This window comes from Lissotriton helveticus, chromosome 3_1 (assembly GCF_964261635.1).
Source record: "Lissotriton helveticus chromosome 3_1, aLisHel1.1, whole genome shotgun sequence".
NCBI classification, from domain to species: Eukaryota; Metazoa; Chordata; class Amphibia; order Caudata; family Salamandridae; genus Lissotriton; species Lissotriton helveticus.
In genome coordinates this window covers 166,574,528-166,862,885 of record NC_136061.1, presented here as the reverse complement: position 1 = coordinate 166,862,885, position 288,358 = coordinate 166,574,528, and the positions used below count along the sequence as shown (strand labels likewise).

The 288,358-nt window shown below is 45.5% G+C and overlaps 1 protein-coding gene across 1 annotated transcript; it reads left to right on the top strand.

Moving 5' to 3' along the window:
• The first annotated feature begins 60,731 nt into the window (after positions 1–60,731).
• LOC144822229 (myeloperoxidase-like) lies at positions 60,732–247,974 on the top strand. The gene is made up of 14 exons (XM_078679478.1): positions 60,732–60,780; positions 65,077–65,154; positions 91,416–91,509; positions 99,987–100,162; positions 110,208–110,328; positions 124,962–125,091; positions 148,305–148,511; positions 151,790–152,105; positions 184,136–184,296; positions 192,661–192,916; positions 230,187–230,357; positions 231,531–231,768; positions 235,274–235,485; positions 246,813–247,974. The coding sequence occupies exons 2-14, from the start codon at positions 65,079–65,081 to the stop codon at positions 246,833–246,835; spliced, it is 2,181 nt and encodes a 726-aa protein (XP_078535604.1). The 5' UTR covers positions 60,732–60,780; positions 65,077–65,078; the 3' UTR covers positions 246,836–247,974.
• Positions 247,975–288,358: the final 40,384 nt, after the last annotated feature.

The window sequence follows — 288,358 nt, the reverse complement described above, 5'->3', positions numbered from 1 at the left end:
AGGGTACCAAGGTCGCGGACCCTGGGCTTGGAGCTTGCACCGGCACGTGGTGTGCCCTCTTGGAGACACGCCGGTGGCGGAAGGTGAGCATTGAGGCCTGGGAGTGCTGGGGCGGGCAATCACTGCTGGACGGCGGGAGGGGCTGGGGTACAGTAGCCTGTGTGCGCAGGGGCGGGCAAGCAATGATGACGTGTGCAATTGTATGTACTCTGCCATTCATAAGTCTGGACTGTGTTTCAGATAAGGGACCTAGTGAACTGCAGTGCATACCGGCACATGGTTGGAGGCACACCGGTGGAAGCAGGTGAACAGTGAGGCCTGGGTCCGCAATATCGGCACTCTCTCTCCCTCTCCTCTTTTGACTTTCTCTCTCTCTCCCTCTCTTTCTCTCTCTCCCTCTCTTTCCATCTTCCTCTTTCTCTCTCCCTCCCTTCCTCTCTCTCTCTCTCTTTCCCTCTTTCTCTCCCTCTCTTCTCTCTCTCTCTCTCTCTCTCTCTCTCTTTCCCTCTTTCTCTCTCTCTCTCTCTCTCTCTCTGTCCTTTGATGAGCGCATGACACGCCTTCTTATCTAGAATTTTGTCTTGCAGGCTGTGACCTACAGATTGTCCTGAGAAGACCAGCCATGACTCTTTAAAATTGTTGTTTTGAGTTTATTTGAATAAAATGTTTTGTTTGGTAATTAAAAGATGAATGACTGATTCTCCTTTTTCTGACCACACATGCATGTTGAGTGTTGTAATTGTGCGACATCAGGCGAATTGTTTTGTTTATTATTTCATGATGTTGATGTAACATATCTTTGTCTGGGGGGATGGGGGTCCTGGGGGTGGTGGCGGTGGGTGTTGTGGCCCTCTTGGGTGTCCAAGCTGCATGATCAGTGGCTCCATGGCATCTGTTGTTCTTCAAGTGTGGATCTAGGCTGGGCTCCCTTTTCTGGTGCAGGTTGTCATCTGACTTTACACCAGATAAGAGAAGGTGTTTAATTCCTGCTGCTAACGCGCCTTATCACCTGTTTTGGGATCTTATCGCTGATCTGGCTGGTGGTTGAGAATGCTGTGGAGTGGTGTTGTCGCGGCTTATTGCATGGGAACGCCTACTCTGCATCTCATTAGCGATAGTTGCCGGGCTCATCTGTGGCGATGTTTTTTAAGGCTGCTATTGCAGGTAAACTGGTGATATCAGCTGTTAGCACCAGCTTGTGAATGGGGCGATACATTTATTGTGACTTTGGCTGCAATAAAGAGCTGCTAACTTGGCGATAAGTCCTTGAAAATATGCCCCAGAAAGTGCTAGAAGGGAATGACACAGGACTCCAACACTTGTTAGGGGTGGTGTGGCTCACTGGTTAGAGGCGGCAGACCCGGGAGCAGAGGACGGCCCGGGACCAGGGTTCAATTCCCGACGCGGCAGGGTCTTGGACCAGGGTCAGCGGACTCGATAATTCTCGCCTCGGTGCCTACTCTAACTAGGGATCACACTCGGCAACTCTGGGCATTAGCTTGCCTCATCTCCACAACGGCCCCCCACATACGCCGGGGATGCCTGGTTTCACCTTGGAGATACCCAGTAGGGACCATCTCACAGGGAAAGCCAGGACGGGTTCCCCAGCGGTCTATAGCGCAGAGATACTCCTTCGGGAGCCGATTCTAGCGCGTTAGAAACCCGCAATTAATTAATTAGGGGGGCACTGATACAGGTATACTTACACTGGGACATTAACACAAGAGTACTGATATTGTTGCATAGAAACAGGACACAGGGCTGTTGATAGTGACACTACACTATTATGGACACTGGAAAGTCCATCGCTGTCCCTTCAACACAGCCACACACACTGTGAGGCACAGACTGTTATACTGACATTTGACTAATGAAACTGGCTCGGTGCCAACATGCATTTGATATGAGGATATTAATACTGGGACACTGCAACTGCAAATGAATATTAACCCCTTGCATGCTGATGACAGCCCCTGTCCGTCATGCAACCGGGTGCTCGTGTGCTGATGACGGCTGGGGGACGTCATGAACCCGCCCACTTGCGATTTTGCCGCACAGGCGCAGAATCGCGGCCGATTGCAAGGGGTTAATATTTGGACATTGATATGGGGACAATGACAGAAAGACAGTGCGACTGAAACTGACATTGGGAGACTGACAGTGTGACACTGACATTGGGGTATGTGGATACAGGGAACATGGTCACTGTCACAGCCATTGAAATGTACAAAAGGCTGCTGACACTGGGACAAGAGGACTCAGGGGCACTTATGCGTGGACAAAAAGACTAGATCAGTGAGACGGACCTGGAAACCATGGGCCCTCAGACTAGGGGCATGCAAACAAGCAACTCTATGGTCCCAAATGAACAGCTATGCTCTTTAACAGCCAGCAGCACCAAGGTGTAATATTGGCAAATGCTCCTCATCGTCAGTAGCTCCTAACCTTTATTCTTGAGACTAAAAAAACAGAATATCAACTTCCACACACATTGATCCTTCAGCCCTGACCAAAATAACCAGATTCCCTTCCTCAATGTGAATTCCCAGAATGCATCTTTAAGGTTTCCAGCACTGAGAGAAGGCCACGTGCCTTCTCCTGTCACAGCACATGAAAAGGAGGACTTCAGTCATGCTGGACCACCTTCTAGGTCAAGGAGAAGATAGACTCTTCCTTACCTTGTTGGTTGAGCCTTCTCATGTTCAATGCAGCATCTGCCACCTGCCCAATCAATCTAGAAGCACTGCGACAGAAGGAGACCTGTGTAGTATGAAAGTCTGGACCCAAAATGTATCCACTATCTGTTACTTGGTCCTATGAAGTGCTTAATTTGTAAACACAATAAATAAATCAAAGGGTAAAGTGTTTCCAGTAGATGGACCCTGACATTACTGAACGTCGGGTTGCTTAATGCCGACATTGCGTAGGTTTGATTCCACCTCAGGTCACTACACTTGTTTGCTTTCTTACTCTTGTCCCTGATATCTCCTTTTGTCACTGTTTCTCTGTCTTTCTCTTTCACCTTCTTTTCCCTTTTCAGCCTTTCTGTCCTTTGGTCTGTATCAAAGTCTGATGATGAAAAATCATCAAAAATAAGTACTAGTCTCTTCCACCTACAACCACCAGCACAAACTAAGCAAATGGTCCTATGCTGGAGAACAATGGCTTCATGCTGCCTAGCTTATTTTTGCTTCTTTGATTAGAGAAAATGGGTGCACTACCAGACTCATTTCTTGAGATGTTCCCATGGTCCCTCAGCACCCTATGCCTACTTTAAAGTCTCACCAGCAGGAGCAAGATACAGTCAGAGCTGTGGTTACTGACAGAGATAACACATCTTTGTGTGCACAATGTATGTGTATTTACAGTTATGTGCCGCTATGTTTACTACTGATTTTAACATCGATGTAATTATTAACAATGGCTGTTAGCAAAATGCACCTAGAAAGGATTTCATTAGTGACATATTTTCCCCAAAAGTGCTTTGAGAGAAAACACACAGCTCCATGTATAATTGCATTCATGTTCCATTCAAATTTAACCAGTTTTACTGACCAGAAGTGCTTTTAAAAACCATTTGATACACATTTCCTGAAAAATCCTCAATGCTTGTGGTTGACAGTGTTTTAAAATGTACCATGTCCTTCTAATCTTATCACAAATAGTTGTAAAGGTAAAATAATAATAATGCTTTGCAAACAGACCAAAATATGGTGCGTTCTTAAAAGTCTCACTATATTGTACTATTTTTTCAAATATATTGCAGACAACCACATCCTTGTCCATCCTGGAGACTCCCATTCTTCTTTAGTTACCTCTAGGGCCATATCCTCTAAAACATCTGCTCCTGTCTCCAATCCTGCTTCCCTTGTGTCCTCGTGGGGCTGTGGACATGGAGAGAAGAGCACAAAAAAGCCTCTGGGTGAACCTCTTCTTTCATACTGCTCCTTCCCCATGACCATCGCATACAAATCCATGATTTCTTCCATGCCATGTTGGACCACCCATTTCCTTCCTGCTGAACTGCTCTGAGAAGTCGACCATGAAGCTTGCACCATAGACAGTGGCCCCAAGATGCAGAATCCTGTCTGCCAAAGTTACTGGATGAAACTGCACCCCTAACCTGACAACCCAGCAAACCTTTGGGTTGTGATCCCCTCCGTGGGTGGCAGCTTTGTTTGAGGTTAGGTCTTGCTCCACTGGGCATGCCTGTAGTTGGCCATGAAGGTCAAGACTTCTGACTGGTACTGTCCCATCTGGCACATTAACCTGCCAGTGATGCCAAGGACCACAAGCTCACAACACACTTCAGTACAAAAGGTAAGACGGTCCCAGTGGGACAACTTCAAAGAACACAGAATATTTTGCGCCAGCACACATTCAATTCTTTACCCTGTGTATTTGTGTTCAATATTATTTATTCAGATTCAACATCCTTGGGGGGCAAGATGGCGGCCGGTCACTCGGCTGAGTGAGCTGGGTGGAACGCTCTCCTCCGGTCGACTCGCGGGTCTATGGTGTACTATGGATCTTGAAGATTGAAAATTAGGTCGAAAAAAAAACAAAAAAACAAACGCTATGCTGTGGGGGCCCTTGGTGTCTCGGAATCGACTCACCAGTTGGAACCTTTCACTGCGGGCGGGCTGCTCCGCTTACTGCTCTGGCCGTGGCTCCATGTTTTGGCTGTCTGTTTCTCTGTGCTTCCTTATGCCTCCCAAAGCTCAGGGGAGGAATTCAGTCACTGTCATTGCGGGACGTGTCTCGACAGCCCGTCAGCTGGTGTGGAGGAGCAGTCACCAGTAGCTCAACCATGGGGAGCGGGAGTTGGCAGAGATGCGGTGGGCGGCCGGTCGGCTCTTGTGGAGACAGCGATACCAGCGACAGCGAAATCCAGACAGACCCTCCCGCTATGTTTAAAGCCCAGGCTAATAAGAACAAGATTAAGAATAAACGCGGTCAGCCGGCACCCGCATCTCCAAAACGTTTGGGAGTCTCTATCACGGGTAAGGCGGATTCCACTGTTTTTTGTCTCTTTCGGGGTCAACAGCATTGGATGGTAGTAAGGTCCCCCTAGATGGGGTGGCCCATAGGTCTGATTCTACAAGCGAGGCTGGTATCAGGAGGTAGGGAGTAAGAGTGCTGATAATAATCCCAATGCTCCCTCTAACATTGTGGATCACTCAACTCTGGCCAGTGGAACTCTGGGAGTGGTAGTTTCAACGGTGCCTACAGTTGTTTCTGGAGCCCCCTTTGACCAAAGGACTGCTGAGCTGCCACAGCAAGATAAAACTGTGTCAGGTGCTGTGGGCCAAGCGGCCTCTCAGAGTGCTACGGCAAATCTAAATGGAGATGCTAGAGATATAGAAGGTTCTCGTATGAAAGCAAATGGCGCAGGGTAAATTGTTTTTATGTTCTTGGAACATATGTGGGCTGAATTACGTCAAGAAAAGGGCCTTGTTCTCGCGAATTGTTCAGGCTCTGCAAATAGATATACTTTGTTTACAAGAAACGCATGTGCCTTGGAGCAATCATGACTATCTGAGAATTCCAGGGTTTGATTTAATCGGATGTTCCCGCCAGACCGCTGATTAGAGGGGTTACAATTTTATTGAGGCATGGGGCCGGATCCTGTAGCAAAGCTAGTCAAGACAGTAGAGGGAGATGGGTAATCGCTGAATTGGCAGACAATGGTAGACCTCTACCCGTTTGTACAGTGTACGGCTCAAATTTAAATGACCCGGCAATATTACATTTCTTGAATGTAGAGCTGGCACTATGGCCGCATCCTATTTGTTTGTGTGGGGATATGAATATTAATCTGTTTGTCGATTTTAATTTAGTGGGGTACAAAGATATTTGGGTAAGAAGCCTAGGGTCTTTAGGGCGCTTCAAGCTCTGGTTCAAGAACCAGAGCCACAATAAAAATCAAGATGGCTTTACATACTATTCTGCCCCTCATAATAAAATGGTCTATTTTTTTATGTCGGATCAGCTTGCTGAGGCAACTTCCATTTCAGACCCCCCTAGAACTCTGTCCGACCATAATCCTCTGATTGTTGAATGTCCTATTTTTCATGGGCCTAGTGTCCCAAGGGTTTGGACATTCTAAAGAAAATTATTATTGGAACAGTCTTAATTAAAACATATTAGGAAATGGTTAATTGAATTTTTAAATATCAATAGGGGGACTGCTTCTGGTGCCACAGTTTGGTATACACTTAAGGCTGCAGTCCGGGGGGAGACTAAGAGTTTTTCGGCCTTTCGACGGGAGGACAATCCAAGAACAAACTAGAGGGCATATTGAGGAGTTGACATTAATAGCCTCCATGTTACTGCCCAACAGAATGAAGCTCTTTCTGCCCCCATAGAATGGGAGGAGGTTGAGTCAGCAATTAACTCACTAGCTTGTGGTATATAAATAAATAATACCGGATCTATTTTTGACTAGACATATATCATAACAGATAGCTCAATAAATAAGAGTCAAGATTCGAGGTAGTAGGAGTTTTGCAGGTTTAATACAGCATAAGGACAGGAACAGGACAACCTGCATAGGAATAGGATGACAGGGCCCAGCAGCTGCTGGGGCTGGGTCTGGGATGAGCGCGCTGACTTTTAATAACAATACACGAGCATATATACATAGCGCGAACACATAACATTACATTGCAGTAGGCGTAGCAGTGGGTGGAGCAATAGCGGTGATGCGTAGCAGTCGCGAAAGATAAGAGTAAAAAGAGGTGTAACTCAGACATGTGATGCAAACGTAACAGAATATGTCATGAATGGGCGGAAACATAGGAGGGGGCTACCTAAGGAGCCGGGACCTCTAACCTGGTGGTGCGCGCAAACTGGCAATGACGTGTTACTAGGAGAAGCTGGGGGCTATGAACTCTGTGCTAGGAGCAGAGACTAAAGTCTGGAGGGTCGGAGCGACATGTACCTAAACCCTATCTGGTATCTAATGTTTAGGGAACATGTTGATATAAACTAGAAGTCATGAGGGGAAAAGCTAATTGACTCTAAGACTAGAGCATGCATTTATTCTACATGTAGTGCGTGATGAAGAATATTAAATGACCATTAAATACAGTATTTCTCTTAACATGGAGCCGCATAGGCTAGACAATGACGGAAACTATTGATGCAGTTCAGTAGCTTAGGAATGCAGAGAAGGAGGACTAAACTGATAACTGGAATCATAACATAGTCTTGGCAGACTCAGAGACTGAGCCAAGCTGCACCGGGCACTGCGAGGCAGGAAGTAAGTGAAAGGTCGAGGATACAGGTGGGGGCTGAATCGCTCCTCAGCGAGGCTCAGGAGACAGGAGCTAAATCTGATGTCCGGGCCCTGTTGAGGCCTGGAAACGGGGACTTCATAATGAAATAACGTGCACACTGAGAAACGTGGCAACATAACTTTACATAGGCCTGATATCCGTAGTATTCACGAGGACTGGATAATGGCATACCAGAGGTGGACACAACTATAATTGCGTCATTAATCGGACATGGGGAATAACATATGCATATTGGTCATGCACACATAACATATGATGGATGACACGTAGGGACACAGAACATGACAAAATTTACTTTTCCACATTCCCTCCTTGTCACTACGTTTCCATCAGGAAACATCAATATTCATGATACCATCTATCATTTCATATAGTACCATTTGCTCATCTCGAATTGTCTTGGAACGGGACTTAGAACGGGGCTTGGGACTAGGAATACAAGAGGTAGCACACATGCCGCAAATCGCAGGGCCACATTGTATACAGAGGCAGCAGCTGAATATGATTGCTACTGCGATACCTAGAAGGGACAGGACTTTCCATCCCCAGGCGGAAATTATATTCCAGAACCAACCGGACCATGTCCAGGTGCCTGGATCTTGGTGTAACAGATGGGCAATTTTGTGAAGTCTGGTTATAGCTGAATAAACAGACGGCGCGTTATTTGGAATGAAAATGCAGCAACTGGATCCGAGGACTCTACAGGCCCCGCCCCTATCGGCCAGTATGACGTCAAGGAGAAGACGATTCTGGAGCACAACAATTCTCATAAAGGATTGCTCTTCGGTTAAGTTACCTAGAGCGGAGGCAGTCTCATCTACTACTGCTTCAAGGGTTCTTGTTAACCTACGGATTAGCTTACTGTTTACAACTGTACCTAAATAAGGGAAAACACCTTTATCAATATCAATGAATTGCTCTGCAGCAGTTTCAGTATAGTCGACAATCGGGAGGTTTCTCTTGTGTCTGGTATGTACTAGGTAGGAATTCCTATGGTAGTCAGGTGGGGCTAGAAAAACAGGTGGCAGTAGGAAGGCAATGTAACAGGTTCCCTCCCAATCGAGGGGCAGACGAACATATGCAGTTTGACCACAAACAAAATAAGAATGACGTGAAGCTTTGAAAATAGATTTCCCACTGTCACTATACTTGATAATAGTAGTACAATCACTATGTCCTACGTGTACAGAACCATAATTACGGACACATAATTCGCCTTTGACTGGTAATACTGAAATAGCAGGTGAGTCTGGAGTAGTATCAGACTGAACATTCAGAACCATGAAATTCGACGAATAGTTACCTAAATTATACACTTCATTTTCTAGATCTAAACCTGTTCTGTGGGGGAAACCTTGCTTGTCTGGGAAACATGTGCTGTTAAGAAAAGACATATCTGTTAAGGATGACGTTAACGTGGACCATGCTCCACACGAACCATTATGTGAAAATGGATAAGGAAACAGTGGCAGAACTCCCTTCGACGTCTGGAAAGGGGGGAGTCGACCACACACCCAACAATTAGTGGCATTGCTGGTCTGGTGTGAATAATGCAACATACGGATGAAGGTATTGTTACGCATAGCGAGGCGGTATGAATATTCATGAGGAGGCAGATCACTAAACGTGTGCTCTACTGTAACATTAGAATGCTTATTTACATGAGGAACTGGAAAACACAGGAAAAATGCGTAACTAGTGCAGGAAATCATTATGCTGATGAATAATATGAAACTCAGAAAAACGATACATCGGTTTGAGTTTTGACTAACTCTCTCACTATGGGGGTCTATTTTATACATGTCAGAAACAGTCTAACCGTTTCACCTAGGGGAGGACTTAGACAATCAAACTGGCTGACTTAATTTACTAGACCGTAGTTTTTGCTTATACTCCTGCTGCGGAGTTTTCTCTACCAAGGGAGGGGTTGTATCAATGTCTTTTGCGGGACAGTCCTTGAGAGCAATATTCTGGCAATCCTTCGAATCCTGGGAAATGTTCTTAAAGACGGGTTTCAGTCCTTTAAAAAGTTTAACATGAGAAAGGTGCACCCAGCCCTTGCGTCCTTCCAACTTCACGGCTGTACGGGTGGTGAGGAGGACCTGTCGGGGCTCTTTCCAACGAGGCTCCAGCGGACTTGATCTGTCGAAGTTCCGGACGAGCACCATCGAACCTGGAACAATCTCATGCGGTGCCACCTCGGTATTGTCTGGAAATGCGGCGGCAACCTGTGAACGACATGAGTTGAGGGCAGACATCAAGGAAGCTAGGTAATCTGTCAGCATATTACATGAAACATCAGTAATACTTCGGGGTCTAGGAGTACCCCACATGTTAGGGGGGCGGCCGAAAACGACCTCATACGGGGACAGACCTGATCTGGAATGTGCGACCATGCGCATATAAAACAAAGCAACTGGCAGAGCTACTAGCCAGTCCACACCCTTATCTTTGCATACTTTGGCAATTCGAATTTTCAGAGTCTGATTATGTCTCTCGACCAGACCGGCTGCTTCAGGATGGCGTACACAATGAAACTTCCACTGGTACCCTAACAACAGGGAAACGTGCTTCATCAGTTCAGATGAGAATGGCTGACCGTTATCAGAATATACGACTCTAGGGAGTCCATATCGAGGGAAGAATTCACGAACCAACTGCTTGGCAGTGGTCGCGGCTGTGTAATCTGGGACTGGATATGCTTCTGTCCATCTGGACAAAGCGCATACAACTACAAGAACATACTTGAAACCTCGACATCGCTCCATCTGAATATAATCCATCTGGAGGACCTCAAAAGGGTGGTCAGGGGGCTGGAATCCACCTTGTTCCACCGGGACACTTTTACCTGGATTGAACTGACAACATATCATACAGGTACGGACTTTCTGCTTGGCGGCAGCTCGTAAATGCTTGTTGAACCAAATGTTCTGGATACTGTCTAACATAGCTTTTTCTCCTAAATGTGCTGGACTATGTGCGGTATTAATGATGACTTGAACCATAGAGTCGGGGAGAAACCATGCGGTCCTACCCTTTGTTAACCATCCTTGATCTGTCTGGACCCCTCCTTGTTCGGACCATTTCTTGATTTCTTCAGGAGTAGCATGTAACTGGATATCTATGACATCTTGTGTAGGGTCCTTAACTGTCATACATGTAATCGGATCTGGAGTATGTGTCATGTTAACTGGAATGTCTAGAGTCTGTGCTGTAAGCTTGGCTGTGCGATCTGCTAGATCATTACCTTGAGAAATAATGTCAGTGACTTTCGTATGTGCTTTGCATTTCATGATAGCGATAGATGTCGGTAAATGTATGGCATCTAACAGAGCTTGGATAAGGATACCATGCTGAATCTTGGTTCCATGAGAAGTCATGAAACCTCTCTCCTGCCAGAGCACTCCAAAGTCGTGAACGACTCCAAATGCGTAACATGAATCTGTGTAAACATTAACTTTCAGGTTCTTGGCGTGTATACAGGCTTGTGTCAGAGCAACTAGCTCTGCTGCTTGAGCGGACAGGGTATCAATGCGGTGTGTCTTAATAACTTCAGTATCAGTAGTCACTGCATACGCGGCGACTAGTTCTCCTGTACTAGTTCTCATACATGACCCATCCACATAAAGTGTCAGGTCGGGATCTGGTAATGGAATGTCTGTCAGGTCTTGTCTTGGCTTTGTCGTAATGTTGACTACTTCCACGCAATCATGTGTGGCTGGATTTGAATTAACTGATGGTAACAGTGTAGCAGGATTCAGGACGTTGCAGCGTCTAATTTCTATGTGTGGCTGGAACAGTGTCAATTCATAACCTGTTAAACGTGCAATTGTCAAGTGCTGTGTTTGTGTTCGGTTTAAAAGAACTTCCACGGAGTGTGGAACTTGTACTGTCAAGGTATGTCCTAAAACTATGGAATCACTTTGTCTGATAGCTAGTGCTGTGGCTGCAACTGACTTGAGGCACGCAGGCAACGCCTGGGCGACTGGATCTAGTGTGCTAGAAAAATAAGCACAAGGCTTGTATTGTCCTGCTTGATCTTGTGTGAGAACAGATAATGCTGTACCTTCGCGTTCAGTGACGAAAAGTGTAAAAGGCTTACTGTAGTTCGGTGTCGCTAGAACTGGAGCTTGGCATAAAGCTTTCTTTAACTCATTGAAACTAAGTGTATGTTCAGATGTCCAAGGGAGAACAGTCGGTACGGCTGCCTCCTGTGTCGTTAACTGTATCAGTGGCTTGGCTAGAAATGCATACTGAGGAATCCATTGTCTGCAATAAGAAGTAAGGCCAATAAAGGCACGTACCTCCTTCTGGGTTCTGGGCTGGGGAAGACTCGCTATCAACTGGATACGGTCTGGTGTCAACTGCCTACCCCTCTTGGACAGTAAGTGTCCTAAGTAGACCACTTGCTGGACACAGAATTGAAGCTTAGAAGGGGACACCTTGTGCCCCATCTCGGCTAGGAAATACAAAACCGTCAGTGACGCTCGCTCGCAGTCACGTTCAGAACGGGCTGTGATCAGTAGATCATCGACATACTGGAGCAGGGCAGTGTCAGTTGGCATGTGAATGTTGTCTAGTTGTCTCTTGAGTGCTTGACTGTAAATACTAGGACTTTCTGTGAAACCTTGAGGAGCGCGTGTGAACATATAGCTCCTTCCATTTAAACAAAATCCGAAAAGAAACTGGCTGTCTGGATGAATAGGAACACTGAAAAATGCGTTCTTGAGGTCGATTACTGTAAAGAACGTGGCTTCGGAATCAATGGCTGTCAATAGGGAAGAGATATCTGGGACAACTGGGTACTGCGGAATAATACATTTATTAAGTTCTCGTAAATCAATCACTAATCGATATACTGGGGGTGCATTTGGATCAGTACGTTTCATGACTGGAATGATCGGAGAGTTACATACATTGGAGTCAGTTTCTACAACTACTCCTTGAGCCATGAGCTCGTCAATAATTTTGGATAAGGCTGCTACAGCCTCGGGTGGCAATCTGTACTGTCTGATTCGTGGTAACACTACACCTGGTTTGAGAGTCACCCGATGGGGTGTGATTTGCATGTAACCTACATCAGTTGGACCTTGCGCCCATAAATGCTGCGGAACTTTAGACAGTCTTGAATCAAAATCTCGTAATACATAGTGACCCTTAAAGTCACGTAGGAACAGACGTATTCCCTCTGGGGAACAACATATAACGGCACCTAACTCTTTCAGTGTCTTAATGCCTAATAGGTTTTCCGGACATGACTTAGTAAGTAACAGATCAGTAGTGCGGGACAATGGACCTACTTCTAGAGTGACTGGCTTTGAGATCTCATTCACGATAGGCTTTCCTGAAAATCCAAGGGAAACATTTCTTGAGCCTGAGAGCGGAGCCCCTGGAACTTCGGCATGACTAATTGTGGTCCTACTTGCCCCTGTATCAATCAAAAACTTTCTGTCTTTCCCTAATACTTGACTGTGAACATAGGGACCTTCTTGATCTACAGGTATCTCGATGAGAGGCAAGCCTACCTCCCTCTCTAGGCTGTTTCATGAATATGGCTGGTACTCTGGATACTCAGACTGTGCATACTGGTACATCTGCGATGTAACATGCTGTGTTGCAGCAATAGGCTGCGGTACTGTAACTGTCTGTGGTGCATTCTGTGACTGAAGAGTCTGTGAAACTTGTTCTTGTCTAGGCGGACGTGGTCTTTCTTTAGTCTTACCAGTAGCTATGTTGTGTTTCAGAACTGCACACTCATTTATAAAATGACCTGGCTGTTTACAATAATTGCAGTTCCCTTTAACGGGAGCTGCAGGATGACTGGCTTGATTCGGACCCCTCTTCTGACTGTCTTGAGGAACAGATTGTGCAACTAGCACTTTCATTTTCGTGTCTTTCATACGTTTTCTTTCGTGTTCTTGCTCTTCCCTGATTCTATTCTGGTGGTACTGGAGCATCTGGAGCATCTGGGACGGAGTATTTGCTTGCCAGGTACTTTCGACTTTCAGAACTCGGTTTTTAATTGGTGGACTTGAATTCTCGACTAATTTGGTAACGAAAAGGTGAGGGTATGACTCACTACTTGTCTTGAGACCACTGTTGATACTGAAACATTTTTCAAACCTAGAATAAAAATCACTAATATCTTCATCTTGTTTCTGTTTACAGGCTGAGATTGCATCCCAGTCTTCTTTTCTCGTTGTTAATAATCTGGGTAAAACTTGAATTAATAATTCTGGTAATTCTTTACATTTCTCTCCAAGACCAGTACCTGGTACACGTATCTTATCTTCTGCTTCTAGGACTGCCCAATCTATCTTTTTCTCTCCCACCTCCCATTCTTTTTCTTTTAGCTTTTCATACACCCCTGCGGGCAACAGAACCTTTAACATTTTAATGATATCTGGGTAAGTGTATTCTCCCATACGGAGCATGTCTTTTAATTCTCTATGGAACCCTGCTGGATCTTTGTCATGACAGGGAATTAATTTCTTCATTTCGAGGAGTTCCATCTTTGTGATTGGAGTGTATACAAACACTCGCTGCATTTCGCCACCCGCTCCTCTGACTGGGTGGACTTCTCGTAACGGATTCTGTCTGTCTATGTAGAATGATTTACTTTCTGGGGATGAGACATGAACAAAATGCGGGTTCAAGAATGTTCTATATTTATGACGCTGTTCTAGAATGACACTAATTAAATCGGTACCTAGACCTCTCCATTTGTACTGGAGTAACTCGTTCAGGATATCATGTAACGGGCCTGGATCAGAATGTTGACCCTCATACAGAGTAATGAGGTACTGAATCATATACATACCCACCAGTCGCTGCTCGGCTGGGGGCATTTTCAGAAACATTTGTGCCACTATTTCGTCTGGAAAAGTGGTAGAATCAGTAATCCATCTGACTGCTGATCGGACTAGTTCCTGTTCATGCATAGTACTTAACTCACTATAACCGATTCGTGATTTCAGAATGTGATCGGTAGCTTGAAATACTTGTTCTAGGGAACCTTGTTCTGGTGCTGTATGATGGAAAGTAGACTTGGGTTCTAGACGTAAATGGCGATCTGGAAATCTAGGTTTTCCTACATACGCTATTCTGGCAGTATTCTCATCGTCTTCCTCTTCAGGATCAGAGGTACTTTCTTTCTCGCTTACTTGTGCTGCTTTACGCTGTTCGTGTATCTTTATTATTTCTCTACGGATTTTCTTGTACATACTTTCCATGGCACCAATGGTATTGTGCTTTCCTTCGGCTATATTATCACTCCATTTTGTCAGAGTTTTCATTTCTTCCGGGTCTTTAGACGGGTAATCTTGTTCTCTTATTAGACAGTTAATTAAGAACTTTAATATCATACGCTGAATCTCGGCTTTCCTTTGAGACATGGCATCACTAATACTTTGTGGGTCATCCCCTGTACGGATGAAACGATATATCCTGTCTAGATCTTCTTTCATATTCGGCAGGGTGACTAGATACTCGGTCACTCTCCTTACGCGTACGGAATATAAAACCATATTAAACTCGCCTGGAACTGGGTCATAGACACATTCGCCAAGGGTTTGCCTGATTTCTGCAACAGACTTATTACTCTTGGGAGTACGCTGTGATGCTTGAGCATGTAATTCGAGTGCTGATAAACGCTTGTATGGCGGCGGAGTTTGAGGAAGACCTCCTCCTGCGGCCCCTAAACTAGAATCATCAACTGATGCTTTCCGTCCTGGCAGGGTCGGTAATTGTAACGTGGGCTGGACTTGTATGGCGGGCTGACCCGGGGGGGCTGTTAATGGCACCCCGGTGTCTGGAGGAGCAGGAATTACCTGATTTACAGGGACTGGCGGAGCGCGAACAGGATTTGCATATTCTGGGACTGTGTCGTCCAGATAGGACGAAATAAAAATATCAGCTGCGGTCGGTTTGTGACGTAGCTTGGTCGGAACTAATGGTGGCGGGAAATTACTGGATGCCTCCGGGGTCGCTTTTGGCAAGCCCTCAGCAAGAAGAGGATACATACCCTTAATGAGGGCATTCCTCTGTCTGTCTAATTGCTCAGTTCTAACTCGTTCACCTATCTCGATCAATTCTCTTTCTTGGGCTCGTTCTTGGGATTCTCTACTTAGTTCTGACTTTCTGATTTCTCTTTCGGTTCTTTTATGAGCTTCTTTGCGCCATAACTCGATGGCATCTTTCTGTGATTGTCTGGCTTTCTTTTTCCATAATGCTTCTTCTACTCGCATGATGCACTCGGCATCCCATGTACCCGATACGGGCCATCTATACTTTTCTTCTAACTGTTTGGTATACTCTACCCATAAATCTAGATACAATATGGCGCTTATGCCATGCTTCTGATACATAAAGTGACCTGGACTGTCCCTGGGCGGGACGGGAACTGCTGCTTCCAGCAGACCCTTTCTAGTTTTTAACTGACGTAACTTGGAAAATATGGGCATGACTGAACTGTAATCTAGACACAATACAATACACAATAAACACGATACTTATTTCCCATTCATACCACGACATTAGAATACATGAAAAACATTTAAAATAACAGTTCGGACAGAATACTACCTGGAAATACTGAGAACAGAACACGTGAATTTTCTCGAGAACAGAAACTGACTAGAACAGAAACTAGATGCACTGCTGAAACAGTACGAAACTTACCGGTCTCATAAAGAGACACGTCAGGACCCGCATCCACCGAAGTGAACACTTCGTTTGTGGGACTGTGTACCACCAACCCACAGACCAGAGTCAATCAAATTGACCCTGTCTAGATACCACCCCAGTAACGGTACTCACCGGGCAGCAAGAACGGAAGGCCTCGGACTGGACTGGACTGCTACGACGACGAACTTCGGACTTCGGACTTCAGTTACGGGTGGACCTCCGGATACCTCGGACCTTGGACTCTTGGCTTGGGCTCTGGTCGGGACTCGCCGCGTTCCTCCACCGTCTCGTCTGGATGCTGGACCGCCTCCTCCGTCTCCTCCGTGGGCCTGAGGGATACTTGAGCAGAAATATCTGCCACTGCGCAGAAGAGTTCCGTCACGACTGCAGAGGGTCAGGGGGTCGGCGTGGCTTCACCGACGCGTGGGGAAAGGGCAAGTCCCTGTTCGGGCGCCATTATGTGGTATATAAATAAATAATACCGGATCTATTTTTGACTAGACATATATCATAACAGATAGCTCAATAAATAAGAGTCAAGATTCGAGGTAGTAGGAGTTTTGCAGGTTTAATACAGCATAAGGACAGGAACAGGACAACCTGCATAGGAATAGGATGACAGGGCCCAGCAGCTGCTGGGGCTGGGTCTGGGATGAGCGCGCTGACTTTTAATAACAATACACGAGCATATATACATAGCGCGAACACATAACATTACATTGCAGTAGGCGTAGCAGTGGGTGGAGCAATAGCGGTGATGCGTAGCAGTCGCGAAAGATAAGAGTAAAAAGAGGTGTAACTCAGACATGTGATGCAAACGTAACAGAATATGTCATGAATGGGCGGAAACATAGGAGGGGGCTACCTAAGGAGCCGGGACCTCTAACCTGGTGGTGCGCGCAAACTGGCAATGACGTGTTACTAGGAGAAGCTGGGGGCTATGAACTCTGTGCTAGGAGCAGAGACTAAAGTCTGGAGGGTCGGAGCGACATGTACCTAAACCCTATCTGGTATCTAATGTTTAGGGAACATGTTGATATAAACTAGAAGTCATGAGGGGAAAAGCTAATTGACTCTAAGACTAGAGCATGCATTTATTCTACATGTAGTGCGTGATGAAGAATATTAAATGACCATTAAATACAGTATTTCTCTTAACATGGAGCCGCATAGGCTAGACAATGACGGAAACTATTGATGCAGTTCAGTAGCTTAGGAATGCAGAGAAGGAGGACTAAACTGATAACTGGAATCATAACATAGTCTTGGCAGACTCAGAGACTGAGCCAAGCTGCACCGGGCACTGCGAGGCAGGAAGTAAGTGAAAGGTCGAGGATACAGGTGGGGGCTGAATCGCTCCTCAGCGAGGCTCAGGAGACAGGAGCTAAATCTGATGTCCGGGCCCTGTTGAGGCCTGGAAACGGGGACTTCATAATGAAATAACGTGCACACTGAGAAACGTGGCAACATAACTTTACATAGGCCTGATATCCGTAGTATTCACGAGGACTGGATAATGGCATACCAGAGGTGGACACAACTATAATTGCGTCATTAATCGGACATGGGGAATAACATATGCATATTGGTCATGCACACATAACATATGATGGATGACACGTAGGGACACAGAACATGACAAAATTTACTTTTCCACAAGCTAATGGCAAAGCTGCAGGCGCAGATGCTTTCCTTTGGATGTTTATAGGGTGTTCCACTCTGAGATTCGGTTAGATTGTCTCTCAGTTCTTAGAGCGGCACAGGAAGGTAACATACCGGACTCATGGCGCCAAACTGCGATCGTCCTTTTTAGGAAGGAAGATAAGCCAGAGCTGGACCCGTCTTCCTTTCGCCCTATATCTCTTATAAATTCAGACAGTAAAATGTATTCCGAAATTCTGTCTTCTAGACTAGCTTTGGTGATTACTCCATTGGACTCATTCCGCCAGCATGGCTTTATCCCGGGCAGGGACACGGCCGATCATGTCTGCCGGGTCATCGCACTTCTGGACAGGGCTCAGGTTACTGAGTCTCCCCTTGGAGTGATCCTGTTGGATGCTGAGAAGGCGTTTGACAGGGTCGCCTGGGGTTTTTTATAGGCAGTTCTTCGCTGGAAAGGTTTTAGTTTTAAGTTTATCCAGGCGGTTCAATCGCTTTACATCGCTCCAGTGGCTACCCTACGTGTTTCTGGTCTGGTATCAACATCATTTAGTATCAGCAGGGGCACTAGGCAGGGTTGCCCCTGCTCGCCCCTACTTTTTGCCCTGTACATTGACCCCTTTTTAATTAAGATTGAAGGCTCATTAAATATTTTGCCAGTTAGGGTCAATGTACAAGACGTTGGCCTACGTTGACAACATTGTAGTTTTAACCAGGGATGTTTCCTCTGCCTTTCCTGCCCTAAAGAATTTAGCAGAACAGTATGGCCAGCTGTCTGGCGACAAGCTCAATGTCACCAAAACCCAGGTCATTCAAACTTCTGCTATGGGCTCTTCTCAAACTCCAGTGGTTCAAGTTGCAACATATCTAGGGGTCAAAATTACTGCCCTTGTTGTCAATATTCCAGACTTGAATATTTTGCCGGTTATTGAATCAGTTAACTCTAAACTAATAGGATTGGACAATTTCTCTGTATGGTTGGTGTAATGTCCTTAAAATGCTGGTTCTACCGAAGTTTTTGTACCTATTTAGAACCGTCCCACTGAAGTTCTCACAACTAAGCCTGGCAAGAGCAGAAAGGACCTATAATAGATTTCTCTGGGGGTACCATCGCCCTCGTAGGGCAGCTAAATGGATGTGCCTCTCGAGAGATCGGGGGGGGGCTGGTCAGTCCCAAATCTTTTGCTTTATTATTGGTCCGCACTGCTCCAACATTTGGGCCTGCCATTGCTTGGGGACAGGGCGGTGGTGCCGTTGTTTTGTAGACCTACTATCTATGAAATAGGGCTTGGAGAGGATGCTAAGGGGATTTTAATGCGGATTCTTGAACAAAGGTATTACAAGAAGACTAAGTTAAATGTTATCGGGGCCATGTTCTCAGTTTGGCGCAAGATTCAGCATAAATGGTCGATTCCCAATATTCATTTTTAAACATCCTTCACCGCCGCTTGACTCCTGCCTGCCATTTGTCAAGATCAGACCACTTTCAGGTGGCTGTCGTTAGGGTTGGGAGCTCTTGGTGATTTAGGTTTGGATGGGCAAATGGCCTCCTTTTCATATTTAAAGGATAAGTTCCACCTTAATACGCATGACTTTTTAAAATACTTACAGATCCGAAGCTTTGTTGATAAAATGAAGGGTCAAGCTACCACTTTGTTTGATAAGATTATGTTGTTTGAATTGATTCAGAGGAGGTCAAGAATGGTGTAGAGTATCAGCATCTATTATCTGGTCTCCCGGATGATCTTTCCCTACAGAATGCCAAGTGGGAGGCTAAGTAGGGTAAGACAGGGGTGGATATCAGTCAGGCACTTGAGTTAGCCAGCAGTGTGTTAAGTATCTGGAAGTCTACGTTCCCAAAGCTATATGGCTCTGTTCGATCTTTATTACAAGCCGCCCAAAATGTCAAAATGGGGGGGCTGTAGGTGCCATTGTTGTCCGAGATGTGGCCTTTCAGCAGCCAATGACTTACACATGTTCTTTGTCTGCCCAAAATTGGGGGTCTTTCTATTAGATGTAGAGCGATTGATAAACTCCACGCTTAGTATTCCGGTTAAGATTTCACCAGAGATGGTGATATTCGGGTGTGAAAGCAATGGCCCACCTGAGGGATCGAAGCATGCCTCTGCCATTCTATTCATTACTATGTCTCTAGTCTGGCTCTGTATTACCTCAGAATGGATTAGCCCAGATGCTCCCACTTTTCTTAATTGGAGATCGAGGATCCTTGCCCTTTATAATTTAGAGTCAGCAGTCTTTCAGAGGTGGGGCAGAAGGAGGCGTGAGATGGGCCAGAAGATCTGGGCCCCGTTGGAGGAGTGGCTTAGGTAATAATAAGGAATTATATTTGTGGGTTTGCTAATTGTTTACTCCCTGCTCTATGTTGGTGTGTCATGTTGTCTGTGCCTCCGATGTAAGCGTGTGTATATTATTTTCTTCTCTTTTGTCTGCCCCACTGCCTAGGATTATGTATGTATCTTTTTTTTCTCTTATGTTTTTCTCCAAATACCTGCATTTTTTCTGTTCTGTATAATGTTCTTCCATGATTTATTATGTCTTTGTATCATGATTATATTTTGTCAAGCTTGAAAAAACTAAAAAAAATAAAACGAAAAAAAACAGATTGAAGATCCTCAAGAAGTTCAGAATCCAGCACATATTTGGCAAACATATTTAGCAAAACGAAGTGCCCCAAAATGGAAAAAGGGAGAAAGGAAGTGTATGTGTACATAGTGAGGGAAAGGAAAGATAGTAACTATATATACATCAACACTACTATTTACAAAGAAGAGGCGTGTTCAGCCTGACAATTGATTATGGACAATTTATCTGCCATTATATGTATTAAATGAGTACAGTGAACCACACTGTTACCCCCACTGGCATAGGGACATTGTCACTGCTAATGTATGCAAGCTTTTAACCTGTCGGGAACATCTAGGAGCTTTCTGAACTGAAAATAAAAAGCTTCATGCTGCAGATGCACACGCTTCTTTTATACATTGTGGGGGCTTGGATCAGAGATTGAATACTGTGACTCTCCCATTAGGTTGGTAGGTGCAAAGAGAACAGCACCCATTAAATGCTCCAAATACGCCCCCCTCACCACATTTGGTGCCACCTCAATGGTTGGGCCTACAGCCATATATTAATTATAGTAATTAACACTTAGGGAAGATGTACAAAGCTATTTAGCGGTAGCAAAGCCTGTAATTCTCTAATGCGCATATTTCTTGTTCTTCATGTATTCACTTTATCTGACTTTCTCAACCTACGTCATCGTCCATGAGTAGGCCTTGTCTACTCTATTTCACTACTTCCTTAGACTCAAAGTAGGTTTTTAGGATTTTGAGGTACTTAAGTAGTAGAACCTAGGGCCTGGGGTCAAGCGACAGCAGGCAGTGCTTTTCCCATGGATCTCACAACCTTCCCATTGATGACATGTTTGTGCTCTGCACCTTTGTAGCTAGAATCTTCTAACAGGTCGCACACAATCATATGCAGTCAGGAAACATTTGTGGATCTTTCTTATGTCTTGAAACATGATTTGAAAATGACATCCATTAAATAACCTAACCCATTCTCTTGACAAAGGATATGATTGTTTATCTTGTGGCTTTATGTGCACAGAAACAAATTACAAAAATGAAGTGCAATAGGTATAAATAAGGCTTGCATCAGAGGAACCACTCACTTAGAGGTTCATTTCCAATACAGACTCAGTACTGAAATGCAGTTATAACTCAGGGTTTAATATTCAGACACAGATGTGAGGTATAACATCAGAACTTTAAGTGGGATGAAAAAACTGGGGGCCCCTTTCAAAGTGGTGTGGCAGATGTAATTAAGGGAGTGGCTTAGAAATACAGTAAGCTTAAAATCTGTGCTTAATATAGGGTGCCGCCCCAGGGGTAGTTTGCTGCTTGATTGCATTTGTAAATAAAATACAAGTAAAAAAACACCTACAGCAAACCAAGACTATTGTTTTTGTCAGTTGTTGTAAGTTGCATAAGAGAAATAAGCAACAACTATGGCTTCGTTGTATATGATATTGAAAATGCTTCTGTTCTGAAATGATGAGCTCGAGAAAGGATTGTAACAAGAAGGCTCTTTGAAGTTACGTCACAGGAAGTGAAGGGTGGCACTGCTGCAGAGTTAAGATCTTTTTCACCCTGTTTGTGATGGCAGAAATGGAGTGCCCGATAGGACCCCTCTCGGCACCTGCTTTTTAGAAGACCCAGCCCACTTAAAGCCCTGCATAACATGCAGTACAGTGGTTATCATACTTTCTTCTACATTTTCCCCCAACTAGCCTTTTGCTTGAGAGAACCAGTCTTGGAATGTATGTGCTCTGATACAAAGTATTGCATCTCTCAAAGTTTACCAACCATAATGATACAAAGGTGCGGCAGTAAGTTGTACATAGTCACTTACAGCAGCATGACTGAATGAGTGCTAGGCACGGATATGGATGCAGGCTGAAGATCCCAATTTATTATAAAAATCCAGTATCCTACACTGTGCGTCAGACGGCGTGAAAGTCAACTCACAACCCCATGACCTTTTCAAGTAACTTGTCCTGCCGTCTCGCTCCTTAATAACAGAATTCATGAGTGACTTGCAATATCATTATAATGTTCGGCAGTATATTATTCACACATATGAATTAAGCAGCTGTTTAGGTTTAGAAAATCCTCTGCACAAGAAATAAATTTTTGTGGCCAGAGTACTAGCCGAGTGTGATCCTGGTTTGTAGCCACTTTAAGAATCTTAAAGAAACAGGATCTTCTTTAGAGCTGGGTGGCACTGGAGAATCCACGGGTGGAATTTTTTTTTTTTGCAGAGTTTTATATAGCGCAAACTAGACCCGCACTGAATCAGGTATCAGAGCGCTTTACATAGCACCAGTTACGTTACATGAGGACACGCATTCATTTTAGGCACGGGGAGATTAACAGCCTGATTCATCAAGCTAAATTGCACTCGCAAAGGGCAAGATTCTCAGAATCTTGCCTTTTGCGAGTGCAATTTTTGCATTTGGGATTCATCATCCCAAATGCAAAAATCGCTATTAAAGAATTCGCACATTTGCGAAGAATTGCATTTAAGGAATCTCTATTTGAGATTCCTTAAATGCAATTCATGAATCATTTTAAAATTGTGAAATCACAATTTTGGGCCGCTATTTACTGAGAGGTCAGACCTCGTGGTAAATAGCAAAAACGTAGAAAAATGCATTTAAATGCATTTTTCTAAGTTGCATGTTACACACAGACATGTCCTTTGGACATGTGTGTGCGCAACACCAATGTAGATTACATTTCAGGGGTGCTACAGGGTGTCCTTTGGACACCCCTGCACCCTTGAAATCGCATCCTTATTTGCGATTAGCTAATTGCTAATCGCAAATAAGGAATAACTCCCCATTCATTCCTATGGGCTTGTAGGCCCATAGGAATGCATGGGGAGTTATTCCTTATTTGCGATTAGCAATTTTCTACTCGCAAATAAGGAACATGTAGGAATCGCAATATTTTTTGCAATTCCTACATGAATCCCGTTTTGCAAGTCCTTAATAGCGATTCCTTATGAATCGCTATTAAAGACTCGCAAAACGGGTCTTTGATGAATCAGGCTGTAAGTGATTTGCCCAGAATCACAGGAGGTTTTTTTTTTGGCGTCGTTACCGAGACTCAAACCCAGATCCCCAGGTCCGAGGTCGAGCGCCCTAGCAGTTAGGCCAACTCTTCTCCCCTAATTTAGATACTATTACTGTGGTGGAGGGAATTCCACCGGAGGATTCTGCTACAGATTTAACTTTTCCTTTGTGGGAAGGAATGTCCATTGGTGGATTCTACTGCAGATGTCTCACTTTCTCTAGAAATCATTCATGATCTAAATCTAAATGTAGCTCACGTGGGAGATAAAGGTCCTTGCACAAACATTGGGCATCAAAAAATGAGCTGAGACTTAGAAGGATACGTTGGGGTTTTAGGAGTGGAAGAGCTCTTATTATCTTGGCTCTGCAGGGGCCATTGTCAAAGGCTGGAAAGAGGGATTGTACATCAGCGACGTTTGTGTGCATAATTATCAGTTTACCGTACCTGCCAAATATTCCACCCCTGCTGCACAATTTCTAGATTTCAATAACAAAGTTTCTTTCTTAACCAGATCAAAAGTTACCCAAAACTCATCATATTCAGGACAGTAGAGACACTTTACTAAAGCTATCTGGATGCCTATCAGTTGATGATTGCTGTATTCAGGTATTGGAATGCGAATGAGGTGAAATCGTTGTAATCCCTTTGGTGACATCCCTAAGGATGTTTTATGTCTGCTCCTTGAATAGACATCATGATAAATTTAAATGTAATTCAAACAGAGTGGGCCTTATTATCTTTTCAAGGCAAAATATTTTACGGCATTATCAGTGCAAATTGATGTTACACCGTAAACACGTTTATCATACCATTAATACATTGACTCGAGCAGTGAGTGTAGAGAAATATCCAAAATATTGTAATCCTCCATTTAGGAGGATTGAATCTTAGACAGCCTCCTAGCGAGACACTTATATTAGGAATATGTAATGTAAACCCCTGCTCTGTAAGGCTGTTTCATAATGAGGTGGTTCGAGAAGAATGTGCACATTGTAAACCAAACACTGTAGCCCTCTTCCCAAACTACCAGATACTAGCTAGCATACTTAAACAGGCAAACCATTTAATACTTGAAGTATGGACTTGAAGGCTTGCTTTCTGCTGGGTGCAACACTGTATGTTTTACACAAACTGTTTTACTCAGTTAGAATGGACGATTCCTCAATGCAGGACACATCGCTGTTTGTTGGCGAATAATATGTTCATTAGGACCTGGCGAATGTATTCACTTTTCTTTCTTAAGAAACCTCTGCAGGTTGCATAGTGATGGGATTTCTTCGGTGTCACTATATGTTAAAATGACAAAACAGGAAGATAATAATGTCACATAAGGTGGCACATAATGGAGCATAATTTGCCTTTTTTTGCTGCACAATTTAGTCAACTCTACCAAAAAATTTGTCCATTCGCTGCTGCATAATTCAAATGGCCCTGTAGCGAAGCAAACAATTCGGATGAGTGACCATGTAGGAGACATTGTATTGAAGGATCCTGAATACAGGTCCCTCATCCCCGGCTCTATATCCATCAGTTTTTCTGTCCATCAGTTGCCCCACCAGGGCAGCAGAAGCCTTGCAGAAGCTGGGAGAGCTAATTTACTATTCTAACTCCAGTCCTAGAATATCTTGGGAAAATTTAACAATATCCCAAATTCCATAAATGTAGCATTTCACTGCAGCCCAGTCGACTGCATCCCTGACAGTGCTGCTGAAGGTGAAAAACTAGGGAACCCCATCAGTCATCAAAGTCAGGTTTACTACTTCCTTGTATGCAACCAGCTAGTTCTTATGAGGAAGTTCTTTTGAAAATACCTCAATGGGCAGAAGGATCTCCCCGGTTGTGGTCTCTTGCACAGTCTTCCCTTCACCAGGAAGTCTGTTTAACAGATGGAGATGCAACTCCAACTGCCTTATCTCGTAACTTCTGCAAGTTGGAGCCTGAATGTGTAATACTGTTTGGTTTCCAATCTTGAGGCCTCTTACTCTGTCCTGTGACTTAGTAACTGCCCTGCCAAATGCTGTCAGATCAACCTCCATACAGTGCATAGCAAGTACAGCGAGCCCTCCAAGAAAATCTAGGAAAAACGGTGCGTTCTACAACACATTTGTCATTATATATATATATATATATATATATATATATATATATATATATATATATATATTTGTATTAGCTTTTAAAGCATAGTAAAAGATGACCTTACTGTGCACCAGAGTACGAAAGTCTTTGTTGGAGCTCCTCAATGATTCACTAACCATCACCCTTGAACAGTGCCTCTCATCCCTTCATAGCCCCTCTCACACGTGTATTTTATTAGTTGTATATCACCTCTCCTATCAGTCTAGGGTGTTGGAGCACTATACATCACACACACATACAGAGACAATAAATACATACATGTGTAAATCAGTGTAGAGAATATGTTACATAAGGCAAAGAGGCCTACAAGGTGTAGGATTCACATACCATCCTTACTGGTAGGCACTATTTAAGAGTGCTTTCTCTGGTGAAGCACAAACTCATGATTCAGAACAAAGCACAATGGTTAGGTTAGATTTTTATAATAAGAATTTCTTTCTACGTAAAAAGACCTTTTTTAGCAGCATCAGGATAATATACAACTGGGGGAAAACACACACATTTCTAACCTGTACTATGCAGCTTGCATGCAGCTCTTTGAAGGCAGTTCATAGCCTAGATTGCAACTGTAACTTATGAACTTCACAATAAAAAGAAATATCTATGACAAAATCAGTAACCCACTGGGCTACGCACATAAAATATTGTTTTTTGATATACATGGTACACGGCATATCAACCCTTTGCGCTACCTTAGATGAGTCAAAACTGCTACAAGACAAAGCTCCCATTTCTTTCCAGCAGGTTCATTAATCACCAGAGTTAACGTGACACAGAATATACAAGGCACTTTGCAATGGTTTTAAAACTGCTGCACTGCTACAAAACCAGCCGCCACTAACAAACCAGACTCCTCACCTTTCCAGCCACCCAGGGAAATGCCTGATGCCCGGTATGGCCAGACCGACTTTGTCCCTAGGTTGGCGGGAACACTAATGCTACTTTTACCACTCGGAGGCTGTTCAAACAGGAGTTTTTAAGTATGTAAAGTAGTTCTTTCCGTTTGACTCATTACATCTTTTACACTCACTTACATGGCTTTGTGAAGTGGCCCCAAAACAACGAAAATGGGAATAAAATAAGGATATTCAAGGTATATTCATGTGTAAATGGAACACATAGAAAGGAGTGTACCTTCTTTGCACTTTCAATTATAGAGATTTGGACATTTTCGTGGCTGATTCATCAAGGTGTTTAAGAATACCTACAAGAGTGCTCTTGTACTATTAGGTACTGTATTCATAAATGCTTTCTTGAATCAACCGCCTCGATTTGATAAGAATAAAAATGCACAAAAATATACTTATACAAACTTTGAACATTTTGTTACTGGTTGTTACATCTCAAATGTAAAATTACTAAGCATAATACCTGTATAATTGTTTTCTTATGACATCACAACTGTACAGTTACAACATAATCGTACAGTTGTGATGTCAAAGGGGCTAGTCACAAGACACGAAGAAGAAAGAGAACTTACAAAATATACGTTTTCATCTTAAAAAAATATTTTTCAAACATTTCGGCACCCCTTCCTTTCCAGTGTACAATCCCTCACCCCCCAGAGGAGGCGTCACATCTGGCTGATACTCATAAATTCCAAATCCCCCCTGTCCTCTTACTAAGTGTAATAGATGCTGCACTGTCCACAAATGAGTACAGTAGCATTAAGCATGGAGTCCCATGGCATTACTTGCAATGTATATGTAGTTTGGGTAGAAGGTACACTATATGCACTTTATGGGGGGAAAAACTCAATGGATTGAGCTTTCTTTCAGAATGCATTACTTCTGAAAGGCAGAACAGAAGATAACAGTGAAAAAAGAAAATGCATTTTCTTCTAAATGCTTCTATAGTATTCAGAGTTGTGAACAGATGCACAATCTTTTCTCTAAAAGAAGGCATACAAATATTATATATGCGAAAAAAATAACTGAAGTAGCTAAAAGTTCTGGTTGCAAAGTGAACACAAAGTGAATTCGCTGAGTTAAAACAAGTAATAAAGCTGGCTTAAAAAAATGCCCAAGCTAAGTATAACAATAGCATGTTGAGCAGCAGTGTGTTATTCTGTCTTCTCATGCTCGATCTAAATATGTTCATGTTGATTCAGTCAGGTTTAGTAAGTGTTGTTGATGTTTTGACCCTCATGGCTACCGGTTCATGGGTCTTATCAAGGCATATTGTGATAAAGGCATGTCAGGCTACATCCGTCTAGCATAACAATCTTAGGAACACATGGCCTGTATATAAATAGGTGGCCATGTATTCCTCATAAGATCCCGCTATGTGGAGGGCAGTAGCCAGCACTATAGGGTGCAACCAATTGCTCCTCCCTCAGAAGGCGAATACGTTTGAATCTAAAGGGCCAATGGGCGCCTGAGCAAGCAACCTTGCCTCCAATCACAATACAATTCTGGGGTAAACAACTCTTGGTCATTCAAGTAGCAAAGGAGTATCCATGCACAAATGATAACTAAAGGTATATGCAATGAATCTAAATGAACTTTATATCCTTCTTAGTGATACTGAATCTAGCCCTCTGGAACTATGCTGTGCATTCATGGCACAGACGGGGGGCAGTTTTCAAACAGAAGTCGGGTAGATAACAGTATCAGGAATGGGTTCCTTAGAAATATCTAATGCTAAGAAGCGGCTATATGAACCACTGTACCATTAGTACTAACCATGTTATGGACTCACTATGGTTATCTCAAATGATGGTTAAGCATGTATACATGGACCAATGGTGAAAAATAAAAATGCCAATAAAATCTGTTAAAAAAAAAATCATGGCACAGACCTTCACAAACTTACTTCACAAGTCCAGATTATTTCATTGTGATAGATAACTGCATTTTCCTTTATGAGCAAGCACCGTGTGCTGATCAAAATGATTTAACACTGCTATGGATATGGAAATTATCTATACTGCCTTCTTCTAGAGTCATGCACTGGTAGTGGATTTGAATGTCCCTTTCGAATCTGCAAGCAAGAAAAGAAAGATGGTCAACATTTAGGAGATTTACTAAAGGGTGCAGAAAAGGATCTTTAAAATGTCGGGCCATTTGGGAAAAGAAAGACCTCTCTGCATGTACTGAGAACACAAAACCTCCTCAGTAGGAGTTCAAGATGAAGAGAGGTTGCACTGTTGCCAGCTCTGAGGAATGTTTGGGCCTGACATCTGAGAGTTAAAGTTTGGAACTCTAGATTTTTTCTGAAGAAGGTATTAAGGTCAGAAATATTTTAGTCTAAACAGGCCAACTAGGTCAAATAGAAATGATTTGAAATGTAGAACCTACTTACCCTGAACAATTCTTTTATCTTGCAGAATAGCCAGTTCAACTGATATATCTTGTACCTTATGTGATCAGAAATGAATAATATTCTGTCAGTATAAACCATAGCAACGTTTTTCATGAGAAAAGTATTCTAAAGCAGATGATCTACCATGAAATGTATATCATATTATGTGTTGGGTAATAAACATTTATTTACTTTGATAGATAGTACTTACAAAGAGTAGTGCAAGGCACTAAACCTGGGAGATTCAAATACATGCCTACTATAAAAAATAAAAACAAATCAATTTTAAACCATCGTCACTGGTAGAGCATCAAGTATTTGTGAACAGCTCTTAAGCAGGGGCTTCATCAAAGGAAGAATTTGAGAAACATTGGCCTTCATCTTGTAGGGTGTAAATACCCTGGTTATCATTCTAAATTTGATACAATATACAATGATCGTTTTTGTAGGCTTTTAATCTCTGTCCCCTTTTCCCCTGCTGGCCAGTGTCAGTCAGCTAGGCAGTCAGTAAATCAATCAATCAATCAATATATAAAAATAAAATCATAAAGTCGTACACAGTACGATTCATTAGATACACAGTTGCAGTAATAAAAGAAAATTCACAATTTAGCTTGCTTTAAAACACCGGATAGATCTCATGATAAGCATAACATACTGAAAGGGTATTTAAAAGCTGTAGAATAACGCTGGTCTTACTTGATTGAAATTCAAGGGCAACAAAAGTTGTATACATTTATAGCGTAGATCACTATACCTGGGACAGATAATAACTATATGCAAAGTATCACTTATTGAAGCTGTTAGAAATGGGGTCTCTAGTTGGCAGTGGTTTGCACCCTTTCCAAGTAGGGTCCCTTACTCTAGTCAGGGTAAGGGAGTCGCACAGCCAAGATAACCCCTACTTACCCTCTTGTTAGCTTGGCACCGAGAAGTCAGGCGTATCCCAGAGGTAATATGTAAATTAACTGCACACACACACACACTGAAAAAAACTACAAAAGGAGTCCACACCGGTTTACAAAAATAGCCAATATTTATCTGAATCAAACTAAATCAAACGACAAAAATCCAACATACACAAATCAAGATATGAATTTTCAAAGATTAAATAATGTTCAGTACTTTAAAATCAATGGTTGCACTTGATCGGGACAAAGTACATTAGATGTCTCAAAAATCAAAGACGCAAGGGCAAGGAAGGTGAGGCGCTGAAAAAGCATGTGATGCGTCAGTTCCGTACTGCTACAGGGGAGGTGAGGCGTCAGTTCCTTACTGCTTAGCAGGGGAGGCGACGCATTGGTTCCTTACTGTTGCAGGGGAAGTGATGTGTCATTTGTGGGCACAATGAATCAGTTCCTTACTGCTGTGCGGTGTTGATGAAGAAATCGCCGCCCAGGTATGATTTGACGAAAATCCAGTTGCGCTGCGTCGGTTCGAGAGCGAAGAAGCAGTTGCTGCGTCGGAGTTAGAGCGGTGCGTCATGGACTTCGCTTATGCGGTGCTCGCAACTCACACAGCGGCGGTTCTTCTGACATGCTACAATGGAAAGTTGGGGCCTGTGTTGTAAGCCGCGGTCATTGCGTCAAGTGGGGACCACTCTGCGGTGCTGGCAGCGGCGATGTGTCGAATTTTGCAGCGATGCATTGGTTCAGAATGACGCTGGGAGTCCATGTGTGGATTTTCTTCTTGAAATCACCAGAATTCACTTCCAAGGGCCCAGTAACTGGATTTGGCACCACTTGGCAAGTCAGGACTCTCAGCAGAAGAGCCCAGGTGCTGGCAGGTGAAGTCTTTATGGCCCTGAGACTTCTGAACAGGAGGCAAGCTCAACTCAAGCCCTTGGAGAACCTTTGAAGCAGGATGTAGAAAGCAAAGTCCAGTCATTTAACTCCTTCTACAGAAGAAGCAAGCAGCAGGCCACCACAGAAAAGCAAACAGCAAAGAGGCAGTGCCTCCTGACAGCTTATCCAGCTCTTCTTTCAGGCAGAATGTCCGCAACCCAGAAATGTTCTAAAGATAAGGGGTCCACGTCCAATACTTATACCCATTTAGTCTTTGAAGTAGGTAGACTTCAAAGGACAGTCTTTGTAATGCACAAGACCCTGCCGTTCCGCGCCTTGATTCCAGACACATTACAGGAGTGTAGAGACAGCTTTGTGTGAGGAAATGCACAGCGCAATTAAGGTGTCAATGTCAACTCCTCCCACCGATCTTGCTCAGGTAGACCCATCAGATTGTGATGGGCCATCATGATATGTAGGCACTCCTCAGCTCCCTTGGATTGACTGACTAGAGTGAACGCACAAACAACCCAACTACCATCCTAACCTAGACATGTATTCAGCAGATAGTCAGAGGCACAGAATGGTTAAAGTATGAAAATGCCAACTTTGTAAAAGTTTCAAGAAAAAAGAGAATCCGGTCAGCTTATTTTATAATGTCCTGCTGTTTATTCAAGCAATCATTGGAACTAATATATATATATATTCTTGGTTCTGGCTCAATTGCTTTGCCAATATTTAACACTTATAAGCACAATTTTGTTATTTTCATGCAAGCCAGCAAATGAGGCGATACACAATGCATTTTCAATGTATCATAATCAATAAAAAAAAATCAATCACAAATTGAACATTCAGAATAGTGCACATAAAGTCACATTAATCATTAAACATGTTTCACCAATCTTAAGTTTTGCTGAAAAATAACCTCACAGAGCTCTCATAACACAACTGTTTCTTTTTCTTTTTGAGCGTTACTGGCCATGGGGATAAAGCTTAAAGTCAGCGGGATGGAAAACACAAATGTGCTATGATACATTTAATATACGCGGCTTCTTCTTTTTTACATTCACAGAATTGAAAATTAAAATAGCCACCTCCTTTTTCAAATTAATAGGAATGAGAAGAACACACTACAAAGTTCAGGTACCATGTATAACACCTAGAAATATTTAGGGATAAAACAATGGGAGAAGGGCTTTAAAAATATTGAATTCCTTTTTTAAAATGTTTATATTGTTACAGATTACATCGCCCTAATTAAAATCCCAAGACTAATACAGGGATTTGAAACATGTTGGCACCATTCCACATGCAATCCATGAGGGAATCTGATTAAATATTGCCCAGAAGTTTCAAGAGGGAAATTCAACAAGGTTTCCATCCCCGCTGACTTTTAGCTTTCTCCCCATGGCCAGTAACTCTCAAAAAATACAAAAATAAATAGTTGTGTTATGAGAGTTCTGTGAGGTTGTTTTTCAGCAAAACCTAAGACTGGTGTAACATGTTTAATGATTAATGTGACTTTATTTGCACTATTCTGAATGTCCAATTTATTTTTTATTGTTTTTTTATTGTTTATGATTCATTGAAAATGTATTGTGTATCGCCTCATTTTCAAGCTTGCTAAATATTGGCAAAGCAATTGAGCCACAACTAAGAACATAAATATATATATATATATATTGATTCCAGTGCCTGCTTGAATAAACATCAGGACATTATAGAATAAGCTGGCCGGATTCTCTTTTTTCTTGAAACTTTACTATGTCCTATTTGGCCACATTGGACGTAACCCCTATTTGACCAACTTTCTAAAAGTGGCATTTTCAGACCTGCAATTTAAAAACCAACTTTACTAAAAGATTTATTTTTAAAGTGAGTCCAGAGGCCCAAACTCAATTTTCCATCAGCTTCCAATTGGAAATTAGACTTAAAATGTTACAAGGCCTCTCCAATGCTAACCTATGGGAGAGATAGGCGTTGTTGGTGTAAAATCCTAAATTAGCAGTATTTCACTACCAAGACATAAAAAAAAACACAGCAGTACATGTCCTACATTTTAAATACACTGCACCCTGACCTTGGGGATACTTGGGTCTACCTTAGGAGTCCGTTCCATATACTAAAAGGGAAGGTTTGGGCCTGGCAAGTGGGTTCTTTTGCCATGTCGAAATGGTAGTTTAAAACTGCACACACAGACACTGCAGTGGCAGGTCTGAGGCTTGTTTGCAGCGCTACTCATGTAGGTGGTACAATCAGTGCTGCAGGCCCACTTGAAGCATTTGATTTACAGGCTCTGGGCCCCATGGTACACGGTACTAAGGACTTACTAGTAAATCAAATAAGCCAATCATGGAGAAACCAATTACCATTACATTTTAGGGAGAGAGCATATGCACTTTAGCATTGATTAGCAGTGGTAAAGTGCACAGAATCCTAACACCCACAAAAAGAATGCCAGAAAAATAGGAGGAAGAATGCAAAATGTTTGGGGATAATAATTCAAAAAGGGCTAGGTCCAACAGAAGCATTGTCACACGCACACATGGACAAAATAGAGTCCTTATAGCAGCCATGGTTACCGGGTGAATCTGTGGAAATAGATTAAGTCTAAAAAGGGTCAAAAATCTTCGGTGGTAGCTAGACATATTGTAGTAAATTACTTCTCTACTGTTCTCCACTGAATAGAATGTCAATGACATGACATAACATCATAGAATGCCTGGGTGTCTATCTGGCTCACAGTGTCAGGTAGTCAATTCAGACTGAGCTGCTTGAAGCTTGCTCCTGGTGGGGCTACATCTGTACTTCCTATCTTCTCCTACTCATCTATCCTAGAAGCAAGCTACAATAAAGGATTATCTAACTATACAGCTGGACTGTGTATCTTCCTTTACTACAACTTGGCGACGATTGTGAACAGGATGAACCTACGCGTGAACTAAGGAGAAAGGCCAACTAAGGAACCATGAGATAAAGAAACAAAGACATTAAGGACCTTCAACATGTCAATTAAAACTTAACCTCTTGAGCGCTCATGACGAGGTCAGCTCGTCATGAGCCACGGCGCTCTGGTGCTCATGACGAGCTGAGCTCGTCATGACCGCGCCCGTTACATGGAACGCTCGCACGCTGGGCTGATTCCCCTGCTGTGCTAAACATTCCATTGGAAGGGGCGCGGTCATGAGGAGCTCAGCTCGTCATGAGCACCAGAGCGCCGTGGCTCATGACAAGCTGACCTCGTCATGAGCTGTACGCACCTCCCCCCCGACCCCCAGCACAGCGGGGGAATCCCGTCAGCGGCAAAGGGGTTACAAGGTTACGCCCTGGCCAGCCCCACCAGTGTCCTGTACTATCTGGACAGCCTGCAACCTGGGCGTTTGGTATTGATGAGCCTGCTGTCACCCTGCTGCTGTCTGGAAAAAGTCTTTCCAGCAACACTCTTCCCTGAGGCCTGTGGTGTTTATCTATTTCATCTGGCCTTGATTCTGAGTGGGAAGCGTCGTGGTATTACAGTAGGTTTCATCAACTTCATAAGTGTACTATCTAGATCTAAAAAATAATATCCAGCAGAGTCTACCTGTGTATTCTTGCCTGTCTCCAACAAACCCTGAAGTGTTTCTACTAATATTTTGGCAGAGACGTGTAGTTTCCATTGTAGCAAGTTACATCTAAGGAGGATGGCAGTGCGCAACTTGGGATTTTCTTTGCAGTGAGCATTCTTTAAATACATATCTCAGGTGGTTTATTGGCAGTATGAGTGACAATTGTGGCGAACTTAAAGAACTTCCTTGGAGGAATTACTCTCACGCTAGCGGTGGCATCTAGTGGGGGCACTTGCGCATATTCGTGGGAGCTGTAATTGTGTGTTTTACCTCATGTACCTGTACTGTGCCTTTGCTGTGGTTTTTATTTTGGACAAGCGGCAACATAACTCTTGTATTGAAACTTTATACACGCACGGCGTCTCCGGTCAGCCGAGGCATGTCTTTGAGGAGGCTGGACTGTGTTTTGCCGGTGAGTGGGGGGGCAATTTTATTTGCTATTTTCTACACTCATGATGCAATTTGCTTCATGGCAGTTGAACCGCTGCATTTTAAACAGGTCACGAGCTCTTCCGCACACACATTCTCGAGACACACAGTCTTACCTGTCTCGTGATGCCTTCATCATCTTCTCCTCTGTGACGCCCTCTCCTTTGCCACGGCCTGCTGCTATGCAACGTTGGACAGCACGTCTTCTCCGCAAACCATCCGGCGCGGACGTGACAGCGCTCCGCCATTTTGTTTTTGGCCCCGGTTTATGCTATTTCCTAACAACGCCTCAGATGGCCGGGCATGTTCGTTGCACTTTCTTCAGTCTAGCAATCGCAGCAAAGAAGTTATGGCAAACGTGGTGCTGTCTGCCTCCTAGAAAGCATGGTTGGTGCTACATTTTCTTCACGTTTTAGACAATCGGAGTGACTGGTTAAACACGACATCTATCGCTAGGACAGAGAGCAGAACAACGGTGCTTTTGACTTTCCTAATTGACTGTCTGAGATTTAGTTTTTATGCCAATATTCAGCGACAACAACGGAGAGCTGTGCACGGAGAACCTGGGTGAGAGACCGCTCACCGGAGCTCAAGTCTTTTATTTATTTATTCTGGTAGTGCTTAGCATCTCAGTGTATGTTTTGGGTGGGCGCATGTTTGAGCATAGACTCTTGTTTTGGTTGCTCTATCTTTGGGAGGTTGTTGGAGTGTTTCCTAGGGCAACATCTTTTAACCCTACGGTGTACCCTGCTTTGGGGAGGTTGTGGGGCCAGTCAATGTCCATTTCTGTTTCCTAGGGTGATGTTGTACCTTATAGTGTACCCTATGTAGGAGATGTTGTAGTCTTGGTTTTCCGGGGTGAGTATCATGTGTTGTACCCTTCTTTGGAGCGGTAGTGTCAATGCCCAATATCAGTTCCCAGGTTGGATTTCCTGTGGCGTACCCTACTTTGGGGAGGTGGTAGTGTTTGTGGGTAGTCAATGCCCCATTTCAGTTCCCAGGGTGAATATACTGCGGTTTACCCTATTTAGGGGAGGTTGTGCGTTTGGGGGTAGTCAATGCCCCATTTCAGTTCCCAGGGTGACTATCCTGCGGTGTACCCTATTTAGGGGAGGTTGTGTTACTTTACAGGGTTAATACTCTGCGCTGTTCCCAATTTTTGGTGGTTCAGTTTTTCAGGGTCAGTATCCTGATTTAGGGGAGGTTGTATTATTTTACAGGGTTAGTACCCTGCGTTGTTCCCTATTTTTGGTGGAGATTGTTTAGACACCTTTTCATTTTGACACTATGCTCCTGTCAAAGTTTACCTGCTTGGAACTCGAGGCCAAGGGTTTCATGTTGGTAGGACTTTTTAGGGCATATTATCAAGGGGGTTTATCTCCGCTTTTTTGGCTTTAAAAGCCAAGAAAGCGGAGATAAAATTATCTCCCTATTACCTAGCTGTCGCTAACACCAGTTAGCGACAGCTAGTAGGATATAGTGACCATCTTGGGGCCCACTTTGCATGTCAGTGATATTTATCACTAATGACATGCAAAGTGGGCGTGCCAAGATGTTAGCGACTGGAAACAGTCGCTAACATCGCTATCTCCTATTACCAACTTTTGGAGATATTCGCGCTAAGCGCGAATATCTCCAAAAAGTAACACCTGCCCTGAGCAGTTCTTAGCCATGTTATACAATGGGAGGTGGATAACATGGCTAAGAGCATTAGCTCGGTAATGCATGAATATCGCTGACTTTTCAGCGATATTCATGCATTGCGGCCTTTTTTTATCGCATTTGCGATAAACCTTGATAATAGCAAGGTTTATCTGCGATAATTTCTGACGATGCTTAGCGTTAAAAAATTTGTTGCTAAGCATTGTTAGCGATAAATATCGCTTAACGTTGGTAATATGCCCCTGAGTGAGGAGTTTTATCATATTTTCAGTGTCAACATGTCTTGGGGAATTTTTTTTTCTTTCCAGTGCATTTTTCTCTAGACATTTTTGTTATGGGGCTTACACTCCTCCTGTTGCCTAAAGTGAATTTTACCCTTGATGTATCTTTTTATTGGGAATGTGGTATTACTCCCAAGGGTCTGTGTCTACGCTCATTTTTGTTTGCCAGGGTGCCTATCCTGTGGTGTACCCATGTATGGGGAGGTTGTGAGTGTGACCACCTTTCTTTGCTGCATTGGTCTTTATTCTTCTAAACCATGCTGTTTCCCTAAGGGATGGGGATGAGGCATGTATTAGTAACATGTAGTTGTATTTCTGTTCATCTAAACTTTTAGCATCTTATTGTATTTCTGCTCATGCTAATGATACCTCATGTCGTATATTATTAGATTTGTGTATCTCATTTTATACTCTCATGCAAATGTTATATTTAGGGTTTCTTGCCTATCTTTCTCTCTATTCTGCTGTCATGCCCTAAGGAAGGAGGATGTGTAGTAAATTACTTATCTACTGTTCTTCACTGAATAGAATGTCCATGACATGACATGACATCATAGAATGCCTGGGTGTCTATCTGGCTCACAGTGTCAGTTAGTCAATTCAGACTGAGCTGCTTGAAGCTTGCTCCTGGTTGGGCTACATCTGTACTTCCTATCTTCTCCTACTCATCTATCCTAGAAGCAAGCTACAATAAAGGATTATCTAACTATACAGCTGGACTGTGTATCTTCCTTTACTACACATATCCTATGGCAGCTCCTCCGCTAAGGTGAGGGAGCGTCGCCCCACTGCTTTTAAGCAGTATAAATAAAGGAAAATGAAAAAGAAAATAACTCTAAATTATTCTCATTTTATTTTTTCCTTGTTGCTGCAGCTTTGCGGGCGTGGTGTGGTTGTTCTGCTGACAGAGCAGGGGAGGGGTAGGAAGGAGTGGTTTGCACTTCCTAAGTGCGCATAAATGTTTGGCCGGCCGTCTAGTGCCGGTCTACAGCCATGCGCACTTCGCATGTTCTCCACCCAGGCTGCATTACAGCCTGGGTGGCGAATATGCCCAGGCCCCCAGTCCCACCTGAGTGCCGAACCACTGTGCTCCGACCAATCACAACGCTGTATTTCAGCGTTGTGATTGGCTAAGGGGGGACTGGGTGGTTTTTGGGTGCTCTATTACTGTTCCCGAATCTCCCCTTCCCTTCCCTGCCCTCCGCCCTCCCACTCCCAATCTGTGCCAGCCACCACTGGACATATCCAAAGCAATATAAGGCTCCATAAAACTCATAGTTTTCACCAGTATTGCATGACGTACTTAGGGAATACTAAGGGCTAGTGCCTCATATTCTGCTACCGGCTTACTTCCAAACAATTTTTTCACCCCTTAAATTTTAAGGATGCAATTTGGCTCTGATTAATGCTCAGGTCTCCCTAGGGTTCTCAGAGTGGTTGAAACGTAATGTAGCCAACCAAGGGATTTGTGATGAATTGTCAGTCAGTCAAATCCATCTTTATTCGGAATTTTGCCATAAAAGCATATAAAACATCCAAATTCAACAATACAAATTGTTGACTGTAATTAAAAAGTTGAACGTGATACATAACATTTGTATATAAAAAGAGTCATTAGAGGATTACAAGCTCATAATGTTTTCTAATCTGTATTTCACTTGTAATAAGATTTTAAACTGAGTGGCATATATCGAAGATAATTTCTGTAAAAACTCCATTGTTATCCGATGTTGCCTAATCTCTACGAGACGCAGCAATGGTGCCAAGAAAGAGACTCGTGAGTATAAAGGACAGAATAGGGTAAAGTGGCCAGTGCTCTGCCTTGTGACATTATTTCAGTAACAAGGGGGTGAGTCATGCTGCTAGACAGATTGTATTGGAAAAGCAACTTTAAAATTAATTACATTCAATCTAAAATGCGTTAAATAAAATCAACGAATTGGGTTCTTTATCCATGACAGGTATGGCTCGACATTTTTAGCAGTTGATATTTGAAAATAAAACTCAACAGTCTACATTTTCAAAACAGTCTGTAATCTCTCATCCAAACAATCTCCTCAGTATATGCACCAATGCATTGCGGATGTGTAAACATTTTCATTACACCCAGTTTTTGATAACATGATTTTAGGTACGTCAACTACGGTATTCTGTTTATGTTTTCTAGGGATAAGCAATCTGACATACACACTCTCACCAAACATGCCCCTGGATTCTGCCAACATTTAATTCATAAGAGAAGTGGGACAATTCTTAGCTGATCCCCTATAAAAGGTGAGCCCAGCTCTGCATGACAGACAACGTTTTATATGTTATTTACAGTATTTTTGGGGACTGCGAGCAGCCTACGCGTGAAGCCATTTTCTATATGTTGGATTGCATCTGCTTTTCCGCTATTTGATACCCCACACCCTCGCTACATATAGAGCAGCAGAGGTGCATTTTGTCTTATACAGGACTATCCTCTTCGCTAATGGTTTGTGTTTGTGTTTTAAAATCCGTGCAAAAGCGAAAAATGGCTTTCATGTTCCTTCCCATTTGTTATAATTTCATTTGGAGATGTGATTTCTACATTAGGGAGGAAGTAAAAGAATATCCCTAGTTAACTAAAATTGCTTATCCTTTTAAGTAGTGTTCCCCCCATTATAACGTGCTTAGTTTTAGTGCACAGTGTCCCACAAGTAATTGTGTATGATTATAACTGGTACACGTTCAGAAACAAACGGTCCCTATAATCCATAAAATGATCTAACAGCCCCTGGAGACCATTTGGCGTGCGGGCGATCAGTACTGCATCATCTGCGTATAAAAGTATGGGTATTGATCACTCTACCATCTTTGGCAAACCATACCCAACAGTGATATATGTTCAGTTATTCCATTTACGTAAACTAAGAAGAGGAACAGGGCTAATATGCATCCCTGTCTTACTCCTCTTAGAGACTCTATTTGTGATGTCAATTCCCTCCGCGGACCATATTGGACTGAGACTTTCTGATCATAATGCAAGTATTTTACTAGGGTGAGGAGTTCTGCTTCAACTGCCAATTTCTGCATTATTTCCCATAGTTTATACCTGTTAACTAAATCGAAAGCACTCAATAGATTAATGAATGCTATGTAAATGGCCCACATTTTTGCCTTCACGTATTTACTTGTTATAAGATAGAGATTTAATATTTTATCTACTGTGCCTATGCCTGGCCTGAATCCAAATTGCGCAGGTGTTAGGATTGTATTATCTTCTCCCCAGGTCTGCAGGCGGGCCCAGATCACCATGATTTTTGCAGTGGAATCAATGAGTGAGATTGGCCTATAGCAAGCCAGCACTAATTTATCTCCCTTTTTAAAGATGGGGTCTAAATTATCAGATCTACTAGACTCAGAGATATTGAGCTCCACCATACTTCATAACATATTTGTTAGAACCGGACCCCATGAATATATATTCGATTTAAAAAGGTCAGCTGGAACCCCATCGGGGCCTTGGGTTTTCCCCGAGCTGGACTGATTAATAGCCATAACTACCTAATTTAACTCAACAGGTGTGTTTAAGGACCCTGTGACTAAGTCTAAAGAGACAGGCCTAGGTTGATGATCATTAGGCTGAATATTTCTCTCGATCGGTTGAAATACTTCAGTGAAGTGGGTCATCCATTCAGGTACAGGGATCAGGACTTCCACCTTGGAGGTATCATAATTAGAAAAAAAAACATGATTGATTACCTCCCAATACTTAGTGCTGTCCCTTAATGAGGCAGAAGCTGATAGCTCTTCCTAGGCGTTACTTCTTATTTCCCTTTTCCTTTCTTCGAGTATATCCTTGTATTCGCGCCTAGCATTTTGGACAACGAGGGACTCATTTAAGTGTGGTCTTCAAGCGTTTATGGGTCACAGTACAAGCAGCACTAAACCATTGGTGTAGGGCGGGCCTGTATTGGTCTACGGGAAGTTAAACCCTCTGCTATGGACTCGCATAAATGTTTGTACTCTGTTAATACAGTTGCATGGGTGGGGTTTTCTGCCAACATACCACAATGGATTCCATGTTTTCTTTAACTATTTTTAGCTGAAACTCACAGGATGATTTTTTTCCCACCTAACACTCATTCCTTCTTATTTCCCTTTTCCTTTCTTCGAGTATATCCTTGTATTCGCGCCTAGCATTTTGGACAACGAGGGACTCATTTAAGTGTGGTCTTCAAGCGTTTATGGGTCACAGTTATTATTATTATTATTATTAAAACTTATATAGCGCGCAGCTACCCTAGGGCATCCCGGCGCTATGAACAATGCATCAGTACAATCAGCACTAAACCATTGGTGTAGGGCGGGCCTGTATTGGTCTACGGGAAGTTAAACCCTCTGCTATAGACTCTCATAAATGTTTGTACTCTGTTAATACAGTTGCATGGGTGGGGTTTTCTGCCAACATACCACAATGGATTCCATGTTCTCTTTAACTATTTTTGGCTGAACCTCACAGGATGAATTTTTCCCCACCTAACACTCATTCCTTTATTCTTAGAAAGCACGCGTTTACAACCATTGTCTACAGAGTTTTTCTTAACATTTACTTCTAAAGTGATGAGCACTGGATTATGATTGCTGAGGCAGTTAGGGATGATTGTAAAATCCGAAACAAGGGGCAAGGCATCTGTGGATACTAATATAAAGTCTATGGTGCTCCCAGCGACCCCTTCCGTGAACATTGGGATGGTTTCTCGGGCACTTGGCAGAGCCTCACTTGTGATTATTAAATCATGCTTTAATATGAAGGTATTCAGAGCGTCCCCTTATGAAGTGTGTTTAAAATGTGCCCTCTGGACACCTTCATCTGCTGGAAGGCCACACAGATGACAATCTCCCAGGCAGCATAATGGAATATTAAAACCCCAACCCAGAGCAGAACCACTTCCTGATTCAGATGTAAGTAGAATCTATCTACAAACTCATCCAGGGACTCAATTACTTCACATACCTGTTGATTAAAGATACTATTAGGAATTTTTTTTCAACAAAATGTCATATTCCCCTATTAATGATATGAGTGAGACCAAAAACTGTGATGCAGACCATTTAAGTACCACATTGACCTTTGTCATTTTAACGGATACAAAAGTGGCAAGACTGCCACGTGCCCTTCCTGCTGGTGAAGCAAGAGCTGATTGGAATGGAGCAAAAACATCTGCATAATACTTTTCTGTTTTGCTTACTTGGTGGTTAGATACTTAAGTTTAATAAATCCACCTTTACTTTGATTACTGAATCCCGGTCCTTATTGTGTGACCAAATGGGTTACACTGTTACAATTATGAGTTTTGAATGCTATCTCCCTTCACCTCCCATTCAACCACAATATTCTATAGGATGCAAACTGTCAACCCATGCAGATGCACCATCACATGCATCGTAAAGAGCCTGACGAAGAAAACACGACTTGCTTGGAGTCATGAAGATTACCAGTAAGTAACCGGGACGTTTCCTAGCTACCATTAGTAAGATAAATGGCATAGAAATTCTTACATTTACTGAGTGTTTGCTTAATATTAATAAAAGTGTTCTTCCTCATTATAAAATAAATAACATTGCTTTAACAATATGTTTATTATGAGTGACAAATGTGCTGCTTCAGCTACACTTTCTACATCCTCACCACCCTCCCTGAGGAAACATGGACCGCTACCCTTTGAAAGTCAAAGCCTTTAATGTAGGCCGCTAGCATTTAGCGAGCTCACAATAGTATCTGGTTTCTGAGTTTTCAAGGACAGTGGCAATGCTTTCTGCAAAGATAAGCATTGCTGCCTTTGATTTACACAGGCCCATTAGAATTGAGCTGAAACTTTTGCACAAATGGGGTAACTTGGTAATCTACTTGGAGGGCAATAGTGTAGGAAAGGGCGGCCCCTTTTCGACAAGCTCACCCACCCCCACTTTTTGCCGACTGGTACTGATGTTCTTGACTGGATGTGCACTGGGTCCCTGCTGATCTGTCCCCAGTGCTTGTGCTCTTTCCCTTAAAACGGCAACATGCTCAATTGTAACCCATTTGGGAAGGCCTTTAGCACCCCTGTAAGTCCCTGGTAAATGGGCCTATGCCTGGTGGTACCCGGAGCATGGGTACTGAAGAGGGTCCCTATGGGCTGCAGCATGTATTATGCCACCTAAAGGGACCCACACCAAAACTGCATGCAGACTGCAATGCAGGATGAGTGAAAAGCCTCAAGCCCTTCTGAAAAGACGACATTGCACACTCCTTTGGTGCAATCAGGGGCATAGGAGACACTAAATTTCTGGTGGGGACAGGGACAACCGTTTGGACTTTCCAGTGTCCCGATACAAATCGACCATTGTCTGGAACCGTACACTCCGTTAAAAGAATACAAATCGCATCGTTTCGTAGTGAAACATTGATAAAGGCAGGCATGTAATCACAGTTTGCAAGTATGCTTCGATTCACAAAGTAATTAGACCAAATGTGAAAAAACATGTTTTTGAATCTTACATTTTCATGCACAAAGCAAACAAAGATGGGACTAAAAAGGAAGAATAAACTGAATGCTCTTTGCGACATGTGCATGATTGTGAGAGACTACAATTTACTTGTGAGGAAGCACATCTTTAACAACTGGCAATATCAGCAACTGCACCAGTACATGGTGGACTCTGATCTGACATCTCCCCAAGTTTTGGGAAAGAAGGCAGACAAGTGGGTCTGTACCCGAATGCAACAAAGGTCTCATGGTGGTGCTGACCAGAAGAAACAAGATTATTCTAAGGCCCAAGAGAAAGGTGGGGAGAAATCTAAAGAAAAGAGTCTTCTGAAGGTCCTCAAGAATCTTTCTCTGGGGTAGGTCCCATTCCTTTTCCTACTCTAACAAGAACCTTGGTGCTATTTGTGTAAGGAAAAACGTAAAAGGACAAAGGATGCTGATTGCTCTAAGTCTAGCACCAATACTGCTACTCCTACTCCTAAACCTCCTAGTGCCACTAGCAATAGCAATTGTTGTAATAGGGCCCCCAATGGTTTAGCTGGGTTAACCTTGTGTACTAAAGTGGGTTCTGGCCTAGTCAGGACACCCACTCAGGCTGTTTTAGTCTGTGATGGTGGCACTGAGCTCGCCATTCTTATTGTAAGTCCCACTAACTTGGGCAAATACAGACAACAGCCTCTCATCAATGGTCAGGAAGCTGTGGCATACAGGAGCCAGTGTCACTCTGGTGACAGAAAAACTTGTGTGTACTGAGCAGATTCTACTTGGACTGATTTACCAAGTGACCAAGGCTAACAATACCAGGACAGATTATTCCATGGCAGATGTCAATCGCAGCTGGGGAGGGGTAACTGACCCAAAGAGAGTTGTGTCATCCCCCAACCTACCTGTGGACTGTCTACTGGGCAATCATTTGGAAACTTCAGACTGGTCTGAAGTGGGGTTCAGGACTCATGTAGAAATGATGGGAATTTCAGCCAGGCACTGAAGGAGCCCTGGATCCTGAAGAAATGGACCAACCAGCTCCCAAGAGAAGGAGCACGAAGGATAAAGATGTATCCTCCTCTCAGGCTTACAATGAGAATCAGCCTCCTCAGGGAGATGATCTCAATACTTTTGAAGGAGCTGTACTAGAGGAGCTTGGGCCTGACAAGGCAGAGCAACTGGGGTCAGGGGTCCTTCAAGGGAAGACTTCAGTCTGGAGTAGAAGGCCTGCCCCTCTCTTGAACAACTCAGACATCAAGCTGCTGCTGAGGAAGCAGGACAATTAAGTAGGTCCCACAGGACTTATCAGGAAGAAGTGCTCCTGTTTTCTGAAAGTAGAGACCCCAAGCCTGGTGCAACCAGGAGGTTGGTCATACCTATAACGTTCAGGGGGTTCTTATTGACCCTGGAACACAACATTCTCCCTGCAGAACATCTTGGGCAAAGCAAGACTTGGTTCAGGCTTGCCCCTTACTTTCATTGGCCCCACATGTCTGAGGACACTAGAGAGTTTTTATCAGTCCTGTGTCACCTGCCAAGCCAGTGGTAAGTCAGGTGGCACTACAAATGCCCCCTTAATCCCTCTGCCAGTGGTTAGGGTTCCATTTAAGAGGGTAGAGATATATTTTGCAGGTCCCTTAAACCCTCCAACAGCATCTGGACATAGTTTTATCTTAGTGGTGGTAGACCATGCCACTAGATATCCAGAGGCTATTCCCCTCTAACCACTACAGCTCCTGTAGTGGTTAGGGTTCTCCTGGGAATCTTTTTCAGAGTTGGGTTCCCTAAGGAGGTATTGTCAGACAGAAGTACTAACTTCATGTTTAGCTACATGACTGCTATGTTGAAAGAGTGTGGTGTAAACTATAAGTTTGCCCCACCCTACCATCCATAGGGCAACGGGGTTGTTGAAAGGTTCAACAAGACCCTCAAAGCTATGATCATGGGACTCCTAGAAAAGCTGATGGAAAAATGGGATGTCTTACTACCGTGCCTGGCCAGGACAAAAAGTGTGGGTGTTGGGGCCTGTGGCCCCAGCAGCTCTCTAAGACAAGTGGAGTGGCCCCAAGTTGACCTAGGAACTCCAAGAAGTCCAAACAGGGTACTTCATGTGATTCGCTCAAAACCTTTTGTTAACAGGGCTGACATGAGCTTGCTCATGGCCACTGATGAGGGACAGGAGGAAGAGAGTGATCTTCTCCCTAATCTCCTCTCTCAGGACCCTGATGACGGATCAGTTGAAGGAGTAGCCTTGGCAGACAGAATCACTGATCAACAGCAAGCTAATTGTAGACAGGTTCTCAGTGTTCTGGTCTCTTTTCTCTGACACCCAGTCAAACCACCTGGTGTACCCATGAAGTGGACACAAGTGACAGCATGCCTGTGAAGAGTAAAATGTACAGACAGCCTGACCATGTCAGAGACTGCATCAGGACAGAGGTCCAAAAGATGCCAGAGTTGGGAGTGATTGAGGCTTCAGATAGCCCTTTGGCTAGCCTTGTAGTCCTTGTACCCAAATCTCACAGCTAGGATGGTAAGAAATAAATGAGTTTTTGTGATGATTATAGAGGCCTCAATGCAGTCACTAGGGCTAATGCCCATCCAATTCCAAGGGCAAATGTACTGATTGATACGTTGGCCCCTGCCAAACATCTCAGTACATTTGACCTGACAAAATCAGACTCAATGAGGATGTCAAACCTAAAACAGCATTTTCAACCGCCAGTGGACATTATCAATTTAGTGTGATGTCTTTTGGTTTCACAAATTTACCTACCACATTTCAGAGGCTGGTGAATAAAGTCTTAACAGGTCTGGAAGCTTATAGTGCAGCATATCTAGCATTTAGCTGCCAGAAGGCATTTGATAACCCAAAGCAAGCATTGTGCTCTGCTCCAATTCTGCAAAATCTAGACTACTCCAAACCATTCATTGCCCATACTGATGCCTCTGAGATAGGAATAGGTGCAGTATTGTCACCGTTTAATGCAGAGGGCCAGGGTCAACCAGTAGCTTTTATAAGCAGAAAGATGACCCCGAGGGAGAACCGTTGATCAGCTTCTGAGAGAGAGGCCTTTGCTGTGTTCTTGACTTTGAAGAAGTTGAGGCCATACCTGTTTGGTACTCACTTCTTTGTTCAGACAGACCATAAGCCCCTCTTATGGCTTAAACAGATGAAGGGTGACAAACTCAAACTTTTGAGGTGATCCATTTCCCTACAGGGGATGGACTTTTCCATGGAACATAGACTTGGGAGTAACCATGCCAACAAAGATGGACTTTCCAGATATTTCAACTAAGACAAAGAAGCCTCAAATGGGCATGGTTAGCCTCATCTTTACATTTGGGGCGGGGGGTGTAGGAAAGTATGATCTGCTTTCTTGGTTACTCCCACTTTTTTCCTGGGGTCAGTGTGTTTTGACCAGTCTGCTGGGATCCTACTAATCAGTACGCCAGCAACTGTGCTCTATGCCCTAAATTGGCTCTGGTAAGTATTTTGGTACATCCACAATTGGCTACTGGTGTAACATTATATGTCGCTAGTATATGCCATAAAAGGTACGCAGCATGTATTTTGCCACCTGTGGGAGTCCACTTAAACTTGACTACAGGCCTGCTATTAAAGCCTGTGTTAGATGGTGCTTTCACCTCTCACAACAGCTTTAAGTTCCTTTTATCTGAGGTCACTGCACTTAAAAACTATGTCAATCCTATGGTAGGCAGGATGCTTGGTTACAAATGTGAGGGTGCCCCTGCATGAGCAGGACACCCCTACAGGCCCCGGAGTTGATTCTCCAGGCTTTGTAAGAGCGATCAGTCATTTTCAGGTATATAGTGTACATCAGTTATTATGAGATGTCTAACTAAATAATGGCTGCACTGGACCTGGTCATGATTTGTATCAAACGTGTTGGAATCATACCCCAACACTGACTCTGGTGCTAGAAGAATGATCTCAAGTACTGGGGGCTCCTTAGATGACCCCCCAAGTACTCCAAGTAATAGCCTTTTAGGGTCTGTTAGCAACCTAGTGCTGACGACCACAGACACGATTCTGCCCTCCTGCTGCTGAGCTCAACTTGAGCAAGGGAAGGTAGAACAATCGGTTTCCTGTCACAGTGAGGTGTGACCACATCCCAGACAGGACTTATTATATTGGACTGGGGTGGGGGTGCTTGCCAGTGGTACCAGACTACTTTGAAGGGCCAAATTTGTGCCTGCCTTGCATACTTCTGTTTGAGACAGTTCAGGAACCCCTGGATTCCACTCTGGTACAAAATGGACAAAGAAAAGGGGAGTATCCTCCCCTCTGTCCAGCCCCTCCTCTGGGAGGGACCCCAAAGTTATTCCAACCCTTTCCCTAGAGTACTTAAGGGCTCCCCCGTGGGTAGGTCCTCAGATTCTTCGTGGAACAAGACTGACCTTTGAAACCAAGACACTCTTCTACCATTTGGGCACTTGGACTTCGTTGGACTTTGACTGGACCCAACACTGCATCAAGGAAGGCTCCTGCTGTTCCTGGTCTCACTGTTCTTCAAGTCTTCTGCATCATCTGTGTCAGTGCATCACTAAAGTTCTCCAGAAGGCCTGTGGGCATCAAGGACATCCGAAGTAATCTCCCTTGCCATGAAGGAGTCACTCCCCTGCATCAGCAGGCACCGCAACAAAGCTTACCCCTCTGCTGCTCCTGTCATCCAACGGACTTCACTTGGCCCAGCAACACAGATTCTGGTTCTGCAGCCCCTAGAGGCCTGACCTGCAATTTTGAAGACAGTATAGCTCATCGAAGCCGCTGGGACCAAACTCATGTGCACTGCGATGAATTGCTGTTGCCAAGGCTTGGTGGCTCTGCACTCCAGAGATATTTGGGCTACAAGACCCTCCAGAACCTCATCCCTCAAAGATCAGCATCCTTACTGCATTCTCTGCACTGTGGGCCTCCATCTTTTGTGAGCTGCCTGAAGTCCTCTTGTGACTCCTGTGCCTTTCAGCTTGTGGGTCCTCTTGAGGGTCTTCTTTTGCTTCAGTGGGCTCCCCTGCTTGCTCAGTTCCTGCTCTGACTCTCCTGCACTTGGTGAGTCGCTTGGATCTTACTGGTCCCAATGTTTGCATCTGTTTACTTTCGACGCCATTTGCGGCTACCAAGGCTTGTTGGTCCTCCTGCTAGACACCGACCACCTGAACACCGACACCCAATATGGGACAGCTCGTGCATGGCTCCTGGTCTGCCTCAGAATCTCCTGGTCCTCGCAGCTGCAGCAACACGGTCACCGTCTTCCCTCTTGAACTTCCCAACATTGGTGGGGAATGTGCTTCTGTGCCTCCTGGTCACTTCCGAGTGGCATAGACTCTATCCCCTCTGCTTGCAGGTTCTTTTCTTCAAGAATCCGCTCTTGGATTCAACCGGACACCTTCACATGCTTCTTCAGAGGCATCTTCTTTGAAGTCTTCCTTTGTAGTCTATGGCTGGTTCCGACGTCAATTCACCTCTATGCACCTGGCTTCCCTGGTGCAGGTAACCTGGTTCCTGGAAAATCCATGGGTGGGATTACTCTCCAACCTCCCGAACTTCCAAAGGGTTTCTTCGGGGTCCTCTGGGAAGTGTCCTTCTTCTGTAAAACTGCAACCGCAACTTCTCCATTGATTTCCATCGGGCATGCGGCTGTGTTTCTACTCTGCACACAGCCCCTTGGGGTTCCTGGGTACTTACCTTGGGTTGTTCCTTATGTTCCTATCTCCTATGAGCTTTCTGGTCCAAGTCCCATTCTCCTTGAAGTTTTCATTGCACTTTCTTTGCATATGATTTGGTGTTCCCATGGACACCAGTGTGAATTTGTGTTACTTACCTAATTATTTTGAAGTATTCTTGTGTGTATTGTTGATATCTCTGGGTAGGAGATATACCAATGTGTTAGTGATTGTGTTGCATAATAAAAAGCCTTTTTTTAATAAACATTGTGTGATTCTTTTTCATCTAATCTACACTGTTGATTAAATGTGGTAAAACAAGCTGCTTTGCACTCCTTCAAGATAAGCCTGAAGGCTTCTCTCCACAGCTACCACTTTGAGAGCTTTATATGGTTATCAAAGACCACTATAATCACCATACGGGTTGCCTGTATTAGTGCAAGGTGCATCACTCCTGAGATTGTGCATGTGCACCATACCCTAAGCCAGCCTCCCACAACTGCCAACACCACTTCTCTAATATACTTCTCCCAATAGGGCACAAGTCCTAAAAAAAAGAAGTGGGGCACTAACCAAGTTAGGCAGTATGGCAGTATATAAGTGACATTTATTTTATTTTATTTATTTATTTATTTAATGCGATTTTATATAGCGCAAACTTTACCCGAAGGTGTCAGAGCGCTTTACATAAGAACCAGTTGTAAAACATAAGGACTAAGGATTACATGCGTTACATAAAATATACAAACAGAAAAAATTGCAAATGTACAAGATGTAAAGTCACACAAAGAAGAGACTAGTGATTAGAGTTATCTCTATATACATAGGGAAGGGCTACGAATGGATATACTTTAACAGTCACATAGGAATGGTAGAGAATACAAAGGTCTACTGCATATACTAGTGATTAGAGTTATCTCTATATACATAGGGAAAGGATACGAATGGATATACTCTAAGAGTCAAATAGGAATGGCAGAGTGTACAAAGGTCTACTGCAAATACTAGTGATTAGAGTTATCTCTATATACATAGGGAAGGGATACGAATGGATATACTCTAAGAGTCACATAGGAATGGTAGAGAGTACAAAGGACATTCTAAAGTGTGGGTAAACATGTATTCTTGATGCTGCGCTTGGCCGAAGACCCCAGACTAGTGTTTCCCAAACTGTGGTACGCGGACCCCCAGGGGTCCGTGACACATTCCCAGGGGGTCCGTAGGCAACAGTTTTAAAAGCACAGAAACGTTTCTTGTATAATTAGCAGCTTTCCAGCAACTATAAAAGTGTCAAGAGAATGCCAGTGATTAATGTACCTGCTGGAGAGCAAGGAGAGTTTTGTTCAGTGGCAGCTTTGATTTAACTAATGTAGCACAGATGGTTAATGTGCCTACTGCAAAGAACGTCTAACGGGCATCTTAAAAAGCAGTATTTTATGTGCCTAGGTTCGTGGTTACTGCTTTTGTCAGTTTCTTTTGTTACTGTGCACTTCATAAGTGTTAATCGTAATCTAGCAGAGGGACCCATAAACTGTCATCAAAGAGCTGCTTGCAAACTGCATGGTACCAGTTAGTAACTTAGATTTTGTCCCAGTTATACATTATCCTGATGCTGCTAAAAAGATATATTTGGGTGGAAATACATTTTAAATGTTAAAGTCAATGGTAGCCACTGTGTTATGTTCTGAATCCTGAGTTTGTGCTTTTCCAGACAAAGCACTCTTTAAACATTTTATATACACACTGATTTACATGTATGATTCAATGTCTCTATATGTGAGTGATGTAAATTGCTCTGACATCCTACAATGGTATGAGAGATGCTATAAAACAAATGAAATACATGTGACTGGGGCTATTACGTCAATATAAAATACTAAGGGGCAGATGTACGATCTGTTTTTATATGCGCGAATGGGTTCGCGAACCCGTTTGCGCATGCGAAAACCCATTGGGCCGTGTACATAGCCTATTTCGCGAGTCGCAATTTGTTTGCGACTCTTTAAATAGGTTTTGCAACTTGCTATTTGGAAGGGGCATTCCCTTCCAAATAGCGAGTCTCAAAACCATGTACAAATGTTTTGCGGTCGCAAAACAGTCACAATTACCACCTACTTCAAGTAGATGGTAATGCATTTGCAAATGGGAAGGGGTCCCCAGGGGAGCCCTTCCCCTCTGGGGACCCCTTCCTCTTTGCAAATGCATGCAAAATTATTTTTTAAGGGCAGGCAGTGGTCCTAGGGACCTCTGCCTGCCCTTAGAAAATGAAACGAAAACGTTTAATTTTCTTTTTTTTTTAAATGCATGGTAAACAAAAATCAAAAAAACTGCTTTATTTAAAAGCAGTCCGAGACATGGTGGCCTGTAGAGCCCAGCAGGCCACCATCGCTGGGAGGGCTGGCATTCCCAATGGGCTCGCAAATTAAGAGAGGCTCATTAATATTAATGAACCTCGCAATTTGTGACCCCATTGGGAATCCCAAACAGTGTTAAACACACTGTTTTACATTTCATTTAGTGACTCGCAATTTGCCACTCGCAATGTGTCACCAATTGCGAGGCGCTAAATGAAATGGTTGTACATCTGGCCCCAAAATCCTTAGTACTTTGAGTATTTGTTTTGTGTGCACACGTGTGTATTTTTTTCGAACAACTGTTTTAATGTTTGAACTTTAACTCATACAAATTGCTTGGGGGTCCCTGGCTTCCAGTGGTGACTCAATGGGGGTCCTCAGGAGTCAAAAGTTTGGGAACCACCGCCCCAGACTATTAGCCCTTAAGATGTAGATGTGCATACTGTAGGGTCAGTAGGCGTTGTTCAGTCAGGGTCATGTGTCACCAAGGCAGGTGTAGCCTGTTTAATGCTTGTTGAGGTAATGGGGGGTCGCCACTGGGATGGTGCCAGTGCGCAGGGCCCTCGCTCCACGTTAAGACCAATTCACTGCATTGGGGGCAAGATGATGTGCATACATGGAGGTGGTGGTACTAGACCCCCCCTGCCTCCTGCGGGAGGGGTGGAGATGTTATGCAATGTCACAAAGTAATTCCATCAGCTTATGTATATTTGTAAATTGGTGTATAGTATTGTGTGGTGTGGGTGTTTAATAAACGTACTCTTACTTTTATAAAGACAAGTACAGACTGGACAATCAATTATTTCGTGTTATTTTTGCGCACCTGCAAAGGACGTTTACTAGCTCACACCACCTACCTTGAGTAAGCCTCAGACTGCTCTGCAACGCTGCAAAGCACATCATGTGATATACAGATGACAAATATTTATTTTATGGGGTATTATTTTTAACACAGAGATCCTTTATTTACTTGCAGTTCATGAATTGTAATCCTTATAATATAGCACAACTAATTATAAAGGAAAGGACATGTGACTCCTACACCTTGTAACCCTCACTATCTTATGTAACACATCCTGTAAATTGATTTACACACATATGGTTTATTGTGAATGTATAATGTGTATGTGTGATTTAAAGTGCTCCAAAAGCCTGGATTAGTGGTATTTAAATAGTTATTTGTGTAAATATTAGGACAGACCAACACATCTGACACAATATAATGCAAAATAGCTTAGACTATGTTTGATGCTAATTGTTCTCATGTTCCAGGGCAAGGTTCAACTGCTCAAAATAAACATTCCAATAAAACATTAGGCTTTGAGTGGCTGAATTGCACAGTGTGAAATAGTCAAATGAGATTGGGTCTGGGCTGAGGAGGGACAGTATGCTGTCAGCCAGGGCCGACTTTAGGGCGGTGCGACCGGTGCTACTGCACCAGGCATAAAGCTCAAGTGGCGTCATTTGCCTCTGACCAAAATGCATGCACTGTCCTCTTCCATTTCCAAAACATTGTGAAAATAGAAGATGGACAAATGCGCTCACGTGGTTGCAGATGGATGTACACGGACAATAAGTATGACCCTCTGAGGATGCCTCCTCTGCCGCGGCACATGCAGCAAGCGCTGCTGCTGGGCCCAGAGTCTACCACTGTACCAGTGCTTGTGTTGTGCAACAACAGCTAGTCTAAGCAGCCGTGCACCCTTGGGCTTCTGACAACAAGCCCGAGGGCCCTCCCAGGAGCAACCCTCAGATACAGAAGAGGATCAGCACCGGCCTTCACCCGAGCGTCCATTACGGGAAATTGGGGCAAAGCTCTGTGGCTGAAAACACAGCTCTTGTCTTTTGGTATGTACAAGCCTTCCTTGTCTCGCCGTTTTTTATGCCTTTACGTTTTATTGTGAACAGTCTGCTTGTCAATGTTTTTACTTTACAGCCTGCCCCCTTTACACTGCTGTTATGATCCATACTGCCTTACTTTACAGTGGTGGACAGTCTGCCTGTGCCTATATACACTGCTCTCCTGCTACCAGAGGCCTATCAGTGTGTCATGGACCCCAGTGCAAGTAAGAAATTGGGCCCTACAGGCCAGTGGTTCCCAGCAACCCTGTGTGCTGTGTATAGTAGGCCTTCATCTCTCTTTACGCTACTCCTCTGGTGTACCGCCTACTTGTGTGTCTAAACTGCCATACCTTATATGCAGTCTATTTTTTGACCCTCTTTACGCTGCTGTGGCTTGTGCTGCTCTGGTGTGTACAGTCTGCCCCATACCAGTTTTCCGCTTCTGTCAAGGTGTGTACAGTCTGGTATGGACTTTTTTTACACCGCTTTCCATGCACATACAGTCTGCCGTCCTACAAATTCAAGTGGCTAGGATACCAGACGTGGCCTAACGCATAGAGCTTCTGACTTTGCAACTGGGCACTTAGGCTAAAGTTCCGGCGTTGGCTCACTATGCTGTGACTCTGGGCAAAGTATTTAATTTCCCCATACCTGGAAAAAACATAAATCTGACTTGTGTACTATAATATAGTGTTCACATGAAGCACTGTGATCCCCTCTGGCCAAGTTTGCACAATCTGAAAACTACAAAAGTGGATAAAATGGTGGGTGGACACCCTGGCCTAATCTGCTAATACTTTGTCTTCGTGTCTTATAGAGCATCCAATATCATTTTTTTGCATTTCATTCTAGAAGTCTCATTGGTTTAAACACCGTACAGTAGCTGTGCTTCACTTAGCCTTGCACCTGTCACTGTGTGTGCCGCACAATGCCTTTCAGCAGTGTGCGCCTATTGCATTCTGGGCACCTCTTTCTATTCCTTTACTTTTTGTGCCTCTAGTCCAAATACCTTTCTTGTTTTCAGGAATGCAGTAAATAGCATAATTACGTCTCATGTGCTCACAGCGCCGTACATCTGACTCCCTTAACAAATATTACACCAGCATTGTTTTACCGCATAACTCAAAATTAAAAAGTTTGTTGGGACGCCCACAGAGATGGTCGCACTGGGCGCCACCAACTCTAAAGCCGGCCCTGCAGAATCAGCAATCAACAAACTACCTCTTCCTTGAACTGGAAATGCAGACTGCAGACAGTGGTTGCGGTGAGGGAGAGGTGTGAAAACATTCCTGTAGCTTTTGCAGCAGAACAAAAGGGAAGGTCACAGGTCAAGTACAGGGCCATTAGCACGTCAAAGCCCTCGCGCTTTGACATACCAATGGCCCTGCCACAGACAGAAGGGGAAATACTTTCGCCCCCTCGTCCCCCCCACCCTTGTCCCCCGCGTTCCCCCACTACAAAATCTAGGGGGGGGATATGTCCCCCGCGTCCCCCACACTTCCTACGCCCATGGGTGCAATGCCCAAGTACACTGCATGTCTTTAATGTAAGTCACCCCTACAGCAGGCCTTAGAGCCCTAAGTCAGGGTGCATTATAATACATGTGAGGGCATATCTGCATGAGCAGGTAGGCCCATGTGATGCCTGGTACCATTACTTGGGCATTTCAAGCTATCAGGCAGCCATATTAGTGGTATGTTCTGGCACTGGCCTGTATGAGTTATCCAGCTACACAGTGGCTGCACTGAAAATAATAGTGTTTGGTACCAAACACCTCGTTTACAAAAATGTACACTGGTCCCAGTGTGAGAAGTTGGCCTGATATGCAGTGCTCACTATTCTAGTGATCACTATGTATCAGTCCAAACAACCCTTATTGATGATTGGTTGTAAGTCAACCTTATAGACCAGCTATCCTAGTAGCATGGATACGAGCAGTCTAAGGCTAAGACTCTAGAGGGCGTGTTAAGCCAGCTGTTTTACCATCACATATACCCCTTGAACACCAAGTGAAAGGACACCACACAAGTTGTTATGAAAATAAACGTATATTTATTTATAACACAACAACCCTGGACTCTTTATGAGGATAGGGTGCTAAGTACAATACAAAACTCTTATAAAAATACTTAAAGTCGCACAATTTACACAAATGCCCGAGGGGCACGAAAAACCATATACACAAGAAGTGGAATGCGAAATTACTAGCAGGTAAGTACTATTCTCATAGGCTTTAGAAACGCTAGGCCTACAATGCTAAACCCTTGGATTAGAAGCAGGAGGCCTGTGGACGTCGTGTGCAGAGTGGGAACTCTCACGCGTAAGGCGGGAAAAAGTCTATGGAGGCTAGTAAAGACAAAGTTACTGTTCTCGGGCGAACCCGACTAGGTGGGTCGAAAACAAGAATGGATCCGAACACTTAGAGTGTTGGACTATGCTGGAGCACCGGAGTACTCGGTTTACCTAGCCCAGGGGCTGCGGCTGCATAGGGTTCAAGTTGCGTCGGAAACCCTCGTTGACGAACCAGGAGCCTGAAGAAAGAAGTTGCTGGCAGGCGGCCAGTGAAGAAGTTCGTGGTGATCCAAGCCTGGATCAGGGAAGAAGAAGACCTGTAAGCAGAGGGGACCAAGTTCTGAATCACTAGCCATTGATTTAGGTGGGCACCAGGATGGCACCGGACGAAGTCACCTCGACCAGGTGAGTGGGCGCTGCTGGGCTCTGCAGTCTCTCGGACCAGGAGGCGTTGTCGGCGACCAGGATGGAGGTGCGAGCTGTCTCACGAAGGTGTCTGCTGTCGACGTCGCTGGACCCAGGATTGGGGCAACAAGTCTTGGCAAATGCAAGCCCACGCGGTGGACTTAAAATGGCGTCTGGAGTAGACCAGGAGGGTCCGGGGTGCTCCTCTGTTGGAGGGGAGCAAGGGCCAGTCTGGAGCAACCAGACCAGCGGTGTTTGTCGTCGCGAAGCGTCGTAAGAGGGCCACTAGTCAACGGGCAAGCGACCTGGACAACGCGGTGAGCAGCAAAGAGCAGAAGGGCCCCACGCAGATCTCGTGGATGCAGGGGGGCTGAACTTCGGTGCTGGAGCTGCTCAGGGTCGGGGCTTCTCTTACCCCAAAGCACTCAGTCGAGGGTCACTCGGTGGTCGTGCTGGACAAGCGTCGTGCAGTCTTTAAAGATGGCCGGTCCCTCGAGGTCTCGTCACACCCACGGATCACAGCTGGGCTGATGATGCAGGTTGAGGTCAGAGGTGCCAGGGAAGCCGGTTCTCGTCGTGCTGGGCAGTCTTGATCCGGAGGAGAGACTTACAGCAGACCGCGATGCTTGGTTGGTGCCTGCTGCTGCAGGGTGACTACTCCTTAGTCACAAGGGAGAAATCTTAGGAAGAGTCTTGAGTTCCTCTCGCAGAAAGTCGGTTCAGGATTCAAAGATTGATCTAATTTGGAAGGGGGCCTGCTCCTACCTTTATCCTGCAAAAGGGGGCTGGCACGCGACGAAGTCCTGCCCTATGGGTGGGACTAGGAAGGGGGGGTGGTTACACCCCTCTCCCATGCCGGGCTTTCCCCAGCTCAGGGGCTGGTGTGCCCCTGGAACTGGTTCTAGCCGGCATATGCACAGTGAGCACCGGGGTGCCACTTGCAGTCACCTTCCTCTAAAGCCCTGCCTACCTAGAATACACAAAATCCTGTCTGGGACGGTGCTGGCACCGCCCCTGGCAGGAAACCCTTTGTCCTTGCCTCCCGCGCTGGGAGGACTCCCAGCAGCAGGAGGGCAGACTTGTGTCTCGGTGGCAGCATCCATCTTGTGGAGCTGAGGCTCTGTCTGACTTTAACCGGGGTTACAGGTTACCAACATGTCGTGTCCCTCTAGAAGGGTGGAATGCTAACCCCGTCGCCAGAATTGGCGAGGGGTTAGTATTCCAATTCGTATGACACCTTACTCGACATGTTTTGATAAAGCGATACCAGTGTTGGCATATAATCGCGAGGATTATAATGCACTTAAGAGTATATGGTACGCGTTATCATGGAACAGCTATTAGGACTTGGTTCCGCAAGCTGCAAACGGGCTCAGCTCATGCCAGAGCACCATCTCACATGATTCCAAGCACTCTGCCTTCAGGATTGTTAAGGCCTGCCATAGGAGTGACTGATAGGAATATATGTGTCCATTTTGGGGTTAGATATAGGAATACTATATCTAAAGCAAAGGGTGAGTACACCACCTTGCCCCAGCTGTCAAGCAGCCAGTTGTGTCAGTTTTGGATGGCCGGCCAGGGGTGGCATAATACATGCTTCAGCCCCTGGTAGGCCCTGGGTACACCTATGACCTGGATACCTAAGGTATACTGTACAGGGACTGATAAGGTGACTCAGTATCCAATCAGATATGTACCTAGGGTACATGGAATCCGTTTTAACAGAGAGAGCAGTGGGCCTGGGGTCCTGAATAGCAGGGCCCCAGGTCAACTAAGTCAGAAAACCAGCAAAACACCAGGCAAAAAGTTGGGGGCAACCATAGTCAGGGATCTACCTTCCTACACCCAGTATCAGATTTATTGTGACGTGCACCTGGAGGACACCTTAGAGGTGCCCCCTGAAAACCTACTAGTGCTCTAGTGCAGTGGTTCCCAAACCTTTGACTCCTGAGGACCCCCATTGAGTCACCACTGGAAGCCAGGGACCCCCAAGCAATTTGTATGAGTTAAATTTCAAACATTAAAACAGTAATTCGAAAGAAATACACACGTGTGCACACAAAACAAATACTCAAAGTACTAAGGATTTTGGGGCCAGATGTACGACCATTTCATTAAGCGCCTCGCAATTGGTGACACATTGCGAGTGGCAAATTGCGAGTCACTAAATGAAATGTAAAACAGTGTGTTTCACACTGTTTGGGATTCCCAATGGGGTCACAAATTGCGAGGTTCATTAATATTAATGAGCCTCTCGCAATTTGCGAGCCCATTGGGAATGCCAGCCCTCCCAGCGATGGTGGCCTGCTGGGCTCTACAGGCCACCATGTCTCGGACTGCTTTTAAATAAAGCAGTTTTTTTGATTTTTGTTTACCATGCATTTAAAAAAAAAGAAAATTAAACGTTTTCGTTTCATTTTCTAAGGGCAGGCAGAGGTCCCTGGGACCACTGCCTGCCCTTAAAAAATAGTTTTGCATGCATTTGCAAAGGGGAAGGGGTCCCCAGAGGGGAAGGGGTCCCCTGGGGACCCCTTCCCATTTGCAAATGCATTACCATCTACTTGAAGTAGGTGGTAATTGTGACTGTTTTGCGACCGCAAAACATTTGTACATGCTTTTGAGACTCGCTATTTGGAAGGGAATGCCCCTTCCAAATAGCAAGTTGCAAAACCTATTTAAAGAGTCGCAAACAAATTGCGACTCGCGAAATAGGCTATGTACATGGCCCAATGGGTTTTCGCATGCGCAAACGGGTTCGCTAACCCGTTCGCGCATATAAAAACAGATCGTACATCTGCCCCTTAGTATTTTATATTGAAGTAATAGCCCCAGTCACATGTATTTCATTTGTTTTATAGCATCTCTCATACCATTGTAGGATGTCAGAGCAATTTACATCACTCACATATAGAGACATTGAATCATACATGTAAATCAGTCTGTATATAAAATGTTTAAAGAGTGCTTTGTCTGGAAAAGCACAAACTCAGGATTCAGAACATAACACAGTGGCTAGCATTGACTTTAACATTTAAAATGTATTTCCACCCAAATATATCTTTTTAGCAGCATCAGGATAATGTATAACTGGGACAAAATATAAGTTACTAACTGGTACCATGCAGTTTGCAAGCAGCTCTTTGATTACAGTGTATGGGTCCCTCTGCTAGATTATGATTAACACTTATGAAGTGCACAGTAACAAAAGAAACTCTGTGACAAAAGCAGTAACCACGAACCTAGGCACATAAAATACTGCTTTTTGAGATGCCCGTTAGACGTTCTTTACAGTAGGCACATTAACCCTCTGTGCTACATTAGTTAAATCAAAGCTGCCATTGAACAAAACTCTCCTTGCTCTCCAGCAGGTACATTAATCACTGGCATTCTTTTGACACTTTTATTGTTGCTGGAAAGCTGCTAATTATACAAGAAACGTTTCTGTGCTTTTAAAACTGTTGCCTACGGACCCCCTGGGAATGTGTCGCGGACCCCTGGGGGTCCGCGGACCACAGTTTGAGAAACACTACTCTAGTGTGCTGGCTGACTGGTATCATGCAGCCTGCCACCTCAGACAGGTTTCTGACTACCTGTAGGCTGCTGCTGTCTCGACAATTGCAAAGACCCAACTCGTCCAGAAGCTGTGCATCCTACTAACGTCTAGGATGACTGTCCATCACTTCAACAACCTCGCAGCATCTTCCTTTGGGTAGGGGGAGCCTCTCTCCTGCTGCTGCAAGCACCGATCGCACTTGTCCGGTACTCCGGAGCATTTGCTGCAACATTGGCTTGTTGAGTGTCCAGCCCAGACACCTCTAACACCAAAACCAACTTCAGGATCAATGAAGCCTGCACCAAGAGTGGCCCGCCTGTACTGTTTTCCTTCCCTCTCCAGGTCACCCTGCCATTGACTTTAATGCATAGTTCTGGAGGCTACCAACCCGACCAGCACATCTGCACTCGGACTTAACAGGGCAGGTAAAACCAAACTGCTGGTGGTTTCTTGGACCTTGGCCCTTAAGCACCTCAAGTCCCAAAAGGCACCCTCCAGAAACACTTGCAAGTATATGTATGCAGTGTAGGTTTCACCCATAGGGTAACATTATCGTTTTCAAGGCGCATATCTCAAAAATCTTTATTTGAGCATTTGTCTGTTTTACTGTAATAATCTTATCTCTGAAAGTACTTATCGGATTCCGATGATCTTGGTGTCTAAAGTACATAAAAATCAGTGTTCTTTTTCTAAAGTGGTTTGGATTGTCTTCTTGAATATGTGTCTCATGATCATTTGCTCTGTGTACACAAGAAATACTTAACACTACTCTCTGATAAGCCTATGCTGTTCGACCACACTACCACAAATAGAGCACTTGGGATTAATAATTTAAGCCCTGTAAATCAATAATGGTTCGTCAGTACGTTTTGCATGGTGTGCCCTTAAATTGGCATTACCACATAAAAAGTCAGCTTTCTAAAAATAATATTTATGGTCCTAGGACAACTGTGGTAAACAAAGGTACCCAATATGGCTATTGCCCAGGAACCAATGACTGCCCCAGGACCTTGAGAAAATACCTCAGAGAAACCGATTTCCAATGTACATTGGCAGAGGGGGAGATTGGAAATTGTAAGTATTTAGCTTTTTCCTTCTTTTGTGCCTTAAAACGATGAATTCATTATTTGTGACATTTCTATAGCAAAGTCAGATTTGTTCAGATCCTGCCACATAGTACTGAGGATGCAATGAGTTACAAGTGTGTCATGGGAACTAAGGAAAGCAGAGAAAATGTCTCTTGTGCCCAAATTGGATAATAAAATACAGTCATAAAGGGTGCATTGGGCTCCACACATCCCAGACTCCAGTGCCACAGCACTTGCTGCACTATTAACAACTACACTCATGTGAGGTTAAGATGCAGTGTGCTGGGTTCACCTCGTCAGTGTGTGGGTGTGTTCATGGTCAGGTTCTGTGGGGTTGTGTTCACACGTGTCTCACAAGGGTTTTATTGAGCGCGTACAGTCTGTTCCTCTTCCTCTGGTTGGTGGTTTCAGGTGGAGAGGAGCTTCATCATTTTGCAAGATCCTGGAAAGAGGGGAAAGAGGAGGAGTTGTCTTTGCTGGACTCACTACCCTGAGTCACGAGTCACTGGGTCTATAAAAACGTAGAGAAACGTTGTCTCTGCAAAGCACCAGCCAGAGAGCACAGCAGGTGAGAGGTCATATGTTGTACAGTTACCATTCCAGTAGGTAAGAGATTTGCCCTGTCTGCAGTTTATCTGAGGGAGGGCAGTGAAGGTAAGAGGCCTGCCTCTAGTATATCTGTGAGAGAGTGCTGGAGGTAAGAGATTCACCCTGTCTGTAGTGTATGCAAGAGAGGGCAGTGGAGGTAAGAGATTCACCCTGTCTGTAGTGTATCTGAGAGAGGGTAGTGGAGGTAAGAGATTCACCCTGTCTGTAGTGTATCTGAGAGAGGGTACTGAACTGAAAGTAAGAGATTCACCCTGTCTGTAGTGTATGTGAGAGAGGGTACTGAACTGAAGGTAAGAGATTCACCCTGTCTGTAGAGTATGTAAGAGAGGGCAGTGGAGGTAAGAGATTCTCCCTGTCTGTAGTGTATCTGAGAGAGGGCAGTGGAGGTAAGAGATTCACCCTGTCTGTAGTGTATCTGAGAGAGGGTACTGAACTGAAAGTAAGAGATTCGCCCTGTCTGTAGTGTATGTGAGAGAGGGTACTGGACTGAAGGTAAGAGATTCACCCTGTCTGTAGTGTATCTGAGAGAGGGCAGTGGAGGTAAGAGATTCACCCTGTCTGTAGTGTCTCTGAGAGAGGGTAGTGGAGGTAAGAGATTCACCCTGTCTGTAGTGTATCTGAGAGAGGGTACTGAACTGAAGGTAAGAGACTCACCCTGTCTGCAGTGTATCTGAGAGAGGGTACTGAACTGAAGGTAAGAGATTCACCCTGTCTGTAGTGTATGTAAGAGAAGGCAGTGGAGGTAAGAGATTCACCCTGTCTGTAGTGTATCTGAGAGAGGGCAGTGGAGGTAAGAGATTCACCCTGTCTGTAGTGTATCTGAGAGAGGGCAGTGGAGGTAAGAGATGCACCCTGTCTGTAGTGTATCTGAGAGAGGATACTGAACTGAAGTTAAGAGATTCACCCAGTGTATCTGAGAGAGGGTACTGAACTGAAGGTAAGAGATTCACCCTTTCTGTTGTGTATGTAAGAGAGGGTACTGAACTGAAGGTAAGAGATACTCGCTGTCTGTACTGTATCTGACAGAGGGCTCAGTAAGTGAGAAATATTCCTTGTCTATACTGTATCTGACAGAGGAGAGAGGAGGAACAGATGAATCCTGTCTCTAGTATATCTGAAAGAAATTCTGGCGGTAAGAGAGTCACCCTGTCTTTAGTGTATCTGAGAGAGAGCACAGCAGAAAGTCACCATGTGTGTACTGTACCTGAGAGACGGAAGTAAGGGGCGTCACAGATTCACACTGTTTATAGTGTGTCTAAGAGAGGGTATAGGAGGTAAGAGATGCATCGTCTCTGTATTGTATCTGTGAGCGAATAGAGGAAGTAAGATATTCACCATGTCTGTACTGTACGTTGGAGTAAGAGATTCACCTTGTCTGAACAGTACCTGAGAGAAGGAAGGGGGGTAAGACTTTCACCCTCTCTATAATGTGTCTAAGAGAGGGCAGAGGAGGTAAGACATTCACCCTCTGTGGACTGTAACTGAGAGAGGGTGCTAGAGGTAGGATTTTCAACCTGTCTGTACTATATCTGAGAGAGGGCAGCGGGGTAAGAGATTTACCCTGTCTGTAGTGTAACTGAGAAAGGGTACAAGAAAGGGTACAAGAGGTAAGAGATTCACCCTCTATGTACTGTGTCTGAGAAAGAGCAGAGAGGGCAATAGATTCACCCTGTATGTATTGTATCTGAGAGAGGGTACTGAAGGTAAGACATACTCTCTCTCTTGTAGAGTATCTGAGAGAGAACAGAGAAGGTAAGAGATTCACCCTGGCTGTACTGTATCTGAGCGAGGGCAGTAGTGTAAGAGATTCACCCTCTCTGTACTGTATCTGAGAGAGTGAACAGGATGTAAGAGAGTCATCCTCTCTGTACTGTATCTGAGAGAGGGTACTGAAGGTAAGAGATACTCCCTCTCTTGTAGAGTATCTGAGAGAGAAGAGAGAAGGTAAGAGATTCACCCTGTCTGTACTGTATCTGAGAGAGGGCAGTAGTGTAAGAGATTCACCCTCTCTGTACTGTATCTGAGAGAGTGAACGGGATGTAAGAGAGTCATCCTCTCTTTACTGTATCTGAGAGAGGGTACTTAAGGTAAGAGATACTCCCTCTCTTGTAGAGTATCTGGGAGAGAACAGAGAAGGTAAGAGATTCACCCTGTCTGTACTGTATCTGAGAGAGGGCAGTAGTGTAAGAGATTCACCCTCTCTGTATTGTGTCTGAGAAAGAGCAGAGAGGGCAATAGATTCACCCTGTATGTACTGTATCTGAGAGAGGGTACTGAAGGTAAGACATACTCTCTCTCTTGTAGAGTATCTGTGAGAGAACAGAGAAGGTAAGAGATTCACCCTGGCTGTACTGTATCTGAGAGAGGGCAGTAGTGTAAGAGATTCACCCTCTCTGTACTCTATCTGAGAGAGTGAACAGGATGTAAGAGAGTCATCCTCTCTGTACTGTGTCTAGGAGAGATTAGAGCAGGTAAGAGATTCACCCTGCCTGTACTGTGTCTGAGAGGGTTGTATGAGATTTCATAGAAAAAAACGATTTCATGGAATACCATTATTGAGAAAGCATTTAATCTAAATTGTTTAATGAAAATTTTCAGACTGAATGACATTTACCCTTTTTGTAGAAACCAATTCATAGAATGTCTTTTGGTAGAAATTGGCTTTCAAATGCTTAATTTGAAGTGTAATTGCAATGACTGCAGGTCTTACTTTCAGAAACGTTTTTTTGGGAGATATTTATTTCAGTGGTTTACTTCAAGGTACATTATTTCAAATTTATAAATTTTACATTGTCAAACAAGTACTTTGGATGCTTTTAATTCACCGACCTATTCAATTTACCACCCATAAACACCATCCATTGCTGGGCCCTCACAGCTCCTAAACAGCATCAACCCCTAACCCATAAAACCCTTCACCACACCCAAACTACACCTATCATTGAAGCTTGAAAGAACTATGTGCCACATAAATCCACCATCCCTGAACCACAAAATCACCCACTACCCCTAAAACCACCCACTCCTGAACCCTAAAAAAGCCTTTTGACACCTAAATCATATTCATCCCATACCCCTTAAAAAACTTCAGGACATACACACTCCACCCATCCCTGAACCCTAAAAAACCCTCACCCCCCTAAATCACCAGCCATCCAGGACCCACAGGAACTTCTCATCACCCTAAGCTACTTATCCCTGAACCCTAAAGACCTCTTTCTACCCATACCCACTAAAGCCCCTAAACACCCTTACACTGCACCCATTCCTGAAACCTAAAACAGCTCACAAACCTAAACACCACTCATCCGTGAACCCTAAAAGTCCCTCTTCTTCCCTATCGTCCATCCATCTCCGAACCCTAAAAACCCATTTCAATGCCCGAACTTCAATTATTCCTGACCCCTAAAAAGTCCTCATCACCCATAACCCCCCAAAACCCCAAAGTAGTCCTAATCCCCACCCAAGTTTAATGTAATGTCGGTCTTTTCCTTAAAACTCTTTCATTTAAACTGATTCTTTTAATTTTTGATTTCCTTAATATTGGTTTTCCATGATTGGGTTTCCTCCATGTGGTTTCTCAGTTTTTGTTGTCCATTAATTTACACACATCAGCCTGAGAGAGGTACTATATCTGATAGAGGGAAGCATGGTAAGAGATTCACCCTGTTTCTGATGGCAGGCACTCACGTGGGAGAGGTACAGGGCCCAGGGCACAGCAGGTAAGAGGCATGTCCTCTGTGCACAGTCTCTCCCTGGGACACACAGTGCACTGCATGCATACCACGCTTGCTTGTTGATCCGCCCACTGGTGCATATAATGTTCTAGACATTTATGTACAGCAGAATATGACTGGTTCAAGGAGCGCTGGCCAGGGGGTACCAGAATGACCCAGCACCCCGGTGTCCAGGGCATGACCCTGCAGTACTGCAGCATGTCAGCCCTCTGTGCACCCCCAGGGGTCAGGTTTCCATGGCTGAGGGAACAGGCTCTGTTCATCCTCTGTAATGCCCATGACAAGCCTGACGTCACCAAGAACAAATGGCGGGCAGATGGGCTGTATTGGAAAGCAGCCCTGGCCTCCCCACAGTGCGAACCCTGCCTGGCACCGGGGGCAGATGGAGATGGTGGGAGGTGGGCACGAGCATCGGACTGGTCCAGAGCCCTCCCTGTGCTTGTGGATGCTGTGGGCTGCCGGGGGTAGGTGGGGGGTCGGGCAGGCCGTCTCTAACTCTGTCTCTTGTTGTCTTTCAGCCATGGGTCCCGTGAGAGCTGCCCTCCGGTTGCTGCTGGCACTGGGCTTCTTGCAAACAGCAGCATCTTCTTTCTACGGTAAGGCCTTGTCCTGCAGCCTCTGTCCCTCTTCCCTACCAGCACCAGCCTCTCTCCTTAGTGGATCTAGAGAGACCTTCCTCGAAGGCCCAGGGCTCCCTTCGATCCTCGAGCTCAGTTGTTCTTCTTTTGATTTATGTGTGTTGTTTTATGTAATGTGAATCACGCCTTTTGGTTCCAGTGGCATCGGGGCCTGGCTGATGTATGTCTGGACTGAGCTGTTCTGCTCTGACGTACTCTGGGACCTCTGGGGCGGTGCTCAGTCAATACCGCTAGGGGGCGTGAGTCTGAGATGTTCCAACAAGCAAAGAGGTGTACACAACTAAAGAGGACAGATCGGTTGACACCAATGGATTGTGGGAATGGAGAGGGTTAATGGAGCTAACTTTGATTTATTTGGAACCGTAAATCCAGCCAGTGGTGGGCCTCTGTGGGATGGTCCGGACGGTCTTGTACACTCGAGTCCAGTTCCTCCTCAAAGTAATGTAGGAGAGAGAGGTCCAGGAAAGCAGGATAGCATATGCACATACCCAACATCAGCAGGCTACCCTTAGGATGAACAGTGGGAGCAGGCTAGCATAAGCGCATGCACAACATCAGCAGGCTACCCTTAGGATGGACAGTGGGAGCAGGCTAGCATAAGCGCATGCCCAACATCAGCAGGCTACCCTTAGGATGGACAGTGGGAGCAGGCTAGCATAAGCGCATGCCCAACATCAGCAGGCTACCCTTAGGATGGACAGTGGGAGCAGGCTAGCATAAGCGCATGCCCAACATCAGCAGGCTACCCTTAGGATGGACAGTGAGAGCAGGCTAGCATAAGCGCATGCCCAACATCAGCAGGCTACCCTTAGGATGGACAGGGAGAGCAGGCTAGCAATATCGCATACCCAACATCAGCAGGCTAGGCTTAGGATGGACAGTGAGAGCAGGCTAGCATAAGCGCATACCCAACATCAGCAGACCAGGCTTAGGATGGACAGTGAGAGCAGGTTAGCATAAGCACATACCTAACATCAGCAGGCTAGGCTTAGGACATACAGTGAGAGCAGGGTGGCATAAGCACATACCCAACATCAGCAGGCTAGGCTTAGGATGGACAGTGAGAGCAGGCTAGCAAAAGCGCATACCTAACCTCAGCAGGCTAGCCTTAGGATGGACAGTGAGATCAGGCTTGCATAAGCGCATACCCAACATCAGCAGGCCAGGCTTTGGAGGGACAGTGAGAGCAGGCTAGCATAAGCGCATACCTAACATCAGCAGGCTACCCTTAGGATGGACAGTGAGAGCAGGCTAGCATAAGCGCATACCTAACATCAGCAGGCTACCCTTAGGAAGGACAGTGAGAGCAGGCTAGCATAAGCGCATACCCAACATAAGCAGACTAATCTTAGGATGGACAGTGGAAGCAGGCTAGCATAAGCACATACCCAACATCAGCAGGCTACCCTTAGGATGAACAGTGAAAGCAGGCTAGCATAAGCGCATACCTAAAATCAGCAGGCTAGGCTTAGAATGGACAGTGAGAGCAGGCTAACATAAGCGCATACCTAAAATCAGCAGGCTAGGCTTAGGATGGACAGTGAAAGCAGGCTAGCATAAGCGCATACCCAACATAAGCAGGCTACCCTTAGGATGGACAGTGAGAGCAGGCTAGCATAAGCGCATACCCAACATCAGCAGGCTAATCTTAGGATGGACAGTGGGAGCAGGCTAGCATAAGCTAGCATAAGCTTATACCCAACTTCAGCAGGCTACCCTTAGGATGGACAGTGAGAGCAGGTTTGCATAAGCGCATACCCAACATCAGCAGGCCAGGCTTAGGATGGACAGTGGGAGCAGGCTAGCATAAGCGCATACCCAACATCAGCAGGCTAATCTTAGCATGGACAGTGGGAGCAGGCTAGCATAAGCGCATACCCAACATCAGCAAGCTACCCTTAGGTTGGACAGTGAGAGCAGGCTTGCATAAGCGCATACCCAACATCAGCAGGCCAGGCTTAGGATGGACAGGGAGAGCAGGATAACATAAGCGCATATCCAACATCAGCAGGCTAGGCTTAGGATGAAAAGTGAGAGCAGGCTAGCATACGCGCATACTCAACATCAGCAGTCTACCCTTAGGATGAACAGTGAAAGCAGTCTAGCATAAGCGCATAGCTAACATCAGCAGGCTAGCCTTAGGATGGACAGTGAGATCAGGCTTGCATAAGCGCATACCCAACATCAGCAGGCCAGGCTTCGGAGGGACAGTGAGAGCAGGCTAGCATAAGTGCATACCCAACATCAGCAGGCTAGGCTTAGGATGAACAGTGAAAGCAGGCTAGCATAAGCACATACTCAACATCAGCAGTCTACCCTTAGGATGAACAGTGACAGCAGTCTAGCTTAAGCCCATACCTAACATCAACAGGCTAGCCTTAGGATGAACAGTGAGATCAGGCTAGCATAAGCGCATACCCAACATCAGCAGGCTACCCTTAGGATGGACACTGAGAGCAGGCTTGCATAAATGCATACCCAACAACAGCAGACTAGGCTTTGGATGAACAGTGAGAGCAGGCTAGCATAAGCGCATACCCAACATCAGCCGACCAGGCTTAGGATGGACAGTGAAAGCAGGCTAGCATAAGCGATACTCAACATCAGCAGGATAGCCTTAGGATGGACAGTGAGATCAGGCTAGCATAAGTGCATACCCAAAATCAGCAGGCTACCCTTAGGATGGACAGTGAGAGCAGGCTTGCATAAGCGCATACCCAACATCAGCCGACCTGGCTTATGATGGACAGTGAGAGCAGGCTTGCATAAGCGCATACCTATCATCAGCAGGCTAGGCTTAGGATGGACAGTGAGAGCAGGCTAGCATAAGTGCATACCCAACATCAACAGGCTAGGCTTAGGATGAACAGTGAGAGCAGGCTAACTTAAGCGCATACCCAACATCAGCCGACCTGGCTTATGATGGACAGTGAGAGCAGGCTTGCATAAGCGCATACCTATCATCAGCAGGCTAGGCTTAGGATGGACAGTGAGAGCAGGCTAGCATAAGTGCATACCCAACACAAACAGGCTAGGCTTAGGATGAACAGTGAGAGCAGGCTAACTTAAGCGCATACTCAACATCAGCAGTCTACCCTTAGGATGAACTGTGAGAGCAGTCTAGCATAAGGGCATACCTAACATCAGCAGGCTAGCCTTAGGGTGGACAGTGAGATCAGGCTAGCATAAGCACATACCCAACATCAGCAGGCTACTCTTAGGATGGACAGTGAGAGCAGGCTTGCATAAGAGCATAAACGACATCAGCAGGCCAGGTTTAGGATGGACAGTGAGAGCAGGCTAACATAAGCGCATACCTAACATCAGCAGGCTAGGCTTAGGATGAACAGTGAGAGCAGGCTAGCATAAGCGCATACTCAACATCAGCAGTCTACCCTTAGGATGAACAGTGAGAGCAGTCTAGCATAAGCGCATAGCTAACATCAGCAGGCTAGCCTTAGGATGGACAGTGCGATGAGGCTAGCATAAGCGCATACCCAACATCAGCAGACTACCCTTAGGATGGACAGTGAGAGCAGGCTTGCATAAGCGCATACCCCACATCAGCAGGCTAGGCTTAGGATGGACGGTGAGAGCAGGCTACCATTAGCGCATACCTAACATCAGTAGGCTACCCTTAGGATGGACGGTGAGAGCAGGCTAGCATAAGCGCATACCTTACATCAGCAGGCTATCCTTAGGATGGACAGTGAGAGCAGCTAGCATAAGCACATACCCAACATCAGCAGGATAGCCTTAGGATGGACGATGAGAGCAGGCTAGCATAGGTGCATACCTAACATCAGCAGGCTAGGCTTAGGATGGACAGTGAGAGCAGGCTAGCATGAGCGCATACCTTACATCAGCAGGCTAGCCTTAGGATGGACAGTGAGAGCAGGCTAGCATAAGCACATACCTAACATCATCAGGTTAGGCTTAGGATGGACAGTGAGAGTAGGCTAGCATAAGCGCATATCTAACATCAGCAGGCAAGGCTTAGGATGGACAGTGAGAGCAGGCTGGCATATGTCCATACCCAACACAAGCAGGCTACCCTTAGGATGGACAGTGAGAGCAGACTAGCATAAGTGCATACCTAACATCAGCAGGCCAGGCTTAGGATGGACAGTGAGAGCAGGCTGGCATAAGCGCATACCCAACATCAGCAGGCTAGGCATAAGGAAGGACAGTGAGTGCAGGTTAGCATAAGTGCATACCCAACATCAGCAGGCTAGGCTTAGAATGGACTTTGAGAGCAGGCTAGCATAAACACATACCTAACGTCAGCAGGCTAATTTTAGGATGGACAGTGAGAGCAGACTAGCATAAGTGCATACCCAACATCAGCAGGCCAGGTTTAGGATGGACAGTGAGAGCAGGCTAGCATAAGCGCACACCCAACATCAGCAGGCTACCCTTAGGATGGACACTGAGAGCAGGCCATCCTAAGCCTAGCCTGCTGATGTTGGGTATGTGCTTATGCTAGCTTGCTCTCACTGTCCATCCTAAGTCTAGCCTGCTGATGCTGGATATGCACTTATGCTAACCCGCTCTCACTGTGTCCTACAAAGAGCACATTCTGAAGTAATGCACACAATGGCACTCTCTAGATGTGTCCTGCAAAAGCACACTCTGAAGTAATGCACACAGCAGTGCTCTCTAGGATGTGTCGTACAAAGACCACGCTCTTAAGTAATGCACACAATGGCGCTCACTAGGTGGTGCCATCCAAAGAGCACTCTCTTAAGTACTGTACACAGCGGCGCTCTCTAGGAGGCGTCGTGCAAAGAGCACGCTCTTAAGTAATGCACACAGCAGAACTCACTAGGATGCGCCGTGCAAAGAGCACTCTCTTAAGTACTGTACACAGCGGCGCTCTCTAGGAGGCGTCGTGCAAAGAGCACGCTCTTAAGTAATGCACACAGCAGAACTCCCTAGGAGGTGTTGTGCTAAGTGCACACTCTTAAGTAGTGCATACAACAGTACACCCTAGAAAGTGTTGTGGAAAGAGCACGTTCAAGTACTGCACACAGCAGTGCTCTCCAGGAGGTGTTGTGCTACGTGCACACTCTTAAGTGCTGCACACTGCAGTGCCCTCTAGAATGTGCTCTGCAAGAGCAGACTTGAGCGTTTTGCACACAGCAGGGCTCTCTAGGGTGTGTTGTGCTAAGTGCACACTCTCAAGCAATGCACACTGCAGTTCTCTCTAGGATGTGCTGTGCAAACAGCGCACTCTTAAGTAGTGCATACAGCAGTGCTCTCTAGGAGGTGTCGTGCAAAAAGCACACTGAATTGCGCGGCGCTCCCTAGGAGGTGTCACGCAAAGACCCCTGCAGTACAAGTATTGCACACAGCGGCGCTCCTTAGGAGGTGTCTCGCAAAGAGCACGCTCTTAACTAATGCGCACAGCAGTGCTCTCTAGGAGGGGACGTCAACAAGCACACTCTTAAGTAATGCACATAGCGGCGCTCTGTAGGATGTGCTGTGTTAAGTGCACACTCTTAAGTACTGCACACTGCAGTGCCCTCGAGGATTTGCTGTACTGCACACTCGCGCGACCTGCACACAGCAGTGCTCTCTAGAAGGTGTTGTACTAAGTGCACAGTCTCAAGTACTGCACACTGCAGTGCCCTCAAGCATGTGCTGTGCAAAGAGCACACTTGAACGTAAAGGTACACAGCAGTGCTCTCTAGGAGGTGTCGTGCTATAAGCACACTCTTAAGTAATACACACAGCTGTGCTCTCTAGGAGGAGCCGTGCATAGAGCACACTCGAGGGTTCTGCACACAGCAGTGCTCTCAGGGATGTATTGTGCAAGGAGCACACTCTTAGGAACCGCACACAGCAGTGCTATCTAGGAGGTATTGTGCAAAGGACACACTCTTAGGAACCGCACACGGCACTGCTCTCTAGGAGGTATTGTTCAAAGGACACACTCTTAGGAACCGCACACGGCACTGCTCTCTTGGAGGTATTGTGCAAAGGACACACTCTTAAGTATTGCACACAGCAGTACTCTCAAGGAGGTATTGTGCAAAGACCACACTCAAGTACTGCACGCAGCAAAGCTCTCTAGGAGGTATTGTGCAAAGTGCACACTCTTAAGTACTGCACACAGTAGTGCTCTCTAGAAGGTATCGTGCAAGGAGCACACTCTTAAGTACTGCACACAGCAGTGCTCTCTAGAAGGTATCGTGCAAGGAGCACACTCTTAAGTACTGCACACAGCAGTGCTCTCCATGAGGTATTGTGCAAAGAGCACACTCTTTTGTACTGCAAACAGCAGTGCTCTCCATGAGGTATTGTGCAAAGAGCACACTCTTTTGTACTGCACACAGCAATGCATCTTTGCAGGTATTAAACATAGCCCATACATTCTACAGCAGGGCCTGGCTGGAACAGATTATAAACCCGGGCACCAAAATAAGATGGATAAAATAAGTATACTCACATTTGTTTCTGAATTCAGTAAGTCCACAACAGAAAGAATGTATGTCTGACTCAAGTGATTAGAGGGATTTAGGATACTGCAGCCTGTTATAGAAAGGTCTTATGCAAAAACAACAATTGATGGACAGAATGCAGAACAATGCCATACATTCACCCCAGTACAGAGATCTGGGCCTAAATCTATCGTTTTTGTTGCTCACCATGCCATTCCGGTTTGGACCCAGCCCTATGCAAATCAGTCTTGACCCTGCGCCCAATGGGAACAGTCCAACCCGAACTGCCAGGCCAGTTCCTCCCTGGACTGGAAACAAGCATCCTAGAACCGGTTTTGGGCTGTCAGCCTTCATCAGCCAGGATAGCTTGACTCCAGTGGCATGGAGAGCACGGGACCCACATCTGGGCATACCCGTCTTACTCGGGGTGACAAATGCAAAAAGAACAATTGATGGACAGAATGCAGACCAATGTCATAAATTCTTCTCAGTACAGTGATCTGGGCCTAAATCCATCATTTTCTTTGATCACCATGCCATTCCAGTTTGCACCCAGCCATATGCAAATCAGTCTTGACCCTGCGCCCAATGGGAACAGTCCAGCCCGAACTGCCAGGCCAGGTCCTCTCTGGACTGGAAACAAGCATCCTAGGACCAGTTTCAGGCTTTCAGCCCTTATCAGACGTGGGTCCTGGGCTCACTGTGCGACTGGAATCAAGATATCCTGTCTGAAGAGGGGTGTAACCCCGAAGCTGGTCCTAGGATGCTTGTTTCTGATCCAGGGAGGACCTGGCTTGGAAGTTCAGGCTTGACTGTTCGCCTTAGGCACAGGATCAAGACTGATTTGCATATGGCCAGGTCTAAACTGGGGGGGCATGATGAGCAAAAGAATGATGGATTTAACCCATATCTCTAGACTGTCGGTGAATGCTTTGATTAGTTCTGCATTACATCCATTAATTGTGTGTCTTTTACAGAAAGGTCTTATGTCTGATTGGAAACATTTCTAGTAACAAGCATTGGCAAAGCTCTTTTTTAGTTACAATCAGATGAATTGGCTTTTCCAATCCTGTTTAAAAATGTGAGATCTGTTAGCTTTGTCAATGCTTGTTACAAATCTGCTGTCTTTGTATAATTTCCCCTTTGTTCTTGTTTTCTTGAATCTTTTTCCCATCGTCTCTGCGTACCTTTGCCTTCTTCTCTTCTGTTATTTGTCCTAAGGTTTTTTCCTTACCTTTCCCTGTTTCCACACCATCTTTTTCCTTCCTACGCTACGCGCATGCGCTGCATAGGAAACAGACCTAGTGCCGTCGATGCCCTTTTTGAGGCAAACTCGTGCACACCTTCAATTGCCTTCAATGGAACGTGTGCACGAGGGGCGATTGCCTCGCGGGAGCGAGCGGCGATAATTAATACCATATGGTGCTGTGAGCGGCCGCACCATATGGTATTAATTATCGCCGCTGGCTCACGCGAGGGAATCGGCAGGCCCCCTTTCCCTCCTGCCATGCGAGGAGCTGGTGCGCGCTTGTTAGGTCTCGCCTGTCGATGCGCATGCGCATCGAGCTTGCGAGCCTATTGCGGCTTAAACAAGTTTTAACTAAGAAGCAAGGAATCCTGGCGATTCCTTGCAGTGCCCGTGACTTTTAAGCTCAATGCGCATGTGCATTGAGCTTAAAAGCTCGTGCACATCAGTTCCCTCAGCCGCAATCGCCGTCTGTTCCCTCTGCCGCATTCCTCCGACACCTTTTGAAGTGAAGCTTAGCTTCACTTCAAAGGCCCCGGCTTCGTCACACCCACATGCCGCTCTCCCCGCTCCGCCCCCTCCCCTGCCCGCCATGTGCATTTCTCCTACACCCCCTCCCCACAGCAATGCCCTCCGTCTGTTTTACAATTTGAAGAGGTGCCTCCTCACATTTCACTTCACTGCCTTCCAACCTCATGGTTGAAACTTTAGTCACCATCTCCTGTTTGTCGTACCCCAAGCAGCGGTGCACGCACTACAAATCCTTCTGTTATGCCACATCTCGCAGCTTAGATTCATTCCCTCTTTCTTTTAACTCTCCACGTTTCTGCCTGTTTCACTCTCTCTTCCAACTCTCACCCCCCTCTCCATTTACTTACACAAATCTCGCAGATACCCCAAGCAGCGGTGCACGCACTACCAATCCTTCTGTTATGCCACATCTCGCAGCTTAGATTCATTCCCTCTTTCTTTTAACTCTCCACGTTTCTGCCTGTTTCACTCTCTCTTCCAACTCTCACCCCCCTCTCCATTTACTTACACAAATCTCGCAGATACCCCAAGCAGCGGTGCACGCACTACCAATCCTTCCGTTATGCCAGATCTCGCAATCTTCCATCACACACGGAGCTGGTACAGCACAGGCAACGGCAATGCAAGCTTCACTCAAACACGGAGCAGGTACAGCACAGGCAACAGCAGTGCAAGCTTCCCTTACACATGGAACAGGTACAGCACCGACAGCAGCAGTGCAATCTTCCCTCACACATAGATCAGGTACAGCACAGGCGGCAGCAGTGCAAGCTTCCCTCACACACAGAGCAGGTACAGCACAGGCAGCAGCAGTGCAAGCTTCCCTCACACATAGATCAGGTGCAGCACAGGCGGCAGCAGTGCAAGCTTCCCTTACACATGCAACAGGTACAGCACCGACAGCAGCAGTGCAAGCTTCCATCACACACGGAGCAGGTATAGCACAGGCAACGGCAATGCAAGCTTCACTCAAACACGGAGCAGGTACAGCACAGGCAACAGCAGTGCAAGCTTCCCTTACACATGGAACAGGTACAGCACCGACAGCAGCAGTGCAAGCTTCCCTCACACATAGATCAGGTACAGCACAGGCGGCAGCAGTGCAAGCTTCCATCACACACGGAGCAGGTACAGCACAGGCAACGGCAATGCAAGCTTCACTCAAACACGGAGCAGGTACAGCACAGCCAACAGCAGTGCAATCTTCCCTTACACATGGAACAGGTACAGCACCGACAGCAGCAGTGCAAGCTTCCCTCACACATAGATCAGGTACAGCACAGGTGGCAGCAGTGCAAGCTTCCCTCACACACGGAGCAGGTACAGCACAGCCAACAGCAGTGCAAGCTTCCCTTACACATGGAACAGGTACAGCACCGACAGCAGCAGTGCAAGCTTCCATCACACACGGAGCAGGTATAGCACAGGCAACGGCAATGCAAGCTTCACTCAAACACGGAGCAGGTACAGCACAGGCAACAGCAGTGCAAGCTTCCCTTACACATGGAACAGGTACAGCACCGACAGCAGCAGTGCAAGCTTCCTTCACACATAGATCAGGTACAGCACAGGCGGCAGCAGTGCAAGATTCCATCACACACGGAGCAGGTACAGCACAGGCAACGACAATGCAAGCTTCACTCAAACACGGAGCAGGTACAGCACAGCCAACAGCAGTGCAAGCTTCCCTTACACATGGAACAGGTACAGCACCGACAGCAGCAGTGCAAGCTTCCCTCACACATACATCAGGTACAGCACAGGCGGCAGCAGTGCAAGCTTCCCTCACACACGGAGCAGGTACAGCACAGCCAACAGCAGTGCAAGCTTCCCTTACACATGGAACAGGTACAGCACCGACAGCAGCAGTGCAAGCTTCCCTCACACATAGATCAGGTACAGCACAGGCGGCAGCAGTGCAAGCTTCCCTCACACATAGATCAGGTACAGCACAGGCGGCAGCAGTGCAAGCTTCCCTCACACACAGAGCAGGTACAGCACAGGCAGCAGCAGTGCAAGCTTCCCTCACACATAGATCAGGTACAGCACAGGCGGCAGCAGTGCAAGCTTCCCTTACACATGGAACAGGTACAGCACCGACAGCAGCAGTGCAAGCTTCCATCACACACGAAGCAGGTATAGCACAGGCAACGGCAATGCAAGCTTCACTCAAACACGGAGCAGGTACAGCACAGGCAACAGCAGTGCAAGCTTCCCTTACACATGGAACAGGTACAGCACCGACAGCAGCAGTGCAAGCTTCCCTCACACATAGATCAGGTACAGCACAGGCGGCAGCAGTGCAAGGTTCCATCACACACGGAGCAGGTACAGCACAGCCAACAGCAGTGCAAGCTTCCCTTACACATGGAACAGGTACAGCACCGACAGCAGCAGTGCAAGCTTCCCTCACACATAGATCAGGTACAGCACAGGCGGCAGCAGTGCAAGCTTCCCTCACACATAGATCAGGTACAGCACAGGCGGCAGCAGTGCAAGCTTCCCTCACACACAGAGCAGGTACAGCACAGGCAGCAGCAGTGCAAGCTTCCCTCACACATAGATCAGGTACAGCACAGGCGGCAGCAGTGCAAGCTTCCCTTACACATGGAACAGGTACAGCACCGACAGCAGCAGTGCAAGCTTCCATCACACACGGAGCAGGTATAGCACAGGCAACGGCAATGCAAGCTTCACTCAAACACGGAGCAGGTACAGCACAGGCAACAGCAGTGCAAGCTTCCCTTACACATGGAACAGGTACAGCACCGACAGCAGCAGTGCAAGCTTCCCTCACACATAGATCAGGTACAGCACAGGCGGCAGCAGTGCAAGGTTCCATCACACACAGAGCAGGTACAGCACAGGCAACAGCAGTGCAAGCTTCCCTCACACATAGATCAGGTGCAGCACAGGCGGCAGCAGTGCAAGCTTCCCTTACACATGCAACAGGTACAGCACCGACAGCAGCAGTGCAAGCTTCCATCACACACGGAGCAGGTATAGCACAGGCAACGGCAATGCAAGCTTCACTCAAACACGGAGCAGGTACAGCACAGGCAACAGCAGTGCAAGCTTCCCTTACACATGGAACAGGTACAGCACCGACAGCAGCAGTGCAAGCTTCCCTCACACATAGATCAGGTACAGCACAGGCGGCAGCAGTGCAAGCTTCCATCACACACGGAGCAGGTACAGCACAGGCAACGGCAATGCAAGCTTCACTCAAACACGGAGCAGGTACAGCACAGCCAACAGCAGTGCAAGCTTCCCTTACACATGGAACAGGTACAGCACCGACAGCAGCAGTGCAAGCTTCCCTCACACATAGATCAGGTACAGCACAGGCGGCAGCAGTGCAAGGTTCCATCACACACGGAGCAGGTACAGCACAGGCAACGGCAATGCAAGCTTCACTCAAACACGGAACAGGTACAGCACAGCCAACAGCAGTGCAAGCTTCCCTCACACATAGATCAGGTACAGCACAGGCGGCAGCAGTGCAAGCTTCCCTTACACATGGAACAGGTACACCACCGACAGCAGCAGTGCAAGCTTCCCTCACACACCGTCACACACCCTCAGCTTCACACACCCTCACTCACCCTCACACACACATACAACAACAAAAAGAAGAATATAAATAAACTATCCTAATCCACACTCTAACTCCTAGATTTAAATCCTGAGTCCTAATTCACCCTAATAAACTAACAGCCTAATTCACCCTACAAATACACCCTCAAGATACGCAACAGAAAGACATCCTAGAAAATAACAACCTAAGTAAAAATACGCGCAATGATGTTTTTCAAGCTTCAGGTCACCAAACTAACAATTATTAGGACAACAGAACACCAACAAAAGAACGAAGAAATCTCGGTCAGGATGCGAGGACGAGGATGTACAAACCCAAAAGTAAAACAGCCTATTTTTAACTTGGGTAATAAACAAGCACTATTCATCCGGTAAATGGGACGGATTAAACACAATTGTCACGAGTTACACACAAAGCCGTAGGCATATAACAATAGCAGTTCATCACACGGATTTACATCAAATATAGAAAACATATTACGCAAGTTGGATTCAGCGCTAACATCCCTCAGACGCACTCCTCCCACACCCCAGCTACGCCCCCTCCCCTGCCTGCCGTGTCGAGTGGCTTCAGGTATCTTAGCCCCATTCCAGGCCCCTGCTGCTTTCACACCCTCATGCCGCTCTCCCAGCTCACCCCCTCCCCTGCCCGCCGTCTCAGTTATCTTAGCCCCACTCCAGGCCCCTGCTGCTTTCACACCTTCATGCCGCTCTCCCCGCTCACCCCCTCCCCTGCCCGCCGGGTCACATTCATCCCCCCTCCCCTTCTCTGCCTTCCCTCCATTCACCCCAGCGCCACTTCTCCTCCCCCCTAATTACATGCCTTTCACGGCAGCTCTCTCGCACATCAAAGGCTGCCCCCCACTCCTCGCAACAGACTTCGTTGGCCCCGAGGCAACCAGTTCTGACACACACCAACTTACAGCTTGACTTGTACTGACCCTGCACCCCAGCAGACATGCAATCATCAGACATCCACTATCATCAGACATATATATTCACCCACTCTGCTTCAGTCACCCACTTACACAAATCGCGCCGATACCCCGAGCAGCAGTGCCCACACTAGCGAGCGTTCTGTTATGCCACATCTCTCAGGTTACAGATCCCTTCTCTCTTTCTATTCCTCTACACGTTTCTGCCTCTTTCACTCTCTCTTCCAACTCGCTCCCCCCTCTCCATTTACTTAGACAAATCTTGGTGAGGCACAGGCAGCAACAGTCCAAGCTTCCCTCACACACAGAGCAGGTACAGCACAGGCAGCAACAGTGCAAGCTTCCATCACACACGGAGCAGGTACAGCACAGGCAACAGCAATGCAAGCTTCCCTCAAACACGGAGCAGGTACAGCACAGGCAGCAACAGTGCAAGCTTCCCTCACACACAGAGCAGGTACAGCACAGGCAGCAACAGTGCAACCTTCCCTCACACATAGATCAGGTACAGCACAGGCGGCAGCAGTGCAAGCTTCCCTCACACATACATCAGGTACAGCACAGGCGGCAGCAGTGCAAGCTTCCCTTACACATGGAACAGGTACAGCACCGACAGCAGCAGTGCAAGCTTCCCTCAGACATAGATCAGGTACAGCACAGGCGGCAGCAGTGCAAGCTTCCCTCACACATAGATCAGGTACAGCACAGGCGGCAGCAGTGCAAGCTTCCCTCACACATAGATCAGGTACAGCACAGGCGGCAGCAGTGCAAGCTTCCCTCACACACGGAGCATGTACAGCACAGGCAACAGCAGTGCAAGCTTCCCTTACACATGGAACAGGTACAGCACCGACAGCAGCAGTGCAAGCTTCCCTCACACACCGTCACACACCCTCAGCTTCACACACCCTCACTCACCCTCACACACACACACATACAACAACAAAAGGAATAATAGAAATAAACTATCCTAATCCACACTCTAAATCCAAGATAGAAATCCTGAGTCCTAATTCACCCTAATAAACTAACAGCCTAATTCACCCTACAAATACACGGAGCAGGTACAGCACAGGCAACAGCAATGCAAGCTTCCCTCAAACACGGAGCAGGTACAGCACAGGCAACAGCAGTGCAAGCTTCCCTTACACATGGAACAGGTACAGCACCCACAGCAGCAGTGCAACCTTCCCTCACACATAGAGCAGGTACAGCACAGGCAGCAGCAGTGCAAGCTTCCATCACACACGGAACATGTACAGCACAGGCAACAGCAATGCAAGCTTCTCTCAAACACGGAGCAGGTACAGCACAGGCAACAGCAGTGCAAGCTTCCCTTACACATGGAGCAGGTACAGCACAGGCAGCAGCATTGCAAGCTTCCCTCACACACGGAACAGGTACAGCACCGGCAGCAACAGTGCAACCTTCCCTCACACACAGAGCAGGTACAGCACAGGCAGCAACAGTGCAAGCTTCCATCACACACGGAGCAGGTACAGCACAGGCAACAGCAATGCAAGCTTCCCTCAAACACGGAGCAGGTACAGCACAGGCAACAGCAGTGCAAGCTTCCCTTACACATGGAACAGGTACAGCACCCACAGCAGCAGTGCAACCTTCCCTCACACATAGAGCAGGTACAGCACAGGCGGCAGCAGTGCAAGCTTCCATCACACACGGAACATGTACAGCACAGGCAACAGCAATGCAAGCTTCTCTCAAACACGGAGCAGGTACAGCACAGGCAACAGCAGTGCAAGCTTCCCTTACACATGGAGCAGGTACAGCACAGGCAGCAGCATTGCAAGCTTCCCTTACACACGGAACAGGTACAGCACAGGCAGCAACAGTGCAAGCTTCCATTACACACAGAGCAGGTACAGCACAGGCAACAACAGTGCAAGCTTCCATCAAACACGGAGCAGGTACAGCACAGGCAACAGCAGTGCAAGCTTCCCTTACACATGGAACAGGAACAGCACCGACAGCAGCAGTGCAACCTTCCCTCACACATAGAGCAGGTACAGCACAGGCGGCAGCAGTGCAAGCTTCCATCACACACGGACCATGTACAGCACAGGCAACAGCAATGCAAGCTTCTCTCAAACATGGAGCAGGTACAGCACAGGCAACAGCAGTGCAAGCTTCCCTTACACATGGAACAGGTACAGCACCGACAGCAGCAGTGCAAGCTTCCCTCACACATAGATCAGGTACAGCACAGGCGGCAGCAGTGCAAGCTTCCCTTACACATGCAACAGGTACAGCACAGGCAACAGCAATGCAAGCTTCTCTCAAACACGGAGCAGGTACAGCACAGGCAGCAGCATTGCAAGCTTCCCTCACACACGGAACAGGTACAGCACAGGCAGCAACAGTGCAAGCTTCCCTTACACACAGACCAGGTACAGCACAGGCAAAAGCAGTGCAAGCTTCCCTTACACATGGAACAGGTACAGCACCGACAGAAGCAGTGCAAGCTTCCCTCACACATAGATCAGGTACAGCACAGGCGGCAGCAGTGCAAGCTTCCTTTACACATGCAACAGGTACAGCACAGGCAACAGCAATGCAAGCTTCCCTCAAACACGGAGCAGGTACAGCACGGGCAGCAGCATTGCAAGCTTTCCCTCACACACGGAACAGGTACAGCACAGGCAGCAACAGTGCAAGCTTCCCTTACACACACAGCACGTACAGCACAGGCAACAGCAGTGCAAGCTTCCCTTACACATGGAACAGGTACAGCACCGACAGCAGCAGTGCAATCTTCCCTCACACATAGATCAGGTACAGCACAGGCGGCAGCAGTGCAAGCTTCCTTTACACATGCAACAGGTACAGCACAGGCAACAGCAATGCAAGCTTCCCTCAAACACGGAGCAGGTACAGCACAGGCAGCAGCATTGCAAGCTTTCCCTCACACACGGAACAGGTACAGCACAGGCAGCAACAGTGCAAGCTTCCCTTACACACACAGCACGTACAGCACAGGCAACAGCAGTGCAAGCTTCCCTTACACATGGAACAGGTACAGCACCGACAGCAGCAGTGCAAGCTTCCCTCACACATACATCATGTACAGCACAGGCGGCAGCAGTGCAAGCTTCCCTTACACATGCAACAGGTACAGCACAGGCAACAGCAATGCAAGCTTCCCTCAAACACGGAGCAGGTACAGCACAGGCAGCAGCATTGCAAGCTTCCCTCAAACATAGATCAGGTACAGCACAGGCGGCAGCAGTGCAAGCTTCCCTCACACATACATCAGGTACAGCACAGGCGGCAGCAGTGCAAGCTTCACTTACACATGGAACAGGTACAGCACCGACAGCAGCAGTGCAAGCTTCCCTCAGACATAGATCAGGTACAGCACAGGCAGCAGCAGTGCAAGCTTCCCTCACACATAGATCAGGTACAGCACAGGCGGCAGCAGTGCAAGCTTCCCTCACACATAGATCAGGCACAGCACAGGCGGCAGCAGTGCAAGCTTCCCTCACACACGGAGCAGGTACAGCACAGGCAACAGCAGTGCAAGCTTCCCTTACACATGGAACAGGTACAGCACCGACAGCAGCAGTGCAAGCTTCCCTCACACACCGTCACACACCCTCAGCTTCACACACCCTCACTCACCCTCACACACACACACATACAACAACAAAAGGAATAATAGAAATAAACTATCCTAATCCACACTCTAACTCCAAGATAGAAATCCTGAGTCCTAATTCACCCTAATAAACTAACAGCCTAATTCACCCTACAAATACATACTCAAGATACGCAACAGAAAGACATCCTAGAAAATAACAACCAAAGTAAAAATACGCGCAATGATGTTTATCAAGCTTCAGGTCACCAAACCAACAATTATTAGGACAAAATAACACCAACAAAAGAACGAAGAAATATCAGTCAGGATGCGAGGACTAGGATGTACAAACACAAAAGTAAAACAGCCTATTTTTAACTTGGGTAATAAACAAGCACTATTCATCCCGTTAATCGGACGGATTAAACACAATTGTCATGAGTTACACAAAAAGCCGTAGGCATATAACAATAGCACTTCATCACACGGAATTACATCAAGTATTAAAAACATATTACGCAACTTGGATTCAGCGCAAAAAATAATCAATAAACATTACATATGTCTCTTAGCTTCACAAAAGAAATCGTAATACAATTAATACATTTTAAGTGTACAATATTCATGGCGAAAAGAGTACTTAGAAACTCAATGAACAGCTCTTGTACGTCAAATTACAAACAACTGCTAATAATACATTACATAACACTTTAAGAAAATAAATACATTACATATCGAATAATAAAAACAAGACTTTAATTACACGACATAATAATCATTTCGAAATATTACAAACAAAAAAATACAATGTCAACAGTATTAAAAATACACTCCTATTCATTCGTTAACTTAAATATACTATATGTAGTAAATAAAACACTTAATTGCATATAAATTACATAAATAACTAAAATAATTACAATCGCTAACAAAATATGTCACTATTTATATAAATACACTCGTAATTATTAACTATTTTATGCATACTATCAATACTACTTTACATTATATTAAAAAAACACGTCGAGGGAATCTCTTACCTATCCTACGACGCACCAACAGCACACGTACAGGAACACGCCTTCCGCATCCGGCTATTCTCCATGTTCTGGAGAATTCCACCGATTACGTATGCTAATCGGAACGCGACGTCAAAAACGTCGCGCTCCGATTGGCTAATAAAAATGTCCATCAAAAATAAAACGTAACGGTAGGGAAAAGAAAAAAATAAACTAGAACGCTAACCTGGTAAATGTAGGTAGCGTTAAGGTGGCGATTTCCGTCAGACATTTTATTAACAAAAATTTTTTTCAACATCAACCCCTCACCCTCTATAACTCTCTATCACCCTCAACACATCACCATCACTCACCCTCACTCACCCTCAATCACCCTCACTCACCCTCACCCTCACTTACCCTCACTCACCCTCACCCTCACTCACCCTCACTCACCCTCAATCACCCTCACCCTCACTCACCCTCAATCACCCTCACTCACCCTCACTCACCCTCACTCACCCTCATTCACACTCACTCACCCTCACTCACCCTCAAGCCCTCACCCTCACTCACCCTCACTCACTCTCACTCACCCTCACTCACCCTCAACACCTCACCCTCAATCACCCTCACCCTCACTCACACTCAACCCCTCACCCTCACCCTCACTCAGCCTCAAACCCTTACCCTCAATCACCCTCACCCTCACACAGCCTCAACCCCCCACTCACCCTCAAATCCTCATCCTCAATCACTCTCAACACTTCACCCTCACTCACCCTCAACCCCTCACCCTCACTCACCCTCACTCACCCTCACTCACCCTCACTCACCCTCACTCACCCTCACTCACCCTCACCCACCCTCACTCACCCTCACCCACACTCACCCTCACCCTCACTCACCCTCAACGCCTCACCCTCACTCACTCTCAACCCCTCACCCTCACTCACCCTCAACACTTCACCCTCACCCTCACTCACCCTCAACCGTTCACCCTCAACCCCTCACTCACCCTCACTCTCACTCACCCTCACTTACCCTCACCCCCTCTGCCTCACCATCACTCACCCTCACTTACCCTCAACCTCTCAGCCTCACCCTCACTCACCCTCAACCCCTCACCCTCACTCACCCTCACCCACACTCACACTCAACCCCTCACACTCACTAACCCTCACCCTCAACTCCTCACCCTCACTCACCCTCAACACCTCACCCTCACCCTCACTCACCCTCACCCTCCCTCAACACCTCACACTCAATCACCCTCACCCTCACTCACACACAACTCCTCACCCTCACCCTCACTCACCCTCTCACCCTCAACCCCTCACCCACCCTCAACCCCTCTCCCTCACTCACCCTCCCTCACACTCACTCACCCTCACTCACCCTCAATCACCCTCACTCACCCTCACCCTCACTTACCCTCACTCACCCTCACCCTCACTCACCCTCAATCACCCTCACCCTCACTCACCCTCAATGACCCTCACTCACCCTCACTCACCCTCACTCACCCTCATTCACACTCACTCACCCTCACTCACCCTCACCCTCACTCACCCTCAAGCCCTCACCCTCACACACCCTCACTCACTCTCACTCACCCTCACTCACCCTCAACACCTCACCCTCAATCACCCTCACCCTCACTCACACTCAACCCCTCACCCTCACCCTCACTCAGCCTCAAACCCTTACCCTCAATCACCCTCACCCTCACTCAGCCTCAACCCCTCACTCACCCTCAAATCCTCATCCTCAATCACTATCAACCATTCACCCTCACTCACCCTCAACCCCTCACCCTCACTCACCCTCACTCACCCTCACTCACCCTCACTCACCCTCACTCACCCTCACTCACCCTCACCCACCCTCACTCACCATCACTCACCCTCACCCTCACTCACCCTCAACGCCTCACCCTCACTCACTCTCAACCCCTCACCCTCACTCACCCTCAACACTTCACCCTCACCCTCACTCACCCTCAACCGTTCACCCTCAACCCCTCACTCACCCTCACTCTCACTCACCCTCACTTACCCTCACCCCCTCTGCCTCACCATCACTCACCCTCACTTACCCTCAACCTCTCAGCCTCACCCTCACCCTCACTCACCCTCAACCCCTCACCCTCACTCACCCTCACCCACACTCAACCCCTCACACTCACTAACCCTCACCCTCAACTCCTCACCCTCACTCACCCTCAACACCTCACCCTCACTCACCCTCACCCTCCCTCAACACCTCACACTCAATCACCCTCACCCTCACTCACACTCAACTCCTCACCCTTACCCTCACTCACCCTCTCACCCTCAACCCCTCACCCACCCTCAACCCCTCTCCCTCACTCACCCTCCCTCACACTCACTCACCCTCACTCACCCCCACTCAACACCTCACCCTCACTCACCCTAAACCCCTCACCCTCACCCCCTTACCCTCAATCACCCTCACCCCCTTACCCTCAATCACCCTCACCCTCACCAATAACTACAACTTTTCTAATGCTATACTTATTGCATTCCAACCCCACTCATCCACGCAACGCCACTCACACACGCAACGCCACTCACACACGCAACGCCACTCACACACGCAACGCCACTCACACACGCAACGCCACTCACACACGCTACGCCACTCACACACGCTACGCCACTCACACACGCTACGCCACTCACACACGCAACGCCACTCACACACGCAACGCCACTCACACACGCCACTCATCCACGCAACGCCACTCATCCACGCAACGCCACTCATCCATGCAACGCCACTCATCCACGCAACGCCACTCATCCACGCAACGCCACTCTTCCATTTGCAAAAAGAAAAAAGTCTAACTATTCTATTGCGAGACCTATTGCATTTCCAATGCTTGTTTTTCATTCTCTCAGTCCCGCCCTCTTTAGTGTTGTGCAGCCCCGCCCCTACTATTTCTCCTCCCTCTCTTCTTCCCGCAACCCTGCCTCTGGCAACAGTAGCGGGTTTCTCTTTGTTCCTGAGATTATCAGGCAAAACACACGTTCTCCAGATTTGAGAGTCACCAAACCTAGAGCGGCTTGTTAGGAAACGATGCACTGCCCGGGTCTAAAGGTGAAGGGTATAGTAAGGCGGGGTCAGCAGAGAGAAGGACAGCTCCAGGAGAACCAGAAAGGTATAATTGTCGAGCAGGGCCGGTTTGTATGGTGAAACGGGTCAGGCTGGTCCAGGGCAGGTATGGGGGGTCCAATGGATGAGTGCACAGCACAGAAGTGAGTGGCAGTGCCCCATTGCTGATGCTCGTGTGACTTTGGAAGGTAATTCAGCACGTTTTGATCTGCCACTTGTAAACCCTTCTAAGATGCTTTATGTTTGAACTAGGCATAGAACCCTCAACTTTCCCCTTAAGAAATGTTAGTTCCCTGATACTTTACGTCCTCAGTTTATACATTATAATACAACAATGCATAATTGCATACAGCCAGATAGGGTAAACAAAACTAGGGGATCTATCAAAGGAGCGTGGTCGATATAATTAAGGGCTTGGCTTAAAAAACAATTACGTTAACAATCTGTGCTTGTGCTCACTATCATAGTGTGCTGCCCCACTGGTGTTTTGCTGCTTCTGTCATTGCATCCAGACATATAATAAAACAAGTAATAACATTACACCTACAACAGGCTAGGACTATGGGATTTTTCAATGGTCATTAGTTGCATAAGATAAATAAGCAACAACTATGGCTTTATTGTGATAATATTGAAAATGCAGAATATGTAGCAGTGAGCTAAAATACCCTTGAGGGCTTGGGTGATTATGTGAAAGGGTAAAGGTGCCTTCAAGGGAATTTATTTGAATAACAATCGATAGTTCAAATTTAACTAAGAAGGATAACTTAATAATCCTTAAAGAAATTAATTCACCTAGAATTAAATAACCATTATGCAAACACAAAAAAGATACATGAATCACCAACACAAACACAAACACAGAGGTGTATAGAAAAATAGAATTTATCTGATAGTAAAAAGTTAGTTTCATATACAGATACACATAATTTGAGTTAATTAGGTCTGCAGGTACAGGAACAATGTATTAATGGATAACTCAACAGAACCTAAATCGTATCCGATTTTGACTTCTGTAGGCGACCCCAGATACAAGACGACGAATTATATTAACTACTCTGGAGTTTCACGTGATTCCTCACGACAGTCCATAACTAAGATTCACATTTGGCAGCCGCACTTTACAACGCTGTGCATTACCTTCGGCGCATTAACATCAATAGTGCACTTCTAGGTCTTTTTAATTACTTCTTTCAATCACGCGTTTTGAAATTCACAAGACTTCCTACTCTATGGGCCTTAACCTCTAGTTTGGATTTACCTGGCCTTTTGATCGTCGCTACCACGGAAATTGAAAGTCTATCGGTGTGGCCCCGCATTGATTCAGATTACATTGGTTATTATAAAGTTCCCAATTGACATCAGTCCTGAAGATGGTCTCGCTAATCAATTTCTAAGAGACCGAAACGTCGACCTCCACCTTTTCCATATTCTATGATATACACTAGTTTTGTGGATAGGTGTTTTAGGTTCTGTTGAGTTATCCATTAATACATTGTTCCTGTACCTGCAGACCTAATTAACTCAAATTATGTGTATCTGTATATGAAACTAACTTTTTACTATCAGATAAATTCTATTTTTCTATACACCTCTGTGTTTGTGTTTGTGTTGGTGATTCATGTATCTTTTTTGTGTTTGCATAATGGTTATTTAATTCTAGGTGAATTAATTTCTCTAAGGATTATTAAGTTATCCTTCTTAGTTAAATTTGAATTATCAATTGTTATTCAAATAAATTCCCTTGAAGGCACCTTTACCCTTTCACAATATTGAAAATGCATCCGTTCTGAAACGACGAGACTGTTAAAGTACTATAACGAGTCTTTTTGCAGCTGCATCAAAGGGTGCTGCAGAATTAAGATGTATTTTTTTTCATCCTGAGGATGAGGGCAAAATCTGAGACCCGTCTCAGCTTCTGCTTTTCAGAACTGCTGGCGCTGAGAACTGACAGGACCCGGCCCACCTAAAGCCTTAATTGTATAACTTTTGACAAAACTTTGTTGTAAACGTTTGGGGTGTGTGACAATGTTCATCCGTCCTGGGCCCACACCATATAAGTGGGAAGCGCAAAGTGTCTGTGACCAGGTCCAAAAGGATGTCAGCAAAATGAAAGTGAGCACATTGAAAACATTCCACTAGTGACTATCTTTATACTGCACCTGACCCTTTTCTGTTTTTAGTTCCGGTCTTGCCTCAGTGAGCGCATGCACTGTTGCTTGTGAGATATTTAGATATTTAGTTAACTTAAAAAGGGCTAGAGCCTGCTCGTTGTTTACCATTGGCTGGCTTCTTGGTCACTTTTATTTCTGTGCCTTTGTTTGGTTAGCCTTTGCTGGTTTTATTTCCTCTTCCACATCAACCACCATCACGTCCACCACCACCACGTCTACCACCACCACGTCTACCACCACCACCACATCCACCACCACCACCACCCCACATATACCACCACCACCACCACGTCCACCACCGTGTCCACCACCACCATGTCCACCACCACCATGTCCACTACCTTGTTCACCACGAAGTCCACCACCACCATGTCCACCACCATATCCACCACCACCATGTCCACCACCACCACATCCACCACCAGGTCCATCATCATGTCCACCACCATGTCCACCACCACCACCATGTCCACCACCACCATGTCCACTACCACGTCCACCACCACCACATCCACTATGTCCACCACCACGTCCACCACCACCACCATGTCTACCACGTCCACCACCACCACGTCCACTACCACCACATCCACCACATTTTTCTCGAACAACGGCCAGAACGCGAATCAGCCAGAACCCACGATCGGGAAGCACGCCGGACCCTCATATCAGACTATTTCCATGAGGGTCCCGGACTACATGCTCACGAATCTGCTAATCGCAAAGAGAGAGACTCCATCATTGGAGTATACATCGGACTCCAACAATAGTTTCAGATAAATAGCTGACTAGCTTTATCACTGCCACCCGACAATTACCAGAACTCGAGACCTAGAGACCTTTTCATTGGAGGATGTAGCGCAGCCCATAAATAGCTCTGTACCTATTGTGCCGATGGTCATCTATCTACAACCATCCCACCTATGGTCACCATCGATCCTGTTTGTACATAGAATGCAATCTTTCATTATCAACACCTAAAGATACCTTACTAATTACTTCAGTGACAACACCGCAGGACGCTGCATTAATCAGTCTCTGGTACTTCAGAACAATTCATCATGGCTTCCTGATGAAGGCTAAACAGCCGAAACGCGCGTAGTAGTAATCATAATCTTTAGCCATGTTTTTTAATACAATCAGTTACACAGTATTAAAACTGTAATGTACTATATTATAATCTGCATGGAAAAAAATACGCACAATCTCATGCATTTGCAGACTGTATAATATAAAGATAAAGGAGATCAATATATAATAAATGTATAAAATATTGCTTTTCCATTTTTATAAATTATTGTTCAATAAATTGCACAAACCTTACTTGTACCATGCACTTTGTTTATGATTCAGTTCTCCTAGATTCATGTCAGTGACTGTCCGCTCTATACCCTTGTTCCTAATTATTGTTTTCACAAACAGTTATATATCCCGAAATTAGGAACTCTAGTCGGGGATACCCCTTCCTTTTTCTCATACACTACCACCACATCCACCACAACCACATCCACCACCACCATGTCCACCACCACCATGTCCATCAACACATCCACCACCACCACATCCACCACGTCCACCACCACCACCACCACGTCCACCACCACCACATCCACCACTACCACATCCACCACCGCCACCCCCACGTCCACCACCACCACATCCACCACCACTATGTCCACCCCACCACCACCACGTCCACCACCATCACCACCACCACGTCCAACGTGTTTCTCTCTGTCACTACATCCACCACCACCACATCCACCACGTCCACCACCACCACGTCCACCACCACCACGTCCACCACCACCACTACAACATCCACCACTGCCACCCCCACGTCCACCATCACCACATCCACCACCACCACCATGTCCACCACCATGTCCACCACCACCACGTCCACCACCATCACATCCACCACCACGTCCACCACCACCACATCCACCACCACCACGTCCACCACCACCATGTCCACTACCTCATCCACCACCAAGTCCAACACCACCACATCCACCACATCCACCACCACCATGTCCACCACCACCACGTGCACCACCACGACATCCACCACCACAACATCCACCACCACTTCCAGCACCACCATGTCCAGCACCACCACCAGGTCCACCATCACCATGTCCACCACCACCATGTCCACCACCACCATGTCCACCACCATCACATCCACCACCACCATGTCTACCACCATATCCACCACCACCACATCCACCACCACCCCGTCCACCACCACCATCACCTCCACCACCACCACCTCCACCACCACCACCATCATGTCCACCACATCCACCACCACCATGTCCACCACCACCACGTCCACCACCACCATGTCCACCACCAGGTCCACCACCACCACATCCACCACCTTCATGTCCACCACCATGTACACCACCACCATGCCCACCACCACGCCCACCAGAACCAGGTCCACCACCACCATGTCCACCACCCCATCCACCACCACCACATCCACCACCACCACATCCACCATGTCCACCACAACCACATCCACCACCACCACCACCACCACCACCACATCCACCACCACCAGGTCCACTACCACCATCACATCCACCACCACCACCTCCACCACCACCACCACCATGTCCACCACATCCACCACCACCACGTCCACCACCACCATGTCCACCACCACGTCCACCACCACAACATCCACCACCATCATGTACACCACCACGTCCACCACCACCAGGTCCACCACCACCGTGTCCACCACCAAATCCACCACCAGGTTCACCATGTCCACCGCAACTACATCCACCACCACCACCACCACATCCACCACCACCAGGTCCACTACCACACCCGTGACGGGTAAAGTGTCACTGGAGGGCAGGGATAAAAGAAGTGTCAACCCTGGCTGTACATGGGACATTTAATGATGCATTGGGTGCGATAATAGAGGCTAGAATTATTACACCAGACCCAAGATACATTTTGAAGAGGCGCAATATCACAGGGGCTCCTGTAAAAGCACTCACAGCATCACTACCTCATGCAGGTATGCTACCTCACAGTGGCATACCTGCATAAGCCACTCATTCAAAACAAGCATTGGCATAGCCAATAGGTCTCACCTATTGATGTTGTTGCACCAAGGATATTGTGCTGGATAACTAAACATGTATAAGGTCCCAAAGGCAAGACCTATTGGCTATGCCAATGCTAGGTTTGTTTTACTTTTCCCATGGCTTTACTCTTTGCTTTGTTTCTTTAATTCTCAGTTTCTTACCCTATCCTTCCTCGCACCTTCATTTCAAAATGTTCATGCTCCAAGAAACGATGGAGACATTTAATGATTGACAGGACAGGTGTATTTCCTCAAAATCTTCCATCACTTTAGTGTATAGACTTCTACAGTAACTTAGTTAGAAAACCTCTTGAAAACGCTAATTTCTGCTGATATAAGGTCGGTACTGATAGTTTTCATAGCAGCACTGGCAGATCAGTGTCAAACTGCGGTCTCTTTTTGTAAATGGCACTGTTTTGTGTTTTAATCTGTGTTTCCTCTTTACAGATGGGCTGGAAGAGGTGGAGACTTCCTTCATTCTCAAATGTGCTGAAGAAGCCAAGCACCTGGTGGATGCTGCCTACAAGCGCACGCGCGAAACGTGAGTCGGAAGGTTTGGGTATTACTGGGTTATCTTTATAGGGAAAAGTCTCCTCCAGTGCGGGAATAGCAGGTGTGTAAAACACTTTTCAAGTGCAGAATCTCTCATCTCATCTACCTGACTCTGATGTACCTTCAGGGCTCCTTATTCTATTGCTGAACCATCACTTCCTGTCTTCCGGTTACTAATGTTCTCTGACCTGCACACCCATGCTGTCATCATTGCCCGGCCTTAGACAGCTCTCCTGCACTTCTAGAGCTGTCACCCCAACCCAACATGCTCCTTCAGACCTATAACCTGCCCCTTCCAAAGTGTATACCTGTCTTCATCTCGATTGTTCCCCCTCCAGAGCTTCAATCACTGTCAGAGTGAAAAGAGAATTGACCAGAGATCACTGTCAGAACTTCTATCCTTGTTCAAACTCTGACCTACCTTTTAGTGCAGCCATAACTGCCCATATTCTTCCTTGGCCCTTGGCCCTTTGCAATTTCCACCACTGCTGAATCTGTCATTCCTCCTCCGGGATTACCATAGCTCAACAACGTGAGCTCCAATTTCTACCCATTGAGATCCTCAACCTCTTTGAGCTTCACTTCCTGTTGTGTCCTCTTCACTGTGCCATCACTGATAGATTCCGCTTCCTCACACATCCCCCTTTATAGATGATCCCCCTTTTGAGATGGCATTACTATTTGCTTCCTCTCCCAATGTGCCAGCACTAATAGAGTTCCGCCCCACATTCCTCCCCATCAAAGTGCTCTGCTTCAGCTTCACTCCCTCATACATCCTTTTCAAAGCGACCATCACTGCCTGAGACCTGGTCCGTCACACATCCCATGTCAACGCCCAAGAGATGTTCCCTCACTCATCCCCTCCAGGGCTAGCATGTGCCTGAACTATGCTCCCTCGCACTTTCCCTCAAGGCATTCCATCTCTCTGTGAGCTCTTCTCCCTCATTTCTGACCTCCTGAATGACTACTTCCAAGATACAATAACTCCCTCACCTCTGCTCTATCACACATCTCCTTCAGGGATGGCATCAATTCTTGAGCTCTGCTCCATCACACCATCGGCTCCTGAGCTGCCGTTCTTTCAGACCTCACACATCACCTCTACAGCTGCAACCTCTTTATCAACTCTACTCTCTCCCACATCCAGTTCAAAGCTATAACCTCTGCTTGAACTCTGGTTCCTTATACCCTCTTTAGATCTACTATCTCTAACTAAAATCTGCCCCTCACACTCACCCTTCAGAGATGCCATCTCTCTGTGAGCTATACTCTCACACTTCCCCATCTGTGTTCCCATCATGGCAGGAACTCTCATCACAACACTTTTCTATCAGACCATGGTCTGAGCTCAGCGTCTCCACTACCCCATGCAACATCTGCCTGAATGCAGCTCCCTGCCCCGGCTCCGCACCTTGAAATCCTAAAATTGTGGTCTCAACATATTCTATAATAACTACTACTATCAATGCTAATAATAAAAGATACCCATCTGGATGGCAAACAATTGGGTTGGTTCCTTCAGCACCCCGTAAAATAAAAATGCATAATGGAATGTCTCAGGCAATCTTCTATGGGTAATGAAACAGCAAAGTCCCTTTTGCTATATTAACCTCCATCTCCCTTCCTCATCGGTCCACACTCCTCCCTACAGTAACAGCTCCATTGACAGTAGTGTCGGGTAGCACATCTGCTGCCACCTGTGTGCTGAGAGGAGCCGTTGTCCACCCTGCATGCAGGACCTCCAAATGAATATGAATAGCTCCTACAGAGCAAACTGCTGACACATACATCTTAAGATGCAACTGCTGAACAAAAGGTTGCATTCTATACAGATGCTTGTGTGGGTCCTTGAGCTAGAGCCCTTGAGTGGGCTCAATAAGATGGCTGTACACGAATCCAGCTCTGGTGGTGTGATAATATTGCCCCACATCTGCCCATGCGATACTCAGAAAATGGTCCTGTTCCTGCTTGTGCTGCTGTTCTACTTCTTATGTTGCTGAAACGTTCACCGCTGCTATTACCCATACTATGCCTGTTTTGTCTATTTGAAGTGACTTTGTGTGCTGCACTGCTCCCCTATGTGCTGTCAAACCATGCACCTTTTCTACCCACACTGTGTCTCTGTTAGCTCGCTCTATCGTTGCTTTTGTGCGCCGCACTTCTGCACTGTGTGCTGATATACCTTGCACTGCTACTGTCTAGTTGTATTCCTGTCCAGTGTATGTGGGGTAGCTTACTATACTGCTGCCAGATGTACCTTCTTTATTATGTGCTGCTGAATAATGCATTGCTGCTGTCCACTATTCTGCCTGTGCGTCATCTCTCTTCTATGTGCTGTGCAAGTGTGTCATTTACCACTCCCCCTTGCCTTTATTTGCTGTAGAAGCATGCATCTCTACTGCCCAGGCTATGCCTGTCCTGTGTATATGTAATAGGTAGTACCACCCTCCTGATGTATGCTGCACCTTTCCTCACCGTGCTGTGTAAGTGTATAGTTTATGTCTGCCCTCTCTTCTATCTGCTGTTGAAGTATATACCACTGCTATTGATACTATGTCCTGTTTATGTGGGGTACATTAGTCTACCCCTGCCATGTATGTCAGACCTCTCCTGTCTCTGACAGTGAAAAATGCACCACTGTTGTCTAAACTATGGGCCTGATTTAGAGTGTGGGGATTAAGTTATTCTGTCCCAAATATGACGGATATCCCGTCTGTCCTATTACAAGTGCAGTATGTCCTTTGGTAATTGTAATAAGGTGTACAGGATATCTGTTGCGTTTGTAACAAAGTAATCTACCACCAAACTGTAAGTCAGGTCCTACATTTGCCCTGTGTACATGAGGCAGCTCAATTACCTTCCCACGTGTTGAGAGCTGTTCTTGTGATGGATTCTTGTTTTCTTCTGATGGTGTGTCCTATCCAGCGACATCTTTTTCTCATAGTGATGGTGCTCATGCTCTCTTGCTTGCACCTGGTGAGAAGTTCCTGGTTGGAGATGGTTTGCGGGCAGAAAGTGCACAGTGATTACTGGTAACTGGTATGGAAGGCTGACATTTTGGTGATGTTGTTTTTGACATCCGTCAGCATTCTGATCCACAAAAGACCGTGGACACAACGCAGCTCTGGTAAAGCCTCACCTGTAAAGAAATTACCTCTAAATATTGATCAGCATCACAAAGGCATTCTTGGCCTTGTTCAGTCTGCTGTTGATGGCACTGCTTGCCCCTGCATCATGTCTGATAGTACTGTCTGGGTAGGTGAACTGTTTGGTCGTGGCTAATTCCTCACCATTCACCTTGATTAGTGAAGAGTTTGGAATGGTGAGTGGCATGACTTCTGATTTCTTCATGGTTGATCTTCAGGCCTACCTGCTGAGCATAGATGTTGAAAAAAGATGTATTTTCCAGCATATGCTGGTAGGTGTTAGAGAGTAAGCTAGGTAACCGGCATAGTCAAGGTCCTCAGTGTAGAGAATGAGATCCAACTAATGCCTCTGGCTTTGTCTTTTGTTGTGCATCACTTCACCCAGTTGATGACTAGGTTGAAGAACAATGCTGCTATCACACATCCCTATCTCATGCTTGTCTTGACTTTAAAGCTATACCATCTGCTACCTTGCAGGTAAAATTATCACAGAAGGTCTTGATTACGGAGATTTATCTGCTGCAGTATGCTATAGGCTCTCAGTATATGCCAAGGGCTGTCGCAGTGCATACTTTTATAGGCATTCTCAAAGTCAATGAAGTTGATGTATAGTTGTCTCAGCCATTCTGTGAACTGCTCCCTGATGTTGCGTAGAGTAAGGATCTGAATCAGCTCTCTGCCTTTGTGAAACCCAGCCTATTCTTTAGACTTTTCACTTTTTGTGTCCACAGCATCAGAAACGCGTTGTATGATGATTTTCACCATAATTTTATTCGGGTTTGATCAATGCTCCCTTCATTGGAAACTCAAGATGATGCCTTGGTTCCAGTCATCTGATACTAACTTTCCCTCCCAAACGGATGTAAACACTGACTAGAGGATCTTGGTTGATGTTTCAGTGTCTGCTTTAAACATTTCTGCATTTAAACTGTCTTGGCTAGGGGCTTTACCGTACTTTAGAGATCAGACGGCAGTGATAATTTCTCATATTTGTTTGGTGCGGCAGTGTTCACATCCATGCCAGCCTCTGCTTCTTGGATGTCTCCTTTGCTTGTTGGTAATAGTCTGTTCAAGATCTCTTTGAACTGCGTAGCTTTCTGCTCTTTTTCTCTTTTAAGTAGTCTGGCTTGCTTGTCCATGATAGAGGGGCTGAATGTTGCATGAGATTTACCATTGACTATCCCTGTGATCTTGAAGACCTTCCGTGTTCTCCTTTACAGGGTGCCACCTATGCTTGGCTGTCAAGTTTATCCATGTGCGCTCACTTGTCTGCCCTTGTCATTCTTTTGACTGCTCTGTTTGCTTCTATGCACTGTTGCTTGTACTCCTGAAGCTTTTCAGATTTGGCCTCCATGAGTTTCTATTTTGCTGCCCTCCCGCCTTCAATAGCTCGCAATGTGCTATGACATATTCTTTCTTTCCTCTTTCTAGGCTTGGTTATCAGGCATGTTTCACTACTCTCAAAATATATTAAAGAGACCTAGTCCCATTTCTTGTTGACTGCATTTTCAGCTGGCTCAGATTGTGTATGCCAGGAGTAAGAACCTGTTTTTGATTCATAAGATTAATTTCTTCTCAGTCTTGGGTCCTGTAATTTTGCCACATCGAAGTGCTGTCAAACTCATGTGTTGCATTGTGTTTTTCTGAGTATCAGCTCTACAAGTGTGATCTTTAGATTGTGATCACTGCCGACGTCTGATCCTCTATTCACTCTGACATCTTGCAGTGAGTGGTTCCATATGCCACTTTTCATGTGGTCAATCTGTTTTCTGTCTCTGCCACTGGGTGAGAACTAACTTAGTTTATTCATATCACAGGATGGGAAGAGTGACTCCCATGACCAGATCATTAGTTACACAAAATTCCAACTTTTTCCTCTCTGTTGTCATGTATTGTTCCACAACCTTCTTTCCCATGGCTCTGCAATGGATTGTGTTGTAATTTGCCACTTAAGCTTTCAAATTTCCCATCACAGTCTTCAGGTCGTTATTCGGGATTGCTTCATGCTCAGCTTGAAGCTGTTGGTAGAATTTATCTTTGACTATTTCCTCTGCGTCATTTGTTGGAAGATAGGACTGTATAGAGGTGATGTTGATGTGTCGGCATTTTTACCTGGCTGTCATGAGTCTGTCATCCTGTCAGTAGTATCATTGCGACTTTGAATACTGCCAATCATGCATGCCTCTTGCAGAGACTCTTAACTTGCTGCTGTTACTGTAGCAAATGTGTTTTTATGGAACAAGGTTGTTAGCCTTGTGTTCAACCCACAACTTGTAGGACTAGTGGAATGTGCTTCATCTAGACACTACTCTTTGGCCTGTACAGTTTGGATGACCCTGCCAGGAGACTAAGCACTCGCCAGTATAGCTCTCCGGATCACTGAGACACACAAGCCCCTTGACTACTTCAAGGAGGTGATCCTCTATCTGCTGGTAAAGCATCCACCACTGCTGCCAATTCTGTGTCTGGTCTGTGTATGTGGGATAATTTTCTCCACCACTGGCATGTGTGCTGCACTGTTCCTCCATCCGCTGATGAAGTATGTACCATTACTGTTCTCACTTACCTTTTCTTTATATGTGCGGCAGTTTGCTGTACTATTGGCCTTGCTAGACATGCCCATTATAGAGGACCATTAGCACTGCACAACTATTCAAGCAGTGGTCATCGGCATGAATTTCAAATATCTGGCTGGCCATCCTTAGTATACTTTACGTCTTGCTACTGACCAATAAAACTCCTCATTCCTCACACCTAAGCAGATCCCACATGAACATCTTTTTCCTGAGCTCAACTTTACAACTGCTGCAAGATTTAGTAAATTAACACTGAGCCATTTCATGACAGAACCTGCTTTGGACATCATCATGTGGACACTCTATGCCAAATTGGTATTCAGAGTTTTTCTGCAATTACCCACATGATTTTTCCACCAGGTAAAACCTGGGTGAATTTGTGGACGAACAAAACTACACATTCTGCGTTTACACCCAACAGAGAAGTGATAAAGGGCCCTATGTATGAAACATAGGTTTTGCGAATCTCAAATAGCGATTTTTAGAGAATCTCTTTTTGAGAATCGCAAAATGTTATGTATGTAGGATTTGCAAATAATTTTGCAAATCCTACATATTCCTTAATTGCAAATTGCAATTCGCAATTAAGGAATACCTCCCCATTCATTCCTATGGGCTAGAGGCCCATAGGAATGAATGGGAAGACATTCTCAATTTGCGATTCTCAATTAGAGAATCGCAAATTGTAAATGCAATTTCAAGTTTGCCAGGGTGTCCTTTGGACACCCTGTTGCACCCCTGAAATGTGCATGTGTGCACATGTGGCACACATACATGCCCTAAGGGCATGAATGTGCACCACATGGCATTTTGAAAAATGCTAAAAAGTGGTAATTTGCGATTCCTTAAGGCCAAACTGCACTTTTTATGTGCTTCTTACATTGCATTTAAGGAATAGCAATTTGTGATTCCTTAACTGCAATTGCAAAATCAGGAATCACAAATTTTGCGATTCCTTATTTTGCGAGGCAGTTTTGCTTTCATACATACCAATGAGCCAAATTGCGATCTACAAGGAGAGGTCCTTTTAAATATGACCCCTTTACACGCAGCACTTTGCGTGAAAGGGGCGTTTCATGGTTGTTGCTGTGGATGTTCTCACGCAGCACCCATGGAACAAGACACATTTCCAGATTTACGAGGAATCGTAAATCTGGAAATGCGTCTGAATGCTACGCCACCCTCGGGGTGGTTTAGCGAGGCGCAACGGGGAGAAATGTTTTCATTTGTACTCGTTTTTTCCTCTTTCAATGCGTGCTGCATTCTACAGCACGGATTGAAAGAGGAAAGTGCCTGTAGTGATTATTTTGTGCAGGAAGGTGCCCGTTTCTGCACAAAAACAATCTCCCCATGATGCAGGCATCCTTGCACCGTGGTGCAAGGGTGCCTGCACCGGCACATGTCAGCTGTTTGTGCGCCAGCGCAGGGGAGAGCACAGGGATGCTTGTTTAGAAAAAAGAGCACAGCACCGGGTTTTGTGCATACATTAAAAAACTACCCATGCGTTGAACACTTCTAATTAAAACATAGAAACTTTCTACGGAAAAATATTCTCTTTATTGATATTTGTATAAATATATTTTCTTTCTTTCTTTTTTATCTTTTCCTTTTAAAATGATTTTTTTGTACAATTTTTTATCTTTTCATATTAACAATCTCGTAAATGTTGACAAATTTGCAATCATTTGCATATATGTACTTTCAACCACCAATTAATTATAGTGTAATTTCAGTTACAGTCACAAATGATAGTTATACAGAACCAATCAATCCAATCAACGCGTTTCGGCGAATGCCTTCCTCAGGAGTTCTGTATAGCTCCAGTAATTACTGTAATCACTCTTGGTAGTGTAGCCTCACATAACATTCATGTATGGCATCTTTAGGTGTATCTCAGTTAGATGATATTTAAGTTTAGTGCCACGGAGTCCCACGATTTCTTTAATATCAAATAAATATAAGGGTTATGTCTAAATTCGGTCCTTTTGTAGTTCAGTTGATTGTGTAGAATAGAGTGGATCCCACAGCATCCCGATATTTATCCGCCCATACGTGTCAGTCTGATTCTCTATTTTGATGCTGCATTTGGGCTCTGTATTTATGACGATGGTCTAACTTGGGTAAAGGTTAAGACTGGATGGTCTTATGAGAACGGTTTCTTGCAGGGTCCACAAGTAGGGTTTCAATTCCGACGTGCGTCCTTGTAAATATGTCGCATTCCTGTGCTTTGGAAGTGCCGCAGCGTGGCGCAGCCAAAGGGATTGCTGTCGCACGCTGCGGCACTTCCTCGTAAATCTGCCCCCGAGAATGTTATGAGTGTGGGCATTGGATAAGTAAAATGACATCATTAATCACAAACTAAGACATGACCATGTATTTATTTCTATTGGGAGATATTCTTTGATCTATCTTTGTCAGTTAATTATATAGACAAGACTTTTGGATGTGTGAATAAAGGGATATGTGAGCATCCATGATGACTGCACCACAAGGATCTCTCTTACAGTTTGACACCACAAGGATCTCTCTTACACTGTGACTGTTCACTTTGATAACCATAAAAGTGAATCTGAACTTTAAGACATGGGGTTCCAGTCCTCGGCCACCAGGCTTGCACTGCTGCGGTGATGCACATGATCTGTGTGTAGATCAATGTCTTCATTTGCAGCACTGACAATTGACAAATCTAACTGAAACTGAAAGACACTACAAATTGACCAGACCTAAATATTTTTCCTCCCCAGTTTAAAGAGCAAACTGAAGCAGGAGAGCCTCTCGCCTGGGGAAATCATGTTTTTCTTCAAGCAGCCGAAGGCAGGCAGCAGGAACGCCATCCGAGCAGCGGATTACATGCAGACCACCTTCCAGCTGTTGAAGGAGAGAGTGAAGGACTCCTACCAGAGGCCCTTTAATATCTCAGGTAAGAGACTGATGAAGAGCCCTGAGAAGTGACTGTTCACTAACTAACAACTAGCAAGGTGCTGCTGAGTCTAACCAACCAGGGAGGGCCCAGTACAGCCACTGGCAGACTGTTTAGTGTAACCAGAATACAACTGCTCATTATTGCTTATCAGATAGTATTCAGTACAGCTAGCAAGATACAGTTCATTGCAACCAATGAGAGACCATTCAGAGGGTATCCAGCCGGAGGAAGCACAATGAGCCCACTGATAGTCTGTCACTCTAACCAACCAAAGCGGGCACAGTATAGCCATTGACTGACTGTTGAGTATAACGAGTAAGAGACTTTTCAGTATTATTTATCAGATAATATTCAGTACGGTTGGCAGGAGACTGTCCATTGCAACCGATGAACGACTCCTCACAGGGTATTCAGCCAGATGATGCTCAATACAACCATTGAGAGTCTGATCTGTTGAACCAACCAGAGTGGGCTCAGTGGAACCATTGATAAACTGTTTAGTACAACCAATAAAATATTGTTCAGAATTGCCAATTAGATAATGTTCAGCAAAGCTAGCAAGAGACTATGCATTGCAACCAATGAGAGACCTTTCGGAGAGTAATGAATCAGAGGATGCTCACCGGGTTGGACTGACATGTAGGGTAATCAGGCAGTGTCCAACGGGCTATTCTAACAGGTCAGTGTGTGCGCCGCGTTTTTGGCTGTTTTTGGACTGCTGGGCTGGTGTTTACTATTGATTTCCCTGATATTAAAACACATATTGCCTGCAGTAAGCTCAAATCCATGCACACTTCCATATCTTGCAAAACACTTATAAAATGTGTCTTTACAAGTTAAAAACGGCCCCGATTTGAAAACATGGGCCACTTTTTGAGCTTTCTAATTTACTAAAGAGGGGCAATTTCATTTTGGTTCCCGGGCCTATTTTCTGACCCAGTCGATCCTGAATGCTCAATACAACCACTGAATAACCAGTGAGAGAATGTTCAGAGTGTATCCAAGCAGAGAAGGCCCAGTACTACCAACGATAGACTACTGTGTAATAAAGCAGAGACAGTCCAGTACAATAGACAGCCTCTAGTACAACCAGTTAAAGATTAGAATAGGTTGAGTACAAATAATAGGCAGTTCACTTTAATGTGTATGCTGGAGCACCTATTGAATCCGTCTTTTGACATAACTCTACTAACATTGTGATGCTACCAAGAGAGCTGTAGCTGCGGCCCAAAGCTAGGCAAGGGAACAGAAAGTCATTCCTCTTACAAGCTATCAGGAAGTCCTTGGTAAATCATGCAATGATCATTGAAGAATGAGTAAGCAGTAGTTCAGCAACACCAGTAAAGGATGCTTGAGTGTTAGTAGCCTGGTGCAGTCGAACTGTTTGGCGTCACTACTATGACCATGCGCAGTCCGAAGAGCCTACTCTTATAGGCAATTATTTGATCCTTCTACTTTAGGATGTGCAAGGCAAGGAAGCATGAAAGGTAGAAATCCATAGCTCCATATCAAAACTCAGGATGTGTAGGTAAAGATCAGTTCGATATACTGAGAAAGAAACTATTCCTAATGATTGATTCCATCAAAACAGCTGCTGTCATTGAAATCCATATGTATATATACACACACACACACACACACACACATATATATATATATATATATATATATATATATATATATATATTAAATCGCGCTGCCTATGGCGCGCACACAGGACCCTTTCAGAGAAGAAGGTCAAGGCAACATGGGAACTTTGTTGTAAGTAGCCGAGGTATCGGATTTTTGACTTGACCCACCATCATTAACCTCCGAGGGAAAGGGGCGTCGTGAGTGTACCTGCGTCCTAACAATTGTTCATACACGGAGCATGATGGGCGAAAGAAAGGGATTGAAAATGAACTTCTTTTTTAAAAAACAATGTGATTTTCCTCTTCACCGGCACCGTGTGTAGCAGCTTGCAGCACCATGGGACTGGTAGTCCCTAGATTAATTGTGCAAGCATGGCGAACGTGGTGCAGGTGGGCCAACCACCACTTGGGATGGAGGAGCCAGCTTACTAAAGAATTGTAAGAGGAAACACCCTGCTTGAGAGCGCATTTGAAAAAGGCACTGCGCCGAAACCGGTCATGCAAGCCTCAAGGAATAAAACAACTAAAGAAACCCTGCTGTGTCCTGTGGTTCTCTGCACCGTAAGGAGGAGAGGCTGAACTGTATTAAATCGCGCTGCCTATGGCGCGCACACAGGACCCTTTCAGAGAAGTAGGTCAAGGCAACATGGGAACTTTGTTGTAAGTAGCCGAGGTATCGGATTTTTGACTTGACCCACCATCATTAACCTCCGAGGGAAAGGGGCGTCGTGAGTGTACCTGCGTCCTAACAATTGTTCATACACGGAGCATGATGGGCGAAAGAAAGGGATTGAAAATGAACTTCTTTTTTAAAAAACAATGTGATTTTCCTCTTCACCGGCACCGTGTGTAGCAGCTTGCAGCACCATGGGACTGGTAGTCCCTAGATTAATTGTGCAAGCATGGCGAACGTGGTGCAGGTTGGCCAACCACCACTTGGGAAGGAGGAGCCAGCTTACTAAAGAATTGTAAGAGGAAACACCCTGCTTGAGAGCGCATTTGAAAAAGGCACTGCGCCGAAACCGGTCATGCAAGCCTCAAGGAATAAAACAACTAAAGAAACCCTGCTGTGTCCTGTGGTTCTCTGCACCGTAATGAGGAGAGGCTGAACTGTATATATATATATATATACATATATATATATATATATTCGCTCCAAGTCCCACTGAAAAGTCCCGGGCACTCGCGGGCGGGTGCAGTTTGCGGTTGAGGGTTCCAGCAATGATACCACGCTCGGCTCCAAAATTAGTTCACATTTTCAAAAAACCGCACTCGTAGACCCAATTTCGTGCTCACACCATCAAGTTTATTTTGTCAGAGACAACAGACGCGTTTCAGCCTAAAGCCTTCGTCAGTGTTGATAGCACTGCAATGCTAACTAGAGTTTTCATACGTTCGTTCCTGATACTAAACATAGATGATGGACTGCAAATAGCAACAATGTAGCAAGCTTATACGCCATCTTAGAGCATGTCTGTATACATTCTGTATTTTTTTCTTATTTTAAGACACATAATGCAAATGCATATTTGTCAGTGATCAGGCGTTTCGTTTGCTTGCACGTTTGCTGGGAAATATTCATACTCTTGCCGTGTATCGGCATTGCTCCCCTCGAACTTCGAGGGGAGATACTGGGGGCGTGAAGCCTCGCACCCCCGAATCTGATTCCCATCAGTCCATACAGCCATGGATTGGCTAGTGTTACATGTGAGGTCCTGAACGTAGTGGTGAGTGCCCGGTGTCACCCAAATGTGCCTATACAGTCAGCCACCTTAGGCTATTTAGTTATGTTGAAATTATCATAATCAATTAAAGCAAAATTTAAATTCCACATTTTTGCACATTTTTTACTTGCATTTTCCAAATTTTACACATTTTACACATTTTTTACAAATTTTACAAAGGTTCACAGGTTTCCATCATCCCAATTCAGATTCTCCCAAAGCATTCGGAATCACAGACATAGTTAAAGTTATACTTCGTTACTCCAATGTTATCATTTTATAGCTTTTCATGCTAAGCAGGATTGACATCTTTTAGACAATGCAGTTTATCTTCTACAGTTATCTGCCTAGGTGGACTGCAAGCTCTTCTCCGCTGTTTAGCCCCATCGGTACCTTAGTCATTAGATCTATAATGTACCTTGATTCCAGGCGTCTTAGCTTTTTTAGCCTATCTCCTCCTCTTATGCTGTCTGGCACACAATCTAGCCCAAAGTACTGTAGTTTATTTCTATCTCTTTTGTGTACTTGGTCAATATGTCTTGCTACTGGGTATGTGGGGTCTGCCTTGTCAATTGCCCTGAGGTGTTCCAGGACCCTGATTTTCAACTGATGTATAGTGCTCCCAATGTATCTAAGTCCGCACGGACAAACAAGGCAGTAGACAGCGTAGGCGGTACTGCATGTCAGAAATTTGTCAATTCCTTTCGAGATATTGGCTTCTGGTACCCAGTAAGAACAAACTCTCTTACTCCCTACACAGGCTTTGCGTTTGCCACAGGGGTAAAAACCCCCCATACTGGCAATTTTGCCTCTTTTTGGGGTCACTTTCTCCAGATGACTCCTAACAAGTGAATCTTTTAGCGATCTTGCTTTCCGAAATGCCACTAGTGGTCGTGATGGAATATCTTCCTTGATTACTGGGTCAGTTCTTAAAATATGCCTGTTTTTTTTAAGTATTCTTTTTAGATTGTAGGATTCAGTGGTATATGGCGTGATCATCCGAAATTGTCCTTCTAGGGATGATTGAGTTTTAGGGGGTTTTTGTTTCAGTAGCTGTGATCTTGGAATTTTTCTGACCTTCACTAAGGTTTTCGTTAGTAGATCTAAATCATACCCCCTTTGGCAGAATCTCTCTATACTTCATTGAGCCGCCAATTCAAAGTCTTCCTCCCTACTGCTATTTCTTTTTAGTCTGAGGAGTTCCCCGTATGGGATACTTTGTATTAATCTGACTGGGTGATTGCTATCAGCTCTCAAGATGGAATTCCCTGCTGTGGCTTTGCGGTATAGTGAGTTGTGTAGCCTACCTTGCTCCACAAACACCCTCAGGTCCAGATAGTCCGCTGCCACCGGACTAACTGTCCCCGAAAAGTGCAGGTTGCAGTTGTTGTTGTTCAGGACCTCGATAAACAGATGTGCCGTCTCCACCGCCCCTTGCCACACGATGAAGAGGTCATCTATGTATCGGTACCCCCTCACCACTTTGCCCGGTTCCTGTCCCTCCATCTGGAGCGCCATGGGCACCCGCTCCTCCCACCAGCCCACGAACAAGTTTGCGTAGCTGGGGGCAAAGCAGGTGCCCATCGCGGTTCCAGATGTTTGTACATAGAGTTGCCCATCAAACAAGAAGATATTGTTCGTTAAACAAAATTCAATGAATTCCAACAGCATACAGTTGTGTAGAGCAAATCTCGCAGGTCTCTGTTTAGAAAATGTTCGATTGCTGTTATTTCCAGTTCATGTTTGATGTTGGTATATAAACTACTTATATCCAAAACCATTAATACATATGTGGGATCCCAAACAATATCTTCGATTTTCTCCAAGAAGTCTTTGGTGTCTCTTACATAGGATTTGAGTTCAGTAACCAAAGGAAATAAGAAATTGTCTATGAATTTCGACATACATTCAGTTAGTCCGTTAATTGAGGAGACGATGGTTCTCCCTGGTGGTTCTGTTGCGCATTTATGAAGCTTGGGTAAATGGTAAAAGGTGGGGATGGTAGGGTTATTGCTGCGCAAAAATAGATTTTCTTCACTCCCCAGCATAGCTTTTCTATACCATTTGTTTACTAGGTCGTCATAGCGGCGGATGTTTTCTTTATATGTCTTTTCATCAATCTTTTCGTAGTATGAGTATCTGAGAGTTGTTTTAGGGCTTCTTTGCAATAGTAATCCCTGGTCATTAGCACCATGTTCCGGCCCTTATCTGAGGGCTTGATTATGATATTCTCATCCTTCTGTAGGTTTTGTAGTGCAACTCTTTCTTCTATTGTGATATTATCTTTTCTCTTTTTGTTTCTTTGGTTACCTCTCAGAGCTACTAGATCTTTTAAGACTGTTTCCGAAAATGCATCTATCGCATCCCAAGGCATTACCGGACAGAAGGTCGAAGCGGGCTTGAGTCCACTTTCTTCCCTGTCCTGCTCAATTTCATTAATTTTGGCTCTTTCCACCATCGTATTTCCTTGTGAGCCTTGTGTGTTTCGTTCTAGCCTCAAATTTTCCAAATTTTCCACAGCTTTCAGGACCCATCGTCTCCTCAATTAACGGATTAACTGAATGTATGTCGAAATTCATAGACAATTTCTTATTTCCTTTGGTTACTGAACTCAAATCCTATGTAAGAGACACCAAAGACTTCTTGGAGAAAATCGAAGATATTGTTTGGGATCCCACGTATGTATTAATGGTTTTGGATATAAGTAGTTTATATACCAACATCAAACATGAACTGGGAATAACAGCAATCGAACATTTTCTAAACAAGAGACCTGCGAGATTTGCTCTACACAACTGTATCCTGTTGGAATTCATTAAATTTTGTTTAACGAACAATATCTTCTTGTTTGATGGGCAACTCTATGTACAAACATCTGGAACCGCGATGGGCACCTGCTTTGCCCCTAGCTACGCGAACTTGTTCGTGGGCTGGTGGGAGGAGCGGGTGCCCATGACGCTCCAGACGGAGGGACAGGAACCGGGCAAAGTGGTGAGGTGGTACCGATACATAGATGACCTCTTCATCGTGTGGCAAGGGGCGGTGGAGACGGCACATCTGTTTATCGAGGTCCTGTACAACAACGACTGCAACCTGCACTTTTCGGGGACGGTTAGTCCGGTGGCAGCGGACTATCTGGACCTGAGGGTGTTTGTGGAGCAAGGCAGGCTACACACCTCACTATGCCGCAAAGCCACAGCAGGGAATTCCATCTTGAGAGCTGATAGCAATCACCCAGTCAGATTAATACAAAGTATCCCATACGGGGAACTCCTCAGACTAAAAAGAAATAGCAGTAGGGAGGAAGACTTTGAATTGGCGGCTCAAGGAAGTATAGAGAGATTCTGCCAAAGGGGGTATGATTTAGATCTACTAACGAAAACCTTACCGAAGGTCAGAAAAATTCCAAGATCACAGCTACTGAAACAAAAACCCCCTAAAACTCAATACTCCCTAGAAGGGAAATTTCGGATGATCACGCCATATACCACTGAATCCTACAATCTAAAAAGAATACTTCAAAAAAACTGGCATATTTTAAGAACTGACCCAGTAATCAAGGAAGATATTCCATCACGACCACTAGTGACATTTCGGAAAGCAAGATCGCTAAAAGATTCACTAGTTAGGAGTCATCTGGAGAAAGTGACCCCAAGGAGAGGCAAAATTGCCAGTATGTTTTTTTTTTACCTCTGTGGCAAATGCAAAGCCTGTGTAGGGAGTAAGAGAGTTCATTCTTACTGGGTACCAGAAGCCAATATCTCGAAAGGAATTGACAAATTTCTGACATGCAGTACCGCCTACGCTGTCTACTGCCTTGTTTGTCCGTGCGGCCTTAGATACATTGGGAGCACTATACATCAGTTGAAAATCAGGGTCCTGGAACACCTCAGGGCAATTGACAAGGCAGACCCCACATACCCAGTCGCAAGACATTTTGACCAAGTACACAAAAGAGATAGAAATAAACTACAGTACTTTGGGCTAGATTGTGTGCCAGACAGCATAAGAGGAGGAGATAGGCTAAAAAAGCTAAGACACCTGGAATCAAGGTACATTATAGATCTAATGACTAAGGTACCAATGGGGCTAAACAGCGGAGAAGAGCTTGCAGTCCACCTAGGCAGATAACTGTAGAAGATAAACTGCATTGTCTAAAAGATATCAATCCTGCTTAGCATGAAAAGCTATAAAATGATAACATTGGAGTAACGAAGTATAACTTTAACTATGTCTGTGATTCCGAATGCTTTGGAAGAATCTGAATTGGGATGATGGAAACCTGTGAACCTTTGTAAAATTTGTAAAAAATGTGTAAAATTTGTAAAATTTGGAAAATGCAGGTAAAAAGTGTGCAAAAAATGTGGAATTTCAATTTTGCTTTAATTGATTATGATAATTTCAACATAACTAAATAGCCTAAGGTGGCTGACTGTATAGTCACATTTGGGTGACACCGGGCACTCACCACTACGTTCAGGACCTCACATGTAACACTAGCCAATCCATGGCTGTATGGACTGATGGGAATCAAATTCGGGGGTGCGAGGCTTCACTCCCCCAGTATCTCCCCTCGAAGTTCGAGGGGAGCAATGCCGATACACGGCAAGAGTATGAATATTTCCCAGCAAACGTGCAAGCAAACGAAACGCCTGATCACTGACAAATATGCATTTGCATTATGTGTCTTAAAATAACAACAAAAAACAGAATGTATACAGACATGCTCTAAGATGGCGTATAAGCTTGCTACATTGTTGCTATTTGCAGTCCATCATCTATGTTTAGTATCAGGAACGAACGTTTGAAAACTCTAGTTAGCATATGCAGTGCTATCAACACTGACGAAGGCTTTAGGCTGAAACGCGTCTGTTGTCTCTGACAAAATAAACTTGATGGTGTGAGCACGAAATTGGGTCTACGAGTGCGGTTTTTTGAAAAAGTGAACTAATTTTGGAGCCGAGCGTGATATATATATATATATATACATATATATATTTATGAGAGAACTAAATGTTATGCATGGCCTGCAGAACTTGTTGGGGGGCCTGGTCCTGCACATTTGCATGGCTTTGTGAAATAACTCTCTTCGGGTGCATTGGCATTTGGCTCCGTACATCAGCTGGTGAGCCAAAGATTCAGAAAGATAATAGTGAGCAGATATTCACTTGCAATACACAACGCTAAACAACAGTCGAGCAGAGGCCCTGCGCATTGCACTGATCCATCTTAAGGTTAGGATTGCTTAAATGGTGTTGATTAGCTTTTCATAAATGGCTCGAATGTCTTTGTTTGTCACTACATCATCTTCTTAGTCACAAACTGTAGCCACTTGCCATGAAATAGCCTAATAGGATTAATCTGTTCTATGGAATGCAAAACATCTTTAACTTAACGTGAGATAAGTTAAAACTGGTAGCACACTTTCCTGGTTTTCTTCTGGAATTGCCTTAAAATCCAGAAGCCCGCATTTTTTTGACTATAATTTAGCTGCTCTCCATCTAGAAATGAATCCGCCGGCAAATAAAAACACAAAATGTTTGGGGTGCAAAGTTCTATGTTGAAGACTTCCCTAAATACCCCAAATATTTTCACCTGAAAAGAAGTGAGTGGGCACAAGGAGAGGCCATTTTGAAATGGGTTAGAAGCACTGACACCCCGCGCAAACACTGCCTTAGCTCACTTCAACCTTTGCCAGTATCATGAGCAGAGAGAGACCCAAGTCCTCTATTGGACGACCAAAGCCTGTAACTTACACAGTAGAACTTCTCAACTTAGAGACCTGGCCAGAAAACCGACCATGACTCCTGTAAGCCGGGTTCCCCCATGCTCATTTGCCCCTGTTTAGGAAGTGTTGGAAAAGGAATGCTGTGGTGGGGGTAGAAAGACACTGTACCTACCTTAAACCCTACTTTTCAGAAGAAAGCTGGATCGATGTGGCATGCAGCCCCAAAGTCTGGTTTGGTGCTCTTGAAGCACAACATTATGAGTAAGAACATATATTGTGTTGACAGACCACCATATCAATAGACCACGTTTTCAAATGACGCTTGGTCTGATGTTGCACCATATCTTAAGATTTTTTTGCCATTTTAAATTCTCATGCTCTCTCCAGTAATTTGTTTTTCAAAAGCAGTACAACACTTTTTATTGAGCGGACTTTCCCATGTTTGCTATTGTCACATGTCCTCTTCTTGAGGTATTATTGTCTACTTAATATTCCCATTTGTTTTATTGTGGCTTTATTTTATTTTTTAGCTTTTTTAATGACAAATGTATTTATGTATTCCTCCTAAAGTTATTAAGTTGGATAATTATTTCCATTTGTTTATCAAATATATTCTTTGTATGATATTTTAAATTCTGTTTTTATAGTGCATCGTTCCGCCTGTGTCACGGGTAGCACTTTCTACATTTTATACCTAAGGAAGGCAAGACTATTACCTAGAAATATGAACAATTTGATATCACCAGTAAACAGCTCCCAACATTACCAACAAAGGATTCTTTGGGAACATTTCTTTTGATTAAAGTACCTGAATTAGTCAAGCATGGTAAAAAGCTAAACGAGAGGTATTGGAAGGGTTGCACCAAATGTAGTGAGAGTTAAACAAAATAGAGCCTGTAATAGAGGGATTGGAAGGATTAGCATTCATGTAACATTACTTTCTCTGGAACCTTTTGCAGATATACTCACTGCTGAACAGCTTCACACAGTCTCCAAGGTCTCTGGATGCGCTTATCAGTCAATGCCCAAAGCTTGTCCGAACAGTCGATACAGATCCATCACTGGTGAATGCAACAACAGGTAACTGTGCTCACTGTGGCTTCCTTTGATATATAGTTCCAGCTGGGCACTCTAAGCTTTGAGCCTCTCGCCCTCAATTTCGAAATGGTCATAAATTCATTTTAGTTGTGTTTAATATGCTGTAACTGGCTTGCAGACATCTCACTATTTTCTCCGTTGGAAAGGAATGTGGTGTTACCATAAAAAAACAATACATGGTAACACACACTGAAACGTGGTATAACCCTGCTCCAGCAAATTCTAGTGCCATATCCACAATAAGAATTATTATTATTATTATTATTAGGGAAATTTGTAGAGCGCCTGGTTACGCGCACCGGCGTGTCCCCGCGCTATGGTAAGTAGAGTAAACTGTCCAAGCAGCCATCACAGCCGCCTACCTCCCGTATAGGTGAGTCTTAAGTCTCGTCCTGAAAGTGGGCTCTGAAGGCTCCAAGCGTAGCTCTAATGGGAGGGCATTCCACTGCTTAGCAGCCAGATATCTAAAAGACCTGCCCCCCATTCGAGCCTTCTTTATTTTTGGAATTTTCAGTAGCCCTGTACAAGAGGAACGCAGGTCCCGTGTAGGCTCATAACGAGTAACCAGACTCTGTAGCGGGACTGGGGCTTTGCCGCTCATGATGCGTTTACAGGTGGAAAGAGCCTTGAACTCCACCCTACTCCTGACAGGAAGCCAGTGCAGGGCCTGGAGCGCTGCCTTTGAGGGTGACCTCCTGGAGAGCCTCAGAACTAAGCGAGCAGCTGCATTTTGCAGCACTTGGAGGCAGTTGATGGCCCTTCCCGTGGTCCCCAGATACAGCAAATTGCCGTAATCTAGGCGCGAGGTGACGAGGGCATGCACCAGCGTCCGACGAGCTGTAACAGGCAGAAGGTCCAAGACCTTCCTCAGAGTTTTTAAAACTCCGAAGCATACCCCCACCACCCGGTCAATCTGGGGGCCAAAGGCAAGGTCGGCATCAAGCCATACCCCAAGATTCCTTGCTTCCTGGCAAGGAACAGGTGTTTCTCCCAGACAGGGTGGCCACCATGCCGACGACCAGACCGATGGCCCTCCCCCTACCACGAGTACCTCGGTCTTGCTACCGTTAAGTTTCAAGCAGTTGGCGGACATCCAGGTTACCAGCTCTTGAATGCAAAGTCTGAAACTGTCCGCCGCAAGACTTGGCCTGCGTGAGAGGGAGATGACCAACTGCGTGTCGTCGGCATATGACACAAGGCGCAGGCCATGACTTTCAACAATCGCCGCCAGCGGGGAGACGTACAGATTAAACAGAGTTGGGCTCAGGGACGAGCCCTGCGGCACGCCCTGGCCCAAGCTGATCTCCCTAGAGTAACATTCTCCCTGACGGACTTGAAAGCATCTGCCTGTCAGGAAAGACTGGATCCAACTAAGCGCAGCTCCTGATACCCCTCCATCATTCAGACACTGTAGCAAGATGGAATGAGCTACAGTGTCGAATGCTGCGCTTAGGTCCAGGAGGATCAGGGCCATAGTCTGGCCTTCTTCCACTCCCTGCCGTATGGACTCTACTGCCATAAGTAGTGCTGACTCCGTCGAGTGCCGTGGACGGAAGCCAAACTGAGAATCGTGAAGCAGGGAAGCCTCTCCCACAAAATCCCCCAGCTGGAGGTTCACAGTTTTCTCAGCAACCTTCGCCATATATGGCAGGAGAGAAATAGGTCGAAGATTTTCTAACCTGTCGTAGCTGATATTGGGCTTTTTTTGGAGAGGGAGGACCACCGCGCGTTTCCAGGCATCCGGTACAGTATGGGTCCCAAAGGAGATATCCAGGAGATGACGGATGTACGGCTCTAATACGTGCAAACTGCCCATCAAGCGTTTAGGTGTAGTAGGATCCCTAGGGGAGCCTGATTTTATTGATCCGCAGATCTGGATGAGCGCCTCAGTAGGCAGGGTGACGAATCTAGTCAGCACCCGTTGTTCTCCCCTCACCCTAGGCTCCTCCTCAAACTCTGGCCTATGCTAACTTGGCTTGGAAAGGCCGAATAGATATTTGCCACCTTGTTAGCAAAAAACTCCGCTATTCGGTTACAGCTGTCCACCGAGCAGAATTCTTCTGGAACTGCCGCTGGCTTCCCAGCCGAGAGCGATTTATATATTAAAAACAATTCCTTCATGGAGTTTTCTGCTTCCCTAATCCTGGTGTCGTAGTACGCCGTTTTAGCCTTCCTAATTAGTCTGTGGTAGATGCGTCTACTTGCAACATAATCAGCTTTAGCTTGAGTGGCGAAGGCTGTCCTCCACTGCCTTTCTGCGCGTTTGCACACGGCCTTGGCCACCCGCACCTCCTCACTATCACATGGTGCCGCTCTCTGAGAACGTCCCCCCGTTCTAGCCAGGGCAAGCGGAGCAACACGGTCCAAGGCCTCAGTGATACGCTGATCCAGATTAGTGTTCATTGCAGGAAAACGTGGAGAAACCCATGCTCACACTCCAACAATTCCCCCTATTTCCCTATCCTATTGTTCCTTACACAACACCCCTCTAGTTTTTCACTGTCTAGACCTCATCTCACCTCCAAACCTCACACCTTGTCATTGTATTCGCTAATTCCTCTCTACCCTTCCTTATGAGTTTCTTTCTTTGCCTATAACCTTACAACCCTCCAATGTCCTCTCTTCTCAGACCCCCCTCTATCTCCCTCCAAACCTCCCATCACATTCCAACATTCAGGGCCCCCAAACCTTTTCTTTCCTGCTCATCCCTCTGGTAATATGCAACTTACATTCATCTCTAGGGCACCATGTCAATATCATAATGCATTAGGACAATCCAAGCCTCATCTCCCAGAGTTAACTTTCAGCCTGATGGGACATTCCAAGTCTCATCTCCAAGAACTACACTTGTCTCCCCCTCCAGATCTACTATCCACCTTGGCCAAACTAACTGAGAAAATGAAAGCTTTCTCTCAGGTAGTCCACACCCCATCTACCCTCTCAATAATGACCCGATAAATAATCCTTAGCGAGATTGAATTCCACAAATTCATTGTGAACCCTGCCTGGAGAGCATAACTCTCCCTCACAGACGGCAAACTCTGCAACCTTGTTGACATTTAGAAACTTTGTGAACTTGATGAAAGCCAGGTAACCACTTGCCCCAACGCTAAATCGGTGAGTGACCAACTACCAGCCAACTCTCCCTTCCCATTTATCGTAAACCAATGACCGCGCCGTACCATCTCTTCACTCAAGAAGGAAACAGATAACCTCATTCCAATACCTATCAATCAGCTAAGTAACTCTGTGTCCATTACAAGACAATATTTGCTTCAGAGCACCTAGTGCATCTTTCACAACTGCTATTCAGTAATCAATGATTTCAATTATGATCTTTGACACTATTTTGGAATGTTATCCTTGATATCCTAGTCCTAACTGGGACATTACTCACCATCCTTCTTCCCCTGCAGTGTTTCATTATTTGGGATGAGAGAGATAACATATGTAGCTGTTTTGAAGAGCAAGTTAGGCTTCAGAAAATGCCCTGCTGTTCAGTACCACTCCTTCCAGTACCTGTCAATGGAGATCTTCACTCATAAGGCTTCTATGTTCAGGCAAAATGTCATTTACCATCCTGCTGGTAAAAATAACACATTTATAGAAGTATGCATTTAAATTCATCATGTCGCATCTGTTGATTTCTGAGACCAGCATCTTCCTGAGTGATTTCAATCAGCATTGGGACCACATCCTAGTCCAATCTGTCAAAGTCTTGTCTTCTTTCCTCAACAGTAATCTCCTACTACACTCATATTTTCAGCGTTAAGTCCTCTCACATGCTGTTATGTTCCGTAAGCAGAGATGAATAAAGAACCCAAACCCAGTTATATAGACCAACCTATATTTTATTAGGAATGCTCTCTCCACTCTTAGGGAGCTTGTCCTGTGCCTGTGCTCTCCATGCACTGTCCTAATCCAAAATACCCTTTGTGTCCCTCGCTTCATGCCTTTCCCCATCCCTGTACAAGAAGTGGTGTCCAGTGTCCAGCTGGATCGTCCATGGCTTCAGTGTACTCCATACCTGACAAACACCTCCAAGAAATGCCAACACATCTCTTCAAGGTAATTAAGCAGTCAAACAACCTGATCTCCAACAATAGAGCCCATGTTCAGGAAGATAAGTGTGAAGGCTTTGTTTTATTCCTTAACGAAATATCAGAGATGGAGTTACTCAAAACGATAACCAAAGTTAAACTGTTGAATCATTTCAATGACCGTGTACCAGGATCCATCAACAATGAGCTTGTGAAGCACTGCTACCTTTCTGGGCTACATAAGTGAATTCTTCACTTATGCAAGGTACCTTCCCAGACTGTCTAAAAACATGACAAGTCTCCCTCCTTCTGATAAAGCCTCTGCACATACATGGGACCTAAAGAACTAACTATTTTTTTCCTAGGCAAGATGAGAGAAAGCAGTGTAGCCTCTCAGCCTTCTTATCATATCCAAATAACAACCTCCTGAACAAATTCTAATCTGAATACAGGCAGGGCTAAAGAGCAGAGACTTTTATGCAACAAGTGCTTGATGACGCACTCTGTTTCCTCCAATAGGACGGTCTTTGTCTTCTTCTACACCTTTCAGATATCTTTGATACAGTCAGGGCATTGGTTAACATCCTGAATGATAACATGGGCATTGAGGTAACAATTCTAAATTGATTTACTTCCTATCTCTCGTACCACTCGTAGTTAAAACAGAGTTCTCTATCCACTGCAGTTAACCTTCCACGAGTGGTTCCTCAGGGATCAATGCTGTCTGCTACTTTGTTTATCTAGAACCACTTGGAGAGAGCTTCAGAAATTTTGGTATACTATATACAGATAATACTCAGACTACCTCAAGATTTCCTCTCCGAATGACACCTATCTACTTGGCAATACCCTGTCCCGAACTCAAAAGTGGATGTCCATCCAAAACCTAAAACTACACTCAACTAAAACAGAACTCATTTTAATGCCACTGAAAATACCAACCTACTCATCTATCAGTGGATTGTTCTTGCTATGCCCCAAGTTGCAAACCAATGATTGTGGACAGTGTTAAGTAACTGGGATTCATCATGGAGTATTGGCTTAACCTACAATGTCATATCCAGATGATGGCTGAGAACTGACACTACCACCTCAAATGACTTTGGGTCATTGGCAGTTCATCCCTACATGTCCACAGTCAATATGTTCTCTCCAGGTTGATCTATGGGAACTCGCTTCTCTCTGGTCACTCTAAAGTTCACCTGGCCCTCTCACAGCTGTTCCTCACACTACCATCTACTTTGTTTCAGGATACAAGAAATCTGACAACATCTCTCCTGTCCTTCTCAATCTTTACTGGCTCCCTATCAGAGCTCCCTGCTGTGCTCAGAAAGCCCTTTACGGATTTATTTATGTAATGCTTTGGGATCATTTTCATGACCAGCACAAAATCAAGTTAAGTATAAATAATTCCTCCGGGAACTTTTTTCTTTTGTAGATTGCATTACCCAGCTCCCTGGGGAAATATTGGGTTGCCCTGTTTTATTAGGTATATTTTTAGAAAGTTGGCATTTTCTTGGCCTAACTATTTGGTGCTTGTAGCCTGCTTCTCGGTCACATGATAGGTGATGAGATGTAGTTGGCAGTTGACCTTCGTTTATTCCTCTTAGACAGTATTACAAAGGAGGGTCTGGGTGCTGGCAGGAGGGGCCATCTCTGACTTGATTGGGATGGGGCGTAATTATCACCTACTACATTTACACTTCAATGGCACTGTCTCAGCTCTCACATAAAGGATTCCACACTAGCCTATTGTGCACCCAGACAGACTGGGACCAGGACAGGGAGGCAGGAAATTGCAGACACCTCTGTAGGGCAAAACAAGAGATGCTTCTCCCACTTCAAACTAGGCACCAGGCATAAAAAGGAGACACTCAAACAAGACTGGCCCTGGCAAAAAGCTCAGCCGCCCCCTCTGGGACCTTGCGAGCTGTTTGCCAGGGCTGGTTTCGGCTGATTTTGTTACAGGGTCCAATTTTGCAGCTATGCTGCATAAACGGCCCTGTAACAAAAATGGCCCCCAGGGGACCAAAATCGGCCCCATCCTAGCGGCCCACCGGGGAAATGTCCGGTGCCCGCTACAGCCAGTCCGGCCCTGCTCAGACACACTCTTCAGATCACTTCTGGACCTGTGAAAGACTCAGAAGAAGTTCTGATCTGCTGCCCTCATGCTCTGCTGCAAGAAGGACAACCCAGCTGCTCTCCTGCAAAAGGGACTGCTCTGCAGCCCTGCTACCTGAGGAAGAAGGACTGTTTAAGTGCTGCATAAATACGTTACACATTGCCTCTAGGTTAAGTCTGGTTGCTTTTGTGCCAAGCTACCAGAGGATTAAGCACAGGTTAATTTGGTATTATTTACAACAAGGGGTGGTGATGGACAGAGTCTCTGAATTAAGCAGAATACTCTCACCCAGTCAAGAGATCAGGGCTAGATCCAACACCGTTTTTTAGCTCATTGCACCATCCCAGTTTCAGAACCTGGCTGTATGCAAATTAGTCTGTCCCTGGCCCAGTGCATCATGGGAACAGGGCAGACCATACTACAAAAGCCAATTCTTACACTGGGAAGGAAACAAGCTTCCGGGGACCGGTTTCTGGCATTACAGCCGTCTTCGGCCCGGCTTGCTTGAATCCTGATGGTGCAATGAGCAAGGGACTCACATCTGAGTATACCCTTCCACGCTTAGGGTGGACAAACTTATTTACAACAATGGGTGGTGATGGACAGAGTCTCTGAATTAAGCAGAATACTCTCACCCAGTCAAGAGATCAGGGCTAGATCCAACACCGTTTTTTAGCTCATTGCACCATCCCAGTTTCAGAACCTGGCTGTATGCAAATTAGTCTGTCCCTGGCCCAGTGCATCATGGGAACAGGGCAGACCATACTACAAAAGCCAATTCTTACACTGGGAAGGAAACAAGCTTCCGTGGGGCCGGTTTCTGGCATTACAGCCGTCTTCGGCCCGGCTTGCTTGAATCCTGATGGTGCAATGAGCAAGGGACTCACATCTGAGTATACCCTTCCACGCTTAGGGTGGACAAAATTATTTACAACAAGGGGTGGTGATGGACAGAGTCTCTGAATTAAGCAGAATACTCTCACCCAGTCAAGAGATCAGGGCTAGATCCAACACCGTTTTTTAGCTCATTGCACCATCCCAGTTTCAGAACCTGGCTGTATGCAAATTAGTCTGTCCCTGGCCCAGTGCATCATGGGAACAGGGCAGACCATACTACAAAAGCCAATTCTTACACTGGGAAGGAAACAAGCTTCCGGGGACCGGTTTCTGGCATTACAGCCGTCTTCGGCCCGGCTTGCTTGAATCCTGATGGTGCAATGAGCAAGGGACTCACATCTGAGTATACCCTTCCACGCTTAGGGTGGACAAAATTATTTACAACAAGGGGTGGTGATGGACAGAGTCTCTGAATTAAGCAGAATACTCTCACCCAGTCAAGAGATCAGGGCTAGATCCAACACCGTTTTTTAGCTCATTGCACCATCCCAGTTTCAGAACCTGGCTGTATGCAAATTAGTCTGTCCCTGGCCCAGTGCATCATGGGAACAGGGCAGACCATACTACAAAAGCCAATTCTTACACTGGGAAGGAAACAAGCTCCGGGGACCGGTTTCTGGCATTACAGCCGTCTTCGGCCCGGCTTGCTTGAATCCTGATGGTGCAATGAGCAAGGGACTCACATCTGAGTATACCCTTCCACGCTTAGGGTGGACAAAATTATTTACAGAAACCGGTCCCCGGAAGCTTGTCTCCTTTCTGGTGAAGAATTGGCTTGGTAGTTTGGTCTGCCCTGATCCCATGATGCACTGGGCCAGGGACAGACTAATTTGCATATAGCCAGGTTCTGAGCTGGGATGGGGCAGTGAGCTAAATAACGGTGATGGATCAAGCCCTGATCTTTGGACTGGGTAAGAGTGGTCTGCTTAATTCAGACACTCTGTTCATCACCACCCCCTTTTCTGGATCATTTTGTCCACCATAAGCGTGGAAGGGTATACTCAGACATGAGTCCCTTGCTCACTGCTCCATCAGGATTCAAGCAAGCCGGGCCGAAGACGCCTGAAATGGCAGAAACCGGTCCCCGGAAGCTTGTCTCCTTTCTGGTGAAGAATTGGCTTGGTAGTTTGGTCTGCCCTGTTCCCATGATGCACTGGGCCAGGGACAGACTAATTTGCATATAGCCAGGTTCTGAGCTGGGATGGGGCAGTGAGCTAAATAACGGTGATGGATCAAGCCCTGATCTTTGGACTGGGTAAGAGTGGTCTGCTTAATTCAGACACTCTGTTCATCACCACCCCCTTTTCTGGATCATTTTGTCCACCATAAGCGTGGAAGGGTATACTCAGACATGAGTCCCTTGCTCACTGCTCCATCAGGATTCAAGCAAGCCGGGCCGAAGACGCCTGAAATGGCAGAAACCGGTCCCCGGAAGCTTGTCTCCTTTCTGGTGAAGAATTGGCTTGGTAGTTTGGTCTGCCCTGTTCCCATGATGCACTGGGCCAGGGACAGACTAATTTGCATATAGCCAGGTTCTGAGCTGGGATGGGGCAGTGAGCTAAATAACGGTGATGGATCAAGCCCTGATCTTTGGACTGGGTAAGAGTGGTCTGCTTAATTCAGACACTCTGTTCATCACCACCCCCTTTTCTGGATCATTTTGTCCACCATAAGCGTGGAAGGGTATACTCAGACATGAGTCCCTTGCTCACTGCTCCATCAGGATTCAAGCAAGCCGGGCCGAAGACGCCTGAAATGGCAGAAACCGGTCCCCGGAAGCTTGTCTCCTTTCTGGTGAAGAATTGGCTTGGTAGTTTGGTCTGCCCTGTTCCCATGATGCACTGGGCCAGGGACAGACTAATTTGCATATAGCCAGGTTCTGAGCTGGGATGGGGCAGTGAGCTAAATAACGGTGATGGATCAAGCCCTGATCTTTGGACTGGGTAAGAGTGGTCTGCTTAATTCAGACACTCTGTTCATCACCACCCCCTTTTCTGGATCATTTTGTCCACCATAAGCGTGGAAGGGTATACTCAGACATGAGTCCCTTGCTCACTGCTCCATCAGGATTCAAGCAAGCCGGGCCGAAGACGCCTGAAATGGCAGAAACCGGTCCCCGGAAGCTTGTCTCCTTTCTGGTGAAGAATTGGCTTGGTAGTTTGGTCTGCCCTGTTCCCATGATGCACTGGGCCAGGGACAGACTAATTTGCATATAGCCAGGTTCTGAGCTGGGATGGGGCAGTGAGCTAAATAACGGTGATGGATCAAGCCCTGATCTTTGGACTGGGTAAGAGTGGTCTGCTTAATTCAGACACTCTGTTCATCACCACCCCCTTTTCTGGATCATTTTGTCCACCATAAGCGTGGAAGGGTATACTCAGACATGAGTCCCTTGCTCACTGCTCCATCAGGATTCAAGCAAGCCGGGCCGAAGACGCCTGAAATGGCAGAAACCGGTCCCCGGAAGCTTGTCTCCTTTCTGGTGAAGAATTGGCTTGGTAGTTTGGTCTGCCCTGTTCCCATGATGCACTGGGCCAGGGACAGACTAATTTGCATATAGCCAGGTTCTGAGCTGGGATGGGGCAGTGAGCTAAATAACGGTGATGGATCAAGCCCTGATCTTTGGACTGGGTAAGAGTGGTCTGCTTAATTCAGACACTCTGTTCATCACCACCCCCTTTTCTGGATCATTTTGTCCACCATAAGCGTGGAAGGGTATACTCAGACATGAGTCCCTTGCTCACTGCTCCATCAGGATTCAAGCAAGCCGGGCCGAAGACGCCTGAAATGGCAGAAACCGGTCCCCGGAAGCTTGTCTCCTTTCTGGTGAAGAATTGGCTTGGTAGTTTGGTCTGCCCTGTTCCCATGATGCACTGGGCCAGGGACAGACTAATTTGCATATAGCCAGGTTCTGAGCTGGGATGGGGCAGTGAGCTAAATAACGGTGATGGATCAAGCCCTGATCTTTGGACTGGGTAAGAGTGGTCTGCTTAATTCAGACACTCTGTTCATCACCACCCCCTTTTCTGGATCAGGTTAATTTGGTGACTTTTGTGGTTCACATTGACAGGGATTTTGGCTTTTGCTTGAGGCGGGCTCACAGCCCCCTCAACAAACAACAACCCAATTTCTCACAAAGGCCTCCTTGCAATAATGGATCTGTAACCTTAATATGGCTAGTCATAGATATTTTCTTTTGTATGAAGTAAAAACTGGATAACAATAAGCAATATACATCTAAGATTCAGACCATTGGTCACAAAATCCGCAGTTAGAACTTGATCTTTCTATTTTCAAGCTCTGATGGATGTCTACTACATAAAATAGGCCAAACCATTACTTTAAAAGAATTAACTTCACAGACATATTCATTGGAAATGTAATGTATGAGTGAAGTCTAGTGTGCTTTTAGGAGCCTAAAACTAATAAAGCACAATTTTTTTCATGAAAATCTTTTGAATCATTTTCAAATATTCTGAGAATCAATTTATAGTCTGGTGGATAGGGTACTCCACCATAAATGTGTGAGAAAACCCTATCTCCAAAGTGATGGTCCACCCATTCTATTTAGATTCGGGCAAGTCTTCATCTTTCCAATGGTGGTGTACTATTAGAAAGCTTATTCTGACATGCTGGCAGAGTATGGGCCATCTAGGTAAGGACATCAGATTGCCTGCTCTACTTAGAGTGAAGAGTCTGATGCATGATTATCAAGAAGTTGCTTATTAAGATTTTCTTGCCATCAGTCTCTCAGGTAAGTGGCTGATAAGGGACTTCTAGCTGTTTTGTGAACAGTTATTAATTTATCTGAGATTTTATTGGTTTAAATGTATCTTTGCATAGAAACCCATGCAGGGAGCTTAAGGGATGGACAATTTCTTTAAAAATGTATACAATGAGCCCAGCAGTTGCCTATCCCCTACCCTTTGCTCAATGGTGATGAAGTTTGTGTGCTAAACATGCATCACCATCACACCACTCAAAATGTTTATTTGCCTAAAGAGCTGGGCTTCAGCAGTTAGAATGCTCCTTAGTTGCTGTGCCATGTCTACAATAAAAGAAGTCCACCACCCTCCTGCTTGGCTTCCTAAGTGATAGCAAATTTATGGTAGAGATAGTGAGTAAAGTGCAAAAACAGTTTTGGATTAAACACACAGCTGTAACAGGTAACTTTGGTCCTGTTTTTGGTTGCTTTGAAGGCTGAGCTTCACCAATCACAGTGCTCACTTGCTTGGCTTCCCAGCAACAGCAGATTTGCAGCAAAAACATTATGGGGCAGATTTCATTTTGCGTCGTGGATGCACATTCTTTGGTACAGCCTCAATTCAAAATGTTATTTGTAATTTACAAGGGCACGCAAATCAGATTTGCGAGGCTTTGCGTGGGATTTTCCCAAAAAGTAAAGCAATGCTGCCTTGTATTACTATGCGTTAGGGTGGTGTTCCGTTGGGAGGAGCATCAACATTTTCATGCATCCATCTATGGATTTTGGTGCAGTCCCAGATATACTAAAACTAGTGAACCTGGGAATGCATCAAAATGTTACGCCTCCCTGAACCAGGCACAAAGAGGAGAAATATTTGTATTTCTCATTGCTGACCCTTTCCGCACTTGCTGCAGAGGAAAATTTGTTTATGGATTTTTGTTTTTGTGCAGGAAGATGCCCCTTTATGGATTGTTTTTGTGCAGGAAGGTACCCTTGTATCACTACTTCTGCACATTCAGTAAACTCTTGCAAATTACCATAAAACGTAAAGTGATTTTTTGGCTGATCTCTTCCTCTTTTACATGCTACATGGCCTGATCTACAGTTGGATGAAGCAGAGGTAGTTTAGACAGCAAGATACTGAAAACAGGTCTACATTAAACGATATACGGATCACCCTCCTATTGAGATCAAAGCGCGCAACATTCCTGCAGAGTCAAACAACCTATGTGAACCGAGCATTGAAATCCTAGGTTAACTTGGTTGTTAGATCCTCAACTTACTGCCTTCAGTGTTTCAATTGAATCAGGCTTTCAGCCCCATAAATGTCTGATCATCATTGATGCAAGTCCTGATTTTTTGTAAAACTATGAATACTCAGAACATGCCTTACTTTTATGCAAAATCAGGCAGTGCCTATCATTACCTTTGCTTCGAGAATACATGCCAAGCGCACCAGGATGCCTTGTCTCTTGCAGTGAGTGTTTGCTGGATGTGGTTGGAAGAGCTTTTTAAATCCAGCCACCACAAGATGCAACAATGTTCCCAAAGACATTCACAAGACAAGTCATTCTGGTTAATATCTTCGTTTTTAGGGTTCTTCTAAACAAGTTTCAGTTCTTCTTTCAATGTTAGGATCCCTTCTTTTGGTAAGCACTCACTTTTGAATTGCAGTTGTTCTTTTAACAGATGAGCGCAGACGACTGCTTCACCATTTCCTGATTAAACAAGCAACCTCGATAATACCAGCAGTGTTACATTTCTTTTGAATTAAGCTCACCCGCAAGCAATTGCCAGCCACATAAAATTCCTGGATAGAGCGGATAAAACACTTAGGAACCCAGTTACTGCAGCAACCCCCTTGGAGCTTCTGCCTCAGCATAAAAGGCCCAGATATGACTAACGCGGCGTTGCAGCAAGCAGTGGATGGTGCCATTATCTGGATATCACAGGAGATTACCAACTGGCCACTTATCACATTTAAAGCATCAGTATAAATCATTTGATAGCTTAAAGGGACACAATTGTTAAAGATTGCTTATTGCAGGTCCTCTGAGTAAGGTCAGTAGCATGTGATTGAGCTCTGCGGCCCCTAGACATCTGATTAGATACAGTTTAGATTACTATTTTTGCCCTTGTACAGCTGCTGCTTGCAAAACCCCAACAAGTTGCAGGTAAATGTAGACACTTTAGCATGGGCCAACACAAGCTGGTAGAAGCATTACCTATCCTCCCAAATTAGAAATTCATAGCATAGAGTCAGCTTGTGACATAATCTTTACAATCGATTGAACACGCAGCATTTCAATATTTATAGCATCTGGCACTTTATAATCTTGGCACTTTAGCACTACCCTCAGGTTTGACCTACTTGTTGACCACGCAGATGTATCAACTGTAATAAAATGCCATCATCCTTCACCTCAGTAGTTCAAAATGTTTGTAATTTGCTGCTTAGATTCAAAATAGAAACAGACCAGCCTACATCAGGGCATACAAATCCTATCTGACTTTCAAAACTACCGGTTTGTGCATATGTAGTAAGGCCCAGAGCTTTTTTTTCAGCATTCGCTATAACCTCACCGTTAAAGTCTAAGGGCACATGCATCATTGGGTTTTGCATTCGCAAACGGTGCGATTCGCAAAATTCGGCCGTTTGCGAATGCAAAAACCATTTTTGGGATGCATCATTTTTCGCAATTTAAGAAAACGCAATTTTTTGCGATTTCTTAAATTGCTATAGCATGTAAGAAATCGCAAATTTTGCGATTTCTTAAATACTATGCATGATTTTTTTTAAATTGCGAATTCGCAATTAGGAAGGGGAAAATTACCATGAAGTAAACCTTCATGGTAATTTGCGAAAAGTTTTAAAAATGCACAAAAGTGCATTTTTGGAACTTATATTTTACACACACACATGCCCTTGGGACATGTGTGTGAGTAAAATGTACTTACGTGACATTTCAGGGTTGCAGGGGGGGTCCTTTGGACCCCCCTGCACCCTTGAAATTGCATTCTCATTTTGCGATTCCTTAATTGCGAATTCGTAAAATGAGAATGCCTTCCCATTGATTCCTATGGGCCCATAGGCCCATAGGAATCAATGTAATGCGATTCCTTAATTGCGATTCGCAATTAAGGAATCGCAAATAAAGAAAATTAAGGAATCGCAAAAACTTTTGCATTTTCTTGATGCATAGGATTTTGCAATTCCTAAATTGCGATTCCTTAATTTTCGCAATTTTGGAATCGCAAATTCCTACAATGATGCATGTGGGCCTAAGGCTCTGGCTTGCTGTGGGGAGCAGTGTGGCGCAGTGGCCCGTGCGGCTTTCTCAACAGCACGGGGCTCACAGTTCGATCGCCGGCAGCAGCTCAGCACAGCACCACGTGCCTCTGGGCAATACCTCTAATTTACCCAGAACCTTGAGAGCCTTTGGGGTGATTAGTTCGCACTTTACAAATACCGGGAGTTTTATGTTATGAGTTTATCTGTTTTATGCTCTAAATGAATTGGGTGCATTGCACAATGAGATTCTGCTATTTGCACACATTTAATTTGAACCAATTTATATTTCCATAATTCTTTGTTTCTTGTACTTGGCACTTTAATTAACTTGATTGTCTAAATAAAGTATTTTCAATCTTTTGCATCTGTTTCAATTCATTTAAACGCAATAGACTTTTATTACTGTGCCTCAAACCCCCCTATTCACAAACTGTTCTTCAAAGCAGCATTTGATAGGTGGGTACCTCAATATGGTTGACCTTGCAATGTTTACCATTAAGTTTATTAGCAGTGCCTAATCCCAGCATTCCTTGAATTTGCCTTCCATTCTCACTGTAGGAGGAATCCGCTTCTCGGTGCTTCAAACAGGGCGTTTGCTCGTTTGCTTCCTGCGGAATATGAAGATGGACGTGCTCTTCCCAAAGGATGGACGGAGAACAGGAGAATAAATGGATTTGCGCTCCCTCTGGTAGAGTATGAGGGGCTGGACCCATGATGAAGTAGGAGGGGCTTCTTCTTTGTGACATGTCCGATGGGAAGGCCAGTGGAGACTAGGGGAGTTGTCTTGCTGCCAGATAACAGAGGAGCTGTTGTAACCCCGTCGATGCGCCCGTCGGCCAACAGCCGTCGCGAGCACTACCTTCGTAGTGCTGCGCACGTCCGTTGGACGATGCGGCCTCCCCACTCAATAAAACCGATTCCGCCGCGGTACGCTTTCTGTAGTACGGAATCATCAAACCTAGCAGGTTACTTAATTATTATTTCAGGTGCCACATCTGCTCCAAGGGAAAGAAGTAAAACGTAGGTAGGACACCCCACTTGATGCAAACAGTTGTTTGCTCAGCCTCCAGACCCTACTGACTCTTGCAGCCAACATTACACAATCTCCCTCACCACATTTCACTCACGCATCATCACTTAAGTAGTGCATTGCCATGACACGGCATGCAATACATCAGCAGTTTTGCTACATTTACATCAAGAGTCATTACATCACATAGGACAGTACTTCCCAGGTCAGTACAGATAAATATTTATATATATTGGAAACACAGGGAAGTGGTTATGGCGACAAACATAGAGGTTGAATTGAAAAAATAATAACCTATTGAAATTAAATAATTTAAAACAGATTAAACGACAATCTAAATGAATACATAAAATAATAAATAAAAATTGGTGAAGTAAAAATAAACAAAAGGTTTAGAGATTAAGTACAAAAGTATTACTATAATAAAGAGAAAAAGAAAAGGAATATAAGAAAGTGGATATGTTTTGAACATATATATATATATATACACATATATATATATATATATATATATATATATATATATTTATATAAAACAGTGTTGAGGGGTCAGACAATAGCCCTGATTACAGGTCACAGACGTGCGGCGACTGCGGACATACAGACGATCGAAACTGATCTGTCTGTGTTGTAGTCGCGGCATGAGGAAGACCCCACTAGGGACACAGCGCAGCAACTCCGCCTTAAACAGGCTGAGCTCACAAAGCATCAGAGAGAACGGGTACGACAGCGACTCCAGGGAGGGGATAAGGCAGGACGACTACTAGCCTGGTTAGATAGGAAGGAGAAGGCCCAGAGGACGATAGCGCAGCTTCACACCCTAGAGGGTGGGTTGGTCACCGCTCCGGCAGACATAGTAGATGCCATGGCGGACTATTATGAGGAGGTGTATATTCCTACCTCCTGTATGTCCACGGAGGAAGCACTAACTTATATCAAGGATATAAAAATGCCCTCCTTGTCGGAAGAGGAGGCCACGCTACTGGAGTCTGAGTTCACAAAGGATGAGGTTGTGGTCGCGGTTCACTCTTTGCAGTCGGGAAAAGCCATGGGTCCCAATGGGATTCCTATAGAACTTTACAAACGAGTATCTGATTTGACAGCTCCGCACCTTCTGCAGATGTTTAAGGACAGCCTGCGTAAGGGAATACTACAGTGAGACCAACGGATGGCTACGATCATTGCCATCCCGAAACCAGGCAAGCCCCGGACATGTGCACGTCCTACCGGCCAATTTCCCTGCTGAACGCGGAAGCGAAGATATTGCCCAAAATGATTGCTACTCGGCTGACCCCACACTTGGAGAAGCTGATTCATCCGGACCAATCTGGGTTCATGCCAAACAGAAACACCGCTCTTAATCTTCAGTGAGCCCATGCGGTGATGGCACAGATACCTACTTTACCGGAGCCGGCGGTGATCCATAGCCCTCCCTGACATTCAACCGTATTACTGGGCGGCCCAGTTAAAAATCGTAAATCAATGGCTGCATGCTCCACAGTCGGAACCTGTGTACAAAGGGGACAGGTATGATCTTGGGAACGATGGTGTGATGGCCGCACTTTACTACTCCAAGTATGCTGCAGCTCTGATTGGGTGTGGTATTTGGCCTCTGCCCGCCTTAAATGCAAGGACACGCTAACACAAATTACGCCACTCTGGTAGTCACGGCGTCTGGGCAGACTTTGTAATAGTAAAGGTTTTGAGGCCTGGGACCTGATCGGTATTTCTAAGGTTGGAGACCTTTGGAGGCGTGGGGACGTCCTTTCTTTTGAACACCTCAGGGACCAGTACGACCTGGCACGCACGGAGCACTTCCGATACTTGCAGATTAGTCACGCCCTGAAGTCAATGATCCATCCAGGTGAGGAACTGCCGGAGGCTACCCCATTGGAAGATAGGCTACTTACGGAACATATGTCCAAAAAGGCGACTTCCTTCGTTTATAGTAAGCTTGTTAACAATTTACCTGACCCCACCCTGAAGTTGCGGACCACATGGACCGCTGAAGTGGGCGAGTTCGATTAGTCGGACTGGCAAACGGCACTCTCTTCGCCCCGGGAAGTGGCCATACCAGCCAGGCTCAGACTAGTACAGTTAAAAATTTTGCATTGTGTTTATTACACTAGGGTCTCTCTTTACAAGATGAGGAAAGCCACACATCGGTATTGTCTCCGAGGGTGTGGGGAGGAGGGTACGTTCTTCCATACCATATGGGACTGCCCACGGATTGTCGACTATTGTGTGTCTCAGGTGGTTGGGGAGTCACTGGTCCTGGACCCGAGATGTTGCTTACTGAATATTTGGGATCCAAACGATCTTAATCACTCCATGCAAGACTGGGCCACATTGAGTATCATGTACGCTAAAAGGAATATAGCCAGGTGCTGGGGGGGCGGCACAGGTGCCGGTGCTTAGGGAGTGGTGCTTAGATCTAGACTCTGCAATGGTGGCCGAAAGGGCAGTGTATTTGGATCGAAAATGTCAGAGAAAGTGGGCTCAAATCTGGGGGGCGTGGAATGAGTACAGAGGTTTTATATGTGAGCCACCACAATTAGGCAGTGACAGCGATTCTGACTGAGGGGGGGGGAACTACAAGAACGGGGGGAGGGCCATTGACCTGATGTAAATGTATTATGTACTTGAGGTGCCATTGAATCTGATTCCACGTTGACCCCCTATTTATGCAAGCATGTAATGATCTGTCTATGCCCAATGTTTAAAGTTTTTGAAACAATAAAAACATTTCCACAAAAAAATCTGGTAATTTAGTACTACCTATGTACTTTAATTTGCAAGTGCATTCTAAAATGTAAACAGCGAATTCTGTTTTACATGTGAAGAATCCTTTAAGTTGATACAATTCTGAGGAGAAAGCATCCTGTACTTCCCTTGTGTTAACTCCAAATTGACAAGCTCTGCAAGAGCTGCATTTGAAGAACACCTTTCTGTTTGATAACCAGTCAGTTTTGGTCTTGGTTTGAGTCTCAGGCATGGATGGAGCTTTCCTGTAAGTGATACTAGGGGAGTTCTCAATTTCAGGTGCCAAAGTTATATCAGATTTTAAAATAGGCCAGCTCTTAGCAATTATTTGTCTCACCTTCTTATATTGACAATTAAAAGTAGTTATCAATCTGATAGGTACCTTTTTAGTTATTGGTCCCTCATCATGCCAATCCGAGAATGTTGTTTGGTCCATATTAGGATTTAATACATTTAGTGGAGTCTCCAATCTTAGTAAGGATTTCTTCAAATCCTCCATTTTATAGCCTCTAGCCTCAAGTCATTATATATATATATACATATATATATATATATATAAATATATTCACGTAAAAAACCCAAAGGTTACAGGGACGTAATAGTTAGTCTGCCATTTCACTTGTACAAAACCTGAGAAATTCAGCTGTTATAGTTAGCTTAGCTAACTATAACTCACGCTCCCCCAATGCACTGCTGATGACGTCATATATTACATCACTCATTACATGGTCAGTGACATCACTGATGACATCTCAAATGACATCACTGATGGCTAAATTTCTTGGCTCACTGCTGCTTGGGGGATGAAGTCCACTTTAGTTCTGAGGTCCTCAGGACGCAAGGGTACCTCATCGCCCCACAAGCAGTGCGCCAAGAGGTGCGTTTGCAGAGTGGTGTACAAATGGGTGTGGCCTCCGCCTACCTCTCAGCAATTCCTCTGTGTGGGGATTACTGGGGGTAAAAGGTGGGCTAGTTGGCCCCTAAGGACCCTCAGCATCGAAGGGGACTTAATCCCCCAGCCAAGAGCACGCCAGGAGGCGCGTTTGCAGAGTAGTGGAGAAAGGGGGCAGGATCTCCGGCGAGGTGCCCGATTCCTTTTATTTTTTTAGGAAAATCTTTTGGCACCTTGGGTACCCCATTCCTCGGGGCCTGAGCCATTTTTAATTTTTTTTAAATAAAATAAAATGGGAGGCGGGCCCACCCAATCCCCGGAGGCTAGGCCTTACTTTATGTTTTTTTTTAAAGGGGGTGGGGGCGTGCAGCACTTTTTTGCTATGGTATGGCAGGGGCAGTGCTCCCGCCATCACATACCAAACTGCAATGTCCTGGGGATGGGCACCCCAGGACATTGCTGGAGCTGGCCCTGGGGGGTGGCGGTCCCCAGGGCCTATTACGGCTCCACGAGGGGGGCCCCTCTGCTCCCCTCCAACAGTATTAAAGCACCGGAGAGGTGGTGGTTCCCCAGAGCTGTGTGGTGGGGCTCTAGCCCCACCACGCTTTTATTTTATGATATAGCCTCAGGGAGGTGGTCCCTGGGGCTCGATGGGGGGCTGGAGACACCCCACGCATCTTTTCAATGTAGCCGAGGGGAGGTGGCGGTCTCCGCGGCTGCGGGGGCCTGTGTGGGCCCGCATGTATTTAGATGATTGCCCTGGCACCTAGCCCACCCGGAGGCCTAATTAAATGAAGGGGAGCCTGCGCTTTGTTTTTTTAAAACTTTTCAGCGGGATTCGCGGATCCAACGCGAAACCTGTTGAAAATAAAAAACAAATGCTTTTTTTTCAGCCCCCTTCCCAAGCCTCAGTAGGCCCTCGAGAGCCCATTCCCCAGGGCTGTTTGCATATTAAAAGTGGAAGGGGGCAGTGCAGCCTCCCTACCTGAACCTATTATGTCCCGGTAACCCCATTCGTGGGGCCTTCCTTTAATAATGGTGGGTGCCCCGGTGCCCACCTGGGGCACCCACAATGCACACCCTGGGGGTCATGGGGACAACCAGGGCCCCAGCTGCTCCAGCCGGTTTACCAGCATGATGTGGTAGCTGGCATTTATGTTGCTCCCTCCGGGCGGGAGAAATCTGTTGTTCTGTTTCCCTGCCCACATTGGTGCGGCCAGGGAAACAGATCTCAATTCTGCTTGCAGCCGGCGGGAGCATTTTTAAAGCTCCCACACGGTGGGAGAAGACACTGAGTTTGTTCCTGTTTGGCGGGAGATTTACAAATGCTCCCACATGGAGCATACACATTTCCCTGCCTGTGTCGGTGAAACTATTGTGCCCTGGATGTGGGGTCCCTGGGACACAGCAAATGAGCCATCCCCGGATGATGGCGTCCCCAGTGCCAATAAAGACTCAGGAAGGGAGGCCACAGTGCCCCCTTCCCTTTAAAAATGAGTTATGGCCCCTGGGGGAAGGAGTCTCTCTGAGGCTACAGGAGGGGGACTGCACAGCGCCCTTCTACTTTAATATACATTTCAGCCCCAGGGATGGGGTCATTGGGACCTAATTAGGGTCCGGCAGGAGGGCTCTGTGCCCCCTCTCTTATTTTTTTGCCTCAACCCCAGGGGTTGGGGTCACTGGGACTGTTCAGAGGCTCAGAGAGGAGGGCCAGAAGCCCTTTTCTCGCAACAAATTGAGTAGCCCACCCAGCCCATCCCGAGGGGAATTTAATAAAGAACATTCTTGGTTTTTTTTATTTTTTATTTTGCTACTGATATGCGGATACTTGGGGAATTTGTGGCAAAATTTAGAAAAAAAACTTTTGGCCCCAGGTGGGGTCTCTTTGAGATCTGACCACCAGGCTGAGCGGGGTATTCCTTCCCTGCCCCCTATGTCTTTTTCTGTGGGAGGTTGTTTGCACTCGGGACTGTTTTTACAATTAGTGCAACCAGTTTAAGAGCCTCTTGTCCTTTTAAATAGTAATCCAATGGGGTTGTTCAATTTTCCACTTTTCATAGTGGAATACATATATAATATAGAAAATAATATTTAAATAGTAATATTAAAAGTAATCTCCTTACATAGAGAAAAATAATTGAGGAATATTCATTTGGAGACTATAATCAAACATAATTGGTAAAGTTTGATCATTCTGATGCTATCCAAGATAATGTGATCCCTATTATCCCTCAGAATCCACCTACTTGTTATTATAGACCTGCTAAATATAAACAACAACTACTTCCGTACCCTGATCGCTATTGAAAATAGTCTCCTACATTCGCAAAAATAATGATGCACTGTTTCAGTAGCCCATCTCCTTTCTTGCCTTTAAGAGCTTCTCAAAGAGCTATATTTACTTTTATTTCTTACCATGAACCAAATCACTTCCTTCTTTATGGGTTATACTTTTATCACTTTACTTTTCCATATTGTTGCAAATCTGTATTATATCTAAACTGCTACCATGTTTAAACTGTCTGGAGTGCAATATGTTTAAGTTCTGCTCTTATCCACCTTCTGCCACTCAAGGATGTCCAAAATCCAAGTCTTACTTGCAAACATTGCATTTCTTGTCCATAAAGGTGCTCCACTACTACCCCTTCTGTATATTCATCCAGCATATATACTCACTTATATTGGTTCAATATCTATATTCAATATCGAGTAGGAAATCTTCACAAAGTGCATTGTGCTTATACATGGACTTGTTACCGTCTAAGACTAGAAGGCCCCTAGTTTAAATCTCACTACCAAATTTAAAAGATATAAAGTGATTTGTGTTTGTGAACATAGAATGGCTTGCATATATTATGCCCCAATGTACTAAATCATCAGTTCATGAGCAATACATTTCTTGTCCAGATGTCACTAATTTTTGTCATCCCTGAATTCGGTCAACTTTGTAAACATTACACTCATGCATACAAAATTTAAGTATGAACCAATACGTAAACCATGGTTCCATATACACATCCTAACATCGATAGTGCAAAGGTCATTATGGACTGGTATATAGAAGACATTCTCTATGCAAATACCAATGTGAACATTATACACAATCCATTCATTTGTGCAAACATAAACATAGACTGGTTGGTAAATAAATATTCTATGTGCAACATCCTATTATAAACATTATGCACCTTCAATTCATATGTGCAGATGTAAACATAGGCTGGTTAGTAAAAACAAAGATTTCCTGTGCAAATACTATTGTAAACAGTTTACACATTCCATTAATCTTTGCAGACGTAAACATGGACTGGTAGGTAAATAGATGTTGTCTGTTCAAAACCCTGTTATAAACATTGTGCACCTTCAATTCGTATGTGCAAATATAAACATGTACTGGTAAGTAAACAAACATTTTCTGTGCAAAACCTGCTTGTCTTTAAGAATCCATCATCAATTGCACATTTCTGCGCTCAAGCGTTGAAACTGGATTCATATCATTCTGTCCTTCCTTTTTATTAATTTTTAGCTTTCATTAGCTGCTAGGTAAATACATTAAACATAAGAACATACATAGTGCAGAAAAGGAATATAAATGCCGTCATCACATCACAAAACAGCACAAGAAAAAAGTGCTGTAACACAATCGGAGAATTACAAATAGATACAAACACTAAATAGAGATAACATATAGTAAGTAAAGTGTCCACTAGTCCCACTGAAGGCTAGACCGAACCCTCTCAAATGTAACCCTCGAACATGGGCCCCTAACTTTAGCTAAAGCCAATTCCATTTCATAAACCCCCCTCAATAACAACCAAAAATCAGTAACCTTAGGACTAAGTGTTTCGATCCATGCCCTAGCAATACACAACCGAGCACAAACAATAATAATTGAAACTAAAGATTTCGATAAATTGCCCGGGTCAGCTACTATCCCCAGTAGAATTTCTTTCTCAGTTTCTTAGTGTCCTTGCTTAATAATTTACTCAACTCTCGGGTAACCTCATACCAAAACTTGTTTAACTTTGGGCACGTAACAAACATGTGTCGGAGATCCACGGCATATTCGTTACATTTGGGGCAGCATGACTTAAGAGAAGCATGGGACATAGCCCATTTAGAAATAACCTTTGGAGTATAATACAGCATAAACATGATACGATGTTGTTGCAACTTTAAATTAATTGAGGTAACTGCAGTATTGATTATGGCCAGTGATTCGTAAACCTCCTCATTAGTAATGTCGATTTAAAGAATGCGATTCAAATTAGCTGTAATCTGTGTACCATCATCTTCCGAGGCGGATAAGAGTCTCTGGTAGACTTTCCCTATACAACCCCGCCCTGAAGTCTGGCAGATTGCCCGTAATACCTCAGTTGTAGAGGGTAGGGCTAGCAAGCCTTCCCCTCGAATGAAAACATTCCTTTCTTGCAAGTATTTAAAAAATGAGTTATGAGCTACCTCAAATTCTTCTTTCAGTGATGAAAATGACCTAAAGCCGTGTTCGTCATATAACTGCCCTGTGTTATACCACACTGTTGCCACATTCTCCCCACAGAGTCAGAAGATATACCAGGAAGCCTCGGGTTACTCCATAGAAACATGAATTCGTGTAAATCTGGCAGTGCAAAGGCTTTGTAGATGTCTTGCCAAATGCGGGTAATATTTCTGACTATTTTAAATCGAATTCTCTTATAGTAATTCGGGTCGGACATTTGATGTAATAAAAACGCCGTATTTGGACCACAGGCCAACTGATACGCAAAACAAGCCTTTCCCACTTCGGGTCCCTTATGTAAACTCTGGATCCGGTTAACAATAGCAGCACAAAAATAGGCTTTGAAGTCAGGGAGTATAAAAGCACCTTGTTCATAAGTTAGCTTGTTGTACTTAAGAGCTCTCCTCGCCCTGCGATAGCCCCATATATAACTACCAATAACACTGTCAAGCCGCTTAAAAAATGACAAAGGAACTCTTAGTGGAATAGCGCGGAACAGGTAAAGAAATTTTGGTAAAATATTAATTTTTACTATATTGCACCTCCCAATGATAGTCAGTGGTAGCTTATGCCACCTACGCAAATCTGCAGCAACTTTTTGAGCAGCGGCTCATAGTTTAAAGTGATAAGATCATCAGTACGACAACTGAGACAAACTCCTAAATAAGTAGCAGATCTAGTAATACCTAGCGAGAGTGGGGCAGATGCAGGTACAAAATTTAGAATTGACTGTGTCTTGTTTAAGTTAAGCTTGTATCCAGAAAAAGATCCGAAACGTTGTGCCTCTTGGGTTATCACTGTTATAGCTTCCACTGGTATATATAGAGATGTCGTCTGCATAAGTAGACTTTTAAAACCATACCATTGAAGGACACTGGTGAAATAAAAACATTATGGAGCAAATGCCTAATAAAGGGCTCAATGTAGAGAGCAAATAATAGGGGGGGGATAGCGGACATCCCTGCCTCGTGACCCTCTGAATACTAAAAGAAGAGGATACGAGACCATTAAGCCTGATAACAGCAGTTGGTTTACAATATAGTTTCTGTACCGCTGGGACAAACCTCTGACCGAGACCTAGAGATATCATTGTATGCCATAGAGACCCCAGGCCACTCGGTCAAAGGCCTTCTCGGCGTCCAACATCAACATCCCAATCTGCTGGTCTAAATGGCTAGATACATCAAATGCTGCAATAGCTGTATTTATGTGTGCTGTAGTATCCCCACCCAGAACAAAACCATGCTATTGTTCTGATACTAATACGTGGATCGGGGGATAAGCGGAATTTTTTTTAGCGTCATCATTAATTAGGGATATCAGTCGGTATGAGGTCATATCCTCCACAGGTTTACCCTTTTTTCGGAAAACAATTATATTAGTTTTGTTCCACGAGGGAGGCGCGTCTCCACCTTGCAGTATCTCATTGACCAACTCAAGAAAAAACGGGGTCAGTACATCCCTAAAGGTTTTGTGAAACTCAAGCGGGATAGTATCTTCGCCAACCGCTTTGCCAGAGGGTAGTGCCCAAATTGCTGTAGTCCGCATTTCTGTACAATACCAAGTTTTGGGATGGATCCAAAACAGGCAATGCACTTTCTTGTTTATAATTAGGGCTCCCGGTTTTATGGTATTTATTTTTTTGCCATTTCCGTCTGTATTTATCCATATTTATTTTTTGGGCATTTTATCTGTATTTATCCATATTTATTTTTCCCACAAGTAAAAGACGACGTTGCAGCTAGTATTTTTCCACATTTATTTAAATTGACAATGCACACATGCACTTGTTTGTTATTGGTGAACACATACGCCTAAAAGTGCTATCAAAAGCCATTTGTCTCAGAGCCTTGCAGTTTCTGTCATCGGCACAGAGTGCCACATCGTCTCCCACACTGAACACCATAGGGCCTCACTGAGAAAAACTCACACTGCCTTCAGGTACAACCTAATTGTGCCCAGCTCTAAACACCTAGAAGCATCTCAATTCAAATTATGCAGTAAACAAGAGTAATATGCAGCCTGAAAAAGCATGCCTGTCTGTGCCCAACACTGCTTTCTAAATTGCATGTTATCATTTTTTAATTGGGAAAAATATCGGGATTTTCCATACCCTAACTGACACAGATTGCACAGTGAGGGTGGCTTGCACTTTACTGTTTCCTTATAATTCCAAAAAACAAAAAAAACAAAAATCACCATACATCCTCGTGCATCAAACCCATTCTGCCACTCATACCTCTCCCATATCTCTCCATATAACTTCAATCTCCCTCCCAAACTCCCATCTTGTCCATCTTCTCATTTTACTAATGACGCTTTCAGCCTTTCACCCCTCTACTATACCCCGTACTCCAGTCCTTTCATGGAAACCACAACTACCACAATGCACTACCCAATGCCGTTCTGCTTTCTAGCTATCCTCGTGAATCAAACCCATTCCACCACTCGTTCCCCCTTTTCTCTCTCCAAGTCACTGACATCTGACTACAAATCTCACATTTTTCCCTTCTCCTGATAATATGTAATGAGTTTGCCACCTCCTCAATGCAAACTGACACGATCGTGCCCCTCTCCTCTCTAGCCGTATGCCTCCAATCTGTGCGCCGAGCTCCCATCTACCCCATCTATCAGTTCCGTAAAATGAATTACCACAGTTCAACTAGTCTTGTATCAGCCACGGTCCTTAAGATGTCACATGTGCACTTGTAACTGGAGAGAGTTCAATCCAACTCTTCACTGTCTCCGTACTGATATGTTAATCTTGATTGAAATAACACCTGTAAAAGTCTTCAACTGCGTGCAACCCTCCTTCAGGACAGAGAAATTGTAAGCATGAAAGATTGTTGAGGATGCACTCCTTGCCTTAAATAGTCCAAGTCCGGGCTGAGACGGCCTCCCCTGCGCACACAGTTTTTGTGCTGCCAGCCGCACCCGAGTACTTCACAGGTCTTTAAAAGACCATTCACTTGTTTACGAGGCTTTTTTGTGACAACGTCCGCGGCGATACTTACTCTGTGGTGAGCAATCACCATACCATCCTATTTTTTTGTAACTCTCTGCTGGAGCACGGCAGCGCCGCCAAATGTGCTAGTATTTTCCCGTTTTTACATATAAATACAGACCAAGGAAAACTTGTTTTCCGTCTCTATTTATATGTAAAATTCAGTGTAAACGGAAAACCGGGAGCCCTATATATAATCTATAGCCATTTGATGATTAAATCTGGCTGACTCATTATACAGATTGGCATAGAATATCCTATTCTATTTGCTCAATTATATTTTGGGATTTAAAGAAAATGGGGCCATCTGCATCATTAATTTGCTTAACATGTGACTTGGCCTTCTGATTTGCAAGTTGGTAGGCCAAAACGTATCCCACCCACTCTCCATACTCATACTGTTTCGTTTTGAACTTAGAAAAGTTGTTGGCTACTTTGTCCTTTAGCCTTCTACTGAGCTTCACTCTTATATCAATGAGCTGTATATATTGGTAGTTCGCCAGTGTCCTTCAAGGCAATCGCTCGTGCATGTAGCTGCTCTAAATCAGTGTATAACCTATGCTCGTTTTCTAACTGACTAACATTAAGCCGATTCTGCTTAACAATGTATTGGAGTGTAGCCCCTCTCAACTATGCCTTTAAGCAATCCCAGACTATTGCAAAGGATGCAGTATATAGATTATTTACTATGAATTCCTTCAGTATCTCTTGCATATAGGTTACGTAGTCAGTGTTACAGAGATAGTGCCTAGGAAACGAGAATTCTCTTGCTTGTTCTTTCGCCTCAGAACTGAAATGTACAGTAAGCATAATGGGAGTATGGTCTGATGTTACTTTGGGACATACCACCATGGAGGAATTGTCCAACAGAGCATAGTTAGTAAAGATCATATCAATTCTGGAGTACTGTTTGTGAGGATGAGAAAAGGTGTACCCCGGTGTTGTACGAAAAAGTTTTCTCCAGACATCCTCCAATTGATGTATATGAAGCAAATCTTGTATAGCTGCCCTCACCTGAGCCATTCTAACTCTTTCTGCAGTATTTGTAGTGTCAATTTTCTTGTCTAAGATACAGTTAAAATCTCCCATAACTATGGGGTCTCCAGCCCATTCCAATAGGTCAGAGTATAAAAAAGAGATAACCTCAGGGCAATCGACGTTAGGGCCATAAACCATACATGCTGTCACCTTATGACAAAAAATTAAGAGCTGAGCAATTGCCCATCTTCCCCTGGAAACCTTTATTGTGCAATGTTTGGCCTTCAATAAAGCAACCCCACGGATAGATGCCAACTGTGACGTACACACAATCAAATCACAGCCAAGTTCCTTGAAATTAGTTCTATCTTTAAAGGCCAAATGTGTTTCAGCAAGTCCGACTATATGAGGCTTAAACACCTTGAGTTCTTCAGCTACCAGTCGTCTTTTACTAGCCTGGTTCAGCCCACAGACGTTCCAACTCATAAATTTCACACTCAGCATTATATAATCTTTGTAGTTTCCAATCGTTCTCCATCCACAAGAAAATACATTTTTCCCTTAAACCTGTGCTCAATGCTCTGTTTGTACACTTTCTGTGCTTTTTTAACTGCGACGTGGCTATTTAACCCCCCCTTTCCCCACAAACCTCCCCACCTTCACCCATCCCTTCGACTTCCAACCCCCTCACCCCGTGTCTTGGAAAAGGAATCACCCCCCTTCTTTACTGACCTGATGTCACAGCATATGGAAGACGCCCCACCCACCCCTGACCCCCGTTCATATTATGCCTTGATGAGACATCAAATCAAACATTAAGAGTAGGCTGCCACTTAAAGAGTGCCTTTTTCGCCTCCTGCTCATTAAAAAAAAAATGTGTACGACCATCCTTAGTGACTTTTAAGCGAGCAGGCTCCTGTAAAAAAACCTGTGTACAGACAGCCTTGAACGAGTCCATAAGTTGGCGGAGCTGCCATCGCCTGTCCATAGTTGACTTGCACAAGTCAGACCTCCCAAAAATTTACATAGTGTCTACTTTGACAGGAGTCGTAGGCCGAGCCTTAAAAAAAAATTGCCTGATGAAGCAAAAAATTGCCCAAAAATACAAGAATAGGCCTAGCAACATTTGTTTTGGCTTGGCTGCCTTGTGGAAGGAATAGCGGCCGTCTGTGCGCTCTCTGAACTTGTGTGCCCAGTCTTCTAAGTCAGAGAAGTATCGAAGGATTAGACTAATTGTTATAATCAAGAAAGAGAGTCTATCATAAACATAAGGACTCAGTAAAAACTCTCTCCACAATTTATAGCATTCATAAAAATCATTTATAAGAGACCATTCCAAAATGCCATTACATACAGATATCTAGGACATATGACTTATCTTCATCTCCATTGTCTTTTCATCAGTTCAAATTTCGAAATAGAAGGACAATTATTCTTATCATTGGGGGGCTTTTGTTTATTAGCTGGACATGGAGTTCAGCATTTGTATTTAACCCACATGGATTTTCTGCACCAATCATTATAATCCAACTTGACCCTGACCTTCGTACATTCAATTCACGATCACCACCACTTGGTTTGGTTGTTGAATACCATAACAAAACAAACGTGCTCATGTCCCCATTGTATTTGTCCTACATGTGGTTTGCAATGACATAGGTAAAAAGCCTGTATATGTTGCAGAATTCGAAGCTTCAATTTATTGATGGTACTCCCTATGTATTTCATTCCACATTCTCATTCTAATACATATATCACAAGTGCACTTTCACAATGTATATATTCCTTGATATTTGTAGTCTTTCCATCTACTATATTGAAAGTAGTTCTATTGTCACCCCATTGCAAGCTTTGCATTTTTTCCATTTGTAAAAACCATGTTTCTTGGTGGGTAACCAGTTAGATGTTGGTCTCTGGTTGGTCAAAAAACTTTGAACCAAAATATCGACCAGTGATGCCAATTTTTGATATGTTATATTTGGATGGTTCAGAAGATGATCTTTTAGGTCTTCATCTTGTTCCAAAATCTTCCAATTGCTCTTAATAAATGTTTTGATCTCCTTTTCGGATTCGTTAAAATCCATGATGTATCTGGTTTTCCCATTTTCCATTGAATTCTTTTTCTTTTTTGGTATCAAAAGATTGTGTCTATTCCTTTGTTTGGTTCTCTTTAGGCCAACAACTAAAACTAACAAGCATTTGCAATGCTAAAGGTCTCGCATTTACGCGATTTTGAGCTATTGACATTGCAAATAACAATGCCTTTTATTTTTGTTTTAAAAACATAAATTAAAAGGCATTGTCATTTACAATGCCAATAGCTTAAACTTGCATAAATGCGTGACCTATTGCATTTCAAATGCTTGTTAGAACTGCCGCGGCTGAACACCGGTAGGACCCGGCCCACTCAAATCACTGTCTGTACTCAATAGTACACTCCAATGCCCTCCCCTGGGGAGTAGTACAGCCCCCTGTAACACCTGCGGTGCACCCACCTTCTCATTAGGGGCGCATCCCCATTCAGTGTAAAATCTATGAATATCTCTGAGATGTAGAGTATCAGGTGCCCCTTACGGTATTCTACAGGACATAGGGGTGGGGGGTTTATCATACTGCGTTATGTCCCTGGCCCTCCTCTCGCGCACTCCGCTCAGCCTACCCCACACTCTCTTTGGAGTGCCCCTGTTGAGGCGCTGCAGCCTGCAGATGAGACTCTCTCATCCACCTTGGCTAAGAGCAGTTTATCTCCTCAGTAGCCACCCTTAGTAAGTACCTCGTGGAGCTCCCGGCCTGGAAATGAGGTAATGAGACCAAAGGACGACAATGGGCGGATGACTGGCTCGGGGAGATAACGCTATCCTCAGGCACCAGGGGACGCGATGGCCCTGACTGTGTGTCCGAGTGCCATTCAAAGCAAATGCGCGTTAGAGCCAATGCGTTTAATAAGCAGAATCCATTTCAGGTCTGAGGCCTGCCATAGAAACAGAGAAGCGAAGGTGGGGGTCCAACAAGCAGCATGCGCTACCTGCCCCTCGCGCAGACCGGCTCCTGCCGCAACCTTGCGCATGCGCCGCTGCCATGTTTATGTCAGGCAGAGATGCGCGACAAAAAGAAAGTGCGATCTGGCAGACGAAAACGGCAGTTAGTGGCTGCTGCTTCTGGACTACACGGAAGTCAGTTTGTCATCAACAGCCAGTAAAAAGCCAGCTAACAGGAGCTGTGCCAACATTCACCAAATGGCAAGCGGCAGGAGAAACTACCGGCTACTTTCCAACACATACAGATTACTTGATGCCTCGTAGAGGCAGTGCATGCGCTGCCTATGCGAGATCTCAAAAAGGGTAGCCATATCTTAAGAACCTTGGGGCCATCTCTCTTTACTGTTCGCCAAAGTCTTTCTCCTCCAAGCAGTTCCTTTTCACTCTTAAAAATTTTCCATACGGTATACTCCATCTACCATCGCCATGATATAATCTTGTTTCCAAGGGATCGCATTTATTCTGTTTAGAAAATCCATTGAATCTCTAATGCAAGACGGAAAACTAGACACGTATAGAAATAAAAATACATCTACAAATCTAGAGGCATTCTCTAATAACGATTTGTAAGAACTGACAATGGGGTGATCCGGCCGGTTGTTCTTATGTACTTTTGGGAGAAAGTGTATGCTAGGTAATATCAATTGCTCATTTCTTGATCATGCCATTCTCTCACTGAAAAATCTGCATTATTTCTTTCATTGGATCTTTTGTTAACCTTTCATAATGATCATGATAATTCAGCTGCTTTTTTGCCTCTAACATGTACATGTCCTTGTCCATAAGCACGATATTCCCACCTGTATCGGAAGTTTAAATATAATATCCTGGTTTCCTTGTAGTTATTTCAAAGCAGTCCAATCATTCTTAGTCATGTTTCCTTTACAACCATAGTGTCGTGCCTTATTTCCTTTTGTTGCTATATTCCTAAGGCCATCAAAAACTAGCTCTTGAAAGAGGTCACTTTTGTTCTGAGGTGGTAATTGGGGGCAAATCTAGATGTATTCTCCCTTCTGCTGCTCATGAATATGCATGTGTCTATATTCATTGTTGTGCACAATTCTTGATCAGTAAAGGAGTTGGTACTGCCCTCATCTCCCTCAATACGCAATTCATCTTCTAGATCAGTGAGTATTCTCAATTGTAGTATATCATGTCCCATTAAAATAGACAATGCTTGAAGTTTGTCCTCTGTCAATTTTTTATGTTTTCTTGTTTTAAAGTGTTTCCTTAATTTCAATTTTCTAAAGAATTTATAGAGATCGATCCTCGCACTCGGCAAATCTGTACCGATATCGGGACAAAAAGAGAGACCTTTGCTAAGTAATTCCTGATGTTTAATTTCTAATGGCCTACTTTTTTTTTTTAACTCTTTTTATTAAAGAAACGAGAGGTGGCATTACAGATATCAGGTGTCACACTATAAAATACAGTACAGTAATAGGCGAGGGGATTTAGCTTTGCAAATAATCAATTATAAAGGAACATGGGACGTCATCATACTCACGCATATGAGAAGGATAAACAACGTGTAGACGATCTAGTACGAATCACATCCGTAAGACCAACCCACCAAGATACAGGAGTATTAGAGCCCGTGTAGACACCCAGACGAATAAGGAATCAGTGAAGGATAAACAGCCCGCCTCTCATAGAAGGAAAAAGGAAAGAAAAAGGGCCATAGAACAAAATAAAGGCAAAATAATAAACCCCCCCCTAACCCCCCACCCTGCACCCCTGCAATGGCTACGGCCTACCCCACTAGCAGCTTGCCTGTCGCCTAGAAACTTACCCTAAAAGAAGGAAAGAAGCGGAGGAGGAGAATTAAAACACACTCCCGGTCTCCCTTACCCCCCGCCAGAAGTGACCACCCGAAACATGATCAATACAGTATGTAGCAAAGTATGTAATCAAACCGGGGGAGTATAGCAAAAACCACCCAACTCCCGCGACGTTATAGGTCACAATCCCGGCATCGGATCAAGGCATTTTATCAAGCCATAGCAGTCAGATTCAACCCTGGCCAGTACGGTTCTTTATGAGAGCCCTTATCACCCAAACCACAATCACAATGGAAAAATCAGAGCGTTCATAAAAGTTCAAGTCAGTGCAGTAGGATCGAGAACAGGATAAAAGTTCACGATATCCACAAATCAGGCGAGGAGAGGTGTGAAAGGATAGCGAATCTCTCCAATAGTCGCTGAGGAACTCGTTACGGCACTTAAGACTGTCCATGTCCATGGTTGGCGGAATAGGGATCGAGCAGGAGAAGCTGACGATAGTCACAGGCGCGCTAGCCGTTATTTGGGAATCAACAAAGCACATGAAATCTGGCTTCCACACGGGGTCCTCAATCTCAAGCATATACTGCTCCACGGGTACCACAGCTTGCTGAAAACATACCGAAAAGTCGTTCTCTGGTTTCAGACAGATGTTATCCACTGTTACAAACAGTTTCTGGAATAAGGCGGTGATGTGCGAGTAGAGCGCCCCAATGGCGGCCATTACGGTCTGCAGCGATGGTGTGCCTTCCGTCCCCTCAATCCCCTCTCGCGAATCGACAGAGCAGGACTTGAACCCCGGAGGTCGACTACTCCGGGGTAACAGGCACACACGAAGCCGATGACAACAGTGGGCGCTCTCCGCCTAGCAATATCGACACCTTCGCCGCTAGCGAGGGCCCAAGCCCGTCCACCCCGGGAAGCTAGCGGAGGCTCCGGGCGTCGGACCCCCGATCCCAGCAACCGGTGCGTCACGCTGCTGTGTCCTCGGTGTAAACAGTTCACAGAGTCGCCATCCAAAACAAGCAAATTGTGTCCCAGTTCGGGAGACCGGACGCAGCCCAGGTCCCGCGGCCGATGTTGTTCAACTCTAACCCGGATGGGCTAGAAATCGAGGCCCCGGCTTCCACGCTGAGTTAGGCCGAGAATGGAACACGGCGTATCTTCGTCACCCGACAAGATGGAAATTTCGGGATTGCACCTTCAGAATCAGAAACGCCTCATGTGCGCGGGAGTCTGGTGGGAGTTCAGGATCGATTGCAGGATATACGAGCTGCTGGGGGAGGTCGGCGGAGCCGGTAGCTTACGCGGCCATCTTGCTTGCTAGCGTAGCTCCTCCTCTAATGGCCTACTTGAAAGAGTGATCACTGGATCATCTTCCATTGTTATTTTGTGCTTCATCAAATTTCTTTCCTCCTCTACCACGTTTTCCTCTTCCTCTTCCTACTCCTTCTTGTTGTTTTTGATTTGATTGATTCATTGAGCCCCAGTTTTGTAGGAGTTGAGGAGGTACCTTCATCACCGGTGCAAACTTCTGAGCTCTCCACACTTGATGGTGGATCTGCTATGTCTCACATCTGATCCATTCTTTGTCTGGTATGAAGTGCATCATATTGAAAAAATGTAGATTCTCCGCATTGCATAGTCTGTTTTATCCCTGTTCAATTTTTACAATTTGTTCATTTGCACCTCCTTTTTATTCTTACCTATTCTTTTTTCCAGTTCTTCAAACACTTTTTTACCTTTCTCTGTTTCAACATATTTTTCCAGATTTTTCTAGATCTTTTATTCTTTTAGAGGTATTTGACAGCTTGCGTTCTGCATTGATGATTAATATATTCAATAATTTTATGGAGCATTCCATGGTGTCTGATTGCCATTTAACTAACAGGTACGGATCCATATCATTGTGGGTAGGTAACACCAATATTTGCAGACCTCTAGGAACCTGTTGACATTCAATATATCTTCTCAGGGTTACATTTTCCGACCAATTATTTGGTTCAATCACTATCATTTATTCAGGGTCTTTCATTATTCTTTTTGGATCACCATCTTGTTCCCCATGTGAGCCATGCGGGTTTATCATCATTTAACCACATACACTACTGTTAGAAAACATTTCTTTTGCTGCTTGTTCTCGTTTACTAAATCTGTTAGCCATGATTAAGACGCAGCCATGTGTGTGTGTGTGTGTGTGTCTCACCCACTGGGCAAAATGGAAGCGTGGAAGTCAAAAGTGACGCTGCAATAGCAATTAAAGTTCCGCCACAGTGGGCGTGGTCTGAAGTGCATTCCGGTAGTTTGAGTCTAGTGTTTTTAAACCCATCGTGGGTACCTCCCATAACGTTCCTAACATTGTATCTGCCTTGAGTAGGTTCACAAGCAACATGCCAGGTGAGTAATTTGCCTTCTGTGTGGCCACCAATTGTAACACGTTGCTCTGTTAGCGCCTCTTATTTTCCCATTGGTGCTGTAGACTCGTGTTGTCAGTGGGGGGGCTTTCCGTGACTGAGGCAGGCCACTGCATATTCCAATCACAAACACCCAAAATTGGAAGGCCTCACGTAGCGTGTTGTTAATTCCTTTATTAGCACCCTGCAGAATACAAACACAGCAGTTCAAGCGTCAGTGTGCCTCGTTTGCCAAATGGTTTCAGGAAACAAATCCATTTCTCACCGACTGGGCAAAATGGAAGCTGGGAAGGCGAAAGTGACGCTGCACTTGCAGCGTGATTTAAAGTTCTGCCGCAGTGGGCGTGGTCTGAGGTGCATTCTGGTAGTTTGAGGCCTGTGTTTTTAAACTCATCGTGGGTACCTCCTTCACGTTCATAACATTGCATCTGCCTTTAGTAGTGCAAGTGCAGCGTCACTTTCGCCTTCCCAGCTTCCATTTTTCATTCCTGTGAGAATACTTGTGGGCATCTGTGAGGGAGTGAGTGTCTATGTGGAACCATGACAGGGTGTGTGAGTGTCTGTGTTGTTCTGTGAGCATGAGAGTATTTGAGTAGGTCTGTGAGTGGTAATGAAAGAATCTGAGTAGGTCTGTGAGTGGGTGTGAGAGTTCCTGTGTGGGTCTTTGAGTGAGTGTGTGATTGTGTGGGGCTCTAACTATTTGTGTGTGGGTCTGTGAGTGGGTGTGTGAGTATTTGAGTAGATCTGTGATGGGTGTGAGAGTGGCTGTGTGGGTCTGTGAGTGGATGTGACTGTCTGAGTAGGTCTGTAAGTGGGTGTGAGAGCGCCTGAATTGACTTGTTAGTGAGTGCGAGAGCACCTGCATGGGTAGTTGAGTGGCTGTGTGAGTATCTAATGATTTTTTTAATTCACCGCAGGATCCGTGGTTCTGTCACGAATGTACACGGGCTTCTCTGTGCCGCACAGTGGATCAGAGGATCTCACACATGGCAAAAAAACATTTGTAGGCAATTTCTTGCCATCATATCTACTTTTGACACCTATGTAACACAATCATGAGGTCAGAGAACCTCTGCCCTGACCTCTTCATATAAATTGAAGCTTACATTTTAGCCTCAGGGACAGTTTCTTGATACATAAATTGGTGGCCGTAACTTTTCTCTCAGGTTGCGGCTAGCCAATTAGGGCCTTGAATGTTTATGTGGATCCGCTATCTGGATCCGGATATCTATATTTCTTTTTCATTTAATACCTCAAAAACTACTGAACAGATTTACACCAAATAACAAAAAGGGCTCTTTCTGGACCAAGAGCTACCCTTCAGCCAGAATTGGTGTAATTCTATCCAGCTGTTTGGGCTATAATCATGTTCAAAATCCCTATATGAAATTGCATTGGGAAAAAGCGTTTTGGGTCCCTCCTTTTTCCCAACCCCCGCTTGACGAATCACCCTGAAACTTTCAACACAGCAGCTAAACTGAGTGTCATAGTAATTCTGAACTTTTCGTGAAGATTCGTAAAATGGTGCCAAAGTTATTGGCTAAACAAAAAACGCCTTTCCTATGGAAACTAGGTCTTAACTACCTTCTGGTGAGTACATGTAAGAGTGTTTGTTTATACAATACTGTTTACCTTGGCGCTCTCTGCTAAATATTTGCCTTTCCCCTCCTGTTTCCCAAGCCCGTTTATGTTGGCTTTTAGAACTGCTAAGCAGTGCTAAAGTGCTTGTGCTCTCCCCTAAATTATGGTATAATTGGCTTACACCTGGTTGGCACATTTAATTTACTTGTAAGTCCCTCATATATGATACTACATGTACCTTGAGCCTGAATGCACCTTGAATGCTGCTAATGGGACTGCAGCACGCATTGTGCCACCCCCTCAAGTAGTCTTTTTAAACATGTCTCAGGCCTGCCACTGCAGCCTGCATACAGTTCTAAACTGTCTATTCGATATGGCAAAATAAACCTTTCGCCTGGCCTAAACCTTCCTTTTTAGTGCATATACACCACCCCTAAAAAGTAGGCCTTTAAAAGCTCATAGGGCAGGGTGCAGTGAAGCAGCAATTCCTCTATTAGGGTGGAGTGTTGCCCACCCTGCTGCCAGGGCGGGAAACATAAAAACTAAAATGGTAATAACATTTTATATTACTATTTTATTCTTCAGTGCAATTGGCCTGCCCGACCCAAGTGTTGGAGTGGGGCCATTGCAGCTGACTGGCAGCAGGTGAGGAGGAGTTTACAGTGCACACACCACTTTGGCTGGCTGTCTTGCAATGGGCAGCTTGCCCTGTGCACTTTAAACATCTTTGACCCGAGCTGAATAAGATAGCTGGTTGGAAAGCAGGCACAGTCCCACGCGCCAACCAATCCTGGCACTTCTCTCATGCTGGTTACCAGCATGAGAGCAGTGTCTGGTATGGTTAGGGGAGTTGGCTCTGACACCCCTTTCTGCCTTTTTGCCTCAGACTGCGTGGCCAGAGAGTATTAGGTAAGTAATTTTTTTAATTTCAAATTGTTTTATTTATCTGTACACACTGTTAGCAAGAGTGAGAAACTCACACTGCCTTCAGCCTCAACTATAGAGCACCTAATTATGGCCCATTATAAACACTGTTCATAACGGACCACAATTAAGAACGTTAGGGTTTCACCTATGGGCATTCCTGGCTTACAAGAGTGGCTGAAAGTGGGTCAATATATTTGCCTGATTACCCTACCACTTTCCAATGCAAGCAGCCACCACTGGTGCATTGTGTTTAGCAAGATGGCCATTTACTTTTAAGTTTTACATGTGCTGGTAGTGAAAAACTCCTAAATTCGTTTTTCACTACTGTGAGGCCTACCTCACCCCTAGTATAACATCAAATGAAATCATTACATTTAATAAGTGATAACTTTTATTTGGGAACAGAAAAAAAAATACCATGTTCGGTGTCTGATGAATCGTAATTTACAATCCTCTTCAATGGTAACGTCGGATTTTAAGTCACAATTTTGAAAATACCACTTTTAGACAGTTAGCATTTTCTTGTCCTACCCATTTATTTGGTGCTTTCAACTTGTGTCTTGGGTCACCTGGCTAGGTGTAGTTGACAGTTGGCCTTTGTATATCCCTCCTAAACAGTGTCACAAAGGGATCCATCCTGCAAGGATGGGAGGGGCGGACCTGCTTTCTTCCCCTCTTACATTTCTAAGGTGCTGCCTCAGAACACTCACGAAGAACGTGACACAAGGCTATTGTCCCTCCAGACACCTTGGGGCCTGGGGAGGGAGGAAGCAAATTCCAGAACCATCCGTGGGGGAAAACTTCAGAAGTTTCTTCCACTTCAAAGCTGGCACCAGGTATGAAAATAGGACTCTCAGACCCACTCTTCAGTTCACTCCTGGCTCTGTGGACGACACCCCAAAGGACTGCCTTGTACTACAGAGGACTGCCCTGCTGCTTGAAGCCTGCCTTGTCCCCTCCGAAGGGCTATAATCTTTTTCTGTTCTTTATTCCAGGCACGTGCTGTTTCAAACCAGATTGTCCGGTTTCCAAACAATGAAATCACACTGGATGATGAACGGTCCCTTACCTTCATGCAGTGGGGTCAGTGGACAGACCATGACCTGGACCTTTCTCCAGACACTCCAGCCAAAACTACCTTTGCTGAGGGCCTGGACTGTGAACACACCTGTGTCAGAGAACCACCTTGCTTTCCATTAAGGGTAATATGCATACCACTGTTCATCATACCACATCTGTATGCATGATAGGATTAGGCTTCCATCAGTTGCTCAACTTCTTTGCATAATGAAACCATTTAACATTGAATGGCCAAGATATTGGTTAAAGAAGCTATAAACGAATGTAATGATTAAATGAAACATTAAGGTTTTTATCTACAGAACAGTGATCATGAGACATCTCCCTATAATCTGCAGATGCCCCAGTCACCCTCCACTTGGATCCTACACCTCTTTCAGATTCAAGGTTCTGTGTCTCTCCAATTGACAGAGTGCTGATGGCTCTGTTATCAGGAAAACCATTGGATGGACTTGATGTTAGAGAAAATTGTATTGGAGAGGCGCCACCATTTTATGTTCATAAAACCACCACAAAACTGTTCATTTTGTAGAGTCACAAACACACCAAAAGGGCCAAGGGAGTTTTTAAGACAGGCTGGTGTTGGCTCCCCAAGCTTCTAATCACAAACACAACAAAATACCCGGGTCTAGGATGCTAAACTAATGAAAAAACTGAACTCAGGAGTCTAGGGATATTCCTTTTTTAGGACGAAAACCATCACCCACCAATTTGTGCATGCTTCATCATAGGGTTCCTCGTCACACCATAAGCAACTGTGGTGTGGGCTACAGTCCCAAATGAATTAGGAGGAGCTCTTTGGATGTTTTTGGTAGGATCCTATATAGGACAGTATTGTGTGTGTATACTGCAAAGTGTACAAGAGAGATGAAAATCAAGTGAATTAAAACGAAATACTCCACAGATGTTAGACTTTATTCTTATCTGTTGGGGGTCGAATTAAAAATCATGCACAAGTGATTTTGCAGGGAGGAGAATTCAATCTGTTGTGGAAATGTTCTATATGGTTAACATGTTTCTGCCATAGGTTTAAGGCCATTCAATAGCACTTAACAATTAGACACTTCTGCCAAACATTGTGAAACACATATCACCCCCCCTCCCCAAAATCGAAACCAATAAGTATGTGAAACAAGTAGCTGCTGGACCCAAAATGGTCGGTGTTTAGTGTCTGCTTGAGTTTAGCTCTGGTGAGGATCTCAGGGTCCTCACCGTTATGTAGATTTAAACAAGCCTTTCACTGTCCGGGGACCGTGAACCAGCCAGCTAGTAAAAGGCTCGCTTAAGGTCACATAATGATGTTTATTTGGGAGTTATAGCCCACTCCACTATTTTTTGTGCATGCTACCTTTGGTGGATGCGGGTTTTCATCCTAAGAAAAGAATATTCCAAGACTCCTGGGTTCAGTTTTTTCCATTAGTTTAGCATCCTAGACCCGAGTATTTTGTTGTTTGCCATTTTATAGAGTCACCACACATATGTTTCTGGGAAAAAGCCTTTAGATCTATCAACGCCTTACTGTCTAAATCCTATTAGTGAAGTATGTGTTCCTTATATAGCAAAATATTTTGGAAGAACCATCTGCTGTTCCTAAAAAATAGCACTCAGTCTGGTGAGGGTTAGGGAACTATACCTTGCTGTCCATCCGACTGGCTAAAATAATGCCACACAGTCTCTTAGGTTTTCTCTGGAACAGATCTTAAACGCTATAGCAAACTTCTGGAGAGCTCTGGATCTCCTAAAGTTTGATGATGTTCAGGGACCATGCAAAACTTCTCCTTCTTAAAACATATTTAAACGTATGATATTCTAGGTTTGTCATCAACTGATAATATGATAGTGTCATAAGGTTGCTATTTTTAACACAGTCTTCATTGTTTTTTATGAACTCTGTTGTTGCATTATTTAGTACAGTACTCTGATGTCATAGCTGGATATTGCTTTGGTTTACAAAATATGTGAAATTAATACATATTATTTATTAGAGATTCCAAATTTTAATCTGAACTCAAACATCAAGATAGCCAGGCTTAAAAAATGCACCTTCCTTGATAAGTCAGGAATGTAAAACCTATAGCCCAGGGAGTGGGATCCTTGGCAGAATTTCAGGATATCCACTAATATAAATTACTTCAATGTACAGTCACGCTGTGCAAATTTGTTGATTGTTATAAATATCCTGAAAATGTTGCACTGCTCCAGTCATTCTGTATTTATGATAGACTACTCTGCTATAGTTTATCTGTCAGGAATTGCTCTCTTATAATAATTAGGGCAGCAATACCTTTACAACCAATAGGCAAAAACAATACCAGCACTATGTCTCCACTTCCAGTAAAATTTCAATGGGGTTCTGTCAATGGATTCCAATTGTCTAACAAATATCTTCGAAATGTTCAAAGTCATTAACCATTTGATACATCCATTGCTATATTGCCACTTGTGACAACTTATTTGCGTGCCCTGAAAATGTTAATCCCTAAAACTAAAACACAGAATCTTCTATTTCAGGGCACAACATTTAAATGCACCCCAGGAAGCTAATAAAAGTTGTTTAACCCGTTCCATGCGCGGTGAATTTTCACGCTGTGCGGGTGTTTTGAAAAGTGGGCAGGATTCGGATGGCCCCCGTCCGTCCTCCTCACACGCCCACCGTGACGCATGACGGCCGGGGGCCGCCATGAGCATGCAAGGGGTTAAAGATTGAATAAACAAATAAATAAATAAATACTGTATAGGATGTCAAGTCCTTCTCAGCCATTAACCTATCCAGGGAACTACCAAAGAGGTTTCAGAGCTCTGCTTTCAATGCTCTTTACAACCAACCTAATTATTCTCTTACTCATGTCCCTATATCTCCAGTTCCAGTAGCCCAATCAATGAACACCACCCTACTGTATCCCTGATTCTTATAATACATCCATGGAAATTTATGATCACTACTTTTAAAGCTTTACCCATAGAACCCATACAAGATTTCTACCTCTACTTTCCCCAAGAGGCATGTTTACATATTCAACTGTGCTAATGCATACAAAGAATGATCAACCTACACCTATGTATAAAAACTCATCCGCTTAGGTTTCAAGCCTTCTCCTTCCATACATGCAACCCACATAAGACCTATACCTTGTAAGCCATTGCCATATCTCGACTGCCAATAACTACACCATAACCCACTACCCTATCTTTGCCTCTAGTAACTCATTTGGTAAGCTCTATCCAAGATAAGTCATCTGAGTACCTACCACATCTCCAGTTCCTACAAAGGGGCATTTATACTCAAATTGCAGTTCACCTTGTGCATTTGTCCTATGGTGTCATCACATCCTATAAAAATTGCCCTAATATTATTTATCAGAATAACAGATCATCTTCTTCTGTGATGTTTTTAATGCAGATTCCACCCAATGATCCAAGGATTTCAAACAGAAGTGACTGCATTCCTTTATTCCGGTCAGCTCCAGCATGCAATGAAGGATCAACTGTTCGTGAACAGATTAATATTCTGACATCATTTATTGATGGTAGCCAGGTGTATGGAAGTGACATGCCAACGGCTACCAGACTTAGGAATATGACAAACCAATTTGGGCTTATGGCTGTTAACCAGAGATTTACTGATAATGGCCGAGAGTATCTTCCCTTTGAAACCATGGGAATAGACTTCTGCGTCCTAACCAACAGATCTTCAGGCATACCCTGTTTCCTGAGTGGTGAGTGGCATCATTTCTGCTTACAGTGGATTTGTGTACTTTCTTTTATATATCACCTTGTGTCACCATCTAGTTCTGTGAATTTGGGGCACCTTCAGGAGGCAAGCGGTAGAAGATCTTAGTCCCTGCTAGGGAAGTATGCAGGCAATAATGCCCTCATCAAGTGGGGACCTCTGGAGTGAAGCACTTTAAATGCTAGATAGAGTGTTTTGAATGTTATCCTTTCCTCAATGAGGAGCCAATGAATGGAGGCCAAGTCATGTTCAGTGGAGGTGTGTTTTGGGACGTTGAGCAGATTTCTTGCTGCCACATTTTGGACGACTTGAGGTCTTTTGATTAAGTACTTAGCCGAACTTAGATAAAGGGAGTTCCAGTTGGGAGAGAACTAGCAATTGAAACACAATTCTTCTGGAGGAGAGGTTGTCGTACAGTTAATACTTTCTATGTAAAACTGTGCGTTTGTTAGACAACATAAACACCAAAAACTGTGCGCAACTGAGTACATGCACACTATCAGGATACTGTAGTCGTGGCTAGATAACAGTGCACCATCTGTACCCCTAACCTAGCAAGGTGAAAGGTGGTATGTGCAACCTTATAACATGACAACCCTGACTCCCCAAGGAAATTATGGAATTAGATCTAGAACCCTTTCATTTGGTAACTCATGCATACCCAAATGGAGATTCAAGAAATAGGCATGTCAAATATTTTTTTAATCAATAAGATTCTTGTGTAAAATATGTGCGCTGCAATTATCAATAGCAGGAATCACAACATAGTAATCTGCATCACAAGAATGGTAAAGAAAATTATCAATAGCCTAACGGCTAGGGCGCTCGACCTCGGACCTGGAGTAACTGGGTTCGAGTCTTGGTAACGATGTCAAACTTCCTGTGATTCTGGGCAAATCACTTAATCTCCCCGTGCCTAACAAAAATGAATGTGTGTCCTAATGTAATGTAACTGGTGCTATGTAAAGCGCTCTGATACCCGATTCGGTTTGGGTCTAGTTCGCGCTATATAAAACTCTGCCAAAAAATAAAAATAAAAATAAAAATTGTGCGGTTACATAGATTATATGCTTGCATATAAGTACAGTTATAGTTATGCTCCTACCTAGCACCCCCTATCCTAGTGAGCCTAGAGTGGATCAATCTGTCAAAATCCCTGAAGGGTGAAGCAACTCCTCTACCTGTTGGTACGTTTAATCTTAGAGCCTCTCTTGGTTTAGAGCTGGGCACCATCCTTATCAGGAGGTAAACAGGATTCAGCTAGGATGCAAAATCCAGCATGGGGCAACCTTAACAGTGTCAGAGAAATGCTCCTCTAACTAAACCAAGGATTGTTGTCATTTATGTAATACACTTCAAAAGTGTTCCCATTCTGAAGTCCCAGTCAGGCTGTCATTATTCATTCTATCCTGACAAATCCGTCGGCAAGCGAATAATAACAAACATCTACATTTTGTGCAGTGTACTTTAGCTTTCGTACAAACTGGCCAAGGCTCTGATTATATGCCCATGAAGAAATTAAAATATAAGCAAATGTCATTTTAGAGAATATTATCATACAGGCATGCAAGAAGATGTGTGTCAAATGTCAACATTCAAGAAAAGATGTCAACTTTAAAACATGGAATTGTTGCCCTTCCCTCTGGAAAGGGTCTCCCCGTAGACTCTCAATAAGCGAAAGAAACGCTTTTCCACTGTTTGTATCAATTCGTTTTAATAAATTCAAATGTACTTTTCCAAGAGTATTCTTTCTTCAGAAGTACAATGTTTTAATCTTCAGCAATCTTCTGAAAAATGGAATATAAATATAATAAAGATTGCTGAAGATTAAAACATTGTACTTCTGAAGAAAGAATACTCTTGGAAAAGTACTTTTGAATGTATTAAAACTAATTGATACAAACAGTGGAAAAGCGTTTCTTTCTCTTATTGAGAGTCTACGGGGAGACCCTTTCTTGAGGGAAGGGCAACAATTCCAGAGTTTGAAGATTTCTGCCCATAGGACAGGAGGCAGCATCCTGTAGACCCAAGCCCAGGAATCTACTCCTAACCACATGGCTGCTAGAGCTATTCCCCTGCTGTGCTGGACAGCAACCAAAACGGGTGTGGTCATGACGAGCTCAGCTCATCATGAGCACCTGAGAGGTATATGCCATGACGAGCTGAGCTCGTCATGAGCACCGAAGGGGTTAAATTTAAGATATACACAATCCTAGAAACTTGAGTATAATACGAGTGCGACGGGACCAGTCATTATTTCAACTTTAAAACATGAACATGTAAAATGGAGGTATACTCACCCAGGCCTAATGTGACCACATAACTCCCACTCCTTGGACATAAGGTGACTTACTAAAACGTGAGCTAAAAATGTAGATTTAATATAAAACCTAAAATTATACAAACATTGTGCGTCATAGAGAAAACCAAATTGCAAAAAATGCCAGTAGAAAAAGGTGAATAAAAAGACTACATTCTAATAGGAAGTTAGCAAGTAAAAAAATAGCTGAATTGAAAAATCTTCACTGCTGAAATTGCCAGAATGTTTAAATGTTCTGAGGAGTACACAAAACATTGTTGTTCCCAGCTAACGCAGACAAGTGTTCTGTTAGCTCCCCTCTCATCAACATACGGGATCAAACATGTTCAAATCCATCCCTCTCAGCAGCTGCTGGCATGATGGCCAGTATTGCATCCGCAAAGGACAAGCAAGGATCCAATTCACCATTAGCTGAAGCATCCCAGGAAGGCTCATAATATGTGTTTTGAAGCAATCGCGCAGGACTCTGTACAAGTGAGTCTTTAGGAGATCCACCAGCAGTGCGATGTCTGTAGACTGGACTGGTTATATCCCCAAGCATACATTCAGGGCACACTTGAAAGTGCACAGCTGACAGTGAAATATGATCTGCATGCAGTGCAGTCGCACAGGCGGAAAGGACAAGAACCAGTTGTCATTCAGTTCTTGAAGCAAGGGTGTGCCACAGCACTGCATCATTCTCACACTCTTCAAGACAGTAGCACATGTGGTAGTGCCGTCCCCATTTGGCTCCATGATGGAACATCCATTGCAGTGAAAATAAAATAAAACCAGTGTCCTGACAACTGGGAACAGGACAAGCGGTAAAACTCCAAAAATGCTTGCAAGCACAGAGTGTATGAAAGATGGAATAACTCCAAAGACCATCTGGGAGGTACTAACTAATCCAGAGCCAATTGTCTTGAAAAGGGGCCCTACCGCTTCAGTATTTCAAATGTTAAAAATGCTGTGCACTAGTCCCCCAAAATAGTTTGGGAAATAGGTGCGGAGTAATGCTGTATCTCAGAAGTAGACCTTGCAATTTGAAGATCAAACACGTCCCATGCAGATGTTAAGGCCATGTCCTTCTGAAACAGTGAGACTTTCAGTCTGCTTACAGCATTAAAGTTCACATTCAAAATGTGTATTGAAGGCAATATTGTCTCATCCATAACAGTCTGGCCGTGTGGAAATATTACTTGTATATAAAAGGTCACGACTGCAGTAACCGTCACCAGGTATGGTATTCCCAGTTTCATCCCGACAGCAACCTTGATCATTCAACATCAAATATCTCCCATTGGAAAACAATCTGAACACTAGATAAATAACCCCGGTATTTGTAAAGCACAAATTATTCACCCATAAGGGCCTCAAGGCACTGGGGGCCGTCAGGGAGATTAAGTGATCTATTGCTCAGAGTCTCAAGATGCTGAGCTTATCTGCCTCCGGCACTGGGAATCGAACCGTGAGCCCCAGGCTCCGGAGTCAGCCACTAGGCCACACCTCTCCTAGCTGAATTACAGCAGTTGGTGAACATTTCAGACAACATGAAAAGTACACCTTGGACTCATTACATGCACCATGGAGTCTTACCTCACTGCAAACCAAAGAATAGCCTAAAGTATTCTTGCAGTCAGTATCGCTAAGACAAACCTCAGTCGGACCATTCCTACAGCGATAAATGAAAAGTAGGATTCATGCCTCATATACAAATCCTTCTCCTAGCTCTTCCTATCTGCCTACCTGTTGGTGCTGCAAGCCGTAGTTAAAGTGAAAAGTTGAACTTGGCAGAGAAATAAACCCATGTATGATCCAATCTGCTGATGGTGTCGCCGCAACAGTAAATGGCATCTTTTCTGACTTTTCTACTTGTAACTTAGTATATGTCACATCTTTCTTAGCCATAGTGATCGCTTCTTAAACTAAGTTGTATGGTAAAAACAAACTTGTGTCATTTAAGTGTTTCCATGGATCGCGACCTGTATGTAACATCTGCTGAGTCCAACTTAGTGCCACAATGGACTTAAGCTGTGATTGTCCATTTTTTTTTGTTTGAATATCTTTATTAAATTTTCCATTTATAGTTACAATACCAAGCAATATATCGAGGAGTATAAAGCAAAACATCCTTCCCAGTCACAACAACGATCATGTGTAACAGTAGTATTATACATTACATTGTGCTCACATTTCAGCCATTGACATTGAAAGGGGGAACAAGAATACATGAATCAAATAACAGTTCCTCGCTGTACTTTTCACCGAAGAGCGTTTCCCATCTCCACAGAGCAATGGGTCATCAATGTAATGGAAGATGGCGTCTAGGAAGTCAATGGTACTTGTCGCCCTGCATGGCCCTTCATGTGTGTCAAGTGTTTGCCCAATGGGGTGTCAAACGGGCAGAATGCTGCGTGGGCCTGTTACAAATATGGTGTATTTCACATGTGTGCGCCAACAGGGACCCAAAGTCCTTCAGCAGTGGTACTTCCGCTTTTCTCGTGCTATGTCTAGGAGACCCCCTACGCAGAGGGGCCCCTCGATTGTGGGTGCTGGCACTGTGAACCATTTAAGGAACAAACTTGTTACTGTCAACAGTTTAACTATTGTGTCCTGTAAAGGGCTCGTTAGGACATCTTCAACTTGGCCAACTGGTGGGGGGAACAAATATACAGATTAAATGATGAAAAGGGTCAAGAATAATAAAGGGGGAAAGTAAATGAGAGCACTATTCTGGGGAGGGTCCTGTTGAGTGGGCGTGCAGGTAATGTGTTCATATGCGTCCATGGATGTACGTTATTTCTCCTAGGTATGGGGGTTGTAATGCAGGGGTGGGCTGATTTATCATCAGTGTGGTCATGACTGTGTGTCGCCAGTCGGCTTTGCATGTGGGTGGTGGGTCGGGTCCATCCGTTGCGTGCATACAATTAGTATCTTGCGTCGTGTGCGTGACATGCTACCACCCATTGGGGCCAGGTCACTTCCCCACTCCTCGTCTGTCACTTCGATAGCGTCCAACGAAATAGGTGCCTATGTGTTGTCTCGTTCGAGACACGCCTGGTGAAAGGATTGTAAGGTGTCATCCCAAGGCTGCGGTATTGGAATGGCCCTCAGTCTCGCTATCTCCTAGTAAGCAGCGCGGGCATGCAGAAGTGTCTATTGCGAAATATTTGTTAATTTTGTCCTGTGACAAATACGCTCTGTGTATTATATAGAATTGGATGATCTTAAAGCGCGAGTTACACGAAATATGAATGGGTCCCTCCAGTATTCTCTCTCACTCCTTGTCTGTCCATTCTCTACCCCGATCCACTGCCCATTTGTCACGCAGTGGGCGGAGAGTGCAGACCGTATGCGACAATAGTGCTTGTGCCAACCAATGGATCACATGGGATCCATTACCCATGACATGTAAATATTGCACCAACAAGTGTGTCGGCGGTTCCTCGGCCATGTTTTCCCAGGCTTTTGTGTACGTGTGCATCAAGGATGTATGTAACAGGAACTGCCCTGCGGGTAGGTTCGTGGTCGTCACCAGCCTGTCAAATGGGAGCAGGGCACGATCTATGTATAGCTCGGCCATCGTTTCTATCCCGGCCTGTTCCCATCTGTCTAGCGCAGCCGCAGTTATATTCCCTCCATCACTGGGAGTGCCTAGCAGAGGGAGTGCAGGGGCATAGGGCGTCACCCTCGCGTGAGCCGTAAACTGCGCATATAGCACTTGTGAGCTACCGCTAAATGTAATTGTGTCGGACGATGCATTTTGGCTAGGGAATGAAACAGTGTAAAGACCTGTGTGTGGGTCAGAGTTGAGGTGTCGGAGGTCGTGTCAGTCAGGCATTTCCCACTTAGCCATCCGACCACCCACTGCAGTTGTGCTGCCAGGTAGTAGAGTTCCTGGTTGGGCAACGCCAGTCCCCCCGCCGCCACTGGTGTATAAAGTTTCTTTAACGCTACTCGGGGCCTACCTGCATTCCAAATGAGAGCTCGGACCATGGTTTCAAGTTCTCGAAAGATGCGATTTGGGACATACACCGGTATATTGGAATAGTAGTATAGCAGCCTTGGTAATACAATCATTTTCGTTAGGGTTACCCGGCTGGGGACATTGAGGGGGAGCGTTTTCCAAAAGGTCATTTGTGCTCGCAGGGAAGAGATGGCCCTGATTAGGTTACCCTCCAACACATCTGTGGGGGATCGGTAGATATGAATACCTAAATATAGGAACGTGGTAGTGTGCCAGTGTAGCTGCACTCCGCCTAGTCGTACCTCGCATGATTGCATATCCGGGCTGAAGGCGTACACCCCAGATTTACCCCAGTTGACTCTGAGCCCTGAAAGGGTCGCAAAGGTGCATAGAGTGTCCGTAAGCGTTTGTGGGACTTGCGCGAGATCTCTGATATATAAAAGCAGATCGTCCGCATACAGGGAGACCGCGTGGATGCCATCTACCAATGGGATGCCCCAATCCTCACCCTGCCCCCGCAATAGTTCCGCTAGCGGCTCCATTGCCAATGAGAAGAGCAGCGGCGACAGGGGGAAACCCTGTCTTGTGCCTCTACGAACTCTAATGGCTGCGGATAATAGGCTGCCGGTGCGGACCCGCACTGTGGGTGTTTGATACAGCAAGTTAACCATATCTATGAAGGCATCTCCCAGCTCAAACTTCTGCAGCACCGCCTTAAGGTAAGGCCACTCCACTGAGTCAAAGGCCTTTTCTAAATCAAGCACTAAGCACCCCGACCTTGGCCATTATCTCACTGCGTACTCCTGTGCTCTGAATAATCGACGGATATTGTGTGAGGTGTGTCGTGTGGGTACAAAACCGTTCTGGTCGGTATGTACTAGTGTAGGCGTGAAAGGGACCAGCCTCTGCACCAGGGAAGACGCCAACATTTTATAGTCAGTATTTAGAAGAGCAAGAGGTCGGTACGAGCCCAATCGTTTCCCATCTCTACCTGGTTTTAAGAGGGAGATGAGAGTGGCCTCATTGAGCGATGGTGGAAGGGAGGAGTCTTTTATTGCCGATTCATACATCCGGATTAACTCTGGGATCAGCAGATCCGAGTAGGCCTTGTAGAACTCTGCTGGCAGTCCGTCTGGCCCAGGAGATTTGCCATTGGAGAGCGCAGCTATGACCACACGGAGCTCCTCGGGTGTTAAGGGTGCTTCCAGGTCTCCGCGCTGGGCATCCCGTAGTGCCGGCAGTGGTATGTTCGTGAGATATTCGTCAGTGTCTGGAAGGGGAGTTTGCAGTTGGGAGTGATACAGTGCATTATAATGGGTGGTGAAAGCCTCATGTATCTCGCTTTGCGTGTAGAGCATGTCTCCCTTACTATGCTGTATCACCGTTACCGGCGTCGTTCGGCCTTTTCTGCTAATCAGCCAGGCCAAAAGCTTGCCAGGCTTATCACCTGTACTGTGTGTGCGGGCCGAGTGTGCCGCATAGTTGAGGCAACGCAACCTGTCCAACAAGAGCTCGCGCTCCGCCCGGGCTTCTAATGCTCCCTCCTCTCCGCTCCCAGTCGTCGCCTGTTCTTTGTGTATGAGGTCGACCTCAATCTTCGTCAAGTCTTTTTCTAGTTGCCTCCGCATGTTAACCTGTGTGCCTAGGCAGTGGCCCCTGATCACAACCTTAAATGCGTCCCATTCTACTTGGGGGGCAGATGCCGTGCCGGTATTGTCCTCAAAGTATTGCACTATTTGTGCAAGTAATGAATCGCGGAATGGGGCGTCAAGTAGCAAGTTTTGTTGTTGTCTCCAGGTGGGGACAGGAGGATGTGTGTGTGCCCATGGCAGATCCAATACATGTGGGTTATGGTCTGAGTGTGTGCGGCCCATATAGTAGGCGTCAGTAACGTGTGGGAGCAAGTCGCTAGTCAACATGTATCTATCCAGACGTACATGTAAGTCGTGGGCGCCTGAATAGAACGAATATATCCTGACATTGGGGTTTACGGCACCGCCATGCATCATGCAGGTCCCATTGGGTAGCCCAGGCTGTGAGGGCTTTCATGGCTCCCAGCATAGGTGCACTCAGCAGTGGTGGGAAGGAGCGGTCCAGTGTGGCGTCCAATACGCAATTGTAATCACCACCCATTATCCAGGGGAGGCCATGCCAAGGGGACAAGACGGTGGAAATTTGTGCAAGAAATCCTTGTTGTTCAGTGTTAGGGGCGTATACCGACGCCAACACCACATGTCGCCCATCTAGCCTCCCCCTCACCACCACAAGTCTGCCTTCCCTATCAATGTGGAAGTGATTCCACCTCTAAGGGAGTTCCTGGTCTCACCCATATCAGGGCGCCGTGGACATAGGAGAAGTAACCTGTGGCGTAGAGCTGGCCACGCCATCTACGGTGCAATGTGTGAATCTCTTTGTCATTTAAGTGGGTCTCTTGCAGGAGCGCAATTTGAATCTGGTGTCTCTTCAAATAAGAATAAATTTGATATCTGCGTGAGGGTGTATGCATGCCACGCACGTTCCATGTGCAGAGTTTAATAGCTGCCATTACGGTTTTCAGGTGTTCCCCGCCCTCCCCTCCCCCGACAGCGCCATGTCATGTGCAAAACATTACCGCCCAAGAGTCCCCTTATTTGTACACCCAGGACACAAGCATGATTACCTGCAATGTAAGGATTAGGACACAACAAAACAATGAACGATCCAGTTAGCTCAAATAAACCTGAGAAACAATCATGGGGAATAATACCAAAAGGTTGGCTGCAAAACGTGCAGACGTCCAAACACTCTATCGAGATAGTCAACATTCGATTCTGGGGGGGATGCTGTTTGCCGAGCAAGGTTGGAGTGTTTTAACCAGTGAGTAGACGATGTTGTACATTCTCCCTCCCAGGGGTAGTAAGAATCAGGCACCGCCGGCCCTGCAGCGTGTCATTTAGTGATGTTTACAGCATGGCGGCCTGCATACACTCCACCCCCAATGTGTGGTAGCCGTTAACATAGGCGACACAGTCCTGGCAGGCCCATTAAGTTAAAGGATTATCCAGTCAGGCCTGGCCAGCCAGAGCAGTTCCCTGTCCCTGTTCGACTTACCTCCTGTCAATAGCCAGGCAGCCTGGGTCAGCACTCACCACGCCTCCCGATTGGTGACCAAATGTCCCAGGGGCGGCCGCTCTTTGTGTGGTCCTGGCGTCATCTGTCAGCAGGAGTCCGATGCAGCTGGATGTTGCATCCCTCCCGCCTGGCGCCCCAGGCAGGTACAAAGAGGGGGGAGGGAAAGGGGAATCGGTGTGGTCTCTCAGCCGAACAAATCTACCGTTTGCGGAGTGACATCTGGTGGCCCTGAGGAAAACTGAGAGTCTGACAGTCCAAAATTGCCTCATCATCACTGGGCATAGCCCTAGGGCTGGTGGTCGGGATCGAGTGGGAGGCTGGCGAGTGGCTGAGTTCCGCAACTATATGTAGGGCATCTTGTTGCTCCTGATGCATCACGTCTTCAGGTGGGCCGGTACTCGCCTGCATTTGGTCCGCAGGGACTGGTGATGATTTGTTCCGGCGCCTCCGTCTCGGACCTCTGTTCCGTTTTGTTTGAAAGGTTTCTGTGGGTCTTCTGGGAGTCTTATCCGTGCCTTCATCCAACCATGCCTCCACCTCCTCTGAGTTGGTAAAGAAGTGCGTTTTGTCGTGTGCCACCACACAGAGTTTAGCAGGAAACAAAACAGAATATTTGAGACCAAGATGGCGTAGTCGTTGTTTCACTGCCAAGAAAGAATGTCTTTGGCGCTGCACCTGAACTGTGTAATCAGGGAAAAACATGATTTTGGCGTTATCGATCTGAATATCGTGGAGTTTGCGCGCTTCTCTCAAGATGGAGTCTCTGTCTCTATAATTCAGTATCCGGAGGAGGTGCGGTCTAGGATTAGAGCCTGTCGGAAGAGGCCTCGTTGGAACTCGATGTGCCCGTTCCACCACGAAATGGGGCGACAACGTCCCTTCAGGTAACAGCGTTCGTAGCCAGCCTTCCATATGCGTCGTAGGGTCTTTCCCTTCCCATCTCTACGGCACTCCCACTATCCGCACGTTGTTCCGCCTCGCCCGTCCTTCCGCATCCTCTGCTCGGTCCTCCAGGAACTCAACTCTGTTGAGGAGATCCTTTATTTGCTTGTCCGACTGGGTGACCTGGGGCTCAAGGTCTGATATAGAACTCTCCAGGGTGGTGGTGCGCTCCGCGAGTTTCTTGTGGTCTGCTCGCAAATGCGTTAGATCTCTCCATAGCTGCCAGCACAGTGTCCAGTTTGGCTGTCACTTGGTCGGCCTCTGCCTGTTTCGCGAATTTGTCCATCTTGCCTCGCAATTGCGCTCCTCCGGAGCCTGTGCGCTTCCTGGTGCCCCCAGACATGGGCAGCGCTGAAGACGTGTATGTCACATCCGCGAGTGCTGCAGTTGATGGCTTACTCGGTATCAGTCTCAGTCCCAAAAGGTGCAGATATGAAAGCACTTGTGCGTGGGTGGTGGGCAGGAATGTCGGTTGCTCTTGGATTCGCTTTCGCAATGTGCCGTGTCCAAGGAAGGTCAGCCAGGTATTTCCTGGCAAGTAAAGGCAGAACTCAAACAACCATAGATTGTCCACTAGTCCGCCTCAGGCCAGTCCACCAGTCTTCGCGCCATATCTTCATTGATGCCTTCAGGCCTTGAGCTTCCGCGTCCCCCGCGTCGCAGCGCGATCAGGTACTGCTTCGTGGGGCCTGCCTCCGGCTGTCTTGCCCCTAGTCCATGCGCCATCCACCGATTGCGCCTTGTGGGTGTCCCTGGCGCCTTGATACAAAACAGTCCACGGGCAGGGCCAAGCTACTGATCGGTGTTCGCCGACGTAGAGGCAATCGCAATGCGCCACAATGTCTGGGTCTGTCTCCGCCCCAAAGCACCGCTACAATATCCCTCACCTGCCGTGGGTATATCAACAGCAGCAGCGGGTCCCCAGCCTCTTACTCACAGTTCCAAGGTCTTGCCACTGCGTCACTTGGCTGCCCCACATGGCGACAGCGGCGTCATCTCGACGGCCGGTAGGCGCTTCCTCTGCCGGGTGCCTCGCACTGGAAGCGTGTGTTCTGGTGCACTGTTCCAGTTATTTGGTCCTAGATCCCCCTGTAATGGGCTGTGTGTCGGGCCTGAGTGCTGCTTCCCGTTTTCGCCGTCTCCGGTGCGCGCACCAGGCCTCGCTCTGCGGCCCTGTTGTCCGACTCAGGCCTCTGGCTCGCGTAGTGTCCGCCACCGGCGCGGCTCTCAGGAGCGCGGTTATCCTCGGGTGGGATGACCCGGTGCGGCCAGCAGTCACCGATCTTCCTGAATCTCGGCAGGGTGGTAGTTGGCAGCTCCGGGCAGCAGGCGCCGGGATATGTGCCAGCTGTGTGCCGTATTTACGGAGAATTGTCCCGGGGAAGGGAAGCTCACGCCGGAGCTCTACCCGAACACGTCCGGCCTCGCTGCGTGCATAGCCACGCCCCCCATTAAGCTGTGATTGTCCATGTTGCAAAAAGGACACTTCACTTGTAAGATAGCAAATGGCACAATGTTACCCAGAGCCTATATCCTAGTGGCTAATGTACTGATACTATTGTCAACTACTGCTAGAACCTTTTCTAAATTTACTCTATCAATCTCACACAGTCTCTCATCAGCTTCCTGCTGTGAAACGTTCCACACTTCATTGTATATTGGATACAGGAAGCACTTTTGATGTGGCTTTCTAGGTCCTAACAAGAAATCCTGTGGGGCCATGTCAACTTTGAATGAGTTAGCCACTCTAGGCGCAACTTCCCAATGTTGCATGTTGTGATCACTCTTGCGTGTTGTGTCTACACAAAATGTAGGTCTGGCCTATTTATCCCAAACCTTTCCGTGTTGTCAAGAAAACATGCTTGACATCCATTAGTATGAAACGGCCACACTAACCATCTCTCTCGATTGAGACGTAAAGAATTGTATGTCCCATTCTTAATCATGCTGTCAAATGTGTCCTCTGTGTAATTGAAATGGTGCCAATTAGCAAAACGTGCAAATGTGGGAATGTTTGGTGTATTTAGATCTCTTATCTTGGCCAAGCTGAGACAGGGCGTCTGATGCAAAGTTTTATTGAGGAAAATCAGCTGGTGTGGTATAAGGCATGCTCTAAATAAAACCTTGTTCCCCTCAACCTGCCAATCCCTAGTTCCCCACATCGATTTTAAATCGCTATTGTCTCTCCATAAGTCACATCCTTTCTCTAAAAGTCATACCCTTGTGTCAACAAGTGGGAAATGAAAGATGCAGAATAAATCAATTTTCTGTCAGTTAGCATATTTTTCTTTGTTGGCAAAAGTGTGTGTTTGTAATATTAGAACTCTGGATCTGCTTGATTGTGACCCAAAAATTGTGCCAATTGCTATGCAAATGTCTTTGAGCTACCCTGAGGTGGTATACGGCAGTGTTCTTATTGGGTGTATTTAAATACTGCACGTTGAGTACTTGCTTTGTATAAATAATTGTGACCATATTGGTGAAAACAGAACAGAACATCATAATTAGATGTGCAATCATACATTTTCTCACTATTAAAAACTGTTAAATGCTCTTAATCAGCAAGCATGTTATGCCCTGTGTTAATGGCACAATCATCAGCGATAGTACCAGGAGCGATCACATCATTTAAGGATATACGAAACACATATGGAACTTGTAAAGTCTCTGTTGGTCCAAATATATCATAGGGTGCCTTATCCCAAATAATTCCATTGGGAAACGGAACAGCTGAAATGTTTACCTAGGAAACGTCTTTTCTCACTTTGTGTGATGAAGAATGGGGTTTCAAAACCTAGTTTACCAGTTCAACAGCAGAGCTTTCTAAGAGATGGTGTCTGTTCAGAAGCAAGAAAAAGACAGTCACAAAACCAATTCAAATGAAAAGGAAAAGTAACAAAGTTGTAATCCAAATGTATAGCCATGGAGGGATAAGGTATGTCTTTTTGAGGTAAATAAAAGTTCACTTCATCCACTCTGTGGAGGTGGGGCTGATGAATCTGAAGAGAAGTCATCAAAGTCCACAAAGTAGCCAAAGGCTGTTTGTACAAATGCGGGGGGCTTGTGAAGCTGTGTAGAACTGGTAACTGGCTCTAATTGCGATACGTTGTAAACACCATCATTGTCTGCATGTAGAGGTAAAATCTGTGAAATACACAGCAATTGTATGGTATTTTCAGATGTAACTGGACGCAGTGACACCAGTGTTAACTGTTCCCAGTTGGGAGAAGAAGCTTCATCGTTGCTCAAAGTCTGTAACAGGACTTCCTGAAAGGTAGAGTGAGGAGGCAGGGAACTACTCAGGAGCCCTCAAGGCCTACTATAGAGAGCCGGCATCCATGATGTGGTTTGATGAGATCAATAGACACAACATTTCTTGTGTTTGCTACTGGCAAGGGGCGGTAAAAGCACAATTCTGGTATATTCAATGGCCAAGACGGGCGTAGGCATGCTATAAGATGGCCCGAACTCCTGCTTGTTGAATATTTCCTCCTATACAGGATCCCTGATCTTTGAAATTCAACCACGAGTTGCTGGTGCTTCCTTCACTTCACCAGTTGTGGAACATTTTAGTTTGACATTGCTCTGAGCACCTCTGAAGTATTTCAGGTCCTGTAAAACAAACCAAGCGTTCACTGATATGAAAAGGTGTTTCCACCGCCATTGTACTGGGATTTTCAAGGTCCAGAACCCACATTTTAAGTTCAAACAGGACTTCATAGGGAGTTTGACCAGCCAAGGATGTTCTAGGCAGATTGTTTAAGGGTATCTGGACCCCATACAGGTGGTGAACCCAACTGCGCCGTCAACCTAAGATTCTAGCTGTTAAAGACTGCTTTAAGTCACAGTTTTTCTTCTCCACTATCACATTTCTCTTGAGATGCTAGGGTGAGGAATAATGCACACCCAATTTGCCCATAGTCCTAGAGGCAAATGCTGGACCTTGGTCCAAATGGAATGTGGCTATTGCATATCTGTGGATAAAGATTTGCAAGTCCTTTATAACATTTTGAGCATCAGCTGATCACTGTGGCCATACCCATAGGAATTGAGATAAGAAATCCACTGCTAAAATGTATTTGTAAGACTCAGCTGGGTGTAAGGGTCCGCAATGGTCCAGATAGACACAAGCCACAGGCTTGTTTAAGATCAAGAGAGTTGTCTGTGGTGGACGAGCTGTAGTGGAAACTTTTATTTTCTGGCAAATGTCCCATTTAAGGACATTGTCTCTAGCCTGTTTGTAAAGGCCTGGCTGCCAAAAGCGCTGCTGCGATAGTGAAATTGTAGCCGCCACCACTGTATCAAAAGATGCTAGACAGTTATGTGCTGCTAAGATTAGTCCTAACCTGTGATCTGAATTAGGTATTACTTTATCCCCCACTCTAACTATATGAGCAAATGGAATATTTTGCGCACTTCTGTAAGAGGGTGCATTGCACGCAGCATTGACAGCCGTCATGATGTCTCAATCTATTCTCGTACTGGAACCAGTTATTGCAGCGACTGTAGCTGTCTGCGCTGTTGCTTTTGCTGCTTTGTCAGCTATTAAATACCTTACAACATGTATTCCTAAACGTTGGAGGCTCAGTGTGTGAAAGACATTTCGACTGTGGCAACCTACTTAAAATTAGCCACTTGTCCCCAAAGCATCTTATGCCTTATCGTGTACCCTATTGAGTCTCTGAATCCATTCTGGCTCCAGTAGTGTAAATATTAATTGTAAGACTGGACACAATAATTCGAATCACACAATATAAGTGTGGGGAATTCAGGATCTGTATTTTCCAGTGCCAGAATTAGAGCTTTCAGTTCAGTCAGCTGTGCAGTTCAGTCCCCAAGTGACTGAGTATATGTTTTATGGGATTGGAATTTTCCACCCCTCATTTTACCCTTTAACGCTGAGCAAGCAGAAGAGTATTGGTGCTTTTTCACTTCTGCAGTCTGGGCAGAACCATCAGTGTAGATTCTAAAATCAGACTGATCTAGAGGCAATATTTTATTGGGCAGAGAATATTTGTGTTCATGTTGAAGGTATGATTGTATATGTAGTGTGGAGTCGAAGACATAATCCACATCTGTTGCTGTAAGTGAGTTGGCACACTGTATCCATATTGGAAGTAAAACTTTCGTGTAGGGAACCATGGCCTTTGTAACAGCCTCTAAGGCTGGAATGGGAGTCACAAAAATTATTAGTTTTCCCTAAGCCAATGATCTTTCTTTCACTACACATTCTTTCACAACAGTTGTCTGTACCGCCGTCAGGATCTTTTCTGTCGGTGCAAAACACATTTCTACCTTTGTATATAAATGGGTTTATATGCTATTGGTACAGTGACTCCTTCATTGAATGTGACATAAGTGTATCCTGATGCACGTGCAATTATACAGGTCACCAAGTTTGTGGTGTTTACACGTGTGTGTGATTAAGTGTTTTGAAGCTGACATGTCAGCTTGTACTGAACGTAAAATTTGTGTGTGTTCAGATGTCCAACGTGTGCTTGAAAGGTCTGGATGAATCAAATCATAAGACTGTTTTACCAGTTGTGCATAATCTGGTACGTACGTTCTGCCAAAATTTAGAAAACCCAATATAGATTGGAGTTTTTTCAATATATTTGAAGGTTGTAAAAGCATGCACGCCTCTAAGAAAGGTGTCACCGGTCTTTTGCCTTCACTTAATGGCTCTTATCCCAAGAACAGGACACTGAGATAGGCAATCTTTGATTGTTTGGAATTTAATTTGTAGACGACGTGTGCAAATCCTAGAATGATGTGATCTACTCTGGTTAAGTGTGTTAAGTCATCATCCGTTAGGTATATGTAATTGACAAAGGACAATGCTTGGTCATCAAATTCTTGTATCAGTTCTCTTACGGGGGCTGAAAACAGCCCTGGGCTTTACTTATAACCTTGGGGCAATCAACAAACCTGCCTTTCAGAACCCAAGGTGCTAAATGCGGTCAATTACCTGCTTTCAGGCGCTAAAGATTTGGCAGGAAAATCCATTTGAAAATTCGTGTGTGGTATTGTATTATTTGTGAACGATATTGTTAATTAGCGCCGCGCTATGTACGTGTTGTACAGCAAATGTGCGTGTGGCAGTGTTTAAGTGTCTGTAATCTAAGAGTAAATAATATTAATGGTCCCGTTTCATTACTGGAAATACGGGATTATTCAATGGTAAGGTGTAACTCTCCATTACGCCTTGATATTCAACTTGTTTTTTGCCTCATGTTTAATGGATATTGCCCTTGTGGTTGTGGACTGTACCTCACAGGTACGATGTGGTAAGGGAATTCTTCACTGCAACCAACATGGTTGAGGAATGACGCCAGAGTTGTGCTAAGGCCCACTTCTTGGCGTATGTGTGTTTAACTGATTCTGAAACGAGGTTGGAAACAGCTATCAAAATTACTGTTTCTCCTTTAGGGCAATCCCTAGCAAACTCAGGTGGACAATCTTTTCAGCCAAGACAATATAGTAGCCGAATGACAAGTTCTCCCAAAAGAGAACATGAATAGTACGTTGTATATCCCCCTTCATCTGGAGCTGCATTTCATATAATTGACTCAGAACACTCAGTCTCTGGTCTGGTGTTTCTACCTGGACTTAGTCACTTATTGCTACTGCCTCCAGACACTCCATAGGATTCTGGTGAACTATTGTGACTTATGGGGTGCTGTCTAGAATGGTCAGAATGGTCAGAGCCCACTCCCATTCAGAACCTGAATCCTCAATATCTGAGGTATGTTTGGCTTTAATCCCAAACACTTTCTTCTTTTTAAATTGAGTCTATGACTGTGTAGGTGTGTTTTTCTTTTTTATTATGAAATCAGAAGAGCGTTATGAATCCTTCATCAGTGTCACATACTCCTCTGATCTGGGCTCTGATTGTCCTCCTCTCTCCGAACATTTTTCTGATGACTCCTGAAAGAACGAGAAGGACGTGTATCAGTATCCTGATGCCTATCAGGCTGTTTAATTGACTTACGGTTATACAAATTATTGCTCTTTTCAGTGGACTCCAGTGAGGAGAACCCCTGTGTTTTAGTCTTTTCCCATAATTTTTTAGAAGACTCTGGTGCTTGCTTAGAGTTATCCTTTTCAGAATTACCCTTAGTTTGCAGATTATTAGGTCTGGCTCCCAAATTATCTCTAACCTATTAATGTATAGGTTTCTTCAATAATTTTAGGTAGTTTGTGCTCCTGATCTGCCGGAGCAACCTGGGTGAGTTGCTGGCATATAGCCAACGCTGCAGCTTCCCCTTTTATATTACTTAATATAATTGAGGATACCAAGGCAAAATTGCCTGTTAGTTCCAGCCACAAATCCAGGGCAAGGGCTGCCTTGTACTCATTCTGAATCTGTTTAAGCACCTCAGGCAAACATCTAATGATGGTGTACCATGCCTTCTGGTATAGACTGCAGCAAAGACATTGCCCCAAGTGGCGCAGTCTTCCACTGGGACAGCCATCTGCATTGGCAGGCATATTGTGAGAATTCTATTTTTTTTTCAGGCCTGTATGGGGAAACACTGCTTCAAGCTGGAATCTCATTGGAATCTCATTCTGTCTGATGGCCTCCTTACCCATTATTGCATTGATGGATACTAGACTAATTACAGGCATAGCCAATTGTGGTTGTGCAGGTTGAGCAGCCCTTTGTGGGATTGCCTTTATGGTTCAGATAATGAATTGTACTAGACGCCCTTGGAGTGTAATTATATTTCTACATAGTGTTCCCAGCTCTATTTCTCTAATGTTTGCTACAGCTGGATATGGTGTGTAACCGACTAAGACTTGTTGCTACCTCATTGCAGTGAGGACCTAGTCTGACATTTTTCAATATATGTGGTAGGGTGTCTAGGAACCAATTCATGTGTTCTAGGTAAATGAGGGGAGTTTCTAAATCCTCATATTCTCTGTATTGGTTTGGTTTTGCTACTTCAGTGTATGTGTGAAAACTCCCTGAGTTTGCATTTACTGCTGGGAATGTGGCACATTAATAGAATACCTCTATTTTCTACGCTCCAGGGGCCTCTACCACAAAGGTAACATCCCATCTCGTTTTCAGGAGCCCATGTTGTAATAACATTTGTGTTAATGCTAACCATTTTGCGAATTCATTATCGCGATTCGCAAAATTGGCAAAAATCCGTGAGCTTGCGATTTTTTTGGGGGCGTGTTCGCAAGATTTTTTCACCAGTTCGGGAAAACAAACTCGCGCACTCGGTCGCAACGGTCGCGAACATGTTGTTTCCGCTTAGCCAGCCTGCTCGCAATGCCCTTTTCCTTTTTTGGGTCGCAAAAACGTGTTCGCGTTCGCAATTTCTTGTTTCGGGTCGCAATGACGTGTTCGTGATTGCGGCGTCTCTCGGGCAGCTACCAAAATCTCGCAGCGCACGCGAACAGGGAGGAAAACTCATCAGCGAGCGCAGAATCATGGTAAGTCAATGCAACGCGCGCGAGATTGTATTTTGAAGCGCGAACAAGCAAAAAAATCAGCGGACTCGCGAATTGCGAATTGTTGGGCAAATTCACGTGATTTGCGGATCGCGAAATTGCCAAAAATTCGCAAATTCCACGAGCGGAACGGATTTTACGCCCATGCTTAGTTAATGCATGTCTGCCATTAATTGGTAGAACCACTTGCAGTGGCGGCTGGTGACATTTGAAATTGGTGGGGCATAAAATTGGCGGTGGAGAAAAGTCCATACAGGAACAAACACCAGAGGCTATTAGAATGTTAGAGAAAAGTTGGCCGGTGATTTCGTAATATGCGCCACACGAGATAATAGTCCTGCAGACTTCCCACACACTCACACATGGAAAAGACAGCACATAAAGCAGGGGTACAAGCTTAACAGTCTATTAAGCCTCCACAGGCTGCCGGGTCTCTGGGGATGGCTGCAGCCCATTCTGGCACTCCGGAGATTTCTAATTTCAAACCTCTTTTAAATGCAGGCCATGTTTTCAAATCTGTCTGACTCTTGCACAAGCTTGCCTGAACACCTTCACACTTTCACTGAGGTGAAAACCTATACACGATAAAACGAAGACGATAAAATAAAAACAAACTGCAAACATGAAAGAGGGGCAAACGTGATTTCGAGTCAGGGTGCTCAAGTGTTGGTGCAAGTGTTGCATAAGGGACGCTGCTTCTAATTGGACAATTAAGGTTCTTCATTCCCACCCCGTAACCTCACACAAATCAGCCAAATATGCATTCCAAGTGCCTGTTTCATGTCTCTGCCACTGAACTTAGAATACAGGCAAACTACAATGAAAAGTGCCAGCATTACATTGTGGTTTGTTGTGCCAGTCTAAGCTTTACACATAGAGTTCCCATATCAATTTCAAACTGCTTCTAACAATTGATGTCATTGTTTTACAGGCATCCGCCCCCACACCCGTTCAATCTCGCGCTTCAGCAGCAACAGTAACTAGGCGCCAACCATCACAACGGCCCCGTTAATAACAGACTCAGAAATGAATAATAAAATAAATATAAAAAACTTACCTTGGCTTCCCGCGCTAAGTCCCGAGACTGCAGACTCCGAGTCCCGCCGTCCTGGATTTTGAATTCCGCCGCTGCGTCTGACGTGGAGTGGGCTCTCGTCACTGAAGGCTGCAGGCAGCCTCCCTCCCCTCCATGGCAGCCGGCGCTGATTGGTTTGGCCGGCTGCCCTAACCGCGTCATTTCTCCTAGTCTGCATCCTGCAGAACAGAGAGTGGGAGGTGGCTTGGGGGAGCGGCTTGCCCACTGTTGCTAATACTGTCTGTTTGGACAGCCTCTCAGGCTGTCCAAACTGTCAGTATTAACAACAGTGGGCAAGCCACTTCCCCAAGCCACTCCCCCCTGCCCTGAGGCTCGAGTAACCAGGAAGTTCTGCTGACTGCTTTCTCGCCGTGCGAGGAGGGCAGGCAGAAACAAATGGTAGTTATAAATAAATAACTACCATTTGTTTCTGCCTTCTTCTCGCACGGCGAGAAAGCGGGGGGGCGGCGCCCAAATGCCCCCATGGAAGAACCGCCACTGACCACTTGTGCTGGATTAGCCATTGAAGTATTTGGAATATTTGGAATTTAGAGAGCTGTGGGTGATCCTTTTAAATGTTCGAGTTTGAACAACCTACAGCCAGAAGTAGGGGTCCCGTACTTAGCTGAGGAGGATTTTTCCCTAACAGCACAGACGTTTCTGGTAAGTAGGTGAGTGGGGGCGTTTTTGCACACAAAAGAAAAACTACTCCAGAGACCCATTAAATGAATACTCAAGCTAGGACATTAGTTGCGCCATGTCATACAGTACATACTTTCTTGTAAAACTATGGATTTGTTGGACAACATAAACATCAAAACTATGCATGACTGAGTACATGCACACCATCAGGATACGTTGGGCTTAGTCCTTGCTAGCTCACAGTACATCACTGGTACCCCCTAACCTAGCAAGGTTACAGGTGGTATGTGCAACCACAGAACATGACAACCCTGACTCCTCAAGAAAATCATGGAAACAGATCTAGAACCCATTCGTTTGGTAACTTATGCATACCCAAAAGGAGACACAAGAAATACTCGAATTGGCATTTTATATATTTATTGAAGCAATAAGATTCTTGTGTAAAATATGTGTTATGCAATTATCAATTAAAGGTAACAAAACAGAGAAATCACCATCAGAGGATTGGTAAAGAAAACAAACAATTCAACCATTGTGCTGTTACATAGATTATATGTTTGCATATAAGTACAGTTATAGTTAGGCTTCTGCCTAGCGCTCCCTATCCTCATGTGCTTAGGGTGGGTAAATCTGCCCTAATCCCTGTTTGGTAATAAAACTCCACTGTTATCTTTGGGTGTATTTCATTTGGGAGCCCTTCTTGATGTAGAGCTGGGTGCCATCCTTCTCAGAAGGTAAATAGGATTCAGCTAGGCTGGAAATCCGGCTGTGGTGTGACCCCAACAGTGGCAGCGCAATTCTCCTCTATCTAAACCAAGGAGTGATGTTGTTTATATAATAAACTTCACCCATGTTGCTATGCTGAAGTCCCAGTCAGGCCGTCACTATTGATTATATCCTTACAAAGCTGTCCCACAACGAACAATAACAAACATCAAAATTTTGTACAGTAAACTTTAGCTTTCATACAGAATGTTCAAGCCTATGATTATATGCCTATGAAGAAATGTAAATGTAAGCAAAGGTAATTTCAAAGAAAATTATCCCTACAGGCACGCAAGCAGATGTGTGTCAAATATCAACGTTCAAGAAAGATGTCTACTAAAACATGAACATGTAAAATGGTGGTATAACAGCCCAGGCCTAATGTGACCACATAACAAGGGGGAAATGATCTACGTTTTTATGACGATTTGTAAGGATACCAAAGCAGGCTCCTGCAAGTTGTTTTGCTTGTGAATCTATCGAAAGGGAACTGTCCAGCCACATAACTAAGCTTTTTATGGGGGAGGAATAGATTGGCGGATATCCCATATACTCTGGCCAATCTAATGATGGTTAAGGGTGGGATCTATTCTCCAGAATCATCAACTCTGTCTTCTCCCAATTTAGATTAGGACAGCAGTTTGTTATCCACATAGCTACTTTTTCCAAGCAGTGAGACAGCTGTTGGTATTGCAATCCTTTCCCCGGTGTGAGGGAGACAACTAGTAGTGTGCCATCTGCATATAACATGATTGACAGCCCAAATTCCTGCACAATGGCAGCTACCTGATGCATGTATACTTTAAAAAGTGTGAGGCTGAAGGCAGAGCCATGTTGTACCCTGCATTTCAGGGTTAAAACGTGCAAGTTTTTGCAAATTTGGAAAGACCTGCCTTTTAAAAAGGTGAGACAATTAAGAGTGTTGTTCTTTATTGTGGCTTCACTCATTCTTTTTATAAGTATTTCATGGTCAACCATATCAAACGCTGTGCTGAAGTGAAGGAGGATGATAGCAGCAGGTCCTCCTTTCGTCCAGCAGCATTTTTAGATCCTCTGTGATGGTTAGGAGTGCTATGTTTCCATGCTATGCTCCAAAGGGAGCTGAGAAACAAACCAATTACCAGATATAGTTTGAAGCCAATCTAAGTATCTTCTCTGTAACTGTGTTATGTCAGGCTGGAGGATAAAGATAATTCTGTTGGCTATTAAAAAGATGGTGCAGGAAGCTTATCAGAACCCCAGAAATAAAAAGTGAAATAGCAGAGTAGTCGTTACCTAATTGAGTCTTTTAAGAATGATTTCTTAACTAAGAGTGACAACTTTGCGGCAGTTCTGATTCCCCTAGCTGTGTGCAACACGCTGAAGTCCCTGCGGTGGGGGACTTCAGCGTGAGCTCTGTGCGCTTTGCTCTGCCTAAAAGCGGCGGCCTGTGTGACCTACAGAAAATGGCGACCGGGACCCTGTCACTGCTATGACCACCTACGGAGGATCGCTGCTGTGCCCCAGGCGTTGCTCGTGCGACAGGGAGTGAAGTTGAAACATTGCCGATGTAAAGAGCGGGGCAGGAGCGGCTCGCGCTGCCCAGGGAGGTGCGTCCTAAATTGAAGCGCTATGTTATCAGAGGCTGCTGGTGGGAGCGGCGTGATTGGCAGCCCACTGTAAGACCTGGAATATTGCCGGTGTGAAGAGCAAGGTAGGGGCGGCTCGCGCTGCCCAGGGAGGTACATCCTGAATTGAAGCGCTGGGTGCTACGAGGCCGCCGGTGGGAGCGGCATGATCGCGGGGCCCCTGCGATCTGATTGCCCGAGCGGCCGCTTGAGGTGAACGCTGGCTTACCGACAACACTGTTTGGCGCTGCTGCGCTCTGTCACCTTACGCCCACACCTGCTGGGGGTCGTTGTGTGGAGATGAGACGCTCCTGACGCCCGCCATTTTCGATAACTGACAGCGGCAAGTGGCGGTGTCTGTTGCCGGGCAAACGCGATCCCTCTGAACGTTTGCTACCTGCGCCCAAGGCTGAACATTATCAAACTACCTGCCATCTATAACATATGCAGTGAGTGAGGCGACCCACTTTGCCCTACCTAACTGCAGGGACTGTATAGAACTCAGGCAGGCAGGCAGGAAAGAAGTGTACGAGTTCTTTTCCATACAACTATAGCACATAACAGGGACACACCAGGGATCGGTTTTGGCATTTGTGTTCCTCTTCCTTGCGCGCAAATTTGCAATGCATACCTAGCCGCTTCTGGAAGCATTCCTTGGAGGAGTGTGGGACTAGGAAGACCTGTGAGGTGCACTGTGGAGCTACTTTCCCCTACCTGAGTATAACCCGGGGTTGCAGCGCTTCAACCGCCCACATCAGGGTAATCTTGGTCTTGTATCACGCTACTAGTGGAGCGTGGTGGGAGAACGGCCTTACACCTAGTGACATCGGGCTTCCATTACGACGGCGCATCGTGCCACCGCATCGCCGAGATGGGCAAACCGGATAAACAAGTACAGCCAAAGCTGTCTTTTGAGTCAAAACGCCTCAAAAAAGCATCATCACAAGGTGCATCAGACACAGAGACGGACTTGGAAGCTGGGGGCATGAGTAAGCTGGAACGTATGTTGTGGACCATGCAACAGAGTTTACAAACCATTGATGGCAAAATCAACACGCTCAATCTCCGCATGGACAATATGGCGTTCAAACTGGACAAGCATGGCGTACACTTAGCAGAGGCAGAACAACGGATTTCCAACACCGAAGACAAAGTGGACACTACGGCTAAATCCTGCGCGCAGATGGAGCAATTGCTTTCAGTAATAAATGCGAAGAATGAAGAATTGGAAGCCAGGTCCCAGCGCAATAATCTACGCATTCTTGGGGTCCCTGAGTCCACCAATGTCGGGAAGATGGAATTATATGTTGAGGATATGCTTAAAACTATGTTCGGCCCAGAGAACTTCTCCAACATGTTGTTGGTTGAGCGGGCACACAGATCGTTGGCGCCGCGACTTGTTCTGGGTGCTACCCCCGACCAATAATCGCCAGGCTGCTTAATTATCGGGATCGCGACGTGGCACTTCGGCTGGCGAGGGAGATGGGCACTACCAAATACCGGGGCGTGGAGGTTCAGCTCTTCCCAGACTTTACAACAGCGCTGCAGCAGGCAAGGCCCGAATTCCAACCGGTTAAAAAGACGCTGCAAGCTCTGGAGATACAATACGCCATGCTTTACCCAGCGCGCCTCCGGATCCAGCAGGGTGGTAAGACCAAATTATTTACAACTCCGAAGGAAACTCTGCACTTCAACAAGCAGCTTGAGCGCAAAGAACCAGCAAGTGTGGATAGAAACGAAGCTGACAACGAAGACTGATAACCTGAGTGGCTGTTTTGACTGAACTGGTATAGTACTGAAGCAGGGAGACCTTTGTCACCCCGTTGGTAGTTGATACGATGTTTTGATAGCTCACTGATTTGAGACTGAGGTTGGGATATCACGCTACTGTTCCCCTTTTTTCTTTTTCCCCTTCTTCTTCACCATACGGTGGGCACCATGGTGGACTACACATAATCTAAAGTGGTCCCCGTTGTTAATGGCTGTTACGTTCTGACCTCCACATGCAGTCGTATCACATACAAGGCTAACTGGTTAGCTGTCTTGGAGTGTTTGTTGATACATGTTCTTAATATTGTTGCTTAGCTGCTGGGGCGGGTGACGCAACATACTGCTTCCTGCTTTAGGACTTCTGTGATAACCTGATAGAGATCCTTGCTGATAGGCCTTGTCACAGAAAGAGCACCGAATGTGCCCTGACAGTTACTATTTGCAGTTCTCCACAATGAGCGGACTAGCTGCTTGCTGTGGGCAGGGTGGGGGAGTATAATTTTGCTGTTTAGTTATGTGGGTTTCCTCAGTGTGATTGGGATGTTGGGGTGGGTGGGGTGCTTTGTTGGGGCAATATTCAGAGATCCACTCGTGACGGACGGAATACACAGATGGTTGGTGATTGGAGTATACAGGTCACATATTATATATGTAGAGTATCTTGTTGTGATGAATGTCAGGTTGGCACTCTGCAGGATCCGCTTGTAGTAATAATGCTCCACCTCCGGACCTCCCAAACACCCTGATCAATATAAACAGGGTGTTCAAGTGATACGGTGACGGAAAAACCCCAAAGGGAAAAAACCCGGAAAAGGAAGGAAAGGGACCGCTGGGAAAAGAAGCTGTAAAAAAGAACACACTTTAGGTTAAATACACATACATGAACACCTGCTCTCATTCAATTCTCGCTATAAGAACAGTGATTCACCTGTGCTGTCTCAATTCCTCTGTATGCATGAAGCAGTATTTTCTCAGTGCGCCTTTCTCCCCTAAACAACACAAGAACCACAATTGGAGTAAAAGCATCCAATAATATCATGGGCACTGTATGTGAAGCCCCTATTTTTTACATACCCCAAGAACTCAAAAGAACTTCAGCACAAACATTCCATAGAAGTCAATATATTCTTGACACTATCCAGTATCCCTCAGGTAAATAGTCTTGAGCAAAGAAAACAAGAATAATAAACGTGATAACAATCACAGTCTTAGTTTATGGAAATACGGAAAGGATTTCGTCATTCACCTCAGTTGCCACCAAATTCGAATCCAAACCCATAGAAGTAAATCAAACACGGCGGGGCGTAGTAGCCACCACAGCCGCCCGCTTTGATATTTGTAATCCACTAGAAAGAATGCCAAGTAGTCACTTCTTCGTGACGGCAATGCGGAGGAGGCCCCCCCTTATTATTCCGCCACTTGAACCGAAGAGAAACCAGACCTCCCAACAGAACGAAAACCAAACAGAGATCACTCGGTAAGTGGATAGGATAACTGAGCATCAATAGTCAACACAATAATTAGAACACCCGCAGCACTCGAGAGCAAGCCGCTCTACACACTGCTGATGAACTTGGTACCTGAACCTTGACCGCACGCCTTGACTTCAGACGCCGATCTGCAACAAAGGCTCAGCAAAGGGAACCCTCGGTTTGAGAGCCAGCCGCTCTCGCAAGAACACAATCAGAATCACGTACAACGTCTCCCTGGCGTAGCCGCGTTATATCCGGCCAAAACCGCAAAGGTTCCTGGGAATTGTAGTCTTTACCTAACAACCAGGTAGGCGCTCTGGGCTACATCCTGACAATGAATGCAAATGACACAGGCAGAGAGTAGACTGCACTGGATAACATGGAACGTTAGAGGGCTCAATGATCCAAAGAAAACAAGGCAAGTGTTTAGCAAACTTAGACCGCCATAACATACAAGTGGCACTGCTGCAAGAAACGCATCTTACCAAGGTGGCAGCGTCCTCTATAGCCACTAAATGGGCTGGTGCTCGATTTGATTCCTCCTACTCCTCATATGCGAGTGGGGTTATCGTCCTAATTAAAAAGAATGTCCCCTTTGTTAGTACGGATGAGGAGAGTGATGATAGTGGTCGCTATGTACTCATTCAAGGCAAATTATGTGGTAAGCTAGTTACCATAGTCAATGTGTATGACCCTGATTTTTATGCAGGGTTATGGAACAAAATATATCAGTTACCACCTACTGCACTTATATGTGGGGGAGATTTTAATGTGATTTTAAACCCTGCACTGGATTGCCACACTGCTTCAGATCCCATCCACAAGAGAGCAACACAGGCAATTCACACTGGTATGGAAGATCTAGGCCTTCTAGACATTTGGAGGTTGAGACATCCCGGGGTGCAAGAGTGTAAATGCCATTCATATGCTCACAATTCGTGGTCCCGTATTGACTACTTGCTAACTACTGCAGATGTTGGCACGTGGATCACTGGGGCTGTACACCTTCCTCGTACCTTATCAGACCATTCCCCAGTACAACTTACTATGGCGATACCCACTTACACACCACCCCAATTTCAGTGGCGTCTCCAACCCTCTGAGCTGCTAGATCAAGTGTTCAGGGAGGGAGTGCGTGAAGCTATTGACAATTACTTCACTGAAAATGTAGGAACGGTGCAGAGCTTCTGCACTATATGGGAGGCCTTTAATGTCACTGTGCGGGGCGTATGCATCGGCCTGCAGGCTGGGGTACTCAAATCGCTTTGTGGCCCAATGACACAGCTAGAAAGGGAACTGGGTCAACTAGAACGGCAGTATGAGGAGACAACTGAAGCGGCCCTGCTCGCCACTATACGTTCCAAAGTTACAGAGTACAATGAGCTAGCAGAGCAGGAGGTGAAACATATGTCCTGACGTTGGCGAGCCCGATATTATGGGGAAGGAGGCCGCCCTGGTCGTGCATTGGCGAGCAAGATCACGGAGATATGGACCAAACGCTGCCTGATCCAGTCAATTACAGTAGGTGGGACTACTCACTGTGATACACCTGGGATACTTGATACATTTACACAATACTATAGAGATATGTACGAGGCTAGGCATACTGCGACTGAGGAAGACATTGCTCAATACTTAGATGACATTGCCCTGATATGGTTGTTGAGGGGGCAACAGGACTTCCTTATGCATCTGTTGACAGCGGATGGGATGAGATTAGGGATGCTATAGCAGCACTGCCTAAAGGTAAAGCTACGGGCACAGAGGGGCTTCCTGCAGAGTTCTATAAAGAATATGTAGATATTTTGGTCCCTCATCTGCAGGCCATGTTTGATGAGGCACATGAACAGCAACGCCTCCCAGATACACTGCGCGAGGCTCTCATTATCACACTACTGAAGCCAGGGAAAGCCGCAGATAAATGTGACTCCTTTAGACCATTATCGCTGATGAACACGGACGTCAAGATCCTCGTGAAAGTGCTGGCGACTAGACTACAACTCCTAATACCGGTTATGGTCTTACCTGACCAGTCAGGGGTTATTCCGGCTCGCTCCACTGCTCACAACCTCAGGACTCTATTTGCAGTGTTACACCTCCTTAAACCTGAAATGTCCGCGGTTGCAGTCCTGCTAGATGCCGCAAAGGCATTTGATTCCATCGCATGGACATACATGTTTGCAGTGCTGCACCGTATGGGGGTTCCCTACTTATATACCAACTGGATCAAGTTGCTTTACACTAGCCCCGTGGCCCAAATACGAGTTAATGGCCAGACCTCGAGCCCAATACCGAATAGGCGCGGCACGAGACAAAGGTGCCCGCTGTCGCCTTTACTTTTTGCGATAGTTATGGAGCCTCTGGCTTGTATTCTGCGACAAAGGCATGCCGAGGCCGCACTGCGTTTTTTACAACGGCCGTTAGCTGTGTCCATGTATGCAGATGACATGGTCCTGTACGTGCGAGAGCCGGCAGTGTACCTAGACAGTTTGATTAGTGAATATGTAAGGTTTGAATGGTATTCTGGCCTTGCCATAAATTGGGACAAATCGATAATACTACCCTTGACAGATAGTACTAAGCCCTTTGAGTTGGAATGTGCTTTGGCATGGACAACTGAGCCAGTCAAGTACTTGGGTATCTGGGCTCACAGAGACTCTCAAGTTGTTGTGCGCGCCGATTCTGGTACTGCAATACGTGCCTAGAAGACCAAGTAGCTAGATGGATTAAACTACCACTTACATTCGCGGATAGGGTGGCAATCATCAAAATGGCGGTGCTACCACGGTTTTTATATTTAATTGTGAATATCCCTATACGCCTCACCCAACAGATTTTTTCTACATTACGATCGCTGTTAATCACACTGGCATGGAGAGGCAAAAAGCCATGAGTAAAGTGGGAGACGCTTACAAGACAGTATGAAATTGGGAGTTTTGCTGTACCGGATATGCAGTTATACTATCTTTGTGCCCAGGCACACTACGCCTATTACTGGCAAAAGGCTCCACCGTATACACCATACGTCGCAGTAGAAGAGGGTGGCACCCATCCAATACCACTGAAGACAATGTAAGTGAATAACATTACTGTTCTTGAAAAGGACGAAATTGACACGGTGAAATGTATGTATCAGGCATGGCAAGAACTGGGACGTCGGGCTAAGAAACTACCACTATATGCACCGGCGATGCCTCTAGTCCATCATATGAATATATCGGTGACTGGTGAGACTGGCTCACTTAAAAGGATGCATGCTGCTGGGGCACACACTATGGCTGACATATACCCCAATGGCCAGTTTCTGCAACTCAGTGATTTTGTTGGGAATCAGGAAAATGTCGCTATGCTAACGTTCATTTATAGCAGATTGCGGGCAGCACTAAAAACGTTGTATTCTAGTTTCCCAGGAGAACCACCAACACTAGAAGCTCTGCTGTCTCTATCTATACACTGCAAACAGCTCTACTAAACTAGTTCCACGATTATATACAGCCTCACAACGTGATGAGGCATTCATTGCAGACGCCGCACTAGCAAAATGGAATGCTACTATGCCACAACCACTGACAGAAGACGAGTGGGAAATGAGTTGCCGTCTCACTGGGCAATTTGCTGCAGATGGTATTCTTAAATATATTCACTATAAGCATGTCTATCAGGTATACTATACTCCAATGCAATTGTATAGATTTGGTTTGCGAGACTCTCACTGCTTTAAGAGATGTGGGGCTGAAAATGCAGATTTTCAGCATCTGGCCTTGGTCTGTACCAAAGTAGGAGACTTTCGGGGTGGGGTCACGAATGTGAACCGCAACCTTGTGACACTGGCGCTACAGTTGGCGAAACGCAGGGTTTCAATGCACTGGGATGGCCGCCCAGCTCCTAAATTGGCACACTGGCTGCAAGATATAACATACTGTAGAGATCAACTCACGTGTTATGCGGAGGGACTGCCCAGTGCCTCCTGGCCGCGGGACATTTGGGCCCCTTTTACCGCCTACCTACTGGCTAACACTGCTGATTAATGCCATCTCTGCTATTGTATCCATGTGACTACCCTGCTTACTACTGTACTTGTAATTGTTTTCTTTTTTCTTTGTATTATTTGTGACCTCCTTGTCTCTGTGTAAACATGTGATAATTGGCTCTTCTGTATTATGTGCGATAAATAATGATGTCCTGATATCTCTGATGGTTCTGTTCTATGAAAATTTCAATAAACAAAGTAAAGTAAAAAAAAAAAAAGAGTGACAACTGACTTTAGCCCTGCTATTAGGCAATGTCTCTGGGGAATGGTTGATGGGATGCAGGAGCAGATACCACAGACATAAGTAATAGTGAGTTGTGCAAGGGCAACCATATTTTATCTGTCAGTAGAGTCAAGACACCTCTTTGAGGTGAATGTGCGCTCCAATATCATACCTGTTCATGGCTTAAGTAGGATGAAAAAAAATTGGATCTCTAAAAGGGATGCAGCCTATTTAATTATGGGTGTGGCTTAAACATATAAACTGAATTTCTGTGATTCTCAGAGTGTGCCATCAGACAGGTATTTTGGTTCCTCTTTGAGCTTTCTATTATTCCATCCAGATATTTAACACAACAGCTGAAATACACCTAAAGCCAGCCGTGACTACAGGTTGTTATTTTATTTTTTGGGAAGTTTTATATAGAGTGAACTTGACCCGAAGTTATCAGAGTGCTTTACATGAGCACCAGTTGCGTTACAGACTGGCACATTCATTTTGTTAGGCCAAAGCAGTTTAAGTGATTTGCCCAGAATCACAGGATGTTGAGGGTCCCTGCCTAGACTTGAAACTGTTTCCCCAGCTTTGAGGTCGACTGCTCTAGCCACATCATCTCCCAGGTTTGTCAATGGTTGTTTGCTGATTAACAAAAATGAGTAACAACGATTGTGTCGTAAATAATGAATATTGAAAACATTACTGAGGTCTGTGGAATGAGTAGTGGTCTTCAGAGGGTCTTAATCATTTGTGGTATGTTCACTATGTTAGACATTTTCTCTCCACATCTCATCCATCTGCACATCTTACACCTCATCTTTTACTTTTAGCACTCTCTTTTCACTGTCTCCTGAATGCATTAACCTCCACCTCCTTCACTTCATCGCCCCCTAAACACATAATGCACCCACTCACCTTTAAGCACTGTATTTTCTTGTACTATCGTTGTTTCAATATTTTGACAGCTCTGTACCTCATTCACACACATTTGCACAGAATCACAAAATATGAACAATGCTCTGTACGCTCTACAGAGAGGCCAAGGATTATATGACCATGTATTCTGAACACCTTTTTGACCCGCTGACAGTCACTGTGAGAAACTCACTGTCTTTAGCCTGAACTCCAGAGCTCTCAATCATGGCCCTACAAGCACCTGGAGGGGACTAGGTTCAAAATATGCCCTATACAACAGTAATATGGTACAGGGAAAAAAAGAAACATAGTATCCTGCAAAAAGCAAACACTAATAGGGAATACAAGATTAAATAAAACACTTAAAATATAAACAGGAACCATATCGCTGACATGCATTACTTTAACGTTTTTACATTCATTATTCAGAAATCGATCAGTGGTTTTACCTGTACAGTAAAGGACGTGGATACAGGCCCAATTGGCACCTTTTTCAATGTCCATTTAAAATTAATAGCAGGTCGGAGACCTGGAGGAATCCGACCCACTTACAGCCCTGAACCTGTTTTTTTACTACAAACTATGGTATCCAAGCTCAGCATTAAGATTAAAGGCCACCTCCATTGGCCAGTATGAATTCCATGCAGCCTTAGAGGCAAAAGGAATACTTTGCTCTGATTTATTGTTATTAAATGAACAGACTTAAAATTTGTGTATAATGCTTTTCTTTACATCAAGGTGATCCCAGGACGAGTGAGCAACCAGGCCTCACATCCTTCCACACACTTTTCATGCGGGAACACAACCGTGTGGCCAGGGAGCTGCGGCGGATAAATCCTCGCTGGTCTGGAGAAACGCTCTACCAGGAAGCCAGAAAAGTTGTAGGAGGGATTCTCCAGGTATTCGCAAAAAGTATATTTATTTGACTAACTTTGAAAGCCTGCAAAATTTGTAATGCTGACCTAAAACAATCATGTTGATTTTATCACATACAAAAAGTCTAAAAGTAGCAGGAATTGCTTGCAATTTGTTTAACCACTGGCAATTGCTCAGGGTAGCATTCCAAGCCATCGATCTTTTTCCCACCAAGCCACCTGAGTTTGGACCCAGCCATATACAAATCAGTCTTGACCACGCTCCAACAGGAACAGCCCAGCCCGTATCCACCTAGGTGGTTAAGAGTTTCCCCAGACGTGGGATCCTTGTGTACTGTGCCACCGGAATCAACCTGCATCCGTCTGAAAAGCCACTGCTAGAGTGAAACTGATCTTGGATTGCTTGTGTTACAGTTTAGAGAAGACCTGCCTTAGCAGTTGGAGCTGGACTGTTCCTATTGGAGTAGGGCCAAGACTGATTTGCATGTGGCTGGGTCTAATCTGAGGTGTGATGGAGGGCAAATGAATGGTTGGTTGGCTGGTATGCGTCCTCGGTGAGTACTAGTGGTTAGACAATTTGCAAGCATTCTTCCCATCACACTTTGTGTGTTCGAGGTACTGCATTCAGCGGTAAAGCGCATGTTTAGATGGGGGTCCATTGCTCACTATGCTTCTGGAACCAAGATGCAACCAAATGAAGAGCGCCAACTAGGGTGAAACTAGTCTTGGGTTGCTTGTGTCCCAGTGCAGAGAGGACCTGGCTGACTTGGTAGTTCGGGCTTGACTGATCCTTTTGGAGAAAGCCAAGACTGATTTGCTTATATCTGGGTCTAATCTGAGATGGTATGGTGGGCAAAAGAGCAATGGGTTGGAATGCTAACTGAAGCAATTGGTAGTAGTTAAACAAATTGCAAGCATTCCCCCCATCACCTTTTGCGTGTTTGATGTACTGCCCTAAGTGGCATGGGTAATGCCAGGCAAGGGTACCTTGCTCATTGTGCCACTGGAATGAAGCTGCACCTGACTGAAGAGCCCCAACTAGGGTGAAATTAGGCTTGGCTTGCTTTTGTTTTGGGTCAGAAAAGACTTGGCTTAGCAGTTCAGGCTGGGATGTTCCTGTTGGAGAAGGACCAAGACTGATTTGCTTATGGCTGGGTCTAATCTGAGGTGTCATTGTGGGCAAAAGAATGATGGGTTGGAATGCTACACTGAGCAATAACCAGTGGTTAGACAAAGTGTAAGCATTTGTTATACAATGGGCTGCATTGTTAGCTGTGCCACGCTCAATAGCTTTCCTTGCGTCCATTTTTATGGAGCCGAACACGCTGCTTCTTTAAATGGCTGCATGAATTCATGAGTACGTCTTCACATTGGTTGGACTGCCAGGGCAGTCTTCGGTTTTCCTCTACCTGGGTACCATGTTGGAAGCCACCATATTTCTCCTTTCCTGAATTCCTGGTCAAGAGTTTTCTAGTCCCCAATCTATCATGGCGGCTTACTCGCCTATTATTGAATTTCCTTCCTAATTTATAATGGCAACATCATTGTCTGATGTTATTTTCTGTCCTGGGGTTTTGTAAGGAGTAGGATTCCCTTCCACTTTGCAGTGCAATACTTCTTTGCTCCGGTGGGTGTGTTTCCATGCTCCTGTTAAAGTTCATTCCAGTTGTCATTTCCGATCTGGCTGCTCTTGTTTTTCTGTTCTTCCTCACTCCTGTTGGAAGTCCCTCCTCCGGCTAGTCTAGTTCCAGTTTGCTGGATTTTTTGGTCTCTGCGCTTGCTATCTTTGAGCCTACCATCGTCATTGGGATTTTTCCTCCTTGGGGCTCATTCTGGAAGGCTCTATCTACTTAGGTGCTAAAGGTGTCAGCGGCATCATTGCTACCTTTGGCAGACCAAGATGGTCAAAACTTGGGCTCAAAGATCCTGAAGTTGTCCTAAGCCATTGACCAGACGTTCCCAACCCGAGAGTCCTGACAGACATGACAGATTGCAACGCCCAGCTTCCTGCCCAGGCTGGGATAGTAGAGATCCTAAACAAGATCTAACGAAGGTAGGGCAAGCAGACCCGGCACAAGCCTTGGTTCTGACAGTGCAACAACAGGCAAAAGAACGGTAACAGCTGCGGAATGAGATCTTTGTGCATCGTCAAGCGCTTACTACAAGAGCATCTGATGTTCCAACCATTTCTCCTGCAACTCCCCGGTTTTCTGCGGATACAAATAAGTTAAAGGAATTCTTGGATTTTCTGACTGTGTTCTTTGACTTTTGTTCAACTCAATTTACTGTAGGTCAAGCCAAGTTAGGATAACTCATCAGTGCTCTGTGTGGCCAGCACTGGCCTGGGTGATCTGTCTGATAGCCACAGATGACCCAAGTCTTTTCAGTTATCCATCTTTACTCACTGCCTCACAAACATATGTTCGAGAGACCAGGTTTAGAGAGTTCTGCCAAAGAAGTTCTTTGTGATATTTGGCAAGGCAATCAAGATATCTTGACATACATTACTCGCTTCCACCACTTGGCCACAGAAACTGCATGGGTATACTGGACCCTTGTCATCTTTTTTTTCGCAGAGGTATTTGGGAAGAACTTCAGCTTGTGGTGGATCAATGTTTACTTTGATGGACAAAGCACTATCTACTGAATACTGCCTAGGTGCACAACAGTCTTAAAAATGAGTTTGAATTCAAAAGTCCCAGGAAAATGCTCAACCAACTGTCCGAAGAAGTGAGGCTTCTTCTCCTGATCCTTGTTTGTCACCAAGTGAAGAACCATTACAAATAGGGCTTGCTCATGCAGCACTGTAAAAATCAAAACGAGAACATAGACGGTAACAAGGGCTGTGTATGTATTGTGGTTCTACTAGGCATTTGATCCATGCTCGTCCAATTGGTCCCCAAAAGGCTTTGAGGAATGCCAGATCTGATTGATTGATTGATTGATTGTGGGTTTCTAAAGCGCTAGAATCGACTCCCGAAGGAGTATCTCTGCCCTGTAGACCGCTGGGGAACCCGTCCTGGCTTTCCCTGTGAGATGGTCCCTACTCGGTATCTCCAAGGTGAAACCAGGCATCCCCGGCGTATGTGGGGGGCCGTTGTGGAGATGAGGCAAGCTAATGCCCAGAGTTGCCGAGTGTGATCCCTAGTTAGAGTAGGCACTGAGGCGAGAATTATCGAGTCCGTTGACCCTGGTCCAAGACCCTGCAGTGCTGGGAATTGAACCCTGGTCCCGGGCCGTCCTCTGCTCCAGAGTCTGCCGCCTCTAACCAGTGAGCCACACCACCTCTTTAAAAGGAGAGAGAACGGAAAGGTCCAATAGTTCATCAATTTGTACCTCTAGAGAACTTTTGATCTCACTTTTCCTTTTGCCCATACAGTTAGAACTTCCAAATGGAAAAACTGAAACTTCTGGATAGAGGAACCAGTGGGTTATATCTAGATGAGAATCGGGCTTGTGAGAAAAGGACACTCAAAATTCTCATGGAATCCACAGGACAGGTTCATACCGTAGAGGGTACACCATTGGTCTCTGGACCAGTTGAGATGACAAATCAGTTGAAGTTCCTCACCAAATCATGTCATGATTTTAGGTCTTCCATGGCTTGTCCAGTACAACCCATATTTCAACTGGGAGACCAAAACTCTCTCTTTCTCTCTCCTCCCAATTCTGTTAACAATTTTGCTACGCTACAGAGGATTATCGGGCCCCTATGAAAATGCCCAAGAATATGGTGACCAATCATAGTACTATCAATGTCTTGCAGGGTGTTCCTGCACATTACTCGGAATTTTCAAATGTAATTCGAAAAGCCAAAGAGGTTTCTCTTTGAGAATTTGACTGCGCGAACACAGTGCCACAGGCACCTTGAGAAGAATCTACTCTCTTTTGGGATCTAAAAGGGAGACCTTAGAGAAATATCTAGAAGAAAACCTTCAAACTGGCTGGTCACTTTGTCTTCTTCTCTGCCGAGGCCTCCATATTTTTCGTACCAAAGAAATCCAACAAACTACGCCCTTGCATAGACTTGAGAGGTTTGAATAAAGTAACCATCAAGGACAGATATCCGATACCTCTCCTTAAAGAAATCCTAGAGTCTGTTTGAGGTGTGAAGCTCTTCACTAAGTTAAACCTTCGGGAAGCCTATCATCTCCTACGAATCAAAGAAGGGGATGAATGCCCTCTGGGACATTTCGAATACCGTGCCATGAAATTGGGATTAAGCAATGCTCTATTGATTTTCCAGCGCTTAATGGATCATGTCTTTGCGGATTTGTTAAATCAAATAATTGTGTTCTACTTGGATGACATTTTAGTCTTTTCTTCTGATCCATCTTTGCATCATCAACATATCTGTTGAGTTATGAATAGGTTGCAACTAAATCAACTATATTGCAAACCTGAAAAATGTGAGTTCGATCAGCCTGAAATCGAATATTTAGGCTATTTTCTGAAAGAAATTGCAATAGCCATGCATCTTCGAAAGATTTCATACATTCTTGATTTGCCTTCACCTTGCGCAATCAAAGAAACCCAGTGTTTTCTTAGATTTGCTAATCTCTGCAGGCAATTCATTGGGAAGTTTGCTTCCTTAACGAGTATTATCACCCAAACGCTTAAATAGAAAATCTCTGACTTGGGCTCAAATGGGATAACCAAGCTGAGAAGGCTTTTCAAAAACTAAAACTAGCATTCACTCAAGCTCCTTTTGTACGTTATCCAGACACCATCAAGAAGTTCATAGTTGAAAAATATGTATCAGATCGAGCTGTGGGAGCAGGTTGTCTGCAAATCCAAGAAGACGTTGGATTGGAACAACCCACCCTCTACCTTTCAACAATGTTGTCAGATTCCGAAAATAATTATTCAGTGTTCGAATGGGAACTATTGGCCATTAAGCTAGCCTGTAGTGAGTGAAGATAATTCCCAATGGGCTCAAGGGAACCCTTCAAAATTAGGACTGACCACCGAAATGTTCAGTGTCTTCGAAACATTCAATGTAGAAATAGCCGCTAAGTATGATGGGCACATTTCTTCAACTAGTATGGCTTCATCATCACGTACGTTCTTAGTTCCAAGAACTTAAAAGCTGATGCTGTTTCTCTGAGATATCCAGAATTCCTGACTACCTTCAATAAGAATATCCTGGCCCTCAGCGTATAATTGGAACTACACAATCATTCTTGGACATGGTCCAAATATTCAAGTTACAAGGGAGGACTGGAGCTCCTTACTTGGACAAGCCTAAAAGCAAGACGAATGCTACTTCAAGGGGAAGGCCTTGTTCATACCCACAAAAGGGATACAACTTGAATTTCTACAAATTTGCCATGTCTCCCCCATTGCTGGTCATTGAGGCGTCAAATCCATCTTAGAACTAATACTTTGCTCCTTTTGATGACCCTCAAAATGTATCAACCCTGAACATCTTATGTCCAATTTGTGCTTAAACTAAACCATCCCATACCCCACCTTTAGGTTTGCTGCTTTCTTTACTCATTTCATCTGTAACCTAGGTCACTATATCTACTGACTTTATTGCTGCATTGTCCCCTTCCGCAGGGAATTGAGTCATAATGTTAACAGTGGATTAATTTTCTAAGATGACACACCTCTCTCCTCTTTGGGAATTTGCCATCAGCCAAAGAATTGGGACAAATCTTCTTACATGAAATATTCTTCCTACACAGCCTACCTCAATTAATAGTGTCATATCAAGGTCCCCAGTATATATCCAGGTTTTGGAAACATTTTTGAAAATCCCTACACATCGGGTCACATTCTTTTCTGGTTTTCATCCACAGACCAATGGTCAGACAGACCGCCTCAACCAGAGTCTTGAACAATACCGCCAATGGTTTTGCAATTTTACTCAAAGTGACTGGTCCACCTTTTTGTCTCTTGCTGAATCTTCATATAATAATTCAGTTCAAAGCACATTCAGGAAAACACAATTTTTCTGTTTGTATTGGTTTTATCCTCGAATCTTTAGATCGGGATTGCAGAGGTCTGTCTCAGTACCTGCTGCTGCTAATTTCACTCGTCATCTCCATGATGTTAAGCGTAAAATGTTCCTACATTTACAGTAATCCAAGCAGAAGATGAAAGCATCTTTGGATGCCCATCGGCATTGGTCTCCCGCTTATTAAGTTGGAGATAAGGTGTGGCTATCTTCCAAATACTTACCTGCCCACCTCTCATTGAACAAATTTCAACTGCAGTTTTATGGACCGTTCAAAATTGTTTATATCTTTAATCTGGTGGCATTCTGGGTTCAATTGCCCCTTTGGTATAGGGAGCATCCTGTTTTCCATACCTCACAGTTAAAACCCTATGTAATGGATCCTTTCTGTCATGTTTTTTCTCATCCATCATTAATTTTAGTAAATGATGCTCCAGAATATAAAGTTCAGAACATTTGTGATTGATACTTGTTTAGGAATCGCGTGTAGTTTTTGATTCAATGGAAGGGGTATCCTCCCAGTGAGAAATCGGGGGAAGATACCTCTAAAGGTCATGCCCTTTCTGGTTCATTGATTCTTTCAGTGGTTTCTTGAGAATCCCGGTGCCTTAGTGGGGGGCTGGTAGGTGGCATGCTGTTATACTGTGGGTCGCATTGCGACACGCTCCCTGCCCGACAGCTTCGCTCGCGTCCCGCTCTATGCAGCGGGACATGCGGATTCTTTATCTCTGAGGTGATGGCTATGTTGGCGGGCAGCTTCAGGCATTCAGGGTACTTCGCATATACAGAACTAGATCAGGAGAATGGGCGTTCTCGTACATCGCTCCTAAAGCATGTAATAACTCCACGCCAGAGCCTCCTCCTCTCTTCTTGAATTTTGCAAGAAGCGGAAGGATTGGCTTTTCAATTAACCAACCTATCATATGTAGCCAACCTACTAACATACCATAGCACACACACAGGGCCGGCTCTAGGGCAGTGTAACTGGTGCGAACGCACCAGGCGCTGACTTCGGGTAGGGCGTCCTATTTGGAATTATTGTGTGGATTTAAAAGCAACTTCTGCCGCATTCCTGGCCTCCAAAAAATTACAGGCAATAATATAAACATCAAGATAACTCCAGTGATTCATTTTCTACTTAGAGAGAGATCGGAGGTTTGTCTATCGGAAATTTTGACTTGTGGTAAGGTAGCGCAGATCGTTAATGTGCCTGCTGCAAAGAACGTGTATTATTCAGATCGCAAAGCGCATATAATATAAATAGGTCAGTGGGTTACGGGATTTCTTCCAGAGAGCTCCTTTTGTGACTAAGTTTATAAATTATAATCCTAAAATAAAACAGTGAGCCATTAACTACCACCAAAGAGCTGCAGAAAAACTGCACTGAACTGGGGTGGTGTGGAGTGCAAAAAAACGATGGATTTAGGCCCAGATCTCTGTACTTGGGTGAATGTATGACATTGTTCTGCATTCTGTCCATCAACTGTTGTTTTGCATTTGTCACCCCGAGTGGGATGGGTATGCTCAGATGTGAGTCCCATGCTCCCCACACCACTGGAGTCAAGCTATCCTGGCTGAAGACGGCTGAAAGCCAGAAACCGGTCCTAGGATGCTTGATTCCGGTCCAGGAAAGACATGGCTTGGCAGTTCGGGCTGGACTGGTCCCATGAGGCACAGGGTCATGAATGATTTGCATATGGCCATGTCTGAACTGGGGTGGTGTGGAGTGCAAAAAAACGATGGATTTAGGTCCAGATCTCTGTTCTGGGGTGAATGTATGACATTGTTCTGCATTCTGTCCATCAACTGTTGTTTTGCATAAAAACTGCAAGTCATAGATTGGAGTGTTACGATTTTATCCAGTCTTTCATTATCCTAATGTTGGAAAAAGGGTTCATTTGGATAGGAATCAATTCGGATTATTAAAAAGAACCCTCAACCACGGTGTTACATTTTTAATTCAGAGTTTGTGCTTCTCCAGACCAACCACTATTAAACTATACTGTCTAGCAGAATGGATGATGTGACACCTGTACCTTATAGTCCTCTGTTTTATGTAATATTTCCTAAACACTAATCTACACACCTATGATTGATTGTATCTGTGTAGTGTGTGTAATGTAAATGCTCTACACCCTATACTAGCATGAGTGGCAACGGCGCTATAAAATGAACTAAACGCATTTGAGATAGAGTGGTTATGGAGACTTGAGGGGCACTGTTAAAGGGTGGTAGTGAGGGAATCCTGAGGGCACCAACAAACATTGTCGCACAGGGCGCCACAAGCGCTAAAACCGCACACACATCTGCTCAGCGCCAAGATACCTTCAGGAGTGATAGTGCATTTAGAAATACACATAACTTCCCTTTTTGCCTTTTTCTGAGTTTTTATTTAAAATGTGCTTGCCATGTCTCTTTTCTTCCAGAAAATCACCTACAAAGATTACATCCCCCTGTTGATGGGTGAAGCGGCTGCCCGAATTATTGGTCGCTACCGAGGATACAATGAGTCGGTAGACCCACGAGTGGCCAACGTGTTCATCCTTGCCTATCGCTTTGCTCATGCCTCCATCCAGCCCACGATCTACCGCAGGGGGGATGGGTACCGCCCGCTGACTGGGGCAGCTTCTGAAGTTCCACTCCACATGACTTTCTTCAACAGCTGGAGGGTTGTGAGGGAAGGTAAGAAAGTATTGCACCTTCATCACCAAAGCATGCTCAAGAACTCCTCCATATGCACGGCATACTACAAGCTAGGGCTACACCTATCAATTATAATTCATTAACAACCGAGTAATGTTGACAACAATGGTAGTGGTGGCACAGCACTGTCAAACGGGGGTTACAGAAAAAAATCAGGAACACAACAATAAAATGTTTGAGAAAGCATATTGTAGGGGTGGAGAGTCAACTCTCAGTCTCATCTTACAGAGACGCTCCATGTTGCGATGGTCGTCAATGAGAGGAGGCAGGCTCTGCATATAATCTTAAAAACACCATCAATAGGACAAACGTACGGAGTGGTGGTAATGAAGGTTCTGCCAAAAGAATGGATCTGCTGTCCGTACCTACAGCAGCTCAGCCGCCCAATCCAGAACTCAGTTTGTGTCAGAGACACAGGAATCATTTACACTAATGCTCTTATATTTATTTCCCAATGCTCTCCTTCCTAGCTTTCTCAGGGTGCAGGATGGCTCTCACCAATCAACTCTGTCCTTGCTTCAGGGGGCCCTAATTATGTGATCGGGCCCCATTCTACTTTTCATTCATGACCCTTCGTCCGCAGATTGAGGCCCATTTCATCCACTTCTCAGTGCAAAGCGAGTATCTGACTGCCTGCTGAGCATCGGCTCCACCCACTGGGCCTCTCAGTCTGTCCGTGTAGCTGAGCCACCATTATGCAAGCTGCCCCCTAACCCCTCTCAGTGCTCACCAGCACCAGTCACCACCCAGAGGGCTCTGCGGCTCCTCATCCGGTTAGGTCAAAGCTTTCCAAACTGTGTGTCCCGACACAGTACTGTGTTGCATGCAAATGGTGGGTGTGTCTTAGCACATAACTGCTGCCAATTAAGAGGCATTCCTAGACACTCTGTTCTATGGTCTTTTAAAGACTGTGAGGTGCTCGGGTGCGGCTGTGCGTGTGCCTGGAAAGCTGGGATGAGGTGACAGAGGGAGAAAGACTGAGGGAGACAGAGGGAGGGAAACAGAGGGAGACCGAGGGAGGAAGACAGAGGGCGATAGACAGAGGGAGACAGACAGAGGGAGGAGGGCGACAGAGGGAGGGAGACAGTGGGAGGAGGGCGACAGAGGGAGACAGACAGATAGAGGGAGGAGGGCGACAGAGGGAAGGAGACTTAGGGAGGGAAACAGAGGAAGGGAGACAGAGGGAGGGAGACAGAGGAAGGGAGACAGAGGGAGGGAGACAGAGGGACGGAGACAGACAGGGAGGCAGAGGGCGACAGACAGAGGGAGGAGGGTGACAGAGGGAGGGAGAGAGACAGAGAGAGAGAGACAGACAGAGGGAGACAGAGGGAGGGAGACAGACAGATGGAGACAGACAGAGGGAGGGAGACAGGGGGCAGAGACAGAGGGTTGGAGACAGAGGGAGGGTGACAGACAGAGGAAGGGAGACAGATGGAGGGAGGGAGACAGAGGGAGGGAGGGAGACAGAGGGAGAGAGACAGAGGGAGGGAGACAGACAGAGGGAGGGAGACAGACAAGAGGGAGACAGACAAGAGGGAGACAGACAAGAGGGAGACAGACAAGAGGGAGGGAGACAAGAGGGAGGGAGACAAGAGGGAGGGAGACAAGAGGGAGGGAAACAGAGGGAGGGAAACAGAGGGAGACAGAGGGAGGCAGAGGGTGACAGACAGAAGGAGACAGACAGAGGGAGGAGGGCGACAGAGGGAGGGAGACTGACAGACAGTGGGGGGAGGGCACAAGAGGGAGGGAGACAGACAGAGGGAGGAGGGCGACAGAGGGAGGGAGACAGACAGGGGAGGAAGGCGACAGAGGGACGCAGACAGAGGGAAACCGTGGGAGACAGAGAGAGAGGGAAACAGAGGGAGGGAGACAGAGGGAGGGAGAGGGAGACAGACAGACAGAGGGAGACAGACAGAGGACCGGAGACAGGGGGCTGCGACAGAGGGACGGAGACAGAGGGAGGGTGACAGACAGACGAAGGGAGACAGATGGAGGGAGGGAGACAGAGGGAGGGAGACAGAGGGAGGGAGACAGACAAGAGGGAGACAGGCAAGAGGGAGACAGACAAGAGGGAGACAGACAAGAGGGAGGGAGACAGAGGGAGGGAAACAGAGGGAGACAGAGGGAGGAAGGCAGAGGGCGACAGACAGATGGAGACAGACAGAGGGAGGAGGGCGACAGAGGGAGGGAGACAGACAGAGGGAGGAGGGCGACAGAGGGAAGGAGACAGACAGAAGGAGGAAGGCGACAGAGGGAGGGAGACAGATGGAGGGAAACGGAGGGAGGGAGACCGAGGGATATAGAGGGAGGGAGACAGAGGAAGGGAGACAGAGGGAGACAGAGAGAAGGAGATAGGGAGAGAGGGAGACAGACAGAGTGAGTGAGACAGAGGGAGAGAGAGGGAGAGAGATGGAGAGAGAGAGAGAGAGAAAGAGAGATAGAGAGGGGGAGGGAGACTGAGAGAGAGAGAGACAGAGAGAGAGGGGGAGGGAGACAGAGAGAGAGACAGACAGAGTGCGGGAGGGAGACAGAGAGAGAGAGACAGAGGGAGGGAGGGAAGGAGATAGAGACAGAGACAGACAGAGACAGGGACAGATAGAGACAGATAGAGGCAGAGACAGGGACAGGGGCAGACAGATAGAGGCAGAGACAGACAGAGACGGAGAGGGAGACAGAGGGAGGGAGACAGGGACAGACAGAGACAGGGACAGATAGACAGATAGAGGCAGAGACAGGGACAGACATAAAGAGGCAGAGACTGAGACAGACAGAGACAGAGAGGCAGAGAGACAAAGAGGGAGAGGGAGTGGGAGGGAGACAGAGGGAGAGAGAGAGAGAGGGAGACAGAGGGAGGGAGACAGGGACAGACAGGGACAGACAGACAGATAGAAGCAGAGACAGGGACAGACAGATAGAGGCAGAGACTGAGACGGGCAGGGACAGAGAGGCAGAGAGACAGAGATGGAGAGGGAGAGGAAGAGGGAGGGAGACAGAGGGAGAGAGAGAGAGGAAGACAGAGGGTGACAGAGAGAGGGAGCGTGAGGAGACAGAGAGAGAGGGAGACAGAGGGAGACAGAGAGAGGGAGACAGAGGGAGGAAGGCAGAGTGAGACAGAGGGAGGGAGTAAAGGGGGACAGAGGGAAGGAGAGGGAAACAGACAGAGGGAGACAGACAGAGGGAGGGAGACAGAAGGAGGGAGACAGAGAGAGAGGTAGACAGAGAGAGAGGGAGACAGAGAGAGAGGGAGGACAGAGGGAGACAGACAGAGGGAGGAGGGCGACAGAGGGATGGAGACAGAGGGAGGGAGACAGACAGATGAAGACTATTTGCCCACTTGTATTTTAAAATGTTCTTCTGGGGGGAGAACCCCCCTTAGGTTGTTCGGGCTCAGTTGCTTGCTACACTGCCTTACTGTGTCACAAAATGATGCATCTCCAAAAAGTGTGTCACCAACATGAAAAGTTTGGAAAGATGTGGGTTAGGTCATCATCAATGATCCGCCGTCGGCATCAATGGAGGAAGCAGGGCTTTAAGTGGGATGAAAAAACTGGAGGAGGTCTCTCAAAGGGCCATGGCCAATGTAATTAAGGGTGTGGTTTAAAACCACGTTAGCTAACAACCTGTGCTTAGCATAGTGTGCCACCCGACTGGTATTGTGCTGTTTCTGTCATTGTATCCAGATATTTGATACAACAAGTAACATCATACCTACGCCAAGTCAGGACTATTGCCCTTGTCAATGGTTGTTAGTTGCATAAGGTAAACAACTATGGCTTGTATATAATATTGCAAAAGCTTCCACTTAAAGCCCTGGTGCAGGGGCGGCTCTAGGGTCATGGAGGCCCTGGGCAGGGATCTTAGGTAGGGGGCCCCGGAAGAGGGGGTCCGGGTGGGGCGGAGCCCCCCGAAGCTCAGGAGGGGGGGTGGGGTCAGGGTGTTAGGAATTGGAACAGAGACGGAGGCCGCCAAATCCCTGCCAGGGGCCGCCACGCAAATATATATCCATCCTCAGAGGATTATTATATTAAGGATATATATTGGCGTGGAGGCCCATGGGGTTTGGTCGCCCTGTGCAGGTGCACAGCTTGCACATGCCTAAGGCCGGCCCTGCCTGGTGACACCACGCCACCACGCCAATGTTGCTGCTCCTGTGTTTCAAATTAATAAGGGAAATCCAGAGAGAAAATGACTCTTTAAAGGGTTTCCCTTCCCCTATAACGCTCGCCTTGCATGACGTCATGATGTAACTTCTCTACTAGTGAGAAGGGAGCAGTGTGAGCACGCGTACATGATGTGCCTGCTGTCACTGCAGTCTGAAAACAAGCATTAGAAATGCAATAGGTCTCGCCTTTTATTAAGTTAAAGCCATTTGCTTAGCTATACAATACCATTAGCAAAGCAAATGGCTTTAACTTAATCAAAGGCGAGACCTATTGCATTTTCAATGCTTGTTGATTTGTGTGCCCTCAACCGTACTTCTTTGTAGTGAACATGACAGCCGAAAGGCTGAGTTTTAAATAAGAAAACCGAATCTGGTTAGGGTGAAAGTACTTTCCTGCAAACTTCTGTCCAACACTTAAAGATGCTTTTGTGTATCCCTGCTGTGAAAATGAATGTCATGCCCTCCTGGCGTCTGATTCGTGTTTTAATCTGTTTAAGGTCCATCATTTGGTGCATTAGGGTGTTGATTACGAAGCTAGCCCCTTCACAGCTCGTTGCAGTCACTGCAAAGCAGTTTAATGATCAGAGAGCTGAACATCTGAATCAATGTCGTGCCCTGTCTATGTCTTTGTGTCTGCCACACGCTCCCTCAGCCTGCTGATCTTCACACGTCATCCTGAGCATTCACTACCCTCTCTTCCTGGGCGCGTGGCTGCCATTGTCTGCCTGATCTTACTTGGGCACAATTCTGTGAGTCACTACTCTAAAGGCAAGGACTTTTCTAGCTGTTGGAAGTCACGTCACAGCAGTGTCGGAGCAAGGATGCTCCGGGCCCCCTTGTTAGATGGTAGTGTAAGGGAGCAATGTTTGGGGTGCAGTGGGAGCCTCCCACTCCTGGAGCCCTGTGCCATTTCCCCTGCCGCAAAAATACTGGCTATGTAACCGTAATCTGCACTAAGCATTTGTCAACACAGCAGCACATTTAGATCAATATTTTGCACTATGCCAACAAAACCCATTAGATACAACTCTGCCACCATCATGCACACATCCCAGCATTAAACCATTTAGGTGACAAATCAATGGCATCACTTTAAGTATATCAATATAAAGTGATAGTCACCCATTGACAACTGTGTGTGTCTTGTAATGTGTGTGTCTTGTAAAGCGCACTGCTACCCGTAGGCGTCCTGGCGCTATAGACCGCTGGGGAACCCGTCCTGGCTTTCCCTGTGAGATGTTCCCTCCTGGGTATCTCCAAGGTGAAACCAGGCATCCCTGGCGTTTGTGGGGGGCCGTTGTGGAGATAAGGCAAGCTAATGCCCAGAGTTGCCGAGTGTGATCCCTGGTTAGATTAGGCACCGAGGCGAAAATTATCGAGTCCGCTGACCCTGGTTCACGAACCTGCCGCGTCGGGAATTGAACCCTGGTCCCGGGCCATCCTCTGCTTCCGGGTCTGCCGCCTCTAACCAGTGAGCCACACCACTCCACAAAAAAACTACGTTTTCATGTTTATTTTGTCCACTAGAGAAGTAGGCCCAGCACACACCCTTTAGTTGCCAGTTTACAGCACCTCAGTATGGATCTGTGAAAGAGATTTGCGTGCCACTAAGCGCAAAATGTGAATCCATATGTAGGAGTTGTTCAAACTTGTATTTATGATGAATTGATACTAACGCCCTCACATTGGCATCAGCACTCTAAGGAAATGCAGTGAATCTTGAGCACGGCGTGAATTATTGACAGTTGTTCCAGTCTAAAAATGTGTACAAGTTTGCAAAATATACAAATTAGGCTATTTTTAAACATGCTTCCTACTACCCTGCAACATGCACATATAAGCAAGATAGATGCTTATTTTCTAAATAAAATGTACACAAAATAACTTGAAAAAAATATATATTTCCGAAACATATGGGCAACTTTAAATGCAATTTGTCTGAGGCATCATTTAGTAAAACATGTTTGAAACATGCCAATATAAAACGATAAATTAATGAAGAATTAGTGTAAAACCATTATAGGCAACAGGAAAATAAATCAAGGGCCTGATTCTTTTAAATAAAAAAAATAAAAACAAAAGAATTTAAAATTTAAAAAAAATCACAAAAGTGCACTAGCAAGTTTATATAATTGCATATTTGCATATTTACAACTTTCAGGAATTCAGAAGAATTTACAGAGGCAGCCATGTTCTAAACAAACTTTTGAGATTTCTATTTTCGATGCAGCAAATATACATGTGCACATTTGGTGATGCGACCATCTGCTGAGGGAGTGACAATTCACTATTCTGACACCTCCTGCTTCCCTATTCTGAAGCCAATTTTCAACCTTTTCAGTGTGAGAAGAGACTCGAGGGGAGATGGTGAATACCCTTAAACCTGTTAGTTGTGGACGCACAATGTATTGCAACCATGGCCACCGGAATTATGCGGCTGAGGAGGGCCAAGTTATGCGGCAAGGTTGAGTAAATTATGCGGCACAATGTGCCACATTTTGTGAACGTATTACTTCAATATTTTGTCATTTTTACACCTGTTAACACTGTCTGGGCATTGGTTGCACCTCATTAGTACCAGTTGAACACCCAACTATACCAATAAGTAACAGAAAGGTGACCAGTCAACCTTTGTTGTGCCAGTTAGTTTATAGTAACTTTTTTTGTCAAACTTTGCAGATTATGCAGCAGATAATGGATTACGTTACAAATGCAACAAATGTATACTTATGCAAAAAACGCAACAACTGCACAATCACATACAGAACGTTGTTAAATTGGAGCCTAACTTGAATACAAACCCCGATAGGAATCATAACATAAATCAGAGAGCCTATTATTATGGCTCTGACATTATAAGAACGCTGCCACAATTTGTCACCTAACTGCATGGCATTACAAGGGACAGGTGGACTGTCTTACAGGACAAGTACATTTGTGCAACATCCCGCTTGCAGGCAGGTCGCCCCCACTCTGCTGCTCATCACCTGCTTGCTGCCTCCGTGTTCTAAGCTTGGTTTCTCGCCTTTTCCCCTTGCCAGTGCGCCAGCTCCCCCTCGCCTCCCTCCGCTCCCGTTCAGGCCCTTCCCGCCGCTGCTTCCCTGCTGCCCGCCCCCTGCACACCCATTGGCTTCCCTGCTTCCGACTCCCAGCTGCTCCTACCTCCCAAGCCACCTCTTATGCAAGCCGAGAAGCGGACGCGCAATGGGGTGTACCAAAGGCGCGCCAAAGGCAAGCCCGTCTGCGCCCTTCCGCGCCTGGACCGCGCCTAGCGCCAGAACCCCTGGACCCCGTAAATGCCATGACACCAGAATCCACTACGACGCCACTCAACACCTGCCGAAACCATACCTGCTTCCAAGACGCCCTGAAACAGACCCCCAGACCCTTCTCCTGCCACACCTGCAGCTTCACCTGCGACAGAACAACGAAACCTCCACAGACTGGACCCAACCACCTCCTCTGCATACTCCTCAACACCCGCTCCGCACGCAAACACGCCATCGAGCTCTGGGACCTGCTCGACACCTCTGCCCCAGACGTGGCCTTCCTGACCGAGACCTGGTGGAACATCTCCTCCTACAAGATCACCCGCAGGGACCGCGCCAACGGAATCAGAGGAGGAATAGCCATCATCCACAAGTCCACCCTCAAGGTCGCCACCCACACGGACGACACCCTCAACACCGCCGAACACCTACACTTCCGCATCCACACCGACCCCAACACCACCCTCAGAGGAACACTCATCTACAGACCCCCCGGATCCCGGGCTCAGTTCAGCGACTCCATCGCCGACCTCGCCAGCACCCACGCACTCGCTTCCACGGACTACATCCTCCTCGGGGACCTGAACTTCCACCTCGAGAACAACAACGATGCCAACTCCGCCACCCAAATCGCCAACCTCGCCAACCTCGGCCTCAGACAACTCGTCACCGCACCCACCCACGCCGCCGGCCACAAGTTTGACCCCATCTTCTCCACAGGCTCCCACGTCGCCTTTGACCACACCACCGAACTCCACTGGACCGACCACCGCTGCATCCATTTCACCTTCAAGAAACCAACCACGCACCACCGCGCCCAACAGCTGCCTCGCCGCTGCTGGAGCAAAGTCACCGACGACCAGCTGATCACCTCCCTCGCCAAGAACCCACTCACCGACCCCACCAACCCAGACGCCGCAGCCCGCAACCTCAGACAGTGGATCGACGACTGCAAGAGAGCCACCTGGTTCACCAACGAGCTCCAGGCCTCCAAACGCGCATGCCCGAAATTGGAGAAGACATGGCTCCACGAACACACACCGGACAACCACGCAGCCCACAAGGACGCCACCCGCAGACACCACCACCTCATCAGATTAGCCAAAAGATCCTCCTCCAGAAACCGCTTGGATAACAACGCACACGACAGCAAAGAGCTCTTCAGCATCGTAAAGGAACTCTCCAACCCCAGAGCCAACGACAACCCGCCCTCACAAGAACTGTGCGACTCTCTAGCCATCTTCTTCCACCGCAAGATCGCTGACATCCATGACAGCTTCAACACCAAGACTGCCCCGACTACGCCCGACACAACCCCCCGTGAACACCACCAGCGCCAACCGCCTGACATCCTGGTCCAATGTCAACGAAGACGAGACACGCAAGGTCATGAACTCCATCCACTCAGGATCTCCGTCTGACTCATGCCCACACCACGTACTCAACAAAGCAGACGCTGCCATCGCACCCCAACTACAGAAGGTCATCAACATCTCCTTCGAAACAGAGACATTCCCGGAAAGCTGGAAGCACGCCGAAATCAACGCCCTCCTCAAGAAGCCCAAAGCAGACCTCAAGGACCTCAAGAACTTCCGGCCCATCTCCCTGCTCCCGTTCCCGGCAAAGGTCATCGAAAAAATCGTCAACATGCAACTGGCCCGCCACCTGGAAGAGAACAACATCTTGGACCCGTCCCAGTCTGGATTCAGATGAAACCACAGCACCGAGACAGCCCTCATCGCCGCCACAGACGATATCAGGCGCCAACTAGACAACGGCGAAACATCAGCCCTGATCCTCCTGGACCTGTCAGCTGCCTTCGACACAGTCTGCCATCGCACTCTAAAGACACGCCTCCTAGAAGCCGGAATCCAAGAGAAGGCTCTTGACTGGACCACGTCCTTCCTCTCCGGAGGAACCCAGAGCGTCCACCTCCCACAATTTCGATCCGAAGCCACCGACATCATCTGCGGCGTCCCCCAGGGCTCATCCCTCAGCCGATGCTGTTCAAGGTCTACATGGCCCCCCTCGCACAAATGGCCCGCCATCACGACCTCAACATCATCTCCTACGCCGATGACACCCAGCTCATCCTATCCCTCACCAAGGACCCACGCACCACCAAAACCAACCTCCATGAGGGAATGAAGGCCGTCGCCAACTGGATGAGGAGCAGCCGTCTGAAGCTGAACTCGGACAAGACGGAGGCCCTCATCCTCAGACCGACCCCCTCAGCCTGGGACAACTCCTGGTGGCTGACCACACCGCCCGACTGATTGTCAACGTCCCCCGCCGCAGCCACATCACCCCCCACCTGAGAGACCTTCACTGGTTCCCCGTCGACAAGAGGATCACATTCAAGCTCCCCACCCATGCACACAAAGCACTCCACAAAGCCGGACCAGCCTACCTGAACAGCAGACTCAGCTTCCACACCCCCACCCGCCAGCTCCGCTCCTCCAGCCTCGCCCTCGCAGCTGTCCCCCGCATCCAACGAACGACCTCCGGCGGCAGATCCTTCTCCTACCTTGCCGCCAAGACCTGGAACACCCTCCCTACCCACATACGGCAGACCCAAGACCTTCTCGCCTTCAGAAGACTCCTCAAGACCTTGCTCTTCGAGCAGTAGCAGCCTCCCCCCGCTCCCCTAAGGGCCTTGGGACCCTTACGGGTAAGTAGCGCGCTTTACAAGTACGCTGATTGATTGATTGATTGATATAAAAGTTAACAGCCCTGACCCAAAAGAAAATAGCAAACAACTCCGGGCACAGTCATTCACACGTCACTCCAAGCCATGCAGCTGGATAAGTTTTCAACAACACATTCATATCATTTCACCAATAAACATCCAGAAAACATTAACAAACATTTACTGCATATGCCATTGCACCACATCCACATAAGGGGCAAAGATGCCTTGAAAACATGAAAGCCACCTGAAGCTAAGTAACGACACCAAAGCAGATATAAACACTTCAGTGCGCATAATGCTTCATACAGATCCATAACTTATTAGACTGCCATGTTCCAATACAAACTATCAGAATAAACAGTATACTAAACTAACCTCGGCTTGACGCAATCTAAATGTGAAAAAAACAACATAATAAAAGGACAACAGATCACTCTGACAAGATCACTCTGACACTTTAGTCAACTTGAATCCCAGAGCGAAAAAGGGCGCCCAGATGTGAAAAGAGCAACAGGTAGTTAAGTACTGTACAAATAACACAACCGAATGCTCAGACAATGGTGATAGTCAACACTACATTTACTTAGGGTGAACACAGTCTTCACTGTATACCGTCAAGGTGGTAACATTTTGCACCGTGTGCATGCATGGTGATGGCAATTAGTACCTAGTTCTGTTAGGTGACTGACAGCTTACAGAGATTGCTGTCTGGATAGGGTCGCTCAGTGCTCACTCACATCATGATAGTCTGAACTAAGAGATCTCAGTCTGGCGATAACTAAGTCACAGAGATAATAAACAGAATGCAATCTGTGGTGCCAGCATGCTCTGAGTGGTATTTGGATGATCAGGATACTGTCATTTTAGCAAGAGCTTTCGTTTAGTGATGTCAGTATGCTGAATGACTGTACTGTGAGATGCCACGTTGGAAACAGTCTGCACGAAGTTCTGAATATCCGGTGACAGTCTGCACAGAGAGCTGTCATAATATTAGCAGTTTACAATTGGTCCTCTTACGGTGGTTGCACTCAGCAGTCACTACTATCAGGATGATGAGAGTATATAATGGGGTATTGTTATTTTTACGATAGTCCCCACTCAAACCTGTCATGGTTATACATCAGTCTCCAGCAAGTCTTCTTTGGAAGAAACCATATACCCTAAGTGCTCTCACTATACAGTCTATACTTTCGGTGTGGTGGAAGTGTACACCAGGCAGTTACAATGATGATGATCTGTGCCGACTCTCCGCTGGATGACAACGGTCTGCAGTGAATGTTTCTCAAGTGTGATAGCGTTCTGCAGTCCATACAGTCAAGAGTATGTGACTTATATAGGATGTACACCGCGAGTACTGATTTCTAGAAGAATGAAACCAGTTTTCAATGAATGGTACGAGGGTGGCGCCATTATGGAGCGAGTGTTGGCAGTGCACTGCGTGCCCTCATGAATTTTAACAGCCTGTACAAATCGCTGCAGAATGGGGCAAGAGCTGTCAGTGCACTTCATGCCTTAAGGATGGTGACATCTGCAGTTTACTGCTGTTGGGATGCAGTCTGCAGCTTGTCTTTTCAGGATGGTAGCAGTCAATACTATCCTGGTGGACAATCTAAGAAGAGACGTAACCTGACTGCTGAGCAGGGTCCCCGCCAGGCCTGAACTGCCTTATTCCCAAACCTGGATCCACCCCATTACCCGCCGTAGATTCCCTCCGTGATTCGGCTTCGTTTCAAAGGTCTCCGGAGTTTGCTGCAGTCCACTTTCCGCCGCTTCATCCTCCCGCCCTTGCACGCTGCTTGCACTGGGCACGAGTCACATAGACCGATAAAGAGATTTTATTTACTGTTTGAAACAAAGAAATAAATATATAGGACCCTCCCTCATCCTCTAGTGCAGCCTCAACATGCTACGCGTAAACCCTAGCCAACATTATGATTGATCGCCTTGCAGTCCAATCAGCAGCCGCGGAGGAAGGGGGCACAACAAAATCCAACTGGTGTAGAAACCTATCGGCCAATCATCTCAGCAAGGGGAATGAGAAGTGAAATATAGAAGTAGAAGAATGACCAGATCTGCAGTTCCTTCAGAAGCCTCCGATTCACAGACATAGAAAAACAAGCACGGTACCGCAAAGGCAGCCGCATGTTTACTTTCGCATCGCACTTTCCTTTAAGTGAAGCCGAATGTGAATAAAAAAGTGCGTACCACCTAATGAGGGAGAGAGTGTCACGTTGCCGGTAAAAAAACAAATCCTGGTGGGCGTGGCCAAAAGGAGACAAAGCGGCAACAAGGAGGGACTAAGAAGCCTCCTTTACAATCACAAGTCAGCGTTTTGCATTGAAGATGACGCTGGCCAATTAAAAAGATGGGCAGGGCTTCAACTCCGCCTTCGACAGCTTTGGAATCTGAATTGATTCCAAGAAGCTCTCGAATGCTGAGAGTAGCGCATGCGCTGCTTTTGACAGCCGAGACCAAAAAAACGGACTGCCTGTGCTAGGGCACAAAACAGAGCCCGATAGACCAGGTTAGAGCCCCCCTTTAGAAAACTGCTTGTCAGCACCGGTGAGACTTAAAGCCCCGGGCGGAAGGAAACCTTAGGGAGCCCCCCCTGCAAGCAATGTTGAGGGGGGCCTCTCGCAATCCCCATGCCCTCGAGCTGACAAGCTGAGGGCTCCCCTTTTTGTCTAATTGGCTGCCCCCCTCGCACTGCAGAGTATGTGGGGTGTTTGTTATGCCCCTGGTGGGCACCTGATCTTGGCTACACTGTAGGGTTTGTTGGGCGCCATCGCACCTCAACAGACATCTTGGTGGCCACGCTCACTGTAGAGTTTGTTTTCTTAACTGCACATCTGCTCACCCGGGCACGTTTATAAAAAACTTTAGTATAATGGTAGGACGTCCTCTTAGCACTGCATTTAGCGTTTCTACTTTGGTGGTGAAAAATAAATGCCGAGAGCTGCATTGGAGCATCTGGATCTATCGCCTTGATGAATGGGAGCTTCGATTATCACAATAATAAGGAGCACAAGGCTGAAAACTCACAACTATAAACTTGTACGAATATTCCTTCTGATTATTTTTCTTCTTGTGCTGCAATCGAATGTGAGTAATCTTTCTCATCAGTGTGTGAGCGAGTTACTGCATCAGGTGCTGCAGGACATAAACAGCGAGGAAAGAGAGGGATCCATCATGACATTTTCTTTAATTCCAGCAGTACAACTCAGCATTTCTTCTGTTCCTCTAATACATTGTAAGTTTTAAACATAATTTAGGGTTGGGTCATTTCCAGCAGCATGTTTTGGAGTAATGCTGATCAAGAATCTTCCCAAATATTTTAATAAACATCAAATAAATGTTAGAGACTGTGAGAAAACATATAGTACTGTTCCATTACTCCCTAAAGAGGACATAGGGAATGAGACTAGCTGTGTTATTCCCATTGAGAATAGCCGGTCAGTCAGTCAAAATTGGCTTTTTTCGATATGGAACATATCTTTAAAAGCGACACAATACAGTTTTAAAATGCATAAAAAGCCATTTTCATAAAAGACAATTATACAGAATCAGAATACGAATGGCAACAATACATTACATAAAATTATCAATTTTTAAAACCTCAAATAAACAACATAAGAAAGCCTTTTGACCTAATCAACCATACCCAATTTAAAAACTTCGCCATGCCACAGACAAGTAGGGGCCGTGTGTCAGATTTTAAAATACTTAAGGCCTCGCTACATTGTCTGGTACCTAGTTCTTTGCATGGAGGTTTCAGCCACCTAAGGCGAGGAGCTTTGTATGCAGGGCATACGAAAAGAAAATGAGGGGCCGACTCAATCCTGATCTCACAGAATGGACAAAAAGGAGTAGTCTGTACAGGAGGCTTCCATCTAAGCAGTCAGTTCACAAACAGGCAGCACTCCTATTCTGAATTTAAACTATAAAGCCCTATCTCTAGGTTTTGAGATAATATCGAGATAGGGCTCTCGTAATGCCACCTCCTTTAATAGTAGGAATTCGACAGTACATCTACCTACATTACAATTAGAGTTTGAATTTCTCAAATCCCTTACCCAATTCCAATAGAATTTTTTCAAAACAGACTTGGGCAGTGCGGACCTAGACTGCCAAACCTCTCCAAGATCCACTTCTCCAAGTAGACACTTCACATCCCTCAACCATCCTATTTTGTACCAACCAGGCATTGATAGAACCTCTTTTAGCCCCTCCGCATAACTAGCAAGTTCCGGAACTCTCCATAAACGAGCCCAGAGGAGAAGAGGGCGCAACCTTGCCTGATCTTTAATGGAGCGACAGCCCATATCGAGGAGTAGGGGAAGGGTGGGGGTACTATAGGGGAGACCCATTAAATCCTTCAAGAATTTGTTTTCTGAAGAAGTCAGCTGATCTACATTCTGCGCCCCCCCAAAGCTCCGCCCCATAAAGCGCCGCACTCACACCTCTTGCCTTGTAGATGTCCAGTACTGGTGCAATTGGTTTGAGGGTAGAGGACCGTTGTTCTTTAAGCAGGGCCCCACCACCCTTTTGTGGTTTAGCAACATTTTTTGGAGATGACAATTCCACCTCATGGTGTCAGAGAGGCGGATTCCTAAATAGTCAAACTCCTTAACCCTTTCTAGGGATACTGAGTTCAACACAGGTGGCCTGCCCATCTTCTTCGGGGGATTCAAGACCAGATATTTGGTCTTTCCCGTATTAATTTCTAAACCCCTCAAATCGCAAAAAGATTGGAACCTGTCAAGGAGGCTCTGCAGCCCAACCGGAGTCTTAAAAATCAAGAGGTTGTCGTCTGCAAATAGAAGAGTGGGTATTCTCCTGCCCGCCAGGGATGGAGCATCTGAAGGATTTTGTAAGAGATGCTCCACCACACCGTTAACATATAATGAAAACAGGATGGGGGCTAAAACACAGCCCTGACGGACACCTCTATTTACAGCTATTCTAGCGGTCTTTTGGCCCTGATTTCCCCACCGAACCTGCGCAAAATTTTCTGCGTGGAACTTGATTATAAAAGATAATAGGTACGGTGGCATACCCAAATCAGAGAGGACCCTCCATAAGCGGCTGCGGGGCACTAGGTCAAAGGCAGTCCGTAGGTCTATAAAAGCGAGATACAGACTGCCTTTGCCCAGCACGACCACCTTCCAGTATAGCAACAGCAGGCGAAATGATTGCTCGATGGTCCCGGTGCCTGACCTAAAATCCGCCTGGAAGTCAGAAAGTATCCTATTCTCCTCTACCCACTGGAGCACCCTCCCCAAAACCACCTTTCCTGCTACCTTCTGTGAAGAATCCAATAAACTTATGGGGCGATAAATAGCTAGGTCGTCCCGACTCCCTTTTTTAAAAATCGGGACGACCTCCGCGCCCATCCAGGAGCCTGGGAGAGGTGCGTCATAAAAGCTTGCATTAAGTAGTGATGCTATAAGCTTTCCCCATTCTAGTTTGGAAATGCGGATCAAATCCCCGGGTAAGCCATCCAGCCCCGCAGCTTTATTTGGGATAAGACAAGAAATTGCATCCTCTACTTCCTTCCCTGTGAACAGAAGATCCTCACTTAGCCCAAAAAAGTCCACTGAAACATTTTCAATAGGATCTTCCCCCTCACCCAATGCTACAGTATACAGTTTGGAAAAATGATTAAACCATGACACCTCAGGGATATTACATGTTACAAGGGAATCCATGGGTTTGTCCTTGGCTCTGACTAGTTCCCAGAAACCCCTCGAGTCCCTCCCAGCGCTAGCCAGTTTAAGGTCGCACCAAAACTGGTTCTCCCACTCTTTCTTCACCATACTAATAGCACGCCCATACATCTTCCTGGCAGTGCTAATTAAACCACTATCCTTAATTTTGACAGCCATAATTAGATCTCTTTGGCACTTCGGCAGGAGGCAGAGTACCAGCCAGGGTTGCCCTTGGGACGCCCCTTCCTGTTGGCCCTATAGCCTGGGTTCCGCATAATAAAAAGGTCACCTAGTGCTTTGGTAGTGTTACTAAATAGAGTGGAAACCTCATAGGCATTTGATGCAACAGAATCTAAGCTGGATAGAGCACTGGCCATATTAGATCTTATTTCCAGAATCTTTCCTTCATCAAGAGCAACCTTTTCCCATTTTAAGCGTCTCCCACAGTTCGATGGGCGAACTTCGCACGTTGACTTCCAGACCTGGGGTGCTTGCAGTTTTTTCCCAACCGTCCACATTGGGGACAGTGACAAAGACAGCGGATTATGATCGCTGTCAGTTAGAGGTAGAACTGCCATAGCCAACAGATACTCCCAGAGTCTAAAATTCAACAGGATATCGTCAATTCGAGATGAATGACCTACCCTGTTAAAGGTGTGGGCCCCACAGGAATCCGACTTTGTCCGTCCATTTACTGCTCTCACACCATATTCCAGGGTTAGGGCATTTATATGGATAGCTCTTTGGGTCCAACTTTTAATAGGTGGTATTGAGAGGGATGGAATGCCTCTCCTGGCATCATCCTCCTGGCTGCCTAAAATGTCATCCACCGCTAGGGGTTCAAAGGTGCAATTAAAATCCCCTGCTATCATTATGTATGTGTCTGCACTACCGGATCTGAGTTCGCCCTCAAGGCCTAATAGAGTCAATGAAGGCGTACCTCCTTTCGAGGATCTAGCATAGATGTTAAAGATCACTAGAGACCGCCCCCCTAGAGGCCCTCTAATTACTAGTCTCTGTAAGTCCGGAGACTTGATATCTATACTCGTTATGTGGTAGCCCAGTGAGATGCTTATCCAGATTAATAGGTCGCCTGAAGGGCGACCTCTCCCTAAGGGGGAAGGAATTGCAGGAACAAAGTAGGTAATGTAACCGACCTTGTATCGAGGTTCCACACACCAAGTTTCCTGGAATAAGCGTATCCCAAATGACTCGATAAAGGAGTTCTATTCGGGTATATCCAGATTACGGGAAATGCCCGCTATATTCCAGCTGATTATCTTCAGGGCCTCGTCCTCAGCTATGGCCTGTGGAAGAGAAGACCTCTGTACAAGAAGGCCATCCAGAGGACCAGGATTGGATAATACAGCATTCCCTAATATCTGCTGGTTGGGGGCATCAGGGACGGGCTCACCAGAATTTAGGTAATCAATCGACTCCCCAGAATAAGAAGCGGCAAGGCCATCAGGAGACAATGGGTTATAACACAGTGACCCCAAAGCTATCTCTTTACAGTCTAAAATACGGCTTTCCGCCTCCCCTAATACGGTGTAGAGTCAAAATATCGAGTTTTTAATTTCGACTAGACATAATATCGAGTAAAAAACTATAGAATGGACATAATATCGACTAGACATAATATAGACTACCAAAATATCGACTAGAAAATTTTAATATCGAATAGAATGGACATAATATCGAATCAAAAATATAGAATGGACATAATATCGACTAGACATAATATAGACTACCAAAATATCGACTAGAAAATTTTAATATCGAATAGAATGGACATAATATCGAATCAAAAATATAGAATGGACATAATATCGACTAGACATAACATAGACAACAAAAATATCGAATTTTAGGTAAGTTAATATTAATTTTTATTTTTTGTGTAATATAATTCTGTAGCGGGTTGTGGGTTTATAGGGGAATAGGGTGGGAAGTAATTTAATAATAATTAATTAAATATGATTTTTTTTATTGTTATTTATTTAGAATTAATTGTTAATTAATTAATTGGTAATTAATTAAAATATAATTGGTAATTAATTTTAATTGATTAATTGATAAATATTTTAATTTTAGTAATTTATTTTCTGTAGTGGGTTGTGGGTTTATAGGGGAATAGGGTGGGAAGTAATTTAATTATATTTAATTAAATATGTTCATTAATTAATTGGTATTTATTTTGAATTAATTGTTAATTAATTTTTAATTGATAATTAATTAATTGTTAATTGATAATTAATTTTAATTAATTGTTTAATTGACAATTATGTGAATAATATTTTATTTTCTGTAGCGGGTTGTGGGTTTATAGGGGAATAGGGTGGGAAGTAATTTAATTATAATTAATTAAATATGTTAATTAATTGATTGGTATTTATTTTGAATAAATTGTCAATTCATTTTTAATTGGTAATTAATTTATTGTTAATTGATAATTAATTTTAATTAATTGTTCAATTGACAATTATGTGAATAATATTTTATTTTCTGTAGCGGGTTGTGGGTTTATAGGGGAATAGGGTGGGAAGTAATGTAATTATAATTAATTAAATATGTTAATTAATTAATTGATTGGTATTTATTTTGAATAAATTGTCAATTCATTTTTAATTGGTAATTAATTAATTGTTAATTGCTAATTAATTTTTATTAATTGATAATTATGTGAATAATATTTTATTTTTAGTAGCGGGTTGCGGGTTTATAGGGGAATAGGGTGGGAAGTAATTTAATATGATTAATTAAACATGATAATTAATTAATTGGTATTTATTTTTAATAAATTGTTAATTGATTTTTAATTGGTAATTAATTAATTCTTAATTGGTAATTAAAATGTATTAATTGATTAATTTATAATTATGTGATTTATAATAATTTATTTTCACAATAGTGGGGATATTAAAATTTACCCCTATGCTATCCAACGCTTTCCCTACTGTTGCACTCTCTGGAGTGGGAATAGTAATTTTTACCCTTACGCTATCCAACGCTTTCCCTACTGTTACATTCGCTGGAGTGGGAATATTAATTTTTACCCCTACGCTATCCAATGCTTTCCCTACTGCTGCATTCTCTGGAGTGGGAATAGTAATTTTTACCCCTACGCTATCCAATGCTTTCCCTACTGTTGCACTCTCTGGAGTGGGAATAGTAATTTTTACCACTACGCTATCCAACGCTTTCCCTACTGTTGCACTTACTGGAGTGGGAAATAGTAATTTTTACCCCTACGCTATCCAACGCTTTCCCTACTGCTGCACTCGCTGGAGTGGGAATAGTAATTTTTACCCCTACGCTATCCAACGCTTTCCCTACTGTTGCATGCACTGGAGTGGGAATAGTAATTTTTACCCTTATGCTATCCAACGCTTTCCCTACTGTAGCATTCGCTGGAGTGGGAATAGTAATTTTTACCCCTACGCTATCCAACGCTCTCCCTACTGTTGCACTCTCTGGAGTGGGAATATTACTTTTTACCCCTACGCTATCCAACGCTTTCCCTACTGTTGCACTCTCTGGAGTGGGAATAGTAATTTGTACCCCTACGCTATCCAATGACTTCCCTACTGTTGCACTTACTGGAGTGGGAATAGTTATTTTACCCCTACTCTATCCAACGCCTTCCCTACTGTTGCACTCTCTGGAGTGGGAATAGTAATTTTTACCCCCACGCTATCCAATGCTTTCCCTACTGTTGCACTCGCTGTAGTGGGAATAGTAATTTTTACCCCTACGCTATCCAACGCTTTCTCTACTGTTGCACTCGCTGGAGTTGGGATAGTAATTTTTAGCCATACGCTATCCAATGCTTTCGCTACTGTTGCACTCTCTGGAGTGGGAATAGTAATTTTTACCCCTACGCCATCCAATGCTTTCCCTACTGTTGCACTCGCTGGAGTGGGAATAGTAATTTATACCCCTACGCTATCCAACGCTTTCTCTACTGTTGCACTTGCTGGAGTTGGAATAATAATTTTTACCCCTACGCTATCCAACGCTTTCCCTACTGTTGCACTCGCTGGAGTTGGAATAGTAATTTTTACCCCTACGCTATCCAACGTGTTCCCTACTGTTGCACTCGCTGGAGTTGGAATAGTAATTTTTACCCCTACGCTATCCAACGCTTTCCCTACTGTTGCACTCTTTGGAGTGGGAATAGTAATTTTTATCCCTACGCTATCCAATGCTTTACCTACTGTTGAACTCGCTGGAGTTGGAATAGTAATTTTTACCCCTACGCTATCCAACGCTTTCCCTACTGTTGCACTCGCTGGAGTGGGAATAGTAAACTTAAACCTCTCGCTATCCTACGGAAAAAATATTGTATATGTTTTGTTAATAATATGTATATATATATATATATATATATGTTTTAAAATTAAAAATGTTTTTTTAAGTTACAATAATTATTTATTAATTTTAAGTTTATTTAAGTATTTTAAATATGTTTAAATTAATTATATTTATTATTATAGTACTTTAAAATTACTTTTAAGATATTTTAAAAATTCGATATTTTGACTGTCTATATTTTTTCCTATCGATATTTTGGAGTCGATATTTTTGTACTTACCTGTTTGTAGATAGGAAGTCGATATTCTTACATTCTATATTTTTACCTCGATATTTTGGCAAGTCGATATTTTGACTGTTGATATTCTGTCAGTGATCCCCTTATACATCAGGCAGCTCCAGACGAGGTTGATGACAATTTTGTCAACAGTCCTGCCATGACCAGTTAGAAAATGGGCATGGGTTTTGGCGAAACAAACTATATTGAGGAAGGTTGTAGGAGGTTTGTCTGCCATCCCATCCCTCCCTAATAGTAGGTCTGGCAGGCCGGTTGGAAGTTACATAGGGATTAAAAAATCTAAGGTCACGGGTGCCAATTCCTAGACTTGAACTCATATTACCATCACTATTGGCAAAACTACAAACATAGCTGGCTACCATAGGATCGTCAAAATTGACTATAATACAGTCCCCCATTATATCTTTTGGCCTAGTGCCTAACCAGCTAATCGTCCTCCTATGAATTACCCGACCACCCAAAAAGTTAGGGAGAGGTCTATTTTCCTTCAACCAAAATAGCGTTTTATTTCTAAGTTCGTCAAAGGACTCCTGTTTACCTGGCATGAGCACGGGCACCCCAGTAAGAACTGCCACAAAGGGCTGACAGTCAGGGGGCAGATTGGGATTAGGGGCAATTACGTTGCAGGGACGCTTCTTTGGTGCGGGATGGAGACTGGAATTGTTTTGCCAGATTTTTTGTCATTTGAGCCAGTACAATTGCTATTACTAGATTTTTGTTCATAGCAGTGCCACTCGTCCCTAGGCCTCCAGACCTCACTGTTGTCATCGGACGAGAAGTACTAGCCACTGTTACACTTGGTGGGACCGGGACACCTACTACGACCACCCCCGAGTTTGGGACGGCCCCAGAAGGGGCCACAGTAAGTGCAACAAGGGTATTTGCCTCAACCACCCCAGGCACCGCCCCACATGGGGGATTTAAACTCTTTGAAGTAGACGGTGTCTCTTGAATGGCAAGATTCCTCACTGGACCATCCTCCATATTTTTAAAATGAAGTTTAACAAAAGATTTTCAGGAGAAGAAGTTATCAAGAGTGCCCTGCTCAAATCTATCTAGTCGCTCTGTTAGCCCCTTTACTCTCTCCTTAACCGGAATCAACAATGTTTCCATCATTTTCCCCAGCTGGGCGATCAATGGGGCCTCAAAAGAGGGGCCTTTAACAGGCTCACCAGGATCAGATGTCAAATACTCAGATGACTACTCGGCAGTAGCACCAATAGCTACTCCCCCCTTTCGCCCCTGGGAATTGCTAGCACCCGGCACTGAACCCTTATTAGTCACCCCCGACCTGCTTCCATTTCTCCTTGGTTTCTTGAAGGGTTTCAGGTATTTACCCTTGCGCGGACTGACAGGTCGTTTCCTTTTGCTAGAGGATGATCCATCTGCTGCCGACGGTAAAGGCACAGCAGTGGCTTTGGGATCCTCATACCGCTGTAGGGTAGCTACGGGAGGTCTCAATAGGCAGTAGCTCCGTCAACGCTCTATCGCCGCTAAGCGAAACTGCGTCCACCAAGCTCTCTAGCCGATCCAGACTGGCCCTAACCGCAACAACCCGCGGATGGTCAAGGTCGGGGGAAGCATTAACCAAGGGATCAGATACATGTGCTAAAGGAACATTAGCTAAGGGGTCGTTTACATGAGCCGGGGAGGGAGCTAACGACAGCATGCCCAGTGAAGAACGTTTATTTACAAAAGGATCCTCGGAAAGATGCTGTTCTGTCAAGGTGATTTCTTTTTCAATTACCGTAACAACGCGAGTAATAAATCGGTCCATAGTCCCAGTAACACACCCAACACCATCCCCGCCTCCCCCCCTCAAGCTCCTACCCGAGCGGGTTGACATTGGCATGAGTGTCCCAAACGGATAGAAGGGCTACTTACAGAGTCCAGAAAGGGGTTCCTCTAGCTAACAGAGTATTAAGCACAGTACTCAATGTTCATGCTACCCGTCAGCCGAATATCAGAGGGGTGGCCCAGCCCAGCCCTGCACAGCCCCGGACGGCCACAGACGGCCCACCCTTTGCCCGGGCTTAGCCCGGCGCACTCCCGCGCGCTCCCGCGTCTCAGGGACCAGAGTCAAATAAATGGAGTGCACAGGCCCAGTGGGCGGGGCAGAGCACGAACGCTGACCAGGTGTTGTGGGTCACGCAGGGACTCCTGGTAGATGGAGTCCCTGCAGCGTTTCAATGGCCCACCGTGCCTCGGTGCACGCAGCGGCACCCGCTCAGCGGGTGCGGCAAGGCGTGGATGCAAGTTCCAAAGTTCTATCTCCAGCAATCAATCTCCAAGCTCCTCCTCAAGTGTCCGCAAAGTAAGTAGCAGGATCTCTGTTGTGGCCTCACCCTCTACTGAACTGATGTGCATGAAACATGCTGGGTTGAAGACATATCACCTCACATTGCTTTTATGTGGTTCTTTCCCAAGTCCATTGAGCCATTGCCACATTGAATGAATGCTAAAATGTAGTCTAAGAGGTCTGCACAGTGAGCAAAGTGAGAGCAGGAAAAGAAGCACCACTGAGGCAAGGGGGCTGTATAAGGCAGACCTAACAAAGAGACCTGCCCACCTACACTCCTTGTGCAACCTGATAGCTTGATGTGAAAAGGAAGTTAGAAATGTGCTTTGGTTATCCTTCTCCTGCTGTTGAAGCAACTGTCTGAACTTCTTGAACATACGAAGACTAGATGCATTCTAAGAAACTATACACAATTGTGAAAAACCTCCTAATTAGGTCACAAGATGGGCTGTTTATGTAAACAAGCCATCTTGTGTTATAGAAGTGTGACCACCGGGCAGCGTTCCCCTTCATCCCCGGGTTTAGAGCAAGTAGACCAAATCTAGGATAAGATGACATGTAATAATGACTCAATTCAATATGTTCTTCATGTTTTGTTTTTAAAAAACACCTTCCTCTTAGTGTTTTCTTTTTTTATAAACTCTTTTTATTGCAAAAAGAAAAGTGTTGGTCAGTACACAGCAATTAACAATTATTACAGTGTTGCATTCACAGATTTTCACCTCTTGTGTCTCGGTAGAACGGTGAGGTGAAAAACAAAAGGGGAAAACTATAAAAAGGGGCAGGGTAGAGACCCCCTGTCCCCCTAGGTTTTCTCAGGGGGGCCTAGGAGGACCCCGAAGGGCAAAAAAACGAAAAAAAATTTTTGAAAATTTCACGGAGTACACGCTGGGTGCGATGCCATGTGCGCTTACAGGTATGCGTACCCTGAGCGTACCACGGGGAAAACCAAAATAAAAATATATTTTTGGGCATGGGGGGTCCTTGTGGGACCCCCTGAGCAGGCCTAGGGGGTCAGGGTGCTTCTACCCTGCCCCCTTTGCGTGTTTTGCACCTTTGTTTCACTGCTTTCTTGTGCCTTGGTTCTACCGAGGCACAAGATGGCTGCCAACACTTCCTGGTCTGGAGTGTTGACAGACAGTGGCAGCCAATCAGCATGCCTTTCACAGGAAAGCAGCATGCTCATTGGATGTCAACACTTCTAACCAGGAAGTGTTGGCATTCATCTTGTGCTAGGTAGACCGAGGCACAAAAGAAGCAGAAAAACAAACATTTAGAATGCAAAAAGGGGACAGGGTAGAAACAACTTGACCCCCTAGGGCTGCTCAGGTGGTCCCACAAGGATATTAACATATTTAAACGTTATCCGCTAATAGAATTAGCATTTAAAAAACCTTGCGAATTCACTGAAAAAACCATAGGTTTCAGGCCTTATATAGTTAGGAATTAGCATTAAAAAACCTTGCAAATTCACAGAAAAAAACATAGGTTTCAGGCCTTATATAGTTAGGAATTAGCATATAAAAAACCTTTGAAATTCACTGAAAAAACCATAGGTTTCAGGCCTTATATAGTTAGGAATTAGCATTTAAAAAACCTTTGAAATTCACTCAATAAACTATAAGTTTTAGGGGTGTTATAGTTAGCTTGACATTTCACTCATACAAAACCATTGAAATGGCTCCTATATAGTTAGTTGTACTAACTATATTTCACGCACCCGCAATCCACTGCTGATGATGTCACATATTACATCATTCATGACATGGTCAGTGACATCACTGATGACATCTCAAATGACATCACAGATGACATCACTGATGACATCATCCATGTGACAATCACATACACCTTTTCATACACTAGTAAAATCTTTCATCACTCTTTGTAAAATACAGAGTATCATATTTGAATCCATTGACACAGCAATACAAGTATCTAAAAACCCACTCAGTGATTCCTAGATGTATACACACATCTAATCACTTACCTGTAGATTCAATCATACATGCTGTCAATGAACAATAGAACACTATCAAAAATACTTATACACCTATATCGACATTACACACCAGCACACAACCTATTCACATATGAAGTTATCCTACTCACTTATGCAAACAATGGATCATACTTACATACTTACTTAGCTACACACTTATACAAACACCACTTCATCTATTCATTTACATAGTAAGTCATACTTAGTGTATTATAAAATCATTATTACAAGTATACAGTCATCCATATAGTCACTTACACAATCATTGAGTTTTATGAATACTTATTTATATACAACAACTGACACATACACTGCCTTTTATTTTTCTACTTTGTTGGACATGTACCATTGAGAAATATATTTGCTCATCACCACACCCATAAAGATATTCACTCACCCAAACAACTGTTATAACATGTAGTTTTAACTTCATATATCTACTGAATCAACTATTCACACATCTTTGGGCAGTCACACACCCCCCACCGAACCACACACACATTCACTCTCCCATACAAATACTCAGTTAACTAATTAATAACTAATATAGACTTTCACATAGCTAGTAACCAACTGGAGAACCAGCTTACACAACAACTGACAGAGTTATACAGATATTCACACAGTTTACTCACTATCCACTATATTTAGTGAGACACTATACATTGTTAAAGTAAACAGTCAATTACATTGCTACTAAATCCTCCATCCAAATATTTATTTTTATATATCCACTCATTCTTCAATGCAAATTGCTATATATATAATGCATATTTAAATAACGAAGCAAACCATTAGTGATGTCATAAGTGATGTCATTTGAGATGTCATCAGTGATGTCACTGACCATGTCATGAATGATGTAATATGTGACATCATCAGCAGTGGATTGCGGGTGCGCAAAATATACTGAGTACAACTAACTATATAGGAGCAATTTCAATGGTTTTGTATGAGTGAAATGTCCAGCTAACTATAACACCCCTAAAACTTATAGTTTATTGAGTGAATTTCAAAGGTTTTTTAAATGCTAATTCCTAACTATATAAGGCCTGAAACCTATGTTTTTTTAAGTGAATATATATATATATATTATATATATATATATATGTACATTTTTATATAATTTTTAAATTATAAAATAAATTACAAAAAATAGTTTCATTGTTTTAAAGGAAATATATATGAATTATTATGTATGTGTGTTTAACTTTTTTAATTAAGTGTATTTATAATATTTTTGAAAATGTATATTAAATCTACTTTATTTTTATATAAATTTTATTATTTAACATATTTTATATTTATTATTTTGTATATATATATATCTGTATATTAGCGGTCCTGTTGCACCCAATCTGAAATCACTCACGGGCGGGTGCTTTCGTGTGGCGGTGCGTCCACAAATTATTTCAGCTCTCATTCCCCAAATTCTAAGTAAAATAAGCACTCACCGGTGACGTTTACTCAGGATCTTTATTCAGACCAAACAAACGCGTTTCCGCGACATGCCTTCTTCGGTGTTATCGGCACACCGGAAAGCCGCCATTTTTTAACCATTGCAAACGTGTATCTCAACAGAAAAGGGACTAATCATTATTATCGCTTTATGCGCCATTTTGTAATGTGCAATGTAAACATTCACCAACATTGTTCACCTGTTATAATAACATTCCAACAGAGGAAACACTCATTTCATATTGCAAATAAGGTAGAACTCATTACAGCGATATCAATTCATGTGCTCACATCATACGATATTCTATTCTGGAATGTCAAAATCAATCGGCTGCAAATCGCTATTGACTTCCTTTTCTCGCCGTGTATCGGTTAATACCATTACTTTAATAATGCAACAGTACCGAATTTCATTTTGGTTACTAGACAATTTATAACCCCCTACATGGGTATCTAACACTAGTTTCGCCTATGTACGGCAAAACTCTCTTGGGACCTCTGGACTAATTCATCTCGCCGTTGATCGGCTCAAGTCCCTATTAATTGTAGTAGATACACAGTTCATCATTAAGGCATGTTCAGATGCTATGTTCAGTTTTTTTAACCCCAATTATTAATTCATAATCATCAGGTACTCAACTACTCATCAACAAATTCAAAACATCCCAAAATCCAATTTCCTTATGCTATGCATATTAAGATTACATTTCAGGGGAGGAGCCTAGCTCGCGGCCGTGATGGTCGCTCCTTAGCTCGGCTCCCGCAGCCCTCCGCCCTGATTGACTATCCTGCCTTTAATCCTGTCCGGAGACGACACATTTGTGGAGAATTGGATACATAAAGGTGTGCTCGTGCTTACCATCCTTCCCAGGGGTCTCGGAGTGCATCGGCTCCGGAGTTGGGTCCTCGGAGAAATCGGGGCCTCTGCGAGACTTGTACCGGACCCTGGTCGGTGAGATCCTGCTGCTCTCGGCCCCAGCCGAGAGCGTGAACCAATGTTGGGTGCCGCTGTGCGAGGATCCCGGCGGTTCTGACCCGGGCCTGCCCTGGTGGCCGCGCGGCCGAGATGGGTGAGATGCCCCGGGACTTGATCCTGTGAAGGGGTATTCCCCCCGCCGCTGCTGTGTCCGGCGGCTCTGGTCCTCGGGGCCCGGACTCCGCTTGTTGGGGACGCCGGTGCTGGCCCTGGCGGAGACCCGTTTGGGGCGGCCAACCCTCTGACACCGTGGCCGCCCGTGCTGGGTCCCCCGAAGAGTGTAAAGTCCTACATTTGGGAACCGCTATTTTTGGGGATCCTGGTCGGCGGTGACTGGGCTGATTTACAAAATGGCGGACGGCCCTCTGGACCGAGAAGTATCCTGTGGCGGCGGGCTCACATTACCTACATCTGCGGGGATCGGATCTGATGATCGGGAGCCGACGGTCAGGGATATCCTGGTAGCTCTGAGATCCCTGCACGCTTCCTTGGCTCGGGGCGTCTTGGTGAACCCGCCGCAACCTGCCGCCATTTTGGGCGGCAATTTCTTTTTGTCGTCTTCTTGTCTCCATGACTCTGATGTTCCGCTCTTCTCGACTGACTTGAGCATCTCCGCCACGGATGGAAGATCTTGTACTGTGCCTGTGGCTGCGGGGCGCCCGGCTTTTCGGGGTTCGGGCCCCGGGGACTTGTGCATGGTGCCGCGGCGCTGTTCGGCTTTGCTGCCGGGATGTCTCGTTGAACTGCATTCTGTTCCTGCTCCGATGACCTTGCTTCAGTCCATGATTGTGCCCATCTCGCCCGCTCCGATGGAGCCTCCTGACTGCTGTACTTCTTTGTTCGTATTGCAACTGTATATGCAACTTTACGTTTCATTTGGGCTTTTGCTCCCCTTCGGATCTGTTTACCCCCCACGTAACTATGCTAATAGTTTTTCCACTCGATTGTGTGCTGAACTTGTATTTACTGTGTTTTCAGGCATTGTCTTGTGGTGGGTGGGACGTGTTGTTCGAAAGGGCTGGGGGTGAAATGTACGATATCGATTTGATTTCCGGTACGCGATTGTATGGCAATACGGTTTCTACTCGTGGAAAGGTGGGAGGTTCCCTTCTCGTCTTATTTTGTGGCACATGATGGGGCGTCATCCTGGTCTGTTTTGATTGTATGTATTTGGTTGGGCGGGGGGCTGCGGCCGACCGTTTTGACGTGGTCTCCTTGCTCCTCCCTCCTGCTTCCCTTCCCCCTTTCTTTTTATCTTGGTTGGTTTTTTGTCTCGTTTATCTTCCTCGCTTTCTTCTATATTTCGGGTTCTGGTTTAGGGCGACAGGCACGCTGTTCGAAGGGTAGGCCGTAGCCTTCTACAGGGGTGCAGGGTGGGACGGGTGGTCAGGGTTCTATATGTTTCGTTCGTTTTTTGTTTCTATGGCTCTTTTGTATCTCTTTTTCGTGAGGTTGCGTCTGTCCTGTACCCCTACGGTGCTACTGGGTGGGGGATGTGGTGTCGTTCCCTCTCCTGTTGTGTCTGGACTGGGTTTCTTCTTTCCCGATGGCCACGCCCCTATGTGGGCGATTATTCCCTTTTTGGTTTTTTGTTTTCTGTCCTATTGCCGTGAGGGGCCTGTGTCGACGTCTCTTCCTTCTTTCGTTTGTTTTTTGTGCTTCCCTTTTCTTTTCTTGTCAAGCTTGCCTTAATTTCCCTTCATTCTCCCTTCCCTTCCTTTCCTCCTTTCCCGTTTCTTCCCCCCCTTCCCCTGTTCTCTCTCCCGTGTCCCGGGGATCTTTATGACGGGCTGGTTCTGATGCCTTCTTTTTCCAGTCCCTCTGTTCTGGCTGGGTGATGTTTCGGGTGGCGGGCGTGATACAAGGGTATTGTTCAGGGACCGACTGTGTCTTCTACATCCTGTTTACTTGTATGCATTGTAATGTCCCCCCGTATTTAGCCCCGTGCCCACTCATTGTTGTTCGAATTTGGTATGGGACGTTGGATTCATTTGTATTTACAATAAGCCTGTCTCCGGTCTCCCCCCCCCCCTGCATAGAAAATTGAGCCTTCTCTACTCCTGTGTGTCGGCCCCATGGGTTTCGTATTATGTCTCTCCTTTACTGATTATAAGGCTGCTGCCTTGTTTCGACTGCCTCTACAACTTTTGCCTTCTTGTTTTTGATTTTGTCGAACATAGCGGCTGGCCGGCTTGGTTGTGGGCCCTTCTTTGTCTTTTATTTTGATGTCAATAAAGGTTTTAAAAAAAAAAAAAAAAAAAAAAAAAAAGATTACATTTCAATTCATTATCTATTTCATCAATTTTTAAATCTTTTCAGTCAACCTCAAATCATATTCAATTTCATGCACAATTTTCCTTATTCATGTCCTTTCAGTGGCATATTTTAAATTTCAAATCAGATGCCCAGGTGTGATGCTAATTCTTCCCCACTATTTAGGCCCTTAGGACACTTTGGGGCTCATTAGTATGGCGGGCCGACTTTGTCCACCTGCCATAACAATGGGAAATGGGACCGCCCGCTAAGGGTGCGGCGGTCCCGCACATCCCATTAGGATGCGCCCGCCACACAGGCGGGCACATCCCGCATTTCTGACATTGCGGCAGGCGGTGTTGAAAGCACCGTCCGGCCGCAATGCCATAAATGCATGTTGTGCTTTTCAATGCACAACGTGACAGGCACCGTGAGTGCCTGCCATGTTGTACATTGAAATGCAGGTGGGTAATATAGTTACCCCTCACCCCCCAGAGTCCCTGGGGGCCCGCAATGGGCCCCCACAAGAGATTCCCACATGCCGCCACGGAAAGGCATGTTCCCGCCCACACCTTAATATGGCTGGTGGTGTCTAACAGACACCACCACCATATTGAACCCTTTTCCGCCCGGTTGACTTGTCGACCGGGCGGAAAAGCCGGCGGACGGTCATTCCGTCCGCCGCGGACCACTCAGCCATAGTAATATGACGGGGGTCTTTGCAGCAAGGATGGCGGGCGGATCGCCCCCGCTGGTGGCTACGCCGGCCCGGCGGGGGCGGTCCGCCCGCCATCCTAATGGGGCCCTTTGTCTGTAAATCCACAATGTAGCGTGACTCTAACCTTCGCAGTTTCTTCAATCTCTCTCCCCCTCGGATACTTTCAGATATTTTGTACAACTATATTTTTTACCACAATATTTTCGGCTGCAAATCGCTATTGACTTCCTTTTCTCTTCCTTTTCTTTTTTTGGTAATTACCTGTTTAAGTATAGGGAGTCGATATTATTGCATTCTATATTTTTCCATTGATATTTCTTACTTCTATATTTTTAACGTCGATATTTTGCCAGTGAACCGGCCTGGAGACAGTTGATTTCTGCATCTGCTAGCAATGACTCTCTCCATTGATGGAAGGTAGTCAATGCGTCTTTTTTCCACAATTTCATCCCCTATTATTTACACAAACATCACTGATAATGTCTGGGTCAGTTTCTTTGCCAGGTTATATGACTTACATGATACAACCGTACCAGACAGCCCCAGCGAGGCCACAAGAATTAGCCTGGGTTGCAGCGAGGACTTAACTTTCACTGTCAAGGATATCACCTCAGCAATAAACAGGTGTCTATATAAAAAAGGCTCCCGCCCCCAACAGCGTTTCCTCTGATATGTTTAAGGGCATTCTGGGCTCTGTCTTACTGATGAGACTACTCACCGGTGTGAGTCTGGTCTATGCTACCAAATCCTGGTCTAGGGCGATAATCGTTCCAATCTTCAAGAAGGCGGACCGAAGCGCTCCTCATTGCTACATATCTTTAATAAATTCTGCCTGCTGTGTTGGCTGTGCAGGGGGTGGGGTCTCCTCGATGCAGCTGGGCTGCCCTGCTCCTGGAGGTGGGGTGCGGAGGCTGTCCACGAGCTGTTGGAGGGCTTTGGGGGTCAAAGGTGTGGTGGTCCTCTTCGTCATCAAAGAGAGGTTTGGCCTGCTCTGCAGGAGGTGTTGGATTTCCCTCTGCAATGTGAAGGGGAGGTGCAGTTTAACTTTGTGTTCACATGTATGTTGACACATTGTACATGTTTACATTCAGACTGCATGACAGTGTACATTGGGACTGCTTGGGAGGAGCTGCCTATTTGTTGCGGGACAGTGGCATTTTGACAACATCACGGATGTGTGTTTGTACTTGTACATTGTCAACTCACATTTCCCTGCAATGCCAAATGCCAAATGTGACAACACCATCAAGACCATGAACACCATCCACTCCGGCTCATCAACCGACCCCTGCCCTCACCCCAGCTTCAACAAAGCAAACCGCTTATCGCTCCCCAACTTCGGAAGATCATCAACAGCTCCTTTGAGACCGCCTCCTTCCCGGAAAGCTGGAAGCACGCCGAGATCAATGCCCTACTCAAGAAACCCACAGCGGACCCAAAGGACCACAAGAACTTCTGGCCCATCTCCCTCCTCCCGTTCCCGGCGAAAGTCATCGAAAAGATCTCCAACAAGCAACTGACCCACTTTTTCGAGGAGAACATCCTAGAACAGTCACAATCCGGTTTCTGTAGCAACCACAGCACCGAAATCGCCCTCATAGCTGCCACAGGCGACTTCAGGACCCTAATGGACAACAGCAAAACTGCAGCCCTCATCCTCCTGGACGACTGTGTCCTCCTAGTTAGGGTCTATGCCAGTGAATGCTGCAATGACAATCTACAAATCTATACCTCTCTCAATTGTCTCACATGGCGTGGGTATTCGGGGCTCTACTGACCATTCACAGTTACAGATTGACGAAAACAGGATTTTGCGTAGACTGCTGTCCTTTCCTGCCACATTTTCACACACAACAGGAAAGGAGAAGGAGGATATATCCTACTCCACCTTAATTATTGTAGACTTATCACACACTAAGAAGTAGGAAAATCAAAATGTCGCTTTTTTTTTTTTTTAAATGTCGCTTTTTTGAAGACGATAAATGGCAAAACACAGAGGTTGTAAAAAACTGCCCTCATCGGCAAAGATTTGTGGCATGCTTCATCATTGGGCTGCTAAACACACCTCTGCTCAAGCCAACGTCAAGCCAACGTCAGAGGTGGAGCAATAGGGGGAGGGGGAGACAATACAAACATAAAGAAGAGTAGGAATCAAAAGAAAAGTGCTGAAATAGAATGTTAAATCTAACTCCAGGATCTCAAAATGCCTATTTTAGTAGCAGACTCCCAGGTTAGGGTTAAAACGTTTTAAATAAACTGGTGGTTGGAGGTATGTTGGTCAGTTATGGACCTTCTACCCCTCCACTCGTAAAACACTGTCGACAGGTTTCAGCCGGATATTGCGTCTTCCCCGGCTTTCTTCAAGACTAAATCAATATCTATGTTACTCCCCCTATCTTCTACCTGAAGGAGTAGATCGGAGTTCTAGCCGTTGTCAATATGCAGGCTGTGTCGATCTCATAATCACATTTATAGAGGAACATAAATCTATAAGGAACATTTACACGTAAACAAGAGACACAAGTGAATCCTGTATGTGCATAACAGTGAAGAGAAGAAAGGAGAAGGAAACAAAAGGTTTTGTCCCTCTTTACTCATTTGGTGAGACACTAGTTAAAACAGTCATATTTAGAAAATACCTTATAAAAGGACCATTTGTCCTAAGTGAGCGTGTATCCATCACTCTACATCATGTTTAAAATGGGGAAATCATTACTCGGGTCACTTTATGTGCGTACTTACCGAGTTTACCCGGAATTTGTGTTTGAACTGGCGGGGGAGCAAGGACTGCTCCCTGCAGTCGCACACTAAAATCGCAGATAAAAAAACCCAATGCATAGGTTGGTAAATAAAAGCTCGATCCGTTCGTACTACTGATCGTTCTCAATGATAATTCAGCCATGTCTGTTGTTGTATTCACACATACACCCCCACTCAATATTGTGCCTCGTCATGCCATGCTGGATATCGTGTGTAGTGGCCCAAATAGTGGAGAGGAGGAAAACGGGTATACAGTAATCTCAGATAATCGTGCATTCAATATCCTCCCGTGTCCTCTCTTACTTCGTCAATGTGAGCCCGTCTCTGGAGCTGTGTCCCTCCCAGAGCCGCGCATAGTTCCATTATAGGCACAAGACCCCACCCACACCACAGCAGAATAGGCATGCATGAAATAAATACACAACACAACTTTTGTTTGGAGAAAATATTTCTGCAGGTTTATTCCCTACAAAAGTATGCAAATACGGTGGGTTATCTTACGGGCGATCCAAGGGCAGGCAGCTGTACCAACCTATGCTGCTCTGTCTGCCTCATGAGCCAAGCACTGTGGAAAACCCAATCAGCGCTACCCTTATAGGGGTGATCCCCTTACTGGATCATGTGACACATTGGTCCCTTATTACTCACGCCCCTTTCAGGGCGGAGCGTAGCAAGGCAAGCCCCCGGTTGTTCAGGCCCACAACCGCCCAAAGGACTAACGGGGCGCCGTCGTCATTGTTCCAGGGCCCTCCCCTGAGGCTCCTGGGATTTGGCTCTGGCACCATTATTGTGCTCTTGCAGTGGTTTCCTTCTTTACCCAAGCTGCTTCCAGATCGCCCTGTAACTCCGCCTGCAACGACAAAGAAAACAATTCAACGTCAAGGTGAGCCTGTCTCTGGAGCTGTGTCCCTCCCGGAGCCGCGCAGGTACACTGGGCACCCACCGTTACCCGCTCCATATGTCCGGCACTTCCCTCCACGTGATCGCGAACGTGCTTGACATGACTCACCACCAACTTGGAGTGGTGTATTACCAAATGCTAGTGAATGACCTGTCTTTGTTTTCTCTGTGATTCACGAATAACCTGACAAACCGTCACGTTTACCGCCTCCGCATATGCCTCTATGGATCATAGAATACTGTTCTGTTGTGGGGCAACTGCTGCTAGCTCCCAGTATGAATGGAGCCAGGGCGATATCTATTCTTCTAAAAAATAAAATGTAAAAAGGAAAACGTAGTAATAAATGTAAATATACTTGTAAAGCGCACTGTCACCCCATCTTGGGGCATCCTGGCGCTGTATACCGGTGTGGAACCCTTCCTGGCTTTCCCTGTGAGATGCTCCCTACTGGGCACCCCCAAGGTGAAGCCATGCATCCAAGCGCTATTGGGGCCGTTGTGGAGATTAAGCAAGCTATTGCCCAGAGTTGCAGAGTGGGATCCATGATTAGAGTAGGCACCGAGGCGAGAATTATCGAGTCCGCAGACATTGAGCCCAAGACCCTGCTGCGTTGGGAATTGAACCCTGGTCCCGGGCCAGTCCTCTGCATCAGGGTCTGCTGCTCTAACCATTGAGCCACACTTCTCCCTGCCACCGTAGACCTACACAATCAATAGGTACTTAAAGAGAAGGGTTAACCTCCTCAGGTTCTCGTTGTTATCATCGTTGGGAGGCAGGACATTGTGCCCAAAGGTCCATACAGCAGGACACTTATACAGGGGGCAACTATTCCTAGACGGTCATCGGGGTGAGTACCGACCTGGGGTTTTTGATTACATTCTGTTAAGAGTGTTCCAGGGCATGTCATCATTCAGGCCTATTTCATGGCTACGTACCCTGTAAATCCATTTCTGTTCCCTCAGAAATAAGATTCTGTCTGGATTTCGGTGTCTGGGAGGGATGTATGGCTTATCTAGTACAATCCAAAAGAGGTATCTAGGGAAAGATCAAACTGCACTGATTGTATCTGAATGCACTGGGTCTTTTAATTTTATCTTGATTTTAAACCTATTTTTATTTCGCTAAATTTTAATGATTTAATTCCTGGTTTTGCCTGTATCTCATGCTTGTATTGTCTTTTATGGTTTTAATACAAAAATTCTTTAACTGAACTGGTGAAGGGGCAATACAGTTGAACAAACCAAACCTATACTTCTTTGATAGTGTGATGTGTAGTTATACGAAATCCTGTCCTGTTTGGGATTCTGATGTTTCTTCAATAAAGCAACCCTTTTAATAAATGCAAGCCGTGTTTGCCTCTGCTTAAGATTTTAATTGAGTACTATTTTTCCCTATATTTTTGCATAAGATTACCACCTTGTTTTAAAGTCTGCAGTATCAGAGCCATTCCTTTGGGTTTGTTAATATTTGCCTACTAGTAATTTTTCTCCGAGCACTATCAGATGGAAATTTCAATTTGTACAAGAAAGTTCCTATCCGTAGATTTAAAAGGTAACTTACTTTTCAATTTCCCATTTTCGGACTCTAATGCCGAATATAGGAACACTGTGTTAATCCTTCTTACTTGAGCTGTAATCTCAAATGTGTTCTGTTGGTTTATCTATCATTTAAACTGGCTAACTGTTAGCGCCTTATCTTCACAAATTTCTAAGATGCCATCCATCTTCTAAACATATGATACTCCTTAGGGAGGAGGTACATGGCTAGAAAATATCCTCTTTCCTAAAGGAATGAGTATGAAGGTTTGCAAGACTTGGTGCAAAATGTGAGTACCTAAATCCATCATATCCGTAAATATAGAGTTTCTTCATATTTGAAGAAATGTTTAGTTAGGACATTAAATCAGTGGTAAAAGAAATAAGTATGCATTATAACCATTTACTTTCCCTCTGAATTGCCTCTACGCAGGTTATGGTGGCTCTTTGAAGGATATCAGTATAGCGAGATTCTACCTTGAGTGTATTTAATGGTTGTATGACATTACAACGCGGGCTTTTTCCCCGCATGCCATTACAACGCGGGGATTACAACGAAAGTCGTTACAACGACTTTCGCTGGAGGGCGCTGGATAGTGGAATAGTTTAATTTTCTATTCCAACTCCAGCCCACGTTTACAATAGGGAAGGTGTTGGAAAGAAAATTAAACTATTCCCTATCCAACAGCGCCCTCCAGCGAAAGTCGTTGTAACGACTTTCGTTGTAATCCCTGCGTTGTAATGGCAGTGCGGGGTAATCCCCGCGTTGTTATGGCTGTTCCCCGTATTTAATATATGTTTAGTAGGGTAACATTTTATAATCTTCAACAAATTGAGGGCATCCTTGGTATTCAACACACATATAGGCACAGCCATTTCTAAAGGACTTTAAAACACAAAACGTAAAGTTTGTAACACAGACCCTATTGCTATGAGAGGAGGTCTAAATCAGTGTGTATGCTAGTTTCAACTTGTTAGGGTGTTGTTCTGTGATCATACCATTCCACATACATGCTAAAGCTCAAATTTAGATCAATAGTATTAGGTGTGGCACACTTACACCCAGCCGGTGTCAAAGATTGACTCTGGAAATTGAATTGCACAGCTTTAACACAGTGAGGAGAAATCAACTCCCTGAACTTTCAAAAGGCCAAATGGAGGGGGGGGAAATTCAAGTGTAGGTTTGAAGGTGATTGAACAGTGATAATTATTCACTGGCTTCGAGGATACATGAATGGCTGCACTGAAAGGTTGTAACAATGCGCTGATATAAGATTTGGTACTTTACAGCCAGAATTAAGTTCCTATGTTAAATTGCTGATGGAACCCCAAATCAAACCAGTTCACAAGTGGCACCTGACGGTTCACTCTGTAATTTAAGGGATATTCCCATATTAGTAATTCAAGAGACCCAAAGGGGAACACAATATACCGTATGTATGGATGGATTTGTAAAGACGAGTCTCAAGTCAACAAGGGATGATCCATATCAAAACTGGCTATCTATGCCAAAGAATCACTATTATGCAGCCCAAATCAAAAACTTCAAAGGCTCAGGTTCAGGTTAAGCACAAAGCTTACATGCGTTCTCTAGCTTTACAAAAACAAGATGTGCTACTATTTACAGGGGTCAGGGTGGTTGAATGGTTACATATGCCGTACAAAAGTAGTTGCTGTCTCCAATCATAGGACACCTTTTGACACACTTAAATATGTTGCCAGACCATGCATTTTCTGAGTAATGCTAAAGGCTAACCAGAAAATTGATCTTTCATCTCCCTTCATAATGGCTCCATCTTAGGTAACATAGTGCCTTATTTCTCCTGACTTGTTCACTCAATATAGCAATAGTCACAATCAGTGTACAGCATAAATATTAATATATATATAATTATGTTTTCCAGGTGGCATTGACCCTCTTCTCCGTGGCCTCATGTCAAATCGTGCAAAGCTGAACAGGCAGCATCAGTTGGTGGTGGATGAACTGCGAGAGCGTCTCTTCAAACTATTCATGAGGATGGGACTTGATCTGCCAGCTATCAACATGCAGCGGGGCCGAGAACATGCTGTTCCAGGTATTAACTCAATAGAAGAAGGAACGCATTTTTAGGTTAGGAACCTTGGAGCAGAGCATGGAAACCCTGGATGCTCAGGTAAGGAGCCAGATTGAAGAGAAGAAAGCTTCACAGATAAAGAACTAGAGAGAGTACATGGCCTCTGGTTAAAAAAGACAGCAGTGAGAGAGAATAAGGCTTTGCAAATAAGACACCAGAAAAGTATGGCTAAACTACAGATACCAGTTAATGAACCACAGGGCAGAGGGATGCGCCTTCCAGGTAAGTAGCAGGGCAGACATCATGTCTCTGGTCTCCAAAGAAAAGACGCATTTGTACATGTACCTTAAGAGACTTGTTCAGCCGAAAGCAAAGATTTTGACATATAAATGTGTTTGTCTACTGTATAAGGTGACAGTGGCGACTGGTGAAAGTACCATGGCTGCTCAATGTGCCATATAATGTTCATGGTGAATATGACTACTTCCTTTACTGAGTTCATAGAAGGAAATAAGTGGAGACGTTTGCCGGGTTCGGCAGTGACTCTGCTTTTTTCAGCAGACAGTGTTTTTGTACCTGGAAAACAGCCCAAAAGGGCTAAGGTAATTATTGATCTCCTTCGGTGGTTGTGAAATATGGTTTTAAGAATGTTATCTGACAAACAGTCTGACATAAGCAAAGAAGAGAGCCACAGACTCAACAGAGAAATGTTGGCATTCTGATACTTAGCAAGAACTAAGTACTATTACATCACTAAACCATTTCATGCTGAGTGCGTCAAAATGGATACCTTAAATCACAAGATATCTTAAATTCTCCATCTGCACTCCTTTATTATAAAATTCTGTCCCATCAGCCAGCCCAGTATTTTTACCATATGCACCTTTCATTCTTTGATTTGTGGTTTTGCTTTAAGGATTGTAAAGAATGAAATTAAAAATAACGGCATTCGAATTTCTGTTTTCTAAAGACTGAAGTCAGACTAAAGGTGTCATGCATGACATGAAAACAATTGACAGCCCTGCCCCTAGCTACCTTTAAGTGACACCAATGCCATCACTGAGGATTTTGGAAGTTGCTTTTAAACTTTCAACTTCCCATCAACCAATTTAAATGTAACTGATTGCTGGTTCTGGGTATATATTTGAAAATTACACTAATCTCACCACTTTACTCTCTGTCTCTCGCAATTAGGGTATGGTGCATGGCGACGTTTTTGTGGACTCTCCGAACCACGAAATCTGGCAGAACTCCGAACAGTCCTGAATAACAGTGACCTGGCCAGAAAGTTGATGGACCTTTATGGGACTCCCAGAAATATTGATATTTGGCTTGGAGGAGTGGCAGAACCTTTTGTTCCTGGTGGGAAATTTGGGCCTCTACTAGCCTGCATCATTGGAAACCAGTTCCGAGTGGCCCGAGATGGTGACAGGTCAGTTATTCACTTTTCAGAATATTTTTGTATGGCTGTGTGAGATCTGATATTGAGACTCTGAGCACCCTGTGAACAAAAAACCCCTGTGTATTTGTGTGAGTGAGAGTATTCCCAATCAAACTTGTGTCTATTGGGATAGGCCTGTTTAGGTATATATGTGTAAGGAGATTCCCCATCAGGCCTGTGTCAGATGGGATAGACCTCTTTAGGTGTATATCTGCAAGGAGAATCCGCTTCAAGTCCTATTTCTGTTGTTGTACACTACATTAGGTTTGGCTGTGTCCATTACCGACCAGTGGGAAGCAATGATTGGTAATTAAAAAAAAGAGTAAATCCATATGATTGCAAAATTACACAACAGTCAAACATTAGTCATATCAGATTCCAAATGAAATTTACTGTATTTCTGATCATATTGGCGTATCAGTGCAATTGTAACTCCCAATCTTTCAATAGCAGCCAACATGTGCTTCGTTCCTCAGACTTTTTCGCTGCTCAATCAGCTATATGGAAAATAATGCAAATAGAAAAAAAGATTGATATTTCCGTAAATGAACATGAATGCTGTAAGTCCTAATTCTGACTTAATGTTCACAGAACGAGTAACATCCAAGAAGATGGTCCTTAGACGTAATATGTAAAAGTACAGAAACGTAATCAGTGTGTGGATATTTTCAGTTCAGCAATCACTCTAGGCAAGTATGAAACTTATATGGTGAGGCCGCTTTTATGTGGTATCATCCATGGCCTATAGGAAATATGACAATTCTCATTAAGGTTCTCTGATGACACCATTAAAGAGACAATTTTTTAACTCTGTACTTTCTTTTATCAATCTATTCAGCAGTATTCATGGTTCGCATACAACCAAACCAATAGGACTATCCTGGACCTGTCAGCCTTCGGGTGGTCTTCCCACAAACTATCTTTGCCTACAGAGAGGTGCCATAAAGGGGGTTAGGTTAGCCCCTTCAAATTCCTCTATGGCCACTCTATTAGGGGACCTCTTAGCCTTGTCAGAGAAGGGTATGTGCAAGCTCCCAGGAAACCCCCCTCAGGATGTGGTCAGCTACATGCTGCTCCTCTGCAACCAGATGCACCGCTTCTGGAAGAAGACAAAAACCAACCTTGAGGCCAGTTAAGAATTTATGAAACTCTGGTATGATCAGAAGGCCACTCTGGTAGAGTTCGTTTCAACCTGGCCAGAAGGTGTGGGTTATAGAGCCTGTGGAGCCCAGAGCTCTACAGGATCACTGATCAGGCCCATATGAGGTGAAAGACCGGAAGGGGGAGTCCACCTACTTGGTGGATCGATTTCAAGACGCTTAAAATCCCTTAAGTTTGGGACAGGTTGGTGAAAAATAAAATGGTAATAAATTGATTTCATTTCCATTTAATTTTTCATGTCTGGGAGCATTATAGTTATTGGTGTGACGTTCCTCCGCTCTAATGGAGGAGCCTCTCCTGGTACTACTGACTGGATGTTTGTTATTTTATTTTGCTCTTGCTTTGTTTATTAAAAATACTCTGTTCTGGGCTCCTTTTGTGGTGTGTTTTCACTGTGTTACTATTTCAAGAGTTGCACAAATACTTTACACATTGCTCCTGAATTATGCCTGACTGCTTTGTGCCACGCTACCCGAGGGTTCAGCATAGGTTCATTTTGGGTTTGCTTGTGACTTCACCCTGAGAAGAATTGTGGCAGCTGCTTGAGAAGAGTTTCACACCCCTCAACTAAAACCCAATTTCTTGCTGACTATAGCTAAAACGGAAAACCCATGTCCCATGCATGGGGCCTGTGATGCCAGGGACTCATTTTGAAACAGTATCTTTAGTTTAGTGTTGGAATGTGTCCATCAAGCAAGACTCTGCTGAGAATTTTTCCATTTGATCTGACATTTCACAGCTGTACAATAATGCTAGGTGGAGATAGCAGGTCCATATCACTGATCCAAGTGTGGGAGGTGAAGGCCAACCCCAAATCAGTGTTTCTTATACACCGGACAGTGAAAAAGGTACCTACCTATACAAAAAAAACTACTTTTGAGGCCAAGTGTGATATCTTCGCACTGTCAGCGAGGGATTGATGCTTTGGCGGGTAACAGGAAGGGCAAACCTATGATTCGAGGATAGAGTGAATTACGGTAACCGTCTGGAAATCAATGGTTCAGAGTGTGCAAATTGTTACACGATTGTGAAACCCCTGTTATCTTTCACTAATCATGTTTCATTTGATGCTAGTAAAAGAGATCAGGAATAGATTTAAACCTGCAGGAAAGTTAGCTAAATCTGTTTGAATGGGCTCTAGGTGGTTAGACGTGGTTCACACTTGACAGATAAGATTCCAGACAGTTGTGAAAATGTACAAACACTCGATGTATCACTTCAGATTTGTAAACAGATGAAATACTTTTGCGCCTTTGTATTTCGATGAAATATGCAAAGGATTTAACACAGTTGGTCCACTGCGAAATATCAAAATCATTCATTTGTACCTGCTGGACTAAGACCTCAGCTGGGTGCAAGTTTACGAATCTCTCCAATTTACAAAACCTTTCCATCTAGAAAATGGGATTTTTCCTGTGTACCTAGAGAGGTTTTTGTGAATGTATCGCTTGGCTATATTTAACTGTGTAATTGCACATGGTGTACAATTACCCCTGCTCTAATGCCATTGCCTTTGATGCAATTTGGCAATGTATTTTCTCCATTGGAAAACTATTTTTCTACATTGAGAGACCTTTTTCCCTACACCCAACAACATTTGGTGGGTGCTACATCCCTCTTTCCACCCTGCATTTACTCCTTCCATTAGCGTAAACCTCTGACAATTTTAAGAGTGAGAAAGATTTTGAGAGGAATTTGTGAATGCCCAAAGGCTTGTGAATTTGTGTTTAATTTCAGACGTTCCAAGTACTCCACACCCAGGAACGCTTACATCTCAAAAAAATGATTTACTTGAATGCAAGTTTACACATTTGTGGGGGTAATACAGTCAGCCACGGCCCCTGCAACTAAGATCGGTGGGGCCCCCCTGGGGGGATTTTGAAAGACGATCACGAGGAAAAATTAATTATTTATTTAATTTTCCCTTGTGGTCATCTCTCGAAATCCCCTCCCCCTCCCCCCCAGCAGGCCCCACCGCTCTTACCTGCAGCGGCCACATTGGCTGAATACTGAGCATGAGTGAAAGGCCTTACCGCTGCAAGCTCACCTTTTGGGAATTCCTTGTAGCAGTACATTTGGACATGTGCATGTCCAAGTCACACTTACATAGGCAATTTGTTTTGTGAATAGGGCACAGTCTTTCTTACTGTGCATAGTACCATGCAGCGGAAATTGTAAGTTTGGAGTTTAGTCGGCATTTGCGTCAGGGACTAGCAGGAACTTGTTGCCTAGTTTTAGCCAATAATATTTTTGTGAAATGAAAATGTATCTTAATTGTGCGTCATGTGATAAGCATATCTTCACCATGTCTTCCCTTTCTTCCCTTTCTGCACAGATTTTATTATGAGAATCGTGGTGTTTTCAGTTCGGCCCAAAAACGCTCTCTGGAAAGGGTCACGCTGGCACGAGTCATCTGTGAAAACACGGGCATCACAGAAGTACCGAGAAATGTCTTCATGGGAAACAGCTACCCGCGAGATTTTGTGCGTTGCAACCAAATTCCAGCCCTTGACCTGACTCCATGGAGAAGCCGAGGCCCTGAGCCTGGTAAATTCAGAGCACCACATAATCTCTGGGTTCCCTTACCAGGGTTGTGCAGGGGTGGGGGTGGTTGGTCCTGTGCATTCCTCTGCACCACATGGTACGGCAAATGAAATCCCAGATATTGCTCATTGACTGGTCAGATGTAGTGGCGGCTCCTCTGCAATGGCGGAGGAGCGTCGCCCTACTGCCTGGCTCAGAGGCAGTAAATGAAAAATAAAACAATGTCATCGTTTTATTTTTCATTTGCCCGCTCAGAGCCAGCTTGCGAAGGAAGGGGAGGGCATGAGGAGGAGGAGTGCTATGTGCATTCCTTAAGTACGCATATGTGTTTGGCCGGCCGTCCAAAACACACATGCCTCTTAGGTTTTTCCAGTCCAGTTGCATTGAGCAGCTGGGCTGGAAAAACCTCACAGACTCCCTAGTCTGAGCAGGACATCTTTCATACCCGCTCAGACAAATCCTCACGCTGCTCTGCCATGAGAGCAGCACGGGGATTGCAGGGAGTCCGTGCCGTGGCCCCAGTGCTTGCTGGGACCAGGAAGGGCTATGCCGAGTGAGATGTGGGAGGCAGCTCCAGGTAAGTTTTTCTTTTTAATTCATTTTTTGTTATACATCCCACCACCGTGCAAGCCCCATTCACCCGCCCCACTACCTTTTTATAGTGGCTGCCGCGCCTGGGTGAGAGTTTGCTTATTGCATGGAAGATAATCCCAATATTACTGGGCTGTTCCAAGGTGTGTGAGTGATGGACGCCATATTCCCGTTATGTAGTGTGGATAGAGTCCACAGTGGGATTTCTCGAGGCCAGAGGAATGCCTGATTACTACATTACCACTTCATACCCCCTCCTCCATCCATTCATTATTGCCCGAGAAGACGTCCACCCCTGGACAGTTTTCCCAGCGCTCTTAAAAAAGCACGGTTGTGAAACAGCCCATACAGGGCGCAATTGTATCGAATTTGGTGGTCTATTGGACATATGATGAAGGGATTCTATTGTGAAATGAATAATAATTCCCCAGTGTATATTCCCAGTGCAGGAAGCAGGCAATTGTTCCCGTTAGTAATATCGTATAGGGGTATATTTAAAGAGCAACATAACACTCGATGAAATGTAAATATGTATATAATGTTGCTTGTGGTGAAAACATGCGCAGTACTTAAGACTTACGTACGATAATTCAATACTCTGTGGTAAACAGTGTATTGTTTTCCCGGCTTTCCTTTTCCAATATGGCCGCCATAGAAACAAACTTCTTTTATTTTTAGTTCCATTAGAAATCACTGAGTCACTTTCTATGTCATTGAATTTTTATATAGCACATCTCTATTTAAAAACAGAATACAATATGGATTGTTAACACTGCCGAAGGCGGCAACGCCGAAATGCGTTTGTTGACAATTTGCAGAAACGATGCCATAAATTAATTTAAACTTTGACAACATCTATGACTCTGGAGTGCTCTCTTTTGAAGAACGGTTCCTCGAACAGAGGAATCGTGGTTGTGCAATTTATTGCGTACCCCACTATGCACTGAGCAAGAACCCGTGGCGAAGATGCGCAACGGCTGGTGGACTAGTGTTGTTGAACAAACATATATATATATATATATATATATATATATATATATATATATACATATATATATATATATATATATATATATATATATATATATATATGTGAACAAGGGCTCAGGGAGCCCGAAACGCGTTATGCACTCTCTCACGGTGATGAGCAAATAAAAAAGAAGAATTCAGCATTTGTCCTGGTCTTGTGGTCTGTCTCCTGTGCTTTCTAAGGAGTTTTCTGTGATATATATATATATATATATATATATATATATATATATATATATATATATATATATATATATATATATATATATATATATATATATATATATATATATACACATATGATGTATTCTGTTCTTTCTGAATCAAAACTGCAATAAAAATAAAATCTTGTCTTTTTTTATGTAAGGGTTACTTACATTTCGTATCTCTCTGTGGATAAATAATCAGTGCTGCGCCCCAAGATACTGTGCCCGCTCACGTGCTAGTCTGAGGCAGGGAGGTTGTTTCTTTCTAAGAGAGCACCGTGTGGAAGACGCTGGGGTCAGCATTCCCCGCCTTGTGCATGCGCTTCGGAAATAGCTGGCACAGGGTTCCTTTGTTCTGTTTTCTCATCTTGCGAGATGAGGCTAAGTAAGTAAATTTACCAACCTAAAGAAACAGAACTACTCCTGCGAGTGTGGTTGGTCTTCTGTTTGCAGTTGTGGAAGTCAGAAAGTGCCCTTGAAGGACCCACAATATGTCTACAGAAAGAGAGGTTGATGAAGTCCTGATTCCTAAGAAAGTCAATGATTAAGGAGGTGTGAATTCAGCATCCAATAAACTACAAGCAATTACATGAGATCTTGCTCAAGATGTAGATGAGGAGAAAGATAAAGGACAAAGCCAAATAGTCCAAAGAGCCCATTTGAAAGAACTTGTAGCACAGATAAGAGAGGTTTTGGGCTTTTTAATGAATTCTCAAGAGGAGGATGAGTTTTATGCTTAAGATACTTCCCCTTCAGTGGATTACTTATTAGTTAAAGATATCCCTTTGAAGGTGTGGGAAGATAGTGATAAGGTAGACTATATCAGAATTTTGTCAAAACAATATCCGCTGCATACATTTGAAGAGGAATTCCCAGAGGTTCCTAAAGTAAACTCAGTTCTTTTTACTATGTCCTAGTCTTCTTCCCCGTCAGCATAGGAGTCTACACTACCAGATGTCATAGAAAGAAAATTTGAAGCTACACTGAAAAGATCTTTGCCACGTCGAACGTCCACCTCAGTATATATGCTACCTATGCCACTCAAGTGCTCTTACAAGACTTCTAGTCCTTCTTTGTTAGTTAAGGGAATATCACCTCTACTGCCGTTCTAAGCAATATGCAGATTGTGGCACAGTGCCCTTTGTACACTTTGTTTGATATGTTGTGGTCAGCCACCACTTTGGCAGCAGGATGAACCTTGTAGAGGAAGCAATGGAAGTTAGACGCAGGGCACAGGGCAATTATTCAACGTCTTCCTTTTCCTGTGCTCTCAGGTTTTTGGTCCATACTTAAATAAGATGGTACATAATTCAGCCACGGAGATAATAGATCTAATTTTCAGTGAAAAGAATAAATTGTGCAAAAACATTGATTTCAGGCCCTCGTGATAATGGGCTTCCCTTTCATGGCAGGGCCTGAGGTTGGGGGCCTCACTTTTAAACAAATCCTGGCTGCAACATGCTCAGCCCCAGGACCAGCACCCTAAGTCTTTACTATATGGTGGTGTGGAAGAGGTAAGACATTTCTTCAAGCAATGGACACACAGTATTCAAGACGAATTGGTCCTCTCAGTATTCAAGGAAGGCTATTTTAAAGAGCTAAAGCAGCTTTCACAAATGTAATTCTTTTGAAGGAACCCACTCTCATTTCAGGAAAGAAGCTCTCCTTGAAGGGATTCAGTCTTTGATAGAGAAGGGAGTAGTGGTCCTTTAACCTAAAACCACTAAGACAAGGCTTTTTATGCAGTTTTGTTTCTGGTACTGAAACAAAATGGCAAGCCTCATCCTGAATTTTACTTCAAATTGCTGCACAAATGTGTCATTTACAAACCATTGAGATTGATATTTCTTCAGTCGGTAATCCTGATCTGATAGCATCCATGGAGAACTTTGTCAAAATTAGACTTGCAAGATGCCTACTTTCTCATGCTGATTCACCTGAAAAGTCAATCTTACCTTTGGTTGCAGTAGGAGAAGAATGCTTCCAATTTCTGTTTTTTCCTTTCGGTCTTTCATCATCTTCAAGAGTCTTTATGAAGTTCCATTACATGCATCCTTTTGGTTGGAAGGGTTCAGATATTTCCTTACCTTGATGACCGTCTGAATCTACTTCTTGTGTTCTACAAGAAGATGAAAGTGTGAAGAAGGTTTGAAAGTCCTTGGACGATCTGGTATTCATCCTAAATCCTCAAAAGTCCCAGTTGGTGCCTGGTCTGCAAAGACTCTTCGTGGGAGCAACCTTTGAGATCCAAGCGGGTTCCGTCTGCCTGCTGGAAGCAAGGATCTATGCATTAGAGACTTGTCTTTCAGCTCTTTTATCCATAAAAACTGCATCAACCAGGGCTTTGCTAAGGGTTCAGGGGCTTATGATGACAACCACGGCTTTAGTGACGGGCCCGGCTCCATTTGAAGCCCCTCGTAAAATAAATATTGGATCAATAGGCCCCTAGAGGAACAGGATTACAAGAAGTTAATTCGTATCTCTCCAGAGATTGTTCAGAACCTGAAGTGGTGGTTAGTGCAGGTAAATTTGAGCAAAAGTATTTCCCTTCAGTAACTTGCCCCCATTCCTGACAATGGATACCAGTTTATGGGGCTCTGCCAACTGGAGGGAGTTGTCAGTAATATGAAATGGTTTACAAAGCATCCAGCCTCAGTTGAAAGGCATAAACATTCTGGTCAGTATAGCCATCCAGGTGCTGAATCATTATATCAACCTCCTAGGGGGAGGAACAGAGTGCTGTTTACATAATGTAGTACACAATATCTGTAGCTAGGCGGAAGTACATTTTCTGTAATACCTGAAAGCCTTTTTAATTTTGGAGAGAGAATTTTCATGCAGATTACCTGGGTCACAAAATTATTTTCTTAGTGTCATTCCATCTGGCGCTCATTATGTTCAATTAGATAGTTGCCCTGTTCAGCAGTCCTTGGGTGGACCTCTACGTTTCCCTGCTGAACGTCCTGCTTCCCAATTTCTGCATGGAGCCCCTTTCGGCACAAAACACTCCACAACGCCGGACCAGCCTACCTTAACAGCAGACTCAGCTTCTACACCCCCACGCGCCAGCTCCGCTCCGCTAGCCTCTCCCTCGCCGCTGTCCCCCGCATCCAACGAACGACCTCCGGTGGCAAATCCTTTTCCTACCTCGCCGCCAAGACCTGGAACACCCTCCCTACCCACATACGGCAGACCCAAGACGTACTTACCTTCAGAAGACTCCTCAAGACCTGGCTCTTCGAGCAGTCGGAGCACCCCCTCACCTCAGCGCTTTGAGACCCTCACGGGTAAGTAGCGCGCTCTACAAGTACTCTGATTGATTGACTTTTTTTTAAACTTCTTTTTATTAAACATACGTCAGCATCAAAATATAGCATTATCATGAGTCTCATATTCTATGCATCCGCAGTACAATAGTGCACAATCAACAGTCAATATTCGTATATGACCCTGAACATGTTACAATCAGAATCTCAATCTAACACAAATCTCTTCCCCTACCCTCTCCCTCTTCTAGTTCCCAGGGATCTCCCAGTTGTCGCTATAAGATTCCCACTGTTGCCATACTTTTCCCCATTTCTTGGGACAACCCCTACTTTTGTATATAGTCTTTTCTGCGGTACAGCACCAGTCCATGTCTCGCTACCATTGTGCCACTGTTGGCGTTTGCGTGGCCCCCCAAGCTGTGGCAATGTTCCTTTTGGCAACTATTGCGGCCACTAATAGCCATATTTTTGGTTATTTAGGCCATGCTTGTTCCCCTGATACACATAGTACATGCCACCGGACTTCGAGAGGAACCTCCTGTCCTACCACCTCTGACATTATGCGTATCACCTTCCGCCAACATCGCTGGAGGACCGGGCACTCCCACACCATATGAAAGATTTGATTGCATCCCCTCTGACATTGTTCCATAGGAATGCGCCCCAGCTTCAACATGAGTATACTAGTGAAATAGGATCTATGGATTATTCTTAGTTGAACCAGCCTGAACCTAGCTGCAATCTCCACCTCCCTTGGGGTTTGTATCATCTCCGTCCAGTCATCATCCTCTAGTAGGCCTACATCAGTTTCCCAGGACTCTCTTAACTTTATCAGGAGATCCAGGGCATTATTGATTATCTTTCTATAGGTGCATGCCAGTGCTTTTTCCGGTATTGGGTCCAGTAGCAGTCTATCTTCAAGTGGGCTATATTCGGGTATCCAGAACGTCACTTTTTTGACGTTCCGGTGGCGGAATGGGCCCGGCATCTTTACAAGGCCATGTGAAGCTACTTTACCTGGCTTTTCATGGCCTTATAAATATGTGCCCTTTTCACACAGAATACTGCGTGGCAGGGGCATTCCATGGGTGTTGGTGTTCCCATGCAACACCCATGGAATCTGAAGCATTCCCAGATTTACGAGAAATCTTAAGCCTAGGAATACGTAAGAATCTAACGTCACCCCAGGGGCGGTGCTAAGAAGGCGTAACTAGGAGAAATGTTTTCATTTCTCCTTGTTTTTTCCTTTTTCTATGTGTGATGCATTATGCAGCACACATAGAAAGTGGGAATCGCCTGAATTGATTGATTTTGCGCAAGAAAGTGTCCCATCCTGCTCAATATCAATCAGCCCCGCAATGGAGGCACCCTTGCACCATGGAGTAAGGGTGCCTGCGTTGGCACATGGCAGCCCATCGTGCGCCGGTGCTGGGAAATAGGATAGGAATGCACTGTATCACGTAGCTACAGCGCATTCCTTCCCTTTTGTTTCCTGGAGGCGCTGCCCTAGGCCAAAACCTCATAAATGCGGCCCTTGGTGTCCTCAGGCGTGAGCAGTGGATTCTTTCTCAGCCCCTCGGCCTCTGAGGATACCATTTGACTTTCTCCCAAATGCTCTCCTCCAAAGGGTGCTGAAGAAGAAACTGGTAGAGAAGGTGACAGTGAGGAACAGAGTGCTTTTCACACAATGTAGCGAACAATATCTGCAGCTGGGCTAAAGAACATCTGTTAAGCCTGAAAGCCATTTTTATTTAGGGGAGAGAAAATTTCGTGCAGATAACCTGGATCACAATATTTACTCCTAGGTGTCATTCCATCTGGCGCTCACTTTGTTCATTTAGATAGTTGCCCTGTTCGGTGGTCCTTGGCTGGAGCGCTTCACCTCCCTGCTCAACACCCTGCTTTCTAATTTCTGCATGAACACTTAGGGGTCCATTAGGATGTCGGGCGGATTGCCCCCGCCAGGCTGGCGGTGGCTACCGCCAGCCTGGCGGGGGCAATCCGCCCGACATCCTTCCCTGAATTCCCCCCCGCCATATTACAATGGCGGGGGGGACCACAGTGGACCAAAACACCGCCCGCCACTTTTCCACCCCAGTCGCCTTGCGGCCGGGGCGGAAAATGTTTAATATGGTGGCGGTGTCTATTAGACACCGCCAGCCATATTACAATGGGCATTGTTAGATGCCTTTCCGCGGCGGCGCTGCCGCCACGGAAAGGCATGCGGTCTTCACTCTGGGGGCCCCCTGCGGGCCCCCAGAGTGAAGTAAAGGTGGGGGCTGCACATGGGGGGTACCTGTGGTACCCCCCTTCATTTTCATTTGCAAAGCGGCAGGCACCGCGCGGTGCCTGCCGCTTTGCAAATGAAAATGTGAAAGTGCATTTTCAGCATTGTGGCGGGCGGTGCAGAGAGCACCGCCCGCCACAATGCTGAAAAAACAGGATGTGCCCGCCACTGTGGTGGGCACATCCTAATGGCACCCCCGGGACCCCCGCCCTTATGGTGGGCGGTACCGATTTACGATAGGATGATGGGCGGGCAAAGTCCGCCTGTCATCCTAATGGACCCCTCAGTTTCCTCCGGCTTGAGCAGTTGATGCTTTCTAAATCCCTTGGCCTCAAGGGATGCCATTTGACGTTCTGCCAAATCCCCTCCTCTGAAGGGTGCTGCATAAGAAATAGAGACGGTGACAGTGATTCGGGTTGCACCATTTTGGCCATATCACTTGTGGTTCCCTCTGTTGGTTCAGTTGTCAACGGTTTTCAACTTCCCTTGAACCCTCCAACTCAGTACCCATTACTCACTCTGTTCCATCACTCTCAACTATGTCTGCAGGTGTGGAAATGAAGAGGTTTCGCTCTAGAGGTTAGGATGTTCAAAAGGAGTTGCCTCAGACATACAGGTGTCAAGGAAAACTTCCCCTTTTCTTCCTATGAGAAGCACTGGACCATGTCAGCAAGTGGTGTTCAGAGAAGGGTTTAGATCCAGCCATATGTGATCCTTTTCGTATCAGTGGGCAGCAATTAGAGCTTCCAGGGAGTCTGGAGTTGGTTTGTACATGTTGCTGCGTATTGCTTTTAGGCTCTTTAATAGTTTGAGACTCAAAAAACCATCAAATTCCAATCCAAAACAAACTGGGAGCTTTTTTTAGTTCTGGGAGGTCTTTGGGAGAAACCTTTAAATTTGACTGTAAAGTCCTGGGTCTCTGCGAAAGTAGCCTTTCTTTTTGCATCACATATTCTAGAAGGTTGGGCGAGCTGGGATCAATTGTCATTTCTTACCTGGACCTCAAGGTTTTTCTGAATAGAATAGTTCTTCGTCTGGACCCAAAATTCAGACCTAAGGTTTATTCAAACTTTCATCTTTCTGAAGAGTTCATTTTGCTAGTATTCAACGTCTCTTGTGATGTTTCTAGTGCTTCAGCTTGATATTCTTTGACAGGACAAAGGGATTTCATATATTGTATTCCCTGTTTATGTCCTATGGTTCTGCCAAAAAGGGTCAGAAGGTTTCTCCTTTCACTTTCACTCTGAGCAGATTGGTCCGTCCGGCCATATCCCACGACTAGAGATCAACTGGGAAAACTATTTTAGACAATATTCAGGGCAGTTCTACAACTGCAATTTCTATTTCAAGTGCTGGAGCTTGTGGCAATTCATTGCAGGACATGTGTAGGGCAGCCACATGATTTACACCACACACTTTGTAAATCATTACAGATTGTGGTTGGTTAATGTTATCTTTGATACTGTGATAAGTTCCCAAGTTAGCAATGAGGCAATTGCTACTAACAAATCTCACATGGGCATGTTAATAATTAGCGGTGACTTTATTGTGAGCTGTGGTAAATCCTCAAGCTGCGAGGACTGTCGCGAGGAGGACAGGCGAAGGGATAATAAGCATACTACTCATTGGTAGTCTACATCACCCTCAGCCAAGGTCCTGCACACCCCAATCCTATACCCTTCCTTTTTTGGCTCCTCCAAATATTCTGATCAGCTTGTTACTAGCTGGCGATCCAGGAAGAGAGCAGGGTATTTACATGTTATAGCGACGTAAATTAGGGAAAGGATTATGCTGTGCATAGTGTACTTTTTATAGAGCATAGAAAAACTATCTAGGGGTGGAGCCTCACATGCAGTGAGAACTGGGTTGATAAAGACTGTGGCTCAGGTTAATGTAGATTCCTGGCAAGTAATATGTTTTTGAGCCCAAGAAAAGGCGACATGCTTTTTACTGTGAATTTAGAGCTTGAGGGTCCCACCTACATTCTTCTGTGCCAAGAATCTGGAGCCAATTGTCACTCCTTTTTGACCTGACAGTTGTTTTAGCAGAGTGCTGGCTGAAACCCTGACATCTGATTGGTGTTATTCCTGTCCCTGCACCAGCCTTGTCACTGGTGACCGATCTAAATAGAACCCTGTGCGTTCACTGTCACCTTACATCTGCCTTCCTTCTCCACCGCTGTCTTCTACCCAGTCTGTAAAAGAGCCCAGTGGGTGGATCACCTGTACCAGAGATCTATGTGTAACATGGATCAAATGAGTAACTTTTGACATAATATACACTGGAGCAATAATATCAAATAGTCAAGTTAGAAAAAAAATCAGTTTATGGCGTGTGTGTGATTTTAAAAACAGTCTTCACCTTAATGTTTCTCTCCCTCATCCCAGCCAATAGCAGAATAAACATTCAGAACCTTATTGGCATGCTACAAAGGGCAAGATATCCTAGCATTCTCCTGTTTTTAAAAATGTCTCTATTGGAAGACAGAGATATTTGGTAGCAGATGCACTGGTGGGCACCATCTCCTAAATGTCCCCTTCTTGTATGAGTTCAGGGTTGCTTCGAGGGTTTGACAAAGCATTTCTATTGCTATAGGGGGGTATACGAGATTGAGTTCCAGAAGCTACTCAAAAGGCTGGCGAGTACAGTGGCACTATGACCCTGCAACACTAATCTGGAACTTGGAGAGAATTCTCCTCTCCTGCCAGTGTTCTCTTTTTTAATACAAGAAGACTTCTAGATCGAGAGCTCTGTTAGCTCTTGACAGGGAGAGAATTAATCCTCTCAATAAGGATAGTTCCCAGGATATGAGGAAAGCACAGCCCATCCAGAGAGCTGAGGACACACTTTACCTGATCTCTGCCTTGCTTCTTGTCCCAACTCTACACGGTGCTCGACAGCAACCTGCCAGGGGCAGTACATGTGAATAAATTGTCAGAAAGCGCCACCCTTGGGCTATCAGTGACATCTTCCCACCCGTTGGTATGGCCTTCAGAAACCCTTTGGCAAGGCTTGAGGAAGAGGAGGAGGCCCTGGCTTCAAACATTTTAAACGTTTCCCTTTCCAGAGCTCTGTCTTCTTCTCAGAACTAAGGGGTCTATTAGGATGGTGGGCGGATCGACAACGCCCTACCGGCGGTGGCGATCCGCCTGCCAAAACTCCCAGCCAGACGGCCTTTTACCTCCCGCCCCATTAGCATGGCGGGGGTACCGCGGTGGACGGAAAGACCGTCCACCGCTTTTCCGCCGGTAGGCAATCGTCACGACCTCAATGGTGGTGGTGTAATGCCTTTCCATGGCGAAGACTCCGCCATGGAAAGGCACGCACTGTTTCCTTAGGGGGCCCGTTGCGGGCCCTCAGGGGGGTGGAGGTTGGGGGCTGCACTTAGAGGGTACCCATGGTACCCCCTGACATTGGCATACACAAGGTGGCAGGCACCACCCGCCACAATGCAATATATGCGGGATGTGACCTCCAGGGTGGCGGTCGCATCCTAATTGGCCGTGCGGGACCACCGCACCACTGGCGGCGGGTCCCAGCACTGCTAGGGTGGCGGGCTGACTGGAGTCCGCTCGCCATCCAAATAGACCCTTAGCTTTGTGACATGCCAAAGAGTAAGAGTATTGTGTACTACAAATAAATAACCTTAATGTTATTGCTATCTATCACTAACATTTCAGTTCCACTCACTGAACCCCTGCGCCTCATTTGCATTCAGTCTGTTATAGGCTATCTTCCTCATTCATACCCACTTGTAAATTCACACATATAATATATCCTACTTTTGCTTGCCTTCCATCCACACATCAGTCCCCACTACAATCCCACTCACCTTCCACACACACCTCACTTCTTAACCATACCTACCTCCTATCTCCCCCCTTCATGTGGCACTGGTTGTATTCACCATCCTATTGTTTTTCTCTAGTAACACATATTTTTCTTCTGCAGAGGATGAAGATCCCAGTCTGTAGGAGCCAGCGATATCCAGAACGAAGCCCACAAGACACTGAGCTTTTATTCTGGGCAATGAAGTCTTCTTACCTGTGATCCTACATGGTCCCATAATTGGTGATTTACCTCTGTTGAGTGACAGTGCTCTTAATTACAACTGGGGGAACTTCAGTCCTACAGTCTTTCTACCAGTTGTAATATTCCTTGAAGAGAGCTTCATCCTGAGATACTACAATTGGAGAGATGCGTTACTTTAGAGCCATGCTCAATCTAATGTATGCATGCGTGATGAGGTTTTCACCAAGATCCCACAAATGTTTGAAGAGATTTTAATACTGCGACCCTACCGTCAGTCCCGGTGTGTACATCGGTCTTTATCATGTGATCCTGCACTCTATAATAGTGTAGGAAAAAAACTTCTGCCTGAGATTCTACACTTAATCCTAGTATATATGACGTTCATCCTGAGATCGTACACTGAATCCTAATACATGAAGAGGCCTTCATTCTGAGGTCACACGTTTATTCCTAGTGTTTGAAGGGACCTCAGCTCTTACATTTAATACCAGTGCATAGAAAGACATTCGTCCTGAGATCCGACACCCAATCCTAGAGAGCGGATTTTCATTCTGAGATTTTATACCTAATCCGAGTGCATGAAGAGTCCTTTCTGAAATCCCACAGCTAATCTTAGAACTTGGAAATACCTTCATTCTGAGATCCTACTCCGAATCCTAGAGTGTGGAGAGATGGTCATCCTTAAATTCTGCACCCCATCGAAATGTATGGAGAGTCTTTCATCCTGTGGTCCAACATAGAGCCATGGCTACTGGCACCTGCTAATCTACACTCAAGTCTAATCTAGTTAGAATTGTCAAGTATCGGATTTTAGGATCAGTTCTTGTCACTGGAGAGAACTTAATCCTGAAATACACCATTAGACTCTACTGTTTAATCAACAGACTTTTTCCATAAGAACCTGTGCTCAGCCCTGTCCCCTTGTCAAACTTGCCATGTAGTAATCCTAGGCCTCAATCCGGCCATGTGATCCATTAAGCAGTAAGACTTCTCTTGTCAACCCCACTCGAAAACCTCTGCATCATTTATGTGAGTGGGGGATGACCGACTTTGGTCACTTGTAGAATCTCAAAGGATGTGCCTTGCTTGTAGAATCTCAAAGGATGTGCCTTGTGTAGTTTATCTGATTTTAAACCTAATTTTAGGACAAAAGAGCACCTAGACGACCCTCAGGTAGGCTAGAGGAAGAGTCTGTATCGGATATTTTTTAAGATATCATGACGTCAAAAGATCCTGCCAACCTGTCTCGACTACTGTGATCATGAAAGTCATATGTTTTCCTATAGCACATAGTGCTCCCCATACTAGTTTATTATGAGTTATTTCCACAAGCTGACTCTGGAAGCACACGTCCCTGTACTTCTAGTATTTGTGCTCATCTTGTTATTGTTATTGTTATTGTTATTTTAATTTTATACCGCGCCTAATCACCTGCAGGTCTCTAAGCGCCCGGAAAGATGGTACAGGACAATAACATAACAGGGTCAGAACATCTATTTGCTTTGCAATGTATTCAGGGTCAATTATGCAAACATTGCTATTGTTCCATGCCTTTCAACTTAACATGTATTTTTTTTATTAATAAATGTTTATTGATTCTGATTCTTTTCTGTGTCTGTTTCAACACTTTGTAGTCCATGGGATTTATTTCCCAGGAGAATACATTTTCTATGAGACATAGGAAAATGCAAAGATCAGTGCTTGCTTGGTGGAGTGTTGTCAGTGGTTGGGTTTGAGAGATCTATTTGCATATTGTCTGTTGGGCTTTAAAGAGTTCCCTTAAGCATGGGACTTGCATGGCAAATGTTTACCAATTGGCAGTGTTGTTTTGGAGAGAACACATGTCTGCCTGCGGATGCTTGGGTGACTTTGGCGGTCCTCTCATTGAGCCTGCATATGCGCCTGAATCAGCTAGAAGATATGTGCTAGTGAGTGGGCTCTTCACCCCATCTGAATGCACTATTACTCTGCCCTGCAGCAGCTGCTTCTGTGGTGCAACACAGCATGCACTCTCATCACAAGTTGAGCACTTTCCGAGGCCCTCTCCCCTCTGAGCTACATTGCTCTACTCTCTAGCTCATGTGCCACACACATATTCAGGGCTGAAGCCAGTAGGTCTTTTTATGCTCCTGCACCCCACTCCAGGCAGCAACAAGGTTGGAGAATGTGATGTGAGGGACTGGACACTCCTCACCCACAGGCACCGCACCTACCACTTCTTGGAGGCCATGCAAGACTGCCCCTCCACCCACTGAACAGAGGCACAAAGGCTTGACTGTGCTGTCTATTCAGAGCCACTTGCGAGGCTGCTTCCTGTGTAGGGGAGCCCTTTTTGTGCAGGGTCCATGGCCACGTAGCACTAGCAGGACCTGCCACCTTCTCATGCCTACTCCTAGGTTAAGCCTTTTGCCTGTTATGAGTTCCCTCGTGACTGATGGGCAAAAGATTGTAACCTTCTTTTTTCTGCCTCAGGTGAGAACGCAGACCGTATGTTACCTGTAGTATGACTAAAGAGAAGTATGCACTGCTCGTGTTGTGCTGTGCGGGTGGAAGGGCGATGAGGAAAGCTTGCACTGCTGTTGTCCAAGGAATTTGATCTGTGAGTGCTGGTCTAAGCCGAAAAGTCCTCTGCGGGCTCCTGTCACTCGCCACGGCCCACAACATTAGTGTGGTACGCATCAGAGGGTGTAGGGCAGTGGTGTCACTGCAAGGCTCCTGTCACAGACCGCTGAAGCAGGGAAATGAGAGCTTTCACTGTGAGAATGTCACATTCATACATTCTTAAAGCACTCTGGTGCTTTGTCCTATTAAAATACTGGCCTTGAAAACAATAACTTTGTTTAGTACCTATAAATATAGCTACATTTATGGAATTCGCATTGCACGCAGTAAAATGTTGTGATGCCTCTCCTACTCTGTTGACCACGCGTCCAGTCACTCATTCTTCTATCTTTCACCACTTCTAGCATTAAAAGGGCCAATTAATGGACTGGGGTTATGTGTGCATCTCTTAAAACGAGAGCCCTAAAGACAAATCACAATAAAATCCCGAAGAACCTACATTGGAAAATCCACACAAGAAAATCAATACTGAATAATTCACAGACCGGACAAGATTTCAAGGTGCAAACTATGACGGATTATTAAATTCTCATAATGTAAATACATGCATATAATATTGGTAGCAGAAATTAAGCCCAAATCTATTCAAATACCAGTACCGATAACAGTCTAGAACACAGCAAAATATGAGTCAAGGAGCATTTGTCATAAAGACTGCTCAATATAAGCTAGACAGAGGAAATCTGAAAAATATCCTAAGTGCAGGTAATGAAACAGACCAACATGGAGTCTGCACTTTAAGGGGACTAAGAAAAAAACTGGATAATGTTAAAGGCTTGACATGAAGTCTGCTTCTAAGGAAGACTAGTGGAAATCTTGGCTCGCCTCCCAAATGACAAGTTTGTACACACTTTTAGACAGCAAAAATCATACAGTCACTGTGGTTCGTTCAAGAATATTTCCTCACATAACCCAATATTAGAACACAAAACACATCGCATGGTAAAATGATTTTTACTCTAAATCTAATAAATAAAGCTGCATTATGTCCTAAAGAGAAAACAATATCACATTCAAAATATAAACAGCACCTCCCTCCGGCCTTATGAAGTATCCTTCACATGTTTACAATTGTAAATCCGTTCTCTCAAGGAACATCGTGAACAGAAAATAATGCCTTTCAAGAATGTAGCTGAGCAAGCAAGAATGTATAGTTAACTGAATTTCATACAATTGCATAAATAATGAATGCCACATTTGAGCTCCGCTGTTCACAGGCAGGGAAGGGGGAGACAAGGCAGTGTCAGGCTCCGGGCCTCCCACGCATTAAAAATGCGCAGTTTTGAAAACACGACTCGGCCTGCTTTTGAGCACATATTAATCTCTGCTGCTAAACTCAGTAAGGACATTACATTTGCATCTCATTAGTAGCAATTATAAGCCACAATTATTAATTGGGGACTTTTCTTCCCTGTAGCCATGGATGCAATCTTTCATTTACGCATTGACTTATATTTGCGTTCGCCCATCTACATTATCACACAAATACATTTGCCAATGAATGGAGAAGCACTGTTAACTCAGAAAGCCAGATTTGTTGGTTTTGTCAATGCTGATTTATTTTGTAAGGTGAAAATTCAAAAGCAGCGTGTACAGTACAGTGATCATGTGCTCCGTGGGGGCGCCTGAGGGGGGCAGCATGTCATGTGTTTACACCAGAACCTGTGCGGGAGGTGTTGTAGCACAGACATGTAATGTGCAGCACGTTTGCCTTTAGTGATGCTAACAAGGCGGACATGTGATGTTCAGTGAAGCAGTCACGACCCAGCTGAGTCCTTTATAGGGCTGGGCGTAGTTTGCGTAGTGCCACTACGCACACTACGCAAAATTTTGGAAAAATCATTTTGGAAAACGGGGGGCGCGTCCTGAGGGTCCGTGTGCCCGGTGTAAGAAGCTGGATATCTGACTATGGTTACCCCCAACTTTTTGCCTAGTGTTTTGCTGGTTTTTTACTTAGTTGGCCTGGGATCCTGCTATTCAGGACCCCAGGCTTCCTGCTCTCTCTGTAAAATGGACTCCATGTGCCCTAGGTACATATCTAATTGGATACTGAGTCACCTTATCAGTCCCTGTACAGTGTACCTTAGGTACCCAGGGCATAGGTGTACCCAGGGCCTACCAGGGGCTGCAGCATGTATTATGCCACCCCTGGCTGGCCATCCAAATCTGACACAACCGGCTGCTAAGACAGCTGGGGCAAGGTGGTGTAATCACCCTTTGCTGTAGATATAGTTTACCTATATCTAACCCTAAAATGGACACATATCCTCCTATCAGTCACTCCTATGGCAGGCCTTAACAATCCTGGAGGCAGAGTGCTTGGAATTATGTGAGATGGTGCTCTGGCATGAGCTGAGCCCGTCTGCAGCTTGCGGAACCAAGTCCTAATAGCTGTTCCATGATAACGCTATACCATATACTCTTAAGTGCATTATCGACCTCGCGGTTGAATGCTAACTCTGGTATAACATTATCAAAACATGTCGAGTAAGGTGTCATACGAATTGGAATACTACCCCCTCACCAATTCTGGCGACGGGGGAAGCATTCCACCCTTCTAGAGGGACACGACATGTATGTAACTGTGAACCCCGGTTAAAGTTAACTCGAGCCTTGGCATCACAAAATGGATGCCGCCACCACAGACACAAGTCTGACCTCCTGCTGCTGGGAGTCCTTCCAGCGAGGGCGGCTTGGACAAAGGGTTTCCTGCCTTGGGAGGTGCTAGCACCACCCCAGACAGGATTTTGTGTATTGGGTAGGACAGGCCTGAAAGGAATGAGACATGCCTGGGGCACAAAAGGTGCCCTGTGCATACACTGGTTCAAACCAGTTGCTGGGGCATCCCTGCCCCAGCTCTGGCGCGAAAACCGGACAAAGGATAGGGGGTGTAACCACCCCCCTTCCTGGTCCCACCCAGGGGAGGGACCTAGTCAGTAGTGCAGCCCCCTTTAGGAGAATAAAGGTAGGAGCTGGTCCCATTCCAAATTAGATTATCCTGAACAATTCTACAAGAAGAAACTCTGGACTTTGACGTTCTGCTCCACAGAAGACTGAAGAATCTCCCTTGTGGGCAAGGAGTGTCCACCCTGCAACTGCAGGCACTATCAGCGTCCAGCGGCTTCACTTTGTCGTCTTCCCTTGAGGATCCAGACTTCAGAGCCTGACGAGACCCGGATTCCCAGACCTCTCCGACCTCAACCTACATCTGCAGCACAGCTGAGATCCATGGGTGCGACGAGACATGTGGGAATGGCCTTCTTGAACGAACCTGCACTTCGCTTCCAGCACAACTCTCGAGGTAAACTCGACCAAGTGCTTTGGGGACTGAGAAGCCCCAGCCCCGAGCAGCCCCTGCACCGAAGATCAGCCCTCCAGCATCCACGAGATCTGCGTGGGGCCCTTCTGCTTGTTTGCTGCTTGACGCGTTGTCTGGTCACTTGCCGGCTGGCTAGTGGCCTCCTAGACGACAAACTTTGAAATCTTTGCTGCTGGTCTGGTTGCTCCAGACTGGCCCTTGCTTCCTTCCAAAAGAGGGGCACCCCGGACTCTCCTAGTCCGCACCAGACGCTTTTTCTACTCACCGCATGGGTTGCCTTTGCCAAGGCCTGTTGACGCCAATTCCGGATCCAACACCGCCGACAGCGAGAGCAAGCATGGGACAGCTCGTGCCTCCATCCTGGTTGTCGAAGACACCTCCTGGTCCACGTGGCTGCAGAGTCAAGCGTCCACTCTTCACCTGATCGCGACGACGACATCTGGTTCCTTCTTGGTTCCACTCCAGTCACTGGCTAGTGACTGTGAACATTGTCCCCTCTGCTTTAAGGTCCTCTCCTTCACCGATCCACCCTTGGATCGCACCGGACATCTTCCTCCTGGTCGCCTCCAGCATCTTTTCTTTCAGGCTCCATTGACTTCAAATCGAGAACCCGACACGACTTCGCACCTATGCACCCGCAGCCCGTGGGTGAGGTAACGAGAGCATTTCGGTGCTCAAGGGTAGCTTGACTCTCCTAGTGTCCAGTTCCACAGTTGTTTTAGTCCTAACTAGTCAGGATTGTCCGTACTTACCTTTTACTTGAACTGCACTGTCCATAGACGTTGTTACGCATCCCGCGTGTGAGTTCACACTCTGCATCCGCGTCCCGTGGGCCTCCTATTTCTTACCTAAGGTTAGGATAGCGTAGTCCCAGCGGTCCTGCAGCCTCTGGACAGCTCCAATTCTTCTATTGACTCCCACATTCCATTTACTTAATATATGGTTTGCCGTGCCCCTTGGGCACCATGGTAATTGTGTGTAACTTGTCGTATTTTTCCTAAGAGATTGTCATGTGCTTAGCCCTCTGACCTCATAAAGAGTTCAGAGGTGTTTGTTATTAATAAATATACTGTTTATTTTCATAACAACCTGTGTGGTGTCATTTCATCTGGTATTCAGGGGGTTATATTGTGGTAAAACAGCTGGCTTCTCATGCCAAAAGAGTTTAGCCTAAGACTGCTTTGTCCATGCTACCATTAGGATAGCTGGTCTGTAAGGTTGACTTACAACCAATCACCATAAGGGTTGTTTGGACTGATACAAGGTGATCACTAGAACTAGTGAGCATCATATATCAGGCCAACTTCTCACATTGGTGGCAGCGGTGGGATTTGAGCTTGCTGTTGTTTTTATCACGTATAATCTTGAAATATCATTTGAAAGATCACATAAGGTACTATAGGTACATATAACAAGCTTAGAAATACTCTGAGTTCTACTGAACCAGCTGTTGTAGTAGAAAGGGCCTAGCACACCCTGACTACAACTCTTAGCAAGGGATCAGTAGGAAAATCCATAGTGTAGGTAGGTGCATCACTTACACCTCACTAGAAAGCATGTCTACCACAGGAGAGACTTCAGAGACTCCCCTAGTAGTTAGTGACCCTCCACAGGTCATTTCCAGATATGCAGCTCTCAGTTTCCAGGAGATGAGACAATTGTGTACCTCCAGGAAATTGAAACAGGGTTCTAACCCTACCACTCCTTTTCTGTTAGGTCTCTTAGAGACATATGATGCTAGAAAAGCTTCTAACACAGATGGGTGCATGCCAGCCTTAGAAGGTACTCATGGTGATGCAGACCTCCCTGAAACAGAAGATGTAGAAGAGGAGGAGGAGGAAGAGGACCCCTCTGGGGATGAGGCAGACCAAGGACTTGTAGTAGTCAGTAGGCTAACCAGGGCCAACTTAGACATGCATAGCGAAGGAACTGGGGGACCCCCAGTGTTGACCCTGTGCAGGCCTAACTTTGGGGTTAGGAGAGATAGATCTCCTTCTAGGGACTCCAATAGATCTGTGCACTATCATGCATCTGCTCAGAGGAGAATGACTTCCCCTCGGAGGAGAGAGCATGAAGCAAAGATAAAGGAAGCTAATCTGAGGATCCAAAGGGAAGAACTTGCCCTTGCCAAAGAGAAGCTTGCCTTTGCTAGAGAGCAACAGTTGAGTGGGGTAGTCCCCACTGGTGGCAGCAATATCCCTAGGGATAGAGAAAGGGGTTTTGATACTAGAAACCTGAGTAAAATAGTGCCCTCCTATAAGACAGGAGATGATATCCACAAGTGGATAACTGCTTTGGAGAGAGCCTGCAAAGTACAGCAGGTACCCCAGAGTCAGTGGGCAGCTATATTGTGGTTCTCCTTTGAAGGTAAAGGTAGAGACAAGCTCCTCACTGTTAGAGATGAGGATGCTAATGATTACCAAGTCCTGAAAACTGCTCTGATTGATGTGTTTGGCTTAACCACTGAACAGTACAGGTTAATGTTCAGAGACACCCAGAAAACTCAGGCTCAAGATTGGACTGACTTTGTTGATTGTGCCACTAAGGCTTTGGAAGGCTGGCTACTGGGAAGTAAGGTTACTGATTTCACAGGATTGTATAATCTAATTATGAGAGAGCAAGTCTTAAATAATTGTCAGAACCAGTTATTACACCAGCACCTGGTAGACTCTGATCTGACCTCTCCACAAGAATTGGGTAAGAGGGCAGACAAATGGGTCAGAACCAGGATTAGGCCTAAGAACCAAGGTGGTGACCAAAAGAAGGAATCAACCAAGCCTCAAGAGAAGGGTGGGAATAAATCTACAGATCAAACCACATCAGGGCAACAAAAATCCTCTGAGGGGGGTGGGTCCCAGAATCCTTCCAATACCCAGAAGAAAGCTTATTGCCATACCTGCAAACAGTTAGGCCATTGGAAAACTGACAGTAGTTGCCCAAGGGCCAACAACAATAAGGAGAACATACCCCCAAGTAACACTTCCAAGCCTCCTGTTACTACTAGTAGTAATCCCCCAGGTGGTGGGAGTGCCCCCAAGAATTTGGGTGGATTTACTTTGGGAGTTTCTGGCCTAACCAGGTCCCCTAACTCAGATGCTCTTGTCTGTGAAACTGGCATGGGGTTTGCCAACTTCACTGATTGCCCCAACACTTTGGGCAAATACAGACAGGAGCCCCTCATCAATGGTTTAAAAGTTGAGGCCTATAGAGACACAGGGGCTAGCATTACTATGGTGACTGAGAGCCTAGTCCCCTCAAGGCAACTTTCACCTGGTGCCACATACCAGGTGACAAACATTGATGGAGTGCAGAAAAATCATCCCATGGCAGTGGTAAATCCCAGCTGGGGTGGCGTCACTGGCCCCAAGAGAGTGGCAGTGTCATCAAACTTGCCTGTAGATTGCCTACTGGGGAATGATTTAGCGATCTCAGCCTGGGCTGAGGTAGAGCAAGAAACCCATTCTAAAATGGTAAATCTTCCTGAACAGGTTAGGAGGGCTGTGCCAGGCTCAGCCCAATCCCAAACAGATGTGTTCCCTGAAAAGGTTAGCAGGGCTGTGATGGTAACAGCCCATACCCAAACTGATTCCTGTGTTGTGAAGCCTGAAACTATGGATCGGGGGGGGGGGGTTATGTAGGAAGGTGGATATCTGACTATGGTTACCCCCAACTTTTTGCCTAGTGTTTTGCTGGTTTTTGACTTAGTTGGCCTGGGATCCTGCTATTCAGGACCCCAGGCTTCCTGCTCTCTCTGTAAAATGGACTCCATGTACCCTAGGTACATATCTAATTGGATACTGGGTTCACACTCTGCACCCGCGTCCCGTGGGCCTCCTATTTCTTACCTAAGGTTAGGATAGCGTAGTCCCAGCGGTCCTGCAGCCTCTGGACAGCTCCAATTCTTCTATTGACACTCACATTCCATTTACTTAGTATATAGTTTGCCGTGCCCCTAGGGCACCATTGTAATTTTGTGCAACTTGTCGTATTTTTCCTAAGAGATTATCATGTGCTCAGCCATCTGACCTCATAAAGAGTTCTGAGGTGTTTGTTATTAATAAATATACTGTTTATTTTCATAACAACCTGTGTGGTGTCCTTTCATCTGGTATTCAAGGGGTTATATTGTGGTAAAACAGCTGGCTTCACATGCCAAAAGAGTTTAGCCTAAGACTGCTTTGCCCAAGCTACCATTAGGATAGCTGGTCTATAAGGTTGACTTACAACCAATCACCATAAGGGTTGTTTGGACTGATAGAAGGTGATCACTAGAACTAGTGAGCATCATATATCAGGCCAACTTCTCACACCCGGGACAGGGGTCCCTCGTGCCTGGGCAGACTCCCTGATCTCCCCGGCCTGGTTGGAGCCCCGGAGCCCTGCAGCCCCCCGGGGCCCTGCAACTCCCGAGCCCTGGAGCCCCGGAGGCCTGCAGCCCCGGAGCCCTGCAGTCCCTGGAGCCCTGCAGTCCCCGCAGCCCTGCAGCCCCCGTAGCCCTGCAGTCCCCGAGCCCCGGTGCCCTGCAGCCCTGCAGCCCCGGAGCCCTGCAGTCCCCGAGCCCCGGAGCCCCGGAGCCCCCGAGCCCTGCAGGCCCGGAGCCCTGCAAGGGCAGGCTGGAGCCCTCCCCCGGAGGCTCGGGGCAGGCAGATTGGCGTCATTTCGGTCCCGGCCATCTGGTCGCCCCTCTCGCCTCGGCCATCTGGTCGCGACCAATGCTTTCCTATAGGGCGACCAGATGGCCAGTGTTAGATCTGGGGGTCTCTAGTTGGCAGAGGTAGGTACCACTGTCCAAATAGGGACCCTTGCTTCTAGTCAGGACAAGGAGATAACTCTCTGAGATAACCCCTGCTCGCCCTCTAGGTAGCTTGGCCTGAGCAGTCTAGGCTAATCAGAGGCAATGCGTAAAGTATTTGTACCAACACTCACAGTAACACAGTGAAAACACCACAAACTGATTCCACAACAGTTTAGAAAAATAAAGGTATTTTTAATCTAAACTACACAAGACCAAAACGACAAAAATCCAACATACACAGTTCAAGAATATGGTTTCAAAGAGTTCTTAAGGTTGCGTTAAAGTTCTTCAAGTTGCGGTAAAAATAACCACAGATGCGTGAAAAGTTCACAGTTGCGTCACGTTTACTCACAGTACCTTTAGTTGCAACAAAGTTCCAAAAAGCAGAAGCTGGTGCGGTGGAAAACAAGCGATGCGTTGCTCCTGAGACCCTGGGGAGGCGTTTGTGACAGCCCCGCTGCAGCAGCGGGCGTGTTGCGACGAATCCGGTCTGTATGGGGAGGAAGGCCACTTGTATGGATTCCGGTGCGTAGGTTCCGTAGGAAGTCTGTTCTCGCAAAGGCACGATGCGACGATCTCGAAGGTGCTGCGACGATCTCCGGGGCGACGATGCGCGGTCCAGCGGCGATCCTTTCTCTCGCAGCTCCTCGATGCGATGATTCTGCGACGACACTCGCAGCGACGTGATGCGGTCCGCAAGCAAGCGGTGCGGCGTTCTCACCCAGCGACGACAGGCTCTGCGACGATACTCGCAGCGATGTTTGATTCTCCCGCACCGGTCTGGTGCGTCCCGCAAACGAAGGATGCAACGTCTCTGGCAGCGGCGTCAGGCGCTGCGACGATCTCGACCTTCGTAGCGGCGGGAAACTTCTCGCACTGTCGGGGATGCGCTCCGCAAGCGAGCGATGCGACACTTTTCAGATTCAAAAGTCACTCAAGCTTAGTTTCAAGCTTCCCAGCACAGGTCCAACCTCCAGAGGCCCCACAACTGGATCAAGCACTCTAGGAGGGACAGAACTCACTCAGCAGAGTTCAGGGAAGCTGGGGGTGAAGTCCTTTTGTTCCTGGGACTTCAAAAACAGGGAGCCAGCTCTTCTCAGGCCCTTGGAGATTCCTTCAAGACAGGGGACACAGCACACAGCAAAGTCCTTCCCCTCTCCTTGGCAGCAAAGCAACAGCAGGTCAGTCCAGCAGAGCAACAGCAGGACAATCTTCCTTCTTCAGAGTCAGCTTTCTCCTTGGCAGAGGTTCCTTCTTGATTTCCAGGATGATCTAATTTTCTGTTGTCAGGGGTCCTGTACTTATACCCCTAAAAGTCTTTGTTCTCTTTGTGCATGTGGGCCCTGAGCCCGGTCTGAACCAGTTCTGGAGTTTCCTGAGTACTTTGTTTTGCTGGCTTCTGGCTTCCTTTCAGAGTGAGGGGCAGGGTCCTCAGCCGCCCAGCAGGGGGGTGGAGCCAGCATTGTGGAAGGCAGGCACAGCCCTATTCAGCCCAGGTGCTAACTCCTCCCACTACTCCAGTTGCAAATGCAGTCATTCAGCCTAGTGCTGACTCATCCAGGGGAATTCCCACCTGGGGAATTCCCCAGCCCCTGTCACTCTCAAACCAGACAGTCAATACACAAACAGGCCCAGGCACACAGAAGGGTCAGACAAGAGAACAGCAACTTTCTAAAAGTGCTGTTCTCAAACACAGGAGTTTAAAACAACCTTTCCTAAAAGATGTGTTATTAAATTCTGAGTTCAGGCATACTAGATACTTATGTCCTATCTTGTTCCTATGGGAAGAAATGCTGTTAACCACTGTAGCCAGCAGCCCCCATGTTAATCTATGGAGCAAGATAGCCTTACAATAGTGAAAAACGAAAATGGCTGTAATTCACTACCAGAACATGTTACCTGCACCAGTACATGCTCTACCTTTCACATACACTGCACCCTGCCCAGGGGGGTACCTTGAGCCTTCCATAGGGGTGATTGATGTGCACGAAAAGGGAAGGGTTAGGCCTGGTCAGTGGGGACACTGACCAGGAAGACATGGCAGTTCTAAACTGCACGCAGGCACTGCAGTGGCAGGCCTGAGACACCATTTTAGGGCTACTCATGTGGGTGGCACAATCAGTGATGCAGGCCCACTAGTAGTATTTGTCATCACCAGCCCTGGCACACCCAGTGCACTTTACTAGGGACTTCATGGTGATACAAATATGCCAATCATGTATATCCAATTACAATAACAATTTACACGGAGAGCATATGCACTTTAGCACTGATCAGCAGTGGTAAAGTGCGCAGAGTCCTATTGCCAACAGCCACGGGTCAGGAAAAATAAGGGAGGAAGAAGCAAAAAGTTTGAGGATGACCCTGCAAGAAGGGCCAGTTCCAACACAACCCCCTTCCAGCCTAAAGCCAGGGTAGACCAAACGATACCTTGATGGTATTCCCTGCTTAAGGAGATAGAACACGGAAACTGGCCCACACAGCAGGGCAGTCCTGTTCTATGCCGTCCTAAACCCAGTTCAATCACTTTATCCATGCTCTCAGGGTCCATTAGGCCAATCCATGTGGAACCCTTCTCCTCGCCTGTGGACACTACCTGTGCAGCACTTAAACTTAACTTGCTCACCGGTGTGTCCCAACAGACAGACAGCAAGCCACAGTGACCACCGCCAGTGATCAGGGATGAGACCCAGGCCTTATGCCTCTCAGGGCTCTCAAACCCCTGTGGCGTCAGAGGGTGGGGGGCAGTAGCCCCAGGTGCTTGGCACCCTTTGTCCACTCCCTCTCTTGTCATGTCAGGTCTAGCATCCTGGCACTGACCCACCAGTCCCGGACCTGTATCCGGCGGCTGGATAGGAGGCTGAGGTGGGCTTCTCCACACCCAGTCCTCCTCTTCCTTGGGGATCTGTACCCTCCCACCTGGAGGGGTACCCCCTTCTGAAATAGCCAGGGCACCTGTGGCAGGTGTCCCGCACCATTCACCCACCAGTTCAGGGGTTCTATCCTGCAACTGGTATTCCAGGTCAGGGGGGACACCCCGGACCTGGCCCTCAAACCTAGGCTCCAAAGCCTCCAGGTCAGACAACACCTGAACCTGGCTTCCCCACCCAGGGACCAACCCTTGCGATGGAACATTTGCCTGGCGCACCAGGACTTTACTCACGGATATGCCTACACTGGTTTCCAGGGGCAACCCTGTCCACCAAGACAACCAAGAACACAACTTTCCTACCAGTTCAGGACCTCCCTCCAGCAACTGGTTTCTCAACCTAGGGTTTAACCCCTCAGGTTGTACCGGGGTCAGAAGCGAGGACTCCCTCCCTCTGCACCTCCTTCCAGAGCTCTGCACCCTCCCTACTGGAGGGGTGCCCCTGGGAACCATATTGGTCAGGGCACTGGTTACAGATGCCCTCCCTTCCAGGTCAGGCAGATCCTGAACCTGGTCTCCCAACCCAGGGACCAATACCTGCGGTTGTGCACTTGCCTGGCACGCCAGGACTTCTGGGGACTTACACAGTACCCCCATGAGGGTGACACACAATTCATGTGTCCTGTGACAGTCTGCCTGGCGCAGATCTCCCGACCCCTGTCCACCTGACAGCGCGGGAAGATCCCCCAGGACAGAAGTGAGGTCACCAGGGTCACTCACTGGGGACTCAGCCCTTCTGACTGGTCCCTGACCCACTGGTTCTCCCACTGGAGACTCCTCCCCCCTCTCACCCCTCAGTCTAGACTTCTGTACCCTCCCAAATGGAGCGGCACTGCCAGACACCAGAACTGATGGAGGCCTGGTTACAGGCACTCCCCGTTCAACAGACACTAGGAGATCTTCCTCAAATGGCCTACAAGTACAGTCTAGGCCCCCAACCTGGTGTTCCCTCAAGGAACCCTCCAGGCCCTGAGACTGGGTTTCGGGCACCGTGAGACACACCGTCCCACACTCATTCCTTCTCCACTGAGACTGGACATGAGCCCCTACACCCCTCCCACTACACTGGGACCTAACTGGGTTACCCTGAACCCCTTCCACCTCACAGGTCTGGAAGATATCTAAGCCACTCCTTTTGGGATCACTCCCCAATGCCTCCTCAGACTCTCTGGAATCCACCAAGAGGTCTGCCTCCAACGCAAGCTCTCTGGGGTCAGAGAACACACACTCCACCGGGTGTTGGCATAGCTCTGAAAAACAGGGACTTAAAATATGCTCTCCAACAAATGAATCACACAGCCCCCCACAGTTGTTAACCAAGCTACCCTTTGTCTCACCCTCCAGTGCCTCACACAAGTACCCCACACCACTCTCCTGAGACTGGCAAGACAGTATCTGACTGTCTCTGTCACACAACCCACACTCTTCTGGCTGGTCTTCACACACACACACCAAGGTTTCTACCACGGGGGAACCCCTCTCCCTGTACCTCTCATCTAGAGTCAGTAGAGTGTCCCTCCCACCACTAGGAATATGGTCCCCTGTGCCAATCCCCCAATCCACTTCAGGGACACTGCACTCCACTGGAACTACATCATAAACCTGAACCCCCTGGTGTATGTCGACCCCCTCCCTCAAGTCAGGCGCCACATCTCTGGGTGTTTGTACCTTTCTCTCAGCACTGGAAACTATAATATTGCTGCCACCATCTGAGCTGAACTCCACCTCCAACTCAGCAAAGCTCACCTCTTGAGCTACCCATGTTTCTTCTTCAGCTGAGACCTTCATGGCCTCACGCCTCTTGAGCTCCAACTCAAGCTTCCTGATTCTTAATTCATGGGCCAAGGTCAATTTCAATTCCTCTAGGGCACGGGCAACTTTGCTCTCCTCCGCCGCCCTTTCTTCCTCCATTTGCTTCATCTTTAATTCAAGCCTCAACATTTCTAACTTATGATCTCTCGCCCTTTGGTTTTCCTCCAACTCCTCTGGTGAAAAACTGTCAGCTGAATGGTTGCTGCTAGCCCTTGAGGCCGCTCTGGACACAGGCAGATCCTGTGGCCTGAAACCATTCCTTTGTGCATCCTCATCCACTTCTGCATCATCTGTCTCCCCAGCCTCTTTGGTCTCCCACCAGGCCCTTAAGGCCTCCTGTAGCTCCTCCTTCTTGGAGCAGCGCTTCATGGGGCATCCAAAGTTCCTGCAGAACTGCCTGAGTTGACCTACTTTGTAATCACTTAACATTTCAATATCAAACTCCAGTTCTGTAACACCACTTGCTGGTTTACCATTCAGAGACATGATGCTTGGATTCCTTCACGGTTATGATCAAAAATAGAACAACAAAAAACTTAACCGTGGTATGCGGTGGCGTAGTGGTCTGCACTCACTAGTGATGTACACCAATTACTGTGGGTCAAGTACAAATACAAGTTCAAATCCCACCGCCTGACCACCAATATTAGATCTGGGGGTCTCTAGTTGGCAGAGGTAGGTACCACTGTCCAAATAGGGACCATTGCTTCTAGTCAGGGCAAGGAGATGACCCTCTGAGATAACCTCCGCTCACCCTCTAGGTAGCTTGGCGCGAGCAGTCTAGGCTAATCAGAGGCAATGCGTAAAGTATTTGTACCAACACTCACAGTAACACAGTGAAAACACCACAAACTGATTCCACAACAGTTTAGAAAAATAAAGGTATTTTTAATCTAAACTACACAAGACCAAAACGACAAAAATCCAACATACACAGTTCAAGAATATGGTTTCAAAGAGTTCTTAAGGTTGCGTTAAAGTTCTTCAAGTTGCGGTAAAAATAACCACAGATGCGTGAAAAGTTCACAGTTGCGTCACGTTTACTCACAGTACCTTTAGTTGCAACAAAGTTCCAAAAAGCAGAAGCTGGTGCGGTGGAAAACAAGCGATGCGTTGCTCCTGAGACCCTGGGGAGGCGTTTGCGACAGCCCCGCTGCAGCAGCGGGCGTGTTGCGATGAATCAGGTCTGTATGGGGAGGAAGGCCACTTGTATGGATTCTGGTGCGTAGGTTCCGTAGGAAGTCTGTTCTCGCAAAGGCACGATGCGACGATCTCGAAGGTGCTGCGACGATCTCCGGGGCGACGATGCGCGGTCCAGCGGCGATCCTTTCTCTCGCAGCTCCTCGATGCGATGATTCTGCGACGACACTCGCAGCGACGTGATGCGGTCCGCAAGCAAGCGGTGCGGCGTTCTCACCCAGCGACGACAGGCTCTGCGACGATACTCGCAGCGATGTTTGATTCTCCCGCACCGGTCTGGTGCGTCCCGCAAACGAAGGATGCGACGTCTCTGGCAGCGGCGTCAGGCGCTGCGACGATCTCGACCTTCGTAGCGGCGGGAAACTTCTCACACTGTCGGGGATGCGCTCCGCAAGCGAGCGATGCGACACTTTTCAGATTCAAAAGTCACTCAAGCTTAGTTTCAAGCTTCCCAGCACAGGTCCAACCTCCAGAGGCCCCACAACTGGATCAAGCACTCTAGGAGGGACAGAACTCACTCAGCAGAGTTCAGGGAAGCTGGGGGTGAAGTCCTTTTGTTCCTGGGACTTCAAAAACAGGGAGCCAGCTCTTCTCAGGCCCTTGGAGATTCCTTCAAGACAGGGGACACAGCACACAGCAAAGTCCTTCCCCTCTCCTTGGCAGCAAAGCAACAGCAGGTCAGTCCAGCAGAGCAACAGCAGGACAATCTTCCTTCTTCAGAGTCAGCTTTCTCCTTGGCAGAGGTTCCTTCTTGATTTCCAGGATGATCTAATTTTCTGTTGTCAGGGGTCCTGTACTTATACCCCTAAAAGTCTTTGTTCTCTTTGTGCATGTGGGCCCTGAGCCCGGTCTGAACCAGTTCTGGAGTTTCCTGAGTACTTTGTTTTGCTGGCTTCTGGCTTCCTTTCAGAGTGAGGGGCAGGGTCCTCAGCCGCCCAGCAGGGGGGTGGAGCCAGCATTGTGGAAGGCAGGCACAGCCCTATTCAGCCCAGGTGCTAACTCCTCCCACTACTCCAGTTGCAAATGCAGTCATTCAGCCTAGTGCTGACTCATCCAGGGGAATTCCCGCCTGGGGAATTCCCCAGCCCCTGTCACTCTCAAACCAGACAGTCAATACACAAACAGGCCCAGGCACACAGAAGGGTCAGACAAGAGAACAGCAACTTTCTAAAAGTGCTGTTCTCAAACACAGGAGTTAAAAACAACCTTTCCTGAAAGATGTGTTATTAAATTCTGAGTTCAGGGATACTAGATACTTACGTCCTATCTTGTTCCTATGGGAAGAAATGCTGTTAACCACTGTAGCCAGCAGCCCCCATGTTAATCTATGGAGCAAGATAGCCTTACAATAGTGAAAAACGAAAATGGCTGTAATTCACTACCAGAACATGTTACCTGCACCAGTACATGCTCTACCTTTCACATACACTGCACCCTGCCCAGGGGGGTACCTTGAGCCTTCCATAGGGGTGACTGATGTGCACGAAAAGGGAAGGGTTAGGCCTGGTCAGTGGGGACACTGACCAGGAAGACATGGCAGTTCTAAACTGCACGCAGGCACTGCAGTGGCAGGCCTGAGACACCATTTTAGGGCTACTCATGTGGGTGGCACAATCAGTGCTGCAGGCCCACTAGTAGTATTTGTCATCACCAGCCCTGGCACACCCAGTGCACTTTACTAGGGACTTCATGGTGATACAAATATGCCAATCATGTATATCCAATTACAATAACAATTTACACGGAGAGCATATGCACTTTAGCACTGATCAGCAGTGGTAAAGTGCGCAGAGTCCTATTGCCAACAGCCACGGGTCAGGAAAAATAAGGGAGGAAGAAGCAAAAAGTTTGAGGATGACCCTGCAAGAAGGGCCAGTTCCAACAGCCGGGCTTCCCTGGAAGTCCCGATGAGGTGCCATTCGCCTCCCGGATCCCAGGCAGGGCTCCAGGAGGTCGGGCACGTTTGCGCCCTGGGTCCCCTCTGTCACCTTGAGTGCACGGATTACAAGAAAGGGGGGTAATTTTCCTCCGGATTACTAGGGGCAAGGGTATGCCCGGACACCCTCCCAGGAGGGCGGTTCTCTGCCGGGGACCAGATGGGCTGTGTTCCCGGGCAACACCTCCCAGGCGTCCGGGGCTCCCTCCTCCGGCCCGCGGCGTGGGAAAGTCCCAGGGAAGGGCTCCATGGGTCCTGGGCCCTGCAACCCCGGAGCCCTGCAGCCTTGCAGCCCCCGGAGCCCTGCAGCCCCCAAGCCCTGGAGTCCTGGAGCCCTGGAGCCCTGGAGCCCTGGAGCCTCGGAGCCCTGCAGCCCCCGAGTCAGGGAGCCTCGGAGCCCTAGAGCCCTGGAGCCCTGGAGCCCTGGAGCCTCAGAGCCTCGGAGCCCTGCAGCCCCCGAGCCCTGGAGCCCTGGAGCCCTGGAGCCCTGGAGCCTTGGAGCCCTGGAGCCCTGGAGCCTCGGAGCCCTCCCGCGGAGGCTCAGGGCAGGCAGATTGGCGTCATTTCGGTCCCGGCCATCTGGTCGCCGCTCTCCCCTCGGCCATCTGGTCGCCCGCAATGCTTTCCTAAGGGGCGACCAGATGGCCGGGATTCCCTGGAAGTCCTGATGAGGTGCCATTCACCTCCCGGATCCCAGCCAGGGCTCCAGGAGGTCGGGCACGTTCGCACCTGGGGTCCCCTGAGCCGTGCGGTGCACACTTGTTCCCAGAAAGAGGGGTAGCCTTCCTCCGGATTACTAGGGACAAGGTACTCTGGGACCCCTCCCGGGCTGGCGGTTCCCTGCCGGGGACCAGATGGGCTGTGTTCCCGGGCAACACCTCCCAGGCGTCCGAGGCTCCCTCCTCCGGCCCGCGGCGTGGGAAAGTACCCAGGAAGGGCTCCATGGGTTCTGGGCCCTGCAACCCCGGATCCCCGCAGCAATCGGAGCCCTGCAGCCCCCGGAGCCCTGCAGCCCCCGAGCCCTGGAGTCCTGGCGCCCTAGAGCCCTGGAGCCCTGCAGCCCCCGAGCCCTGGAGTCCTGGCGCCCTGGAGCCCTGGAGCCCTGGAGCCCTTGAGCCCTGGAGCCCTGGAGCCCTGGAACCCTGGAGCCCCGGAGCCTCAGAGCCCTGCCACCCGGAGCCCTCCCACGGAGGCTCGGGGCAGGCAGATTGGCGTCATTTCCGTCCCGGCCATCTGGTCGCCCCTCTCCCCTTGGCCATCTGGTCGCCCGCAATGCTTTCCTATGGGGCGACCAGATAGCCGGGCTTTCCTGGAAGTCCCGATGAGGTGCCATTTGCCTCCCGGATCCCAGCGAGGGCTCCAGGAGGTCGGGTACTTTCACGCCTTGGGTCCCCTCTGTCACCTCGCGTGCACAGATTACAAGAAAGGGGGGTAATTATCCTCCGGATTACTAGGGACAGGGTATTCTGTGGCGTGGATTGTTTTTGTGAGGTTGTGTGTTGGATGAGGTTGAGGTGGTGAATGAGGTTGTGGTTGAAGTTGAGGTTGTGGCAGTGGTTGTGGTGGTGAGTGTGGTGGTGGTTGAGGGTGTGGGGCTAGTATCTGTGTCTGTATGTGTCTGTGTATGGTTTTTCTTTGCTTTGTACTGGGTCGGTCTGTCTTTGCCTGTATGGGTGTGAATGTGGAGATAGTGGTTAATGCTAGGACAGAGGTGTCTGGCTTGGTTCTGGTGGAGGGAGGAAAGGTTAGGGGAGAGAAAGGATCTTGAGAGGAAGGGGCAAGGGTTGGTTGGTGAGAGAAAGTGATGTCTGAGTGGGCATCTTAGATGTGGCATGCCCCTATGTATTATACATACTGCACTGTGGATGCCATCTTGGAGGGCCAGTAACTGGGTTAATTTGTTACTGACCCCATTGGATGGCAACCAACAGTGCAGTCTGGCCACAGAAATGCTTTGCAGCACATCCAGAACCTCCTCAGACGTCACTGCTGGATGGACTGAGGCTAGAGCAGAGGTGCCTGAGTGAAGGAGATCTCAGCCCTTTTAGGACCCAGGTGATGGCCAACATTGAGGGAACAGTAGGAAGAATGCTGATGTTCCTGGTGGTGGTGGGCAATGTTGTAAGGCCATGAGATGGAGATGGGTCCAAAAAGGAAGATGGCGGGCTGAGCCTGCTGTTGTGAGCAAGCTCTAACAATAGCCCCCCCCTTCAGCCTTTCACTAACCTTGCAGCGGTGCAGAGTTGGCATGGTCACCAGTGGAAGAGCTGCGGGAGCCGGGGAGCAAAGGATACTCCGTTGACGAAACCCCCTGATGCAGCGGCTGTTCTTCGGATCCTTGCGAGGTGTTCTCCTTCGGGCGCAGGTTACTTTCTAGCAGAGTCGGTTGCTCAGCAGTGAGCAGCACCAAAAACCCAGGATGGCACAGCCACGGGTGAATAATCAGGAGGACAAGGGGGCAGAGCTGCAGCAACAGCTGTTGGGGCTGTAATCAGTGTGCCAACTACAGTAATATCTACAGACATAACAGATGGAAGATCAGAAAGCTTTCAGCCTAAAGGCAATTAATTCACGGACGACCCATACTAAAGTTACTACAATCTAGCAATGCAACTAGGATGTTACAAGCCTGCAGTGAGGAGACGATACAACAAGGCTCAGACAACCCAAGGCCCTGCATACCAAAAGGAGCTTTAATACCAACCAGGGCTCATGGTTACGAGTCTGGCCTTCATAAACCTTGTTCTTTCCCCTGTATATAAATCTGGAACCACCTTGTATATACTGCACAATTGTATTTGCACTTAGGCACATATGTCACATGAGCACTATATGTTTCACCCATTGCGAACAGCCGTTTTTTGTACCTCTGAAAGGATGAATACATTTGAATGTATTAGTTCAGAAAAAATGCAAAGTGGATTATTCGTGATAACGGTGTACATGTGTTTAGGCATGTGTAATATCCAGGCCCTATGCATAGTTGGGCTGAGGAAATAGCTTTTGAAAACCCAACAGAACCATTTTTTGTTGATAAACTTTATACTCAGGTTCTGAGGGACACCGGGTCACCCCTTTTTGTTATTTGCAGTGAGGATGGGGCAGACTCCACAATGGCAGATGCCTTACTGAGTGTGGTGCATGGCGCTAGTAGGCATTCAAGTGCAGAATCCTCTAGTACAGCAAACGTCACAGAAGGCTTGGGCCAAATACAAAATACCAGTTACAATAAGACTGACTTATTTAAAACAATAACTGATTCACCAGATATAGGATCGTATGAAAATGTCCTAGCATGTTCCCAGGGGCTCCCACCTCCTATTCCAAAGCCCTGTATCATTCCTATTCGGGGTGCTCGCGACCCGTGTGGTCCTAGTTCGTGGCCGGGGTCTGGCTCAAGGGGGAAAAGTGAGAATCTTAAACAGGTGGAACCAAGCAATATTCATCAAATTTAACAAGCAAAAGGAAATGTGGAAGAGCTGGGAGGGACCCCCGTTTATGGGCCCATTGGATGAAGAAGGGGAAATAATACAGAGCCACTCTGTCGACCTTCAGGCTATATCTGATACTGCATTAGCAATGGAACAAGGGCTAAATAATGAGATACCTCGGACTACTTCACTCCACAAGGCCACATTATCAGGAAAGGGGAAGGTGTAGCTGGATAGCAAACTAAGACCATGAAGGGCTGCGGTGTAATAAAAAAGGTCAAGGCTGCTACCCTAATAACTATCCGACTGTTTGGCCATAAAATGATCCAAGGGAGGGTCTAAGAACAGCCCTCTTCGTAAATAGGTAACCTCTAGGGGGGAGGTCAAGGCTTTCATTTTACAGCTTTCAAACAGTGACCCCGCCTTGTCACCTCACTCCCTAGCTACAGGGGAGGATACCCAGCTTTCAAGCAAAGCCACCCTAATGAGAATGCCTTCCCGATCTCGGCGGAATGAGGGGTAGGACACAAGCCTGCCACGCGGAGAGCTATAGCCTCAAATCTAGAGGCATCTTCTCACGCTGTACAACCCGCCGAGTATTGATGGGGCGGATAATTCCTGACTTTTAGGCAAGGAACAACATTATTGAGGTAAAAAACTCATCCCATATTTTGATGTATGAGCCATCTTAGTTGACATAAGTTATTTTCTTTTGTAGACAACACCATATAGGTTCTGACGTATCGCAAGTCATTGCACATAGCGAGAAACATGTCGACCGTCTTTTTACATCCTAGTCTAGTCTAGAACAAGGAAACATTATTTTCCAGATAGTCTAGTCTAGCTCCACCTTTTAATTGTAACGAGGGACCACCCGAATAAAGTAGTCTCAGGTACCCTACGCTACATTTTAACTCACAATTAAGTCTACAACCCCTCTGGCCCCATACCCACACTTCACCCATAGGCAGTTGGATTCAAAAGATCTCCGCCAAAGAGCCCCTCTTTGAGGTGAGCCCGTTGGGAATTGCACTGCCTACCCGACGAGGAGCAACGCCTATGATGAAGCATGACACCTGCAAGGGTGTGTGAGGCAAACATATCCAACATAATGGATACCCAGTGGGAGGTTAACACCCTTTAACCACCACTCTCTCCTTTGACCAGTGCATCTCACTCCCTTTCCTGTATACCCGAGGAACAGCCTTGTCCACTTTTCTTGAATAAAAAAAATGCCTTCTTGAGCCCAGAGCTAGGTAGTGGCTCGAGCAGAGACATGTACTCTTCCACCAATCCATCTATCTGAGTGACCCCAGGTGCAGCTGCTAACACTGGCATTATTGCCTTGGATCAGACTCAACATCCTAATATACTAGGTTAAGAGCCCTCACTGACCACAATACTCCAGTTCCTGCAGGTTCAATGGACAGAAGCGCTGGGACACTATGTACAAGTGAAGGCAGACAATCTAGCAATGCACCAAGCTTTAACGGAAGTTACTAGCAAGATTCTTTTGCTGATGTCTGAAGTCACTGATCTTCAGCAACGAGTAGCAGGGATGGAGGAAGTTGGATCAGCAACTGTTAAGACAGTAAAGGAGCAGGGGAGCCTCCTAGCCTCCATTCAGGGTAAAATTGAGGACTTGGGGAACAGACAAAGGCATAACAATCTGAGGCTCTATGGTATACCAGAGGGGAGGGTGGGAAGCGACCCCAGGACATTTGTTATTAACTTGCTCCAGAAGCGTTTTTGAGAACTATCAGACTGGGATATGCATTCCCAGATCCAACGGGCCCACAGACTGTTATAGTCATAAATCAATTAATCCAGGCTAAATACCAGCATTTTCGTCCCATTGTTATCTATGTGGGTAATTTTTCGTTGAGAAATAACATTTATCTTAAAGCCCGCCTGTGGCACCAGTAATAGTGGATTCTATGTCTATCTTTCATTTTTCGCGGCAGCCACGACGCGTAAGACGCACCACCACACTAACTTTATTGCCACTGAGTTTTTGTATCCAACGGAGCTTCATTAGTGGGACATCTGGATGAGGATTTATGAACCATCCTGCATACCGAGGCCCATGCTGGGCTTTGAACTTTCGTAACAGCTGATATTGAGGCACCCATCAGTGGGTTTGAATCTGACCGACCCTTACTACAAGTCCCAGAAATCACAGTATGCTTACTAGAGCAGCCCAATGGGAGGGCAGTGACTATTTAAACTAGGGGCGTGTCAGCGCCAACATGAATCTGTCGAACCTCTGAAGAAAGTGCGACCGGCACTGAAACGCGTCAGGCAAAATTGACATGATTGCTGTAATCTCACATCGGCATGCAGGGTTTGTTCTTACCTATTAAAAGGCTTGCAGCTTCCGGATGTCGAGTGCGTCTTTGTCTTGGGTGGCACTTTTGAGCTTTCATATATATATATATATATATATATATATATATATATATATATATATATATATATATATATATATATATATCCAAAACTTTGCGTCGCTCTGAACCCCTGCCGCTTGTAATGGAGGGCCTGGATGGGATAGCGAATCCCGGAGTCTTTCAATCTTGAATCCCAACGTCGATAAAAGAATGGAATGTCCAGGCCAACTTTATGCAGATTTACGAGCTTTTTTATTGTAGCTCCACTCGACGCGTTTCGAGATAAACTATCCCTTGGTCACGAGCGTGAGTGTTAGTGTACTGGTGCTTTAAATCTGGTCACATGTGAATGGAAATAATAAACAGACTCCCAGGTATGCTTACACGAGCTATCTAGCACATTTGAAAGTTACAAAATTGGTTTAAACAAAATGTAAACACGACTATGAGGCAGTTGCATATATTGCACACAATTATTGAAATGTCAAAATAAACATTAAAGAAAAGTCCAGCGTGAACGCATGACGGCCAGGGACCAAAACAGGCGTAATTCATACATTTAACTGAATTCAGAGTAGCGCCCAAGTGGGCAATTTACATCCCCCATACTGATGCAAGACAAAAACCGCCCCAGTGGGCATATTGTCTATGTTCAAAGTTCAGCCCCAGTGGGCACAATCCTGAACCGCCTGTGTCCCAATGGCAGTTGAGCACGTATGCATTGGGACACAGGCGGTTCATCACCCTGTTGCGAAGATTGTGCCTGAGCAAGTATGCTTTTGGATTGTGGCCACTGGGGCTGAACTTTGAACATAGACAATATGCCCACTGGGGCGGTTTTTGTTCTGTTTTGAATCATGGATTTTACCCACATGGGTGGATGTGAGTATAGTCCCTAGGTGGTGACTATACCTTTGAATTTACTTTGTCTTGCATCAGTATGGGGGATGTATGGGGGATGTAAATTGCCCACTTGGGCGCTACTCTAAATTCAGTTAAATGTATGAATTACGCCTGTTTTGGTCCCTGGCCGTCATGCGTTCGCGCTGGCCTTTTCTTTAATGTTTATTTTGACATTTCAATAATTGTGTGCAATATATGCAACTGCCTCATAGTCGTGTTTACATTTTGTTTAAACCAATTTTGTAAATTTCAAATGTGCTAGATAGCTCGTGTAAGCATACCTGGGAGTCTGTTTATTATTTCCATTCACATGTGACCAGATTTAAAGCACCAGTACACTAACACTCACGCTCGTGACCAAGAGATAGTTTATCTCGAAACGCGTCGAGTGGAGCTACAATAAAAAAGCTCGTAAATCTGCATAAAGTTGGCCTGGACATTCCATTCTTTTATCGACGTTGGGATTCAAGTTTGAAAAAAAAATAATATATATATATATATATATATACATTACCTACTGGCGGTCCAGTAGGTATATATATAGTTAGGACCTAGTTACCATAGGAAATTCCGAACATTCAATTGCGAATAACTTTGGCGCCGATTGAGAGATCTGTTTGTAATTTTCCTTAAATTTGCCTCGGTCCGCTCCGCTCCTTCCCCGAAAGTTTCGGGGGGATTCGTCAAGCGGGGGCCGAGAAAAAAGGGGGGTCCCAAAACATGTTTTCCCCATGTTAATTTCCATAGGGACATTCTGACACGGCTACAGCTCGAACGGCTGAACGGAATTACACCAGATTTGGCAAAATGGTAGGGACTGGTATGCAGCAGTGCCTTTTGTATGTTTAGTGTAAATCCCTCCAGTAGTTTTTGAGAAAATTGAATTTGAAATTGTTAAAATGGCATTTTCTATGGGACCTTTAGACACGGCTACAGCCCGAACGGCTGAACGGAATTACACCAAACTTGGCAAAATGGTAGGGACAGGTATGCAGTAGTGCCTTTTCTATATCTGGTGAAAATCCCTCCAGTAGTTGTAGAGAAAATTGAATTTGAGCAAAATATATATCTATATGCGCTCAACATTCTATTGGGAATAACTTTGGCGCCGATTGAGGGATCTGCGTGTAATTTTCCAGAATTATGGCCAGCTCCGCTCCGCTCCGCTCCTTCCCTGAAAGTTTCGGGGGGATTCGTCAAGCGGGGGCAGAAAGGGGGGTCCCAAAACATGTTTTCCCCATGTTAATTTCCATAGGGACCTTTAAACACGGCTACAGCCCGAACGGCTACATGGAATTACACCAAACTTGGCAAAATGGTAGGGCCTGGTATGCAGATGTGCCTTTGCTATGTTTGGTGAGAATCCCTCCAGTAGTTCTTGAGAAAATTGAATTTGAGCAAATTATATATCTATATGCGCTCACCGTACGTGTACCGTACGCGTACCTGCGCGTACCCTTAAGTGCGCGAGCGAGTTTCTGATTGGCTGGCAGTCGACTGTCAACATTCTAAACTGTCCAAACCAGGAAGTGTTGGCCACCATCTTGTTTTTCAGGAGAACTGAGGCACAAGAGAGCCCAAAACAAGGGTGGAAAACACAAAAAGGGGGCAGGGTAGAGACCCCCCAACCCTCTAGCCCTTCTCAGGGGGTCCTAAAAGGACCCCCAAGGGCATAAAAAAAAAAAAAAAAATTGAAAAATCACGGGGTACGTGCACCGTACGCGTATGGTACGCGTACCGTGCGCGTACCCTGCGCGTACCCTACGATTAAAAAAAAAACAAAGTTTTGCACTTGGTGGTCCTTTTGGGACCCCCTGAGAAGGGCTAGGGGGTCAGGGGGTTTCTACCCTGCCCCCTTTCCGCATTTTCCACTCTTGTTTTGTGCTCTCTTGTGCCTCACGTCTCCTGAGAAACAAGATGGCTGCTCAGGTGGTCCCAGAAGGATAATAACATATATAAACGTTATCCGCTAATAGAATTAGCATTTACAAAACCTTTGAAATTTATTGAAAAGAAAATATAGGTTTCACGCCTGATATAGTTAGGAATTAGCATATAAAAAACCTTGCAAATTCACAAAAAAAAAACATAGGTTTCAGGCCTTATATAGTTAGGTATTAGCATTTAAAAAACCTTGCAAATTCACTTAAAAAACCATAGGTTTCAGGCCTTATATAGTTAGGAATTAGCATTTAAAAAACCTTGTAAATTCACTCAAAAAACCATAGGTTTCAGGCCTTATATAGTTAGGAATTAGCATTTAAAAAACCATTGAAATTGCTCCTATATAGTTAGTTGTACTAACTATATTTCACGCACCCACAATCCACTGCTGATGATGTCACATATTACATCATTCATGACATGGTCAGTGACATCACTGATGACATCACTGATGACATCTCATTTGACATCACTGATCACATCACTGATGATATCGTTCATGTGATAATACGATGCACCTCCTCACACTCTAATATAACCTTTGATACACCCAGTGTTAAATACAGACTACCATTCTTGAAACCATTGACACACCAATACCAGTTACTACATACACACTCACTGATTCTAAGGTCTACACACACATTCACTCATTCACCCATAGAATCACTCATACATACAGTCACTCATCAATACAACACTATCATATGCACTCATACACCTATACAGACACTCACACACTGCCACTCATCCATGGAGTTACTCACACACCTAGTCAGTCATGCAAAGAATCAATCACACTTCCATTTCCTCAACTATACAGTTATACACACAACACCTTACTTATTCAAACATATACTAACACATACTTACTCTCTTATACAATCACTGATACAAGTACACAATGATCCATACAGCCACTCGCACATTCACTGGCTCTCATGTATAGTCATTTATATATTCCAACTCTCACATGCACTGTGTTTTACATATGTACTTACTAGGACATGTAGCACTGAGATATCCATTCACTCACCAACACACCCATGCACACAGTCAACCGCCCATGTAGCTGTTTCTACATGCACTCTTGAACTCATACACCTAGTGAATCAACTGCTCACACATCTATGCACAGAGTCACACACCTCCCAGCCACCCACACACACGCTCAGTCTCCCATTCAAATACTTGGGCAACCAATCAATAACCCATATAGCCACTCATATAGCTACTGATCAACACATGCAGCAACTTACACAACAACTGAGATTCTGATGCACACATTCAGACAGTTTAGTCACTAACCCATGCATTTAGTAAGACACATTTAATCACTTACTCATACAGTCAGTCACGCACCTACTAAATCCTTCATCCAGACACTTATACATCCACTCATTCTTCAATATGTAAAACATATTTAAACTTTACAGAAACACACAGTCAATGGATGATGTCATCAGTGATGTCATCAGTGATGTCAAATGAGATGTCATCAGTGATGTCATCAGTGATGTCATTTGAGATGTCATCAGTGATGTCATCAGTGATGTCACTGACCATCAAACAACCACAAAAATTAATTTAGAAAAAGGGTCCAAGGGATATATGGTTTAAAGACCCACACCTGATTATATCCCCAGCTCCTACTTAGTATATAACACAAGAAACACAGGGGGTCTACCAGCTAACCTGTAGTAACCATGGACTTTCACCCTCCGACTCCCCCAAGCCTCAGATGCAAGCTTGTGGCACCGACGGATAGTGCGGGGCCTCCTATACCTGAGCAGTGTCCAGGTGAGGTGAGGTCCATTCCCCTACCATTAAGGAATTCACTGTAGCCAAAGTGAGTCGGAGGGTGAAAGTCCATGGTTACTACAGGTTGTACCGTACCTAACCAGTTTTTATCTTTATTTCTTTGGTGATGGTGGTGATTTTTTCATTTCATTACTAGGAGTGCAACTATTATAAGAGCAGAGACCCTGATGAATGCCAAGGGATTTACACCCGTCAGGCAGAAACATGTTGGCCCTTCTATAGGCAGATATCTGTTACTGTCCTCTTTGCACTGTTCTGGTTTTTAATTAGGAGGTGTGTCTTGTCCGCAGAATAAAGTTGTCAGAAGGAGGGCATTCCATCCTATTTTAATTTCACTATTTGTTCTATTGCACTTGTCTATTCTACCATCAAAAGATCAGTCATCATGGACGTTTTGTTTATGTTGGTGGACCAAATCCCAAAACGACGATAAGGTGCGGGTTTTGTCCCTATGATCAAGGGATCAACCTTTTATGCACAAGGGTTTGGCCAAATGATATGACTGATCATTAAGTCTGTTTGATGGAAACCCTATTTGAATTGTTTTGGACTGGTGAGCCATATATGAATACCCCATGATGTGTCGGTCTTTTCTATGCATGTATAGTTCACTCTGTTTTCCTTCTTTTCTCTCAAACACCCTGTCTTTGTGACATATATACTCTGAGATCTTGTGGACTCGGTTTTGAGAGTACAGCTCTAATATTTAGCTGGTAGACCCCCTGTGTTTCTTGTGTTATATACTATGTCACTGACCATGTCATGAATGATGTAATATGTGACATCATCAGCAGTGGATTGCCGGTGCGTGAAATATAGTTAGTACAACAAACTATATAGGAGCAATTTCAATGTTTTTTTAAATGCTAATTCCTAACTATATAAGGCCTGAAACCTATGGTTTTTTAAGTGAATATATATATATATATATATATTTTTTTTTGGATAAGCCCATTCAGCGCTATAAGACAATCACTTAAGAGCGAAAGCCTAGTAATGTAATTTATGAAAGGATACAATACTGTTCAAAGCTAGAATTCACTGTGATAATTTTCAGTCTGTTGTCACATGTTGTTCTTAAATGGGTAACATTTAGCACTTTATTTTTTCAAATACGCTTTTACTAGCCACTATGAATGTAGAACTATTAGCATACTACAAGATGGCGGTTGCGAATACAACCTAGACACTTAACACCATTTTTTATGCGGACGATCCTCGACGCCGGTCAGAGTGCTGCGCTGATTCTATTAGACCTCAGCGCAGCCTTTGACACGGTATCCCATAGCATTCTGCTAAATCGTCTGGCGACAGTAGGGATCTCAGGTATCGCCCTGGAATGGTTCCGTTCCTTCCTGAAGGACAGATCCTTCCGGGTGTCAGCCCCTCCATTTCTGTCTAAACCCCATCCCATTAGACAGGGAGTCCCGCAGGGCTCCGCACTGAGCCCATCCCTTTTTAATCTTTACGTGCAGCCACTCGCGGTAGTGGCTAAAGAGTGGGACCTAACGCTGGTGTCTTACGCTGACGACACGCAGCTGGCCATCACTCTCACGGAAGGCCCTTCCACTTCGGCCTCAAGATTTAGGGATGGTCTTGCCGCAGTAGCCCAATGGATGACGGACAACTGCCTACAGCTTAATGCAGGCAAAACGGAGGTACTGCTCCTCGGAAAGAACACCAGTTACTGGAACGAGCACTGGTGGCCCTCATCACTAGGCACTATCCCACCCTCCAAATCCCTGGTCAAAAACCTAGGTGTCTGGATGGACTCTGCTCTCTGCTTTCAAACCCACACAAAAAAAGTGGCAGCTACCTGCGTTGGCCTGTTGAGGAGTCTCAGCCCTATCCTTGGCTTCTTCGATGCTAAGGTTCGTCAACTTATTGTCCAAGCCACAATCCTCTCCCGCTTGGACTACGCCAATGTTCTACTTCTTGGCGCCAACAAAGGAGAGATAGCGCGACTACAACGAGTGCCGAACGCTGCGGCAAGAGCCTTGGTTGGTCTTCCCCGCAGATGTTCGGCCAGAGCCACCATCCGTAAGCTGCACTGGTTACCCATCGAATCCAGAATCCAGTTCAAAACCCTTATTATGACATTCAAAATGCTTAAACTCGGATGCCCTGAGCTATTGCGACCTCTCCTTACACCGTACATGCCGCGGCGCAATCTGCGTTCATCTGGCCAGCACCTACTGAACGTACCCCGTATAAAGCTCTGCCGCACTGGTGGTTGCTCCTTTAGGGTTCTGGGAGCCAAGCTCTGGAACGCTCTGCCATCCGTTCTTTGGAAAACTTATCTACTTTTCGGAAGGCCATCAAGACCTACCTGTTCCCCTCTCACTAGGCCACCTGTCTATCCCACTCTTCTCATTCTCAGTGTAGTGTCTGTGGTTTCTTAGCGCCGGGACGCCTCTTTGCTGGGGCAGCTGTCGCGCTTTACCAAACTTATAACATAACATAACATAACATAACATTAATGTGTATAAATAACACACTACAAAATGGCGGTTGCTAATACAACCTAAACACTTAATACCATCTTCTATGTCAATGAATGTGTCAATCAAAATGTGGCTTTAAATGTTGTCATCGTGTGCACACAAACTGACACTGACGAAGCTTTTTTAAGCAAAACGCATCTGTCAGGGGTGAGGGGTTTGCAATAAATCGATCTGAAACGGATACCCGTGTGCCTGCCATCTTTTCAGCCTTGAATTGGAGTGGAAACGTATTCGAGTATTTAGCGATTCACCATCGCTGGCGAGAGCACCCGGGAGTGGGAGGAGCGACGGCGGTGAAGAAGCGGTGCCTGAAGTTAGTATGGCCGTCAGCCCCGAGGCGAAATGAACCGCAAATGAGAAACCGTACGGAGAGTGGATATCGAACTCCGTGAACAAAAGGAAGAAGAGAATACATGAGCCGCCCTCCCGTAGCATCAGAAAGGTAGCAGAGAGATACGTCGGACGGCGTTTCCAGGCAACCCGCGACGAGCTCGGTGAGTGAAGCGGCTGCATGTTAAAGTACTAATTGGGTTCAGCCTCTGTCCCGTAGTGGTACCGATAATATATAACAAACCCCGAAATAGTGAGAAACAGTCACCACCCCATTTGGCAAAATAAGAACGAGCTTTGAACTAAACAGACATACGGTCATGTCTAATACTGATGAGCTCAGAGAAGAAAGAGAGTCAGCTGCTAATCTCATGTTCAGATCGAAAAATGAGAACCCGGCTAGAATGGAAAGTGCTACCACATCGGTGACACCGACAAGCAATCTAAATTTTTTTTATCAAAGACTGGAGAAGCTTCAAGAAAGGGAGGTGAGGAAATGGTGGGAGGCCACTTCCCTCCAACGTTATGTGGACTGCGACAGGATCCCGAGGGGATTGCGCATCTTTACCGTGCCTTCCTACGAAAAACCGAACCCGGCTCTACTGAAAGTATGGGCAGAGTACACGCCAGAATCAGCGAAGGGAATGGTACGCATGCTGATAAAATACGCATGGATAGATCGCGATGACTGCCTGAAGGAGATAGCTGACCTGGAAGAACACATTAAAAAAGAAAAAGATACAAAAACAAGTGAAGATTTAAGGAAAATTATGACAAAAAGAGTAAAAGAGTATGAATTGGGAATCAGAAAAAGGAAGCAAACAAAGTTTCAACGTGACGAGCATGATTACATGACGGGGAGGATCCTGACTTTTGCCCATAAATTTGATGTGACAAGAAAACGTCTCGCACAAGGAACTGCTGGCCCCAGCAACGCTGAAACCTCTGAATCAGAGGTCGAGATGTCTGATGAAGAGCGACTGGGAGTTCAGGCAAGCAAAGAACAATCAAAGGAAACGCCTTTTTTCGACGAATATCAGGTTATCAAAGAGACACGACAGAGGCCACAACAACAAAATCACCCCCCCCAGCAAAGCCAAAGAGGAAAACAAGGAGGGGCAAGAGGGGGAAATGCGGCAACCGCTTCACTAATAGTAACAAGGAGCATTTCAAGACACAAGAAGTGGTGAACAACGTAGAAGAGAATAACATCATAAACCTCTCAAAAAGAACATTAACAGAAGATGAAATTAAAGTCCTCAAGAAAGGATTGAGCTTCTGCCCATCAAGTGACTTCGATCTGGTAAATACCAGAATTGATTTATTCAGGTATATTCGTAAATTGAAGTTTCAGAAAATCTTCGCACAAAAGTTAAGAAATCAATCTAACTGTGAAAATGTAAATAGTGCGGCGGAGAATATATCAGAAACAATGGAAGATTTCCTGGATACACCCCCCGATATTGAAATATTGGTACAAGACAATTTAGGGGAAAATATCAATGCGACACAAATTGAAAACACCATTATCACACAAGCTCGTGCCCTGAGCAACATGAAAAATAAATCAAGGCAATTACCCATTGCTCCCAACGACGCAATTGATGTTTTTAATGAAGCCATTCTAATAGATCTAGAGAAACTAGCAAAAGAAAAAATGGACATGAGAAATTCAAACATTACGAGAAAGGAATGGGAAGCCATCAAATCCCTAAGAAATGACACCTCTATAGAAATAAAACCGTCTGATAAAGGAGGTGACATTGTGATCTTTTCAAAAGAATATTATGAACAAGAAGCTTTAAGACAACTGAAGGACCCTGACTGCTATATGATTATCAAAAGAGCGGAATTTGTGAAAAGCACTATTGACTTCCAAAAAATGTTGGAAGAATGGAAACAAGAAGGGATGCTCAATATGGACGAATTTCTCTTTTTACAATGTGAGGCACCTGTTTTGCCAACGTTTTATCATCTACCAAAGTTCCACAAAAATGCCAAACGACCACCAGGGCGGCCGATAGTATCTTCTATCGGAAGCTTGCTAGGAAATACGTCACGCTTCATTGATCATTTTTTGGCACCAATTGTGAAAGACTTACCCTCCTATGTGAGGGACACACAGGACTTCCTGAGACAAATTGACAATATAAATTGGGATCCAAATATGCTCTTGATTACACTGGACGTTGTCAATCTTTATACTTGCATTGCCCATAAGGACGGCCTAGCAGCAGTGGAATGGTTTTTGAATAAAAAACCAGAAAAGTATAGCCAACATAATTCCATGCTGCTGGAAATGACTAAATTTTGTCTACATCATAACATCTTTCTTTTTTCAGGGCAACTCTACAAACAAACGAGGGGTACCTCTATGGGCTCGTGCTTCTCCCCCAGCTATGCGAACTTGTTCGTTGGCTGGTGGGAGAGGCACGAGGCATGGAGTGAGGCCAATGACCACTGGACCGAAAAAAATATTTTATGGACGAGGTATATAGATGGCCTCTTTGTTATTTGGCGCGGGGACTGGACCTCGGCTGAGGAATATATCTCCGCGCTCAGTGACAATGAATGGAATCTAAAATTCACAAGCACAATCAGCGATATAAGTGTTTGTTACTTAGACTTGGAGGTCTACATAGAGAACGATAACATCCTAACAAGACTCTATAGAAAACCAACAGCAGGGAATGCTGTGCTCCATGCAGCTAGTCATCACCCGAAGAGCCTTATTCAAAGCGTTCCCTATGGTGAATTCTTGCGCCTGAAGCGTAATTGCTCGGCGGTGGAAGAATTCACATCAGCGAAGAATGAAGCTAAAAAAAGATTCCAGGTCAGGGGCTACGCCAATAGCACATTAAAACAAGCTGAAGAAAAAGCTTCCAAAATTAATAGAAACGATCTTCTAGTAATCAAACCCTTTGAGAAGTTGAAGAACCACCAATAATGATCACCAACTTTAATATTAAAGCAGGGAAAATAGTGCAAATCTTTAAGAAGAATGGGCACATCCTGACAACTGATCATGTGCTTAGACGAGTTCTTCCGGAGAGACCGTTGATTACTTATCGACGCAGTCAATCTCTGGCGGACTACCTCATCCACAGTCACTTCTCTTCCAAGTCTCTGCCAAGTAAACTCTCCAAGTCCAAAGGGTTCTTTCCATGTCTGAGGTGCAAGGCCTGCAAAGGTAGCAAAAAAGTGCTGAACTACCCAGGAAGAACTAATGAAAGTAAACCAAATAGGGAGATCAAAAAACTTTTGAATTGCAATTCAGAGTATACCATTTACTGTCTTGTATGTCCCTGTGGCAAACGCTATATAGGGAGTACGATTAACCCCACAAAGTTAAGAATTTTAGAACACATGCGCGCCATAGCAAAAAATGATAAATCTTATCCAGTGGCCCGCCACTTCGCAGAACTACATCAAAGCAACAGGGATCTGTATTGACCAAGTGGAGCTTTCTGAAAGAGGGGGAGATAGAGTAAAAGCTTTACGTACTCTAGAATCAAAGTATATAATAGATCTCAAGACCATGGCACCTTGGGGGCTCAAAAACGATGAAGAATTGTGGGTCCACCTATAGAGATCAAACTCCTTTTTGATCTTGAATAGGTACCCGATTGAGAGCCCTGTGTTGGAGGGAAATCGGAAAATGAAAAAAATGAGAAATAGAGACTTGGAATATCTACTAATGAATTTATCACAGTAAATGATACCTTGTAACTGAAATGACTCTTTGACATCCAGGCCCATTCAGGGCCAGAGCCCAACTGAAAACCAAAAAGGGATAAGCCCATTCAGGGCTAAAAGACAATCACTTAAGAGCGAAAGCCTAGTAATGTATTTTATGAAAGCATACAATACTGTTTAAAGCTAGAATTCACTGTGATAATGTTCAGTCTGTTGTCACATGTTGTTCTTAAATGGGTAACATTTAGCACTTTATTTTTTCAAATACGCTTTTACTAGCCACTATGAATGTAGAACTATTAACATACTACAAGATGGCGGTTGCGAATACAACCTAGACACTTAACACCGTTTTTTATGTTGATGAATGTGTATAAATAACATACTACAAAATGGCGGTTGCTAATACAACCTAAACACTTAATACCATCTTCTATGTCAATGAATGTGTCAATCAAAATGTGGCTTTAAATGTCGTCATCATGTGCACACAAACTGCTTTTTTAAGCGAAACGCGTCTGTCAGGGGTGAGGAGTTTGCAATAAATTGATCTGAAACGGATACCCGTGTGCCTGCCATCTTTTCAGCCATGAATTGGAGTGGAAACGTATTCGAATATATATATATATATATATATATATATATATATATATATATATATATATATATATTGATTTATATATATATATATATATATATATATATTTCCATCCTGACATTTTTCAACAAAACAGGCACCGACTACGTGAGGTATTTTGGCACAGAAAGTGATTTATTCCAACAAGGTCAGACGCGTTTCGGCAGCAGGACTGCCTTGTTCACTGCATAAACAGTTCTGTGATTTACAAGCTTAAATATACAGTCACCATTTTCCCTTTTGGTTGCCCTGACAACCAACATTTCATAGACATAGAAGCTGATCAGCGACCATGACACATGACAATGCAAAAAATTATAAAACAATAAACAATCATAATGGTTTATCAAGACTGTATAACATTGAATAATTCTAACAGTACAATATGAGTTACGTAAATGCACTCATATGTAACATAAGCAATAGGATGTGTATATTGCCTTTGTTCGCTACATCTGGAGAAGACGTGATCTTGTGTGTGGTGTCTAAGTGTGTGATTCATAGATATAGACGTGACATAAGTGATTAAGTGGTGCCTCCCCCTTGTGTTCCTAAATTATATTAATTCTATGGTAGTTTCGCCGCGCACATAATAGGATAAACTACGAGGTCAAATACTCAACATTAATAACTGGCAAACGGAATATGTAGAGGAAAATCGGGTGAGTGTCATTCCTGAAATAAGCGATTCTCCTCCCTCCGCACGCATGGGTGTAGGCCCTGACTAGTGTCAGTTGATACCGCCTAAGCTGAAGGGGGACCCTAATGCCTATGGTGCTCCTAAAGTGGGAGCATAGCCCATGGGAGAAAGACATGTATATGCCTATACTGCGGGAACAAAAAATAACTAGCAAATAGTAACCGAAGGGTAGGCAAGGGGGGTTTATATTTCACCGCAGAAAAGGTCCTGCCCTAGTGGGCCTGCGGTTCAAGTGTGGTGTCCATAAAAAAAGGACACCAAATAAAATATTTATAACCAAATGAGTGGGCCTCAGTGTGTGTCGGGAATGAGAGGGCAAAGAAGAGGAAAAACGGTGTATAAAAGAATACTGGTTTGAGAGAACTTTACGCTATGAGGAATGGATACAAGAGGCGGAGCGTGCGGGCGTAACTAGTAGGTTACAAGTGGACAATCAGCGCCTCATCGACATTCATCCCTTGCGGGATTCTATAGTTGAAGAGAATTATGTATCTTCATTCCAATCTCCGTAATCCCAGTTGCCTGTTTCCTCCCCTCGGACTTTTGGGAACATTGTTAATGACAAAGTAGGAGAGGTCTTTGGCATTCCACGCATGACACAAATTTATTTGGTGCACCACTGGGTAGGTCTGGTCAACATTCGCAATAGCCCTTAGGTGCTGCAGGATGCGAACGTGAACCAGATGGATAGTACTGCCTACATAGATCTTCGAGCATGTGCACTGCAATATGTACACAGCAAAATCTGTTTTGCAATTATAACTCCCTCTTATGATATAGGGTGTTTGTCTGAAAGGCATGGTAACAGATTTCATGCTGGTTCCGTGTCTACAGGACTTGCACCTACTGCACCTCGTGAAACCCTTGGGTGAGTGTAACCAGTTCTGGCTTTTCACTATGGCTGGTGAGTTACGCACCAGCACCTGGCGCATAGATTTTGCCCTTCTGGAACTGATAGATGGTACTTTGGGGCAAGTGGGGCTCAGTATTGGATCACTATGTAAGGTGTTCCAATGTCTGTAGAGTATTTTCCTAACTGTTGTGTGGTAGGCATTGAACCCCGTGATGAGTCTGGGGATACCTGCTTCATTGCTCTTTTTACGTTTGTTGTTGTTAAACAGTAACTCTTCTCTTGTAACTAGCTCACTTCTAGTTTTTGCTTTGGCTAATGTTTCTGCTTTGTACCCTCTCCTCTGTAGCCTGCTAAAAAGCTCTTCGGTAGATTTACGAAAGCCTTCCTCAGTGCTACGGTTTCGTCTAATTCTGAGGCACTCGGCATAGGGGATACCTTCCTTGACGCTGTTGTGGTGGAAACTGCTAGCGTGCAGTATTGCATTCCCTGCTGTGGTCTTTCTGTATGTTCTGGTCTGCAAACTGTTATTTTCTTTATACATTTCTATATCTAGAAACTGAATACTGGTATGACTGGTAAAATACAAGTTCAAATTATTGTTATTAAGTTCTTTGGTAAACTTTTTCCGCACTTTCTATAGTTCCTTGCCACAAAATGAATATGTCATCTATATAATGGTCATAGAGGTCCACATTTCCAGTCATAGCTGTCTTTTGTGAAGTCATGACTCCCAACAGCCCATATGCAAATTAGCATAGCTGGGGGCGAAGCAAGTACCCATGGCTGTGCCCTGTAACTGTTTGTAAAACAATTTGTCAAAGACAAAAACATTGTTCTTGAGTCACTACTCTGCCATTTGTAGTAACATTAGAGAGTGTTCATGTAGGTTGATTGGTCTTTTTTATTCAAGTAATGTTGTAGGGCATTGAGTCCATCCCTGTGTCTTATGCTTGTGTGTAACGAATTGACGTCAAGGGTCATTAGCACACAACCATCATTCCAATTAACATCGTATATCTTGTTTAAAGAGTCCCCAGTGTCCTTAATGTGTGATGGGAGTTCACAAACTAATGGTTGTAAAAAATAGTCAATAAAGCGTGATGTGCTTAAAAACAGGCCTCCAATAGCTGCGATAATCAGCCTCCCTGGTGTTATCCTTGTGGATTTTAGGGATAAGGTCCAGTTGGGGGGTCACTGGATAATCAGTTTTTAGATATTCAAATTCAGGTTTTGTAATCAAACTGGCACTTCTCCCTTCATAGATTGCTTTGTGATATTTCTCCTTTATACCCATGATGACCGTTGGGGCTATGTGGCTGTAGCATTGTCTGTCGCTAAGTTGTTTCATTGCCTCCGCATTGTAATTGTCCAGGGGCCAAAGGACAACATTGCCCCCTTTGTCCGACCATCTGACCACAACTACCTGGCGCTCTTTGATTTTGTTCATAACATTGTTGTACATTGTCCTGTTAATGTTGTGTGTCTTGAAAAATTCTTTGTTACTTTTGAGGGCTAGGTTTTTCAGGTCTTTGATTACGTTATCCGCGAAAATTTCCAGTCCATCTTTGGGCATCATCGGAGTGAAAACTGACTTAGGTTTATGGTTTAAGTGTTTTTATTGAGTTTAAACACACAAAAGCCTCCATGCACATTTAGTTATCATCAATAAATAGCTAGGCAGTACAACCTACCAGAGCCCCATGGAGACTGAAGCCCAGCCTATAAAATCACGTACATGGAATACTAATGTAGGAATACAAAAAACAAAAAAGAAACAGGAAAAAAACAACCCCTCCTCCCCAGGCATCCCCCCCTCCAAACGTCCAGTGCCCCGTGTCTCTCACTAATCCCCTTTCTCTCCTCCCAAATTACGCCAAGCCCCGGTGACTACCTGACAGTTTACCTTCTGTGGCTCTGTGAGGCGCAACAGTCTAAGATATCTAGGACATGTGATTTCTCGGAATTGGGTAGCTAAGAGTGACAGAAACGGTTGCCATAAGTCATCATATTTAGATCCCTCTCCCGCCATAGTAAGCGACAATTACTCCATCCCTAGCACCTGCCATAATCGGTGAAGCAAACCTACAAAGGAGGGTATGTTGGGAGTGCGCCAATACACAAGTATGTTTTGCACCGCCGAACCTAGTGCGATGGCCATCTGCCTGCCCCTAAGGGACTTTAATGGATAGGTCAGGGGATTACATAAGCCGGCAAGCGCAGGATTTCTGTCTCAAAGTGCTTATCTACCTCATCCAGCACTTGAGCCCAGTAGGATTGAATATGCACACAGTCCCACAGTAAATGTACCAGGTTGCCAACCTGGCCACATGCACGCCAGCAAGTCTCGCCTCAGCCACGGTCCATCTCATGTAACCTCTCCGGGGTATAATACCAATATGTCACCACCTTTGTGAATGTCTCCGTGAGTCCCATGTATTACGCAGAGTGTCGGGCCCTGTAGTATACCCCCTCCCATTCCTTCTGGGTGAGTGTCCTACCTAGCTCTCTCTCCCAACGCTCTCTGCCAGGATTGTGTGTGTATGCCTGGGTGACCTGTAGCATCTTGTAAAGATCGGAGATAAGTTTGGTTTCGGACGTGCGAGTGATGAGCCATCTTTCATGTTATGTTATGTTATCTTTTTGATTAAGGGCAACAGCTGCCCCAGCAACGGGGCGTCCCGGCGCTGGAGAACCACAGGAACTGTACTAAAGAGGGCAAGGGAGGGAAGAGAGGGGTCTTAATAGCCTTTCGAAAGGCGAACAGATTTTCCAAAGAGCGAATGTTCAATGGCAAGGAGTTCCAGAGCATAGCTCCCAAAACCCGAAAGGAACGACCACCAATTCGGCAGAACTTAGTACGGGGAACAGTCACTAGGTGTTGGCCTAGTGAGCGCAGGTTGCGCTGTGGCGCATAAGGTGTTAATAGGGGGCGCAACAGTTCTGGACTTCCGGATTTAAGGATCTTGAATACCATGGTGAGGGTTTTGAATTGAATGCGAGATTCAATGGGCAGCCAGTGCAATTTTCGAATGGTAGATCTTACTGAACATCTGCGGGGGAGACCCACCAAGGCTCTAGCCGCAGAGTTCTGAACGCGTTGTAACCGCGCTATCTCCGCTTTGTTGGCGCCCAAAAGAAGAACACTCGCATAGTCCAATCGGGAGAGGATTATGGATTGAACAATGAGTTGGCAGACTTTAGAGTAAAAAAAAACGAGTATCGGGCTAAGGCTCCTCAGCAGGCCCACGCAAGTAGCTGCCACTCTTTTCGTGTGGGTCAGGAAACTAAGCGAGGAGTCCATCCAGACACCCAGATTTTTGACCAAGGATTTAGGTGGTGGGATGGTGCCCAACGAAGAGGGCCACCAGTGCTCATTCCAATAGCTGGTATTCTTCCCAAGGAGCAGCGCCTCCGTTTTGCCTGCATTAAGCTGCAGGCAATTGTCCGTCATCCACTGGGCTACTGCAGCCAGGCCACCCCTAAATCTCGAGGCCGAGATAGAAGGGCCTTCGGTGAGAGTGATGACCAGCTGCGTGTCATCTGCATATGACACCAGAGTTAGGTCCCACTCTTTAGCCACAGCCGCAAGTGACTGCACATAAAGATTAAAAAGGGATGGACTAAGTGCAGAGCCCTGAGGGAC

Coding starts and splice junctions, on each gene's coding strand:
- LOC144822229 (XM_078679478.1), top strand. CDS start 65,079: ATGGGTCCCGTGAGAGCTGCCCTCCGGTTGCTGCTGGCACTGGGCTTC. Junction 91,510..99,986: donor TACAAGCGCACGCGCGAAAC/GTGAGTCGGAAG, acceptor TTTCCTCCCCAG/TTTAAAGAGCAAACTGAAGC. Junction 148,512..151,789: donor CACCTTGCTTTCCATTAAGG/GTAATATGCATA, acceptor TTTTTAATGCAG/ATTCCACCCAATGATCCAAG.